At 38.4% G+C, this 286569-nt stretch overlaps 22 protein-coding genes and 1 pseudogene across 39 annotated transcripts in view; 14 read left to right on the top strand and 9 right to left on the bottom strand.

Annotated features, from left to right (window-relative positions):
- The window catches only part of lsr (lipolysis stimulated lipoprotein receptor), an 11813-nt gene extending 2984 nt beyond the window's left edge, over window positions 1–8829 (top strand). The window contains exons 2-11 of one of the 4 annotated variants that reach the window (XM_072690988.1): window positions 845–1171; window positions 2237–2356; window positions 2671–2727; window positions 3569–3715; window positions 4259–4456; window positions 5112–5168; window positions 5349–5462; window positions 5789–6101; window positions 7528–7984; window positions 8182–8829. In XM_072690988.1, the coding sequence (XP_072547089.1) occupies window positions 845–1171; window positions 2237–2356; window positions 2671–2727; window positions 3569–3715; window positions 4259–4456; window positions 5112–5168; window positions 5349–5462; window positions 5789–6101; window positions 7528–7984; window positions 8182–8217 (1826 nt within the window). In that variant the 3' untranslated portion in view covers window positions 8218–8829. Of the gene's footprint in view, window positions 1–844; window positions 1172–2236; window positions 2357–2670; window positions 2728–3568; window positions 3716–4258; window positions 4457–5111; window positions 5169–5348; window positions 5478–5788; window positions 6102–7527; window positions 7985–8181 lie in introns of all 4 variants that reach the window. The other 3 variants (XM_072690987.1, XM_072690990.1, XM_072690989.1) reach the window with 3 other exon arrangements.
- Window positions 8830–12386: 3557 nt separating this feature from the next.
- On the top strand, window positions 12387–38968 carry mag (myelin associated glycoprotein). Of its 8 annotated transcripts, none has more exons than XM_072691633.1 (13): window positions 12388–12590; window positions 27355–27441; window positions 29443–29561; window positions 31362–31435; window positions 31545–31913; window positions 32399–32695; window positions 33679–33936; window positions 34133–34393; window positions 34753–35061; window positions 35996–36095; window positions 36647–36749; window positions 37411–37464; window positions 37797–38968. In XM_072691633.1, exons 4-13 carry the CDS (start codon window positions 31390–31392, stop codon window positions 37953–37955), a joined length of 1956 nt encoding a protein of 651 aa, XP_072547734.1. In that variant the 5' UTR covers window positions 12388–12590; window positions 27355–27441; window positions 29443–29561; window positions 31362–31389; the 3' UTR covers window positions 37956–38968. The 8 variants fall into 8 exon arrangements, with proteins under 8 accessions (XP_072547737.1, XP_072547734.1, XP_072547736.1 ...); XM_072691632.1 differs by lacking the exon at window positions 12388–12590 and adding an exon at window positions 22027–22418; XM_072691635.1 differs by lacking the exon at window positions 27355–27441.
- A 4777-nt stretch (window positions 38969–43745) lies between these two features.
- Window positions 43746–55583, top strand: LOC140565192 (sialic acid-binding Ig-like lectin 5). The gene is made up of 9 exons (XM_072691015.1): window positions 43746–43793; window positions 45839–45934; window positions 46117–46446; window positions 48097–48393; window positions 49469–49723; window positions 49861–50139; window positions 51071–51188; window positions 52461–52542; window positions 53742–55583. The coding sequence occupies exons 2-9, from the start codon at window positions 45871–45873 to the stop codon at window positions 54105–54107; spliced, it is 1791 nt and encodes a 596-aa protein (XP_072547116.1). The 5' UTR covers window positions 43746–43793; window positions 45839–45870; the 3' UTR covers window positions 54108–55583.
- A 2580-nt stretch (window positions 55584–58163) lies between these two features.
- On the top strand, window positions 58164–59300 carry irgq2 (immunity-related GTPase family, q2). The gene has a single exon (XM_072691893.1). The coding sequence runs from the start codon at window positions 58164–58166 to the stop codon at window positions 59298–59300; it is 1137 nt and encodes a 378-aa protein (XP_072547994.1).
- A 2254-nt stretch (window positions 59301–61554) lies between these two features.
- LOC140565613 (B-cell receptor CD22) lies at window positions 61555–75712 on the top strand. The gene is made up of 16 exons (XM_072691629.1): window positions 61555–61702; window positions 63224–63625; window positions 63741–64025; window positions 65264–65524; window positions 65662–65919; window positions 66301–66576; window positions 67408–67680; window positions 67917–68198; window positions 69280–69549; window positions 69647–69734; window positions 70192–70285; window positions 70451–70581; window positions 70693–70750; window positions 71360–71424; window positions 72637–72700; window positions 73605–75712. Exons 1-16 carry the CDS (start codon window positions 61669–61671, stop codon window positions 73839–73841), a joined length of 3078 nt encoding a protein of 1025 aa, XP_072547730.1. The 5' UTR covers window positions 61555–61668; the 3' UTR covers window positions 73842–75712.
- On the bottom strand, window positions 74842–92594 carry LOC140565612 (uncharacterized). 3 transcript variants are annotated; one of them, XM_072691627.1, is made up of 27 exons: window positions 92569–92594; window positions 86961–87089; window positions 86468–86535; window positions 85754–86137; window positions 85362–85661; window positions 84969–85262; window positions 84120–84491; window positions 83153–83440; window positions 82213–82515; window positions 81644–82018; window positions 81260–81547; window positions 79997–80290; window positions 79843–79881; window positions 78857–79198; window positions 78398–78694; window positions 78186–78306; window positions 78036–78068; window positions 77803–77829; window positions 77553–77597; window positions 77196–77225; window positions 76985–77011; window positions 76852–76875; window positions 76507–76539; window positions 76343–76369; window positions 76191–76232; window positions 75576–75629; window positions 74842–75320 (listed from the first exon to the last, which is right to left on the bottom strand). In XM_072691627.1, exons 3-27 carry the CDS (start codon window positions 86502–86504, stop codon window positions 75308–75310), a joined length of 4089 nt encoding a protein of 1362 aa, XP_072547728.1. In that variant the 5' UTR covers window positions 86505–86535; window positions 86961–87089; window positions 92569–92594; the 3' UTR covers window positions 74842–75307. The 3 variants fall into 3 exon arrangements, with proteins under 3 accessions (XP_072547728.1, XP_072547729.1, XP_072547727.1); XM_072691628.1 differs by lacking the exon at window positions 92569–92594 and having other exon boundaries at window positions 78186–78219; window positions 86961–87728; XM_072691626.1 differs by lacking the exon at window positions 92569–92594 and having other exon boundaries at window positions 86961–87725.
- Window positions 92595–99400: 6806 nt separating this feature from the next.
- On the bottom strand, window positions 99401–104870 carry LOC140565614 (uncharacterized). The gene is made up of 10 exons (XM_072691631.1): window positions 104719–104870; window positions 104225–104292; window positions 103477–103860; window positions 103094–103393; window positions 102460–102843; window positions 102079–102369; window positions 101657–101951; window positions 100821–101204; window positions 100434–100733; window positions 99401–100067 (listed from the first exon to the last, which is right to left on the bottom strand). The coding sequence occupies exons 2-7, from the start codon at window positions 104259–104261 to the stop codon at window positions 101839–101841; spliced, it is 1509 nt and encodes a 502-aa protein (XP_072547732.1). The 5' UTR covers window positions 104262–104292; window positions 104719–104870; the 3' UTR covers window positions 99401–100067; window positions 100434–100733; window positions 100821–101204; window positions 101657–101838.
- A 5933-nt stretch (window positions 104871–110803) lies between these two features.
- LOC140565703 (myeloid cell surface antigen CD33-like) lies at window positions 110804–113708 on the bottom strand. The gene is made up of 7 exons (XM_072691744.1): window positions 113624–113708; window positions 113065–113439; window positions 112608–112901; window positions 112431–112530; window positions 112204–112236; window positions 111105–111137; window positions 110804–110822 (listed from the first exon to the last, which is right to left on the bottom strand). Exons 1-7 carry the CDS (start codon window positions 113667–113669, stop codon window positions 110804–110806), a joined length of 900 nt encoding a protein of 299 aa, XP_072547845.1. The 5' UTR covers window positions 113670–113708.
- A 3477-nt stretch (window positions 113709–117185) lies between these two features.
- On the bottom strand, window positions 117186–124444 carry LOC140565200 (sialic acid-binding Ig-like lectin 14). Of its 4 annotated transcripts, XR_011980579.1 has the most exons (10): window positions 124125–124444; window positions 122577–122629; window positions 121575–121949; window positions 121177–121470; window positions 120973–121072; window positions 120826–120858; window positions 120161–120193; window positions 119300–119338; window positions 117713–118005; window positions 117186–117494 (listed from the first exon to the last, which is right to left on the bottom strand). XR_011980579.1 is itself a non-coding variant. In XM_072691024.1 (9 exons), exons 2-9 carry the CDS (start codon window positions 122620–122622, stop codon window positions 117989–117991), a joined length of 951 nt encoding a protein of 316 aa, XP_072547125.1. In that variant the 5' UTR covers window positions 122623–122629; window positions 124125–124444; the 3' UTR covers window positions 117186–117988. The 4 variants fall into 4 exon arrangements, 3 of the variants coding, with proteins under 3 accessions (XP_072547125.1, XP_072547123.1, XP_072547124.1); XM_072691024.1 differs by having other exon boundaries at window positions 117186–118019; XM_072691022.1 differs by having other exon boundaries at window positions 117186–118005.
- Window positions 124445–130468: 6024 nt separating this feature from the next.
- Window positions 130469–137226, bottom strand: LOC140565240 (sialic acid-binding Ig-like lectin 14). Of its 3 annotated transcripts, XR_011980580.1 has the most exons (10): window positions 137172–137226; window positions 135666–135734; window positions 135176–135550; window positions 134778–135071; window positions 134533–134632; window positions 134386–134418; window positions 133854–133886; window positions 133005–133043; window positions 130932–131224; window positions 130469–130719 (listed from the first exon to the last, which is right to left on the bottom strand). XR_011980580.1 is itself a non-coding variant. In XM_072691079.1 (9 exons), exons 2-9 carry the CDS (start codon window positions 135709–135711, stop codon window positions 131185–131187), a joined length of 960 nt encoding a protein of 319 aa, XP_072547180.1. In that variant the 5' UTR covers window positions 135712–135734; window positions 137172–137226; the 3' UTR covers window positions 130469–131184. The 3 variants fall into 3 exon arrangements, 2 of the variants coding, with proteins under 2 accessions (XP_072547180.1, XP_072547179.1); XM_072691079.1 differs by having other exon boundaries at window positions 130469–131224; XM_072691078.1 differs by lacking the exons at window positions 130469–130719; window positions 130932–131224 and adding an exon at window positions 131715–132704.
- Window positions 137227–145170: 7944 nt separating this feature from the next.
- LOC140565610 (myelin-associated glycoprotein-like) lies at window positions 145171–160793 on the bottom strand. Its single transcript, XM_072691625.1, has 11 exons — window positions 160727–160793; window positions 155193–155275; window positions 154725–155096; window positions 152262–152555; window positions 151008–151107; window positions 150771–150809; window positions 149132–149164; window positions 148050–148804; window positions 147483–147554; window positions 147341–147383; window positions 145171–147052 (listed from the first exon to the last, which is right to left on the bottom strand). Exons 2-8 carry the CDS (start codon window positions 155236–155238, stop codon window positions 148774–148776), a joined length of 915 nt encoding a protein of 304 aa, XP_072547726.1. The 5' UTR covers window positions 155239–155275; window positions 160727–160793; the 3' UTR covers window positions 145171–147052; window positions 147341–147383; window positions 147483–147554; window positions 148050–148773.
- A 9322-nt stretch (window positions 160794–170115) lies between these two features.
- Window positions 170116–180077, top strand: LOC140565608 (myelin-associated glycoprotein). The gene is made up of 10 exons (XM_072691623.1): window positions 170116–170181; window positions 170360–170426; window positions 171540–171893; window positions 172818–173108; window positions 174329–174580; window positions 177062–177325; window positions 177440–177524; window positions 178146–178220; window positions 178372–178429; window positions 179050–180077. The coding sequence occupies exons 2-10, from the start codon at window positions 170378–170380 to the stop codon at window positions 179116–179118; spliced, it is 1497 nt and encodes a 498-aa protein (XP_072547724.1). The 5' UTR covers window positions 170116–170181; window positions 170360–170377; the 3' UTR covers window positions 179119–180077.
- An 867-nt stretch (window positions 180078–180944) lies between these two features.
- LOC140565609 (uncharacterized) lies at window positions 180945–189832 on the bottom strand. The gene is made up of 9 exons (XM_072691624.1): window positions 189780–189832; window positions 189095–189167; window positions 188583–188951; window positions 187085–187132; window positions 186932–186952; window positions 186562–186670; window positions 185644–185718; window positions 184024–184108; window positions 180945–182830 (listed from the first exon to the last, which is right to left on the bottom strand). The coding sequence occupies exons 1-9, from the start codon at window positions 189780–189782 to the stop codon at window positions 182750–182752; spliced, it is 864 nt and encodes a 287-aa protein (XP_072547725.1). The 5' UTR covers window positions 189783–189832; the 3' UTR covers window positions 180945–182749.
- Window positions 189833–191847: 2015 nt separating this feature from the next.
- LOC140565316 (uncharacterized) lies at window positions 191848–195868 on the top strand. The gene is made up of 4 exons (XM_072691182.1): window positions 191848–191895; window positions 193308–193354; window positions 194621–195010; window positions 195697–195868. Exons 1-4 carry the CDS (start codon window positions 191858–191860, stop codon window positions 195864–195866), a joined length of 645 nt encoding a protein of 214 aa, XP_072547283.1. The 5' UTR covers window positions 191848–191857; the 3' UTR covers window positions 195867–195868.
- A 2898-nt stretch (window positions 195869–198766) lies between these two features.
- Window positions 198767–213348, top strand: LOC140565606 (TBC1 domain family member 15). Its single transcript, XM_072691621.1, has 10 exons — window positions 198767–199152; window positions 202851–203036; window positions 203721–203839; window positions 204834–204937; window positions 209886–209953; window positions 210465–210611; window positions 210943–211033; window positions 211185–211333; window positions 212111–212252; window positions 213199–213348. Exons 1-10 carry the CDS (start codon window positions 198894–198896, stop codon window positions 213344–213346), a joined length of 1413 nt encoding a protein of 470 aa, XP_072547722.1. The 5' UTR covers window positions 198767–198893; the 3' UTR covers window positions 213347–213348.
- A 2374-nt stretch (window positions 213349–215722) lies between these two features.
- Window positions 215723–224371, top strand: hsc70 (heat shock cognate 70). Its single transcript, XM_072691620.1, has 9 exons — window positions 215723–215813; window positions 218461–218670; window positions 219924–220129; window positions 221711–221863; window positions 221957–222512; window positions 222624–222826; window positions 222988–223186; window positions 223267–223499; window positions 223780–224371. Exons 2-9 carry the CDS (start codon window positions 218466–218468, stop codon window positions 223969–223971), a joined length of 1947 nt encoding a protein of 648 aa, XP_072547721.1. The 5' UTR covers window positions 215723–215813; window positions 218461–218465; the 3' UTR covers window positions 223972–224371.
- A 1448-nt stretch (window positions 224372–225819) lies between these two features.
- Window positions 225820–229618, top strand: LOC140565607 (chymotrypsin-like protease CTRL-1). Its single transcript, XM_072691622.1, has 7 exons — window positions 225820–225909; window positions 226042–226145; window positions 226277–226356; window positions 226461–226542; window positions 226996–227176; window positions 228621–228751; window positions 229267–229618. Exons 1-7 carry the CDS (start codon window positions 225864–225866, stop codon window positions 229429–229431), a joined length of 789 nt encoding a protein of 262 aa, XP_072547723.1. The 5' UTR covers window positions 225820–225863; the 3' UTR covers window positions 229432–229618.
- Window positions 229619–231824: 2206 nt separating this feature from the next.
- On the top strand, window positions 231825–235336 carry LOC140565206 (C3a anaphylatoxin chemotactic receptor-like). The gene is made up of 2 exons (XM_072691034.1): window positions 231825–231911; window positions 233651–235336. The coding sequence occupies exon 2, from the start codon at window positions 233742–233744 to the stop codon at window positions 234747–234749; it is 1008 nt and encodes a 335-aa protein (XP_072547135.1). The 5' UTR covers window positions 231825–231911; window positions 233651–233741; the 3' UTR covers window positions 234750–235336.
- Window positions 235337–239703: 4367 nt separating this feature from the next.
- On the top strand, window positions 239704–249321 carry LOC140565702 (uncharacterized; annotated as a pseudogene).
- Window positions 249322–252512: 3191 nt separating this feature from the next.
- On the top strand, window positions 252513–255534 carry LOC140565602 (chemerin-like receptor 1). The gene is made up of 3 exons (XM_072691616.1): window positions 252513–252634; window positions 253317–253362; window positions 253590–255534. The coding sequence occupies exons 2-3, from the start codon at window positions 253359–253361 to the stop codon at window positions 254636–254638; spliced, it is 1053 nt and encodes a 350-aa protein (XP_072547717.1). The 5' UTR covers window positions 252513–252634; window positions 253317–253358; the 3' UTR covers window positions 254639–255534.
- A 793-nt stretch (window positions 255535–256327) lies between these two features.
- On the bottom strand, window positions 256328–269043 carry lin37 (lin-37 DREAM MuvB core complex component). The gene is made up of 10 exons (XM_072691617.1): window positions 268982–269043; window positions 264488–264582; window positions 263417–263492; window positions 261785–261835; window positions 261320–261349; window positions 260053–260138; window positions 259617–259774; window positions 258172–258303; window positions 257915–257988; window positions 256328–256715 (listed from the first exon to the last, which is right to left on the bottom strand). The coding sequence occupies exons 2-10, from the start codon at window positions 264519–264521 to the stop codon at window positions 256637–256639; spliced, it is 720 nt and encodes a 239-aa protein (XP_072547718.1). The 5' UTR covers window positions 264522–264582; window positions 268982–269043; the 3' UTR covers window positions 256328–256636.
- Window positions 269044–269198: 155 nt separating this feature from the next.
- Window positions 269199–283099, top strand: proser3 (proline and serine rich 3). The gene is made up of 13 exons (XM_072691614.1): window positions 269199–269610; window positions 269693–269801; window positions 269940–270220; window positions 270759–270919; window positions 272165–272277; window positions 274507–274592; window positions 276152–276291; window positions 277304–277509; window positions 278449–278879; window positions 281269–281464; window positions 282074–282248; window positions 282625–282706; window positions 282914–283099. The coding sequence occupies exons 1-13, from the start codon at window positions 269600–269602 to the stop codon at window positions 282963–282965; spliced, it is 2043 nt and encodes a 680-aa protein (XP_072547715.1). The 5' UTR covers window positions 269199–269599; the 3' UTR covers window positions 282966–283099.
- On the bottom strand, window positions 283066–284592 carry hspb6 (heat shock protein, alpha-crystallin-related, b6). The gene is made up of 3 exons (XM_072691615.1): window positions 284353–284592; window positions 283972–284094; window positions 283066–283740 (listed from the first exon to the last, which is right to left on the bottom strand). Exons 1-3 carry the CDS (start codon window positions 284509–284511, stop codon window positions 283573–283575), a joined length of 450 nt encoding a protein of 149 aa, XP_072547716.1. The 5' UTR covers window positions 284512–284592; the 3' UTR covers window positions 283066–283572.
- Between the last annotated feature and the right edge of the window lie 1977 nt (window positions 284593–286569).

Raw genomic sequence — 286569 nt, 5'->3', positions numbered from 1 at the left:
GGATGAGTAAACGCTGTGACCTGAAAGGAAATTGTGCCACTTCTGTGGTTAATTTTTAACCAGTGTGGTATAGACTGTTTCTACAGTGTATACGCCCTCAGAATGGGGCGTGGGAAAATGATCTGAAACTGATGCCCATCTCTTACTTGAAATGACCACAGATGATGTCTTGTACATATAAGAATTAGTTAGTTAATGGTTAAACTGTGTGTGTGTGTGTGTGTGTGTGTGTGTGTGTGTGTGTGTGTGTGTGTGTGTGTGTGTGTGTAGAAACTTGGCAGATCATTGTTGCTTCTTCTGACAAACTGTTATATTTTAGCAATGTTTTAAATCATTTTTGATGACCTGTTTATTGGACTCGGTCTGGGTCCAGACGCTATCCTATCCGGCACTGGACCTATTAAGCGTTAAAATATGAATAACTCCTTCAACCTCCTAGCAGTTTTTCTGTCTGGAAATCTTTTGTTTGTTTTTTTATTTGTGTTTTTTTTGGTTAACATTTACAGTAATGTTTTAAGCTTCCCATTTGTTGTCATTTTAAGAGAAAATCAAGTGCAGTCTTGTTTTAGCGAAGCACAGCAGTACTCAATAAACATGGTCTAGCTTTATATTACATTTTATTGCCCAAGCTGCAATTTACTAATTTTACAAACGTCTACAAAAGTTGTGTTTCTTGAAAATAGCACCAGTTTCTGGTTTCTTTTATAAATGTGTATATTTTTTGCATTACAACTTGCATGAAAATGCTTAAATCACCCCAGTTTTCATCAATTGCACCCTACTTGGATTTTATTTATTTATTTATTTATTGTTGACTATTAAAACCTCTTTCCTTTTCCTACAGGCTTCACTGCGGCAGTGAATGTCAACTGTCCGGTGAAACGTTATGTGGTGATCCTATTTCAGCCGGTGACTCTTCAGTGTGATTACAGTACCTCAGCCACAGTGCCTCCTCTGATCACTTGGAGGTACAAGTCCTTCTGCAGAGACCCAATCCAAGCTGCCTTGAACCCCAGCAGTACAGACAATGCCTTGGCCCAAGTCAACTCCAACTATAACCCCAACATCGAGTGCTCAGACAGTGCCAGGACTGTACGCATCGTGGCGTCTAAGCAGACTTCAGTCACTCTTGGAACTGAATACCAGGGCCGCAAGATCAGCATCATCAACAGTAAGAATCAAAGAATGCAGACATTTCTTACTCAGGCTTAATGTTAATGTCTTCTGGTTTGAAACATACACTCTTAAAGGTGCTACAAATGATTCTTTGAGCGATGCCATAGAAGACCCACTTTTGGTTCTTCACCGACTACAGCATTGACACCAGTTTCCAGGTCATGCTGCTTCCCATTAGCATTCAGAGCTTGAGAGTGCACAGTTGGCTGTGCTCTCTCAGGGTGGGTAGATGGCGCTCCTGCTCCACGTTGCGATTAGTGCGATGTTTGCCAGCACAGGTGTCTGTTTGCTGGTGTATCAGAGCTGGAGCTTTCAGCTAAGCTCGTTGGCTGCCTAGTGGTGCTCCAGTGGTTCTCCAGTGGTGCATCAGTTTGAAAAGAGGTGGTGGCTGACTGCCCATGTATCAGAGGAAGCATGTGCCAGTCTCCTAGTGAGCATCACAAGTGATTGGAGGAGTTGTCCGAACAAGTGGGATTTGCACTTGGCTTTCTAAATTGAGGAGGAAAATTGGACCAAAAATAAAAAAGGTTCTAGGAAGGCCTGTGACTTTACAAAAATAACATTCCAGGATTTTCAGTGTTTGATGTATTAATGGTTTTAATCACAACATTAATAGAATATTTCTCACAGTGTTCCCAGTTAGAGCAAATCTTTTTTTGAAGAAAAAAAAACTTTTAAAAAAGTTTAAATGATTAACTCAAATATGCCTACCGAATGCACAAAGCCCATATTCAATTTTTAGAACAAACAAATAAACGTTACCAGGAACACTTAAAGCACTAAATAAAGACACATTGATCTACCACTTTGAGCCAAAAGTCGTAATGTTCTACTAACCAAAAATGTCAGGCTAAGACCAAAAGTGGTTCTTCTATGGTCTTGCTTAAAGAACCATTTAAAGCTCTATTTAAGAGTGCATTAAATGCATCATTAAGATGCATTGTACAGCAAGAGACTGTAAAATTTGTGGTACTGGACTTTCCAAAAACACTTAAATGCAAGCAATTTACCTGTGGTTTTAGCTTGTATTCACACTATTTCTCTCTTGCATTTCTCTCAGATGCTGACCTCAACATAGCACAAACTGCATGGGGTGACAGCGGTGTGTATGTCTGCAGTGTAGCTTCATCTCAGGACCTCTCTGGAAATGGCGAGGACTACACTGAGCTCATTGTACTGGGTAAGATCTATGTATTATGTTTTTCTTGAGCCCTAACTCCAGTCCATCATTCTTTTGATACCGCATCATCCTCACTGTGCTAGTGTACACTTCTGGTTGTTTCCTGTCATGTGTGGTGCTGTTTTGTATGGGTATTGTAGAGGAAGTGAAATTGTTTTGTGATGCCTGGCTGGTTTTGGCCTGACTCAAGTAGTCACCCCTTTTGTCAGTTAATGAATTTGCAGACTAGAGATATTAAGAGGAAGGAAGTTTTCTGCTTGGGCAAATGCAGCAGAGCCTTGTTCAATAATTATGGCTTTGTCCTTCTTTCACAGAGAGAAAGTCAAATACTACAGACCTGCTGCCTGGCATTGACTTACTGATCATGGAAGGTACACTAAGTGCACCTCTGTAGTCCTAGAAGGCTGCTTGAGCTAAGGATCAAACGGACCGAAGGTTGTGGGGTGTTTTGGTTATGTCATAGTTTCTGAACATGCAAGCACCAGCACTGGCAAGGGCCTTTCTTAAATTGGACTTACGAAATCACTGATCTAACAGAGACCCGTGGTCAGACATGACCGCTTGCTCGGAATTGTATAAATTCACAGGTTGCTGTGGAAGGTGCTTCATATCAGGGATGTTGACTGTAGATGTGAATGGGTAGACTTCAATGTTCTGTGTGTGTGTGTGGAATGATTTTGATTTTGGGGATAGCTCAGGTGTTTGTGTTTTGACACCAACCGGTCTGGCTGGTTACCCTGTCTCTGTTTCTCTGTTGTGTTTATTTATTGGTCTGCAGCGCTGCATTGTGCTGTTATGTTCATTGCATTACTTATACAGATATGCAAGCGCTCACAGCCATTTTAGCAGTATGCATAGAACATACACTCACATCAACCAATTTCTTATCTGAAGTATATTGTCGCTGTTGGGCAAAAACCTTGGCATTAGTATTGATCTATTTATTTGTTTTTAAAACAATCTAAACAATCTCCAGATTTAGAATATGTCAGAGTGAAAAGAAATGGAGATGCAAGGTTTTTGTGAGACAGTGACAATATCTGTTTAGTGAGAGAACAAGCTATATCTTCTACTGTTTATATCAAGTTCATCATAAATGTGTATTAAATTCTGAAAAATGGTTAAAGCTTCCCAATAACTAATGCCTGTTTTTCTTACTACATTCAGTTTAACCTTTTACCTTATCTTCTCTCTTGTTCCCATCGCTCTCAGACTGGCTGTTGGTAGTGTTGGTGGTGCTTGGCTTCCTGTTGCTGCTGCTCTTCATTAGCATCTGCTGGTGTCAATGCTGTCCACACACGTGTTGCTGTTATGTGAGCTGCCCCTGCTGCCCAGACCGCTGCTGCTGCCCACGAGCATGTAAGTATACTCAACTGCACATCAAACTATCAAAAATATTGTATAATAATATTGTATATATTGTATTGAGTATTGTCCTGTCCTTAGTAAGTGTAAAGGTACAAAAGAGATCGATCATCTCCAAAAATAAATTTTATATGCTAATTAATGTAGTCATAAATTAATTTATAACAGTCCACGTAAAACAATGAGGCCGGAGCTGCGCAGTAGTCTACAAGCCGGGAGTGATGCGATGCGTCTGTCATTTTAAATAGATGGACGTTGGTGACATTAATTAAACGAAGCCTTAAGGTAAAGAATTTGCCTCAAACATCCGAATAATCGTTGCAGCCCTACCTTCAACTTTTACAAAGGTAGTTTCTTTTGGTTAACCAAACCAAATTTGCTTTTTATAACTGTCAAAGTGAAATGGCTTAATTTAGATAAGATTTATGTTGGATTGCTGGACCAGCGTCTAGAGCATTTTAAGTGCTGCATTTAGATATTTAGAAAAATACGTCCAGTAAAACAGTAATGCTGATCTCCGTTTTCTTTCATTTAAAGTATATGAAGCTGGGAAAGCGGTAAAAGCAGGCATCCCTGGTCAGTATGCAGCAAGCATGTATGCCGCCAGCATGTATGGGCAGCCAATGTATGCTGTGGGGTCACAAGCCCCTCCCATCCCAATGCTGCCTGTTCCACAAGGTGTCTCTGTCCCACCCTCTAATGGATACGGAAGGGAGTTTGATGCCACAAGCTCAGGTAGGCACCTTTTCTATGCACAGTTTAAGAAGTTTATCTTCTTAAATGAAACCCGCATGTTTTATGTCAAATCTTTTCAGACCAATCTCAGCTCTCTCTGTGATAATGATGCCACATGTGACCTAAGGAACTGTGTGAAGAGATACTCTGACCCTACACCTGAAACATTCTTCACATTTCTTGTGAAAATCCCTTTACTCATGTGGACAAAATGTTTTTGTGCTTGAAATGACTTTACCAGTCATGAGTCTTGGGTTTACAAAAGTAGTGGAATGTGTGAATACATTAGTATATAAATGGCAAGAGGCAATGGACAAGTTTCTGAGTGTCTATTAGTCAGTTTGACACAAAACACACATGTACACATGAATCCAGCAATTGCAGTTGTCTGACGCACAAATCCACCAGTTAAGACGCTGCGGAAGGCAGAGATGAGGATCTTGACTCCTCTTCATAGTCTTGTAGCTCCAGTGGAATATTATTGAACCATATTTTTACACTGGGTTATTGCAAAGATATTAATAAAAACCTTGAATTAACTAACTACTATTAATGAAAACGTTGAATTTGTCGCGGTTGTAGACTCCAGAGGGTTAATAATTTTCTGTAAAGTACTTTTTTGATTGTGTTTGATTGTTCATTCTTCCTGCTGTAGTTGGCCAAGGATCTCAGGTACCATTGCTACATGACCATGATGCAGGAGCAGGCCAAAGTAAGTTGGGCGAATGCCTTTCTTAGCAGTAAATGCTTGCTGTTGTGCTGTTCAGTAAGTTCCTACACAACCTCTGATCTGTTAACAGGAAGCTTGATTGTATTTGTCATGTTTTGAATGTCTTGTGTACTTACTTTGACATATATACTTGTACATGGGACAAAAGAGCTTGTTCTTTAGCCCGCAGTGGATATCGTATCCAGGCTAATCAAGATGGGAACCCCACTCGAGTGCTGTACTACATGGAAAGAGAATTAGCCAACCTGGATCCATCTCGCCCAGGAGGACCACCAGGCAAATACAGTCGTCGTGAGTTCTTTTGGGATGCGGTCTGTCCTGCACTTTGTTGGGGATAACCATTTTATCTAGATTCAGAAATCCAATCTAGGAGAGACTGCTTTGTTTCCTCTAGATTCACTCTTCGATTTCAGAAATAAATGGGATGATTGCTTTGGGGACGTAACTGTACAATGAGCCAATCAAACATTTTTGTGGCTTCCATGGACTCGTTCTTTCTTTATCACTCACTCACTCACCCTTCCTGTCTTACTCCTCCCATTTGCCATTGTTTTTCATGTCTCTTCTTTCTTTTTCTTACATTCTCTCTCGCTCTCTGACAGTGGACAGTCTAAGTGAGATCAGCTCTCTGCATGACGGTGGTGACCCTCGCAACCGTGGTCGCTCCAGACCTCCACAGCTAAACACAGTGTATGACGATGAAAACATGAGCACCATCAGCAGCGTATCTCAGCAACCTCGCCGTGATGATCCCAGAAGACCTGGACCTGGGGGACCTGGGGGACCTGGGGGACCTGGGGGACCTGGGGGCCCTGGGGGCAATCGTGGCCGTGCTCGTTCCATGGATAATCTTGATGATATTGGTCGTCGTTACAGAGACCAAGATGATTATCCCCCCAGAGGAGGCAGGAGAGGGTGAGTTAAGAATTTCAGAGTGCACAGATCGTAATTTTAATGAACCTGCAGAGGGTTTGAATTAATGTATGAATTGATGTCCTGCTGGAACACGCCTGGAATGCCTTTAATCGAACTGAGTGGCAAAACTTTTTGCAACGTGGTTGTGTTTATTAGGGAAAGTGGTCAAACTGGGAATGAGGCAGGCAATTCTCTGTTCAAGTAAAAGGCAATTGGACGAGACAGAGATTCATCCAAATTACTAAAGAACCAACAGTCCATGGACCGTGATGTGTAGCCAGGAACATTCAGCTGACTGAGGCAAAGTCGAATAGTCTAAGGAGTGTTTTTGGCTGTTTTCGGCACATTTAGTAAACTGGTTCATCTGCCTTTTCATTAAAGCACACTTGGCGAATATTTTTTAAAATTCTCTCATAATGAGAAGCATTTAACCTTACCTGTGATGATCCTGCCTGTAGTAACTTGACCTGCCTGTTTTGTTTATTGTTAAAGTTCAGTAAGAAAAACTGAATTAATTTACTAAATTAAACATTTATGGCTTATACAATATAATATATGTAGAATATAGTCATCTGATAAGAAGGTCTGTCTCGATTACGTTATCGACTTATTGTACAGTAAATGTACAACCTTTTTGCTGACCTTGATATTGCCCATTGCACTTACTTGATGAGGAGAGTTAAGGTGAATGAGCCAGTATGTTGACTTTGATTTTATTTTATGTGCTTTATTAATTTAGGATATTTAAACACTTATTTTCCAATTTCAGTGTTTATATATTCTAATTTAAGGTTCACTGCTGTTTAAAAGACTGTAATTGCATTATTATGCTATTATGTTAGCGTTTTATCAGTGGATTAAAATCGTCTTACAATAATATTGTTTATTGTAGTTAGTTTATTTATATTTGTACACGCAATTAAATCAGTACTGAAGGCACTCTTACACCCATCTTGTTTAAAGTGGAGTCCGTTTAAAGAGGTGTGCACTCCACCTGTACTGACACCATGGTCTGTCAAATTGTGGATCTCTTCCACCGTGGTTCAGGATTATATGTATATGAGCATAAGAACATATGAACCAAATAATTTATTACTAGTTAAGTTATTTATTTATTTATTTATTTATTTAGATTAAAATTCTGTTTTTTTAAATTTTGTACTTTTACAAATCACCCGAATGTGATTTGGCAGTTTATACAAATGTATAAGCATCTATTCAGCCAGCAGCAGCTCCAGCTTATCACACTACAGTTATATAGTGTTTTGTTCAGAACTGCTTTTTAAACGAGCTGCAATACGTCACCTCCAACCATCTTTACAAGAACAGTCTGTGTCTGGGGAATGTATAATGTGGGCCCTTTTAGAACAGTTGGGAATTGGTTTTATATTCATTAATATTATGATTATTTTACATCTATTTGCAGCTCAGATGATGAATGGAGCAGCAGTGCTCGTGGATATGATCGAGACTTCGAAGATCGTCGCCGCCGCGACTATTCCCCAGATCGCCGCAATGGTGACTCTCGGGGTGTGGGCTTACAGGGCCGCCGCAGCCGTAGCCGTGACGACCTGATGGACCTGGAGCGTGAGCGAGGCCGTGGAGGTCGGGATGCTTACGATGACAGCTTCCTCCGAGAAGCCATGGAAAGAAAGAAGTTGGGTGAGCAGCAGCGAGCACGGAGTCGTGAGCGTCTGGGCAGTGACAGTGACCGCTCTGACCGCTACAGGGGAGCACACGGAGGGCCGCCCCCGCTCCCTCTTGTCCGGCCTGCGGGCAACCCTGATCGCCGTGGCAACAACAGTAGCAACTTTCCGCCTCCACCTCCTTACCTGGAGGACTCTGATAGCGTGGCCTCGTCCAAGAAGAGCAATCTGCGTAAGGTTAGCGAGCATTACATTTTACTTTGCTTTTACTTGAGTACAAATGTTACAATTTCATTTTATTAAATTATAATAAATGGTGTTTGGTGTTTCAATCTAAAAGGTTTTCTTTTACTTAATTACACTTGAAAAGTGGAATGTCATTTGACCAGGGGTGTCTAAAAATGACTGCTCTAAAAATTGTCTTTCTTCCACAGAATGGAGCTGTGAGTCGTGAGAGTTTGGTGGTGTGAAGCCTCAGATCAGGGACTTCTCCAGTCATTTGATTGCTGTGATTGAGGCATTTTGTAAGTTTGTATTTTCAGCTGCAGTTACATGTTCAGGGTTTATCACAGTATGTGTGGGTGTGTGTGTATATGTGTATGTGGACATGACCAAGACAAAAGAGAGTCGCAGTGTCCTGATTTAACTGTTGTTACTGTTTTAATCCCTTTATGTGCTGGTATTATGGTCCCTCTGTACATATTTTATATAATTATCAGCCTTGCTTATTTTTAAAAGACTGTACTATGCTTTACCGGAGCTTTACAAAGGTTTTAGTTTCCAGATGATTCAATAGTAATTTAACATATTTTTAAAACAATTGTAATCTTAAACATCTTTCATATTTTTATACCTCTAAATAAACAAATAACCACTCATGCCTGTCTAAACAAAAAGCTGTTGACTGTCTGTTGTATGTTAATGTTAAAACTGTGGCATTAAATGTGCATTCCTTATGGTGTTCACTGGTGTCACAGTCAGCCAGAGTTTATGTAAATTTCAGTTCCTGTGCATAATTTTTCACTAATAATGTAATGACTAATTGTTTACGGATTGCTTTACAATAAATCTTTTGTATATTATATTGGTTTTCATTTTGAGATGTGTATTTCTTTATTCATTTATTTAACATGGCCCATTTATAGCCACTAGATGGCATTAACCCCCAAGGCGTCTGTTTAAAAATAAGTTACTAATTGTGAATAAACTTCTCCTGCTACCCTTTTAATTTATTCAAGAAAGATAATATTAGATGGGAGCTTCATACGTCATGTTCATTGTCGTAATTATTTATTTATTTTTGTTCCCTTGGTAAAGCTATGTCACTACTGGTGGTCTAGTGGTTAGGATTCGGCGCTCTCACCGCCGCGGCCCGGGTTCGATTCCCGGTCAGGGAACGAGGCTTCGGGGCAGTGGTGGCTCAGCGGTTAGAGCGCCGGGATATCGATAACAGGGTTGTGGGTTCGATTCCCGGGCTCGGCAAGCTGCCACTGTTGGGCCCTTGAGCAAGGCCCTTTACCCTCTCTGCTCCCCGGGCGCTGGAGTTGGCTGCCCACCGCTCTGGGTGTGTGTGTGTACTCACTGCCCCTAACACGTGTGTGTGTGTGTGTGTGTGTGTTCACTACCAGATGGGTTAAATGCGGAGGACACATTTCGCTGTACACTGTACAGTGACAAATACGTGCACCTTTACCTTTTTACCTTTACTACTGGTATCTTCATATACATCAACAATTAAGTGCTTTAGCCAGGGCGCAGGCAGGGATTTTGGGCCCAATGAAAAGATATTACAGATATTACATGCTGCCACCACAAGTAATATACCCAATAATGTGTTTATATATAATACCATTTTGTAAAAGCATAACAAGTTTCAGTTACTACCCTTTTTTATTTTATTAAATAAACTGCAGTGAAAGTAAATTATTCTAATGGTCATCGAACCATATTAAAATAGTGACCACTATAGAAACAGCATAACCCTAAACTGGTAACCAATTGGCTAATTTAAGCAATAGTCAGTAGCTTTAAAATTAGCTACATTTGGTGTGCTTGTCTCTTAGTCATGTAAATAGTAAAATGTAGATGTAAAATTGTAAATGTAATGCCGTTCATCTTTCTTCAGTCATATTGTTTTTTTGGTTTTTTTTTGGTTTTTTTTACTGTAAACAATTTTGAACGAAAGATGAATAATAAAATAAAGTCAGACTCCTGCAGGTATGCCTACTGACAAGGCATTCAACAAGTGCTGCTCACCTACATCTTCATAGATGGGGATGTGATTGTGGATGGGGAAGCAGGCCCACTGAGCCTGAAGCTGTTTCTGCCTGTCCTTGCACAGGGGCAGAGAGGCAGGGACGACTTATTTAGTATGAATAGATGCTAAAAACTTTGCACTGATTAAATGTTTGTTTTCACTATGGACCGAGCTAACGGGTTCATTTCCACCACAGACTATAACTTTCTTTGTTTTATGTCTTTTATGGTTTTGGTCAACATTTATTTCTAGTACAATGGTCATTTTTAGGGACCCTTAGAATTCTCCTTATCTCCCCTATGCAGCACTCCTGGCTGGAGCTCCACCAAACATGTATTTTGCTTTAATAAGCCGATAACCAGAATCGGAGATCTGCCACCGTCCATTATGACCAAGGTGGGAGTTGGTCTGTGGGGGTTTTCTGGTTTCTTTTTTTAGTTTTAGTTTTAGTTTTGGAGAACAATTTGCTTCAAAAAAGTGGAGCTTTCAGGGTAATTGAAGATCCCAGAATGTGCAGACATGCGCTTGCAACTTTCTTCCATCTGGTGCCTTAAAGCAGACGTTACTCTGAGTGAAACAGAACAGGAGGGTTGGCAGTGACCACATCAGACCTGCTATCCACTGAGTCATCTGCAGTAGACAAACAAGATGGACGTCATGCTAGAGGCGGATAATGCTCTAGCTCTGCCATTGGCCCCTCAGGAGTGATATAGTCTAATATAGTGATTCTTAATCAAATGACAGTCGATTTGGGCTAGTGATGTTAATATTTGAATAGGAAGTTTAGAAATATATTAAGTTTAGAAATAATTCATTTGCAGTTTGGTTGTTCACCTTGTGGTTTGTGACATTACTGTACATGTTGTAGTTGTTCAAGGGCAACTTCTGAACTTGGTGCAGCAGACAGAATGTAATTGTACAATTTGTGGCTTATTGCGTCCTTAATTATTAAGAATACGAAGGGCCTAGCAGGTGTTTAAGTGCAGAGTGGTCTGGTGTTTTACGATGGCTGGTGAGAAACTCATCTACTATATGCATTTATAACAAATCATCACGTCTTTACTCTTGACAAACAGGGACCTCAGCAGTTACCTTCGTTCACATGCTTTTCAGATATAGACGCTGGTTCTGTATCTCTCAGCTTGTCGACTAATGCATGTTTATAGCTGTGAGGGTGAGCTCAGCTTTACTTTTTTACTCTTTAGATTATGGCTGTGGTGTAGAAGTAATTTACACTCCACACCTGTAGGGGGAGCCCAGGAGCAGAAAATACTGTATATGCCTGATGCTACAGCAAAAATTCAGACTGCCAATTTGGGGGCCCTTTCTTTTTTTTAAATCCTGAAGGAGCTTGGCCCTAGACTAGTGAAAGCCTAGTCTCCCTATTCACAAATTCTTAGGCTCCTGAGCTTAGACCTGTTTTTGCCAGATTAAATATGGTGTGCATTTATTAAAAAAAAACAACAACTAATATTTAATACTAAATTCCCTCAAAAAGCTCATAAACTAGAAAAATCTTTCTTCGGAAAATCATAGGCATAGTATTCCCTAATATACACACTATTATGTCTTTGGGGAAATAAATAAAGGCCCCATATTCTGTATTTGTCATGATTTTTATATTTTTTTAAACAGATATAAGGTAAATGAGCTCTGTTCTGGTTGGCTGTTCTGTATTGAGGCACATTCAAAAAGCACTCTGAGAGCTGCAACACTCCACAGAAGTGCCGTAGGCTGCATAGGTGGAAATATGTAAATGAGTTGGTTCTGCCCACCAGATAAATGTTTAAAAAGTGAGTGCCTAAGCCAACTGTAATAAGAATTAGATAATTAGATTCAGATAATCTATTTAGATAATAAATTCATTAGCACAGTCCACAAAAGGAATCTGGGTCGATCTCACCAAAGCAGATCCTCAATGGTCTATTTCGATCTTTTACCCAATGAGAACGCTCTTCTGTCTTCTGCTGTGGCCAATTCAAGACCATGTATGATAAGTGGTGCCTTCTGAGATAGCACTCTGCATTCCCATCAGCCTTGAAATTGGATGTGATTTGCTTGATTGAAGCCCATTGGTTTGCTTGCCTGGTTCACAATCATCTCTTTTGTCCATTCTGCTCCACAAGCTGTTTTCACCCATTGACCATCGCTGGCTGTTCTTTGCTTTCCACACTATTCTCAGTTATCCTGTGAAACTACACCTCATCTGCTGCCAGATCCATGTAAACACCAGTACAACCAATGCATCATTGTTATGCTGTGAAAAAAAGAAAAAAAGAGACTATTCAGTCCAATGACATGAAAATCACTTTATTCTATACAATTAATCTCCCTCAGATCATCTCAGCATCCCGATCCGTCCACATACCTCACATACACACACACCAACCGAATACACATAGAGCTGGTTAAGTGAACTGAAAGTGTGTGCATGTGTGAGAGCGAGTGTGGTGGGGGGTCTGGAAAACAGAGGGATGGAGAGGGAGGGCTTGGGAGCACAGATGCCATAGGGAAAGAGATTGGCATGATACAGGCATTGCTGGCATTTTGGTCTGGCTGTTTACGGAGTGAAGATCATCCTCTCAGGTAAGCCTTCTCTTTCTAAGACAGCCGTCCCACACACCATTTCATACTGGAAACGTGATGTCAATGTTATGTTCTGATTTGTAGTTCTACACTTTTTAAATTTTCTTTCCTTGAGAATGATTAGCAGGATATGATGGATGACATTGTACATTTTTTCCATTTGGTGGCATGTAAAGTCCTTTTTTACATGAAGGGCACTGAAAATAACTATATTATGGCATAATTCAAATGTGATTACCACTTAATGAATGTAATAGAATGATCATAATCAGATATTAACAAATGATATTTGATATTAAATCATTCATATTTTAATAGAAGACCTTCAGTTTTTTTTATTGACATTAAAATCATAATGGTGTTTTACCTTATATTTGTAGTACAGCCCACTGCAGCCCAGTATGTGCGTACATAAATTGGGAGTCAAAAGTGCATGTATTTAATATTTTATTATGATTTTGACATGATTCCAATATTTGTAAGATGTTTATGTTTGAAAATTTATAAAAGTAAAGGAAGCTTTTATTAAAAAATAATACAAATAAATAACTATATTAGTCCCTAAACCTTTATTCTTCAGCTGTTTAGGTTCACAGCTGCACAAATGCTTGAATTGCTCGAATATATTAAGACGCAGCGCTTGATGTGACGTGTGCACACATTCATCTCATGTGGATTTGTGAAGTGAGGCTCTCAGGCTTCAAGTGTGTAATGATATGCTGTAGTACACAAGTGGGTGGTGCTATGCACACAGAGAGTGGTTGCTTTGGCCAGATCAGAAACAGGCTGCTGAGTGAGAGAATCGACCATTAAACTGGACATGACAGTAAATAGTGTAATGGATTCAGGGTTGATCCTAAAAGAGCTGCTGTTTCTTGTTAGATTTGACCCAGAGATCAGATCAGCAGTGTCAAGAATTTTGTTGTAGGCCTGTATCATAGAGACTGCTTCTCATTTGGGAGGTAGAAAATAGTGTCTATATTCAGAGAGGATTATGAGGATATTTTCACAGTTGAAGGAACTAAATATCTAGATTATTAGTGACTGTGATTTGGTGTGTAGAAAAGAATATTTTAAATTGTTAATATGATTTATCCAAATCTAAAGTCATTCCAGTTTTTAAGTTTGTATTTGATGTATACATGTTCTCACAAAAGAACAGCAGCATAAATGGTTGGTTTAAAACACACTTATAATGGAAGCCAATAGGAAGTTTTGAAGCTGTTATAAGAGTGTCTAAGTGGATAGTTCTTCTTCTTCTTCTTCTTCTTCTTCTTCTTCTTCTTCTTCTTCTTCTTGTCCTTCTTAATCTCTTTAGCATGTGTCTAAAACTGTGGCCTATTCACTATTCACTAACTTACCTGTAGTCTTTCTGATCCATACTGTACTGTACTGTATTGTACTTTAACTTTCTATACTTGGTACTTAGCATTACTTAAGTGTAATTAGTATATATATATATATATATATATATATATATATATATATATATACAGTGAGTCCAAGAAGTATTTGATCCCTTGCTGATTTTCTTCGTTGGCCCACTAATAAAGACATGATCATTCTATACTTTTAATGGTAGATGTATTCTTACATGGAGAGACAGAATATTAAAAAGAAAATCCAGAAAATAAATCTAAGGAATATATATTAATTGATTTGTATTTCATGGAGTGAAATAAGTATTTGATCCCTTAGTATTCATTAGCAGTTCTGGCTTTTACAGACCAGTTAGACACTCCCAATCAACTTGTTACCTGACCTGAAGCCACCTGTTCTCACTAATCACTTGTGTGAAAAACACCTGTCCACAGAATCAGACAGATCACACAGATTTCAAGTCTCCAACATGGGTAAAACCAAAGAGCTGTCACAGGACCTCAGAGTCAGAATTGTTGACCTTCACAAAGCTGGAATGGGCTACAAAAAGATTAGTAAGGTGTTGGATGTGAAAGTAACAACTATTGGTGCAATTATCAGAAAGTTTAAAGAGTATAACATGACAATCAACAGACCTCGGCCCGGTGCTCCAAAGAAGATTTCGCCTCGTGGGGTGGCAATGATGCTGAGAACAGTCAGAAATCGTCCTGCAACCACTCGGCAGGAGTTAGCAAATGACCTGAAGGCAGCTGGGACCACAGTTTGCAAGGAAACAATTGGCAACACTTTGCGCAACAATGGATTCACATCCTGCAGTGCCCGAAAGGTACCCCTGCTGAAGAGAGCACATGTGGAGGCGCGCCTCAAGTATGCCAATGATCATTTGAAAGATGAACCAAGTTATTGGGAGAAGGTTTTGTGGTCAGACGAGACCAAAATTTAACTTTTTGGCCTCAACTCCACCCGCCATGTGTGGAGGAAGAAAAATGCTGCCTATGACCCCAAGAACACTGTGCCCACCGTCAAGCATGGAGGTGGAAGCATAATGTTTTGGGGGTGTTTCTCTGCCAAGGGTACAGGGCTACTTCACCGCATCACTGGGAAGATGGATGGAGCCATGTACCGCACAATCCTGAGGGACAACCTCCTCCCCTCTGCCAGGGATCTGAAAATGGGCCGTGGTTGGGTCTTCCAACATGATAACGACCCTAAACATACAGCAAAGGCAACAAAGGATTGGCTCAAGAAAAATCACATTAAGGTCATGGAGTGGCCCAGCCAGTCGCCAGACCTCAATCCGATCGAAAATCTATGGAGGGAGCTGAAGGTCAGAGTTGCCAAGCGACAGCCCACCAACCTTCATGATTTAGAGAGGATCTGCAAAGAAGAGTGGGCCAAAATTCCCCCTGGTGTGTGTGCTAAACTTGTGGTTAACTACAACAAACGTCTCACCGCTGTGCTTGCAAACAAAGGCTTTGCCACTAAGTATTGAGTGTGTTTGGCAAGAGGGATCAAATACTTATTTTCCTCATTGAAATACAAATTAATTAAAATATATTCTTTAAAATTATATTCTGGATTTTTGTCTTGATATTCTGTCTCTCCATGTTAGAATATATCTACCATTAAAAGTGCAGAAGGATAGTGTCTTTATTAGTGGGCAAACAAAGAAAATCAGCAAGGGATCAAATACTTCTTGGACTCACTGTATATATATAATACTTATTCTGTTTCTCTCTTTTTACATTAATACTTATAAGATTATGTCAGTAAATGGAGGAACTACAATATAAAAATTGTATAGTACAGTGTAACTGCTTGTTTCTGCTGTGTATATGACAATAAACTCTTGAATCTTGAATCTAGGGGCATCTAAAAACAAAGTGCTGAATTTTTAGTGCACTGTAACAATCCCACAATGCACTGCAATATAGAGTATAAATTAATATCTTTCCTGAGGAAGACACTGGCACAGCAGTGAGGTGACACACATACTGACTGTCTGAAATCGTTCACTACCATGTAGAATTCTGTTGCCTATAGCAGTGCTCTATATAGTGAGTTGGACTTGTAGGGATGTAGGGGACAGTGAATAGGACACAGTTTTGGACGCAGATCTTTGTTTTTGTCTTCTACTTCTTTTCCTTCTTCTTAGCTCCACCTATGCTTTCAGTGCACATTTGTCACATCTGGAATGCTGGAAAACTCATGAAAATTGGCACATTCATTAGGATCTCATGAAGAAATGTTTAGATGTTTCCCTGGTGTGTGGCTAGTGGACTCTATAGCCCCACATCGATTCGTTTTCTCTGTGGTTGCCACAGACTTTCTCCTATGTTCATGAATTTGGAGGGAAACACTGATCTCACATTCCACATTCCACACATATCACCCATTGGCTTGTATTAGCTCTGCCAACAAGTCGGTCATGTTAAAATTAGTGATATTTTAACATATTTCTCATAAACTCTCACTCATTCAAACTCCTTCTTGAATCTTCATCAGATCTCCCCTGCATTTGTTTGGGATAAACTCCAGATGCACTTGATGATAAATTCTGAAGCAATAGTCGATTACTCAAGCAATGATGTAAGAGTAGGCAAATGATTTACTTCATACGCAACACTAAACCAAATAGTAATATTAATATAGTCAAAACATAGTTGCTTAGAAAGTCATGAAATTTGGTATGAACATAATTGACCCTTTTTCAGTATTGGCCTGAGTGACTCCGTCCAATAGGAGGTCAGATATTTTGTCAGTATTTATTTCGGAACTAATCGAAATCCTAAACATTTCTTCGGATTTCCTTAAAATTTGGTGGGAATAAACTTTACAAATATGTGATGATAAATAGCGATGGGATGGTGGATCCTTCAAACAAGGACGTAATGGCAGGCAGTTGACTGGCTTGAGCTGCCACATCAAAACAGGACAAGGATACATATTGGGGATGCTCTATGTTTTGAGGGGCTTGAATGGATGACAACATGGAAAGATGTTGGTTGGTTGGTGTGGCGCAACAGATAACACCACTGAACTAAAACACCATGTAGGAGACTGGGGTTCGATTCCCAGCCTGGGTGACTGTGCTGCGCTACACCAATAAGAGTCCTTGGGCAAGACTCCTAACACTACACTGTCCCACCTCTGTAAGTAGCTCTGGATAAGGGCGTCTGCTAAATGCCATAAATGTAAATGTAATGTAATGTAAACATTAGCATGGCCAGAATACAGTTTCTCAGAAATTCGTACACATTTGTTTAAACATAACTGACTTATTACACACATTATTAACATTGGTAAATGTTGGAGTGACTCTGCCCAACAGGAAGTCTGACCTTTCATATTTATCCTACACAGTTCATTGGATTAAAATAATTGTAGGAATAAACGTCAGCCATATGTGAAGATAAACTATGAAGTAATAGGATACTTCAATCAAGGACACTGGGGTGGACAACTGGTTTACCAAAACAGGAAGTGGATATATCTTGCTGATGCCTGGTTTGATCAGCCTCAAATGAGATATAGTGCTACCTATATGAAGGCATGTTTACTGCAGATTGAGACAGGCTTTAAATGAGGATTTGGGTTTGCCAGAGGGTAAATGTGATAAATTGAGGGTAAATTGTCAAGTGTAGTCACCGATCACACCCGGTCCCTCTTTTACCAGCTTTGTGGTTTGACTCGGGTATACCTTGCATAGTTAGACCAGGGCCCTTTATCCTCTTGAGGGGGGACAACTTGTTCTTCTAATTCTTTCTCTTCTTTTTTCCTCATCTTCTTCCAATTCTTCTGATTCCAATTCTATCATCTGCTTCTTCTTCTTCTTCCTCCTCTTCTTTTTTCCTACATATTTTCTTGGATCAAGTAGAACTTCACAAACCAACAATATGTCCAGCATTAATTATAGCTCAGCCATTTTTGCATTAGTGTCCATAATGTTATTGCATAATAAACCCTAAGATGTGGAGATTTGTTTAAATATCTGTACTAAACCAGTGACATGCACTTCTCATATACATGTCTGATTCGTGGTTACCTCAGGCCTTGAAAGGTGGTGTATCTGAAGGTTGCGATCCTTCACACATTGTCATCAGAGTCAGTTTGTTCCATGACTCCCCTCTCCCCAGTCCCCTCCATCTTTCCTTTTCACTACAAAACTGTCTGTTAGTCCAGGCACAATCCATCTAGCCTGTCTCCCCAAACACAATAGAGGGACAATCACCCCTTTCTCCAGCACTGAGAGCCCTGGAGCATGCTCTGCAGGGCACGAGCTTTGGCCTGAGACACGCTGACATCATGGCCTGCACAAATGAACTGGAGTGCGTCCTGGGGGGCGTGGGTGTGTTGGTATAGTGTGATGTTGCCGTGGTTGTAATGGTGAAGGTAAGTACGTATGCGATGTATCATACGACTGATGGGTCCAGGGAGAATAAAGCATTACAAAAACAAGGCAGAGGGAAATATTACAGCTAGTTTGGATAAAAAGAAAGAAGGAATTGTTGTGATTTGAGGGACAATCAGCAGTGTACATCGACTTCCTTGTGTTGCGTGGTGTCAGGCTCAAGCTGGCCTGCTCTGTTCTCTGCTCGGACTCCTAAGACAATAGCCCCTGTGTGTGGAGGCACAAGGGGCAGGGGTGTGCGTGTGTGTGTGTGTGGTCGTGGTGTGCGTCTGCATGCTGCATGGTAGGTGTTTGAGGGTGTTGAGAGTAGCATTTCATTGCTGAGAAGTGGGCTACTATTGTCGGATGACAAAACCATGAATAAGTGCTGTAGTGTGTTATCGTACGCCACACCCACTTCTCTGACATCACATCTGCGCTATAGCGGCATGTAGAATATACATCAAAAAACACCATAGCATATCTGTCTGGTTGGCTTCAAGCTTCAGTACTGCTAAATGGCTAAGCTCCCAGTTTGCACCACTGTCCTTGTAATTATTGGTTTAGACGTCTGACTGATACTGATCTTGGGAGTTTGAAGAAGTGTCTGATTTTTAAAAAATATTATTTTGACAACATTTAGATCCACAAGAAAATCCACAAGGTTCAGGCTCTTGCTCAAAAGCCCAACAGTGGTAGCTTAGCATTTGCAGGTATTGAACCCACAACCCCCTGACCAATAACCCAGTACTCTAACCACTGAGCGACCACTACATTCATTACAAACCAGATTTGAGTGATGCCACGCAACCTGCAACTTTTGCTTTAGATGCATTGTGTTGCACAAGTGACCTCCACCAGAAATTAATTAATAAATTAATTAATAAAAATCATCTTCCCCCTGGCTATCCACCTTATTCCGCCACTCACACGTTCAGCCTTTGTCTTAGAATCTCCAGTCATTTCGTATGAGAAGGTTTATGGTTGTACTGTGTAAAGCGAATGCAGTCTGAAGTAGGCTACTGCTACGGACGCTGATTATAAAGTGGCTAGCTATGCTAACCTTACATTCCAACAGGCTATTTAATTCATGTTATTTAGAGATATTTAGAGAATAGCTATCCATCTTATCCACATAACACAAAAAGATTGGAGTGCTGTGGGCCACCATATAACCATTATATCCACTGTCTTCCAAAGAAGAGGACCTGCGTCTATGTTTGAAGGCGCCAAATTTAAAACCTCCTCTCCAACGTCCATACGTCTGCTCTTTTGTGGAGGGAAAACGTGTTAGCCTATGAGCTAATATAGCTACACAGGGGCCTCACAAGCACCCAACACTTCGCTGGAGCTTCATAACCGAGCCATTTCTCTGAGTAAGGATGTTCTGGTGTTGGCTTCCCCTACACAAGACGGAGCAGACAAATGGACGTTTGGGTGGATGCTTTAAATTCAGAGCCTTCAGCCATGGGTTGTGTTCATGACACTGGTGCTCAAGCCTAAATTCTCCTCTTCTTCTCTTCAAATATCGGGACACCCTCTAACTGAGCATATTCTACTCCTGATTTTGTATGTTAATAATCGCTGGAGTTGCAATCTATATCTGTAGGTCTGCCCAAGGTTCTAACGTGGCCACTCTCTTTTTTAATAGAAAATAAGGTGGATACATCACAGACCTCTAGGACTCCATGGAACCCACTTTGAGAACCATGGTGCAAAATATTTATTTATAATGTAGTTTATATTAATATATGCGGTGGACTTGGTACATTTTATATGTACATGTATATTCATACCCTTTTACATTACATACACCATCAGTCAAAAGTTTAAAATATCCCTCATTTTTTCAGTAGTCTACTGGTAGCGTTGCATGCATCTTCTTTTGCAATTCTTACTGCCACTCAACCTGTGTTTCTCTTCATAGCTGTGCCACAGGGCGTTACAATATGAGCCACCCAACACACAGAAAGACAGTCTGTTCACTCACAGAAACTAGTCCTCTGATAAGAGTTCCTGTACCAAACCTCTTCAGTGTTCTCCAGTTACCAAGAGCCTTTTGATGGTGTAGGAACTTGTACTCACAACACTCTGCTTTATCAGCAATCTCTCTAAAGGAAAGATCTCAACTTTTAAGAGTTATAATGGTCTGTCTTCCTGTAAGTGACTTTTTCTAGACATTATGAAAGAAACCGGATGTGTGATGTTGTGTAAATAACGCAGTAGAGTGCAGTAACTGTTTTAGCACTTTTATTCAGACAAAAAGTTTGTAAATTGTTCCAGTGCTACAGACCAGCCATACATAGTTACTCAAAGACTTTTTTTACTATTTACATTTTATTATCACTATCAGTTTAGCTTATTTTCCTCTCAAAAGCCCTGACAGTTTATTGCTTGCCTTTGTAATATTTGAGGTCACTGGACTTTGTACAATTTCAGGTTATTCACTGGACTTAAATGCAAATGATGAATAATGAAAATAATGGTAATCTAAAACTTCGACCAGTAGTGTATGAGCCTGTTTACACCTGACATTAACATGCATTTTGTATCCAGACAGTAACTGGATCTACTTTGGCCTGGATCTGTTTATACTTGTATTAAATGTGTCTGAATGCTGTTTGAGTGATCCAATCGTAATCGTGATCACAATGCCTATTGGGGGTGTTTACACCTGGCTTTTCATTTAGACAAGTGAAATCACTGAAAATGCATGTTAATGTCAGGGGTAATCAGGCTCTGTTATCTCAAACTGTTGAACTTACAACTCTGTAATCTATTCCCCAGTGCTTTTACCACTGAGCCACCAGTGCCCACCAGTGTCATTCTGTACCTGATTCTGACTCTTAATAAAAAGGTAACACAGTAAGTGAAAAGCAAACAAAGCAGTGAGATTTGTACAGATGTTCATGGTAGTTGGATTTTGATCTGTGACCTTGAGCCATTGTTACTTCATGAAAAAGCAGTGTGCAAATGTAGGCTATTGATTGGGTTTTCTCCCCTGCTGTGCTGGTTTATATTTTATTGGACTGATTAGTGAAACAGCATTGGAACTAATATCTGAATCTAATATCTGATAATAAAAACACATTAAAATGTTATATTTAAACTACATTGAACTACTTTGAACTGTATTATCATTACAGACAAAGAGCATGCATTTGCAGAGGGTTACAAATGTAGTAAAATTAAGAATAAAATTGCACAGCCACACAGCATCTTTTGGAAAACAGCAAGTATTCCATTAAATATTGGTTTGAAATATCAGTGAAATCTATACTGCATCTGTCCAATATAACTTATTTTTCGAAGCACTGTTATCTGATAGAATTCTGCATAGTTTACCGCTTGTCCATGAAACCAGCCCTGTGTGGTTGTGGTGATGTTTTTTTATGACACATTTTATAGCTATTTTTAAATGGTCTGGAACATTGTGTTGATTCTCTTTCTGAGTCACAACTTTCATACCAGAGAAGTCAGAAAAGAGCCAAACAGCCTGATCCAAGACATTGTATCATCTTTTCCCATCTCCTCTCTCTCTCTCTCTCTCTCTCTCTCTCTCTCTGTCTCTCTCTCTCCCCACTCCATCCATTCTCCAAACAGCTTCTTGCATTCTTCTCATTCCATCCAGTCTAAACGATGCATATCATTTATTTCGTTTTTTCCCTTCATCCTCTCAGTTTTTTCTTCTACTTTTTTTTCTTTTCTTCTCTTGGTCGGGTAGGCCCAGGCTACCTCTGCCTCACCCATATTTTGTTGTGCCAGGGGAACAGTGGGCCTCTTTGTGCCAGTGGACAGTGCAGTCAGTTTATGAATGGCCTGAGGGCCAGAACAATGCTCTATACACTTAGGTCGTGACATTTCCATATAGAATAGGGGGAGTGGAGAGAGAGGTGGGGTGTGGTACAGAGCAAGGCGAGAGAGAGAAAGAGAGATGTTCGTCCAGGGCTGGGTGGTGTAAGGAGGTGTGTGCGAGTGTGTATCAGGGTACGGCTGCCTGCGCTGCTGATTAATGCTCGTTATTGGATGAGGAGAGGAGGCCAGGGGCAATTCGCTGGGTGAGTCTTCATGATTGTTTAATACTTCATTCTAGCCTTAATAATAATTTTCTATAGTTAAAAACCTTCAACCCTGCATTTCTCAGGTTGTGCTACTAGGGGTTCCAAGCCCTGGCCCTGGAGGCTACTCCACTATTCAGATGTTACTGGAGGCCTTCAATAATTGGGCCAGGCTTGTAAGATAAGGTTGGAGCCCAGTCTCTAGGGAGGTAGATCTCCAGGACCAGGCTTGGGTAGCACTGGGTTGATACTGTAAAAAACATACATTGCCACTTGTCTATACGGTTTGTATATTAGGCATTTTAAGGCTTTGTTTTGTTAAAGATCGGACTCCATTTGGGGCTTCTGGTGTCCAGGTCACCTGTTCCTTTGGCTGCGTTCCCATGACAGTGCCGTGCTGTTTTGGACAGTATCTTGAGAGTGGGTGTCTTGGCGAAGATTAGATTCACTGGCATAAGCACACAGGATGTTGCTAAGACAGAGCCAGCACATGGATGGTGTGTTTGATTGTGCGTGATTATGTGTGTATGTGTAAGAAAGAGAAAGAGAGAGATGCTCAGGTGAAGGAGGGGGTGGAAGGGGTATAAGCTCACTTCATGCTCCTCAGTCATGTAGAAATCAGCAGGCAGATTGACCTGTCATGCAGTGACAGGACACTCCAGCTACTGTTCAGATGTTTCAGGTTGTTCTGTTGCGGATCACTCTGTACTGTTCGGCTGTTCTTTGTGGTTTTCTTCACATAAAGAATTATGTTTATGTTGTAAATGGATCTAATACACCAGAGGTCAGATTTTTTAAAACCATTAAAAAATGGCACTGTTGCAAAGGGGCCAGTAAAAACGGTCCAGAATTACTCAAAATAAATCTCTTCATATGAACTGGTATTAAAGATTAAGAACATTCTTTATACCATCACCATCAGAACCAAATGTTTTTTACTTTGTTGCATAATATGACATTGCTGGCTGCTGCTCTTTACACCAAATATTTTTTATGATGAATGGACCTATAAGATTTTAAGCTTTTAAACTACTCAAATGAATGTTTTTCTGCCTATACTTATAGCATTACAGCAGCTGTATGTGTCTTAGAAGTGCAATAGATGCTGTAATACAACTTAGAAATGCTGATAGGGGTGTTGAGTTGTAATAAGCAATGCTTTACCATGCTTTAATGCGTTACGTTGATGTACACACATGAAGAACATTAGATTTACTCAGCCAGACTTGGGTTTTAAACTGAATGTTTGTCTTGGTGGTTTGAGTTCAGAAGAGTCAGAGATAAATAATAGTGTTTTCTTTTGTCCCAAGAAATGGAAACAATGCTCTTTGTCCATACGGGCTCTGGTCCTGCAGAGCGGGGTCCCACACAGTTGGTGATTTTCCTAGTCAAACATGCCTACTAAACTTTGACAGAGTTCAATCAGGTGTGTTTGAACAGGGAGATCAGTGCCCTCCTAGACCAGAATCCAAGAACCCTGGTCTAGTCCACGAGGACGAGGAGTATTGTTACTAAGCTTGGGAGACAAGAAATTACCATTACTACTTTGATCTTCTCCTGAACCCAAACCAACTTGAAAATATACCATGACCAATGTTCAGTTTAAACTCCAGAGTGAAACTGAAGAACTGGACTAGATATGATCAATATTGCTTGATAATATAACCATAACTCTAAAATTCTGGGATCTCTCTGTGAATTGCTGCAGTTCTGCTCAGCGTTGGTTGCTTTTCTATTGTCAAGCAATATTGAAGAAAACAGCTCTGCTTCAGTCAGAAACTGGTTTGATTGACAGCCCTCATTTAGAATAACAACCGCCCACTCTGCATCATGGATTTTCCAAAGTGCACATAAGAAGAGGAGAGTCACGATAGGTCTCTCTGAATTGGAACTGGGCCGCTGACTAACCACCCTGAGGTGTGGGCAGGAAGCTACTGCACAGCACAGAGAGACTACTGAGTCTACCATCTGCCCATATCTCACTACGTGACAGTGTACAGCCCAGAAATAACAATGCTAACATGCTAACACATGCAGTAAAGCTCACTTAAGTACAATGAATATCTGATGAAATGTGGGATGCTTTTCTGGTGGTTACTTAATTGCTCCTAATCTGTAAGACCATGAGGATGCTGTAGATATGTGTTGTGGCCTAGACAGTTTGTAGTTAATGGAAATGGATCCTCTTTTAGCTGTGCCTCCTAAACTGGACCTTCATGGTAGGCACCGAGCTGAGGAGTGCTTTTTACACCGCAGGACACTAACAGGACATCAACAGGCCTCAGAGTACTTCATTTGCACAGTGAGTCAGACCATCAGTCCTAGACTTGTCCTGGGATTAGTTTTGGTGCTCTGGAATTGGCTTAGGTGTGCTCTGGTACTCTGGAATTTTGATTAGATTCTGATTCCTACTTACTCAATATCAGGGCTGTGTACTGGCAAGGATCCGGCAATATGATACTTGTCACAATGCAGGGGTTAGGATTCAATATATTATGATACTGTAAGCAAGGACATATATATTGCAGTTTTTTCAAATCAAATTTTAGGAAAACTGTATAAAAATATGAAAAACACACCATGATGAAATCTCCAGAAGGAGGGCTTGTGACCACTTGATTCTTTATGAGGTAAAAGTTTTATTGTGGTACCTCAAATCCATTAACTTTGTTCTTAGGCGTGTATGAACTTCTAGATCTAGGTGGTCTGAAATTATTCAAAGGGTTTGATTGTTTATCTTATATGTAAAATATATCCTCTTCACTTTAAATTACATTTTAGGGAAACTGTATAAAAAGTGAAAAACACACCATAATAAAACCTCAGCAAAATAAAAGTCTTTTTATACAGTCAGAACTGGAGGGTCTGAAAACCGATTACAACACTGCTCTCTAGTGGTTGGGGTTTAAATGCAACACAAAATGGATCACTGTCCGTCACTAATCATGCAACAAGGCCTGCATGATATTAAAAAAAAGTTTGTTTTTCTCTGCGATATATATATATATATATACATATATATATATATATATATATATATATATATATATATATATATATATATATATATATATATATATTGCAATATTTAAATATCTTAAGTATTTTCACCAGATTTGGCCAAAAGTCAGGGAGCCAACATGTGATGATGTTAATAATGTATTCTGTGTATCCAATATTGTAAAAAAAAATGTATGATATATGTCTAATATATATATATATATATATATATATATATATATATATATATATATATATATATATATATATATATATATATATAAAATAATGATATATGACGGTCCTACCGTGAACTATTCATTAAAAATTGATACTGTGTTTTTGAGAATTGATACAGAACTGCAAAACATAGTATTGCGATACTTCTAACAGTAATTCTAACAGTAATAGTACACTTTTATTGATCAGGCACATTTCATTATTATGGAAATCTCAAGGTGCTAAAGCTTTACTGATTACACACACACATACACAAAGGAGCAGTCATCTTTAAAGACCATCTGGTGCTCTGGTAATTTTAGTGGGCACCTGTGCTGGCTTATGGGGTGCACGTCACACACTAACAGCAAAGCAAGCTGTGCGTGGACCTGTTCTGGAAGGAATCCTCCAGTTCTTGTCAGCACTAAACATAAACATTCATCATAACACACATATCAATCTGAGCCCTGATTATGCTGAAATTAGGGCCTAACACCTCTGGGCAGACAGTGTTTTGTTTTTTTTCAGAACCCCACAATGTTGTATGCCTTCACTCGGCTCATTCAGAGTAGCACCCTGCTGTACAAGGATGCTGTTTTTTATTGAGGATGCAATAATTTCTGATTGGATGGTTAGAGATCACATGCCTAATAGTCAAGGTAAAGCTTGTAGGCTCTCGAACACTGTCTCGTTCTCAATGACAGATACATATGTAGCAGTGAAAAAGGTCACCCCACTACTTTGTTGCATTAACAGCCACATAGCAGAGTGCTCTGCAATGTGTGTGTGGGCGTGATGTTTCCCTGTATGTGGGGTGCTGTGGCATGTTGTGTGTCATGAACTTACACAGCCTCCCTGTTGTGCTTTCATTCGGACTGATCTCCTTCCATCTTTGCAACATAACTATAGGTGCTACAAAGGGTTCTTTCAGCAGTGCCACAGATGAACTACTTCTATAAAGAAGCACTTCTGTAAAAGAGATTTCTGTGTAAAGAACCTTCTCAAGTTTTAAGGTTATTTACCAATCTACAGCTTCACACTCACAGCTCCTTTACAGAAATAGCTCAAGGCGGTGGCCTCGAACCCTTTGCAGCACCTTTATCTTGAAGAGTTTATGGCAGTTGGTTACATCTACTCAGGTTGACCAGTGGTTCCAGTCATCTTCTGCTATTTGCATAGATAGGAAGTCTACTGTAGACCTCTCTAGACCTTTTTGTAGACATCATGACTGGTTGTTTACACCTCAGTTTCTTTTAAACTTTCCTAAAGTCATCAATTACCAGTACATATATACATATATTATGGAATATACTGACAAAATATGCTAATATGTAATGTTTTCTATGGGTGGGAATATTGTAATGCAGTAATTTCAGCAGTAGATGCCCTCTAAAATAGCTGAATTTACCCAACTCCTCAACTTCACTAACCCAGCTTAAGTGTTAAGCTATGCATGCTTGTCTAGACCAAAGTGGCACAGGCCAATGCCTTACCCGGGAAAGCCGATTTGAGGAGGGACTAATAGGGAACGTGGCAGATAGCACAGAGAGGAATGTCTGGTGTGGGCTCGGAGCATGGAGAGAAATGTCTGCATATTCACGACTACCCACGAAACGCATTCACACAAGTCCGTAGCTAATGCACCCTTTATCCTCACCCTATCCTTCCCTGTCTGTCTCTTTGTCTCCCTTCTCTCTTTTTGTCTGTCCCTCCGCAGTGGGGCTTTCGGAGAAGCGGAGCTGGAAGAGCCGTGCTTTAGCCTTCAGAAGGCCAGGGTAGAGCAGGGAGCTGGAGCTGGTATGAGGCAAGTGCTTTGGTGATGTGAGAGACTTGTTTGTCTCCTATGAATGCTCTGTTTGTTTTACTGGGGCATTGTCTCACTGCCTGAGCTGCACTAATGTGTTCTCTCAGCAGCAGTAGAGCATTGCTTTGGTCTTTGTAGGTATGATGCAAGGATTTTTGGACTGTCTTGATGATCTGGTTTATAGACAGTAATAATAAAAATCATAGTAAACATCACATCAAAAATTGGATCTTTGGAGCGATGTTAGAGAGGCACCACTTTTGGTTCCACCTTCAATAGATGGTTCTTTCAAAAACCTGTGAGATCTGTGAGCTTAAAGATCCTTTTACCTTTTAAACACATTATTATTCAGTAATTATGTAGAAATTCTCATAGCTGTGAAGAATTCCTGGAATCTGGAATCACCAGCAGCAGTGTTTAAGAAGTTAACGTCTAAAGAACCTCTAGTGTAAAGCAGCCGTCATCAGCCCAGCTAATATCTGCAGACATTACCTACAACCCTCATCAATCACATCTGATCTAACCATTGCCTGCCATGATCAGCTAAACAAGGATTTGGTTTGGAGGGAAATCTGCAAGAAATAAGATTAGTGATGTAAATGTTTTATGGGAGGTCATTTTGATTATGAAAATCACAAGAAAAGTGTAACCACACAAGAAGTACCTAAAGTATAACCACTTAGGACCCTTTGTTCTTAGGAGTCTGAAATTATCCAAAGGGTTCAAATGGTATTTATTTATCTTAGCATGGAAAATCTTTCAAAGTATTTTTATCTGGTCTTTAACATGAACATGATGAGCAAGCATGAGAAGCTCGCTCATCCAACATTTCTTCTGAAATAAAGGGCATTAATAGGATGCTACCCCCTTTACTGCAAGTACAACATCTACCTTCTGAGAAGATTTTACATTAGATGTTGGAACACTACTGTGACGACTTAATGGCTTACAGCCTGAAGAGCATCACTGGGGTCAGTTACTGAATTTCATAGTAAGTTCCAGATTGCAAACACCCCACTTCAGCTCATCCGAAAGCTATTGGATTGAGCGCCATCACTCCATAGAACACGGTTCCAATGCTACACAGCCCTTCCAAATCTGGATGGCTTCATACCATTGTAGCCAACCCTTTTGGCCACTTTGGGCATGGTGACCGTAGGCTCATGTGGGGCTTCTCCAGAACATCCCATTCAATTGGCAATCCTTTTCTATGATTGTACAAGCTGTGAATGCACAGTTAGGTGCGAACTTAAAGTAGAATTCTCTGTGTCAAGGCCTATTTATTGCTTTCAGCTTAGTATGTGGAGAAGGACAACAGATCATCAATTTAACTTCTCTCCTCCAAAAATGCACAAAGTTTTCTATTTATTCTCAGCGCATAGGGCTTATTATCTCGAGGGAGACGATCTTCTCAAACATGGTAATCAGAGAGATTTCTCCAACAATCCATTCCAAGGCTTACCATCTGTGGTCCCCGTCTGCTCTTAAGGGTGCTTTAAACACTGTGTGTATGTTTCTGTGATACAGAGAAAGGGAGAAAAAAGAAAGAGAGCTAGAAAGAAGGATTAGCGATAGAAAGAGAGCAAGAGAGTGAGGAAAATAAAGACAGAGAAAATGTGTGTGTGCCTTTGCATGACCTAAACCGGGGACACACTCTGACAACATGCCACCTCAGCCCACAAATAAGCTAAGCACAAGCAGTTGGTGATGCCACGCCGCTCTGGCTAATGACCTCTGAATGATGTGTCATTTCACCAAACAGTGCCACCAGTATGTGTGTCAGAGACGCAGAGGCTGACGTTGTGCCATTATAATGAGCAATTCTCTTCTCCCACACACTGCGGCTCTGTAGGAAGCAGGTGCTGACTATCTGATGTATATGCCTGTGTGTGTGTGTGTGTGTGTGTGTGTGTGTGTGCTTGTGTGTGAGTGAGTAAGTGTGTTTTCTTTTGGACTAATGTCATTGGCTGATCCTCCTCTTACTTTTTTTATTGTTTTTAGAGAAGTCACTAGGGCAGCTCAGCTGATGTGAGAGCGCACCGCAGTGATTGTGTGAGGAAGACCACAGAAAGAGAGAGAATAGAGTCGGTGCCGGTCTGACTCTCAACCAGCAGCTTAAGGTTTTTCTCTTTTTTACTTGAACATTATCAACAAACAAGCAAAAAATGCAAAAGGAACCATGTAGAGGAACCATGTTTGATTCCGTAAAGGACCCGAATAGGCAAGATGTGTGAGCCAAAAGTCATTGAGTTTTGATGGAAGATTAGGGTAAAGGGCATGGTATGATCTATTCATGCTTAACAAGACCAGATATACACTATATGGACAAAAGTATTGGGACACCCCCTTATTCATTGTATTAAAAACGATTGCTGTGAGGATTTGACTGCATTCAGCGACAAGAGCGTTACTGAGGTCAGGATGTTGGATCTTGTCTCAACACCCCACCTCATCTCTAACTCCCCAACTCATCCCAGAGTTGTTAGATGGACCACCATCTATCATTCCAGAGAACACAGTTCCACTACTCCACAGCTTGAACCCCTCTAGCCCACACCTGGCATTAGGCATGGTGCCAACAGGTTCATATTTATTTGCTTCAGAGAGTCCTATTCTATTGGCAGTACATCTGTGTCAACAATGGGTGATATTTAAAGTAATTGGAGCTGAATGCATTCATTAGAAGGGGTGTCCACAAATATTTGGACATATAGTGTAGAAACCAAAAAGGTAAAAAATGAGATTTTAGAACCAAATGATGAGTCAACAAAGTGCAAAAACCTTGTAACTGAGTAATTTTTTTTACAATGAGACCCTTTGTAAAATATTCCTCCAGTACATTTTGCCTTCTATTTGTCCTCTATGGTACTTGTTACCTGGGCTCAGCAAGCTGCCACTTTTTGGCCTTTCACCCTCTCTGCTCCCCCGGCGCCCCAGCAATGACTGTGTAATGACTGTCACTGTGTGTGTTTGATCACAGGGCCAAATGCCATCTGTGTCCAACACTAATGGTGAATATGGTCTTGTCTATATACTGAAATAAGAAAAGCTAAAGTACTGAGTCACTGAGTTATTTGGCTTATTGGCTTGGTTCACATCACCACAATGGCCCATAGTGAATACATACCACATCATAACTCAGCCTAGCCTTGCCTAGCATTGTTTTTGGAATTATTTATATGAGTCTTACCAGATAGTGCTGTTGTCCTCTGTGGGTCTTCATGGTGTCCTGTCAGCATGGTGTGAGGTAATGTAGCGAGGAGAAGAGATTGTAGTAGGGTTGGGTAGGGTTAGCTTTTAGCCTAGCACCCAGCTAGCACCAGCACACCTCATTAGCTCTACCCTAATTACCTTCTCTGGTCAGCCCTTCTTCTGGTGCCCTACTTGTTTGGCTAGCATTAACTTCCAGCCTTTTTAGCCTCACTTCTTTATTCTCTTGAAGTAGCCGTTGTGTTTTACCTCAAAAGGATCACTAGTGGGCTGGGTGTATGTGCATTTTGGGAGCGTAAATAAAACGCTCCCAAAATGAACCCTTTTCTAAAACAAGCTGTTCAAGTGTCCAAGCTGATATCCATTCAGAAAACTTTATTTTTGACAGTATATCAGTGTAAAATCTGGCAAAATACAATCTCTGACAATTGATGTAAATGTTTATGACAATGTCATTATATACATTTCTGTAGAACAAATTAAGTACATTGCTTCTAGAAACCATTTATTCCTATCATTTATCAGTAGTATATATACCTTTATAGCAGAGGTCACACTGGCCAAGTCCAGGACTGGAAACTGGATTCAAGGTCCAGATATGAAGATCTGGTTTTTATAGTGTTCAACAGCTTGATAAACAAACCTTCATTTTTGCTTTGTTCATTCTTTCGATGACTAACACATTTACCATGATTTTGGTTTGTTTTAAGGTTAATGGTCCTACATTAAACTGAGACCATGAAGTGCTTAGAACTGCTGCTGCCCTTACTGCTGCTTGTAAGAGGTAATACACCTATTAGTATCTTTCTTTGCTGTGCTTTGTAGCATATGGCATTATTGGAGAACCAAGAAGAACATCCATGTTTAAAGCTTATTTTCTCTTTTATATACAGATATAAGAGCTCAGTGGAATGTATGGATGCCCAGGGACATCTCAGCCATGACTAACTCCTGTGTGGTAATCCCATGCACATTCATGTACCCCTCTGGTGTCAGGCCTCATCGAGGCACCCATGGTATCTGGTACTTTGGCCAGCCATACCCACAACTCTTCCCTCCAGTGGTTTATAAGTCCCGCACAGAAATTGTGCATGAAAGCTACAAAGGCCGGACCAAGCTCCTGGGTGACCTATCTCAGAAGAACTGCACGTTGCAGATCAGCAATGTTGGAACTGAGCATTCAGGGAGGTACTACTTCAGAGCAGACCTAGGAGGAGCAAACATCTACACCTACCCAGATTTCACTGAGCTCAAGGTGTTGGGTAAGTGCTCTAACTGGACCATACCAGGCTTTTCTGTTAGCAGTTAATATGTGAATGTGGGCTGGGTTTCCCAAAAGCCCATTAGCAGAAAGATCATTGTTTAATGGTAGAGAGAGCATCAGTTGAAACTCTCTCCCTCTACCATTTAAGATGGTATTAATACTGCAAATCCTTTGGGAAACTGGGCCCTGATTGTTTAATCATGGTTCTACCTGTGTGATTTTTACCATACCTATATCACTGATTCTGATATTCTTAGCATAGCATTGGTTGCAATAGACCATATATTGTCATGATTTGCATCCTGGCTCTAATGATCTACAACCATGATGTTATATGAGATAACTCAGTGGCTTTGTGTGCTGTACATTAATGCTGATTTCAGAACAGGCTTAGATGTCTGATAAAGGAATGTCTCCAAAAATGTTGCCTGAACTACTGTTAGCAAATCATGTTAGCATCTGAGACCTCTGCTTCTTTCTTAGATCAGCCCAACATTGACGTCCCAGCAGAGATAGTCAGTGACGAGAGCTTGGATCTGACTTGCTATGCGCCAGACAACTGTCCAGAAATGAGTCCAGAGATCCACTGGATGTACACCGACTACTTGCCTGAACCTCTCTTCACCTCAGACTATGTGGAGGAAAGCAACACAGCAGTGCTGGCCAGCACGCTCACATTCACACCAAGACCTATACACAACGGCCAGCTGCTGGGCTGCAGGGTTCATTACCCCAACACCACTTTTGTCTACGAGCGTCTCATCTCTCTGGACATCAAGTGTGAGCCATCTAAAACATCAAAATATCATATCCCATATATCTAAATAATAACATGTTCTGAAATAAGGCAAAAGAGAAGCATCTCTTGGACTTGCCCTGGAGCTGGTAAATGAGAGTAGAAGGAATAAATCTTCAGATTTTTGTAGTAAATATGTAAACAGGGGTCAGCCAATGCTTCTTTCAATTGGCTCATCTGTGGAGCACAATATGTAAGCCAATTCCTTGTCATAGGCACTGGAATGAGGACATCTGGTCAGTCTGGTGTTTTTTTAAACATCTGATGCGAAATACAGTATCAGAAGGTAAGGTGAAGGTAGAGAAAGCACATCTAACAACATTACAAGATTCACCAAAACAAGAGACATCTGATAGATCTCTAAAGTAGAAAAGATACAACAACCTAGCTTAAGGAATTTACTTCTTTTCTTCAATAACTGTCAGTTTCACTTGTTTAGGATTTAGGATTCTGTGGCTAGACATTTCAGTCCTGACTGGATCTTGTTCAAATGAAAACTGACCATCAGATCAGCCTCACAAAATGTTTGTTGGGGTCCAGAAGATTCAAATAGACCCCTCATTGCTAAACCACTGAGCAGATAAAGCACAACGTCTTTGCCATTGCAGTGGGCCCTGTGGCTGGGACAAAAAAAACCCATCTGTGCTGCGTGTTGTGCTTGAGGCCGGCAGTTACAATCCAGTTGGCCCAGTTCCCAAGGGGATGGACTGGATGGCATAGATCTCTACCGTGTGCATGCTAATTCAGTCGGCGCATCTATGTAATTACATGGTTAACTCATTAGTATTCGCTTTCAAACATGTTTAGGAAACCCTATTAAAATAGAATAGGAGGCTTAGCTTGCACATGCAGACTTTCTTCTGCATGACTTCTGGTGCCATAAGAGAAAACTGTTCTCAATGATTTTGCCTTGTTTTTTGCCTTGTAAAAACTCTTTATTCGGTCTGTTCTTTCTCTATGTCTGTAGATGCTCCTCGCACAGTGTGGGTAAATGTATCTCAGGAGGTAATGGAGGGAACTTCAGTGATCTTGCACTGCGATGTGGATAGCAACCCTGCACCGCGGATTTCTTGGCACTTCGGGGATGAGGAGTTGATGTCAGACACGGCCTCAAATGCTTCGCTTTACCTGGAGTCCCTGACTCCTGAACAGGAGGGTGTATACACCTGTGTAGGGGACAATGGCTATGGGGTCATGAACACTTCCATGTATTTGGCTGTGAAATGTGAGTTTGTAGAATCACCTTGTTATTTTTCTGGTCATTCTTCATTAGACACCCATGACCATCCATTCATCTCTCCATCCATGCATGCAATTCACCAACCCGTTCTTAGATAGCTGAATGCTCTAACTGCTCTTACAGATAACTTCTGAAATCCTCTGACCTTTATCTCTTCTGTTTGGTTATTGGGCACATACAGATCCCCCCAGGGAACCATGGGTGAACGGTTCACTGACAGTGCAGGAGGGCTCCTCGATATCTCTCCACTGTGGCACTCAGGGCAATCCTGCTCCCACACTAACCTGGCTAAAGGATGGGGAGTTGGTGGGAACCATAACAGCTGAGGAGGTGTCTATTCTGGAACTGTTGGAGATCACGCCGCAGGCGGACGGCACATACCGTTGCCTCGCTGAGAATGAGCATGGGCGTGCCAGCAGCTCTCTGAACATCACTGTGGAGTGTGAGATAACTGACAGTTTGACTTATTGAGCTATTCTCATTGTGCTGAATGTGGGACAATGAATGAATTCTGATCAGTGATAGCCTTTGGCAGAAGGATAGAGGGTAAAGAGGGGACATACAGAGCTTAGATCTATATAAGAATCTTAGATTGTAAGTTCACTTTGAGGATGTAGGGTCAACCTACCCTACCATTGAGATGCCTGTAGTAACCATACCATTACCACACACTATAGTAAAACATATATTATTTAAAAGGTTTGAAGTAGAACAGTGACACTGAAAAGATCGGATAGAAGATCAGACCGAAGAAAGAATTATTAATAAATGAATTACTGACAACATTTCTTGTCTCTGCAGTTGCCCCCATTCTCCTGGAAGATTCCAAGTGCACCATAGTGCGAGAGGGTGTACAGTGTGTCTGCATAGCCTCAGGGAACCCTGAGCCTTCCATTGAGTTTTACCTGCCTGACCTCAATATCACTATTAATGAGACAAATGGCCGTTTCAACTACTACACACATTCAGATGGTTACACGTCAACTGGCATGATCAAACTGAGGGAAAAGGGAGAAAGGGGGAACAATGGAGGCACAGCTGTCCACGTGCATTGCAGCATCAGCAACATATACGGCACAGAGACCATCCGGCTAGAGCTGCAGCAAGAGAGTGAGTCCACTGGCCAGCTCAAAGTCTCATGATAAATCCTTGCTTAAGGTGTATTGATAGTTCCCATCATGGGATGCATATCTTACCATTGGTTCAAAAGATAACTGTGGGCTTTCAAGTGGTGTTATCATCTAATAATTGGCCCTGTAATCTGTGATCATCCAATGGTGTTGTATTAGCAGCAGAAGATGTGGTTGATTGACTCTGTGAAGTAAAGATTTAATCTTTAGGAAGAGCAACAATCCTATATCGTCATTACACATAAAATACAGGAGGAGAAAAAATCATCCTGGCTTTCAATGGAAATCAATGTAGAAAGATTTTATTCCAAGCCATTTTGGAGCATTCCTGTTGCTCTATTTGACACAATGTTAGGAACAACTGCCAAATTCAAATTGGGCCAAAAAGTGAAAAACAAAAATGGAGATATGAAGCTTTTGCCTGGCAGTGGCAATAAAGGACCATGACAACTCAAAGTCCAGCACAGTTTGCTGATTCCCCTGCTTAAAGAGACCTACTAAACCTGACAATTAACGGGTGAGATGATTTAGGTGTGCTTGAGCAAGAAAAGCACAAACTGTGCAGGAATCTGACCCTCCTGGACTGGAACTGCCCACCCCTGTCTTAAATGGTAGCATGCATACTTGTTATTCTCCATGATGGAGAAACAACTGCACAGATTTGTTTTTAAAGACCAAAAAATCTGTCTTAATAGCACCAAAAGGGTTCTACTGTTCTCACAAGTCATATAACCTTATTTAGCACTTATTAAAACCTATGTCCTAAGAGTGTAGAAGAATACTGTATACAATGAAACTTTAACTGTCAGATCTTTGAGCTTTGTTCACAGTAGCAGTGCTATGGAAGGCAGCAGCAAGTAAAATCTATGGTACTGACATTCCTCTAATTCAGAGAAGTTCATTTCGTGTTTCAGAAAAGTACATGATGGCTGTGATAGTGGGGACCATCGGAGGAGTGGCAGTCATCGCTTTTATTATTGCTGCTGTGCGATATGTGGGCCAAAACAACAAAAAGTGAGTAACCCACAAAACCCATGGGACAGAGCTGGGGAGAGGGGGAAAACAAGGAAACACCCAAGCCTAGTCATCCATTCTCAAATGTGTTTCTTTTGGCATTTGCTATTTAAGCCATAACCCATTCACAGATGAAACAATTGGATCAAATGGTAAGACGGTAACATGTGCAACGATATAGGCGAACCAAATGACATTGTTGGCCATGATGTGGATTCAAGGTGACCAGACTAACAAGACAGGCTCTATTGCCCCTCCATTGCTTTCTAGCCTCAAACCGCTAAGCTATGCAAAGCAAAAGCACTTAACCTCAAGTGTTTCAGCAAACCTCCAACCACTATTTTATTTTTGGGTTTTTTTAATCTCAATGGAAAAAAATACAGTTCCAAAAAAGAAATGAAACCATGGGTCGCAAGAGCCTCTTCGCCAGGGAGGCGAAAGCGATCCTCTTTTTATTAAAATGGATGCCCAGGCTTACAGTGTTGCCCTGAGCTAGTCAATAGCGTCATTCCGTGTGAGACAGAGTCTGATCCTCTGACTCCACCCTCCAGAGAGAATGGCAACCCTGGGCAGGACGTGGGATCTAGAGTGGAGAATCCCTCCATGTTCTACAGCGCAGTCAAGAAGGACAAACAAAGTCTCAGGAAAAAAGTGGTGAGATATGATGATGACGACGATGATGAATGACATATATATGATCTATATATCTATCTATATATATTTAAATACTATTATAATACTATTTTTTTCCATGTACAGTTGTTTAGAGTGGTTTTTGCTGATGTCTTGGGGTTGTTAGATGCTATGCAATCACTGCGAGAAGATAATCACAATCCACCAATCACCACCATTTAGTCTCCTCTACACACCTGTTTAGTGCATGGTGAAAGCCTCTTCTCACTTAATGTGAAAGGACACTCATTGTAATACTATACACCCTGTTATTGTACTGATAGAAATCTACAGGTCCAAACTAATACTAGGAGCAGCGAGAATATCACCCAGGGAATGACATGTGTGGTGTTCTAAGATCTAATTCAGAAATGGCTGGATTAAGATCTGCTGTTTGAACAGTATTTGCATGTAAATACATTTTTTCCCCAGTTTATATGGTGGAGCATTCAGACGTTCTTAGCTTCTACATGAGCTCATCACAGTATTTACTTAGTTCTTATTTGCATGCCAAGTGTGGATGGTGGTTTATGATGGAGGGCTGTAGTGTGGCCTTTGCTTCAAAGCATTTCCTGACTGTTCTCTCCTCCTTCATCGCTTTTCTGCATTCTCTGTCTCTTTTTTCTTCCTCCTAACTTAACAGCTTAAGACTGAGCTGCTGGGCTCTAAGTTTAATTCCATCCTAGAGGAGAGCACGGTAAGGCTGCGACTTAAGACGGGCTCACAAATCAGTAATTGGAGAAGGAGTACTATACAATTAAACAAACCAGAGAGCAAATTTAGAGCACTTTGAGAATCCAGTTAGTTCCTTAAAACAGCAGATTCTTTGTGCCTCATTTCAGTTGTAACTTAGCTTTAATGAGATAATGCCTATTGCCTATGCTAACATGCTATCATGCTTGCTTTCTTTGACTTTGCTAAGAGTTAACTAACAGCCTGCTTTTTGGATTGCCATCTCTGCACTCTGAAACAACTGACCGGGTCATCTATTTCACCCTGACGTTGTGTTCTCCCGTTCTATTTCTGCAGGGAGACGACAGTGATTACCAGTCTGTTGGCTCAATGGCAAGCTTGGAGAGGCAAGAGCTGAACTACGCTGCCCTGGAGTTTGTACGGGGGCGCCCTCGCGAGGGAGGTTTCGGGAGGGGGGATGACGGCAGTGACTACACAGAGATCAAAGCCAAATGAATCGCGATCCTTCCCTGAAGCCTCGACCAAACGGGATACAGTGGCCACTAGGGCCACCACAATTCCTCTGCCCATGTCCTTCATGAATCAGTGTTTCCCTTTTCCTTTTACCTCCATCAAATTTACCCTAGCAGCGACTGACTGGTGTTGCCTTTAGCAATGCCTTGTCCACCTAAAGTTTTTTTGACATTTTTTTTTGACATTTTTCTTCTTCAGTTTATGGCTGCAACCATATCAGTTCTTTCTCAGTTTAAGTGACGGGTAATTATATATTATATTATATCATATTTGTCAGAGAATATTTAAATGTCATGAGAAAAGATGCTGATTGGTTGCAGCCCAGATCTACACACTTAAAAATGAAGGTGCCGACCTTATTACACCCCCACATAATCTAAATGTTCCACCAGTTACAGGGTTTTTTTCTTAGTACTCTACGTCCAAGCCAAGAGCCATTCCGGGACCTTCATTTTTAATAGTGTATTTCACTAGTGGCTCTTCAACACTGTGTCCTCAGCAAGCCGAAGCGTCAGGGAACGAGACATGCAGTGTATCTCGATGTTCTAGCACTATCTCCAACTGTGGATTTGCAGACAGAATGTGTTTTTAATCCTGAAGGGTTTCTCATCCACTTCCTACAGTACCAGAATATGCACTCAGTGCATACTGCGGTCAGTGATTCTCGTAGATCGTACCCTAAAGTGATTGTTTAAGTGTCTCTGGGTTTGTGCGATTCCACTGCAGGCATTAATCGATAACGGTATGGCTTCTCCAGTTCATCGCAACTGAGCAGGAACCAGATTTCTTGGATGTTGGTTTAAAGAATAGCTACCTGATTATTTATTTATTTATGGGTGATTTTGTTCTGTATCCTTCTACAGATGTTTCCTTAGGATACTTATAAGTTAATGACACACTTTGAATATATACACACTCTTTGAATATATATATATATATATGTGTATATATATATATATATATATATATATATATATATATATATATATATATATATATATAAGAGAGTTGTCTGAGGAATATCTGATGCTATTTTTGAGTATTCTGACGAATAGCAGAAAAAGTAACACTATAAGTGAAGTGTACTGTTACGCCCCTTGTTTTGCAGACATATCATTATGTGTTGTTCTATGCCGATCAAACTCTGTTTTCCACAGTTTGGAGCAAAAACAATTTCACAAACAGTTTTTCCTATTTAGGACTGATGTTTTCTGTTTTACGACTGGAAACGGTCCAGAATATCAGTTTAAGCAACCAAGTCAGCAGAATGCAATCCAACAAGCAGATATCGTAAGCAAACAGAACGTCATATGAGAACACATGTACACAAATACACATTGTCAGACAAATACGAAAAACAAAGCATCATAGAGGACAGTATGACTTTACCCGAGAGTGCTTTGAGTAAATATATTATTTATTATGCATAAACATCCTCTATTGAGGTTGTGTCAAATTAATTAGTATAAGTCATCTAAATGTACAATGTGTGTACATATCTTAAATTTGAACTCATACAACTCAATACTACTAACAGCTTAACCCATACGATTACTTATCTTCGTCTATGAAGTATTCAGTAAAGTCACCTTGGATGGTAAAGGGATACTGTAATATGTAAATATGTATCTGTTCTCTGTTGTGAATCCTTGAAAACACAATAAGACCATACACTTGCTCAACAATAATTTTCAGGATTTTCAACACAAGTGACATTAAATATGCAATTAGTAACACTGGTTGTCCTTGTTTGAGAACACAAACATTTATTTGTAAACATCAAATTCAGGAGAATTTCTGTTTTGTTCGTGCAGTCTAATTTTTCACTTTGTGTATTGTAAAAATCTTTGTAAGCATCTGACTGTGTGATGACGATAACGATGAAAATCAATATTGTTTCTTTATTTACATAATAATTCAAACAGAAACTCTGCAATCTTTCTACAAAAAGCATTGTTCAGAGCTAATCATGTATTTGATGTTTTGCTTGTTATTTTATTTTTTAAAAACAAAGCCTCAATGCCATCCCCCTTAAAGCAAAAAAATAAAGTAAATGAGATGGAAAAATTGTCTTTTGGTTATTTCTTTTTTGTTGCTTTTGAATTCAAATGTATGATAATACTGTATATTAGTATAAAACAAATATTGTATGTGAAGTCCCAAGTACTAAATAACTAATGGTATTATATTAAAGATTAGTATATTTAATGCATGATTAGTCACACATATTTTTAGTTGAAATTGTGATATTCACATTTACGTTTAGGCCCATTGTTGGAAAGTGAATGCACACCACACCACTGACATATCTTGTAAAGGTGCAAGCAGAAATTAGAAATTTCATATGGTGAGTGGTGAGTGCATAAAAGTTTCTACCTGAAATGCATGCTGGGACATGGTCTTGATTGTGAACTTGCTGTAACATCTTTAATTTATGGTGTTGCAGGTTATCCTAAGTCATGGAGGTCATCATCATTCATTGTGTTTGTGTGTCTTAGTGACTGTGTGTTGCAACTGACTGTCTCTATAGTACAGAGTTCACAAGTTAAAAATACCACAATAGTAACGCAGTTCGTAATCAGCAGTAAGAACCTCATTCTACAAAACAGGCACAGTTTGCAGATGCAACATGTGGTGAGATGCGCTAACCACAACAAATGTGCCAAAGTGTGTTTCCAAAGCCTAAGCTTTTAAAGCAAATGTTCTTGTTAACATGATATATGAGAAAAACTATTTTTTAAAGAGTAAATACTCATTTTTATTACTTGTATTACCTCCCAGCCATTGGTACACGTCCATATACAATTTGTTGTGTTCATCACTCAGTTTGACTTACCACCCCATCACGTCAACTTGTTCTGTCTTGAAATAATGTACTATAGCTTTAAACAATAACATTTCATAAAGAGGAAGTGAAATCTGATCTTTTTGCATATTTCTGTATTTTATATATGGATTTTTTTGGTTTCTTTTTAAATGCTCTTGGTGAAACTTTACAATGCTTTTACAGCACTTTACAGCATTTACAGAACATAAAATGAAGGCTGCTGTCAGTTGCATACTGGGCCAATGTAGCTGTCAAAATACAAAATGCACCCTTTTATTTGGGGTTGACTGAATGTAAGTTCATTGACTGGGGTCTCTCAACTTGTAAATAAGGTTCAGGTCAAAATCAAATAACAGATGCTCTCAGATGCTCTCTACAGAAGTGAATTACCATGATGAAATATTTCCATGACACACTGTGTGTTTCCTGCATATAGCAATGGCCTAACAACTGAGCACGCCACAAGCAAACCAGCATGTAATATACTCAGTTAGGACACTTCCTCATTCTGCGGCCAGTAGATCTAGTGTTTGTGAGCTTCTGTTTGTGGCTCCTCTTCCCCCACCAACACACAATATATCTTGAGGCCCCAAAGCACTCAAGCATAAAGACTGTTAAGAAAGTGTGTGCATCTTCCGTTCCAACCCTCTCCGAAAATATTTAGTTAATAAGTGCTTTTGCAATATGCTGCAATAAATGGAGGTGAACTATTAGTAGGAATTATTATAAAGTTTAATAGCCATGAATAATATCTTTTCTTTTTAATCTCTGATTAGGGATGAGTTGGATCTACACAACTACTACAACTACATAAATCACACTCAAAGAGAACATGCATGAATGACATACTGACTGAAAATGTTTCAATAATTTGACTGATGAGTGATCTTGCGATTCCGATAAGTTGGAAGAATGTACACACGACAAAACTACTTGGAACTGAAACGTTTTTCTTTACCACAGGGCAAGACAGTGCTCCCTACTGTTGATTGCTAAAAACAAACACAGTAACTGCATTAAGAATGCCAGCTTTATCCCTCATTGGTAAAAAATAAAGATGCTACAAAGGCTTGTATGAGTGATTCTATAAAAGAATATCTTGGTATGAAGATCCTTTTAAAGGTCTAAAGAAAATTTAAAACATGATGAAGTAAAAGTTATTTACCAAATGAAAAGGTTCTTCATACATTTCTCTGGTTCTTCATACATTTCTCTCGAAGAACCCTGGCATCACTTAAACAACCATTTGTAGCATTGAAGTGTGTTTAATGGAGCCTAGTGGATCAGCTGTGTAATTTATTTCTAATACCTGTGAAAACTGTGATACATGTGAAAACTTTGATTGGACAGTTGACTACTTTAAGCCTTGAGCGTGAACAAATGTTAAGCCAATTGGCAGTTTGTTCAATAATGAACCAAAACCAAACAACCAATCACTGCAAAAAAAAAAAAAAAAAAGAAGCTTTTGAAGAAGTCTGTGGAGAATAGTGATAAATTAGTCTGAATTATTCTGCTAAGCAAACTGAAAAGTCATTGCTGAGGTGAACACCCGCTAATCCTGCCATCTGGAGGGTGCGTTTTTTTTTAAATTTCAGTAAGGAAATCAATTTAAAGATATTTGCTAGCATTTATTCGATATTGTGGCATCTGCCACTGAAGATGTAAGGTCACCTTGGGCGGACTTATGCAGGTTGCAGTTGTGGGGGTCGCTTCGAAACTGAAAAGTTTCATGGTTATTTTGTGACATCTCTCTGCACTGTGGTTCTATGGATGTCTTTATTATACACCTCTATTTGGTTAGTTGCAGTTTCTATGGAGGCTGTTTTACTTAGTGGCTTCACCCTAGTGTGTGTGAGAAAGTCCTGTGAGGTATCACTGTTGAGCTAGTTCAAGTGACCACTAGTTCCAACCTAGTTCAGAACCTAGCTAATTCTATCCAGAATGATTGACTGCAAAGAAGGAATACCTCCTGAACAGGGCACTGTTCACTCTCACCTTAGCATAGCCAATTCCCCTAACATGTGTTTTTGGGAGATATGAGTTTGTAAATTTGTGTTTTCCTCTTGGTTTGGTTTGTTTTCATACAGCGAGAAATCCAAGTGCACAGCAAACCATGTGGGAACATTCTCTCTGTTGATTGGTCAGAACCTGTAGCCGGAAAGCCGGAAAGTAAATACAGGAAGAAGGTCCTGTGTTCTGGACTAGTGTAGATTTCTGTGCAGTTTAGCACAGAGCAATGGCAGAGATGGCATTTCTTCATAGCTGTAAAAGTTATTTGGCCAATTTACCAGGTTAAACTACCACCAAACTTGGAGGTGTACAACTGATGGTTGGGTGGAATCAACGTCAGATCATGTTCTCACCACAAACAAACCGCTCCAGAGTTTATTTGGGACCGGATTGTACTGATTCACATCTGAGTGTGATTACTTCATTCACACCTGCCCAAACAAACTGCACCAATGGTGAAAAGGAACAAAGAGAGTCCAATTTAACCATCCTAAACAGTGCAAGTGTGGAAACACCCTTAGACACTTAATGATCAAAAACACATGAAATTGTGACATGACAGATGATTTTGCTATAGGAATATCCCAAAGTGTCCAAAAACCCCCTCCCCTCTTTTTCTTCTTTATGTCTAGGGTGCAAGAAGATGAAAGAGACTTTTGGGGAAGTTTGAGCATTTCTGTGTCCAGCAAGGTTTGTAGGATAAACAAATGCAAGGTTTGCCCACATTCTAAAAGAAGAACATATGAGCCGTTTTTCATGTGAAACCTCTGCGGTGTGTATGAAAAACTGGTGTAGAGACAGTACTTACACTGATGTGTCACACAATAGTGAGTGTACTGTGCAGGATGTTGTAGAACACTTGTGCAAGGAAATGATGAGAACTGTATTAAAAGTGGAAGTGGGAAGAAGGTTGTGAAAACAGAACGACCTGTGACTAGACAAGACACGTTCTGAGCAGAGGAAGACGCAAAAGGAATAAAACGGTGAGTTTACTCTTGTTTTTCAAATTAGTCGCTATCATTGGGCCTCATTCACCGATATTTTTCTAAGAATTTTCTTACGTTTGTTCTTGAGAAAAGTTTACATCAGATTGTTCACGATAACAGTGTTTTAAAGTGTACAATTGTACTAATGAACCCAATTGTCCTTCTAAACTAAACACATTTAAATAATAATAATAATAAAATAAAATAAAAACACTAGTGAATGTCAGAATCTGAAAAACTGCTCAATAAGAATTTTGTTCTTAAGAACGGTTGGTGAATGAGACACATTGTTTTTCATAGTGTGCATGGAAGTGAAAAGAGCATGACGCAGGCTTTTAGGTCATTAGGTTTGAATATTTTGCCGCACTATGTTATATAAGCAAGTTATTAGGGTTTTACTGTCATACTGGAAGGTACAGAAGTATTTGGACAATGACACATTTGGACAATGAACAGATCTGCCTTCGTATAATTTTAAGAAAAAATTAAGCAATCAAGAAGTGATTGAGGTGTAGATGTTAAGCTTACGGGGTCATAACTGATCGACATTTTTACATAGTTCCTCCATTTTCACAGGCCAAGAGGCAACTGGACAATCTAGCTGACTGGACATAACTATAAAAAGAAGGTTTCAATACTTTAGATCATTTATATCCATAATTTGTGATGAAACAATGCGAGAAAACTCTACAACTGGCCATGAAAATGCTTATCAGTCAAGGTGTGATTAATTTGTAAATGTTAAGCTTTAATTCAGGTTTACAAACAGGTTTAATATAAATATTGCATTGTACCTTTAGGAATTACAACCTTCATTTCTGCAGCTTCAAACGCCAAATTCAAATTAACACAACTATAAAAAGAAAGATTGTTTTTAATACTTGGATGCAAATCTTTTGCAGTCGGAGACTGAATTTTGTAAACTATGAACATCAAAAAATGCTGAGTTTCCTACATTGAGATACTGTTTGTGTTTTGTGTTTGTATCCATGTGTAACAGTGATATTTTGCAACATTTGATTGATTGCATGCAGAAAACATAGCTGTGTAGATTTCAGAATCCATCCTGTTACCTCTATTAGCAGTTTATCAACATCGTCAATAAACACTGGTGATCAGGTTCCACTGGCAGCCGTACATGCCCATGCCATGCCTTCACCATGTTTAATAGATGATGTGGATTAGTGCCTTTCCTTTCCTTCTTCTTGCTTGGTAATTTTAGGTTCATCGTTTCAACAAAACTTGTTTTAGAGCTGGGCAGCTTTTCAAATGTTTTATCAGTGTAATCTGACCTTTCTGTTCATAAGTTTTCTCTGTGGGTAGCATGTTGAAATAAACCCTCTTTATTTAATCTCATGAAGGCATCTTTTGATTGTAGACTCTCACAATGATGCGCTATCTTCATGACAGTGTTCTTTGCTTGACTAGATGTTGTAAAGGTTTTTTTAATACTCTGTGTTCATCTAAACTAAGGTCATTTAAGGTCTTTGAAGCCTTTACGTCTTTTAAAAATGTTCCAAATTGTTGATTGGGTCCCTTTTTCCAAAGTTTTACTATCTCTCTGTTAGGTTTCTTTTCTTTTCTTTTTCAATTTGATGACGGCCTCCTTCATTTGTGTCATCACCTTACTGGACTATAATAACTCATGGAAAGCTGCCAAATGCAAAACCAAAGCTTGTAATCAATTTCTAACCTTTTATTCACTAATCAGTCATGCAATAATGAAGGAACAGGCCAGAACTGGCCATAAAACTGCTCATCTGTCAATTGTCAGTTGCTTTTGAGCCTATAAAAATGGAAGACTATGCCAAAAAATGGCTGTAATTCCGAAAAGTACTTTACCACTATCTAAATACTTATACAACCTCCTGTATATTAATTTGCAATCTTTATATGATGTATGTAAATTGCATTGAGTTTACGGAGTTAACCACATTTTGTGGCCAGTTTGTGCAAACATAGTTGCGGCTGTTGTAAGAAATGCTGAACCCTGTAAATGAGAGTGTGTAAATGAAAGTGTGTATGCTTTGGTTTATGTGCAGACCAGAAGTTGGGCTGGGTTGAATTTTGCAAGATGAGGGTGCCGAACGCAACCAGTGTGTTGCTCCTCATGCTAGCACTAAAAGTCACATGCCAAGGTATGCTGTAATCTATCCTGTTATGTTTCACTGAATAGTGCAGTTTTCTATGTGTTCTTGCTCTTTACATGTGCTTGTTTGAGGAAATGCAATATATGTTGCGTGAACTCACAGGCTCCTCTGTTCCTGCTACAGTGATCTAACAGTGATCAGCACTAACACTTGTTCTTTTTTTTTTTAAGAGGAAAAACAAAACACAAGTGTTTCCTCAAGTCCACCAGAATGGGTAACCGCGGTTCCTGGCGTGTGTGCTGTCATCTTGTGTACTTATGCTGATTCTGAAAACCAGTCCTTCACTAAAGAAAAGTGGGATAACTGCTCTGACTGTCAGATTTCAAGCGGGTCTAAGGATTTTGGAAAACGATTGTCATTGCTGGAATTGGATTCCTCAAAAAAGAACTGCCGTATGATTATTAATCAAATAGATGGTCACGATGAAGGCTACTACCAATTTAAGCTACAAACCAGATCAAAGAATATCTCATGTGCTTCAGTTAACATCACAATTCAAGGTATTGTTTTTCTGTTTATTTAACAAGAGAATGTTGATGAAAATGTCCTTGCTCCCGTATGTGGAGCATACGCTGATCAGCCATGACGTTAAAACCAATAGTATAAAGTAAATAACATTGATTATCTGGTTCCCGCAACACCTGTCAAGGGGTCTGAGCATCTCCAAAAACATCAGATATGTCTTGTGGATCAGAGCTGATTTGGCAGCATGGGAGGGGGGCTACACAATATTTTAACTGATTTTAATGTTATGGCTGATTGGTGTATACTAATTATGGAAATAGCCCTGTCACAATAACATTATTGAAGGTATTGTCCCAGAATTGTGTTAAATTGTAATTTTTGTCATTTTTAAGACCACTGATAGAGTAATACGATTTTGTATTACAAGCAAGTGATGCTTTTTGTAAGCGTGCGCCAGCTTGTGCTATCACGTCTATATTTACAATGTTTACAATGCAAAACTACCCATAACAGCCAACTGTCAAAAAGACTCCCTCCAACTGCAGTTTTTGTTCCCAGCTTGGAAAACTTGTAGGATAGCTATGTTTTAAACTTGTCAATGGGCTTCCCTCACTCACCGGGACTGTGGAATGCTCCCTTGAAGGCCGATTCTCAATCTGCATTCTTGTCTGTACTTGTGTTGCTGTGTTCCTGTGAAAAGTCATTAATTGCAGCCCAAATACTGTTCCTTTCAGAAATTCACATCTAGCCAAGTACAGTCCAAATACCTGGATGCATCAAGGACTTGGAACAGCCAAATATCCCAATATGCACTATGCACAACTCTGATGTTCCAATTGTAAAATTACAGAACTCTCGTTTGTACTCGCGAGTCGAACTTGCCAAGTCACTTGGCGTATGTTCTATTGAGAATCCCCCAAGTCCAAATTCTTCTCTGTTCCTACACAATAAATGTTGCTGTTGTTCACAGACTCAAACAGAATAACACAACTGGCCAGGATAGGCCAGTGGCCAGGACTAATACAACTTTGAACACTTCAGTTAAAGCCCCGCCTTTTCACTGCCAGCACTGGTTTACATGAACCATTGATCAAACTTCTTCCCACCACAGCTGACTGACCACAGCCTAAAATACATGAACACAAATATAAATAAACACAAATCAGTTAGACATTTTTTAACTTTTTTATTGGCATGAAAATAAAAAATGATACAAAAATATAAAAAAATAAAAAATCTCAAAGGTGGTAAAAGTGAGAAAGGAGAAAGGAGATGATTTGGTCATCAAGGCCATTAAGGCTATTTATTAGTTTTGATAAATTAGTAAATGTTTATGGATTATTGTTGATTAACAGAGTTGCATGATTTTAGATATTTAACCACCTTCTGCCCTCACTTGTCCTTAAATCTTAAAAAACAAAGCAAATCAACCCAATGGGCAATCTTGAAGTTAGCAAAAATGATCGAGACCATCTATTGTTGAAATTGTAGTCAAAAAAGGAAGTTATCATGACAGGCATATAAAAATTGTTTTATTAAATTATATAACATACTTTTTAGAGTTTTATCTGGGTTCCATTAATTTTCCTAAACAAGTACTTAGGTCTTATTATCTATTCTTTGTTTTTGACAGTTCTTCCAAAGTGATATCAGAACATGTGTTGTCCAATGCTTTATCTCTCCAGAGAAGCCTCTCATGTCTGTTCCACCTCTAACTATTGGAAAGCAGACCATACTGAGTTGCTCAGCTCCAGATCCATGCCCCAGTGCTCGTCCAAACATGACATGGTGGATAAAGAAGCAAGGACAAAACATCACCAAACTAAGTGCTGGCAATTATTCACAGAATCTGAGCCAATCCACTATTACCTCTGAGTTGACCTTTGTACCTTCGTTGGATCAGCAAGATGCTGAAGTTGTGTGCGTGGTGAGCTATGGGAGTAATACCACCATTAATATGACCAGTACCCTGATGGTAAATTGTGAGTATTACATTTACTTCTCAAGGTAATTAATGTTAGTGAATAGTATGTTCTTAAACATTAAGGTCCTTCAGTGGTTCTTGGCTCCATTGTAAGGTTGGTATAGAACAGTGGTCTCCAAGTCTCCTTTTTGGAGATCTACCTTCCTGCAGGTTTCAACTAACTACTGTCTTCTGAAGTCCTTGATTGGCTAAATGGGATGACATTTGGGTTGAAGTGGATTAGGCTTGAATTTGCAGAAAGCTTTAGTGCAGGAAGGTAGCTCTGAAGGAGCAGGTTTGGAGACCACTGGTATGCAACCTTTTTTCACACATATGTTTATAAAAAAAAAATACAGTTCTATAAAGTTGAAATCACACTGGCATCCTTTTCACCAGCTCATTCATGTCCCTGGACTACTAAGCATTGTTATTCTGTAATCCTTCATCAAAATGTAAAGATTCTTGCCTGAAATGCCTTCTTAGTTGCCCCCCCAGCAGTAGGCTGGGAAAATAATACTAATCAATAATTACACATTTAACCTTCCGACTCCCACCACTTTCGCCTATCAATTTCGAAACACTCAGCTAGCCTGGATATACATCATGATATGGAAGGAAAATGTTATGATCTCTGAAGTCATGTCATGTTGACTTTAACAAACTATCTAGACAAAGATTCTTAATAGACTCAACTGTGGTTCTTGTTTGCCATCACTCCAAAGAACCCGTTTCCAAAGGATCCTTGTTCATTTTTTATTATTAGAACAAGACATTTCTTTATTATAATGTGTCTGGTGAAAAAAGACCTTTTACTATCTAGGACATATGAAGTGTTGGTCTAACAGTGACAACTGGACAAATGTGGATAAACATCTAGTTGATGTGCCTGATGTACCTGTATTTGACTGGTAGAAGAACCTATAATGTTCTCCATCTACTATGGTGTTTAGGTTCTTTTTCTGGACATACTAAGGACAGCTGCAGATATTGATCATTTGTGTTTGTTTTCATTTGACTGGTCAGTGTAGTTTAACCTTTACCTGAGTCTAAAGCCTTGTTGTTGTTGCTGTTTTTTTTACATTGGGTTTTTGAAGCTTTGATGGATGTAAGAATCAGCGGTGCCAATACAGTGAAGGAAGGAGACACGTTAAGGCTGAACTGCAGTGCTAAGATTAATTCACCATTATTAAACATCACCTGGAGCTTCAGAGGAGCTTCAATTCAGAACAACACTACCCAGGGCATGCTCACCATAACCAATTTTAGCAGTGAACATGCAGGGGAATATGTGTGCACAGTGCGGAATCTTAAAAAGACTCTGACAACCTCGGTGAACATCTCTGTGAGCTGTGAGTACATTACTAGATTGATGCTATTGACATCTAATGTCATAGAACTCAGAATAGCTCAAACTATTTCTTAGGAAAATATCTGAACTCTGTTTGTGTGACAGAATTTCAGCTCTTTTTTTATCTTCACACCATAGATCCACCCAGGATTCTCAATGCATCTGGATGTGTTCGCCTGAATAAATATCTGAGGTGCAAGTGCAATTGTAAGGGTGTGCCCTTACCACACGTCATCTGGCAAAAGCATGTCCTAAACTCAAACCATCATCACATTGAAGGATACCCCAATGGGTCTGTGATACACAACACCCTCATTTTACACAGACTTGATCTTAAGGCGCTAAAGTGTATGTGTGAAAACAGTGCTGGCAATGACAAGAAGTGTTTGGACATCCAGGAAAAATCCGAAGCTGAAGGTACAGTTGATCGAGAACCACAGCTGTATGTATATCAGCTTTCCTTGGTACTGAGAAAATATACAGCACAGTTGGTCAATTTTATTTCTAAAGTACATTAACTAAACCTGCCAGTTAACAGGTGTTCATTAAAGCAGACATGTTAAAGAAGGGAAATCATCAAACTGTGCTGGACACCAGCCCTTCAGAACTGGAGATGAAATATATATATATATATATATATATATATATATATATATATATATATATATATATATACTGTATATTTTGTATTGTTATTTTAACATTAGTGTATCAAAAGTTTCAAAGTATTTTTTTCTAAATTGCATTTTGAGTAAAGCTTTATCCTTATTATAACTTTTATACACTTTTGTTTTATGTATCTTTTATGTGTTATCTTATGTAAGTCAGTACTTTTCAAATGCAAATACATTACTTTTAACTTATATTTACTTATATTTAATACAAATATTTAGGGCATTCAAATTCCACCATACCTTATTGTCCATCTAAGTAATGCTACAGGCAACCAGGTCAAAGCTTATTCAAACAGAGAGTAACTTTAAATCCCCATGGTGACCTTAGCAGCAGTGCTTTCTGACTCATACACTCTGTGCTTGAGTCAAACCTAAAAAAAAGAAGCAAAACCAGGAGAATAGAAGGTGAGGGTCCACAGCAGCTGTCTCCATGTAATAGTCATGTTTAAAAACAGAAGTTAAGAATGGTACAAATGAACTTTAGATTCAACCTCAATCTAAGAGTCCAGAAGAAGCTGAAGCAAACCCATACTGCCTTTAGGCCTAAATTCTTCCCTTTCTGAAGTAATGCAGGATTGTAATGAATGTGTGGGTTTTTTTTTTTTGCCAAAATGCTTCTTCACGTCTAGATGTATGTATAGAAAATCTAACAAATACATCTTCTTCACTTTAAGCTGAAGACAATAACCACATAAAACTGGACATAAGAACAATCCTGACATTTTTCGTGGGAGCAGCAAGCACAGTAATCATCGTCTGCATTGCACTGTGCTTTGTAGGCATGTGCATGAGGTACTGTGCAATCTTCTTTTTTAATCCCTTTATATAATGGAAAACTGCTTTGATAGAATTTTACAGATTCTGATATTTTTAGGATTTTACAGTACTTAATATTGACACTGGGGGCTAACTTTGTAACTGGGCTTAAATTGTATCTTACTTTTCTTTAGAATTTAATTGAATCCATTGATTGGTATTTACCAGCTATGTGATCTATGACATATTTATCTTTGAACAGCCCTACAGCACATATTAACTGTCTTCGTAAAGTGTCTGTTGATCAATTTGACCAAATAACAAAAGTTAAGATAAGAAAAACGAAGATTAACAAACATACAATTACATTAATAAACAATGAATTAGTAAAAATACAGAGGCAGCCATTGGACTGCTAGCTTATCAACAACAAATGTGAGGCACTGTTTTATCCAGATGTTTGCATTTTGAGAAAGAATTCTATACATGTAATTATCCAATTTTTCTAAAATCTAAATAACAGACCCTTTAAATGTTATACCTACCTAATTTGGTAGCTGTACCTTTCTATCTTTATAAGCTTTGATTCAAATATCTTTTTCAGGAGCACTTAAAATCCTCTTGTGTTGCAAAGTGTCCACTTGATACATATTGTCACATTCAATTAAGACACCATATTAATTCATTGTTTGCCATTGAGTAGAAAACAAACTAACAACCTTTTAATAAATAGTCAAAATCGCAAGCTTAAATAAAGATCTGCTTATTCATTATTTTGTGCTAACAGAACGTAAGTTAGCGATACGTAATTTATATGTATAGGTAATTATTTGCTGTTGCCTTCACCAATACTAATGTACACACATGTCTGAAAGCGTTTGTAATAAAATACGTGCTAAAAGACATAGGTGTCATATGGGGGGCAAAGGACAATTCCAAGAGCCTGTGACTCTTAGAATTCTATGGTCGCCTTATTGTATTGTGTTTAGTAATGTCTAAGCTTGGAGGTATCTTTTGTATTATTAGTCTATTCTAACTAGCTAAGGCTTTTCTTGGGTAAATAGCAAAGCACTTTGTAAGTCGCTCTGGATAAGAGCGTCTGCTAAATGCCGTAAATGTAAATGTAAATGTAAATGACTGACAGGCACCCTAAAAAATTTATTGAGTATTTTCGCAGAATTGTTGGATTAATATCTTTTCATGTGGCCCACAATCCCTGACAATCCCTAAGGAAAACAGCTGGGATGAATGTTAATATATTCAAGAAAATGCATTAAAGTGTTTCACTGTTTCTTTATAATACTGCAGATGCAGAAGAGTCAAAGCAATGGATGAAAACACAGACAGAGCAGGAATTAAATTGGAGACTGTCAAAGTTCAACATGACTCAGTAAGACAGCATCTTTTATGAGTTCATAGAATTTTTTTAAATGACCCAGACAGTAACCACTCCTTACAAAGCAATGTAATGTAATCCTGAGTAGCTGAAAAATGAAATGAACATGATTCATCACTAACTGCAGATGATCTGCTAAGATATGTTTAAAATTTGACATGCTTGAGATGCTAGGCTTACATTGCTAACAAACACTGAACTTAGACAGTCACCAATACTTGCCCAACTTAATTGTTTTTTATTTATTTTATTCAATGTCCAAATGTTTGAGGACACTCCTGCTAATGAATTATTTCGACTACTTCAAGTTGTACCCATTGCACAGATGTGCAAACACACATACACACACACACAGCTTGTCTAGTCCCTGTGGAAAAGTATTGCCAGTAGAATAGGGCACTCTGGAGAAGGTAAACATCAACCTATTGGTACCATGCCAAACATGGGCCAGGGAGGTATAATGTCCTCCAGCACTGAGCTGTGGAGTAGTGGAACTCTGTTCTCTGGAATGATGGATGGTGCTTAATACAATACTTTTGGGATGAGTTGAGGAATTGGGGATGAGATGGGTTGGTAATCGTCCAAAAACTAAATGCAATCAAATGCTCACAGCAGTGCTCCAAATGTAGTAGAAAGTCCTCCCTGGACAGTAGAGACAGTTACTCCAACAAAAACATGATAAATCCTTAATAACACCCTTAATTTCGGAAGAAACAATCAGTGAGCAGGTGTCCCAATACTTTTGTATTATGTAAATACTATGGAAAGGTTTTTTGTTTTTAAAAAGATTAATAAAATGGTATGAATGACGTTTAAGCTAAAGGTAGAACATTCAGCTCTATGGAGAGACTACAGTTAGTTGACTAATACTATATTCTAAACCACATTCCTAAACCAAATTCTAGACGCATTTAAAGTGGGTTGAGAGACATGTTGAATTCACTGGGATAATATATACATTTTTTGGTGACCCAGTGTTTGTTAGCAGTGTTAGCCTAGTATCTCCCCTTCTAAACTAAAGAAGCAAATTCAGCCGATTGACTGCATATTAAACTGATAAATCATGCTAATTTGACTTTCCACCAAACTATTCCTTAAAATCAGAAACTCAGAGTGTCTCGAAATGCCTTAACAATGTGGGAATCTTTTTGAATACAGAACACCTAATTCTTTTGCCATACGATGTGATCTAGGCTGGTGCGGACCAGACAGAAGAAGATGAGCACACCCCACTGCGGAGAAGCCCTGCAGTAGGGTTCACAGCTGCAGTGAGCTGTAAAAATGAGGAGGAGGAAACATCAGGAGAAGATAGGCCTTCAGGAGAGGAGGAGATGGAAGATAAGAAAGAGCAAAAAGAGGTGGACTATGCCTGCATTGACTACTCGCTTCTACAGGGCAGAGGTGCCAAGGCCCAAAAGGCACAGAGCGAGGAGACGGAATATGCAGAGATCCAGATTAAGAAGCAGGCTGAAGATGAGGGCCCTGAGCCCCTGCAGGTTGAAGAGGTCCTGGAGTTAGAAAATCAAGAGCAGGTGGAAGTAGAGGAGGCAGAGGTTTAATGCATTGAAATGAAGCAATGGGTGTGTTTGTCAAATTAATGTTATGTTAAGAGTAATGAAATGTAACTATTCATGGGATTAGGCCATTTTACAGTTGAAGCTATTTCTTGTTTATCAATCCATCTGTGATCCAAATGTGAAGCCATGATTTTACTGAGCTACTTTTACTTTTTTATTGAATACAGCTCCATTTCTGCATAGTTGCTTTAATAAAATGAATGAATGCATGCCACAAAGTATAAAGAAGTCATCCATAAGAATTGAAAGCACATTTATTTATTTATTTATTTATGTTTTCTATATAGTTGTTGTTTAGGTTGGTGACAACAAAATCTCACAGATTTCACAAAGTTTTATATTTTACATAGATTATCATAGACTGTAGAAATACTTTGATGACTGTATGTCCATGTGAAACAATAGATAACAACAAAGAAAATAATGTATGAAAAACAATATATACTATATGTCATATAGAAATATATATTAGTCAGATAAAATAGAAAAATATACAGTTTGTAAGATTGCATTTCCTTAATGGAAACTGAAGAAACTTTAGAATAGTATGTAATAGTATGAATGTATAATACCGTGGTACCGTGTATATATATATCTCTTATGTCCATCTTAATGGCACAGCCTGTTTAGTTCTGTGAAAATAAATAGGAAGTGTACAATGTAAACCTGAGATGGTAAGAATTCAGTGTGCAGTGTGCAAAATGCACAATGAGTGAAGGTAAATCTATATAATGATCTAAATTATGTGTTGAATGTTCAGTGAAACATCCTGCATGTAAAGTATGTATGTTGGGTGGTTCTAGATGCTGCCATGTAGGGACACTGTAGAATTAAACTTATTGTTGCAGGTGATTTCTGAGTGTTGCCAGTGGCACAACATTTAAATAGCCAGTGATCGACAAGTAACCAACTGTAAATAAACTGAATGTAGTCAAAATGTACTTTTTATTGCAAATGCAAATGGTTGTATTTTGTTCATGTAACACATTTAGCAAAAATCATGTAAAAATGCATTTCACAAAACTGTACTTTTAGCGACATTTGTAATATGTAAATATGTAAGAGCCCCCCTTAATGAAAAACTCACTTCCCACACGTTATAACATTATGTAATAGTATGTGTGTACAGTAGTATGTATTACATCACATTTACTGTTTCTCTGATGTCACAAGAACCAACTCAATATCTCTGCTTATTGCTTAGTCTTCAACAGTTCGTTCATTCATACTACACCATGACAGAAGGAGTTTTTCAGCTTTGAGTTCTCTTTGAATTTGGCACCATATTAATCATCCGTTTAGTAATACAAAAAAATGTGATATGAGCCTTTTAAATTATTATTAATGCTTTGATTGTCTTGTTTACTGATGTGCAAAGCTGAATGTAAAGCAATGTGTAAAAGCATGTACAGAGAAAAGCTAAACTCGAGTGTTCATTAATAAACTGTTCTTCTGCTGCCCCCTTCTGTTCATTTTGGTGGATTATCTTGTTGCATTTTTTCATCAATTCATTAATAAACATAATGACATATAGAAATCAAAATACCATTAATACCATTGTCTATATTCATGTTTCTCTTTACTATTAAAATATGTCTTAATCAACACATTAAAACAGTTCATTACAGACACAGTCCTCTATTCAACATGTGATAGAGCTACATAACTGTAAGGTTATATGCTAAGCAGAGTATCCACCTGTCACTTTTTATAATATGTTATATATGTTTTTATATTTTTTTTACAATCATGTACTGCTCCTTTATATTATTGAGTGTGTGATGAGAGCTGCTGTGTTTGTACGTATGTCTAAGAAGATTAGGCCCTGGATTACTGGATTAGAATGTTCCACAGACACCAGTGTTTCACTGTCAGAACCCTCTTGCTCCTGAGAAGAGTAGCTTCAAGTTTGGACTCATTATCAGCCCATCACAACTCTGTGACTTCAGGTGAGTAAGGTGTTTTTAATAAGATCTAAATCAGTATATTCTACAATATTGCATTTATATGAAGTAGTTCTCAGAATGTACGGGATTAAGACACTGATGTATAGAACAGTGCAGATTACACCAATCTCACAGGTTTATTATGGTATTTTTTCATTCATTGATTAGACATATTCTGTTATTTGAGCAAAATATAAGATGGTACAATTACATTAGCAATTACATTATTACATTACATCTATCTACAGAGCTACATGATCAACCACCAGTCCTGTCATTTATAGCCCTGAGAATGTGAAAATCTTAACATTGTTCTTTTATGCACTACTCTACAAACACTGCAGATGTTAATATATGCTTTTTCTGTGAGTTTTTATACACAAATAATATGGACATGTCAAAATAGATGCACATGCTATATATCATATTGTTGCTGACACACAAAAATCTCTTAGGATTCTTAATTTAAGAATAATAACTTTCTTAACTTTCAATGGAAGTCAACGCACATAATTTCTTCCAACTCATTTTGGAGCATTTATTTAGGTCTGTCAGATTCATATTATGTCAAAAATTGAACAATGACAAAGATGGCGATACAGGTTTTTCATCAAATAGCAATGATATATTCCACAATAAGTGTGTGTGAAGGTGCCCAATTGTTTATTTGTTACAGTTCTCCCCAGATGAGGGACAGCAGTGACACTTATTTGCTATAGCTACTGTCAGTTAGACTATAGAAGTTTAACAGAGGACTATCTATTGACTTATTAAATAGTAATTTCTGTTAGTGGCCATACATACCTTTTAAATCTTTACAAACAAAACTAACACTATAAAACTTGAAACAGGTTTTGCTTTAAACACTCAGGCAATAGTTTGGACTTTTGTTTTATTTGTATTTTATCTGTTTTATTTGACATTTTAATAAGATGAGGGACAACAACAATAAAAACACATATCAATAGTATACAATACTTGATTGTACAACAATACATTACTAATTACAAATACAAGCAATGCATATTCATAAATATAGCTAACACATAAAAAGAATGTGAGAGTTAAGTTCATTCATTCCAGGTTTAGGGGAGTCTGATGTTATCAGTTACTGATAGCATTGTGCCTGATTTAACAACATCTTTCTAATAATTTGTTCTTGAGAAAAGTCCTAACAAAAACTCATATGTCACATTTATGTTTTTAAACTGCACAATAGTTCACAGCTCTGCTCATGCCCAAATAAGAAAACATTGGTAAATGTCAGAATCTTTGTGCAAACTGTAACCGTGGGTTTTCTGAAAGAATATGTTCTTAAGAACGTACAATAACGTAATTTTTTTTGTTGACACGTGAATGATTACAGTAATATACAGTTTATATTTTTACATTATTACATTGTTACATTATTGTGCACTGAGTGTACTAATAGAACAGTCCCACTGTTTCTCTATCGGACAATATTCCGTTCATCACTATGTACTGCCACACAGCTCTGTCATCTGCACTGCCACTTTAAAACTCTATTGTTTATCACTTATACTGTACTGATACCCCAGGATGCCTTACATCACTACATTATATCAATGTAGTTACTGCACTGTTACATTATACATAATTCATTCTGTATATTACATTATATTAATGTAATTACTGCACTGCAATCACTTTTTCTAGTACTTCTTATTTATATAATTGGGTTATATCATGTATATTATAGCTGTATTTATTGTTATAGCTGTATTTATAGTCAGGTTTACTGTTTCCTATTTGCCACTTCTTACTACTATTTTAAGTGCCTTTATTATGCTGCTCTCTTGTTTGATTTCGCTGCTGTGAAAACTGACTTTCCCCATGGGATAAATAAAGTGATCTATTAGTTTACCTCTTAAGTAGATTTATGTTGTTTCATACCTTTGTAATGGAAATGTGTACACAGTTGATGTGTATGCTTAAAGAAGATGATGTCACATGCATGCAGATGGTATAGTTGAGTCTTGTGCTCTGTCTACCCTAAACATTTAACTGACCTAATACAGTAGCAAATAAAATGAACTGTAAACCTCTTTCTTTTGCTCTTTAGGTCACAGACATGGCTGAAGTGATTAAAAGTCTTAATCTCCTGGAGAGCCTAAAAGAGTCTATTGAGAAGAACAACATTTCAGACATTAAGGATGCGGTTGAAGACATGTTGATAAGTCGTATAAACATTGCCCTGGTAGGGGAGAGGGGAGGTGAGAAAGCAGCCTTTATTAACTCTCTCAGAGGGCTTGGTGTTGGGAATGAAGGAGCTGCTCTCTGTCCTTCTTCTGCAGCTCCGGATGAACTGGCTGTTTTCCCGAATCCAAAGCATCCAGATTTCCGCCTGTGGGATTTGCCTGCAATTCCCAGCAACACTCCTTTTGACCCTGAGAATTACTTGGAGCGATATAAAATCATACGGTACAATTCTATTATCATGACCTTCACACAAAACTCAAGTTCAAACATGGTCGCTGTCTGGAGAGAGGCACGGTCATTGCAGAAAGATGTGTATTTTGCCTTGCTGGCGTCAGATAAGGACACAGAAAAAACCTTGGAGGCCAAAAAGAAGGCCAGCTTGGAGGTATTGAAAGCAGAAGGAGTGTCTCAGCCCAAAGTTTTGCTTGTGTGTCCTACAGCTTTGGAAAAGCTGGAGTTCCTAATGCTATTAGAGGTGATGCTAGGTGACCTTCCAGAAATCAGAGCGCATGCTCTTCTGCTGGCTTTACCTACGTTTTCCAGCACCTTGGTGGCCAAGAAGAAGGAAGCCTTCAAAGCCCTAGGCTGGGCAGCAGCTTCACTCTCTGCTGGAGTTTCTGCTATTCCTGTGCCCCTGGTGGCTTCCATGGTGGATGCCAGCATTGCTGTACGGATTCTAACAAAGGCCCAAATCTCTCTTTGCCTGGATGATGAGTCTGTGGAGAGGTTGGCGCGGCAGAGAGGCATGGATCCAACCAAGCTAAAGGGACTGCGAACCTGCCTCCTGTCTGTGGAGATTAGCAAAAGCGAAGTGAAGAGGAGGCTTTCTGTGGCTGAGAAAGACACCAGCACAGCCACCACAAAGCTAGTGGAGCTGGCTATGCCACGCCACGCCAGATCAGTCAGCCGCTCCTTCACAGTGATGCTGCAGGCCATAAACTCTGCGATTGATGACATGAGTGCTGATGCTGATAAGATCATAGCAGTGGCAACAGGGGTTTCACAGTGAGTTGTGATTGTGACAAAAAGGGCAAGACCCTGCTTTTGCTGACCGAATCGTGCAGGGCAATGAAGTTCTGTTGGTGCAGCAATGCTGTATATAGAAGTATGTAAATGAGGCACACCCTAATTGTTGTGGTTCTCTTGTGAAACTGCACAAATATTACAGGAAATTGTAGCCTTGTCGTTTTACAAGGAGAGCGGACTTTGCATGCATATTCTCATGGGCTGACCAAATGTTATATATTCATAATATGGTAACTTTACAGAAGAACAAAACGCTTCTTAAATTTGAATGGTGAAAGCAACACTTTGTGGCAACCCAACCTTAAAATAACAGCTTGAGAATCATTTTGATGCTTCACTGGCTTGTAATAAGGAGAATGTTCTCTTTGCTTTTGGCCACGCCAGGCTTAGAACACTATGTAACTTTGATAAAGCAAGAACCGCGGAAGGCTGTGTAACATAAGTCATATTTGTGTAAAATCCGATCCTAATAATTGTGTAAAATCCTAATCCTAAAATTAATCTACCAACTCAGTCCATGTGCTTCTTTCACTGCAGATGCCAGTTCCATTTCTCTCAGCTTGTAAGCAAATGCATGTGTAAAGCCATCCATGAGTGGGAGCTCATATCGAAATGTATTTACAAAAGTGGTGAGGTGGTCCAGCTTTGTTTTGTTAAAGAATTTATTAAAAAATACTGAAGTCATTTTGGACTGATTTGTTGTCCTGTTCAAACATTCAGACAATTTCAAAGACAAAATGTAAAAACAACAAGGTTTTATTCTTGACTGAAATGAAAGACCTTCACTCTTAATTATTGTGGCTTTTGATAGAAGCTGATACTTAAAATTTAGTGTAAATAAAATGTAAATGCTTAAAACTTTTTTATTCATTTAAGTGCTTGATTGAGGAAAGGCTTCACTTGGATATTTTTATTTACTGATTTACTACAGCTTTGAGTGAAGACAGAGGCAACAATGATTTTATGTAGTTATCAATTGAGACTGTAATAGCTAAAATAAATCTTGCTATTAAGAGATTAAAATTGTGTGTGGTTTAAGAAAGTACTACATCATTACCTAATTATGTTGGTGAGATATTTCTGTAAGGGGAACGCTACAGATTAATCCATTGAAATGTTTAATAATTTAGTGTTTGAGATGTAAACAACTTCAGAGTGAGTTTGGTGTGAAATGGCTCATTGTAGAGAAATGTATCGACACAGATGTCTTTAGAGTGATAGAAACCAGGGATACGACATCTACAGCACAAATATAGCCATTGCATTTACTTTATAACTTTATAACCATTGAAAAACCATGAACCAACTGATATTCTGGGTTAAATGTGTAATGTTGATTATGATAAAATAATGGTAAACATAAAACAAACATTTTCCCTGGTGGTTAATTTGCCTTTCAAAGCCCTGCATGTACCTATTTGTCGTGAATGGAGTTGAAAAGTGTTTTTAGGCCAAATCCTTATATTATACTATACACAATACAGGAAATAGTAGAACTACAGAAAGTGGGCTTCTGTGCACACTAGTAGGTGGAAAATATTAGCATATCCTCTTATCTTTAACAGAAATAAGACTTCATTTCCTTCCTTTTGTTTTTCTGTGTAGGTGATCATGCAAATAGCTATAGTACATTGGGGAGTTCTTCTTTTGTTTTGCAGAAAGTTCTCCTTTTCAAGGTGTTTTCATGTTTCACACTTACAACAGATGGACCTGATTTTTGATATATAATATTTATGCAGTTGTATACAATATTTTAAGTGTATATCAGGATAAAAATTAGATGAAATATGTTAAATATTTCATCTGAATAAATCTGAAATGTCTGAACAATTTGATAAGAATACTTTAAAAAACATAATAAGAGCTAATGCACAAATTACTAAACACAATAATAGTATATATACATAGCCATAACATTAAAACTACCAGACTGATATTGTGTAGATCCCCCTTGTTTCCAAAAAAGCTCTGACCCAGAAAAAGTTAGCATCAACTTATTATATGTACACAAATAATATTATTATATATATTATTTACCCTGATTGCATTGCAAATATAAGCTGCAGAAGGTGTTACACATAATTTTTGGTTTCTAAAAGATTAAGTGTCTCAGTTCCACAACAACGCTTCCATGCGAACCACAAAGTTTACATCTAAAGAATGAGTCATTTGCAGCTGTGAGGTGCTAAAACTGAATGTGTCAAGCGTGCACACCCGCCCACAGCTGAGCAGAACTGATGTGCTTGTGCTGGGTTTAGTTACAGTTGCTCAGAATCTAAACAAAATCAATAAATAACAGTTAAGTATCTCATTTTCCATGACCTGCAGATCACTCTGTAAGCCATAGAAGGATGAATCCTGTTTGGAGGCTGCTCTTTCTACTGGGTGCGTATAGCTTTTTATTTTAATTCTATAAAAACAACCCTCCTGGGTAATTTAGTGTAATTAGGTTAAATCAAATAATACTATAGTAACATTTGGACATGTAATCAATTAAGCTTAACAAAATAAGATGCTGTGTTCAAAGAACTTAAATCATTTAACTACATTGTTATATGAACTAGAGTTACTCACCTGCAAACCAATGCAGTCACTGACGTAATAATCCATATTTTTTCACAATATATCAGCAACTGTTTAGAGCTAATTAAAAAAATCTGATTAATGACATTTGTCCTGCTCTCGCATTAACGGCGCTAAGTTTATGCTGGCTATAAGCTTATGTAACACTTTTGAATCATTCACCAATCTATTCTTAAGACAGCTCTTAGATTTGTTGTTGAGAAGAATCCAAAAGAAATCTATGTCAGAATGATGAAGTGTTTCAAAACCACCGTTTACAGACATGCTTTTAAAATAATCAATTCCATTGTCCCCATAAATTGAACAAATATAGAAAATACAGAGACTTGGATGTCATGATCCTTGTCAAAACTGTGTAATGTAAGTGGGATTTAGGTGAAATGTCTTATTAAGAATGGTTGGTGATGGTAAAAATAGTAGGCCCCATGTTTTTTAAGTATATGCAATACTTGAAATGTCAATGACATGTCTACCTCAAAAGTGGTTGACAGTCCTCAGATTCCAGAGTGGTTAAGTGTTAGATGTTTTTAAGCAGTTTTGTTGGTTACATCTCTCAAAATATGTTTAAATTCAGGTTTTTGTAGTTCCTCATGGTAATGTTAAAGTTCGCATCTAATTTACATGGATTTGTAGTAGTAACCATGATGTTTTCTGTTATAGTTATAGCCAGTTTACAGTCTGTATTGCTGTACTTAAACTTAGGGTCAAATCAGATCATTTTATTTTGCTGAAATAATATATCTTTGATTACTGTAATGTATGCAAAAATGGTAAACACTTCAAACATTACATATTTCACCTCTGCTGGTGAGACTTTTGTTTTAAAATTTGTGAACATCAGCCAAGCAGTGTAAGAGTAAGGTGCAACCAAGGAATGTCCATTTTTACTGTGGCCCCTTTTAGACTACATTAACCCCTACTAAAAGTAAAGGTGCTTCAAATGGTTCTTTGAACGATGCCTTTGAAAAACCACTTTTGGCACAATAAAGCAACATGTGAGTGTGGAGAACATAGTTCTTTATAGAACCAGAAGTGGTCCTTTTATGGCATCTCTCAAAGAATCATTTCAAGCGTCTTTATCATTAGAAGTGTACACTGTACAGTAATAATTATATTTAACAATGTGTGATTTTGCATTATTGACTGTAGTTGATGTAGCATAATGGGTAACAACACCCCATAGTGGAGTAGGATTCAATTCACTGACCAGGCAAACCCACCATGCTACACCAATGGGGCAAGACTCTGAATGTACATTCTCCTGTGTAACATGATTTAATTATAAGTGTCATTAATGTTAATGCTTCTGCTTTTCTCCTTTAGTCACCTTGTGTTTATGCAGTTTACTGCTAGCACACGAAAAGCCTAATGTGGACTTGAAAACTACTTCAGTAATGGAGGGATCATGTGTCACCATCAAATGCACATATGACACAGATTCTTCGAATGAAATGTATCTGCTCTGGTTTAAAGATCCTGTGTATGATAGCAATGAAAAACAATTTAATGGGACCATTGTATATAGTAACAAACCAGATCGTCCACAGGCTTCTGAGTACTCCAACAGAGTGCAATACCAGGGCAATGCAAATAGTAAACCAGGATTGTGCACACTAAGAATTAATGATCTGCAAATACATGACGGAGGAAATTACAGCTTCAGAACTATACAGACATCAGGAACGTTAAAATTTATAAGTGATTATGTGAACCTCACAATAAAAGGTAAGTCATGTATTTCCTTTCAACTTAGTCTGAATACTTGTGATGGAGAAGGCCTTAATGTGAGTCTGGGGTCTTGGTAGATACTTTCTGTGCTGTTTTTGGGTTGTTTCTGTAGACAACCCTTGCAAGATCCATATTGAGCCACTGGAAAAGAGGACAGTCAAAGAGGGTGACACAGTGTCTATTCAGTGCTCAACATCAGAGCTCTGTTCAGATTATCCTGAATGGCTTGATGTCATTCCTGAAATGGTTTCCAACGTGACAAACACTGGATCAGGGAAAAAAATCACTCAGCTGAACTTAAATTTGATCTGGGAGGATCATGGGAGAAAGTTCTTGTGTCGTCCAGCTAGAAGCACAGATGACTGCCAGACCAGGAATATCACTCTGACAGTGGAACGTAGGTATAGATGTACAGTAACAACATAAAGGTGCTTGAAGTGGTTCCTTGAGTGATGCATTAGAAAATATGACAAAAAGGGTCTTGATCAATTTAAAGGGTTTTTACACTCACACATCACTATTTCAAACATGTTTAATAAAATAAAATAAAATAAAGGGTGCACGTATTTGTCACTGTACAGCGAAATGTGTCCTCCGCATTTAACCCATCTGTGGTAGTGAACACACACACACTAGTGAACTAGGGGCAGTGATTACACACACACCGAGAGCGGTGGGCAGCCAACTCCAGTGCCTGGGGAGCAGAGAGGGTAAAGGGCCTTGCTCAAGGGCCCAACAGTGGCAGCTTGCCAAGCCCAGGAATCGAACCCACAACCCTGCTATCGATAGTTTCTTTATGAAACCAAAAATTCTTCCTTGGCATCACTCAAAGCACCATTATTTTTAGGACTGGACTGTACATAGCTGATGCATTTGTGGATTCAGATGATTCAAAATAAGAATATATTTTGTCTTTGTCTTAAATAACTTGCTTAAGTGTCCTACTTTATGTAAGTCTGAGTTACCACTACAATAAAGGGTATCTGTCATGTCCGCCCGTCCTGTCATGCCTACCTCTGTTTTGCGTAACCATGTGCTTTCAAGTTTGTTTGTTAGCCCCGCCTGTTCACTAATGAACAGTGTTCCCACCTGTGCCTTCTATGTAACCACGCCCCCTTGTTATTCCCAGGTGTCCCTTGTTAGTCTCTGTATAAGCATTCCCTTGTCTAGACTTGAATGTGATCATGTGGTTTCATGTTCATGTCAGTTTGCAGTGTGTTAGCTTGGGCTGTTTTTTTTTTCTTTTGTTAGTTTTTGGTTTGTTTCCTTGTGTTCTGTTTGTTTGGTTTTGCTTACTTTCTTTTTAATAAAGACCTGCGTTTACGTCTGCCTCCGCCTCCAAGCTCAACACACTGTGACCGTATCACTGTGTGAGTAAAAAAAGGCCTCATTCACCAATATTGTTCCTGGTATTATTCACCAAGTTTGTTCCTGAGAAAAGTCATAGCAAAATGTTTGTCGGATTCAGGATGTATTTTTAGACCCCAGAATTGTTCATTAAACAAAAGATCTTTCTATGTGGGTTTTAAGAAGAAATTTCTGCTTAAGACCAATTGGTGAATAAGGCCCAATATTATTACCCTTCTTAAAATTGTATATTTTTTAAATGAAAGTTTTCTTCATGTGTTTATCAAGATGCACCCAGACAAACTGAATTATTGGCAAACTCTCACAACGTAAAAGAAGGAGATCATATCACTCTCACCTGCTCCACCAAGGCTTATCCTAATGCTTCCTTCACATGGTTTAAAAACAACAATCTAATTGAGACTTCCTCATCCAACAAATACTATACACTGAATGACATAAAACCAGAACATAGCGGAGAATACCGCTGTGAAGCCAGAAACCTTCTGGGGAAGAACTCTTCATCTATTGTCAAAATCAGTGTTAAATGTAAGTTTAAGAATATCTGCAAATCAGTGAGTGAATGACAGTTTTCTGTTTCTTGAATTATTTTTAGCAAATTCCAACAAGTGATCTTGTATTCATGAGTTGAACAGAAATGACATCAAATTGTCTGTGTTTAACAGACGCTCCAAAAGATGTTCGTGTCAAAGCAGAACCAAGCAAGGTCAAAGTAGGAGACACACTCGAACTGACATGTTTGGTGCAGGACAGCAATCCAGCAGCTCTCTATTCCTGGTACAGAAATAATATACATTTGAATGAACAGAAGAGAACTTTACTTATTACAGGACTAAAACAAAGCCATTCCGGATGGTATCACTGTCAGGCCACAAATGAAATAGGGTCTACAAACGCTACCTCAACTGAGATATCTGTGAGGTGTAAGTACTCAGTTCATCTTGGGCAAGCTATGTCATATAAACTGTTTTACAAAGTGAGATTTAGTGAGTTTTAATATTTTAATATAATAGATGTGTTTGTTTTTGTAAAGACATCATCTTGTGAACTGGAATGTTCAAAAAATGTGATCTTTTATACCAAGAAAACCTCCCAAATATTGCAATATTACACTCATGTAAAGTAATACAATTGTTCTGTACATTAAATGAGTTACAAATGTTACAAATATCTCAAAACAACCCATACAAATTTGAATGATGACATTTCTTTGAAAACAGCCACACCCTGTGAACTCCAATCTAAAACATAAAAAGCTCAACATTTGATTTTAGAAAACATTAACATTTGTTTTCTCTTTACAGATGCTCCAGAAAACACTTCTATTCAAGGTGAACATAAAATAAAGCTGAGATCAACCCTTAACCTCCACTGTTCAACCAATGCCAATCCTTGTCCTAATAATTATTCCTGGTCCTATAAATCGGAAGACACCCAGAGATATATTGTTCATTCACAAATGGCTCAGACGTATCAGATTAAGAATGTGACCATTAAAAATGCAGGATGGTATATCTGCAGTGCTAAGAATGTTATTGGTACAGGATCAAAATCCCCTGAATTTAAAGTTGATGTACTCTGTAAGTACTTCTTTCTTTATGTTCAATAGGATATATTTGTTCTTTGCTAATTTAAGTCATATTAGATGTAATACTCATATATTTATGCCATGCTGAATCTACTACTGTATATTGGCATGATGACTACAAAAATGAGCAGAAACCATTGGCGTAAACTATAATTCCAGTATGATTAATGATGCTAAGTAGCTGTGTAAATGTTGTAATAGTAATGATGTCCACTGAAAATCGCTTTGGCTGTGATGTGCTTTGTGGAAGAAATGCAAGAACTGGGCACCTTTGGGTTCATTGTGTATTCACTGAGTGCATGAAGAAAATATTTTGTAAAATTTTTATTGCCATATAAAAGGTAAAAAAAAGGTGTACGTATTTGTCACTGTACTATGCACAGCGAAATGTGTCCTTCGCATTGAACCCATCTGTGGTAGTGAACACACACACACTATAGTGAACTAGGGGCATTCATTCCCATTCCTCGAAACCTGTACATACCCCCCCCCCCCCCCAAAAAAAAAAAAAAAAAAAAACATGGCCACATGCTTCTTTCACTTCTTTAATAATGATTCTGTATCTGTCGGCTTGTCCAGGAATGTAATTATAAAATGTAAGTGAATAGCTCAAAGTGTGAATTACACTTCCTGACTGTAGAGGGAGCCAAGAAAGGCAAATTCTCACATAATCCTGCTTAATATTTGCACTGCTTCTTTTTTAGTACTCAGGTCAGTACATTACAAAGTTGCAGTGTTTTTAAATATGCTACATAAAAAACTGTGCAGTGATATTCCTTTGGTAGAAAACATTTAATCTCTTGTCCAATTATTTATTTTATAGATCCACCAAGTAAACCTGATCTGATCATGATACAGACTATAAGGGAGAATGAAATGCTTTCCATCAAGTGCACTGTAAAAAGCTATCCTATGGCAAGCATGACACTGAGCAGAACCTCTCGCACAAACACAGAAGATGTGGTGTTTACAAAAAAAGAGAGCAACACTCTAAGTTTCTCTCATAATGTGTCCGAATCACATGCCGGTGAGTACACCTGCACAGCAGAAAACACTGAAGGAAAATCCTACACAAAACAACGGCTGAAGGTTTTATGTGAGTAAACTCTTCTTAAATCTTCCTAAAGTTGTTTTGTCAAAAAGCATTTCATATAAATATAACAATAGTTATAAGTGATGTGTTAAGTCTGAAAGCTCTAGGAATATGACATAAGACTAGGTAATGAACACACAACAAAGGAACCCCTTGTACATGAATATGATTAGCTGTAAACAAGCAGAAAAGAAATTCTGAAAGAAACCCATCTTAATTGCTTTGCCATGTCTTTACAGACGTCCCTAAAGATGTTCAAGTACTGCTACATTCAGGACAAGACCTAAAGGAGAAAACCAACCTTACACTCACATGTAAAGCTCATTCTGAGCCTGCTGTGTCCAAGTACACATGGATGAAATCATCTGGGAAGGAGAATCAGAGAAAATCCGAAGAATTGGGATCGGCACAGAATCTAAACCTGTATTTCCTTACCTCATCAAACTCAGGGCATTACTTCTGCACTGCAAGGAATGACCTCGGCACTAACACATCCGCATCAGTAGAGATCAGAGTGAAATGTATGTATCATCCCACAACATAGCAACAATAATAGTGGTGGATGCTTTGACTTAAACATAGAGCAGATAAGATAAGATAAGATAAGATAAGATATTACACCACAGACTGCTAGAATTTAAACATCACCAGCATTAAGTTTCCTAGCTTTTCTAGGTATATATCTACATACTGTATTAATATTTGTGATATATCTTATAACTTTTTGCCAGTAAAACTGAATGCTTTTGCAGGATGTCAATGTGAGTAAAGCTGTAAATTTCCTCAGCACAGCTGTCACATGACAGAACAGCCTGGTCTTATAAGTACACACTAAGATATATTATTCAGTTTATAATAGCGCTTTTGTCCCTCCTACACCTAAACCCTAATTCTAATTTGAACATAAGCTAAATATAACCTATCCCTTAACTAAGCATAACCCTGACCTTAACCAAAGCCTAAACTTAACCAAAGCCTTACCCTTACCCTAACCTTAACCATACTAGAATGTGAAAATTGTTTTGGCAGAAGTTTCCGTTTATTAAACCCATGTTTAGAAGCTCCATAACAGAGAAACGCAGAATGCTGTGCCGTCACTGTTTTCTCAATTGTTCTTCAAGTACATGACATGCTGGGTTGTGTGTATTTGACAAAACAGTGCCACCAGTGGATGGGAGCTCATTGTACATCATAAAATATGTCTGAAATATCTTTGGTGCCAATGTTATCAATTTCTTGGGGTGCCCTTTGGTGGTACATGTACAAATTTTCTGAGATCTTGTTGGACAGAAAACAGCAGATGCAAGTGAACTGATTGTTAGTTAACATGTTTCTTTGACTAATCATAATAAACTATGATATTTTATAATGATGCACACTGAAAGATCAAACTACTATTATTTGACCTCTCCATGTCTGTGTTCTGTAAAGCTTGTCCAACCTCATGATAATTGATATGAAAGAAAGCATACCTGTGAGAACATAAATAGGTCAGTTTTCTTTGTGAACTACTGATGATACTTTGTCCTACATCATTGCTGGAATAAGATAACTCACAATGTAAACATTCATCTTCTAAATCTTTTTGCATTGCTTTCTCAGACCGCCCAAAGATAACGATTATCTATAATTTGACCTCCTTAAATAAGTGGGATGGAAAGGCTCCAGTCAATCTGACTTGCAATGCAGACTGTTATCCTGCAGCTACAGGCTATCAATGGTTCAGGAAGGACCAAGAGGACCAGACCAGTGATCCAGTGTCCAGTGATCGAACCTACATTGTTCAACCACAAAATGCAGCGACTTACTACTGCACTGCAAGAAATGAAATTGGGGACTCTATATCTGATGCAGTAAAACTATTTGTTAATGGTGCATAACGTTCTACATTTACAACAATTAATCATAATCAGCTGCTTTAAAGCACAGAGCTTATAATAATAACAACAGTAATACTTTTTTTTTCCAGGACTTCAAATCATGCAAATCATCCTTTCAGTCGTGATCTCTATTTTTCTCTTTTGCATTCTGATTGGTGTCATATTAATTGTGCACAGGTATAAACTTTTTTTATGTTTAAAATGTTTTGCATTAAGGTACTTTAAAAAAGAAAAGAATGTAAGAAAGCTATAAGACAGTGCATGTTGCTGCCACACCAAAAAACTTAAATCCTCCAAAATGGCAACATTACAAGAAGTCAAAAAACAAACTTTTAATAGAAGTCAGTGTAAACATATACTATTTTAAGTAATTTTGGAGCATTTCTATTTGTCCATTTTAATGACTACATTATACAATTCCAGCACAAAGCTTAAAACAAAAAAAATAATAATTCTGAAAAAAAAACAGCTAACATGGAGATGTAAAGTTTTTGTGTGACAGCAAGGATATGTATAGTATGTTGTATTTGGCATAAATAACAGTTGTGCGGTACTGGTGGTAATGATAATTGTATGCTTAAATGATATTTATATGCTTATGTACTTATGTACTTGTTCTTCTTTGCATTCACAGAATCATCTTGAAAAAAAGATCATCAGACAGCCAATCATTTTTCTTCCCATTTATTACAGATCGGTTTTCTACAGTATCAAGCTTACTCTTATTGGTTAATGTCCTTCAGTCCTTATGTTAATATAATGCAGCTTAATTACTTCAGTAACTCATTCAGACTGATTTTTACTATATTTGTCATATTGTTACCCAGAAATTAAGATATTTAATCCAAAGCTATTTTATTAAGAAGAAAAAAATAATACCATCTTATGTGCAGGGCCCACAGAACAACACTAGCGAACACTTGGTGATGGAGGGAGAAATGGAGCCTTACAGCCACAGACACAACCAGACAGCTTCTACTACACAGCCTAATACCTTGGCCAACAGAGACAACCTAGCAGACAGGTTAATAGCCTCTGGTTATTTCTAAGATTTGATGAAGCCATTTACATACATGTAAATATCTACATGGGTAGATCTGTATAATCCTATTTTCTCTTTTTCTTGTACATTTAGGCCAGTTCCAAACATTCTGGGAGATTATGACGTTGTAAAGTCACCACAAGCCATTCAGGTATGAGATGAGATTGGACATTAAATAAATAGCAACCGATTTCACGACTGGCTAAAGAAACACAATTTGAAGCACCTTCCTAGCTACAGCAGTGTAAGCAAGCTGATGTAGCACTTAAATTCAAAAATATTGTGTTCCATTAATGGCTAACAGACTTCAAAATACCCGCAAACACACTAGCAGTTTGTCGATGTTGTGGTTACGTTGCTAGGTCTTGAATAACAATAAAGTTGCTACAAAGGGCTCTCGTAGTGATATCAGAAAATAACCACTATGGTTCCTTGTATGGCTAGCTTTAAGGAGTTTTATGTGTGCCCCGCCGTGAAAAATTAAGTCCAAGTAATATGAGATATAGCCTCAAGGTTGTTTTGAGAGACAAGAACAGCCTGAGCGCTGTACCCTAGCTGTGTTTCAATTACTTATTTGGTGTGGTTTAATAAAGGACTTAAAAACTAGCAAAACTTCAGATGCATTCTCTCTTCTACCCCGGCAAAAGGCCCACTACACCCACTACAAATAACTATACCTATTTACATTTAATACAAGACTAAGCTTTGTAATCTGACTTTGCAGGAAAACATTTTAAAGGAAATGCTTTCTCACACACAGGAGACTTCAGCTATGTCCACTATGAATTATGCTAATCTGCAGAACAAGGACAACAATAATCCAGGGTAAGATCAAGGGGGAATAATCAAAGGGTAATAATCAAAGGGTAAGATAATCACTTATGAGTAAGTAGTTATTCAAAAGAAGAATAGCTATACTAGCTCAAAAAATGAGAATAACATAAATATTTATTACATGTGAAGTGACACTTTTCCATGCCTTTTTTGTAGTATATAACATTTTTATAAATTACTGATCAAACAGTGTCAACATAAAAAAACAGACTTGACATATGTATTTAAATGTAATACATATAAATATGAGTTTATCTTTTTGAATAAAATGAATGAATACACATAAAGTTTTTCACTGTATTTTGCTTTTTTTGAGATGCACTCTTATATCAAATGAGTGTGTGCCTGCATGTCAATACCTGCACCATGTTGCCACCATCCTGCGATTGAATGCGGGTACATTAATGTAAAAAATGATACATTGACCAGTTGTCATTGATCAATGATGCATTGATCACACTGATAAATTCTGTGATGTTGATGAAGTTCTAATTCCATCTTCTATATTTTACTATATTTTACTATAGTAAGGGTAAGGGTTCCACAGTGCATAGGAGTCGTAAATCACCATCACCGAGTCTCTGAAATCCACCCTCAAGCACCATTTATACTTAGGTATTTGGTGTGACTTACCTTTGAATTACATGTCACACAGGCAGGAGAATGTTGAGTTATGAGTCTCGCCTAATGACTAAATGGTGTAGCATGGTGTTTTGTTTTGTCTAGCCGAGAAATCAAAAGCTGCCACAGGAGAGGCAGTGTTAGCCACTATGCTACACCATCAACAACCACAATTCCAACCACAAGCCCCAAACCCTCAGTGGCCAGAGAAAGTTGAGGGTGTAGCCATGCCAGAACCCACCCTGTACATGTTATTTTTATGTTCTACGAAGTTTAAACAAAGTTTGTAAGCCTCTCTGTGGAGCCCTTACTGCCACCTTTAGAAAAACTAATTCTGCAATGTATATTGCAATATTTTAAAATAGAAAAACTAACCAAATTTCACCAGAATTTAATTATCCAACATGTAATGTTATTATTAATGCAGTCCCTATATCCATGATTGGAGTAAAATAAATGATCTTTGGCTAAAATATGGGAAATTAGAACAATGCAGATTTTGCTACATATACATATATACATGCATATTCATGTTATCATAATTTTTCCTTGTATTCATGGACTGTTTTGTTTTTGTTCTAGTGTAAACAGCAGTGATGACTGTACAGTGTACGCTGTAGTTTCAAAAAATAACCAAAACACAAAGGTATGTTCAATTAATTCTCTCACACATTATCTTAATAAAATGTGGATTTGTAATGTTTCAGTTAGTTAAATGAAGCTTCCACAAAATCATCTACAAAAATATTAAACTTAATTAAAACCTTTTAAGTATGACGACTGCCTCCAGTTTAACTGGACATTACAGTGTGTCTAGATTAACTGTGTTAATTTGGTATGAGTAATTTTAAGAGAATTAGTTAACTTGTAAGTGCAATTTTTAAATGTTAATTAGTTAGTATTCTGGCTGTGGTAGCTTCAGTCAGCTGTGTTTCCTCTCCAAATAATCATGACATTCAAGCAAAAGAAGGAGCAGTACTACACAGCCAGGCAAGTTCTTTATTTCTACCCTTTATGAGTATTAAGCATCTTGGAGTTTCTCAAACCAATATTGTTGCCACATTTATTGCTGCATAGAACAGCATAAACGTCTAAAAACATTCAATCAACAGGCATTGTAACTGCACAGTGAACCTTTTATTGCAATCAAATCGCAGTCTTAAACATTTTGCAAATCCCACCCTTGCGCCCTTGTGCAAAACTGTGCAAAAACTGAGAAAATCTGTAGATGTATGGACATGATGTGGGTCTTTAGATATTCACATCAAACAATGTCATGTTCTACATACTCTATTAATTATATTTTTGTTGAATTGCTGCAATACTTGTTAGTTCATGCCTGGAATGACCCTGGGACCGTGGCATCCAGCAGGTTGACTTAAATGTAAAAAAAAAAAAAAAAAAACAACAGCAAAAAGTTGCTACATGAGGATCCACAAACACACATTTATTTCTTAGTGAAACTGTTGAAAGGTTAAAATGGGGGCTTGGTGTGATCTTTGGAAATATCCAGACTGCCTGAAATCTGAGATTAGACACTTTTCTTACAGGTGGTGCAAAAAGATAATGACGATTATGAGAATGTATCCAGTGTTTGTGCACGAAAGCCAGATTTTTCAAACATAAACTGGGACTCAGACAGTAGTGAGGAGGAAGAGGAAGTGAATTACAGCAAGGTCACCTTCACTGTGACACAACAGCATAAACCACGTTTCACTGATGATGGAGATGATTCCAGTTCTGATGAGAAAGAGAGGACTGAATATTCTCAAATCATAATAAGATAATAAGATTAAATGACCGTTTGTGTCTTCTTCTAAAAGCTTTGGTATAGTATGTAGTATGATTCCAGTTCAAAGCACTGTGGGTGATCTGCTCATGAACTAAATTAGGGGAAGTCAGGGTCTATGAGTATATATGTATATTTGAATTTGCATTTTAAACTTTTGTCTTGCAGATGTGTGTATAATATTACAAATGTTCATTATGACAAAATGTATGATGAGTGCTCATTGGTCACTGGATATAAAATGCTGGTTTGTTGATCTCAGGTGGGATTTCATATGTCAATCTATATTAAACGTTTTATAATTTATAATAATTATGCAATAGACAGTGTTGCTATCCTCTTGGCAAGTTGTAAGATTAGCCCAGTCTTAAATGAAGTGCTGCTTTTATTCACTCGCTTCCAACGCTTTCAACATCCCTTCCTTAGCTAAAGCCTTTTGGCAAAATCATAATTGTTGGGCCTGTTTCGCATTGCAACCTGATGTTGCACATTCTCTGGTATCTGTCAAGTCTGGTGGTGATATGAAGCTCAACAGTGTTAAACCATGGTGATGTAAATTTTGGGTCTGTATATGTTAATCAAACAGTTTAGGGTCTCAGAATGTTACATTTTAAAGATCATTTTACAGCCATGTTTTACTTATGCAGGATTTTGCTGCTGTCTGATAAAAACATATCTCCATTTTTGCCATTTTTGCCTGATCTCCATCATTTTAACCCTATAATGCCCTGCTCTGTACATTTTGTAAATACTCCAGGACCAATAGAAATGCTCTAAATTACTTGGAAGATCATTTTATTTATATTAACTTCTATTCAAAGACTATTTTGCTTTCTCCTGTGACGATTTGCATATGAATGTTGTGTTGGAGGTTAATAGTATGTCAGTGTCATGTGCCAAACTCTGCTTACTCAACTATGCTAAGGCAAATACAGCTTTACCTTCTAGGACACTTGGCTAAATAAAAAAAAAGGTTAATAAATAGAAATGAGACTATATCACTGACAGGAAACAACATTTATTTATGAAAAAGAAAAGGAAAGATATGAATCTAGATATAAAAGAAATTGTTTTTTAAATGTGTCAAAACAGTCAATTTAATAATAAAGTACTAGGTTAACAAATAAAGCAATTATTATATTTTTCGGTGAGGCTGGAATGTTACCATTATTTGGTTAAGCAAACATTGTACAGTAGACATCAAGAAAAAGTACATAATCCATCACAAATTCTGGAACAGCTGAAATAGTACATTGTACATTAGTACAGCTACATTTACTAATATACAGGTTGTGCAATTTTATTACATGAATAAAATGAATGAATTAAGCACAAAATCTCAAACTACATTCATATGATATCAGACATCCAGAAAATCTCCAGTCCAGAACAGCAAAATGGATGATATTTATCTTTGGAAATATAACAAGTTCTTGGTTTTTGTTCGTAGCATCACCACATCCATCAATATGCATTTCTGTAAAAATTAAAATCAGAAGTGTTGATGTGATCATCATCATAATTACTACATATCCTGCAGTGAAACAGTAATAAAACACTTATCACTCACAAGCAAAAGAGTAGAACTAGAGATGCCACATTTTGCATTCTGCATTACATTTCTTGTATTACTATTCTTAAAACATTGTTTTTAAGATAAATGAATTAAACTGTAAACTGTTTTATATATGCATAATGTTTCCTCTGCCCTTCATTCGGCAATGTACTCTACCTTTTCGGTGGTGGGTAGGAAGAGTTTGAGTATTCTGCAGTTCCAGACAAGGCACTATAAAGACAATAAGTTATGACAATGTGTGATCAGTGTATGTATCAATGTATGTGTCACCCACATTAAAAGCATTTCAGTGAGTGTTTGCCCAGTGATTTCAAACACCTAATCATTAATTGTTTCTTTTGAAATAAAGGGTATTAAAAATAGTTTATCTTGGTAATTGGCTCTACTGTCCAGGAAAGGAATGCTTTCTATTAGAATTTGGAGCATGGCTGGGAGGATCTGAATGCATTTAGCAACAAAACCTCATTCCCAACTCAGGACAAACATATTGGACAGAGAACCATTTTTCAAAGCTAAGGGCTTTATACCCCTAGCCAGCACCTGGCTTTAGGCATGTGCCACTAGGTTCACGTTTATCTGCTCAATTCTATCGGACTAGACAGGCTGTGTGTGTGTGCATTTGCACATCTGTGTCAGCAATAGGTGCAACTTAAAGTATCTGAACTCATTCATTAAGAGGGTGTTCACAAACTCAAACAAACAAAATGTGCACATCCATTTTTACCACATATGGCACCATATCAAAAAGTCCCACACTGGCAGATTACTTACTTGTATTCCACCATCATATCTGCACTGGGGGCTGGACCTCTTCTGTGATTACCAAATAATATTAAAATGATTAGTATATTAGCAGTTTTAAGTCCAAATAAAGATTTGAAAAAAGTGCATTATAAACAGACAAGAACATGAAAGAAAGTCACCTGGAAAAGCGACTCCAGATGCTGGGCCTACTCCCCAAGAGAAAACATTTAATGAACAATATTGTGTTGTAGTCTACAGTCTTAAAAATATCATTATGTGATAGTGCACACATATAACACTGTGGTACTGATTCGGTAATCACTTAATTTAATAGAAAGCTTACCTTTTCCCAGGTTTTGGTGGCCTTGACGGTGCACTGGGAAAGACATAAAAGATTCTGTTAAAAAAAGTCTATTTTGTAAGTTTCTATTTTCACTATAAAAGTAATTAATTTATATCCACTATATTGTGCTGTTTTAATGATAAGTAATCATATTAAGGAAAGTTAAAAATATTCATATTCATATTCATAAAAAAACATTACAGTACTTATTCTTGCAGATTCTGAAATTCAGATAAAACGCATATTTTTGTCTGCATTTCTATCAGCCCAACAAAGGAAATCCACTGTGATATAAACATTAATTTGTAATTTGTAAACTGCTTTGTATAGTTATTCATTACTTACTTGTATGCCATATCTGGACCTCTTCTGTGATGACAAAGTAATAAGATAATCATTATTATCATAAAATACAGTGGAAATGATTCCAGATAAATATAAGAAAGAGCTCCCCAAAAAGTACATTAAACTTAATCACCTGGAAAAGCGGCTCCAGATGCTGCGCCTACTCCAAAAAAAAACATAAAAACAAACAAACAAACAAACAAAAACAAACACAGAAATGATAGTGCTGTTGGCTAACTGCTATCTTTACAGTTAATCACAGTATAATTACAAATGAAATATACCATTTGATACAAATTGAGTTTCCTTAATTATTTAAGCAAGTAATTTCATTTAGAACTTGCCTCTCAGGTTTCGGTGGTCTTGGTGGTGCACTGCGGATGATATTTATAGTGTTATGTTTTTGGCTTTCAATGAAGTTTTAGGGTTGAATGCAAATTATGGAAAAACACTAAAGGTGCTCTGGGTGATGCCACAGAAGAACCCATTTTGCATAAAAAGATGCGTGAGGAACATTTTATCAACTGAAGGTTTTTTAAAAACAGGAACGTGGTGCTTTATGGAATTTAAATTCTTCTCTGGCATTGCTCAAAGAACCCTGTGTAACATCCCTAGTTTTAAGAGTGTAGCTGTAGTAGTAGTTCACAATGCGATCACCTGTGGTCGACTTCTATTCCCAGTGCATTTTACTTGTTACTTACTTGTTTTTAGATGATGCTAGCCAGCTTGCAGTTCCATCAGTTCTCCTTTTATTCACATAAAGCATCAGTTAGAATTGCCATTGAATACAAAATTCAGCAATATTCTTTATTCATACTAAGAGAAGATGTATACAGTGATGGAAGACACAAGAATATTAATGTTTCTATGTCTCTATCAAGTGTGTATCATGTGTTTGTTTGTGTAATAAAAAAATACATTGCTGCATTTTAAAAGACAAATTAAACTAACCTGGAAAATTGAGCCCATACTGATCTCCTATTTAAAACCAAGGAACAAATGAACATAATATCACTGTGCAGCACAATTTAATATAGTTCTCAAACAGCCAAATGTAAAAACTTCCAGGCAGTATGCTTAAACCATCCCAATCTCATTTCACAATAAAAACATCAATTCAAAATAACTTGCTATGCATAAAATATAAACAACCTGAAATAAAAAAAAGGAATAGAAATACTTACCTTTTCTCAAATGTATCTCCATCTGAAGGTACCCTATATTTTGGCAAATAATATCATTAGTCAATAACTGACAAATAAGTCGTTAATATTGTCAAACCCACAACATGAGCGTAACAACATTTACACAGTCATGTGTACACACAGACTTACCTGCTAGCTCTTCTCTTATAAATGACCACTCCAGCTGTAAATATGGCACATAGAAGCAAAAGACAAAACAAAGGTGCCAGGATGTAAGGTCCTATAGTCTCCATTCTCATCCCCTGGTATCCTAAAAAGAGTGTGCTCATTAGTTTTCAGTCATGCAAGAGACCCATTAGAGCATCTTCTTCAAATAACCTGAAGTATACCTCAATACTCACTTATAATTGGCAGGTAAATTGCACTTTCTTGTTTTTTTCCTCCCCTGAATGAGGCTGAGCAGATGAGGTCTTCTTCGCCTTCATAGCCAGTCGGCATGAAAGTAACTGTTGAGGTTGTTTTCCACTGACCTGCACGTCCCTCCATGTGGCTCACCACTTCCTTGGCAGTTTTAATACTCCATGTAATAGTTGGGGGGTGCGAGGAGCATGTATGGGTGACAGAACAGCTTATTGTGAATTTCTTGCCTGGCTCCAGCTCCTCAGGAAGACTCGAAATCACTGGTTTATTAGGAGTTGCTGAATTCAGAAAGAGGCATTTCCATTCATTAATGCAAGGTTAAGGTCTGAAACACCCTACTGGAACCTGTGGTTGAAGTATTTCAATTACAGATGAACAGGGAGTTCTGGAAGCACGTGTACAAGCTACAAGCCCTTCCAGTGTTCTAGGTTGGTTCTTACCTTTCATGACGATAAACACACAGCTGTGGTTAAACCTGTACTTGTCCATGCCTTTTTCTGCATGGAAGCAAAACGGCCCATTGTCATGGGCTTGAACGTCGTCAATCTCTAAAGTGCAGTTCTTCTCATCTAGTTCCCCAAGAAGCTCTGTGCGACCTTTAAAGTTGTCCATAACGTTGGACAGTCCGGGGTGGTAAACATATTCGCCTTTGCTGTTGTACCAAAGACCACGAAGGCGAGTGACATCCTCTTTACCGGTCTCAAAAGTGCAGGGTATCACTACGCACGAGCGGGTCAAGGCAGTGATCCTGGGCACCACATCCGCCTCGAAAACGTGTAAGGCTGAAACGGGGTAATAGGAGGTCACTTCAGAAGTATATTTATTGCCAAATATGGCATATTAACTAAATCATATGTCAAAAGTGTATGTCATATAATATGTAGGTTATGCCATAGCTGACAACAAAGCACCTAAGTCAATGCTTTTATGTGTGAACTGTTATTTTTATACACTATACTATCATATTACTGAGATGTGACATTATGAGATGCTACCAGATGCAGATTATGTGGAGCTAAAGATACACTCCCTCGAATTGTTTACTGTTTATTAACATCTGCAGGTTAGAACACCCTCTATCACATGCAGGGAGGGTATTAAACTACTGACAAGCAGGCAGTTAGACAGTTGTACCAATGTAGAGCCATGAACTCATGTGTACTTTCACAGCTTCATAGTGACCCTACAGTCTCACTGCCAGCTCATCAAATAAGGAGTTCAAAAGGATAAATCCCAGCAAGGCCTGAGCACTCCATTGTCAAAAACCTTTCAGTCTGTGGACACTGTGTGAAAGAGGTCTAACCTACAGATCGGAATAAACAGACAAAATAAAGGAGGGGGGGCTAGACATCTTATACAATATTTAAGTAAACACTTTCTCAATCATAAATGAAATAAATGCAGATAAAAAGAGAAAAAGACATACTGTCATTCTCAAATGGATCCACTATTTTGGGCACATACTCTGGAAGAGAATAAGAAAGATAGATACATATAATAAGGAATGCAGACAACCTATAGACACACTACACAAACAAAATAGACACACTATAGGTTTTAATCATGTTGATTATACTCACTTTGAACCTGAAACACAACAGAAGCTGTAATCTCTTCATCAGGAAACTTGGCAGTACAGATGAGCTTCTTTCCCTGGTCCTCCATTGAAGCTAAAAATAATACATTCGAAGAGGTGATCCAGCCTGAAATTCTGTTTTCTTTAATCTTCACAGTCTCTGGCATGTCTTCATAGTTCCAGGTGATAGTTGGAGGCTGCCTCCTGCAAGAATGGAAAACCTTGCAGGTGAAGTTTGTTGCAACTCCCTCTGTGACATCGGCCAAGTCTGGATCAATAACTATACCTTCATGGATACCTGAAAAGTCAGAGTATAAGAAAAAAAATTAATGTGCATCAGACAGTTTGTGCCACAAGTTGTGCCCTTATGAAATGTTGCCCCCCCCCCTTTAAGAGTAGCACAGATGCCATTATAAAGTATGACTGTCAGAAATAGAGGAATCAGTCATTATTTCCTAATAGAAAGTTATCAATAAAGTAACATTTAAAACTACAACTGTCATATGTATTATTTTTCATCCAATTCCTGGCACTTCAAAAATCACAATATTAATATTTTACTCATCATTAAAAAAATAAATGTAATGTCAAAGTTATGAGATTTAATTGCAAAATTATGAGGTTTCTTAAAATACTGTGAAAGCATCTGGAAATAATCAGAAAACTTCTCAAAATAGTGAGCTAGTATCTCAAATTAATAAGATATTATCAAGACAATGATTTAGAGTAACAGTGACTTAGATTATAGACTTAGTTCAAGTGGTTGGAACTGGTCGTCGTACTCTCAGGGCATGACAAGCGAGAAAGAAAACTTATTACTCAATATCCCTCTAACAGAGTGGTTGAGACCGGCTGCATGTGCAATTGTTCTTTATTAGGACTAAGGCAAAACTCAACATCAGAACAGGCTGGGGTTAAATCATGGGGAGGCTGGTATATCAATGATAAATCCATATTCCAGTAGCAAAAAACAGGCAGGGTGTCAAAAACCAAGAAAACCAAACTAGCAACACAAGCACAGGATGGAGACTCCACACCAGCACACCAAACAAAGGTGCAATCCAGAAATGAACTTCACCTGTGTGCCTGGAGCCAAGCCTCGGGTGAGAGGGAGGCCAGCAGAGGGAGACATTACAATCCCAAACCTCCAACCCTTCATCAAAGTGCCAAAGATATGTCTCATTGCCAGAGCTGAATCTACACTCAGTATTAACACTGGCAAAGTCTGCATCTCATGCTATTATATTTAATGTTTTGTATTACTTACATTGAGCATTGAGGTTGATTTGAGCATCTGATGTCTGCCAGCCTTGGAATGTGGCTTTACATGTAATGGTTTGGTCGTCTTCCTTAATCTTAAACGTGTGATGTCTGGTGGTCTCCCAGAAGCCATCCTGCTTTGGAGTGTGTTCTGTTCTGTCAGTGTCTTGAGCTTTACCCATTGTCAGCGTTGGAGGACTTGAAGGACAGGTATGGTATACACTACAGGACACTGTGATTTGCTCTCCCACTCTGGGCACACCGGTAATGCTGAGTTTCGGTTTTTCAGCTTGTTCTGTTAGAAGGAAGCAGTTGGAAATTTGGCATATTAGTCATCTACTGTATTGTTAATGTAATGAGGTACATAAAGTGGCATCTATCTTATAATTACCTGTTACTTCGAGTACAACACAATTGTCATAATGGTTTACTTTGTGGAATTTTTCAACTGGCTGTTGATCCATCCAGGGATACAGTCTTTCTCCATTGTGCTCCATTAACAGTGGATTGATCTTCAAACTGCAATTTCCTTCGCTGGATGATCCATACAATTCGGTTTTCTGCCAGAACTTGCCAATGACATTAGCACCATTTTGAGCATACACTAAAGGGTGTTGTGAAGTGGAATACTCATACCACTTGACCATGGTGTTACTGGGAGGAGTGCTTTTGAACTCAAAGCTACAGGGAATGACTAGACAAGAGCCTCTGAGACCTTTGACCTTGCTTGGCATGGAGTACGTCCAATCCAGTGAAGACATTCCTCCTTTTTAAAGGGCAATGGATAAAATGAGGAAAGAAGACAAGAACAGTTATATGATATTATTTGATTAATGTAGGGCTAGAAGATTTTTTCAGACCTTACTATTCAACAAAACAAAGAAATTACTACTCAGTTAGGATCAGTTAGTCAGCCCTGCCTTGTTGCATTTTCAGTCTGAAAGGTGAAAATAAACTCACTCTTCACTTTTAAAACAACAGAATCTGAAGACTCTTCCTCTGTAGACTTAGCTGTGCAGGTCAATGTCTTGTCATGGTCATCCCTGGCTGCTTTGAGTTTTAATGTGGAAACCGTCTCCCAGGTAGCAGTCGAAATCATTCGTGTTAAAGGAGGCTCTTGCATTCTTTCCAGGTTTCCCAATTTCCAGGTGAGCAATGGCTTCTGTCTTTGACATTTGTGTTGCACAGTGCAAGTAAAGATATTCTCAATTCCTTCCATGACTTCATCTTGTGTTGTGTTTATTTTAGGCTTCTGAAAAGTACCTATTAAAAAACAGAGAAAAAGGCAATCAAGACAATTATGCAAAATTCAAACAACAGATAAAGAGTCCCAAACTCGATTTCCTCATCAAACCAGGTTCTGCCTGTTCACACAATGTTTTTAATATGACTGCTATTCAACATTCGTCTGAACAATTCACACTCCTAAACTGCTGAATGTGCAAAAAAGAAAAGCTTCGGCCATTTCTTCGGAACATGCATTTCCCAAATATTTATGAGGACTGTTACCTCGATATCCCGACACTGAAAAGCTCCCTCACTGCAGTTGCCCATTTTCCCTTCATCTTAGCGCACATTTATGACGAATGTCACAATGGACATAAAAGTTGCGTAAATCCTAATCTGTCTGTTCAGACTGAGTCGCATTGCTGTGTATTGGATATGTATCTGATTCACTGTGTTTTTCTGTCTACACTGCCACACAGACTACACACCTCTGTCACATGTGATGAAAAGCTTGGATCTGAGCCACTTTTACCTGCTGGGTGAACCTGCTGGGGTTCATCTGAAGCAGTACATTTATGTGAAACAATGTTCTCTCTGGCTGTGTAAAAACTGTGGCATACAAGCTGAACTTTCCTGAATCAAGAACTAACAATGCAGACTATTTTAGACTTACATGAGGGGCTGAGTCTGACTTCAGTCATGGAGGTCTGTCCACCTGAGTAACTAACGGTGCAGAAAGCAGAAGTATCATCCTCCTTGACACTCCATGTAATCTGCTTGACTGTCTTCCATTTTCCTTCATGTTGGGGGGCGTGTGTAATACGCTCAGTTCCATGGGAGATACTTAGTCTCAGCGTCGGGGGTGTTGGAGGACAAGTGTGAATCACACTGCAGGATAAGGTGAGCTGCTCTCCAACCTTTGGTATGCCAATAATATCCAGTTGTGGTTTCTCAATAAGATCTAGTTCAAAAATGAAAAACACTCATAAGCAGAAGTACTAGAAGTAAAGTACTGCATTTTTACATTAGATTAGCTCTTAGCTAAAGACTTCTGAAATCACACCCCAATTTTTAACTGGGGAGGGAGGTTATGAGGATCTCAGAATTATCAGGATAGGCAGGAATCTTTGGGAAGTCATCAGGACATCACCCTTAATCAAAAACTTTACCTCACCTCACATCTTCAACTGGAAATCTGGATACTTTTTGTTGTTAGAAAATGCTGGTGATATTTAATGTGATCATGTGCAACTCAAACTATAGCCAGTTGGTGTCAGTGTAAGACATGCCATAGCGAACCTCTTGTTGTGTCACTTTATAAACTTAACAATCTTGCATGATTATATTCTTACATGCAAACTTTAAAGTCCTGCTTTAAACCCTTGTTTTAATGTGTAACAGCTACATCACCTCCTGCCTCAAATATATGGTAATTAGAACCACAGCATTGTGCACTGGTCCAGTACCATTGGGAGGAGCCTGAGTGGCACCTGTGATCAAGTGCTGATTATTCTAAATCAGTACCTGATTTCACTAATGTTCTGGTGGTAGAATGCAATGAGTACATATAAATGTAAATGTAAATCCTCATGGTTTAGGACAATATGTTATAAGAAAAGGAATGAAAGAATCAGCCTTACCTGTTACCTCAAGGGCGATGGTAATATCAAAGTAATTTTCTCTGTGGTATGTTTCAATAGGCTTAGGGTCCATCCAGGGATACAGTCTCTGTTGGTTGTATTGCTTTTCAAGTGGCTGGATCTTCAAGCTACAGTTTCCCTCGTTAGTTCCATACAAGCTCGTCTTCCCTCTGAACTCTCCAATGACATTCGATGTTGATTGATCAAACACTAAAGGATACTGTGTACTAGAGAATTTGTACCATTTTACCCTGACATTTTTGGGCTGGGATGTTTTAAAGTCGAAACTGCAGGGAATGACTACACATGAGCCACGGACCCCTCTGATTGTATTAGGCATGAAGAAGGTCCAGTCACGGGAGAACATTGACCCTTCAAAGAAAATCATACAAAAAGTGTTCAGAACACAGAACGCACACGTTTGGGTATCCATGTTGTGTCTGGTCAAGATGAGGAAACAAGTAACCTCTACCCAGGTTACTCAAGAAACTTTACTTTTAATTTATGAAAGTCACTTGATGACAAATACTGTACTACTTGTCTATTTATGCAAAAACTGAGTTGGATATAGAAGACGAAACCCATAGCCACATAAAAGTGTTGCTAATTTGGTGCAATATCGGCTAGTATCCTGGCAAAACACATATTGAGCGCAGACGTATAAAGTAGTAGCTTTAAAACCATTTAAATACTAAGTATAAACTCATTTCATATAAATGTTCTTATAAATAAATGGTAGATGTGTCCCTTGTGCAATCTAACCAACAATCTAATATTGTCTAACATCAGCCGAACCTCTTATCTTCTTACTACAATCAGTAAATAGAAGTGTAAGGAGTTCTTACTCACGTTTTACTTTTAAAGTAATTGTGACTGATTGGTCTTTTCCTTTCATTTCTGTCCGGCAGGTAATGACTTTTCCATTGTCGCTGGCCTTTGCAGTGAACTTTAACGTTGATTTAGCTTCCATTTTTTCTCTGACTTTGTTTAAAGCTGTGGTACCAGATAACTGTCCGCCATTCCAAGTGATGTAAGGTCTGTCCTGAGGGCACGTGTATGTTATAGAGCAAACAATTTCTCTTTCCACTCCCTCCAGAAACTCTGTGTTGGAATCAGGAGTGATCCGGGGTGGATCAATGGGACCTTTGGATAAAATGATATTTGTTAAGAAGCAAATGAGAAAACACACCTTAATATTCATTGTTTTTAAAAAATAAATGCAATTTATTTTTCAGCACTTACACTTTGCAGTATGTGTTCCGGTAGCTGTGGCTGAACGGCCACCAGGATGTTTGACAGAACACTGAACTCTCTGACTGACAGCCCGAACAACTCCATCCCGTTTCAGTGTGATTTGATATTTGCCATCACCGATATGTGTATTTTCCACACGGTCATTTATTCCCTCTTTTCTTTCTATCCCACTCAGAGTCAGAGTAGGTGTTCTGTATGGACAGGTGTGGTATGTGCTGCACTGAACAGTGATGGTGTCCCCAATATTGATACCTCCAATAATTTGAATGATGGGACGTTGTACTGAATCTGGTATAATGAACATTAGCACTGCATCAATAAAAAATACATAATCACTAAGATTCTGATAAAACATTGTGGAAGAAAAGTAAAACACTTACGTTCTACATGAATTACAGTGGTAACATCATAGAATTCATAAGTGCGCCATCCAACATTTTCTGGGTCTACCCACGGATAAACTTTCTCTCCATGGTGGGACATGTCAAGGGCATCAATCAGCAGACTGCAGTCTCTATAGGATGGGCTCCCATATAAACTGGTTTTTCCTCTGAACTTTGGAATCACTGATCTAGGGTCCCAGTTATCATACACTAGAGGATATCCACGACTGACATATTGATACCACACCACTCGATGAGGGTTCACAGGTGGATATGATGAGTAGTCAAATGAACATGGTATAACCAAGCAGGAACCTTGAAGTCCTTGAATGCTCCTTGGCATTTTTACTAACCATGTCCAGGTACCACTAAACAGGATGCCTGCGTAGCATAAAGGTAATCATTTGCACCATTTTTGCACCATAAATTCCCCCAAAATGAAAAGTCTATAAGACTTATATATAAGACTCTGTAAGAATATGAGTCAGCCATGAAAAACAAAAGGGAAGGTAGAGAGCCACATTGCTGAAATGTTAAAGGCCTCAGCTAGACAGAGTAATGGATGGATGAATGGATAGATAATCAGCAATTATACAAATTATACAAATATAATAGTCACCTTTAATTAGACAAATTCTGAGATTAACATATCTGATTTTATACAGAGCATAAATATTATACAATAAAGAAAATAAAGGAATCTCACTGCACCTTGAAAAATCACATGCAGCAGCAGAAGTCTTGCCATGTTCTCCAGTGCAGAACAACTGATCTTCCGACTACAAGGGAGATGTTACATTTATTTTTATGTTATATTTTTTTTATTCATATGAATAAATGTACTATATTGAATTTTCCATTATATTACAATTGCACTGTAATAAAAGCACTGGTGACTACATATTTCACATGTGCATTTTTTCATTTATTTAGTTAAAATTTCAATAACATTCAACCACTTAACTCTCTAAGGCTTATTACACACTAAGGCATATTACTCAGTAACTACAGGAAATATTTGGTAATAGAAGTTTGTAATAACACTTTAGACCAACCGGCAGAACACAGGCTTTTTATAGGTGTTAAAAAAGCTGCAGATCTAATATACAACACCATTACCACTGGAATCTACACTCTTCATATATCAGGATTGTACAGGGTTGCTCATTTTGATCAAACAATAGCTTCATTTAAAATATCTTACCTTCCTCCCAAGAGAATTAGTCAATCTCAAACAGCAACTTGCATCACGGTAAGCCTTTTTACTGCTTACACAGGATTCTCTTCAAATTGTGGTATTTAGTTAAGAAGTAAAAGAAAGATGAACCCCACCCTGCACAGGGACAGAAAACAAACCCCCCCCAACAGTGATAACATGTGCTGGTAGATCAAGCCCCTGCCCCTTCCTAATTTAACTACTTTCAGTATGACACAGCTGTGATGAGCTTGAAAAAACAAGCAGTGAAACGGAACCTCCACTACAAGAGAGCCTCTCACAGAAGCACATTGTGAGAATAATTAGGTTAGACAATACAAGGCTGAACTGATTACTATTGTCCTGCATTTGCAATAATAGTAGTAATAGCTCTGGTCTCAAAGATGCCCTGTAATGTGCTGCTGAAAATGTCAAATAATTACATTCAGACAGAAAATATTCATGAATAAGAAAGTTGGAAGTATACACATTATGGGCAAAAGTATTGGGACACCTGTTCATTCAGTGTGGCGGTCATGGTGCCAGTAGGTATAAATTTATCTGCTCCAGAGAGTCCTATTCTATTAGCAGTACTTCTCTACAGGAACTAGACAAGCTGTGTGTGTGCATTTGCACATCTTTGTTAGCAATAGGTGCAACTTAAAGTGGTAGAATGCATTTATTAGCAGGGTGTTCACAAACATTTGGACATGTAGTGAAGATTTGTGTTTTTGTACACTGTAACATGCAATGGCCCAGACCCTGAAAAACAGCCTCAGACCGGTGCAAAAACTCTCTAGTGCTCTAGATGTTCCGGTACTGCGTACTGGCGCGTACTGGGCATCCAGAAGAGGACATTCTCCTGGTATTTACCAAACCCAGATACGCCCATTATACTGCCAGACAGTAAAGCATGCTTCAGCATTCCAGGTGCAGCTCCCTTACACTGGGCTAAAATTAATGAACTGGCCAAGTACTGTAAGCTATACGAGTGCTCTGGGTTCGGTAGATTACTTTAGTTAATTATGAGTAATTTTACTGTGTATTTGCTGACAAGTCTGAACATAAAGGTAATAAAATATACAATGGTGGTGCCTCCAAACAAATTAGTGAAAAGTACATACTGATCCCTTTTTATAAATAATATAGCAAACTTTAAACATACAAATTTAGTATATAAAGAGATTAGGGTTAATATATCCAAAATTAGAAGTATAGGAGCTGGAATTAAAATAAAATAAATAGGGTGTTACAAAATGTACTTCAGCAAGATTTTAATTTACAACCCCTCACAGAAGGGAATTAAGCCTAGAATTGGAGCTGAGCTTTTCAATAAGTTGGTAAAAAAGGCAATACTCAAGTTATTATGAACTTAAACAGCACCAATGGTTTGCACTATTAAACTGAGTGGTGGGCCCACACGCACAAACACACTTAACCCTTTTAAAACCCTCGTTGCAGGCCTAGTTCTGTGCTAGTGTGCGTTGTGGCTCAGAAACTATAAAACACGACCCCTTCAAGAGCATGCGAGCCTGAACTCTCTCTCTATCTCTCTCTATGTCTCTCTCTCCCCCTTTGGGGAAGTTTAGCTAAAGGCCTTTCTCCCACCAAGCCAGTGGAGGTTTAAGCTTGCCGGTCACCCAAACCGTTAACGGGTTGCTGTCGAGCGAAGTTTTGAGCTGGGTCAGACAGGATATGGCTTGGTTGAGCTAACAAAAATGTCCGATACTTGCTATCAAGATTCAAGAGTTTTATTGTCATATGCACAGCAGAAACAGACAGTTACGCTGTACAATGAAACTCTTACTTTGCTGTCCCTCCATTCACCAATAGATAAAGATAATAAAAAATATTATTTACAAAGTAAATAAAGTATAATAATATAAGTTGAAGTAAATAAAATTAAAGTAAACTTTTCCCTTTTTACAATTAAAAAAATTAAAATAAAAGTTACATGTGCTTTTATGTGCAAGTATGAGCAAGTATGAAGAGCAGCAGCTATAAAGTGCAGGTTGCAAGTAAGAAATGTAAACAATAGTGTGCAAGTAGCGAATGTAAACAGTGTTCTGACTGCAGCAGTACAGTGAGTGTAAGGTGCAGTTAAAATCAGATTAGAGTTTAAAACCAGTTCAGATAGGAAGGGTTGGAGAGGCAGTGCGTGAGGTGTTCACAAGCCTGATGGCCTGTGAGTAGAAACTGTTTGTGAGTCTTGTGGTCCTGGACTTCACGCTCCTGTAGCGTCTGCCTGAAGGTAAAAGTGTGAAGAGTGTGTGCTGGGGGTGTGTACTGTCCCTGATTATGTTGTGGGCTCTCCTGGTGACTCTGTTATGGTAGATGTTCTGCAGTGAGGGGAAGGCTGCTCCTGAGATGGACTGTGCGGTTTTGATCACACGCTGGAGAGCCTTTCTGTCCTGGGCAGTAGAGTTTCCATACCAGACGATGATGGAGCTGGTAAGAACACTCTCAATCATACTCCTGTAGAAGGTGCTGAGAATTTTGGCTGGCATGCCAAATTTTCTCAGCCTTCTCAGAAAGTACAGTCTCTGCTGGGACTTCCTGATGATGATCTGAGTGTTGTGGGACCAGCTGAGATCCTCACTGATGTGAATGCCAAGGAATTTGAAGGTTTTCACCCTCTCCACCTCAGTCTCCCCTATGTACAGGGGTGTGTGCAGCTCTCGCTTCCTCCTTGGATCGACAATCATTTCCTTGGTCTTGTCTGCATTCAAGGAAAGATTGTTGTAATGACACCAGGCCACCAGCTCAGCCACCTCCTTCCTGTACGCTGTTTCTTCCCCACCAGTGATCAGTCCAATGACTGTAGTATCATCAGCAAATTTGATGATGCTAGTGTTGTTCTGGGAGGCCACACAGTCGTATGTGAAGAGCGTGTACAGAAGGGGGCTCAGCACACAGCCTTGAGGGACCCCTGTGCTTACTGTTCTTGTGCTGGATGTGCGGCTGCCCACTCTGACTGACTGGGGTCTGTCTGTTAGAAAATTCAGCACCCAGTTGCAGAGGGCTGGTGTCAGTCCGAGGATGAGGAGCTTTTCTGAAAGTCTGTGTGGGATGACCGTGTTGAATGCTGAACTGTAATCAATAAAGAGCATTCTGACATATGTGTCCTTGCCCTCCAGGTGTGTGAGGGCTTTGTGAAGAGCAGCGTTGACTGCATCGTCTGTGGACCGGTTCCGGCGGTACGCGAACTGTTGAGGGTCTATAGTGTTGGGAATGGTCTTCTGGATGTGAGTCATGACTATCCTCTCAAAGCACTTCATCACGATTGAAGTGAGTGCAACAGGGCGATAGTCATTTAGGCAGCTCACATTACTTTTCTTTGGGAGAGGCACGATGGTGGTGATCTTGAAACAGGATGGCACAAAAGCTTGTGTGAGTGACAGATTGAATATGTCTACAAACACATCAGCCAATTCTGATGAACAAACCTTGAGCGCACGCCCGGGGATGTTGTCTGGGCCTGCTGCTCTGCGTGGGTTTATTCTCATCAGGTTCCTGCGCACATCCACTGGTGTTACAATGAGTAATGAGTTCTGTGTGCTCTCCTTGGCCGCAATGTCCTTCAGTTGGCCAAGGTTGAGGACATCAAAACGAGCATAGAACTCATTCAGCTCATCAGGTAGTGCAGAGTGGCTGGTTGTGAGCGCCCCGCTTGTTTGTTGATGATTAGTGATGTGCTGCAGTCCCCGCCACATGCTCCGGGAGTCTGCTGTGGTGTAGTAGCCCTCCAGCTTCAGCCTGTACTGTCTCTTAGCTTCTCTGATAGATCTACGCAGGTCGTATCTAGACCTTTTGTAGTCATCAGCGTTGCCAGAGAGAAATGCAGTCTGGCGAGCACGTAGCATGGACCGAACTTCACCATTTATCCATGGTTTTTGGTTGGGGTACTTTATGCAGCGCTTTGAAGGGACAATGTTTTCAATGCAGCTGCTGATGTAGCTAGTTACCCCAGAAGCATAGTCCTCTAGATCAACAGAACCATCCTCTCTCACAGCAGCGGTTCTAAACACATCCCAGTTTGTACTGTCAAAGCAGTCCTGAAGCACTGAATCAGTTTCTTCATTCCATACTTTAACAGTTTTACTCACTGGAAGTGACCGCTTGAGGAGCTGTCTGTATGCTGGGTAGAGGAACACGGAGATGTGGTCGGACTGTCCGAAGTGTGGCCAAGGCACCGCTCTGTAGCCCCCCCCCCTCACGTTGCTGTAGACTTGGTCGAGTAAGTTGTTCTCCCTCGTCGGAAAGCTCACGTGCCATCAGCAGTTCCAAGTCCGCTAGACAATGTTTTTCAACTGTCTTTACGTCTGAACACCACGCGTTGTTTACGTAAACACAGACACCACAAGCCATTTCTTTCCTCAAGCCATCCGTGCCTTGAATGGGGACAGGGGACAGGGACTAGGACACTAAATCAAAGTATCTACATACACAAACTGGACCCTCACTCACTACAATACACAACCATGGCTCACGGAAAACACACTACGGACAATAATGGAAATATTTCTTTTTAACCCACACATACACTTACATACAGATAAATATGTACATATGTATACACACACATATATATATATATATATATATATATATATATCTGTATATATATTTGTATATTTGTATTTTGTTTTTTGTTTTTTTGCTTATATTTCTACATTTTCATATTTTTATATTTTATTCTTTAACTTAAATGTAACTTATTCTATTTTTTATTTTTATTTTCTTTTTGCACTTTTGCACTTTACTTCATTAAGTTAAGGTTTCGTTAAGTTTAAATGTAGATTTTTATTGTATAGCTTGATGTGGGCAGACTGTCAAAAAAGCATTTCACTGCAAGTTATACTGTGTATGACTATGTATGTGACAAATAAAATTTGATTTGATTTTGATTTGATTTTGATTTGATTTTTATTTGATTTGACACCACCGCCTTTGTCCTTCCCCGACGCTGCCGTGCGGTCGCCGCGGTGAACGGAGTGCGTGTCTAGCTGGATCGCTGATTCTAGCGTGTTGCCAGAAAGCCAGGTTTCTGTGAAGATCAGAGCACAACACTCTCTGATCTCACGCTGAGTTGTTACTCTGGTTCTCAGCTCATCCAGCTTGTTTTCGAGGGAGCGAACATTAGCTAGCAACAGGCTAGGTAGCGGTGGCCGCGTAGCTCTCGCCTTTAGCCTAGCATGTAGCACACCTCTCTTGCCCCGCTTCCGCTTTGGCCGCTCTGTTCGTCGGCTGCGCCACTCACTCGAGGCCGGTGCTGCGGGGCCTTGCGCGGTGCTGGTGGAGTGCGAGCGTAACAGAAAGCTGAAGTCAGAAAGGCTAAAGTTAAGTTCATGTCGAACTTTACCAATCTCCAGGAGTGCCTCTCTACTGTAACTAAATGTTCCGGATGTGTACTTGACATTTAAAATAAATAATAAATAACGTTGGCTACTGGAGGAACACACAAAGACGTCTGCCACGGTGGGCGCCATCTAGGATCATAGTGAGGCCTTTTGCTAGCCTGAACTGAGCTAGTAAGCAGCTTAACGAGGAGATACAGTACCGTCACTTCACTCAGTTAACAGCACAGTCATTATGTGGCATCGAGCTGATAACACACCTGCATTCACAGCACCCACTCCAGCTGCTGTCTCCCTCAGAAAAAAATCCCCCTCCCCTGTCCCGCCCCTACATCTTGGGGAAAGGGAAATTAAAAAAAAGCTGACTGAACTATACACACATGAACCTTTTTTAAACGAACAAGCTCAATTATCTAGCAGCGTGGCAGACAGGATCTAGGTCTGAACAGTTTCTATGCTGTTGGATCCTGAAGTTCCTGATTCACTAGGTGGCAAGAATGGGCAACATCTCGTCCTCCTTACTGACAATTAACACCCAAGCCACCCAGGGCTGTGTCCTCATCCCTCTCTTCTTCCTCTCATCTGATTTGAATTCTCAAACCTGTGCTGTGCTTTGCTATATCACCAACTGGTACAGGAACTACAGCAATCCCGAGCAGAAACCTTTGCAGAGGGTACATCACTATCAGCCCCCAATCCTCCGCTGCCTTAGGAAGGTCAACAGGATAATGAAGAACCTTATAGCTGCTAAGTGGCAGGAGGTACAGAAGCTGGTGTAGTTTCTTTCTCCAGGCCGTCAAGTGATCCATCCTCACTATGGATCTCTATAGACAATCCACCCCACCTTTATCACATACAATCTCAATCAGCATAAAAAAATAAATAAAACTCAGTAAAGGTCAGCTATTCCACTGGACAATTTGTAGTCCTCCTGGTCTCAGTGACAGGATATTTTTTTTACCATTGGAACTGTTCGTAGTACTGTGGTAGTATTTCAGGATGAATGGACCAATAGAAATCCTCCAACATTTGTTTTTACATTGACTTACATTGAATGTTAAGATTTTTTGCATATTTGGAGGGTTTTTATTTTTATTGGTAATTTTTTAATGCAATGGTTATTTAGATGTGAGTACATATAGACCAGTTGTTGTACAGAAAAGGTGGAATTTAATGTGAAGTTAAAGATAAAATGTTAAAGCTATTAAAAAAAATGAGGAGATCAAAGTGAATTCCCAGATGTTTATGCAATTTAAAATTCCTGGCCGAACGCATTGCTTAGATCCTGAAAAGAGGGCAGGTGTCACGCCCGCGCCGCCGCGCCCGCCGCAAAGGCGGTCCCGGGCCGCGGCTCACAGGAGAAGATGAACTATTTGTTACTGAACCATGTCGGGTTTATTCGAAGGAAGGACTTTTATGTTGAAATGGACTTTTGGGTTGACCCTCGTCGCCATTTTGGTTTCTGGTTTTGTTTGTCATGTGACTGTTCATTGTCTGGTTAATGTGTTACACCTGTGGGCTGGTGTATTTAAGTAGGGCTAGGGGCAGCTGCTGGTTGCTGAGGATTACCCTTAGTGCACCACATGCACCCAGGTTATTCAGTTAATGGTAGAGCCTCAGTATTCACTGGTCTGGTCTGTAGAGTGCATCCTTGTACAAGAGGACTCTCTCTCTACCTAGCTAGCTTAGCAGCTAGTTTGTCACAGTTTTGTTTAGTTCTTCCTTATCCCTGGTAATTGGTGCTGCATGTCTGTTTTGTTTATGGTTTATTGTTATCAATAAGCTCCTCGCTTAGGTCCATCCCCTGCGAGTGTTCTCCTGTCATTGTCAGACTGAGTGGATCATGACAGCAGGTTGGGAAAAAGAGGATGTCTGGTCACTCTTTGTCTCTCAGTTTAGTTTACATCATGACAGTGAGCACTCATAACTCTCCAAAAACATCTAGCCAACCACTTCAATGTCTCTTAGCTCACAAAATGTCACAACATAAGAATGATTAACTACTATTTGGTATTTTCTGACTGATGTTATGAGTATAATGTCATCCTTGTAATAATGTTTGAGAGCCTACCTTGCTATATTACTTGCTATGTTAATACAAATAGCATAGGAGGGATAGAGTGCTGAAGGGGGGTTCTCCCAGGGTACCCTACAAGCTAGAAGCACCACTGGGGACAACATAGGAGGAGAAGGTGGTGGGAGGGACATCAAAATTCTACTTGGTAATGGCTTACAGCTTACAGTTTCTGGGAGCTACTCTTGCTTGTGAAATATGGTTACTACGTTCATCAACTGTGTGGGTGCACCACCCACAGCTTAGTGTACCATGTATTCTTAGTGTGACAGTGGGCTCCAAACCTTGAAGTCTGTGCAAATAGGGTTATTCCTCTGAATTTACATACACCAATGAGTCATTAACACCACCTACCAATACTGAGTGGGTCCCCCTTGTGCTCTGATCTGAATACTAGAGGCATGGACTTCACAAGACCTCTGAAGGTGTCCTGTTGTATCTGGCATATCCTTTAGCTACAGGGATTATATCTCTGCCACTCTGAACTGAAATAATTGAACATGAAAACTATGACAATGATAAGGAGGTTTTGAAAATTAAATATTGAGGAATTGAATGAAATAATACAGAAGTAAAAGCCCATATGACCTAGAAATGTTCATAAAATAAATGGGATTGTTTTGATATAACGTGCATACGTGTTATATGCATTATGCCATATGTTTGTTCCTCAAACATTAAAGAGAAATTTTGTAAAAATTAACCAGATATGCAAGAAAATAGGTTGCACAAGGGACTTCACATTATGCTATTTTCACACTTCACCACAGAAGGAATGCTCTTGAGATGAATAGACAAATGAGAAGTTTAGAGGTTATGTTCAAAGGTCAAAGTTTTATATATCGCATTTAAAGGTTAAAGTTTTATATGTTGATATTTATACACATTAATGCTTTAATAGCAGAATTGCAATTTTGAATTTAATTACATATCAGACATATAAAAATACATCACTTTCTAAGAATGATTTTCTAATTGTAAAAACATGCAGATAACAAAATACATTTATAATACAATAAACAATCATTTCTATATAAATAAAGCAGTACACTTGACAGGATCGGCCAACGATCACTTTCAAACTATGATTATAGACTGCCTTGACATTATAGACAGTCTTACCATCTGTGGAGTTAAACACAGTTCTGTGTTTTAACAATGTATATCTGTCAAGGACATTTTTTATTTTTTTGATTGATATGAATGAAACATACAGATCATCCAACTGTCCACTAAATGCTTATGTAAAGCATATACTTTAACTATGTAGGACCAATTGGGCCCACTACAGAGAAGAATCATGTATCAATCACATGATATTAGAATACATAAATATATGTGGTAAATAGTGAAACATTACTGGTATCATGGTCATTATGGTTATAAATATGCTTTTTGCAAATGCAAAATAAAAATAAATAAATAAATAAAAATAAAAGGTTCACAAAGACTGGTGCACATAAATCAACTGAGGGTCCTATTGCAAATGTAGAATATAGTAATGAAAGGTGATTGTAAAATTGTCGTGCCAGCCCTGTTCTGTCATGTCTGCCTCTGTTTTGTGTTGCCATGTGCTCCCAAACACAACTCTGTTTGTGTCTTGTCAGTTCTAGCCCCTCCCGGTAATTAGTGTCTCCACCTGTGCCTCCTCTGTAGCCATGCCCCCTTGTTAGTCCCAGATGTTCCTCATGACTCCCTTGTTAGTCTCTGTATAAGTACCCCTTTATTTCAGTCATCCCTTGTCTGGTCCTGTGCATGTTTATGTTTGTTTTATGGTTTGTTGACTTGGCCCATTTCTGCATGATTCTCTTATTGTTTTATTTGGTAATTCTAGTGTTTGTTTTGTTTTATTTTCATTTATTAATACATATCCTGTGTGTACGCCTGCCTCTGTCTTTGACCTATACAAACCATGGAAGAAGACCAGATCCAAAAATGGAAGTAGGAGGTGATACCTGGGCCAGATATGCAATAAGGCGACCCCCCTCCCTGGTCTGCCTGTCGGGTATGTGTGGGAGGTTTAGGAGACCTCCACTACCCACAGTAATGTAAGAGTCAGTGCAGGAGATGTACTGGAGTCTTTTCCTCACCAGATAATTCTCCTTTTGAGAGCAGTAAGATAAGTGGGGGGTGTTGCAGAATGGTACTCTTGGCCTCAAGTCTCAGGACTGGAGAGGTGAGGCTAACTGGGTGCATGTCTTGAGGAAGGATTGGTTCCTTCATGGGACATTATGGACTTCCTCATGACTGTGCTCCTTGAACCAGAAGAGTTTATCCCGGCTCCAGTGTCTGCGCCCAAGGTCCAGACTCCAGTGTCTACGCCCAGGCCTCCGGCCTCTGTTCCTGTCTCTGCGGCCCCACCCACCTCTGTTCCTGTCCAGGCAGTTGCATCTGCGCCAACTACCAGGCCAGCTGCCCCTGGTTCTGTCCTGGCTGTGGTATCCGCACCTGCTACAGGGCAAGCAGTGCCAGCTGCCCCTGTTTCTAGCTCTGTTCAGGCAGTGGCATCTGTGACTGCCCCAAAGCAAGCAGTGCCCACCGCTTCTGTTCCTGTGAAAGCGGGGCTCCTGCAGAATAAATCTTAATGGGTGTGGTATGAGAAGAGGAACTGTACTTCTTGATCTTGAATTCTTCATTTCAAAGAACTCTGAGAACTAAACACAGGATTGTATTCTCAGCATTAATTGTGGAACTGAAAAACATTTGCATGTTTTCCATCTGTTTGAACAAGACCACATGTTGACCATCCAAAAATTAAAAGTTGAGAGTTTATGAAATTGAAACTCGAGAAAGTGTATATTCTAGAGTGGTGGATGCACATTTTGAGAGAGAATGGGTATCACTAGCCTACTAGTGGAAAGAAATAATGCAGAATACTTTGGACCTTATCTTATCTTTGACATTATCTGAGTGTTCAAAAGGTACTCCAGTGAAAACACAAGGATGAGTTTCACAAATGTTTCATAATGCTAAGTACTTTGTTAACGAATTCATTAATTAACAAGCATTTCTCAGAAAACCTCTGTAGCTTAAGCACTACCTTATGTCAGCATCGCTGACAAATCAAAACAAGTTTTGAAAAATCATTCTTCTGTTTTATAGTTCATATTTCCTGGAAGTAACTCCAAAATAGTATTTTTCTTCCTCTTTATTAAAAAAGAAACTCTATGCATGCCCATCTTTATTTTTAAACAGATATTAAACATGAACTTATACTTCTCTTTTCATTTCATTCAAACTCTCAAACTCAAATTATGTCAGGTTTTCTTTAAAAATTATTGTATTGTTCCTAAAAAAGTATGGACCAGTTGTTCTGCATTTATGGAAAACTTGAAACACTGATAATTGCTTAATTCTATAACTATATTTCTTGACAGTTCAAACAAGACTGGTCTTTATGTACACTGTTAAACATATACGATCATTGAGAAACATTTGGAGGTTCTTCAGTTTGAAACTGTGGAGCAACTTCTTGAGGTGCATTGAGGAACCTTCAAGAAAAAGTTTTTTTTTTTAGAAGAAAATGGTTCCTTGAAGGTTCCTCAAGGTTCCTCCACAGTTTTAAACTGAAGAACTTCAAGTTTCTCAAGGATCTTATACATTTAATAGTGAATACAGTGCCTATAAAATCATTCACTCCTTTTGATTTATCCCTATTTTATTGCTTTTATAAATAAAAAGGTTACTTCAACAAATCATTCAAATGTAAAATAAGTGATTGCATAAATATTCTTAAGTGAATGACCTAATTCAACAGAGCTCCAGGCAGTTGGAGCTAGTGTTCTTTCAATTAGTACTAGAATGGATGTATAATCATATCATAAAAAATCAGAATCAATATTTCTTATTCTAAAATGGAGATCAGTGAACGTGTCTCAAGAGATCATAGTATAAAGACATCTGTCTGGAAGGCCCAGTCACTGGTTAATCAGTATTCCTGAATAGAAATGCACCATGAAGACCATAGGACACCCCATGCAACTCTGAGAAAAGCTGTGAATGATGTAGAATTCAATCAAGAGTCTATGACATGCAGAGTCTTTGTTACCTCCTTCACTATTCTCCTTGATGCTCAGTCACTCAGTTTGTGAGGACGGCATGCTCTTGTGTACCATTTCTTTAAGTAAGCTTCAGGGGATGTTCAGTGAGTTTTTTCTATTTGTCTCCTGACTTGTACTCTTTAATACATTATTGCGTGGCGTGGAGTATCCTTTCATTTTCTAGTTGAGTTTTTATCCAAAAATACTGATTAACCAGTGACTGTTTAACTGCACTCTATTAATAAAAAAAAACGCTAGACACTGTACGTCTTCGCTCTCTAGCTGCCCATTTTAGAATTCTCTTTCTCAATTCATTTTTAATTTGTTAGGCTAAGTCTTTCTAAGTCTATAATCTTTCTGTTTGACCAGAAGCTTGGTAAACTTGGCAAGCATATTTTGGAACCCATGCCACTTAGCACTGGATCACTGCTAGGCCGTTTTTACCTTTGTTTTACCCTTTGATTTGAATATCTATAACATACAATTACTGACCATAAAACCACAAAACCAAAAAAAAAACACACACTACATTCCATCTATTGCCATGCAGTCTGTCATACAGTAGAGTTCGCTGAAATAAAGTGACTTGCCCTTGATTTATATTATATATATATAATCATATATATATATATATATATATATATATATATATATATATATATATATATTGTTTCACAGTTACAATAACTCAGCAGTCGTAAGTGTTTTTTATTTTTAGGCAGCAACATTTTATGTATTTGTCAATGCGTCCACAGAACACAAAAGCCATCAAAGATAAGGCCAAATAATGCCACTGGACACACCCAATTAGTAATCTGTTCCTTGTACTGTATTTATTGATCACATTCCTTCAAATCATAGAGGAAATTCATATGAGAACAGTAATGCATATTTTAAGAATGTAAGAAAAGTAGTTTATTAGAAAAATCTTAAAAAAAAAAAAGTTAACTAGACTTTAGTCTATAGTTTTTAGTGTCAGTTATATTATACATTATATAAAATGACTTCAGATTTTGAATAAAAGTAAAATACTGAATAAAAAATAAAAATAACAACAATGAATATTAGAATAATGAAAAAAAGGTTATGAAAAATTGGATTGTAAATCTTGACATTATTTCAACAACAGTGGTTTGTTGTGAGAGAAAATCATTGATTATAGAATTAAAAGAAAATCTCATCAATAAATCTCACATCATGCATGACATGGTTAGGATTATGTATATGTATTACAGTTTAACAGAATATATTTTACACTTCTTGTTTACTACTCACATACTTACACTCAGGTTGATTATTCATCTTTAGAATTTACCTTTAAAATCACCCTGTGTTTTCTCTACCTCTAGTGCCAGGCTGTAAGTTTGGATGATGACATTAGAAACATGATATCACTTTCTAATTTAACAAACACAGACCAGGCTGTTCCTAGATTTCTCAGAAAGAAACACCTCTCTACATAAATGCCTCTGACAGGCTATGGATTACACACACTGGATTAAAATATGAAAAGAAAGTTTTGTACAGACTATTAAAGAATGGATCAGGACCCTTACACTATAACAGCAAAGTCTCATGAGAGATCTCATGATGTCGACTCCCATCTTCATTCATTCCAATATGCATTGGGATTGCCTTTGCAGTCCTACAGAGATATGAAAAGAAAGTATTCATAATTTGTAGACTATTAAAATCATGCCCTTCAATTGTGTAAACAAGGTTAATTAATAACAGTCTAATATGTTCAACTATATATTAAACATTAAGAATAAGAATAAATATAATAAAAAGTTTAATCTAAAGATAAAATTAGACAATCCAGTATATGTGCCCACCAACATGCTTAAAAATGCAACTGAATGCAGGCCACTTTCCTGAGTTATGTGCTTAATCAGTAATTAAGCATAATAATCAATAATTATTTGGAAAGTAGGAAACATACCTTAACATTTTGTGAGGTAAATACAGTTCATTTATTCTCGATTATGTAATATATAGAAATGTCACTTACACTTTGAAGTATGTGTTGTGGTAGCTGAGACTGAGAAACCACCCGGATGTCTGACAGAACACTGAACACTGTGATTGACAGCCTGAACAACTCCTTCCCGTTTCAGTGTGATTTGATATTTGCCATCATCAATATATGTGTTTTCCACACGGTCATATATTCCCTCTTTTCCTTCTATCCCACTTAGAGTCAGAGTAGGTGTTCTGTATGGACAGGTGTGGTATGTGATGCACTGAACAGTGATGGTGTCCCCAATATTGATACCTCCAATAATTTGAATGCTGGGACGTTGTGCTGATTCTGGAATAATGAACATTAGCACGGCATCAATAAAAAATACATAATCACTAAGATTCTGATAATAATATGGTTCTATTGTTGACTTACTTTCTACATGAATTTCAGTGGTAACATCAAAGAATCTGTAAGTGCTCTTTTCAACATTTTCTGGGTCTACCCACGGATATACTTTCTCTCCATGGTGGGACATGTCAAGGGCATCAATCAGCAGACTGCAGTCTCTATAGGATGGGCTCCGGTATAAACTGGTTTTTCCTCTGAATTTTTCAATCACTGATCTAGGGTCCCAGTTATCATACACTAGAGGATATCCATGACTGACAAATTGATACCACACCACTCGATTAGGGTTCACAGGTGGTTGCGATGAGTAGTCAAATGAACATGGGATTACCAAGCAGGAACTTTGAAGTCCTCGAATGCTCTTTGGCAGTCTTACTAACCATCCTGAGGAATCACAAGACTGGTTGCCTGTGCACCAAAAATAGAAAACATTTGTACCCAGGTAATCCATAAGAGTCAACCAAAAGTACTCAATAAACTGCTGTTATGATTTTTACCAGAACTTCAGTAGAAGAATAAAATCAGTGGTGAGTAAATAATGCATTTCCATTTCCACATGAAGTGAGCAGTCAGGAAGCAGTACAGGTGCTCACCAACATAATAAAATAAAAAAAATAAATATGAAAGGAAACTATTAATGACTAAAATATAACTGAACACAAACATATTTCCTTAGAAATTAGCTTAAACAGAAGTAAAAGTATTATCATTTGATAAAATAGGAATGTTTATATTAAATAGAACTAATAACCAAGCACCTCGATGCAAAATATAATACACAACAAGTGTGCAGCATAAATAAATGACAATAGCCACTGAGGAATAGGTAAGTATATCCTTTAAGAAGGGTTCTTACTCACATTTTACATTTAAAGTAATTTTTACGATTTGAACATTTCCTTTTATTTCTGTTTGGCAGATCCTTTCTTTCCCGTGGTCGCTGGCCTTTGCAGTGAACTTTAATGTTGATCTAGCTTCCAGTTTTTTTTCGATTACATTTACAGATGTGGTGGCAGGAAAATGTTCACCATTCCAAGTGATATTAGGTCGATCCTGAGGGCATGTGTATCTTTACAGAGCAAATAATTTCTCTTTCCACTCCCTCCAGAAACTCTGTGTTGGAATCAGGGGTGATCCGGGCTGAATAAATGAGACCTATGGATAAAGTTATATGTGTTAGGAAGCAAATGAGAAAACACACCTTAACGGATCTTGCTGTTCAAAGATAAATGCAGTTAATTTTTCATCTATTAGTAATGCCAAATATAGAAATGTCACTTACACTTTGCAGTATGTGTTCTGGTAGCTGTGGCTGAACAGCCACCATAATGTATGACAGAACACTGAACTCTCTGACTGACAGCCCGAACAACTCCATCCCGTTTCAGTGTGATTTGATATTTGCCATCACCGATATGTGTATTTTCCACACGGTCATTTATTCCTTCTATCCCACTCAGAGTCAGAGTAGGTTTATTGTATGGACAGGTGTGGTATGTGCTGCACTGAACAGAGATGGTGTCCCCAATATTGATACCTCCAATAATTTGTAAGCTGGGATCTTGTACTGAATCTGGAATAATGAACATTAGCACTGTATCAATAAAAAATACATAATCACTAAGATTCTGATAAAACATTGTGGAGGAAAAAAAACACTTACGTTCTACATGAATTTCAGTGGTAACATCAAAGAATCTGTAAGTGCTTCTTCCAACATTTTCTGGGTCTACCCACGGATAAATTTGCTCTCCATGGTGGGACATGTCAAGGTCCTTAATCAGCAGACTGCAGTCTTTATAGGATGGGTTCCCATATAAACTGGTTTTTCCTCTGAACTTTGGAATCACTGATCTAGGGTCCCAGTTATCATACACTAGAGGATATCCACGACTGACATATTGATACCACACCACTCGATGAGGGTTCACAGGTGGATCTGATGAGTAGTCAAATGAACATGGTATAACCAAGCAGGAACCTTGAAGTCCTCGAATGCTCCTTGGCATTTTTACTAACCATCCTGAGGAATCACAAGACTGGTTGCCTGTACACCAAAAATAGAAAACATTTGTACCCAGGTAATCCATAAGAGTCAACCAAAAGTCCTCAATAAACTGCTGTTATGATTTCTACCAGGACTTCAGTAGAAGAATAAAATCAGTAGTGAGTAAACTTAAAAAAGAATTTGTTAGGAAGCATTTGAGAAAAGACACCTTAACGGATCTTGCTGTTCAAATATAAATGCAGTTCATTTTTCATCTATTAGAAATGTCAAAAATAGAAATGTCACTTACACTTTGCAGTATGTGTTCTGGTAGCTGTGGCTGAACGGCCACCAGGATGTTTGACAGAACACTGAACTCTCTGACTGACAGCCCGAACAACTCCATCCCGTTTCAGTGTGATTTGATATTTGCCATCACCGATATGTGTATTTTCCACACGGTCATTTATTCCCTCTTTTCTTTCTATCCCACTCAGAGTCAGAGTAGGTGTTCTGTATGGACAGGTGTGGTATGTGCTGCACTGAACAGAGATGGTGTCCCCAATATTGATACCTCCAATAATTTGTAAGCTGGGATCTTGTACTGAATCTGGAATAATGAACATTAGCACTGCATCAATAAAAATACTACGATTCTGATAAAACATTGTGGAAGAAAAGTAAAACACTTACGTTCTACATGAATTACAGTGGTAACATCAAAGAATTCATAAGTGCGCCATCCAACATTTTCTGGGTCTACCCACGGATAAACTTTCTCTCCATGGTGGGACATGTCAAGGTCCTTAATCAGCAGACTGCAGTCTCTATGGGATGGGTTTCCATATAAACTGGTTTTTCCTCTGAACTTTGGAATCACTGATCTAGGGTCCCAGTTATCATACACTAGAGGATATCCACGACTGACATATTGATACCACACCACTCGATGAGGGTTCACAGGTGGATCTGATGTGTAGTCGAATGAACATGGTATAACCAAGCAGGAACCTTGAAGTCCTCGAATGCTCCTTGGCATTTTTACTAACCATGTCCAGGTACCACTAAACAGGATGCCTGCGTGGCAAAAAGGTAATCATTTGCACCATTTTTGCACCGTAAATTCCCAGAAAATGAAAAGTCTATAAGATTTACATATAAGACTCTGTAAGAAAATGAGTCAGCCATGAAAAACAAAAGGGAAGGTAGAGAGCCACATTGCTGAAATGTTAAAGGCCTATGTAAACCGGATGGGATTTAAAAGCTAGACAGAGTAATGGATGGTTAAATGGATAGATGAATAGCAATTATAAAAATATTTTACAAATTATACAAATATAATAGTCACCTTTAATTAGGCAAATCCTAAGATTATCATATCTGATTTTATACAGAGCATAAATATTATACAATAAATAAAAATAAAGGAATCTCACTGCACCTTGAAAAATCACATGCAGCAGCAGAAGTCTTGCCATGTTCTCCAATGCAGAACAACCGATCTTCCGACTACAAGGGAGATGTTTCATTTATTTTTATGTTATATATATTTTTATTCATATGAACAAATGTACTATATTGAATTTTACATTATATTACAATTGCACTGTAATAAAAGCACTGGTGACTACATATTTCACATGTGCATTTTTTCATTTATTTAGTTAAAATTTCAATAACATTCAACCACTTAACTCTCTAAGGCTTATTACACACAAAGGCATATTACTCAGTAACTACAGGAAATATTTGGTAATAGAAGTTTGTAATAACACTTTAGACCAACCGGCAGAACACAGGCTTTTTATAGGTGTTAAAAAAGCTGCAGATCTAATATACAACACCATTACCACTGGAATCTACACTCTCCATATTGAAGGATTGTAAAGGGTTGCTCATTTTGATCAAACAATAGCTTCATTTAAAATATCTTACCTTCCTCCCAAGAGAATTAGTCAATCTCAAACAGCAACTTGCATCACAACGGTGAGCCTTTTTACTGCTTACACAGGATTCTCTTCAAATTGTGGTATTTAATTAAGAAGTAAAAGAAAGATGAACCCCACCCTGCACAGAGACAGAAAACAACCCCCCCCCCCCAACAGTGATAACATGTGCTGGTAGATCAAGCCCCTGCCCCTTCCTAATTTAACTACTTTCAGTATGACACAGCTAAAATGAGCTTGAAAAAAACAAGCAGTGAAACGGAACCTCCACTACAAGAGAGCCTCTCACAGAAGCACATTGTGAGAATAATTAGGTTAGAAAATGTAAAGGACTATTAATTTTGCCTTGCATCTGCAGTCTCAGAAACTTTGTAAGTAATAGCTCTGGTCCCAAAGATGCTATGTAATGTAGTGTTGAAAATGTCATATAATCATATTCAGACAGAAAATATTTAATGAATGAGAAAGTTGGAAGCATACACAGTATGGACAAAAGTATTGGGACGCCTGTTCATTCTGTGTTTTTTCTTAAATCAAGGGTATGAGTATCTGTCTGAGTAAGGAGCATTGCTCCTTCACTAAACTAATCCACAACTTTTTTTAACAGCCTTGATATCAGGAGAAACAATGAACAATAGCCTTGGTTCAGGTAGTTTATCAATCACATTAGTATAATATTTCTGCCATGAAATTTAATTTTCCACTTTCAGAAATTAACTATGGTACTTTTAAGGTAGAGCATCATCTGAATGCTGCATAGTAATCACATGCAAGTTTTTGTGTATATTTTATTAAACACTTTATATCACTTGGTTCCAGTGAATTGAATAATCAAAGTCATAAAGAGTGATTTCTTTTAAAATGGTTTTATTCAGGGCTGGACTGGGGACTAATTTCAGCCCAAGACTTTAGTTTAAACCTGCTGACCAGAATCCCAGGGTAGGTCAAGACACTTCCGTTACTCCTACTGTCCTCCAACTACATTCCTACTTACGTCCCTTCTTTCATGCATAACCTGAAGGAGATGAGGGGAGGTTATGGAGACCTGCTGTATTTATGTCTATTTTGGCTGCTACACTTGCTCCTTTAGATATTTTACATCAAACCTTGTGATGATTTAGCGTCCCCTGCTGCGCTGGCAAGCTCATCTGAACATTTTGGGGATAGTTTTGTATTCTAGTGTGAATTTAAATATAACTTTTAGAAACTAGTGTATCCTAACTATCCTAACTAGTGAAACTAGTGCAGCTGTTCAAAGTGTCAAATCACCTTTTAAAGTATCTAAACAAAGACATCACAAAGATTCCCATGCATTTTGGAACATGTTGTATCATGACTCAAAAGGTGAATTAGAATATGGTTTTTGATTCACATACAAAGTGTCTTTTTGTCCTGTGAAAAAATGTTAAAGAAGGGATCGACATGGACAAAATGGAATTACCATTGATCAACTTTTTAGGCATTTCTCCTAGGGTTGTCTGAAGAAGATCAGTAGAAAAAAGCTTTTAGGGTTTCTGTCCACAGTCACGACTATATCACGACTATATACTATATATATCTCGACTATATCACAACTATATACTATATATATACAAACCGGATTCCAAAAAAGTTGGGACACTAAACAAATTGTGAATAAAAACTGAATGCAATGATGTGGAGATGGCAAATGTCAATATTTTATTCGTAATAGAACATAGATGACAGATCAAAAGTTTAATCTGAGTAAATGTAACATTTTAAAGGAGAAATATGTTGATTCAAAATTTCACAGTGTCAACAAATCCCAAAAAGTTGGGACAAGTACCAATAAGTGGCTGGAAAAAGGAAATTGAGCATATAACGAACAGCTGGAAGACCAATTAACACTAATTAGGTAAATTGACAACATGATTGGGTATAAAAATAGCTTCTCAGAGTGTCAGTGTCTCTCTGAAGCCAAGATGGTAAGAGGATCACCAATTCCACCATTGTTGCGCAGAAAGTGCAGCAATACCAGAATGGTGTTACCCAGCCCTTAAACGTCACTGCACCTCAAACAGGAATGCCACTGTCAAGGAAATAACAGAATGGGCTCAGGAATACTTCCAGAAATCATTGTCAGTGAACACAATCCACCGTGCCATCCGCCGTTGCCAGCTAAAACTCTACAGTGCAAAGAGGAAGCCATTTCTAAGCAAGCTCCACAAGCTCAGACGTTTGCACTGGGCCAGGGGTCTTTTAAAATGGAGTGTGGCAAAATGGAAGACTGTTCTGTGGTCAGATGAGTCATGATTTGAAGTTCTTTATGGAACACTGGGACGCCATTTCTAATGACAACCATGTATCTACAAAATGGTGACTTTACAGGAGAAGATAAAAATGCTTAACTTTGATTGGAAGTAAATGTAGAATAATGGTTTATTCCAAGTTATTTAGAGCATTTCTATTGGTCTATCCATTCAGAATTACAGAAATGAAAAAAAAAATGAAGATACATGTTTTTTTTTATTGGACAGCAGTGTTATGAACCTATCCTGGCAGGATGGAGAGAATGGATTTGAGCAAGACAGTAGCATTTAGGGAAAGTGTGAGCAAGTACGAAAGTTGTATACAGTGTATTAATCCCATTGAGTGATTTTGAAGGATTACTGTATTTGCTGTGCATTAATGGAACAAAAGATAATGTAAATTAATATAAATATGGTGAATTCAGAATTTGATAGTTTATTCCTGACTCATAAATTGTTGACAAAATATAAAGCATTCGTTCATTTTGCTCAAAGGGTTCAGAGCCCACCAAAATCATTAGGTGCAAAGCAAGATTACCTCCTGGATCATGGTGCCAGTTCATTGCAAACATTTCTGTCAATAGCTATGCCAGCTCATGAAGCTCTTTATTGAACCACATTAGGAACACAACATGTCCATATATATATATATATATATATGTTTAAAAACACATCAAAATGTGTTTGATGTTTCTCCGTTACAGTGATTCTGCAGTCATAAATGTAATTTCTTTTTAGGCAGTGACATTTTATTTGGTTGGTTATTTGGTTGTCAACAGTAATTTCTCCTCATTGAGAGGAGTACTGTGGGAAGTGCACTGGCATGACCAAGACCCAGGACCCACTGGAGGGATATAGGTTTTAGGGGTCCTTATAAAGGTGCACGTATTTGTCACTGTACACTCTACAGCGAAACGTGTCCTCCGCATTTAACCCATCTGGTAGTGAACACACACTCACACGTGTGTTAGGGGCAGTGAGTACACACACACACCCAGAGTGGTGGGCAGCCAACTCCAGCGCCCGAGGAGCAGAGAGGGTAAAGGGCCTTGCTCAAGGGCCCAACAGTGCTAACCGCTGAGCCACCACTGCCCCTTAATACATGTGGAATGATGGCACTGAGCTGACACAGTTAGTGATGTGTCTTTTATTTTTCATTTATTTTGAAAGCCAGTAAATTGCCTTAGTCCATGTTGATATTACAAGACTGAGAAAATTAGTATATTAGTCTCATCTTAAACTTAAACTCTATCATTCTATTACATTATTAACAAGAAGTTACTTGTATGCTGTTTATTATGTAAGTAATATTATACAAATGCTATGACAGTAATTAATATTTGCATTGATTAACATTGATTGATTTATAGAATAATGTAAACTGCAGTCATCAAATGGTCATCTCAAATAGTTCACTTCCATTTCTGCTCATTCCTATATCTGTTGGAATCATCTTTATTGCCCTACAGAGACATAAAAAGAAAAGACATTTAATCATTATTAATAGACTACTGAAAATATGTCCTTCAGTGGTGGAATCCAAGTTAAACAACAATCTGAACTGGTTTAGACAGTATGACAGAGGTAGCTTAAAGGAGTATTAGTTTATGTAATATATATCATTCAACAACAACAACTTCACAGAATACACAAAAATAGAATATGATACAAACATAGAAACATTTAATAAAATAAGCAAATAACTGTATGTAAAACATAAAAATGAATTGCCAAATATTAGGTTTTAAGCAACTTACACCCGATCTGACTTCTGCTGTATGCCTGTTTTGTTCACTGGATTTTTTGAAGAAGAAACAAAGGAAAAAAAATATTGAATTAGATTTCAATTATACAGTAAAATATATGATTATTTAGATATATCTGTTTATAACTTTTTTTAGTCTGTTGCTTGTACTACTGAACAAAATGTATGATGTACTTAATTTCAACAGGGGGTTAACTGAATCCATACCTTAGGAATCAGTTTTAGTTCTAAAATATACTTAGTTCTTAGTTGGAATGTGGAGTTTGGAGCATCCTGTGGTTCCAGACATGGTACTTACACCGCTGTTGGACCTAAGTGGACAAAGCATAATTATGTATTTTGACTGTGTGTTTAAACATTTAGCCAACACAGATTTTTAACAGACAGTTTAACTGACTGAGTCGTGTTAAAAACATTACGTTCCACTTATACATCATCACCTAAATGAAGATACTTACTTGCCCATATTCAGATCAGGCTCATTCATACGTTTACTCCTGTAACACAGTAAAATTAGGCTAGTCAGATACTGGTAATTTAAATGAAATTAATAAATATTAATGAACACAATCTAACAATCTAATCTATAAAAAGGAACGTGACCAAGAAAAGTTTTAGAAACAAATCATAACATTAATTTCCAAGAATTCTTCACAGCCAATCACAAGATAAAATTCTCAGCATCAAATTGTGGAAATGAAAGAAACATCTGCATGCTTTCTATCCTTTTGGACAAAACAGTTTCTAGACAAACTTTTACTTTTGGTTTGTATGAAAGGTACGCAGGCATAAAAATTATGCTGAGCAACAATCCAGAGAACAATATTTATAGAAGTTGAATAGAGGTGTATACTTTAGGTGTATACTCTATAGAGGTGTATACTCTAGGGTGACGGATGCATATTTTGGAAGCAAATGGGTATTTATAGCTAGAGGTACTGCAGAATTCATTGGGCCTATGATATTTTGCAATAGTCTTTGTGTTTTGCCAAGGATGGGTGTCTGAAGCTTGTGAATACCTTGCCACTTGTTTCCTGTGCTAGCCTTTGGAAAATAAGCATTATGTAATAATTCAGGCTGTGTCCCAGTTGAATACTGCACACTAATACTAAGAAGGTTAATACTATATACTGATCTTAATATTGCAGGGTTGGCAGATTGGTGCACAACATATTAACCTAAGAACTTGTTCTGTACTAACAGACAGCAATAAAGTGTTGTTAAGCCAACATACGTACTGTATTGTTACATATTGTAATGTAGCTTTACACTGTTCTAAAAACAACAAAAAGCATTCCTTTGGTTTGAAGGGAGCGCTGATGGGATCGCACCCGGTGCTCGAGGTGGCTGCACAGGAAGGGCTAATGATGTGGCAGCATGTGTAACTCACCCTCATAGCCCACACCTATACAGTCTCCAGAACCCATTTCCAGTGGCAAGACTGAGCCTAAAAGATGTGTCTATGCCAGGAAACCAGCAAATTTAATTGAGCTCAGAGGAGTGATCAAATATCCAACCAGATTTGTGCAAGAAGATTGGTGATGGTTACCAAAACTGTCTGGTCAACGGACATTAACTATTAACCATTAACTAACACAATTATTGTGTGTTTCATATGTTTGATGTATGTATAATTTTGACCCTGTGTTTGACATGTGGTCTTTTTACTGCTGATTGTCAATAGAAACGGATAGAACTTTAGAGTGATATTTAGTTATTGAAAGTACAAGTAGCTATCAAATAGGTTTAGCATGGCTAAACCTAAAAAAGTGAAAACCGACAGTTTTTTGAAGGTTAATGAAGTAAAGAAATGAAATGTATTTTTAAAATGTGTGTTTGAATAAGTAGTGAATATGGTTAACAAGGTAAATTTGCTTCTTATGTACTTAACATTTGTGTGAAAACCAACTCCTATGTATATTTGTACTCCTAAATCTCATACCACAGCGATTCTTACAATTCAAATGTTAAAAGAGTAGTCTACTTAAACCACATATGAACACTCAAACCCCTGTTTTTTTCTGATTCCTTTGAAAGTGTCAGTCCACTGACCTGAACCTGTTGATCACAGAAAGAAAGAAAACAATCAGAAATTTTAATAGAAAGAAAAACATCCAGCCAGCCACATTAATATGGCAATAAACACAGTCTCTGTAATATACACCAAATACCAAGCAGTGTAAAGCCACACATTATTATGCTTGCTATTCTGTGAATAAATAATATGTTGTTCTATAATTTACTATTTAAAGTCCAAATAACTAAACACTTTGAATGGAGCAAGTTAACTAATTTATGTTAAACCAACTTTTTTTTAGAATAGAAAGAGAACCTACTTACCTTTGGGACATTCTGTACATTTGATTCCAGATTCTGTGTAAATATAAAATAAACTGTTATTTTATGTGCAGTAAGGTCTGTTTATTTATGTACAGAGGATTGTTTTAACTAAAGCTGTAATTTGACCAATAATCTTGGAAATATATGCTTCACCCCCTTAAAATGGGTTCTTCAAGAGTTCTTCAGTTCTTCAGTAATATTGGGCCTGTTCCAACTTATAACTATTTTAAAGCTAAAATAATTCTATGCTTGGTGAAATCAAACCAGTTTACTGAAAATATATATAAACAGTTTACTGCAAATAAGGGGTGGGCTCTGCATATGAACACAGCAAACATTCTCTTTCTTAACAGTATTTCTGTTATCTGAGTTAAACTTTGAGAGAGGGACTAAAATAAGGTATGTAAATAATGGCTAATTTAGAACATGACCACAAGCTGATAGTTATGCATTCAATGATTTGGAACTGGAACAATGTTTTTTTACATCATTATCATATTTTTAAAATAGAATATTTTTCATTTCACTATAATCATGTCCATGGGTTGTACCATATCTACATTAGCAACACTAGAAGGTAAGTAATTAATTTGTCCATTAACCTTTTATACTTAAATATGATTAACATTTGTCCCAAATATCGAAACACAGTTAATGGTGATTTTGTTGTGTGTTCAGGACAGTCCTTCCATATTCACAAAATATATGAAGTACATGTTTATTCATTGTACAAGATGCCCAGTTCTTAAGTACAAAAAAGGGACTTACATGTTTTTTGTGTATTTGTTGTTGTTTTTTTTGGGGGGGGTGAACATCATTAAGTCACCCTAGGCTTGTCTGTTACTTTTTGTCCAGCCTGGCAAACATTTTCTTGGTGTTTTCTTCTGTTTGAGTTTATCCTTTTGGGTTTTTTGGGGATTTTTGCCTGTTTTTGAAGGTTGTGGTTTGTCTATTTATGCTCAACAGTTCTGAATTTTGGCATTGGCTTCCATGTTTTTGTTCAGAATTGTTTAAGTGTTAAAGATATACAGCCATAGATGCTACCTTCTGGACCACAGAATTAGAAGAAAGAAAGAGTGGCTGAATGGCATTTACTTACCCATTTCCAGACTGGAGCTCGTGGATCTGTTGCCTGAGTTGTGTTTTTTAGTAATGAGAAAAGAAAGAAAACACAAAGCATTTCTAACAAGACCTGGATTGTAAAAAGGATTGTATGGATTGCATTTGAGAAAAAAAAAAATCAAGGCCTATACTTCATAACATAAATAATGTCCAATATTTAACATATATGTACACGTAGTGTACATATACAGTCCTCAGACTTACTTATAATTCTTGCTCATGAAGAAACACATCACTCCAAATAAAAGAGCAGTTCCAAGTGCAGCGGCAACTGGAATTATTATATGGGACATATTTTCTTTGCCTGGAAAAAAACAATAACAAAAAACACTCACTTATAGCCAAACACTGATATACAGATGACTGTAATATCTAACTTACGCTTCACATAGAGGGGGGTTTGGATGGTAGAGTGCTTGCCACCATGGAAATTGATGGTGCAGGTGAGTTCTGTGTTAGTGTCCTTCTCTTCTGGGATAAAAGTCAACAAGGACTCCACTTCCCAAATTCCATGACCAATATCCTTGTTGTTCACTATGGCATCACTATTTGGGTAGCTCCATGTAATGGTGGGGGGGTGAGAGGGACAGGTGTGTCTGGTAGAACACTTGAAAGAGGTAGCCACTCCTTCCTCCAAGAATCCCTTTTTGTCCAGGTTTGGTTTGTCTGCAACATCTACACAGCAATTTTGAAGTCATTGTTATTATTATTGAAATTTAAAGGTTCAATCCCCCTTTTTTTCAGTACCAACACTATGAGCTTTAGCAAGGACCAATAACTGGGAAATGCTGCAGCTCATAACATTGTTGAAACCATTTAGAACAACAGACATACTTACCAGTTGGGACGATGGTAACACAGCTCTCCTTAAAAGAATACTGGTTAAATGTTGGGATTTCAGCCCTGAAACAGAACGGGCCGTTGTCATGGTCTCTGACTCCATCGATCTCCAAGGTGCAGTTTTGTTCACTCAAACGGCCAAGGAGGGTTGTTCGGCCTTTAAAGCTGTCTAACACTTTGGTTCTATCTTCATGATAGATAATATCGCCCATCTTTTCCTTTGTGTGCCAGATTGCCCTTATACGTGAGTCTGGGAGTTGTTCACCAGGGTACTTGAACGTGCAGGGTACCACAACACAAGATGAGACCAGCCCTTTGATTTTGGGCTCAACTTCTGCCTCCCAGTCTTTAGAAAACACAGTGGCAAAGATCACTGGAAAAAAAAATTGTATTTACATTTAACATGCTCCAAAATGACTTGGAATAAAAGCTTTTCATTGTATAGCTTTTCATAATATAATAATAATACACAATAATATATTATAAACAGGTGTGTATAAACTTGGTACATATATATATATATAAATATACACAATAATAAATATGTTCGATTGTACCTTGCAGGCAAAGCCAACGGAGCAGCAATCTCTTCTGTACACTCATACTGAAACTGCAAATTTGTCACACTGTTAAAAATAGACACTTTTTGGCAAACTATTATGAGTGATCAGTAGGAGGCTGTATATACAGTCATGAGAAAAACAAAGTTCTGAAGTTCAACAAAAAATATACATAAAACATAAAATGAGGAAAAAACTATTCAGATTCACATCAGAACACATCAGATGAACACCTTATATATATATATATATATATATATATATATATATATATATAATATTCCAACAAAAATGAAAGTACACCCAATGAGTCAACGACTTGTAGAACGACATTAAACAGCAATAACTTGACATTTTCTCTATGACTCTATACTAATAATGATTGACTCTCTGATTTGTTTTAGCCCTCTCTTCTTTACAACATTGCTTCAGTTCTTTGAGGTTTATGGGCATTTATTTAAGGTCCTGCTCCAGCATTTCAATTGGGTTGAGGTCTGGACTTTTACTCGGCCATCACATCACCTTGATTCTTTTCTTTTTCAGCCTTTCTGTTGTAGATTTGCTGGTGCGCGAACCCACGAACATGTAGTAAGCGTAGATCTCATTTAATGTGACCCAAAAATACTTTTCTCTACTATTTTTTCTGCAATAATTGACATTTTTATATTTCAGTAAAGTTTTCACTTTACCAGTCAATCTACATCCTCATTATGGCATCATCTTCTGTATGCTCCACACACATTTCTTTCAGTCAGTCTCAAATAATCAATTACTTCCCCTGTAAATACTCATCTCAGTATTGTACTGCTTACACTTTTTATATTCAACATTCTTTTAAAATAATGATGATGATGATATCCAGAAGCCTGGAGCTAGCACAAAGTGTCTTTCTTTCACATTGGATAAAATTAGATATTGAAAACTGAGCATCTACAAATATTAAATATTACCTTTCAATGATAAATGTGCATGTATTTGTTACTGTACAGCAAAATGTGTCCTCCACATTGCACCCATCTGGTAGTGAACAGTGTTAGGGGCAGTGAGTACACACACACACAGAGCGGTGGGCAGCCAACTCCAGTGCCCAGGGAGCAGAGAGTAAGAGAGCAGAGATCCTTGCTCAAGGGCCCAACAGTGGCAGCTTGCCAAGCCCGGGATCGAACCCACAACCCTGTTATTGATATCCCGGCACTCTAACCGCTGAGCCACCACTGCCCCAGAAACTATTTAATTTCCAGTTAAAGTCTTATTTGGCACTAGGTTGAAAATATTAAATACATTTTACAACAATTGCTATTTGCATGTAAATACATTTGTAAATAAAATCATACTGAAATTACAACCACAAGCTGGTTTATCAGAGAATCTGTTCTCTGTAAAAATGATCAAATGTGATTTTACAGTCACTATCCATGTAAAATAAAATAATTCAGTCTGCATCTCTGTACCATCTCTGTACCACAAATTATATTTACATTCTCACAGTAAATGGGACAGTAAAATTAAATACAATCTGGTGTAACTAAAAAATCTTTTGTGCATATTTATATTTATACTTTTTTACTTGGCATATTTCAGTACACGGCTGAGCAACTAATAAAAAATGCAACTTACATGCTGTTTGGGTGTAGGAAATTGATGTCTTGTGTTGCTTAGGAGGATGGATGCAGGTGGACACTATGTTCAAGTGACCTCTTCAAGTGAAAGGAGGTGCAAGTTAAAGCCCTGCCTTCCTGTTTTCTTAAAATCACTGGAATAGTAAAGAGAAGCTAAATCCCCAGAGAGGTCTACATGAAAATTATAGAATAGATAAATAGAACAGCTGTTTTGCATGTGCCAAATCTGAACATGTGTTGAGTTAACTTTATTTAACATTTTGTATGTTGTGTTGATTTTGTACACTGCTCAAAAAAATAAAGGGAACACTCAAATAACACATCCTAGATCTAAATGAATTAAATATTCTCATTGAATACTTGGTTCTGTACAAAGTTGATTGTGCTGACAACAAAATCACACAACAATCATCAATAGAATGCACAAAGGCGGAAGGTAGCGGTCCTGCTCCTGGGTTCTTGCCCTCCCATGGCCTCCTCCACGTCTCCTGGTGTACTGGCCTGTCTCCTGGTAGTGCCTCCAGCCTATGGACACTACGCTGACAGACACAGCAAACCTTCTTGCCACAGCTCGCATTGATGTGCCATCCTGGATGAGCTGCGCTACCTGAGCCACTTGTGAGGGTTGTAGAGTCTGTCTCATGCTACCACGAGTGTGAAAGCACCACCAACATTCAAAAGTGATCAAAACATCAGCCAGAAAGCATAGGTACTGAGAAGTGGTCTGTGATCCCCACCTGCAGAACCACTCCTTTATTGAGTGTGTCTTGCTAATTGCCAATAATTTCCACCTATTTTTCCACCTATTTATTGTTTATTCCATTTGCACAACAGCATGTGAAATTGATTGTCAATCAGTGTTGCTTCCTAAGTGGACAATTTGATTTCAAATCTTTTGATTTCAGTTCTTGGTTAGGAATTGCCCTGCTGCATGTACCTTCTTCTTCTTTTTTTCCCTTCCATCTATGTCCAGGGGGGTTAGCTACAGTGCCATAAGCTATTTAATTCCCCTTTTGTGTTCATTACATGTTAACTAGTTTTGTGTTTGTAGTCAAAGTTGACCGGACTATTAGAACTGATTCTAAATTCATAATAGTACATATTGGTTGTCCTGATGTTGTGATAGATCTTAACTGATAGGTTATAGATTCTTGTGAACATTATGACATTTCAACTTCGTATTGCTATTTATGGCCTGTAGGCCTCTTTAACCTAAGCTTTTTTTTAAGTGGTACAAAATAACATCTTGTGTTCTTTGTCAAAATTGACCAGTAAGATTGTTTTGCAAATAAGGGACATGAATCCAAAATTACACTTGAAAACCACATTACAGAATTCATGTTAAAACACATTAAATAATAACAGCACAAAGATTTTACTGTTTTTAAAAGTAAAAACAATAAAAAGTGCATTTCCTGAAGCAAAAGATTAGAGAATAATAGTAGAATCACTGTGCCGCTTGAGGATTTCCTTCCAGGCAGTGGTGGCTGCTATGAATTTGCTTATAAGTTGCTTGACAGTTACTTTGGTGTCCCAGGTGACTGCTAGAGTGTGCCAGGGGGGCACTTAGGTGTTGCTAAGTAGTAGCTAGAAGTGTTACTTGTGTATTTATATAATTTATATTACCGTTTGCAGCCCATTCCCGCCTATGAATAAGAATCTGTAATAATATAAAATCTCACAAACAGTTATTATCAACTAGACAATCTGGAGTTGGAACAGTGTCAATATTTCAATAACCTGGCAGATGACACCGTTATTCTCTTCACCTTATATTTCAATACACACACTCTGAACTGGAATGAGTGGATAAGAAGATGATAATGCTAATTATATTTTAGGGGTTCTCTGAATACAAAATCCAAATGATGCCGCTAAGCTGAGCAAGTTAAAGATCCATTCAAAACAATATTCAAATTACCCAACTTCACACATGTGGACATAGTTGCTTGTATTTGTATTCAAATTGTCTAAATACAGATAAAAAGTATATAAACACAGATGTATTCTCAAACAATTAATTTCTTTACCTCATCTTGATGATAGTGATAGTTAACTATATGTTAGTCTTATGGTTTTTGTTATGCAAGTTACATTATAAAGATGCCATGGCATTCATTCATATTTGAGATGAAATAAGAATAAAAATAAAGAAAAGAATGAGAATAAGTAAACAGCATGTGGTGATAGTGCCACCTTCACTGCCATCTTCATTTATTCCAATATATGTTGTGATCGCCCTCATAGTCCTACAGAGATATGAAAAAAATTACATCAGGACCTCAGTGTTCACAATTAACAGACCACAAAAAAACATGTCTTAAAAATGTGTACACCAGGTCAATTATAATCCAAACTGTTAAAGACAGTATGATAGAGGTAGAAACTCAGAGACATATTAGTTTATGTCAGATAACATACAATAGCCTTCTTAATAAAATCAATGCAAAAATACTAGGTTACTTACGTCGGATCTAACATGCTGTATGCTCGTTTTGTTCACTGAGATGCATGTTATGGAAGAACAGAAACTACTTTTAATTCTAACTACACAGTACAATGTAAGATGTCAACTGATTTTGTAAATTAACTGTAGAAACTGAAGAAAATGTAATTAAACTGTAATTGAATTGAATTAAAAGGTAACTGAATTCATGCAATAATGATCAATATTAATACAAATATACTTAGTACTTAGTTGGAAAATGAGGTTCTGAGCATCATGAGAATCCAGCCATGGTACTTACACAGTGGTTGGACCTGTGAGGACAGAGCTTAATTATGTATTTTGATTGTGGGATTCATTTAGCCAATACAGCATTCTCTTAATGTTATGACAAGAACCAAAGGCAAAACATTCAACTAAAATTAAAAAGATGTTGTAGCACATGCGCTTTCTAATTGCAAGAACAAGTAAATGAATCCTTTGGAATTGGATTTCTAAATTGATTACTAATCAAAATGTCATCTGATCGCAGTCTAAGTCACACATAGAAACAAACACAGTTTTACTAAACTAAGAGCACCCACACATTCACAGAGCAGGCTAGAAAAAGTAAGTGAACCTCTGTGTTAAGGACTTTTCAACTGGCAAAATGTGTTTCAATTGAACTGAAGTCTGGTTACTGACAAATTTGTTGTTCCCAAAAACAAATTGGTTACAGTGAAACATACAACAATGCAAACAACTTTCAGAAGACATCAGAAGGCATTTATAGAGGTACTTGAACCTGGACATACTACTAAAAAATCATTTAACGTCTAGGTGTACATCAATCCACGTTAATCCAAGTTAAACAAACTGTCTACAAATAGAGAAAATTCAGGACTGTTATTATTCTCCCTAAGAGTAGAAGATCTGTTAAGATCACTGCAAGAGCAAACCTTAAAAGAATACGAAAGTAACAGCAAAGAAACTACAGAACACTCTACAAGCTGCAGAAACCTTTGTTTATGTGTCCACTACTAGAAAAATACTGGAGGAAGTATCATGGGTTGGGGCTGCTTTGCTGTGTCAGGGTCTGGATGCATTGTACTCATTAAGGAAACAGTAGTGTCAAAAGTGTATCAAAACATTTTGCAGGAGAATGCAAGGGCAGCAGTCCAGGACCACAAGCTGAAGGTTTGTTGGGTAATGCAGCAAGACAATGACCAAAAGAACACAATTAAATTAATAGTTGACAAGTCAGTCATGTGGAGATAACTTCAAGTGTTCACATATTGTTCTAGCCTGCACTGTGGATGTTTATTCAATATAGTAAAATAAATTAACAGTGCACATGGCTGTGTGTTATTCATCATTAGATTGTATTTGTCTATAAGTGTGACTTATAATCAGACCACATTTAATTAGTAATCAGTGCAGAAATCCAGGCAATTCAAAATGATTCGCTAACCCTTTCTTCCTAATATTTGTGTGTGTAAACTATGTTGGTGTTTATTTTATCTTATCTCTTAAAACTGTGGCATTTGCAAAAATGTGTAATTAACTGACACATGATCAACCCAGTACTGTCAACTTATACATCTTATACACCCAAATGGAAATACTTACTTGGCCATATTCGGGTCGGGCTGATTCCTCTGTCTATTCCTGCAGCAGAGTTAAAGGAAGGTACAATATTTTCATAGATCATATTGTGCTTAGTCACCAACTCTCTTCTCAGAGATCTACTTTCCTGTAGTGTTGATGTCTGATCTGCTGATCTATCACACTATCTCTTCTTACCTACCACTAATATGTCTGACCCAGTCAATCCAGGACTTATAAAGAAGTGCATTAACTGCTGCAGGTGTGGTGGACTATGGTTGGAACTAACTCTGAACTCTGAAGGAAGGTAGATTTTTAGGACAGGACTGATCACTGTAAAGTCTATGCCCTGCTGTTTCACCTATTCATCACTGTTATCATGTATGGAATACAGTTGTAAAGTAACTTTTGATTCCTCGTCAGTGTCACTCTTGGACCCATCTTGTACATATATTGTTTTTTTTTTACTAAGAGTGAATCAGATATTCCATCAGAGGGACAATTTTAAGAGTTTTTTTTCAGTTCATTTTTTTGCAAAGGGCACTTTCAAACTAATCCTACACCTACTATACTGCAAAAAGTGGTTAATCTGTTCAAAACTCAACAAAATCATTCATGGGGTAACAAGCCACTGAACTGGGAACTTACTCAAATATATAATTATGAATTAAATGATGAGTTGAATAAACCCAGTTCAATTACTTGTTGGCACATGAAGCAATTCGTTTTAGGTTGGACGGATGGGATGAACCACAGTCTACATTATAAAGGAGATATTTACAAAAACAGTTGTGTTTTTAAGATTACAATTTTAAATGCAAATAATTATAAAAATGTAATGTAGTGAATGTATTTTTTTAGAGTGAAGAACAAGCACCTACTGACCTTCGGGTCATTCTGGACATTCGACTCCAAATTCTGTGTACATGACAAAATACAGACTGTTATTTAGGTGCATTGATGCCATTGTATTTCTTTATAGAAGATAATCTCAGCTAAATAAATAATATTTGAATGATAATTTAGGAAACATATTCTACACCCTCTTAAATTGGTTTATTGAGGGTTCTTTATTAAAGACTACTGTTAAATAAAGCATTGTGACAACTATGACTAATAATGTGACAATTGTGACTAATAATATAATAATCATTATATACCATAGCTAAAGAGGAGTAATAGGAAACATTGTGCTTTTCACTGTTATGAGAAGTAGGCTCTGCCTTTGAACACAGCCATTCTCTGGCTCTTTTTTTGTTTTAATTAGAGGTTTCCCACTCACTTTCTAAATGGCCTACTCTGTTGTTCTGTGCTTAAAATGGTATTTTTATTCAGTATTCTGCATTGCCCTCTTTACTTAAAAAACGAATGAATGAATGAATGAATGAATGAATGAATGAATAGTAGCCATGTAGATGCCAAAGTGATTTTACCTTACGCTATGTAATTGAGATAAGATATGGTACCTAACAAAACAAATCCTCATGTCTTTTGTGTAGAAGAATAGACAGAATTAAGAAAGACAGAATGGCTGAATAACATTTACTTACCCATTTCCAGACTGGAGCTCTTGGATCTGTTGTCTAATAATGTGTTTTTCAGTACATAGAGAAGAAAGAAAACACTAAGTACTGCTGACAACTGACACTGACTGAGGGATGTATACTTATATGTACATATACAGTCCTCAGACTTACTTATACTTCCTGCTCATGAAGAAACACATCACTCCAAATAAAAGAGCAGTTCCAAGCACAACGGCAACTGGAATTATTATATGGAAGATATTTTCTTTGCCTGAAAATAAAACCACAATTATTTACTATGCCAAACACTGATATATATATATATATATATATATATATATTACTTTAATTTTTTTTTGTTTGTTTTTTACTTACGCTTCACATAGAGGGGGGTTTGGATGGTAGAGTGCTTGCCACCATAGAAATTGATGGTGCAGGTAAGTTCTGTGTGAGTGTCCTTCTCGCTTGGGGTAAAAGTCAAAAAGGACTCCACTTCCCAAATTCCATGACCAATATGCCTGTTGTTCACTATGGCTTCATTATTTGAAAAGCTCCATGTGATGGTGGGGGGGTGAGAAGGACAGGTGTGTCTGGTGGAACACTTGAAAGAGGTAGACACTCCTTCCTCCAAGAATTCCTTTTTTTCCAGGTTGGGTTTGTCTGGATCTTCTACACAACATGTTTGAAGGCACTGCTTTATGATTTATCGCTTACATGAAAAGACTCAGTCGAACACTGTGAGCTCATACTTTAGTCACTACAGACATACTTACCAGTTGGGACGATGGTTACACAGCTCTCCGTAAAAGAATACTTGTCTAATGTTGGGATTTCAGCCCTGAAACAGAACGGGCCGTTGTCATGGTCTCTGACTTCATCGATCTCCAAGGTGCAGTTTTTTTGGCCCAAACGGCCAAGGAGGGTTGTTCGGCCTTTAAAGCTGTCTAACACTTTGGTTCTATCTTCATGATAGATAATATCGCCCATCTTTTCCTTTGTGTGCCAGATTGCCCTTATACGTGAGTCTGGGAGTTGTGTACCAGGGTAATTGAAAGAGCAGGGTACCACAACACAAGATTTGACCAGCGCTTTAATTTTGGGCTCAACTTCTGCCTCCCAGTCTTTAGAAAACACAGTGGAAAAGATCACTGGAATAAAAAAATATATATATTTACATTTAACATGCTCCAAAATTACACTGAAAGCAAAGTGACTTATTCTTTAAAGTTGCTATTTTGAAGATACATGTTTTTTGCATACAGTATCAGTTTGGACACACCTGGTTGAATGTGTGCTTATCATCATCATCTTAACAAGATCCAAATGCTAGGGTGACCATATTTTTGTAAAAAAAAAAAAAAAAAAAAGAGAGAGAGGATGCACAGGTATCTTCAATGGTTAGGATGGTTGGGGGGTTTGAAGTAGTGCTTAGTAATAAGTAAATAAGTTTCTAAGACTGCTAAGACTGTGGCAATGCGTGTGTGAGGGTGGAATTACCCCTCAAAATATGCAGCTATAGTATGTTAACGTACATTAATAATTACACATGTACTCACTTTGCCAGTAAACGGCCTTAATACACTACATGACCAAATATAATACCCTATATAATATAAAAGTAAAATAATTTAATATAATAATAATACACAATAATATATTATAAACAGGTGTGTATAAACTTGGTACTGTGTGTGTGTGTGTGTATATATATATATATATATATATATATATATATATATATATATATATATATATACATATATGTTTGATTGTACCTTGCAGGCAAAGCCAACGAAGCAGCAATCTCTTCTGTGCACTCATACTGAAACTGCAAATTTGTCACACTGTTAAAAATAGATATTTTTTGGCAAACTAATATGAGTCTAATATGAGGCAAACTAATATTTCAACAAAAATGAAAATCAATGTGTTGAAAAACTAAGTACACCCAATGAGTCAACGACTTGTAGACAACATTTAACAGCAATAACTTGAAGTTTTCTCTATGACTCTATACTAATAATGATTGACTCTCTTATTTGTTTTAGCCCTCTCTTCTTTACAACATTGCTTCAGTTCTTTGAGATTTATGGGCATTTATTTAAGGTCCTGCTCCAGCATTTCAGTTGGGTTGAGGTCTGGACTTTTACAAGGCCATTACATCACCTTGATTCTTTTCTTTTTCAGCCTTTCTGTTGTAGATTTGCTGGTGCGCTTGGGATCATTGTCCTGTTTTGTGATCCAGTTTCAAATGGCAGAAGGCAGATGGCCTCCCATTTGACTCTAGAATTCTTTGGTATACAGAGAAGCTCACGATCGACTTAATAGCTACTTTTACATGCAGCCTGAAAATCTGTTATGATCTAACTAATACAATCTTTTGCATGTAAACAAAGATTTTATCAGATTGTTGAGTGGAGCGTATATAGAAACACCTCAGTCACCTCAGTAATCGAAATGAATTTAATCGGATTGGACAAAATCTTTGCATGTAAACATAGCCAGGCCCATGACCATGTAGTGAGTGTAGATCTAATTTTAAATAAATGTGACCCAAAAGTACTTTTCTATACTATTTTTTCTGCAATAATTGAAATGTTTATATTTCAGTTAAGTTTTCACTTTACCAGTCAATCTACATCCTCATTATGGCATCATCTTCTGTATGCTCCACACACATTTCTTTCAGTCAGTCTCAAATAATCAATTACTTCCCCAGTAAACACTCATCTCAGTATTGTACTGCTTACACTTTTTATATTCAACATTCTTTTAAAATGATGATGATGATATCTGGAAGCCTGGAGCTAGCACAAAGTGTCTTTAGAACTTCACATTGGATAAAATTAGATATTGAAAACTGAGCATCTACAAATATGTAATAAGAAATATAAAATATTCCCTTTCAATGATTCATTAGCTAACCCAGAGACTTGGAAACTATTTAAGTTCTATTTAAAGTCTTATTTGGCACTGGGTTAAAAATATTAAATACATTTTACAAAAATAGCTATTTGCATGTAAATACATTTGTAAATAAAATCATGCTGAAATTACAACCACAAGCTGGTTGATTAGAGAATCTGTTCTCTGTAAAAATGATCAAATGTGATTTTACAGTCACTATCCATGTAAAATAAAATAATTCAGCCTGCATCTCCGTACCATCTTAAGTTCTATTAACATTCTCACAGTAAATGGGACAGTAAAATTAAATACAATCTGGTGTAACTAAAAAATCTTTTGTGCATATTTATATTTATACTTTTTTACTTGGCATATTTCAGTACACGGCTGAGCAACTAATAAAAAATACAACTTACATGCTGTTTGGGTGTAGGAAATTGATGTCTTGTGTTGCTTAGGAGGATGGATGCAGGTGGATACTTTGTCTATGTTCAAGTGACCTCTTCAAGTGAAAGGAGGTGCAAGTTAAAGCCCTGCCTTCCTGTTTTCTTAAAATCACTGGAATAGTAAAGAGAAGCTTAGTCCCCAGAGAGGTCTACAGGAAATTATAGAATAGATAAATAGAACAGCTGTTTTGCATGTACCCAATCTGAAAATGCATTGAGTTAACTTTATTTAACATTTTATATTTTGTATTGATTTTGTATTTCTTACATATTGGAAGTAGATCACAGTGACTTAAATGCATTGCTACACTTGATAGGGTAGCACAATATGAGGTGTAATGATCCTCATATTGGTGTATCTTCATCCAATATGAGGATGAAGATAGTAGAACGTGTGTTGTTAGAGTGCAATCTGGAACTGGAATGTACTGGAACACCATTATCAGATGCATCTCAGCCAACTGTAATCCAGCATTTAAAGAACTGACCACAGTTACACAAGGAAGCACCTTGCCGAGACAAGGAATCAGTTTATGCACAATCTGCATCATTTGTGTCATCTGGAAGCTTTCTTCTGGCCATGTAATTATCAGATGGACACAGCCTTGGTTAGGAATTGTCCTGCTTCATGTACCTTCTTCTTTTTTTCCCTTCCATACATGTCTAGGGTGGTTAGCTACAGTGCCATGGGCTATTTAATTCCCCTATTGTGTTCATTACATGTTAACTAGTTTTGTCTTTCTAGTCAAAGTTGACCGGCCTATTAGAACTGATTATAAATTCATAATAGTACATATTGTACAAATTACACTTGAAAACCTAACCATATTACAGAATTCATGTTAAAACACATTAAATAACAACAGCACGAAGATTTTACTGTTTTTAAAAGTAAAAACAATAAAAAGTGCATTTCCTGAAGCAAAAGATTAGAGAATAATAATAGTAGAATCGTTGTGCAGCTTGAGGATTTCCTTCAAGGCAGTGGTGGCTGCTATGAATTTGCTTATAAGTTGCTTGACAGTTACTTTGGTGTCCCAGGTGACTGCTAGAGTGTGCCAGGGGGCACTTAGGTGTTGCTAAGTAGTAGCTAGAAGTGTTACTTGTGTATTTATGTAATTTATATTACCGTTTGCAGCCCATTCCCGCCTATGAATAAGAATCTGTAATAATATAAAATCTCACAAACAGACTTGACAATCTGGAGTTGGAACAGTGTCAATATTTCAATAACCTGGCAGATGACAATGTTATTCTCTTCACTTTATATTTCAATACACACACTCTGAACTGGAATGAGTGGATAAGAAGATGATAATGCTAATTATGTTTTAGGGGTTCTCTGAATGCAAAATCCAAATGATGCCGCTAAGCTGAGCAAGTTAGTGATCCAGTTAAGCACATTCATTCAAAACAATATTCAAATTGCCCAACTTCACACATGTGGACATACAGTGTATCACAAAAGTGAGTAAACCCCTCACATTTCTGCAGATATTTAAGTATATCTTTTTATGTATATCTTATCAGACCATCTGAACCAAACAAATTAATCTTGGTCTCGTCAGACCATAGGACATGGTTCCAGTAATCCATGTACTTTGTTGACATGTCTTCAGCCAACTGTTTGCGGGCTTTCTTGTGTACAGACTTCAGAAGAATACTGTTTACAGAGACCTGGCTAACCACGCTGACTCCAGACACACACGTATCTGTGGATGGCTTTCACCTCAGTCGGGTGGACAGGACGGAGGAGAGCGGCAAGAGGAAGGGAGGCGGACTGGCAGTATTTCTAAATGATAGATGGTGTAACCCTGGGCACATCACTATTAAATCTGCTGTAAGAACATTGAACTGTTAACCGTTAGCATGAGGCCGTACTATCTCCCGAGGGAACTCTCGCACGTTATCATGATAGCTGCGTACGTCCCCCCCCTCGGCTTGTGATGTCCTGCACTCAGCTGTGTGCAGACTGCAGACACAGCACCCGCAGGCCCTCCTTCTTATCTGTGGAGACTTCAACCATGCTTCTCCATCCTCCACTCTGTCCACCTTCTCCCAGTATGTAACCTGCCACACCAGAGACATGAAAACACTGGACCTGTTTCTTGCCAACACAAAGCAGGCATACAACTCGTCACCTCTCCCTCCCCTTGGAAGATCTGATCACAGTCTGTTTCATCTTCTGCCTGTGTACAAACCCATTGTACATAGGGAACCAGCTGTCACCCGTACAGTGAAGAAATGGTCTAAGGAGTCTGAGGAGGCTCTGAAGGACTGCTTTGAAAAAACAGTGTGGGAAGAACTGTGTGATCCTAATGGGAGGACATTGACAACCTCACTCACTGCATTACGGACTATGTCAACTTCTGTGTGGATAACACCGTGCCCAGCAAGACTGTTCTGTGTTTTTCCAACAACAAGCCATGGATTAATACAGATATAAAGGCTTTCCTAAAAGCAAAAAGAGGGCCTTGAGATCTGGTGACAAGGATGAGCTGAAAGCTGTGCAGAGGGAACTGAGAAGGAAGATCAGGGAGGGGAAAGCCAGCTACAGGAAGAAGCTAGAGGAACAGCTGCAACAGAACAACGTCAGGAGAGTTTGGAAGGGCCTTAAAACCATATTAGGCCACACAAAGTCCAACTCCCAGGTGGTGGGGGACCAGAAGTGGGTGAATGGTCTCAATCTATTTTTCAACAAATTTGATCAATCACCTAGCCCTCCCCCTACACAGACACCCCTGCTGTATCCCCACTCAGCAGCACTACCATCATGCTGCCCTCCCCCTTCTTCTTCTCTCAGAACTTTTGGCTAACAATAATCATCATCATCATCATCCCCTAATGGCTCATCATCTGGCAGCATCAACCACCCATTCACACATTCCAGCACCCAGCCCCCCCTGCTCCAACCTGTCCTTCACAACAACCCAGGTGAGAAATGAGCTGAGGAAGATCAAGCCTAAGAAAGCTACAGGTCCTGATGGAATCAGTGCCAGGCTCCTCAAGTCCTGCACAGATCAGCTGTGCAGGGTAGTTGAGCATATGTTCAACATGAGCCTGAAACTGGGAAGAGTACTACAGCTGTGGAAAACATCTTGTGTGGTACCTGTGCCCAAAACACAGCACCCGAAGGATCTAAACAGCTACAGGCCAGTGGCACTGACTTCCCATCTGATGAAGTCACTGGAGAAGCTGGTCCTCAACCACATCCGCCCTCTGGTGAGCCCATCCATGGACCCTCTTCTGTTTGCCCTCCAGCCTGGTGTCAGGGTGGATGATGCTGTCATCTATCTTCTACACAGAGCTTTTTCTCACCTGCAGAAGCCTGGCAGCACTGTGAGGATCACCTTCTTCGATTTCTCCAGTGCTTTTAACACTATACAGCCATGACTCCTAAAGGACAAGTTGGGACATTGTGGAGTAGACAGTCACCTTTTAAACTGGATACTGTACTACCTCACCAACCGACCACAGTATGTGAAGGCACAGTCTCTGACTTGGTGGTCAGCAGCACAGGAGCCCCTCAAGGAATGGCCTTGGCTGACTCCTTGGCACCGTTCCTCTTCACCCTGTACACTGCTGACTTCATGTACAGCTCACCGACCTGTCACCTAAAAAAGTTCTCTGATGACTCAGCGATCGTCTGCCTCATATCCAATGAGGAGGACAGTGAGTACAACTTATTCAGGACTTTGTGAACTGGTGTCTGCAGAACCACCTTCAGATAAACGCTGGAAAGACCAAAGAACTGGTGGTGGATTTCCGCAGGTGCAGACACCCCCCTCCATCAGTGAACATCCAGGGTATGAACATCGAAAGTGTGGACTCTTATAAATACGTGGGTGTTCATCTGAACAACAAACTGGACTGGTAGCACAGTCAACACTGCTGCACTCTTCAAGAAAGGCCAGAGCAGACTCTACCTGCTGAGGAGATTGAGGTCCTTTGGAGTGCAGGGAGCACTCCTGAGGACGTTCTTCGACACAGTGGTGGCATCTGCCATCTTTTATGGAGTGGTCTGCTGGGGCAGTAGCATCTCGACGGCAGATAAGAAGAGACTGGACAAACTCATAAAGAGGGCCGGCTCTGTCCTGGGGTGCTTCTTAGACCCAGTGCAGGTGGTGGGAGACAGGAGGATGACAGCCAAGCTGGCATCCATGCTGAAGAACAGCTCCCACCCCATGCATGAGACTCTGGCAATACTGGGCAGCTCCTTCAGCGACAGGCTGCTTCACCCCAAGTGTGTGAAGGAGCGGTATCGCAGGTCCTTCCTTCCTGCTGCCGTCAGACTGCACAACCAGCACTGCTCCCAGCGGACCACATACACACACACACACTTAACTACACACACATGTTCATGTTCAGAGAACAGAGATCCCTCAATGCAAAAAAACTATGTGCAATATCCTCCTTCCCCCCATGTGCAATTAAGAGTCATTTGCTGTAAATAATGTTGTTATTGCTTTTTTAAAATTCTTATTTATATTGTGTATATAGTGTAAATTATTTATCTACATTTTTGTAACTGAGTGTCATGCTATCCCTTTCTGCTGTGACACTGAGAATTTCCCCACTGTGGGACTAATAAAGGACTATCTTATCTTATCTTAGCTTCTATGGATGACCAACATGATGTCTGTTCTGAGTGGACCCTGCTCTTTTAAAACGCTGGATGATCTTGGCCACTGTGCTGCAGCTCAGTTTCAGGGTGTCGGCAATCTTCTTGTAGCCTTGGCCATACTCATGTAGTGCAACAATTCGTCTTTTAAGTTCTTTGCCATGAAGTACCATGTTAGAACTTTCAGTGGCCAGTATGAGAGAGTGTGAGAGCTGTACTACAAAATTGAGTCACATGACATTTTGGAGGGCAAATGACAAGCAGTGCTCAATTTGGACAATTAAGGGTTTAGTCTCTTAGGGTACTCACTTTTGTTGCTGGTGGTTTAGACATTAATGACTGTATATTGGGTTATTTTGAGGGAAGAATAAATTTACACTGTTATAAAGTGGTGAAAAAAGGTATTTAGTCAGTCACCAATTGTGCAAGTTCTCCCACTTAAAAAAATGAGAGAGGCCTGTAATTGACATCATAGGTAGATCTCAACTATGAGAGACAAAATGAATTCTGAAAATCACATTGTCTTTTAAAGAATTTATTTGCAAATAATGGTGGAAAATAAGTATTTGGTCACCTACAAACAAGCAAGATTTCTGGCTGTCACAGACCTGTAACTTCTTCTTTAAGAGGCTTCTCTGTCCTCCACTCATTACCTGTATTAATGGCACCTGTTTGAACTGGTTAACAGTATAACAGACACCTGCCCACAACCTCAAACAGTCACACTCCAAACTCCACTATGGTGAAGACCAAAGAGCTGTCGAAGGACACCAGAAACAAAACTGTAGACCTGCACCAGGCTGGGAAGACTGAATCTGCAATAGGCAAGCAGCTTGGTGTGAAGAAATCTACTGTGGGAGCAATAATCAGAAAATGGAGACCTACAAGACCACTGCTAATCTCCCTCGATCAGGGGCTCCACGCAAGATCTCAAAATGATCATAAGAACAGTGAGCAAAAATCCCAGGACCACACAGGGGGACCTAGTGAATGACCTGCAGAAAGCTGGGACCAACGTTACAAAGGCTACCGTCAGTAACAAACTACGCCGCCAGGGACTCAGATCTTGCAGTGCCAGATGTGTTCCCCTGCTTAAGCCAGCCTCCAGATCTCAACCCCATAGAAAACCTTTGGAGGGAGTTGAAAGTCTGTGTTGCCCGCCAACAGCCCCAAAACATCACTGCTCTAGAGGAGATCTGCATGGAGGAATGGGCCAACATACCAGCAACATTGTGTGCCAACCTTGTGAAAACATTTGATCTCAGTCATTGCCAACAAAGGATATATAACAAAGTATTGAGATGAACTTTTGTTATTGACCAAATACTTATTTTCCACCATTATTTTCAAATAAATTCTTTAAAAATCAGACTTTCTGATTTTTTTTTTTTTTTCATTTTGTCTCTCATAGTTGAGGTCTACCCATGATGTCAATTACAGCCTCTCTCATCTTTTTAAGTGGGAGAACTTACACAATTGGTGACTGACTAAATACTTTTTTCCCCACTGCATAAGCTGCACACAGACTAATTGCGTCAAAGTATTATTTTGTTAGTGTTGTCCCGTGAAAAGAAATGCTTAAATATCTGCAGAAATGTGAGTGGTGTACTCGCTTTTGTGATACACTGTAGTTACATGTACTTGTATTCAAATTGTCTAAATACAGATAAAAAAGTATATAATCACAGATGTATTTCAAGAGTGTAAAACAATTAGTTTATTAGTCTTATCTTGATGATAGTGATAGTTAACTATATGTTAGTCTTATGGTTTTTGTTATGCAAGTTACATTATAAAGATGCCATGGCATTCATTCATATTTGAGATGAAATAAGAATAAAAATAAAGAAAAGAATGAGAATAAGTAAACAGCATGTGGTGATAGTGCCACCTTCACTGCCATCTTCATTAATTCCAATATATGTTGTGATCGCCCTCATAGTCCTACAGAGATATGAAAAAAGGACCACAGTGTTCACAAGTAATAGACCACAAAAAAAAAACATGTCTTAAAAATGTGTACACCAGGTCAATAATAATCCAAACTGTTAAAGACAGTATGATAGAGGTAGTAACTCAGAGACGTATTAGTTTATGTCAGATAACATACAATAGCCTTATTAATAAAATCAATACAAAAATACTAGGTTACTTACATCAGATCTAACATGCTGTATGCTCGTTTTGTTCACTGAGATGCATGTTATGGAAGAACAGAAACTACTTTTAATTCTAACTACACAGTACAATGTAAGATGTCAACTGATTTTGTAAATTAACTGTAGAATCTGAAGAAAATGTAATATAACTGTAATTGAATTGAATTAAAAGGTAACTGAATTCATGCAATAATGATCAATATTAATACAAATATACTTAGTACTTAGTTGGAAAATGAGGTTCTGAGCATCATGAGATTCCAGCCATGGTACTTACACAGTGGTTGGACCTGTGAGGACAGAGCTTAATTATGTATTTTGATTGTGGGTTTCATTTAGCCAATACAGATTTTCTAGCATTCTTTTAATGTTATGACAAGAACCAAAGGCAAAACATTCAACTAAAATTAAAACGATGTTGTAGCACATGCACTTTCTGATTGCAAGAACAAGTATATGAATCCTTTGGAACTGCCTTGATTTCTGGATTTCTTACTAATCTGTTCGCAGTCTAAGTCACAAATAGAAACAAACACAATCTTACAAAACTAAAATCACCCACACATTCACAGAGCAGGCTAGAAAAAGTAAGTGAACCTCTGTGTTAAGGACTTTTTCAACTGGCAAAATGTGTTTCAATTAATAAGAACTGAAGTCTGGTTACTGACAAATTTGTTGTTCCCAAAAACAAATTGGTTACAGTGTGTCAGGTCTGCGTCGCCACGCCCGCCCGAGCCGCAGTCCACAGGCTTCAAGTTCAAGGACTCTTTCAGGCTTCAAGGTCAAGGATTCTTAGGTTTCAGTAATCATGTGTGTTTTGTTTCAGTGATTGGATTTACCTGAGGCTGGGGTACTTAGGGAGCCCACACTGACATTCTCGTTGCCGAGAATTATCCTTGCTACGCCAAGCTGTTTGGTTGGCTTCATTGTTCCAGAGATTCTAGGTCTGTCTATGGTGTGTCTCTAGAGTTCGCTCTTTGAGAGCCGGTTCACGTTCAGGAGTATATCGCTTCATGGTTTGCAGGTTGGTTGCCTTAAGGATTCAGCGGCCAATCCCGTTGTTCTAAGTCATGTAAGTTTATTTGCGCCTGACGAGCGCAGTGTTACGTTTGTTTGGTTCTTCCCTATCTCGCCTGGCTCCCTGGCTACCAACCAGCCTCCGGTGGCTTTCAGGTTTAGCCCATGTTAGTTTGTCATGTTTGTCTTGTTTATTCATTATCCCTTGCTGCATTCTCGTGTTTTCCCTGTTTTGTTTTAATAAATCTTGTATCGCACCATCCCTGCGAGTGTTTGCCCATCATTGCCTAGCCTAGCCAGCATGACACAGTGAAACATACAACAATGCAAACAACTTTCAGAAGACATCAGAAGGCATTTATAGAGGTACTTGAACCTGGACATACTACTAAAAAATAATTTGATGTCTAGGTGTACATCAATCCACAGTTAAACAAACTGTCTACAAATAGAGAAAATTCAGGACTGTTATAATTCTCCCTAAGAGTAAAGGATCTGTTAAGATCACTGCAAGAGCAAACCTTAAAAGAATACAAAAGAAACAGCAAAGAAACTACAGAACACTCTACAAGCTGCAGAAACCTTTGTTTATGTGTCCACTACTAGAAAAATACTGGAGGAAGTATCATGGGTTGGGGCTGCTTTGCTGTGTCAGGGTCTGGATGCATTGTACTCATTAAGGAAACAGTAGTGTCAAAAGTGAATCAAAACATTTTGCAGGAGAATGCAAGGGCAGCAGTCCAGGACCACAAGCTGAAGGTTTGTTGGGTAATGCAGCAAGACAATGACCAAAAGAACACAATTAAATTAATAGTTGACAAGTCAGTCATGTGGAGATAACTTCAAGTGTTCACATATCGTTCTAGCCTGCACTGTGGATGTTTATTCAATATAGTAAAATAAATTAACAGTGCACATGTCTGTCTGTTATTCATCTAGTTAGATTGTATTTGTCTATAAGTGTGACTTATAATCAGACCACATTTAATTAGTAATCAGTGCAGAAATCCAGGCAATTCAAAATGATTCACTAACCCAAATGGAAATACTTACTTGGCCATATTCAGGTCGGGCTGATTCCTCTGTCTATTCCTGCAGCAGAGTTAAAGGAAGGTACAATATTTTCATAGATCATATTGTGCTTAGTCACCAACTCTCTTCTCAGAGATCTACTTTCCTGTAGTGTTGATGTCTGATCTGCTGATCTATCACACTGCCTCTCCTTACCTACCACTAATATGTCTGACCCAGTCAATCCAGGACTTATAAAGAAGTGCATTAACTACTGCAGGTGTGGTGGACTATGGTTGGAACTAACTCTGAACTCTGAAGGAAGGTAGATCTTTAGGACAGGACTGATCACTGTAAAGTCTATGCCCTGCTGTTTCACCTATTCATCACTGTTATCATGTATGGAATACAGTTGTAAAGTAACGTTTGATTCCTCGTCAGTGTCACTCTTGGACCCATCTTGTACATATATTGGTTTTTTTTTTACTAAGAATGAATCAGATATTCCATCAGAGGGACAATTTTTTTTTTCAGTTCATTTTTTTGCAAAGGGCACTTTCAAACTAATCCTACACCTACTATACTGCAAAAAGTGGTTAATCTGTTCAAAACTCAACAAAATCATTCATGGGGTAACAAGCCACTGAACTGGGAACTGAACTCAAATATATAATTTGAATTAAATGATAAGTTGAATAAACCCAGTTTAATTACTTGTTGGCACATGAAGCAATTTGTTTTAGGTTGAACGGATGGGATGAACCACAGTCTACATTATAAAGAAGCATTTTTATTGTAACTGTAATTTACTATTTTAAGTCCAAATAAAATAAGTCAAAATTTTAATGTAGTGAATGTATTTTTTAGAGTGAAGAACAAGCACTTACTGACCTTTGGGACATTCTGGACATTCGACTCCAAATTCTGTGTACATGACAAAATACAAACTGTTATTTAGGTGCATTGATGCCATTTAATTTCTTTATAGAAGATAATCTCAGCTAAATAAATAATATTTGAATGATAATTTAGGAAACATATTCTACACCCTCTTAAATTGGTTCATTGAGGGTCCTTTAGTAAAGACGACTGTGAAATAAAGCATTGTGACAACTCAAATTTCCCACTCACTTTCTAAATTGCCTACTGCCTAATTGTTCTGTGTTTAAAACTGTATTGTGCCCTCTTTAGTTAAAAAAAATAATGAATGAATGAATGAATAGTAGCCATGTAGATACCAAAGTCATTTGACCTTACGCTATGTAATTGAGATAAGATAGGGTACCTAACACAACAAATGCATCTAAACCCTCATGTTTTTTGTGCAGAAGAATAGTTGTGAAAGTGTGAAAAGATTGGATACTAGATACTAACTGGGCCGCAGAATTAAGAAAGACAGAATGGCTGAATAACATTTACTTACCCATTTCCAGACTGGAGCTCTTGGATCTGTTGTCTAATAATGTGTTTTTCAGTACATAGAGAAGAAAGAAAACACTAAGTACTGCTGACAACTGACATTGACTGAGGGATGTATACTTATATGTACATATACAGTCCTCAGACTTACTTATACTTCCTGCTCATGAAGAAACACATCACTCCAAATAAAAGAGCAGTTCCAAGCACAACGGCAACAGGAATTATTATATGGAAGATATTTTCTTTGCCTGAAAATGAAACCACAATTATTTACTATGCCAAACACTGATATATATATATATATATATATATATATATATATATATATATATATATATATATATATATATACATATATTACTTTAATTCTTTTTTTGTTCGTTTTTTACTTACGCTTCACATAGAGGGGGGTTTGGATGGTAGAGTGCTTGCCACCATAGAAATTGATGGTGCAGGTGAGTTCTGTGTGAGTGTCCTTCTCGCTTGGGGTAAAAGTCAAAAAGGACTCCACTTCCCAAATTCCATGACCAATATCCCTGTTGTTCACTATGGCTTCATTATTTGAAAAGCTCCATGTGATGGTGGGGGGGTGAGAAGGACAGGTGTGTCTGGTGGAACACTTGAAAGAGGTAGACACTCCTTCCTCCAAGAATTCCTTTTTTTCCAGGTTGGGTTTGTCTGGATCTTCTACACAACATGTTTGAAGGCACTGCTTTATGATTAATCGCTTACATGAAAAGACTCAGTCGAACACTGTGAGCTCATACTTTAGTCACTACAGACATACTTACCAGTTGGGAAGATGGTTACACAGCTCTCCGTAAAAGAATACTTGTCTAATGTTGGGATTTCAGCCCTGAAACAGAACGGGCCGTTGTCATGGTCTCTGACTCCATCGATCTCCAAGGTGCAGTTTTTTTGGCCCAAACGGCCAAGGAGGGTTGTTCGGCCTTTAAAGCTGTCTAACACTTTGGTTCTATCTTCATGATAGATAATATCATCCCCCTTTTTTTGTGTGTGCCAGATTGCCCTTATACGTGAGTCTGGGAGTTGTGTACCAGGGTAATTGAAAGTGCAGGGTACCACAACACAAGATTTGACCAGCGCTTTAATTTTGGGCTCAACTTCTGCCTCCCAGTCTTTAGAAAACACAGTGGAAAAGATCACTGGAAGAAATGGATGAAAGATGCATACTGTATATCAGTTTAGGACATTAAACTGGACATTTAAGACATTAAACAATCAGTATCTTTAACAGTAGTGGAAATCTTTGATGTGCACCTTGCAGACAAAGCCAGCGGAACAACAGTCTCTTCCGTGCACTCATACTGGAACTGCAAACTTGTCACACTGTTGAGAAATAGATGTGTTTTAGCAAATTTTATGGGGTAATCAATAGGAGGCTGTATATAATGTGCAGTGATGTATTCAAAGTATCCAAACTGTGTTTGTGACCAGCGTTTTTGTGTCAATTTTGTAAAAATAAAAAGTGTTAGAATATGGCAATTTTATACATAGACTGTCCTGCTAAATTTGTTAATTCAGGTATTTATAAGGCTTATATGATTATCAGGTTAAAGCCAAGGCATTTATTGAGATATTAAAGTAATAAATTGAGTAATAAACCCTAACCTCTAGATTTTTATCATTTTTTATTTAAAAGATATATTTGATTTAATTTTGATTATGGAAGTTGCCAAAAAGAAATAAAAAAGTGTTAATATTAAGAATTTCTCTATGGATCAAACCTTTTTAATTTTATGAATATTTTATATGTTTTACCAGTCAATCTTTAGCCCTATTCATTGTGGCAGCATTTGTTTTATATGCTCCACACACATTTCTTTTTTTTTTTTTTATTGGGAAAGGAAATTTCCCCAGTAAGTAATCATCTCAGTATTGTGTAGTCTGCAATTTTGCAACATGTCCTTGTCAGATACTATTCTTGTGGCCCTAGATTTCTTAGATGAAAGGGTTGCTGTTCATTGTTGGTCCTCTTTTTTCTGGACTTTTTTGGGATGTGCAAAATGCATCCAGCACCTAGACATTATATATATTATACATATTATGTTTGCTTCTACAGTCGCCACACATTTTGATATATGAAGTAAAATTAATAGCCTTTTGTTTTTAACAGCTGTTTTCTTAGCTTTTTTTACTTTTTATTTTAAGACACAAGTTGAAATGAAAAGAGATGGTTTGATCATATTGGCTATTAAGGTTATTTTTTAGTTTTAGGTAACGTATGTTGATTGACATAATTGTATGATTTTAGAAATATTAACACACACACACCCACACACACACACACACACACACACACACACACACTGCTACCTGAAGCCTCCCAGCCACAACATCCTAACCACAATGAATGAGTGTCCCAGTGTCCTCTTTTTTGAAAACCAAAATATGGTCACTGTACTGTAGGGGTCATGGAGTCACCAAAAGTTAAAACAACATTTTTGCTCCATTTGAAGTCTTATTTGGAACTGTATACTATTTAAATTAGGATTCTTTTTTAATAATAATGACATCATTATTATCATCAAAATCATGGTTGCTTACAGTCATGAATGCATCTCTGTACCACCTTAAACTGTATTTATATTCTTACAGTAAATAGGACAGTATGATTGTATAATCTGGTATAATCAGTCAAAACAATAACAATAACAATAACAATAAAAAAATAAAAAACAATAAACTATGCATTATTTTTAATCACATTTTAATTTAACATATTTAATTACTTGGACAAAACAAGTAATAAAAAATACAACTTACATCTTCTAGGTGTAGGAAAGTGATCTCTCTTGTTGCTTAGGAGGATTACCTGTGTTCTTAGGATGCATTGAGGCAAATATTTCATCGCCTAATATATCCTTTCAAGTGAAAGGCGGAGGAAGTTAAAGCCCTGCCTTCTTGTTTTCCTAAAAACACTGGAATAGTAAAGTGAAGCTAAATTATGTGGTGTTAGAGAAGAGATTCTTATTTTTGGATTAAGGGTTAATACTAATACCAGCTACATTATAGTAGCATAGTGGAATAGCTGTTGTCATGTGCCCGAACTCAGCTTGCATTATTGCTTTTAAAAACTTTTAAACATTTTTTTTATCATAAGAATAAGCTTGATTTTGCATTTTGTCTTTTGTGTTGATTTTTAGTTTCTTGCAGCTCATGAGTGGATCACACTTGATAGGATAGCGTTGAGATAGTAAAACTTGTGTTGTTACAATGCAACCCACCACTGTCAGTGTTTAACATTAAGAATTTCTGCAATTAAATAAAACTTGTGTTATTGTTTTCATTCTTCAATTCTTGCTCATGCATTTTGGACAGAGAGAGAGCAGAGCCCAAAAGACAAAGCTCTCGCTTTACTAGTCAATCTACATCCCCTTTTTTAATCATAAAGGAACTTCTCCTAGTAAGTAACCATATTAGAATTGTGTAGTTGACATTTTGCAACAGCTCCTTGTCAGATAATAACCTCATGGCAATAGATTCCTCATGAAAGGGTTGCTGAGGTCACTGTTGGTCCTCTTTTTGGGATGTGAATGCTGGAAATGCATCCAGTCGGGATCTGGAAGTTCTATGAAATGTTTTTGATTTGTTTTTGTGTAATTTGAGTAATTTTCTTTTTGTTGGTGGATCACTTGATCGGGTAGCACAATATGAGGTGTTATGGGTATCAGAGAATGGAAGAGTGTGAAAATGCACAGGAACACCATGAAATAAGTGCAATTATAGAACAGCTCAGACTCTAAAATTCTTTAGATTGTTTTATACACTACATACTTCAAATTAAGCTACAACCTGTTTTAACATCATACATTGTTGCAAATATATATAGACACATTTGCATCCAGCCCACTAGTCACATGGATTGAGAGCACTGTTACCAGATATATAGAAAGATAACGTTCTACTAGATTTTGGACCATTGCTGTGGGGGTTTGATTGCATTCAGTGACAACAGCATTTGCAAGGTCGCAATGTTAGACCATCACCACACCATCTCATCCTCAACTCCCCACCTCATCCCAAAACTGGATAGAGCACTACCCATCATTCCAGAGAACACAGTTCCATCTGGTTTCATCTGGTTTCACTGGTTGGACTGGTTGACCTACCATTAGCTTTTAGCATTTTCATCCTTGCTTACATTTTCTCCTAAAGTAGCTGTTGCACTTAGCCTCAAAAAAATTGCTAGTCAGCGGGATATATGTAAATTATGGGGGTGCAAATAAAATAAGCCAAAATTGTTATGTAAAATAACATGGTTGTAACCCTTTGGCATTTCTTTTAAAGTAGGAACAACAGTGTTTGAGGTTCATGGCAGACTTCCAAACTCATTATTCAACTATGCCAACACAATAACAGTTTTCATTCTCTGACACTTTTAAATTTAATCTCAGTTTTAGAGAAAAAATCCATCCAACAAGCATATCCTTTACTTTATCTTAAGCATAGTATAATTAAAGATTTGCTGTGGTTTGCTGGTATGAATCAGAAGTGTGAGCAACAAAATCACTACACTGTACAGGGGTTCCACATTCCTACATTAAGGCTTTTTTAAGTTTCTCCCCATTCTGTATATGTGTACTATATTCCCAAATGTAGGTGGACACCTCTTCTAATAAATCTCTTCAGCTGTTTTAAGTTGCACTCACTGCTGACACAGATGTGCAAGTGCACATAAACAGCTTGTCTAGTCCCTGCAGAGAAATACTGTAAATAGAATAGGACTCTCTGGAGCAGATAAACATGAACCTATTTTGCACCATGCTTAATGCCAGGTGTGGGCTAGAGGGGTATAAAGCCTCCCTCCACCATCATTGAGCTGTGGAGCAGTGAAACTGTGTTCTGTGGAATGATGGTGCTCCATTCATTACTTATGGGTTTGGTGGTGATCATCCAATATCCTGATCTTACTAACACTCTTGTCTCTGAATGCAATCAAATCATTACAACAATGCTCCAGAATTTACCCTTTACAGTAGAGACAGTTACCAGCAGAGTAACTGAAGATGCCGGCACACCCCATGTGGCCTCGCATAGAGACAGTTTTTGTACTTATTTTAAGTGGCCCTGTCCTTTACTAAGCAGTGCCACATTTCTAACCTTTTTACTTACGTTAAGAGGTTTATGTGCCTGAGATATAACTGCAGTCTGACTTGATGCGATTTACAGAGCTGTTTAAGAGCTGATGAAGAGCTTTCAACACAATTTACGTTTTTGATGGCTATTACATCAGGCAGATGAGATTGCACTTTTATGGTGGTTAATGGTAACAGAATCATGTTTTGAGAAATCATGTAAAACAAAAGAGCTGCTTTGGTCGTGCTTTTTTCTCATCCTAGGTCTTTAGAGAAGTGTGTTCTGATAATGATCTCATCTTGGCTTAAACCCTAAATCAATCCTAAAAAAAATCTTTAGTAAATCCCCTTCTATACTTCTGCGCTATAGTTTACACCTCCTGGAAGTGACTCACTTCAAAAAAGCATTGTTCTTCCTCTTTATTAAAAAGAGGAACAGAAAATCCTGAAGAAACACATGTCCATCTTCTTCATCTCTAACAATCCTTTAAACACACATTAAACATGGGTTTTATATTTGAAGATATGGATATTTGATCTTCATTTAAACAATGTTGATAGATTAAGACTAAACAAATTAGGTCAAATTAGTATTTCATAAAAAGGAATTATGGAGCAGTTGTTTTATATTCATTAGAAAAAAACTTTTAAATGCTGATCATGGCAATCCATAACTGGTATCATTAATTTCTCATCTGATTTCAGTCAACACTGGTCTTCATTTAATACTTTATTTAATGCACTCCATAGTTGCACATTCCAGGATTCTCTTTCTCAATTAGTCATCAATGCCTTCCTCCTCAAGCTTCAGGCAAAATGTCTTTCTGGTTGACCAGAAGCAGTTTGGAAACCCATGCCACTCAACACTGGAGCACTGCTCTGTTTTTTTTTTTGTTTTTTTTTTAGTCTCTTATACATTCAATGTTAAGCAGCCACAACATATATACTCTTCCTGATGACATTTTGAGGTCCAATAGAGTATACAGGTCCATTAAACATTAAACAGACATGCCTCATGTCATGGGATAGAAAGTAGTTGTGGGTCTCATGACTTTTGATATAGATAGAAGATAAAGAATGCTGCACTGATTTACAGCATATTCATGTGGGGCCTCATGCATTGACTGTGGATGTGATCTTTGCCTAACAAGGTTCCTGGGGCCTTTAAAAGAGAAACAGGCCCACAGCATCACCGATCCTCCCCCATACTTCACGGTGGACATGAGGTTCTTCTCCCCCTACTCATCTTTGGTGTTACGCCAGACCCACTTAGTGTTTAGTGTAGAGTGTTTGATGCCAAAAATCTTGGTCTCATCTGAGAGTCTTGCAGCATGTTGCAGAGTTTTGTCGTGTTGGGCCAGATGCTGCTGTACCTTCTTTTTGGTGGCAGGGGGGAGAACAGTTGTGTGATGGGTGGGTGGGTGACAATGCTGGTTGCTTTGCGGATGCAGCGGGCAGTGTAAATCTCCATAAAGGATGGGAGAGAAACTTTCAGCTGTCCTCACTATTCGCTGGAGGGTCTTGTGGTCAGAGACGATGCAGTTCCCAAACCAGGCAGTGATGTCAACAACCATTTCCATGGTCTTGGATACATTCAGGTGAAGACTGTTGACACCAGTCTCTCAGCCGCTGCACATTCTCTCTGTATGCTGACTCATTGCCTTTGCTGATCAGACCCAGCACTGTTGTATCATTGGGTGAACTTTATGATGGGTTTTGAGCTGTGTTTTGCCACACAATCATGAGTCAGCAGGGCGAACAGCAGAGGACTCAGAGTCTACCTTGGGGGGCCCAGTATTCAGTGTATTAGTGCTGGAGAGGCTGTTCCCAATCCGGACTGACTGGGGACTCCTAGTCAGGAAGTCCAGGACCTAGTTGCAGAGAGAGGTGTTGAGGCTTAGCTTTCGGATGAGGTTCTCTGGGACGATAGTGTTGAATGCTGAGCTGAAGTCTATGAGCAGCATTCTGTGAACAGTTGTCTGGTCCTGCAGCTTTCTGTGGGTTGACTCTGCACAGAGTTTTTCTCACATCCACCGCAGTCAGACACAACACCTTCTGGTCTGGCTTGTCTTCCTTGCCAACGTGTCATTTTGTGTCTCAAACTGTGCATAAAAGTCATTCAGGGCATCAGGGAGGGAGGCATCACTGTCACCTGTGTCCTTGAAGTGGCAGTGGATTCTCTGAGTATGTGTGTGCTTTACCTCTCTGATTGCACGTGACAATTTGGCTCTTGCTTTCCTCAGGGCCACCTTGTCACCCGCTCTGAAGGCTAAGTCGCGGGTCTCCAGTGGCGCATGCACCTCAGCAATAGCTTTTGGTTTGGGTGTGAGATGATGGTCCTGCAGATAGTAACATCATCAAAGCACTGGCTGATGTAGACAGTCACTGATGCTGTATACTCCTCCAGGTTAACAGTGTCGTCGACAGTTGCAGCCTCCAACTGTACCAAGTCCTGATGGGCAGAGATGGCTCCTTTTTTTTATCTGCTTCTGAACCGTCTAGATTTACTTCTTCATAGGGTAAATTGAGGTCACATCACATTAACTCGTATAAATGTGAGTACAAGATGCATGGTGTTACATAATGTTAGTGTAAAAATGAATAAATAATAAATTAGTCACATTAAATTGATTATTTCCTTATATGCATTAGACAAGAAATGCATTTCAAATTTCTTTAGAGGATGCAATGTGACTTGGCTGTTAGTTACAGTGTCCAAGTGGGTTTTTAAGGTATCTGTAATCAATCACCATTTTCCATGAACACGAATAGTATCTTGTATTTGATCATGGTATTTTAGCATGTTAATTGAGTTTGCCACATCATTTCTCCAAATGAAAACAGACAATCTTTAAAACTAGAAATATAACTTTCTATAAAGGGGAGATAAGAAGTAGAATGCTGTGTGGGCTTATCAAAAGAGCCTGACTGAAAATGAGAAGTGGTTTCTATGTTTTAACACTTCCCTATTTTATACAAATTGCACTTAAATTTGCATAAGATATTTTCCATGCCTTAAAAGATTTCTGTTTTTCTGAGAAATGTGCCACTGACTTCTTTGACTTTCTCCAAAAGTGTTCTAAATAAAAGCATCTCAAAGTTTCTCTTTGGGGGGTTGGGGATGAGGTGGGTTGGGGATCATCCAACATGTTGACCTCGCTAACACTCTTGTTGCTGAAAACAATCAAACCCTGAACAATAGAGACAGTTACTCCAACAAAAGCAGGAGAAATTATTTTTATCATTTTGATTCCAGAAGAAAAAATAAATAAGCAGATGTAATAGTTTTGTCCATAGAGTGCTTGCAGTAACTATGGTGGAACACTGTAGTAGTGTTGGTCATAAAAATCTCTTCAATGAAGAGCCTTTCTGAATTCATCTTCTGTAGCCCTATAATGGTCACCTGAATATTTCATGTTTTCTAATGATTTTCTACCACTGCGTAGAAGGTGATAATCTTAGTTGTACTCCAGTCAGTTTTACAATGAAAATGTTACAGTATTAGTAGACTACTAGACATTGATCAGGAATCACCCCAGGGCATATATCTAGAGGCTTCTCTACTAGGTGCTGGTCCTGTGAGTGACATAGACTTAAACATGGTAATTAAGCTGAAGGGGTCGGGCCTGGCTATTGAGCAGCAGGAACAAGAGATGTAGTTGTTGCATGTCTGGGCACTGGAGTTGGAGGCCAGTAGGAGTGCCTCCTCTTGGCAACCTCTTTCACGCTTATCAGAGTTTGCAAGCAAGCACATCTCTCTGGTGGCTCTTTTTGTACTCCCATCAGACTATAAACTGTGTGGACATGCATGTTTGCTCTCCACAAGGTCATACAGGAGTCCACTGGTTTTAGCCTAGCTCCATTGGTATTTGCACACATGGTAAGTGGTCATTTGAAGTTGCTAAAAAACCTGCTGTTGGGTGATCAGAGTCCTGAAAGGGGAACTTGTTCGATTTTGTGAACAGGTTTTATATAAGGCTTCACAAAGCATTTAGTTTTGCTAAAGAATCTTTCTTAGGATGGCGACTTTTGATGTAAGCTATGTGATTATTCCTGCTGATGCTTGTGCCGACTTGAAGATGTTGTGTAGGGAGTATGCAAGTCTCTTTACAGATGTGCACCTACAAACCAACTTGCAAAAAACAACATTGATCTTGATAATAGTGGTCCCTTTACACAGAACTACCATCTTGTGAATCCTGTTAAATGTGCTTGTACACATAGAAAAGTTGATCTGGTAAAACATGGGTTGGCATTTTCTAGTTCTAGTACATGGAGTTCCCCATGTCTCCTAGTCTCAAAAACAAAAGGTCCAGTTTCGCATTGACTACAGGAAAGTGACACAATTCACAATTGTCACAATTCCTGATTCTTTTTCTCTGCCCAGATTTGAGGGTCATGTGGACAGTGTGGAATCTGCTAAGTATGTGACAAAGTTGGATTTACTTAAAGGTCACTGGCAAGGTTCTACTGGCAGATATATCTGCTTTTGTGACACCAGACTGTTTAATACAATCTTCAGTCATGGCTTTGGGGATGTGAAATTGCCCAACGACATTCCAGAGATTAATGAGCTGTGTTCTTCAAACCATGCCAAACTGTGCTGCATACTTGGACGGTGTGGTGGTCTTTACATCCACATGGACTGAACATATGCGCATGTTAAGAGATGTCTTTGGTTAGCCAAAGTCTCACTGACCATTAACTTTGCCAAGTGTAACTTTGGTAAAGCTACTATACTTTACCTAGGCCAGTGGTAGGCCAGGGTAGTCTGCGAACCCCACCTGAAAAAAAACAAAGCTGTGCTTAATTACCCTGTACTAGATACCAGACATGAGTTGGATAGATTTATAGATATGGCAGGTTACTACCGTACCTTATGAAATACCTTTTCTGTGGTTGAAGAAATTCAATAGCTTTAAGCAACATCACAGCAACATTGAAAAATACACTCTGCTATTGCTTTTAGCTCTGCAGCATTTTGAGGTGTACCATAATTCTCAGTCCTTGGCCACTATGGGTACACCCCATATATAGACCACAGCCCTCTAGTTTTCTTATGCCAGATATGTAAAAAATAATAATTGTGGGTTACTAGTTCACTAGGTACCATATTGCCATTAAGCATAAGAAAGGCTCAGACAACATTGTTGCTGATGTCTCGTCTCTCACCCTTTAATTAGGTTAGTTCCTAAACTTTTTTGATGGGGGGCTGTTTTGATTGGTGCACTGCTTTTCTGTGCTCTCTCTTGTGTCTGTCTCAGTCTTTACCTCTATGTGCAGGTGGCACTGTCCAGACATCCTGAAATGCCTTCCTGGAAGTGAATAAAGGGTTGGAAAAAACCCAAACGAGGAGAGGGAGACAGGGGGAGATAAGTAAGTATAAGTAAGTGTAGATATTGTTCTTGCTTACCCCTGGGGAGATGGCTGTCTTTTATCTAAATGTAAATAATTGTAAATATATATTTGAACCTGAACCCTTGTGTGGTTTTCCATCCACCCCTCTCTAACGACCTCTCTACTTTTCTGGCCTAATACCCTCAGTCTAGAAAGTAACACTATATTAGACAATACAATCTAATAAATTCAATGAAATTTTTAGAAAAATTAATAGAATTTTCAGTTTACAAAAAGATAAACACACTGCAAACGGAAAAGTAGAGTCAGGAAAAGAAGGGGAAAAAGTATACCAACTGTTTATTGTTTATTGTTAATGTTTTTAAAAGCATTTACTTATTGATTTGCACATTATACTTTATAATGCATATAATGAAAAAAACATTTATTAAGTATTGAATGAAAATAAAAGCTTATTGTATTACATATATTGTCTTTTTTTGCCAAAACACAGTTAGTTAGTAGTAATACAATGTTTATGCCTCACATCATGTTTTTCAATTTAAGTGCCTTTGATTCGAAAAGTTACCATCTACACCAAACAATGGTTCTTGTTCTCAAACAATAGCACCTTTTTACACACATTAACACTTTTGCTGCTTTAATGGAAATGGGCTTTTTTTAGAGAGAGAAGACGAAAGAGAAAACTGACCAATCAGCATCCAACAGAAGGAAGTGAAACCCCCCCACACTAAAATAAAAATAAAAAATAATGAGAAGCTGGTGTTCAAGAGCTGTACAATATGCAAATCATGACCTTATCAACAATCCCTCTCTGACCCATCTTTAACAAAAATAAGCCAAAACATACAGCCCAATGAATCAAAAGCTTGTAGGACCACCTTTAGCAGCAAAAACTCGAAGCAATTTGTTTGCTCTTTGACTTTATCAGTCTTTCACATCATTCACATACAACATTGCTTTAGTTGATTGTGGTTTATGGACATTTGTTTATGCTACACTCTTTTAAGGTCAAGCATTTAAATTGGGTTGAGGTGTGGTCTTTGACTGGACCATTGCAACACAATTATTTTCTTTTTCAGCCAGTCTGTTGTAGATTTGCTGATGTGCTTGGGAACATTGTCATGTTGCATGACCCAATTTCAGCCAATCGTTAGCTGTTGGATAGATGGCCTCACATTTCCTTTTAGAATACTGTGGTATGCAGAAGAGTGCCCTTTGTTCTGTGGCAGCAAAACAAGCCAAAATCATCACCCCTCCCCCTCCACCCACCTCCCTCTTGTGGTTTGTTCAGATACAAGTTTGCAAACTTTGATGTCATGTTCTTTTAGAAAGAAGAGGCCTTTTTCTAATTGAACTGTCATAATCTGCTCTGTAGAGTCATTGCACATCTGACTTTGGGATGAATTGGGGTGTACTTTGTTTTTTGCACATTACTGTATGATCATTTTCTTTGCATCGGCATTAGGTATTATGAAAGAAAAAAGGGGAGTTTAAAATACAAATGTACACAATATATAATATATATTATAATACAAAATAAAGAACATCAATGCAATGCATAATTTTTTCAAAATTAGTTTTTTTCTAAAGCCAGCTTCTGATTCTTCTGAAAAAAATAGATCCAAAATTCACTCTGTAAAAAAAGCCCTTTTGATTGTTATAAGCCGATGAAATGAAACAAGAATTTTAAACTTGATTTTATGCACTGTTTGAATCTTTGTTCTTGAAATTGGATAATACCTCATTTGTCTATTTAAACATCCAATTTCAGAACATATGTATTTTTACCTTATTCAACTGCAGTATCTTGCCTGAAGATATTCAGCTCTCACAAATAGGAGTAGAGGATGTGAGTGATGTCTCTCCTTCAAACTGAGATACTGCTGAGTTTAATATTTAACTTTGTTTAACTAATGAAGGATGTGGGAGGAAAAGGGAATATTGGAGAGTAAATCAAGCATATCTACAAGAAATTCAATCTCATGAAGCATGATGACAGCTTTTGTGATGGTTATCATTTACTGATTTGCAGTGTTTTTACTTTTTATGTTGCTGAAATTTAAGAAGGTATGGTTGAAAATTGTAACTGTACATCTGAGATTGAAACATTGCAAAAAAAAGGTGATCTGATGTTTTCTCCATCCATCATCAGACATTTCCATATATGCTCAGCTCAGCTAGGTTGGTGTAATCGTCATCATCGTAGTTCTATAGATAAAAAGATAAAGATAAAAAGAAAAGACATTAAAACTACAGTGTTCACAGTGTTGTGTTGCCACCGAGGAACCACTTTTGGCTCCTGTCATTGCATGGCACTTTAAGGAGCATTTAGCTAAAGAAGACTCACCACATGTTGCAATTGCTCTAAATCAATTAAAAGTTTTACCTAAAACCATTTTATTAAGACAGAATCACTACTTTTATTTTAATGTTTAAAAGAAGAAGTACATTTTACTGCACATAACAGTTACAAAATAAGATTAAGTGATTACTTACTGCTGAACATGTGTCCTGAGATTTGCTGTATGTTTTGTGTTCACTATAATGTTTAGAAAAATAGATAATTTAAAAAAAACATTCAGAGAAACATATTTCTAGGTATGCCGGTTTTTAAATGTTATTATTTTTCACACTGTACCTCTTTGGAGATGGAAAGCGAGGTTTGGAAAATCCTGCAGTTCCTGACACAGAGCTTACATTGTTGTTTGGCCTATAAGTAGAAAGGTTTGATTATTTAAATGTGAGAAACATTGTTTAACTAACAAATCTGATCAAGTCTGGATAATGACTGTGTCCTCATCAGAGCAACATCTGTATTATGTAAAAAACTGGAGCTTTTCTCAGTAAGTAACTTAAGTATTGTATTGTATTCATTTTGAGGGACAGTATTTTAAATATAAATAAAATATGACCACAAAATAACAGTGTGATTTGTATTGCTAGTCATTATAATATGCAACATAACCACAGTATTTATGGAACTTAATAAGTAGTCATTTTAAATTCAGATATTGCTGTTTTTTATCATCTAGAACCACATTTATTTCTATTTCAAACCATCCTTTCCATCCTGCCCTTGCCAAAATGTGAAGGAACAACAGTATGTGTAAGCTGCTGTTACTATTTAACTAAGGGTTACAGTGCTGAGCCCAGTTTAACATAATAATCACCATTAATTCATAAGTACCCAAATAAAAATACTTACTTTGTGGTCATATGCACTCTAGGCTCATTCCTCCGATAACTCCTGTAACACAGTGAAGTATGAGTGGCCAAAAGAACCATGCTTTGTAGTAATAATTCTAGGCTCCAGAGCTCTTGTTTGCTACACTAGACCAAACACACACAATATTCTTTTTCTGAAACCAAGCCTTGGTGGACTTTGAGGTCCATGCTTGATGGACCTTGATGGTTGGGATCATTGTTCTGTTGGAAGGTCCAACTGACACCCAAGCTTCAGCTTCCTCATGCCTTTTTAGAGGAAGCTGAAGCTTGGGCATCCCAACAAGACAATTATCCTAAGCATACCTCAAAGTCCACCAAGGCTTGGTTTTAGAAGTCCTGGAAGATTCTGGAGTGGCCGTCACAGTCACCTGACTTCAACCCAATGGGAAATCTTTGGTGGGATTTGAAGAAGGCAGTTGCAGCACACAAACCTATGAGTATTAGTGAACTGGAGGCCACTGCCCATGAGGAATGGGCTAAGATTCCTCAGTAATGCTGCCAGGAGCTGGTGTCATGTTTAGGGTGCTCTACTAAGTATTATAGATGATATTAAATTATTAATTAAACATAAACATATAAATATTTCTAATGGTTAAGCTCATTTGCAACACAAATATTACTTAAATAAATAAATAAATGGGAAATTGTAAAGAGACGTCTACTTAGGTTATTAATTGACCAAGCCCTGCTCCCCATGTTCCTCTTCAAGGAAAATTCCAATCAACTGACCTGATCCTGTTGATTACAGAGTGAAACAGTATAAGATCATCAGAGCTTGTCATAAATGGTGAAAGAAATTTCATTAATTCACTTTCAGTACTCATAAACTCATAAACATAAAAAAATGCCCACAACAATAGCTATACCAGTAAAAGTCCTTGGGTATGTCTCTAGACATTAATAAATTGTTACCCTGGATAAGAGAATCTGCTAAATGTCTTAAATGTATATGTAAACATGCTAAAAAGCATGGCTGTTTATATGGATCTGTTATGCATCTAGCTGAATACAAGGACATCCAAATGCTTTTGCAAAAGACAAACATGGATAAAAAATGCTTACCTGTGGGACATTCTGGAGAGCCGACTCAACATTCTGTGTAGATAAAAGGACCACAGTCGTCAGTTTTAAGTAAGATTTTTAATCCATTGCATAAAATTATTTTTTTCTATTTTCTAAGAGCCCATAGTGTCTGTGAAATTGAGATAGATAAAACCTTTGCTCACTATTGCTCACAATAGTGTAGCTTACTTATGTCAGAAAGAAAAACATAAAACACTTTAGAGGTTTAGAACAAACCACTAACCAAACTGTAAGGTCAGCAGTGGTCCTGTGGTCAGAAACCGACCACTTGTGAAGAGTAAGTAGATGACTGACACAATATGCTGATGGAAAAAGATGTAGCTCTACACCTACACATGTGTCTAACAAAGAGGCCAGTACATTATTTAGAAACCCCAACAATGCCGCCATGCTTGACACACATTTACCAGAGCAATAAACACAAACATGCCACTACCATGTCACTGTCACTACCCAAATAACATCTGCTCAGTGATGTTACTCAGCACATGTAGTAGACAGATTCATGCAGGTTTGCTTGCTCTCCCTTTTAATCAAACTTAGCATGCCACTAAATTTCTTAAATTATCTTCCGCTTGTTTTCTGAGCATGACTTCACCACTCAGTGAGCTCCCACATATTTTGGTGCCTGGATTCTAGTTGTTACTGCGAATTGCAGCACGTCTATTAGTTTCTTTTTTCTTGAGCTTCCGGCAGTATCCTATAAAAGTATAGGATTCGTATTCTTGCTGAATCTATTTGTATAGTCAATTACACTGAATGCTAATGCTGCCACTCAGTCAGTCTTTTTGCCACTAGGCATGGCTGCATTGACTTTCACCACCTTTGGCATTAAAATAAGTGAAGTGAAAATAAGTGAAGGTTGAATAATAATTGAATGCATGTTATATATAAGAGCAGCCCATTGCTTTTAGAAGAACTCTTGAAACCAGAAGTCACATCACATAGCTATAAAAGAGGGGTGAGAAAATAGAATGACTTAGGGTCTTGAGAACAGTGTCTGAAAATGAGAAATACATTCTACTGTCTAAAGAAGTCAACTTCCCCTTTGCAATCTAAATTAGACTCTCATTTGCATGCCCTGTAAGCTTGTTTATCTTGTCTTCTTCTGTCTGGTTATCTGACCCTGGTGTTGTCTTAAGAGTCAAAAATTAACCACCACTAAGTTTAACAGCAGAATAAAACTAATAGACATTTTTCGTTTACTATTTAATGGCTTTTCTTAGAGTGACCCCAACATTAGAGATTGCAAAATATAGTCTTTGTTCATACTTCCATGACCACTAGGGCAAAGAGATTGCCTTTGGGTTAAATTTTAGCCTTCAAACAAGGGGAATATGCAGAATGTTAAGACTGGGTTTAGGTCAATTGTATTTTTTTTGGAAAAATAGTTCATTCATTTTGATGTTCCAAATTTCAACAATATAATCAATGATTATGAGGGGAAAGTAGTGTCTATAGACATTAACTGGGGTAAAGTGGCAACAAAATCCCTAAAATGAAATACTGTATTACACTTTTTCTGCTTTCTGTTAAAAATCCAGTGTAGTGTGTCCAGGCCTGACCTTCAGGCAATATATATAACACTTAACAGTTTAATTTTGAAATTCTTACTTACCCATTTGAATCTCTGCTCTGAAGCTCCTGAATCTGCTGCCTAAGGGCAGTTTTAGTGTATGTAAATAAAAGCAAATAAAACCACAAAGAATGATAAAGTGTTGATACTGACACAAACAGACATTGAATGCAACAGAAAATCTGCACATCAGTACATTAAATAAGTGCTATTTCTTACAGCAACAAACAATGTCAGGTCTGTTTGTTTATTCATGTTTTCTGGTTTATTCTTACTCACTTATATTTCTTGGTCATGAAGAAACACACTCCTCCGAATAAAATGGCAGTTCCAAGCACAGCCACCACTGGAATGATGACGTGTAAGATATTGGCTTTGCCTGAAAATAAACAAAGTTATACTGAATTCTATGGCCTGCCGGGCCAATCTTCTATTACCAGAGAAGAGCCCCACCAGTTTCTACAGAAGTCCCTGTAGTTATTGTAATACACCTCAGTGTGTAAGAAGCCTTGGAGTGTTAAGGGGTAAGGTGGTACTTATTAAGTGCTATCTGGTGGATTCACTGTTGTTGTTGATAGTAAAAGTAAGTTTTGACATGACATTTATATTCAAAGCATTTGACTGAGGCTCTTACCCAGACCAACATTTCGTTGCTGTCACACAAAAACCTTGTATCTCCACTTTACAGCAGAGAGAAAATCTTCTCAATCTTTTTTATTTTCAGTGGAAGTCAGTGCTCTACTTTAACCCAATATAATAAACAATGTCCCGATTTGGCAAAAATGGGGATACAAAGTCTTTGCATGATGGCAATCATGTTATACAGGTAGGTGAATTTAGCTTTTCACAAGGAATGTAGCTTTTCACAAGGCTTTCACAAGGATTCTTATGTGATGTGCTTGCCTAGACAAGGAATTGAGCTTAAGACTTTTGTCATAGTAGAAGCTACTCATAAGGAAATCTGGTAATATGGTAATATCTGCAAGGTTTGGGCATATATTACATAATTATATGTTTGTATAAGCCTGGCATTAGGCATTGGTGCACTCATTAGAAGAAGTGTCCACAAGCATTTGGACGTATAGTGGATATAGCAGAAATGTGTGTCCCATATTTAAAAATGGCTAAATGGCATAAGTTGGCATATATACTACATATAGTTCAATATGTGGCAACAATGTGTTATATATACAGGATGTAATATACTCTAATATATATCATACAGTTAAACCATAAAAATCACACTAAGTGCATCTTATTTGACTTCTTTTTGAGACTAAATTGATTTTGAGGGACATTCATGTCCTGCCTTAATAGCCTAAAATATCTGATTTCCACTGATTCCTTACTTTGTGGTAGGAAAAGGTCAGTATTTTTAGTATTTACAATCATCTCATACGTGATAAACAAGCCTGTTTTACCTAATTTAAGAACATTCAGAGCAATGTCCTTTTATGTGTGTGTGGCTTATTGTGATCCTTAGCAAGTAACATAAAGGTGACTGTGGTAGACTAGGAGCCTAGCTTCACTTACGTTTCACATATAGCCGTATATGACCTGTAGAGCTTTCGCTACCGTGGAAACTGGCAGTGCAGTTGAGGTAAGTGTGATCATCGTCTTCTGTTGGGGTAAATGTCAGCAAGGACTCCATTTCCCATGTTGCATGGCCAATGTCCCTGTTTTTCATAATAGCATCTTTGTGACCACGGCTCCAGGTGATGGTAGGGGGGTGGGACGGACAGGTGTGTCGGATAAAACACTTGAACGTGGTAGGAACTCCATCTTCCAAGACTTCCCTTTGTTCCAGTGTTGGAGTCGCTGGCTTCACTATACAGCAACAACAAAAGGACGGCCATTATTAGCAGTGAAAGAGCTATATCTGTGTTATCTAGGGCTCCAATGACACGTGTATTCGATGTATTCATCATACAGATGTCACAGTTTGGGGCACTGAGAATACATGGTATGCAGTAAACTATGGACAAAGGTATATTCGCCTTTCATGTGGAACCAAATGTTTGGAATGGATTTGCATAGTAACGTGGGAACTGTAGTGGATTTACAAGTATTGCTGTGATAACTGTAGTCCTGTTGTCTCTCCCAACCATTCCTCCCTGTCACTCTCTCATTCTCTCTCACTCTCCTCACCTCACAGATTGAATGGATCATATGCTTTGTTACTTACTTTTCTGTTTTCAGTGAAATGATTTCAAAAAAAGTCTTTCACTGAAATTCTGAAATTCTTTTACATCTCATTTAAACTCAATTTAATGAAATCATGCTGGATTAGATGGAGTTGGTGTGTCAGCATTGTTGGACATTTGAAAGCTATCTGTGCGGACACATGCTAATGTTTATACACTACAGACTGTGCCAACGACAGCACTGGGGATGATACGTCACTAAGTGGAACAAACTGTGACTATTGTTCAAAATACATGAAAAGAAATCTTGGTTAGTCCAAATTTTTTACTGATCCGTGAGATCCAAACTGTGCTGTGATTTGAACTATTATGCCTTAAACATGTACTGAAAAGAGGAATATGGAAAATTCTAGTCATCATTGAGAATCTTCTGTGGTGGATGTGTCCATGCTCACTAAAGGCAGAAAAAATGTCAAAGGCATCAAATTTTGAAAACGAACACATGTGTATTAATGATGTTCTTTACACCAAGTCCCTAACTGACCAATTAGAGCTCTATTGTCGTAGTAGCAGACCAAACAAATGATCATCAAGATGACAGCAGAACAGCGCATCTTGTTCATACAAAAAACAAAAGCTGACCATACAAATGTGGAGGTTAAAGAAAATCTGTGGCGGAGCATAAGTGAGAGGTGGAAAATGACGGTGAGACACTTTATGTAGTCATTTTCTGGTTTCAAGTTTCTAGTCTGTCAATGTCCACAAAAAAACAGTGGGCAGGTTCCACCATGTTAAAAATCGCATCTGTGAAAAATTTAAACTTGGTGTGATAAAGGCCTTGCCCTGAGTTAAACTTAGAGGGACAAAAAAAACAAAAATTGTTTTAGGCCTCATGTCCTAATCCAATGATGTTTGATTTCGGGGAGGCATTAGCCTAGGAGCAGGAATTGTGTGTGAAAATATTTAACAATTCACTAGGTTTTCCTTAATCAATTTGTAGTTTTGTTGTGTTTATGAAATTGTAAACATAATGTTATAAGTCATTGTAATTATACTTTATACTGTACTGTTTTCTATGCATTTTTCAGCTTAAAGAGCTGGGGGGTAGATTACACATCACAGATCACATTCTATAACACCCCTGGAGCAGAGCGATTAAGTGACAAATGCATGTTATTTAAAAAGGACATATCTGTAAAAATACAATTCTTCAAATGAATAAATGCTATATTTTTTTCTGTGGTACCACATGCATTACACGCATGGCTGCCTTCAAGTATAGTGTCAGGATGTGGTCTTAAGATTGCAGTCAGTCTGATGCCTTTGTACAGTATGTGTCATACTTCTGCTCTGTCTCTGACTGGAGGTGCCAGTATGCCTTTAGGTTGCCAGCAATTACCAAGGGCAATTTTCACTCATGCTCATTTTCTTTCTGCAGTTAAAGTGCCAAAGCTTTTTTGTAGCTATAGTACATTTAATAAACCCAAATATAGCCCACCCCACTGCGATTTTCAAACTGCATTCATGTTCAGCAAAAATCCTTACCATTTTCCAGCTGTTAAATTGAGTTTATAGCTATAGCCACTAGTTTCAGACTCTTCTGTGCCATTTAAAGATTTTAGCCTATTTCCAGTGCCTGTGGCTACTATGCTGTCAGTTTATTCTCACGCTTTCCCATTTGTCCTACTTTTAACACCTCACCATAAAATATATATATATATTTCATGGTGAGGTGTTAAAAGTAGGTCAAATGGGAAAGCGTGAGAATATGACCCAGGAGCAACTGGGTTAGAGCATCTCATCTGGGTTAAAACATCAGGCAGGTCTTGTATACATACACAGCTGTACTTACGTTTCATGGAAAGGCTCACACAATTTTTCACAAAGGAAAACTTGTTATAGTTTGGAATTTCAGCCCTGAAGCAGAATGGGCCATTGTCGTGGTCTTTCACTTTGTCAATCTCTAAAGTGCAGTTTTTCTGACCCAAATCGCCAAGTAGTTTTGTGCGACCTTTGAAGCTGTCCACAATTAGTGTTTTATCTTCATGATAGATGATGTCATGCATTTCCTTTTTGTGCCAGATTCCCCTCAAACGTGAGTATGGGAGTTGTTCACCAGGGTACTTGAACGTGCAGGGTAGCACAACACAAGATGAGACCAGCGCGTCGATTTTGGGCACAACTTCTACCTCCCAATCTTCAGAAAACACAGTGGCAAAGATCACTGAAATAAAACAGATTAGTAGTGTAGTGTTAAAAACAGCAGTGTAACACTGTTTAAATTAATACACTATCAGTGAATAAAATGTTAGATGTGTACCCTGAAGGCAAAGCCAGCAGAACAGGAATCTTGCCTGTGTCCCCATGCTGGAATAGCACACTTGTTAGACTGCTGAAAATAATCTGCAGATATGTGACAAATATAGAAATGTCAACCATAGTTAAAAATACAGTAAGATAATCAGAAAATATATGAACATAGAAATATACTATGTCAGTGCTTCAGAACTATAAAAGTATAAGTTTTTATGCAGTAAAATCACAGGTGAGTGTCAAAACTTACTTAACATGCCAGTGTTGTGTTTTAACCCTATGGGGTTTATGGCAGATAGCTCGCATCTTTAAGGAATAGTAAATCCCAGCAAAAGCAAAAAAATACTGCCACTGATATTTAGAAATTTCACACAGTGCTTTTTATTAATCCTTTTGTTTTATAATCAGCAACACTACTGAGTATTTAAAATAATGCCCTATAATAAAATAATAAAAAACGTCCCCAATCCATCATGGATTTTACTGAGAGCTGGCTGATTTGGCTTCCCATGTGAAGGGTTTTGTGATTCCTGACAGTATTTGGGAAGTTTTTGGGTTGTATGCAATATCTCTAAAACTTTAGCCTCTCATGTTTACCTTCATATTCTTTTTAATGACTTAAATAACTGCTGTGTTTTGGCCACTGCAATAAATAAGCTCTTTCATAGTTTATTGGAATATATATATACTTATTACTTAAATAATAGAACTTGAGTCATATAACAACAACAATCACATTTAAATACATTTTAAAAATAATTACGTTTTACTTATTTTCCTTTTTACTGATTTACTTTGCACATTTACACACACAGCACACACACATGCCAAATGTTTGTGGACACCCCAAATAAAAGCATTAAACTACTTTCAGTTGCACCCTTTGCCAATACAAATGTGCAAATGGGCACACACAGCTTGTCTACTCCTAGTACTGCCAACAGAATAGGACTCTCTGGAGTACATAAACATGACCCTATTGGTACCATGCCTAATGCCATATGTAGGCTAGAGGGGTATAAAGCTCCCTCACCGTTGAGCTGTGTATCAGTGGAACTGTGTTCAAAGCAATGCAATACAAACCACTATACAAGCGAACTAACTGCCAACCCAGGTCAGGCCTCCTTCGGGTCCAGGTTCAGTCCAAATTTTGTTATATTAGTTGTATTACCTCCATCTCATAATGAAGATCAAATATCCACAAATGTAAATATATTTTTAAAAAACTTCACTGAGAAGGTCAGGAACCAAACATATGTTCTTCTACCCAGCATTTCAATAGTTTTACTAAAAACAATAACCCCTGTTACTTTATACTGTACTTTTTAACTTTAATTGTGTCCTTACAGGTAAAAACAATTTTTTACATTGTTTAAAACTATTTTCAAGACTGCATTTACATGTCAGTCCATCTCACAGCAGAACTGGTACTGTAAAAACACACATCATTGTGAAGTGAGCAAAGGGGGTTAAGGGCCTTGCTAAAGTCCTGACTTCCACTCTATCAAAAATATTTGGAATGTCCTTTAGAATCAGGTCTGTGCCAGGAAACCAACATTTAACTGACCTCTACCAATTCTACAATGATGATGTTCAAATATCCAACCAGATTTCTGCTAGAAGCTTGTTGACGGCTATGAAGTAACTTGTAAGATAAACTTAACCAAATGTTGCATGTGCTATATGTATGTTTTTGACCTTGGGTTGATTCTCTTTTCTATTATTATTATTAAAGCTGTATCATAACTCTGCCATAAATAAAAACAGTTCAAAGAACTCACCGATAGCCTAATACTGCCATGGAATTCATGGCCATAATGAGCGTATGTAAACCTCTGATCATGACTTTTATTTATGACTTTATACTTTACACATTTGTTTATGTTAGCTATAGACCTAATTATAAACTTGATTCTTGAGTGGGGGAGCTGGAGTGTGGTATAGACAGAAATGCACACAGGGCGAAACCAGGGGAAGTCTTAAAAGAACCCATCCTTCCTGGAAGCATCTTTTTTTAAACTTCCTTTGGTTTGTCTCCACACCACTATGGCAATGAGACATTTAAGATGAAGATTTGTTTCAGCTGTCCAACAAATAAAGGTTTCTAGGCCTTAGTTGGTACACAAAATATTTACATTTATCAGACGCTCTTATCCAGAGCGACTTACAAGGTTACCCGTATTACAGAGGTGGGCCAATGTAGCGTTAGGAGTCTTGCCTAAGGACTCTTATTGGTGTAGCGCAGCATAGTCACCCAGACCGGGAATCGAATCCTGGTCTCCCACATGGTGTTGTAACCCAGTGGCAGGTAGTGGTGTTATCTGTTGCGCCACACCAACCACTAAAATATGGAGCTTTTAAAGAACCCCTGAACCACCAAAAGATTTTTTAGGGAGCCAAACATGATATTTCTATAACAGGGTGTCCGATCTTGACCCTGGTGGTCTACAACCCTGCAGAGACTAGCTGAAGGTCAGTGAAGGCCTTCAGGGGCATATAAATTTTACAGCCAGGTTCATCACACACAGAATCTGACCACATTAACCATGTAAAAAGTCTGATGATTTTCATGACATTTTGTGTCTTATTTAACTTTTGTACTTTCAGTGTTTTCGCTAAAACATAACCGGCCATTCCAGGGTGAATGGGAAAGACTAAAATAAGTCTGGGTAAAACTGGGTGCTGTTCCTCTCTCACTCCCCCACATGCATGGGCATACAGCGCATTTGTTGTATGGATGGAAGTGAATCCAGGTTGGAAACAGGAGGAGGTCTTCAAGACAAGGCTATTTTAAGAAGAACAACTCTTTCTGCAGTTTTATTGACACTTCCATCTTCAGATTGTCTAATCAGATTGTGAGATTCTGGATTCCAGATGTTTTCACCATAGAAATAAATAGGGTGCAATTTTGTAAACTGCACCCTTCTTGTGGGCAGATAATACAAATACACTGTATTGGGTGACACCCAACCAACCATATAGGGGACCACTGCAACTACTTAACTACAACACATAAGCAATCACCTGAGACTCCATAGCAACTATCTAGGACACTATAGCAACACACTGATAGCAACACCACAGAAGAAATGCTAACACAGGCTTCCAGTATCCGTAGTTTCAGGTGCTGCACATCTCGTATCTTCACAGCATAGACAATTGCCTTCAGATAGTGGGACCATTCTTCATCAATGGAAACCTCAAGGCTACTGGATATTTGAAATTGTTACATGATGATGTGTTTCCCTCTTTATGCACTGAAGCTGGCACATTCCCTGAGTTTTTCCAGCAAGATCCGAGCATTCCTAGATGAACAGTTTCCTGGTCGTCGTTGGCCAGTTGAATGGCCCCCAAGGTCTCCCGATCTGACGCCCTTAGACTTTTATCTTTGGGGTCATCTAAAGGCAATTGTCTATGCTGTGAAGATACGAGATGTGCAGCACCTGAAACTACGGATACTGGAAGCCTGTGCTAGCATTTCTTCTGCTGTGTTGCTATCAGTGTGGGAAGAGTGGGAGAAGAGAATTGCATTGACAATCCAACACAATGGGCAGCACTTTAAACACATTTTAGTGGTCAGAAACTTGTAAATAACTCATGAAAAAATAAAGTTAAAACCAAGCACACCATTGTTTTTCTTGTGAAATTCTCAATAAGTTTGATGTGTCATATGACCCTCTTCCCATTAAAAAAAACTAAAGTTGGATCCAAAATGGCCAACTTTAAAATGGCCGCCATGGTCAGCACCCATCTTGAAAAGTTTTCCCCCTCCCATATACTAATGTGCCACAAACAGGAAGTTAATATCACCAACCATTCCCATTTTATTTAGGTATATATATATAAATGGCCCACCCTGTATATTAGATAGATTAGATATAAATATAGATTTTGTGCTTTATACACCTCTTGCCCACACCTGGCATTAGACATGGTGCGAAAATGTTTGTCTTTATCTGCTCTAGAGAGTCATATTCTACTGGTAATACTTCTTTACAGGGACTAGACAAGCTGTGTCTGTGTGCATTTGCACATCTGTCCACAAACATTTGGACATCTAGTACATCTATAGTACAGTTCTTGGCTCAGAATTGTATACTGCCCAGACCTTTACAATGTATTTGCTTGGTTACTTGGCACTGTTTAAAAGGAGAGTGAAAGGAAAAGCACATTTATCCCCAATAACTTTCAGTCTGCGAGTGTCTCTAAATGGTGTTAGACATGCTTTGTATCCTGATCCTAAAAATACAATTAAATTGGTCTTTAAATGGCTAAACCAGATGATGTCTGCTAAAAGCTGGTGATGAAATATAGCAAAGCTTTAAGAAACCTGTATTTAAAGCTCAGAGTTGCCAAAAAACATTCACGAAGAACTAAACCAGGTTCTGGTTAATAACCCCAAGATGGTAAAATTTATAAAAGTAACTTAGTAAGTGAATGTGTGAACAGAGTTATGTGAATATAATGTGAATAGAATAGAATAGAATAGAATAGAATAGAATAGAATAGAAAAAAAATTCTAACTTTAAACTTTAGCATCCACTTCCCTAGCCAAACAGAATCAAATAAAATAAAAAATTAAAAATGAGAAAAAATGCTCATATATTTATGATCCACAGTACAAACAAAAAAACAGTCAAATTTGACCAAGGAGGGAGGAGGAGGATAACACACATCATTAGAACTGGTATATTAATTTAGTTTTAAACAGTCCCAAATCATAGAGTGTAAGCTATTGTTTTTTTTTTTCTTATGCTTCATGTCTTCATCCAGAACAATGCAAATCTACAAGAAATACAGGAACTTTAAATATAGAACAGGCTAAATGCTGGGGAATGGCTTGGTTTACATGAATAAACACGTTCAGCGGCAGCGAAAGCACCTGCTCTTAGCTAAAATTATTATACTTCATGTGCATTGTACTGTATGTTTGTGTTAACAGTAGATCTGTAAGCAGCATGAAGTTGAAACACAGTAATTTACAAAATTTTCACATGGTATGTTAAAGGTATATTCTCAGTACATTCCAGACTTTTCTTTAGGATGGCACTACACTTTTCATTGTCATAATTTAATTTAAAGACTATATATATATATATATATATATATATATATATATATATAGAGAGAGAGAGAGAGAGAGAGAGAGGGATATACAACTAGAATATTTTATAGACCTTCATGTTATCTGTGTAATTCTAATTATTATTATTTGAAAGATTATAATAGAGATTATTATAAAGATTATAACATATACATTTACATTTAAGGCATTTAGAAAACACTGTTATCCAGAGCGACTTACAAAAGTGCTTCACTGTTCACTCAGAAAATACCCTTAGCTAGTTTGTAGAGACTAGGATCCAAAAAACAAAAGTCTAAAAACAAAAGTCAGTATGGAGACCACAATACTCGACACTTCACTTTGCACAATAGTACATATACTATTGCAAATAAAGTACATAGGTACACATATGGCACATATTTATAATTTAGTGGAGAAAAAATAATGATAAATGAATAAAAATATGATAGACTTACGTGGTGCCGTCACCGTGCAGAAAAACTGAACCTGTTTTCTGTTCCACACTCAATCATGACCTCTTCAGGTCAAGGGAGGTGCAAATAAAAGTCCGTCCCTTAACTTTTTCTGTATGCATGTGTGCGTATTTCAGTGTGTGTGTGTGTGTGTGTGTGTGTGTGTGTGTGTGTGTGTGTGTGTGTGTGTGTGCATTCATGGGTCAGAAATTGTGGTTAGAAATGTTCTTTGAAAACACTAGAATAATTCTCATTCTAAAAATATCAGATTTTCAAAGCTTATTTTATGTCATGGAAAATCATGAAGAGAGCTCCACCTGTTTTTCTACGTTACTGCATACACTTTACAGTATGTTCACTAAATGTCACATTTTGAAAAAATAGGATGGCAAATTAATTAGTGAATAGGTAAATAGACCCCTCACATGGTTGACTACATGTCTTTTAATCCTAAGAAGGCCAAATTAAAGAGATAAAGGGTGGAAAGATTTTGTACTTCAAACAATTCTTTCATTAATTGATTGTCTGTGTGCACATAGTCACAAATTAACGTTTCCATTTGGAAAATATATATATATATTTTTTATTTATAGGCAACTAACATACATGAATTATGTGAAATCAATCATATTTGTGGTTGAAATAAATGTATTAAAAAGATATATTTCCCCTGAAGGTCATAACTCAGATAGCAATGTCAGTGTGGCCCAAAAGTGGGCCATATTTCACATATTTAAGTCAGATTTAGTTGTTAAACACGTACGTGTTCAAGACAGTATAACCACAGGCAGAAATGCCCACCTTTTCTTTTGTTGCTTAGGTCATGTTTTACATACTGCTCTTTTTGTGTTAATGCCAAAAAATGAGAGACCACATCCAATCTGTATACACACATTTGTTTTCCATCTATATATGTAGCCTACATATTTATGATATATAGATATTGAAATAGCATATATATATATATATATATATATATATATATATATATATATATATATATATATATATATATATATATATATTATTTCAGAAACTACTATGTACATTTCCATTTTTGGACTTTCAAGAGTACTTACATCACTACAATCAACTGTGGAAGGTGCAGCTAGGTACAAGTAAGGACACACGCCTTATGGATTATGCATGCAATGTGTACTTTATTTAAAATTTCTCATTTCAGCTGAATTTTATACTACACATATAAACAGACAGTGTTATGTGCAGCGATGTAGCAGCTATGTTCTATACACGGCTGACCACGGCTGTTTATGACACATCTAGTGATCAATAGTAATGCTCAACCTTTAGATTTTGGGTGTAATGCTCAACCTATATTTTTACGATTTGAATTTCAAATGCATTTCAGTCACATTATACACAACACTAAAACCGACTGTGTTTAGTACAACTAGGTGTCAGCAAACATGCACAACCTTTAGATTTTGGATGTAATACAAAATCTTTTTTACATTTTTTGTAAAACATTTTTAATTTTAATAGCAATGTAGCCACATTACATACAAAGACAAATTTCCAAAGCCGGAATAAAATCATATTAATACTGAAAACTGAGACCACATTTCCAGCCAGAAAACAATGCATGCATTTGTAGACCATGCCTACATCTGTGCACGCATATTTGTTGTCCTTCAAGTCCTTTCATTGCATTTAAATACATAGTATTGCTCATGTTAACAATAGATATATAGCTTTAGGAAAACTATATAAACTATATAAAATATATACAAATTTCCAAAGCCGGAATAAAATCATATAATTCTCGCTAGGGTTGCAGCGTCTTCCTGCCATCTTGATCCTTTGGTGTGAGGTGGCCAAGACAGCTGCAGTATATTTTTCATTTTGACATTATGATCAAATCCACTGTGTTTAATGTTGTCAAGTTGTTAGTGTTGGCTCATGCAAATTTTATGACGTGCGAATAACAGTTGGTGAGCTCCCTCCAGCACCAAACAGGAAGCAGCAAAGTTCATTCTGTGGCTTTTTTTTTTTTTTAAACCCTGCACTCACACCCCGCCCGTTAATATTATTTGCAGTATCGTGTGCAAGTAATGACAAATTGTCTTTAGTATTTTTTTACGCCTTCAATTTCAAATGCATTTCAGTCACATTATATACAACACTAAAACCGACTGTGTACGGCGCAGCTAGGTGTCAGCAAAGACAAAAGATTTTTTGATTGCATGTAATAATTTTGTTTACTAATATTTGTGTTTTAAAATTCAATAGCAGTGCAGTTGCATTATATATAAAATGATGTGTAGTACAACTAGGTGTCAGCAAACATACACAACATTTAGATTTTCTTTCTGTTTGAATTATAATAGCAATGTAGCCACATTACATAAAACAGTAAAATCAGCAGTGTGTGGTTTAGCTAAGCCTTAATAATGCACTTCTCTTGGGTTTTGAATATAATATAATTACTTTTTTTACATTTTAAATGTAATGCCATTTGTAGCTGCACTGCATATAACAAAAATGAGTTGCAGGTAAAATCAAGAATGCCGACACCTAGCTGCACTAGTCACAATTATTTCTGTAATTCTTGTATCTAAAGTGTCTGAATTGGTATTGAAATTCAAAATACCTAAACATGAAGAAATGATTGCAGAACATTCTGTCATGCTTGTGTCCTGTTTGTGCTTTTCTCTCACTTTGTTTTGGTGCTTTAGCACATGGCTCTGTTTGGGTTTGTTCCTTGCCCTGTCGTCTCTGCACAAGCTGCAATTGTTCATAATGTCCAAAGCGTCTAAGTCTTCAGCTCCAGTACCTGTTCTTCCCTTCACAGCAGTGCATCTGCACCAGTTCCAGTGCCAGCGATGCCGGCAGCTTTTATTCCTGCCTCAGCAGTGGCATCTGCCCTACCTCTACTCCTGTGCCAGTGTCTGCTAAATGCCTTAAATGTAAATGTAAACCTGTTATGCTTTTGTCCTGTTTGTGCCTTTCTGTCTCTTTGTTTTGGTTTCCCCATGTGCTCCTTAACTTTTGTCTTAGCATGTTTGCTGCCACCTAGCTGCACATTACACAGATTATAGTGTTGTATACAATTCAGCTGAAATGCTGATGAAATTCAAAGCATCACAACATAATTCATAGGCTGTGTGTCTTTAATGGCATCTAGCTGCAATTTTCACAGTTAGTTGTAGTGATGTATATGATCTGCTGTATATGAGTGTTTTTGAAATTCAGAAATATAAAGAAAATATTGACATAATTGTTTCTGTGATCCAAACCTAGCTGCACAAAAAAACATCTGTTTGTTAATGTATATCATGTGGTGGATTTTTTTAGTCAAATTAAAGTGGTGTGTAATTCTCCCCCACTGCTCAAAAAATAATCTGATGTTTATACACAGTGGTTACTGAGCTAATGATATATCTTTTATATAGTTTATAGTTTACATAGTTTTCCTAAAGCCATCTATTGTTAACATGAGCAATACTATGTAATTAAATGCAATGAAAGGACTTGAAGGACAACACATGTGTGTGCACAGATGTAGGCATGGTCTATGAATGCATGCATTGTCTTCTGGCTAGAAATGTGGTCTCAGTTTTTCAGTATTAATACTAGAGGTATTAAACAAAATGTGACCCAAACCACACTGTGCGTGATTATCTTGACTGGCTACTATAATCCTTGCAAAAGTCATTAGCACTGAAATGACAATATCAAAAACTAATATTAATGCCAGCCAACTTTTCACCAAACAACTTTTCAGGTGATTTTACTGCCGAAGACAAATTTCCAAAGCCGGAATAAAATCATATAATTCTCGCTAGGGTTGCAGCGTCTTCCCGCCACCTTGATCCTTTGGTGTGAGGTGGCCAAGACAGCTGCAGTATTTTTCTCATCTTGACATTATGATCAAATCCACTGTGTTTAATGTTGTCAAGTTTTTAGTGTTGGCTCATGCAAATTATGACGTGCAACTAACAGTTGGTGAGCTCCCTCCAGCACCAAACAGGAAGCAGCAAAGTTCATTCTGTGGCTTTTTTTTTTAAACCCTGCACTCACACCCTGCCCGTTAATATTATTTGCAGTATCGTGTGCAAGTAATGACAAATTGTCTTTAGATATGAAAGAGTGGCAGATTTTGAGTCTTCTAGTGTATGATTAGCATAACTTTACTGCGGTTCTGAAGACAATAATTAGCTGGATCAGGTGCGATGGATTGGGGTCGCATCTAAAGTCTTTCTCTCTCTCTCTCTCTTTCTCTCTCTCTCTCTCTCTCTCTCTCTGTCTTTGGTGGATGAAGTTCTATAAACAAAGGAACTGAGGATCAATGCTTCACTTAAAGTCTTTTACTTTTGAGCTGTGACCTCTTCAGCGCTTTTCTCTCACAGCTCTGTTACTTTTCTCCTTTCTTCTTTTAAACCTTTCTTTTCATTTCTCTTTTATTCTTTCATTATAAGACTTTCTCTCCCTTTCACTTCTGTGTACCGTACCGAACACCCTTCTACAAAGGTGTGACAGAGAATTGCACTTTGTCACAGCCTTAAATGCTGTGAACACTAGGTGTATCTGGTTGGCACTGATTACCCCTAGGATTTTTGGGGATTGGCTTTCCTTTGGGTAACAGTGCCTCACTGCAGTCGCCCGCTGGTAGGCAGCTGCAGACACTGACCTCTTACAGGTAGTTTATCCGTTACTACCTGCGTGAGGTTATTAGCATCATTAGCTGCAGATGACCAGTGTTGCATATATTTCTCTGAATCAGGTTCACCCAAAGCTTTACTCCACTCAGGTCTCTAACTGATGGAGATTTGTCTACTGTGTTCATTATGTGAAGTCTGTCTCTTAAACAGTTCTGTACATTTTACAGATCTGCAGCGTTTACATACCTGTATTGTCACTAATTTTGCATCCAACTTCATCCCCTTTGCATATAATAATTCTCATAAATCTCCTGCCATCTCTCTCTCTGTCTTAAGCACATTGACCAATGGTTATGCGGAAGCTTAAAGCTGATTAAATATGTATACAAAAAATTCAGTTGAATGTAGAAGCAAACCCTGACGTAAAATCAATCCCCAGACATATTACACAATCCAGAGTTCCAGCCTGACATGTTTTTAGATCCCGAAACAATCACGTTCCGGAAAAAGAGAACATCACTTGTAGTTTCAGTAAATATGAGAATAAAAGTTATGAAGTGTCACCACTGTCTTAAAACATGCAAACAGTGGTTATAATAATAAAAAAAATAACACAGGATTCTTGATCTGATCTGGTCTGGTCTGATCAGTTCCTGTCTGTTGACTCTCCACACAGAGTTATTGCATAAGTCATATTCCAGAACTGTGCCAATGGTTCTGGCTGCAGAACCCGAGGTCCAGAGAGTGGAGATGGATCTGGAACCAGCTTATCCCCCATTGTGTTTTTTATTGAATTGAACAGGCAGGTTGCAGTACAGGCTGTAATATTGTCAGAATATGCTTATGGAAATGATTGAAAAAGTTTTTTGGAAGGGTAACCTAACTAGATGAAGCTGCGCAGCAGAGTGCAACTACTGCTCTGTTTAAGGTAGAACTGAAATAAATAATGAAAAATGAGGGTGAGAAAGTGAGTCAGCTATTACACATAGGTGACATCATTTGAACATAGGAGGCCTTCAGAAACCAAATGGCTGTTACAGAGAGCTTGTTACAGTGTTTTATTATAGACCTCTTTACCCAGCTGTATTTGGTGTAACCACAGCAGCAGCAGTGACACGCCATAGGGTGGCACTGCAGCAATCTGATTCACCCTGTTTAACAACCCACAGTGGATCCCTCTCGCTGTTGTCACATCCATCTTTATTTTTAAAGACTGTATTATAATATGAATCTAATGTATATTAAGTAATGCTATTACTATAATTATTATTATTTATCTATTGTTATTTATATGTTTTAATTATTATTAAATAGGTTCACTGTGCATTCATCTACAAGTTGCAGCTATTGTTGACACAGATGTGCAAATGCACACACAGCTTGTCTAGTACCTGTAGATAAGTATTGCAAATAGAATAGGACTCTCTGGAGCTAATAAACACAAACCCATTGGCACTATGCCCAATGCCAGGCGTGGGCTAGAGGGGTATAAAGACCTGACCTTACTAATGCTCTTGTCACTGAATGCAACCAAGTCCTCACAGCAATGCGTCAAAATCTAAAAGACAGTTACTCCAACAAAAGAAGGAGACACTTTTTAATACTCTTGATTTTGTATGTATAAATTAAAATTCCAGCATCAAAGAGATAATAAAATTATTTGGATTTTGGCAACTGCATTCGGCTGTAACGTGTCAAACAGAAATGAAAAAGAGGCTTTCTAAAAATAGGCAAGGATCACTTCTGGAAGGCAAAAGAGAATGAACAGAGAAAAGGAATACATCCAAATGGTCAAGGCACACTCATAGTCACATTAACAGGCAGTGGGTCGAAATCCAAGGCAAAACATACAGGAAACAAGTCCAAAGGGCAAGGCCAAAACAAGCTTGAAAATACAAAGGCAAGAATCATTAACGGGCTAAACAGTCAGAAAATAACGTTTAGTAGTTCACCAAAACAGGGATACAATACTTCACAACTAGCCTAGAGGTCCTCGGCAGAGTCGTGACACCGGTCATTCTGCATTCTGGGCCATCGGGGGGCAGTGGTGGCTCAGCGGATAGAGCACCAGCATATTGATAACAGGGTTGTGGGTTCGATTCCCGGGCTTGGCAAGCTGCCAATATATATATATATATATGGGCCCTTGAGCAAGACCCTTTACCCTCTAAAAGCAGTAATGTGCAGGATGTGGTCCATGTTTGAGCTACATCAGTGCTACAGTAGGTCTTGCTGTTTAAGTATTAAGTTCTTCAAAGGCAGAGTAAAAACCAAAGTCGCTGCACAGCAAGTCACTTCCTCTGTGATCTCACCTCTTCAGTCAACAGTGTTCGCACATTCTTTAACATTTAATTTGAAGTTGTCACATCAGAATTAAACACAACAGGCCACATATTTTATTCTCCACAATGTTTCTAAATCCTCAGTTATAGATTCTTGCAGCATCTCAATCTTTGAATTACCACACAAACATTGAATATTCCACTGAATGTTTTCACATTTATTTTAATATAAGGGAACAAAGGGAAATGCTCTCAGATGGATTTGACAGTTCGGACACAAAGCACACACACAGGCTGCGTCCAAAAACCCCAAAAGTTACTGCTTTTTCCTACCGACCCTCCTCCTCTCCTCTGTGACCTGGAAACTGATTTTGCGGCGTCATCTTGCCGCCTGTCTAAATACTGGAGGAGGCAAAAGAAGCCCCTTAATATATATATATATATATATATATATATATATATATATATATATATATATATATATATATATATATTTATATATATATATATATATATATATATATATATATATATATATATATATATATATATATATATCAATATAGACATTGGATAAGGTTTGTTGAATTCAAATGTAGTGTGAGTTAGCAGAGGTCACAGTTTCAGTAAGTAAGGAAGTGCAGAGTCCAGTGGGGGTGTGGCCATGGGGCGATAGTGAGACCAGTGAGATCTGTTCAGCTGCTTAATTGTTTGAGGGTAGAAGCAGTCTTTTAACTGGCTGGTTCTGCTCTTCATGCTTCTGTACCTCCTGTCGCTGGGCAGCTGTGAGAACAGGCAGTGGCTTGGGTGGATGGAGTCCTTAATAATCCTCCTAGGCTTTCTCAGACTGCGGCCGGTGTATAAACCCAGAAGGGTTGAAAGCTGAATGGTGCAGTTCCCTTACCAGGTGATAATACAGCCCCTCAGTGCAGGTGTAGAACGTCCGGAGTAACGGGGTTCCTTCCCAGCCATCTGAGGTAGAAGAGGCCTTCTTCGCCGTTCGTGTGGTGTGCTCTGTCCATGTAAGTTCCTCTGAGATGTGAACATCCAGGAACTTGAAGCTGCTGACCCAGCGTGACCCAACAGTGTGATTTGCCTAAAACATGCAGTTTAGCTCATCTGGAAGCCACAGAGCATTCATTTAAAGCACAAGAGCAAAAACATGAATGCAGGACTTAGAAAAGTTTCCAAAAGGTAATGCAGTCAGACTACTGTGTCACACACATTCACATACACCATCAAACATACACAAACAATTGTGTCTGGATAAGACACTGTATGTAACATATATTGTGAAATACTAGGGTGACCATATTTTGATCTGCTGTCCTAATTACCTAATTGATGTCAGTCAGCCCTCCAAGGTTCTGTGAAACATTCATCGAAAGCATCCTCATGAAAAACATCATAGCCTGGATTGGGAATAGCATCAAGAAGGATAGGTGAGCTTTCCAGAGGGGGGGGGGGGCAATCAGTTGAGCACATCACCAAGCTCCCTGACCTGCCGACCATCTATAGCTTGCCATGCTGGACCAAGACCAGGAATATAAGCAAGGGTTTCCTCGTTGCACATCTCTTATGAAAATCAACTGTGTGTCTCTTTCTGATGGTAGATGCTGTACTTTGACAGCTGTGCAAGAGCTACCTGTAGATCCCATGATGTGACCTCTTTATGCATTTTGTGGTCCACTGTTGGACTGAATTTGCTAGGACGGCCTGACCTGGCCATGTTGGCCAGTTTCTTCACCTGTAAATTATTATGCGGACAGTGAACCGACTGATTTCGAATTGTTCTGAAATTTTTTTAATACCCTTCCTGAACTTGTCTGTATCTACAGACATCTTTTTGAAGGCCTCAGAGAGTTCTTTGGATCTCATCATGGTAATAACACTTTCTTTACCAATCAGTTTAAACAAGACAGGCTATCCTAACATGGGATGTCATAATATTTTTACATGGCTTTATATGACCAAATCATATACATTTCAACTAGTGTGCCTTAATAAGAAACAAAAAGTATTTTATATATATTATTCTATAAAAATATATTGAAAAATAAATAAATACAAAATGTGTCTGAGGAGGTAAAAAAGCAAGGAAAGAGTCTCTCTTATCATCCTTTCCATAACAATATTGTTCCATAAAATCTTCCTTTGTTATGGTTTTCTCTCTGTTTAAACCTTCGTTATGTGGCTGTTTAGGGGACAGTTCATGAAAGGATGTCTGTGACAGGACAGTTGTCTGTCAGAAACAGCAGTCTGATCTGACCAAGAAAAGAAAATGAAAGTTAACTGTCCAAACTCCACAACTACTCTGGACACAATGTATTAATGAAACTTTTTGGGCATGTTACTTTAATTCAGTTCTACATTCATTTGCCCAATGAAAGATAAAATGGAAAAGTCTATTGTGTGGAAACTGAATAAAAAGAAAGAGGAAGTGGTGATGACTGAAATAAAGACATCACGTTGACTCTGAAAAGGGAACAGAGCACTGTAGGACAGCGGTTAACTCCTGAAGATCAAGGTCACTATCATTTACTGTGAAACAAAAGTAAGTAACTTATTATCATCATACTGGTGTTTTTTTCTCTTTCTGAATAGAAAAGTAAATTAAAATGCTTTTATGTCTCTGCATGTTTACGACCTATTTTTAAATTTCATTAAAAATAATATTATATAGACACAATCTGTCTGCTGTTCCACTGAAATGCTATTATTTATCTTTCCAGGTCCATAACTAAGACAAGATGTCATTTTTCTGGTGGTGTTTGTGCATCTGCTGCCTTTGGCTCAAAGGTAGGTAAAGGAAAATGTGTATGCTAAATGTTTATGGGGATCTAGTCATACTATTATTATTATTATTATTATTATTATTATTATTGCAACTTCTCAATTAACATTAACCTTAAAAATGAGAAAATTATAGCAAATCATTTGAATCATAACTCTGGTTGCCTTTCACAGGCCCTACTGTAATTTACTAATATTCTAAGACTTTGCTTCTGTCATGTGTGCCTGTCAGACAACAATAGTACAGTCCATTAAATTACATTTAATCATTTATACATATAATCACTTCCATAAACACCTTTGTGAGACTGGCTGTAACTTCAGTTCAGTTTAAGTTCTGTGTGTTATAATGTTCAAAACAAAGTCTTTTTTCACTTCTTGTAATAATATGCTTTATGAGGAAAGAGGTGTAGCAGTTGACTTCTTCATCACCATACCTGATTCTTTGGTATTGCGGCACAGAAGTGGGAGCAGTGGAAAGGATTTCCCATTACTCCCACAAATACCTGCCACTTATTTCTTTGCAACAGAACAGCAAAGAAATAAGTCATACATTTTCATTAACAGGACATTAACCGTCATTAATGGCAGGTTTCAACAGATCAGTAGGTTACAAAGAAATAAATAAAATAATAGATCAAAACAGATTCAGTAAAAAGATGTTTTTGGAAATGTTGCCATGGTATCATAAAGACCCATGTTTTTAATACAGATTGCTCTCACTTACACAAGTCTATTACAGATGTGTTTTTTACTGAACCGAAAGTGGTTCGTTTTACTAATTACTGATTACTGTGACAACACCGGTTGTAAAAAGCGCTGTATAAATAAATTTGATTGGATTTGATTTGATTCCTCTGTGGCATCCCCCAAAGAACCATTTAAAGCACCTTTATGTTTATGTAAATCTGCAGATAAGACAATTACAGTCGTTATTTTTTCTGGATCTAGCATGCATATCTGGATCTATTACAGCTAATTAAAGCTATATTTCATACATGAGACTAAAGGCACCTGGTGATTACTGGCTTGCCTTGTCACAGTCACACATTCACACAAACACACATGGAAACAATGAACAACTTACCTCTTTTTTTTTGCATTTTTTTGTCATTTCAGCATGTGCCAGTGACTCATGGAATATAGGGCTGTCTCCCTCAGTAGTTGGCCTGGAAGGCTCGTGTTTGGACATTTCTTGCCAGTACAGCTACCCTGGTTCAACTAAGATGTCCTCTGTCCACAAAGGGATCTGGTTCACAGATTCTAATGAGAAAGTCTACCACTCAGAGGTGTCCCAGATCAGCACTGCATTCCAGCACCGTACTAGCGTGGGTGACTTAAAACAGAGAAACTGCTCACTCAAAATCAATCCTTTAAGGCATGGTGATAAAGGGCCCTTCATCTTCCGAATTGAGATAGATGGCTTCGACAAATACTCCTTCCTAAATCATAAAGTCTCTGTAACAGTGAAAGGTGGGTGCATTTATTTTTGATCCTGAGTGTTAACATATCGTCACTGTCATGCAAAAATCTCCTGTATAAAACCTTCTTAACTTTCAATGGAAGTCAGTGTAAAGTCCTTTTGGAGCATTTTTTGTTGGCCCATTCATTATAAAATGTATGACACAATGTAAAGATTACTGCCAGATTCTACAATCTGTCTATCAAAATGTATAAATATCAAAAGGTGAGACACAAGATTTACAAATTTAAAACCAAAGATGTGTAAAGTAGCAGCAATAAAAAGTTTCAGATAAAGAAAAAATGGAGACAAATGTGAGACAGTAGTTGTAGCTTTCAGTTTATAAGTATTTTGTGTTACTGATTTGTTTGTATTAGTGACTTTATTTTTACATGCTCTGGTGTCAAAAAATCCTTGACCTGACTCTACTCATACCCAGCAGGCTAATTACGAGTGGCTCTTTATGTTGAAGGGTGGGACTTTATTCATAATTAGACACCACATTAAGCCTTTTGAGAATTCCCACTCATACGTCTGGTCTCCTCATTTATAACTTCTCTTCTTAGTTTACACTGAGCCCGTGTCCATATGGGACAGAGTGCAAATGTGTGGCTGTAACAGTTTTATCCACCCACTCCGTCCATGTGACAGACAGCTGCTCAGTCTGTATGTTTTCACTGCAGCTCTGTATCCAGATTGGGGGGATTATTACTGTACAAAGTAACAGCAGCAGTAAAACTGTACAGTTCATGTGTGTCCTGAACGGTTCCTAGTTAGTTTTTTAAAAAAAACATGCATGATAAGGCCACCAATTAATCTACTATAAAAGTAGTTGCCAACAAATTCAGTCATTGATTTTAGTCGACTATTAGTTGTTGTTATAGTGCATGATTTTGCCAGGTGTTATCAACAACATTTCTTTCATGCAATTTTAGATTCTCCAGATCCACCTATAATTTCTGTGGACGAAGAAATGAAGTCAGGAAAAAAAGTGACCGTTACCTGTTTTATTTTCCACTCCTGTCCTTCCGATCCTCCCCGTCTCACCTGGAATCACCAAGGGACAATTAGCACCCAATCAGAGAAGGAACACAATGATCAGTGGAAGTTAATATCATTTCTTAGCTTTACCCCCACCAAACTGGACCACAACAAGATCCTCAAATGCACAGCGGAGTTTACAGGAGGGAAGAAAGTGAGCAGCATCAAAACTCTCAATGTCAGATGTAAGTCAAAAGTGCATCCTTTAAACTATAGCTGTCTTTACACTGTAAAAAGCAATGTTGCTGTGACTCTGGTTGCTGGAGTTTGGTCTGCATATGTATCATAGTCTGTCAAATCCACCACACACTGGGCATCTCAGCAACAGAGCATTATAAAATATTTTACCAACAAAACCATAAACATATGTTGGGCACATCTGCCCAATATGGCAGTTGGCATGAAACAGTTGCAGTGTTGAGGGGAGGCCTATTGAGGGTTCTGTCCAATAAATACTCACCACCTCTAAGTTAGGCTCGCAGATGTTTGGCAGTTTTCAGTTCTTTAGATAAAACCACCATGTGAAAATAGTAACGCTTTATTTCCAGGAACACAAAGGGTGTTCTCTGTTGCTTTATAAAGCCTTAATTAGACATTTGTAAATCCCTCATTCACTATGCACTAAGCTTTATTCAGTATGATCTTTATTAGTACATTATTAGAGATCTGCACAATATATGCACAACAAACACTTTGCTACCACCCTGTTATGCATATTTTTTAATTCTGTTTAGTCTCTAATTACTGATGACTACAACCTATAGCACCTTAAATGTCCATTACACAACAAACAAGCCAGACAGATGCTAGTCTCAACCCTTTATTAGCAACCAATGCTGATAAATTGAGATATTATGTTTTAAGAATGATGATTATAGTTTTCAAGCATACTATCATGAATAGACACTGAATTTGCGATGCAAACTAACTGATTAAACACTTAGTACTTAATATTTAGTTAATTTAGTGATGGGCTTAAGCTCACATTTAAATATGGAAACGTTGTGATGGAAATCTGCTGTCAGTCACACCATAATAACATGTGCATTTAAGACATAATTAATGCTCAATCATTTGCATAACAGGGTGGTAACCAAGAACTTATTGTGGATTATTACAACTAATAATGCAATTATTATTGATGTTTATGGGACAGATCTCTAATAATGTGCGAATAGAGGCCACAGTGAATAACAAAATGCATAGTTAATAAATCTAGAATTTTAAACCTCTCATTTGCATTCCTGAAATGTTGCTGGATATTTTTCTATTTAGGTATCATAGTAAAGCAGGCATCCTGTATCAACTTGTAGGTTGATTTAGTGTCTTTGAAAGTGCATGTCTAATGCCAACTGATGACGTACATTATTATAGTGACTAATGATGTGCCCTGTGTTCCCTATAGATCCCCCAGTCAATGTTGAGGTGATCTCCAGATCTACAGTAGAAGAGGGGAGCTCTGTGGAACTGACCTGCTCCAGTAACAGCAACCCTGTTGCCCAAGCCTACCAGTGGCTGACAAAGAATGGGTCGGTACTATCAGAAGGACGCAACTACACAATAAAGAGTGTGAGCAGACACTTTGAGTCTCTTTACTGCACAGCTGCTAACACAGAGGGACGAGCCAGCTCCAGTCTAATACAGCTCAATGTAGTATGTGAGTAAACCGTCACTGATTTAAAATATATTCCTGTTATTACCTGCTCACCAAATATTACATTTATTAACCTCTTAAAAAATCCTATTTTGTAGTGGACTGAAGTTACTGAATAATACACCTTGTAACCTTGTGTAATAAGCATTGGAGTATTAGGGGTTAAAGACATTTAATCCTGTACACAGTGAGCTGTCAGCTTATACATCACACTTATCTTATAGCTACACTCATTCACCATTTTATCAGAAACACCTACCATGGGGCTCCGAGTGGCTCAGTGGGTCTAATGCAAAGGGTGAGCTACTAACAGGTGAGATAATTGGCAGCACCAAATGTGGAAGAAAAAGGGAAAAATCCCAAACCCAAACAAAAAAAAACCAAAAACATGTAGATTAATTTTGTATGTTTCTAAATACTGACTGTAGCCCTTCATCTCACTACTTCATAAATCAAAGGACAAACATCATTTGGGTAGTGAACACTTTTTTTTAATACTTTTAATTTGTGGTTTTAAAATACTTTATACACTCTGTCAGGACCCTAGGTTCTAGTCATAACAGACTAACAGAAACAGACTGCAGTATATGATAAAGCATGATCCAGTATAAATTTATTGTTCATTATGGGAGGAAATGTAACTTTATAGGTGAGCAAACGAACAAAATAACAAACAAAACATCTAACAGCAAACAAAAATCCACTAAATGTGGACTTCCAACTTCCTTTTAAACAACAGGAGAAGAGCGTGCTTACCACCTATTTTTCCCCAAAAGTTTGGGGCGTGTGATAGATTTATATGTTTCAAGCGTAACAAAGCTATCAAGCTAACACATTGCCGGGTTGGACTGAACAGGAGGAGGAGCCCCAAATGTTGTACCATGTTGGCCAGTAACAGGACTGCACACTGCCAACAAGAAAAACACACAAAATACAGCAGCAGCAGCAGCAGCAGCAGCAGACACAAATAATGAATATTACCAGCATAAAAGCAACTTCCTTACAGGAGAAAAAAACATGTAAATAAAAAAAACATTTCACATGGTGGAAAAAAATTCACAATAAAAATGTGTGATTACACAAAAACATTCATAGGCATGATTTACATGGGTTACGTACAATTAACTTATTGATGTAACCATTTTTTTATTTGATACAAACGCTGACATGTGGTACAGAACCATGCAACTCTATATCTTGCAGCATGGGAACACTTTTCTGCTTAGGGGAGGTCAGGTCAATGTTCTCATGTGGGCCTTTCTTTTACACAAGGGGGTGCCAAAAATTCTACTGCAGGTTTAAAATTGGAACACCGCAGCTCAAGCGGCAGACATCATCTACACAGCTCCCCTGCCACGTCTCTCAGTGTACAGAGGGCAACATCCTAATTTTCTCACAATGAATGACGTATTGCAATAACGTATGTTCATTTTCATATGTAACGGAAGTATAAATGAGCCTTTACTGAGTCTATCTTCCATTATTACTTCATCAGTGGTCATTTTCTGACCACAAGATCTTCATTGGCTGATTATTTTGAATGGTGGACGTTCCTCAAAAGTCACACTGAGATGTTTAAAACCCCTAACAACTCTGCTGTGTCTAATGCATTTGTACCAGCACACCTACTGCCTGTAGGTGTCACTGCTGTTCTAAACATGTTACAAATGCTTTAGAAGAACCATTTTTGGCTCCTGGACCCCTTAACACTCCAAGGCTTATTACACATTAAGGTGTATTGTTGTTCAGTAACTACAGGGACCTCTTTACCAACTGGCTATTCTTTGGTAAGAGAAGCGGGTAATAACACTTTTGGCCCACCGGCGGGCTAATGACCTTTTTTAGATGTTAAAGAGGTTTAGAGGTTTGAGGGATGTGAAGAACTTCTAAATTGGTGAAGAACCTTTACATCAAGCAAAGGTTCTTTAAGTGTTTTTTATATGGCATCGCTCACAGAACACTTTGTAGCACATTTATTCCTTAAGTCTAGAACTGTACTAATATGGTGGCCATTGGGTGAAGATGCAATTTTAGGAGGTCCCAAGTCCATTTAGTAATTATTTTGTTTAATTAGTCCAATGAGTTAATAGGCTAAAATGACTAAATTATCAAAAATAAATGATCAATCATCCTTAATGTTTATTTGAAAAATAATAATGTTGACCTCAGATAAATAGTTAACTCAACAGAAGCATTTCTTTACACACTTCCAGAGTTAGAGTAGGTAAAATACTGAAGGGCATTACTTTGACAATGGCATCTCAAAACACCAGTAAAACTTAAAGTGTGTGCAGCAACACATTGGCTACAGTCATCCACTGTACAAATACACAATGCAGATATAGGCTATGTGGTGTGACAGATAACTTGGTCCATGGATGGTAGGTGTTGGATGATAAACTGCCAACTTGACATTACAGGCTGAATAATAACATTTTATTACATCTTTATTATTTTACATTTTTATTCTTTAATTCTGCCCAGATCCTCCTGATATCAAAGCTGGCTCCTCCTGTACATCTGAGTTCTCCACAGTGACGTGTTTGTGCATGGTAGATTCCAACCCCAGCAGCGACATCAAGTGGTGGGGTTCAGACCAGACCAAAGTGCTCCACAGCTCCAACACAGAGAAGCACGGCTCTCTTTCCGTTGTAACTCTACAGGGAGCGCTACACTCAGACACTGTGCACTGCTTTGCCAATAACAGCCAGGGGCATTCTACCATGACTTTACGAGTGCCTCACAGTGGTGAGACTGCAAATCGCACACTATAGTCTGAAATGCCCTAAAACGTCTTAAAGTAGAATGTCAAGTCCCAAGCACCCAGTTTGATAATGTTCAGCAGTTGTTATCCTTTTGCAGACAAGCTTATTTACACTGCAGTCGCTGTCTCAGTATTTCTTGGGATCGTCATTGGCCTCACAGTATGGATGGTGAAAAGAAGCTGGTAAGAATGTTTTCCTTAAGGAACTATAGTACTGTGCAGACAATTCAGGGATGTAGACACGCAATTCATCTCAGGAATTAGAGTGTTTTTGCAAGCAAGTAGTAAAGAGTAACAAACATCAACTAAGAAATAAGAACTTCTCCTTTGGAAGAACGTAGTAGAGATCCTGTCAGCTAGTGTGAAGAACTATGCCTGGTTCCAGATTTCTCCTGGACGCTCCCCGCCAGTGCATGGATTTCAATTCCATAACCAGCTCACCTGATTTAACACCATCAAGCACTGATTGACTAAACCAGGTGTTTGAATAATTGGATAACTATAAACAATACTAAACTCCCATGAGGAGAACTTTGAAGATGTTGTAATGAACACAGTGATGTCAAACCACAGCTTTTTGTGGTAATGTTATTTCTAAGATTAATATTAGTGTTTAAACAAAAACACCTGTTAATACTTAAATAATATTATAAATAATAATGATATTAGTTATGGTAAATAATCACTTACTGCCCATTTTATACGATTTTCAAGTCCAAGTTTTACATACTATGTACCATACTCTTCATTCATAAACGCTGTAAAAGGTGTAAAAGAGGCTGAAAACTGTTCTTCTTGTGTAAGTGTAAGCAGCAGAGCAGAGCAGCCTGTAACACACACGAAGACTGAAATGGACGTGACCAGGCCTGGCTCAGAAAGGTATTTGTGGAGTTACTGTTTATATTTTCTAATATTGTTATGCTTATGTTTTTTGATGCTCATAATAGCAAAGAAAAAAAAATAATAGCAAAGATGTTATACCACCAGTATTAAATGGGAATGCTACCAATTTCTTTTTTTTCATTTGCAGGAAATGTGATGCCTATTCAACCTACGATGAAGGTCAGCATGTGTACGGCAACATGGGGGTAAGAGCACCACATTGCTTTTTGCTTTTATGAAAATTATCAGTAATATTTTATAAAAATGTGCAAAGAATAACCTGACATTTGCAATAGTCAAGAGAAAATGTAACATGTGTTTGTCCCAAACTACTCTATGTTTCTAAAGTACATTTTAAAATAACCATTGATGTATAGAACTATGTATTTTATTACAAGCCAACCTTACTGTGTTTACAAACAAATGCATGTACCTTTCATGAGCATTCCACTCATAATAACACCTATTAAAGCTACCTGAGAAGGACTCATCAGAAAGAATACTATACTATACAAACTGCCATTATTTAGATTTGAGACGCAACCATTGAACCCCGTAACTTTCTGAATGTCTGTAAATGAACTGAGTCTGTTTGGATGCTTAATCAATCTCAACCATGGCAGAAACACTGGGCTTAAATGATTTGAGCTTTTATTGGGACTACACTACCTGGACCCCGTGTAGTGCAACAGGTATTCATAATTATTAGAATAGTATTAGAAATAGATGTATATATTAAAAGGTTCTGGTCTGGTCAGGAAGTTTGGTGTATCACATCATTAACTGTAATGTAATAAATCTATAATAACTTTTTCTACCCTTGCAGCTTGAAGATGACAACTATCCATACACATTTGAAGAACCTGATGATGACGCTACATATGCCAATGTATGAAATGCCACCATGTCATTTCCAATGAGATATGTCCAGCTATAGACCACTGAAGTTGTGCATGATTCTGTAGTGTGTGTTATGCCCATATTTGCACTGGATGTTTAATGGCAGAAATGAATGGGGTTTCAAACAATCGTCTCTGCCACCTTCAATAGTAAATACATATATTTTTAGACCACTGTACATATGTGATCTCTATACACCAGTTGCTGAATGGATTACACTGGTGGTTTATATTGTATACATTATCTAATCTTCAAAATAGCCTTTAAAGCTGTAATTTTAAAGTACCTGTAAAATAGGTGAATCAGTTGTGTACAGCAGCAAAACACCAAGCCTCAGAAAATTGTAGTTTCTTTTGGTGTAATGCCAAACATCTGAAGAGGATGGGTGAGAAATTTAAGAATATTAGGCCTCAAATGCATGTAATGCCATTGCAGCACATATATGCTATATTGTTCATGTATTTGATTTGGTTAACACATCATTTCTATTTTTATTAACATGATTCAATATAAAAATGGCATGGCAATATGGTGTGATGAGTTCGGTTGAAAAAGATCATTTATTTATTAGACAGTTTATCCTGTTTTTGTTGGAGTGTCTAGATTTTGGATAATTGCTGTGAGGATTTGATTGTATTTAGCAACAAGAGTGTTAGTAAAGTCAATATTTTGGATATTATCCACACTGTACAACTTAACTGCACTTGCACTTAACTGCAATGAAATAATTGAAATAATAAGTTAACATAACTTAAATACTAAAGAAATGTGGGATCACCCAAGCTGATTAGACCAAAAAACTCCAAAATGAATATTTGAGATATACACTCAGTCCAGTGTAAAATCAAAGTCTTTGGCATGTTTTGAGTTAACGTAAATTTATTCAACTGTGTTACATTGACTGAATGAACTTATCTGAGTTTTTGTACTTCCATTAAAAGATACAATTTTTTATTCCTTCCTCTGTTGCTTTTTTAAAGAATCAAGACTTATGTGTGACCATCAGGATTATGTATAAGACATCAGAATGCTAAAACCATGTTGTAATAGTTGTTATAACTTAAATATTGCTGTTATAGCACAATCCATACTCCCTCCACTCATTGTTGACTCAAGTACAAGTATAACTGTCCCACATTAGGCCATTATACTTTTTCAAACATATTTCCTAAGGTGATATTCCCGAAGAGAGTATTTGACTGAAATAACATTTTTTTGTTTTGTATATTTAGACCAAATTATAATATTTTTGCTAAACAATTTAATCCTCTGACAAAAACTAGTAGGATTGTTTCATTTGTACCATTAACAATAATTTTGTCTAAACTCACTGACATTTTGATCATATTCACATGGTTTCCTTCCTGTTTAAAGTTTGACCCACCCTAATCTAAGATTAGACATTTGAGAAATCATGTGATTTTGAACACACATTGATATGAGGAAGATCTACGTTAAATAAAGCTTAGGGAATTGGGGCAATTCATCCTATTTAAAAAAGCTGGATTTCTGTTACCTTGTCCAACAAATGGAAATACTGTGGATGTTTCTGCTGGATAATCTAGCCTGCTCACTAAAGAATCCTACTAACTAAAAAATTCTTTAGGCCCTGAATGCCCCTGACAGATCACAGGTGGATGGTTGTGTAATATCACACTACAGAAAACAACAAAATGGTTGTTTTTAACGCCTATGGGAGGTAAGTGCAAAGTCAGGAATCAAAAAGCAGAAGTGGCCACATAATACAGCCCTTAAGTGAAACTTGTGTCAAACAGTTCATCTTCAACAGTTTCATCTCCAGAAACTACCAATGTGTCGAGCTTTAGCTCTCATAATAATAAGAACACATTTATTTATTTACCCCTTGCATACATTAAAATGTAAATACACTTAACGTGCATCACAGAGAAAGAAACAACTAATAAAGAAAGAACATAAGAACAACAGAAAACAAGGAACTAAACACCCTAATAATAAAAATTATAATTTAACACATGGCGGCACTTTAGTATAGAGAGACATTACACAGCTTGTGTTAAGCCTTAACAAGCCATTTGTCAGACTGCTGCTCATTACTACATTATTAAGCAATAACTTCAGTGAATTTAGCCTTTTCTAGTGTGTTTTTATTTGTGTAATATACAGATTGTCTTTTTTCTTGAGGTCAATCTTATTTTTTTATGAGAGCACAGCTGTGTAAACTGAAGCATATTGTAAAGCACACACTGTTTAAATGAATATTGCATAAAACATATAAAGTATATTTTATAGAAAGTGCCACAGTCCTTAAATTCACACTATTACTGTGTATGAATGCATTTAGCAGCCACTTTGACATGATAATGCAATTAATACAATTGGCTTAATAAAAGCATCACATGGAAAGTGCTTTATCCACCTCATTACCATTTAAGTAATTTATTTATTAGAAGCCAGTTTTGTTTTTGTTTTGTTTTTTTTTTCATTTTGGCTGCTCTATTGAAAGTATTGCTTAGTAATCAGCAGCCAGTTTATTACCAACTACTGCCTTGTTAAGGCTTTACACTGGCATTACAATGTCCTCCCTAATAATATACAGTACCACAAATATACAGTACTTGAAATAATTCAAGTAAACTTAAAAAGCACACTATATGTTTTATGGAGGGGGGGCAGTCATATGCCACATGTAAATTAGACACTTTTAAAATAGATTTATTTTGTCCCTTACTTTTAATAGTTGCATTTTTTACCTGTTTGCTGAAGTAAAATGTGCACCCAGGATCTCCAATTCATGTGTAAAAATGAGATGGAACGATGAAATAGGAAATAATAATATAAATGTGAGATTCTTTTTTTCAAGAATAAGAGGATGATTGTGAATAAAGCCTGTTTTATTTAAACTGCTGATATCTCACACTCTTTTTTTGGAGCTTGTGTTAACCTGCCATAGAAGTTTTGTGTGGCATGACCAATGCAGCAGTGTGACTGCTACAGCTCACACATGCTGGTCATTCACACATACAGTATCTGTGCTTTAAAACTGCTCAGTGGGCTTTAACAAAGTTCTACATTCATCCATTTCTCAAATGATTTTACTTTGCTTCAAATAAAGTGAATTCCTAAAACAGCATAGTGCATCTGTTGAGATCTGCAGTTTTCATGATATTGTTGTTGTTGTTGTATTGTTTCTAATCAGGTTGTAATAATCTTGTGTCTGATGTCTTTTACAGTACCTGGACATTGCTGTAATGGGTTGTGGTAATTGTTACTCTGTCTTGCTGTGTGGTGCATGCAGCTATTCTATAGATGCAGCACCACTGTAGGATGTATGCACTACATGCAAACCTACGACCCCATGTTTATCATGCAGTGGTATGTGTTTGCTTAAATGATAGGACAATTAAATTGCTTATAGAAAATAAATAAGTAGTTCAACAGCTGCTCAAAATAACTTAAAAGTCGATATTAATGTCAAAGCTATTTTCATTGCAAAAATATTGGTTTAAATGGCTCACTGCAACTAATTGGATTTTTTATGTAACCTTTTTTATGAAAGTGGTTGCCTAATTTATCATTGAACAAAACCATTGGTTAAACTTTAACGTTTAAGCCCCTCAGTTTCCAAAACACTCCTAGGCCATTGTCTACCACTGTACACCACAGCCAACATTAGAGTAGATATTTTCCATTTGATCAGAATCAGCAGGCTTCTCAAGAGACTCACCCTGTGAATAAAAAAAAACAAAACAGGACAGATACCGTGAATCCATATTTGCACCTACTCATTTGCTTGACATGTATGTGCATCTTTAGCTGTTCATTCACACAACAGTGCCCCAAAACTGCTGTTGTCTTTTCTGAAATCAAGGGTATTAAAAAATAGTTTATCCGGGGTAAGAGTCTCTACTGTTCAGGGAATGCTTTCTACTAGCTTTTGCAATAGCAAGTGTGCTTGTACTTGTTCTCTTGAGTGGAGAATAGCATTATTACACATTTAACGCAAAATGGAGATATCTGGAACATGGGCAGAACTACATGTGAGCCTGTGCCTTTATCACGAGTCTGGTTGGATGTTCCACTGAAGAGTATCTTGGCATCGTAATTTTGGTAGGATAAAAACTATAGTGTTCTTATTAATGGGGACATCTTGTTTATAATATTTGAATGATACCTGTATTAGCAGGTAATTATTTATTTTTAAAAATCTATAGCATTATATATAGATATAATATATATATATATATATATATATATATATATATATATATATATATATATATATATATATATATATATATATATATATAGCATTGCTGTGAGGATTTGATTGTTTTTACCAACAAGAATGTTAGTAAGGTCAGTATGTTGGACCTTACCACCCTACATTATTCTCAACTCCCAAACTCATCCCTAAAAGTATTGGATGGAGCACCATCCATCATTCCAGAGAACACAGTTCCACTACTTCACAGCTCAATACTGGGGGGCTTCATACCCTTTTAGTCCACACCTGGCTTTAGGCATGGTGCCAATAGGTTCACATTCATCTGCTATAGAGAGTCCAATTGTATTTGGAATATTTCTGTACAGGGTCTAGACGAGCTGTGTGTGTGCATGTGCATGTCTGTGGCAGCAATGGGTAACATGACGTAGCTGAATTCATTTATAAGAAAGGGTGTCCACAAACATTTGGACAACATTTGGAGTGTATCATTTCATCACTGTCTGGACCATTGATTGTATACTATATAGTTTTTGGCCAGAATAGACTGTGTATCTTCAAAATACTCCCTTTACAACATGTGTTCCAACAGTGATGATGTGTGTTTTATGGGCTAATTTCTTAAATCACAATATCTAAATTATATATCACAATATGTAAATTACATATAAATAAACTAATTTTCTTTCACAGTACCTGGACATTGCCATAAATGGGTTCATCTTTAGGTGTGAAGGGTGGGGGTTCCTGTTCTTTTTCAAACTTCTCTGGCAACTCCGGCCTGTGTAAAGTTAACATGTATTTATTTACACAGATAACTTTTTTTTTTTTTTGCTACAAGAGAAATTTACATCTTCACTGTGCGAGTCATCACAGCTGCTTTTATCTTTTCATATGAAAGTTGCAAAAACAGGCATCACGTTGCAACACCACTGCAGTGAACTTATTGCTGCTAGTATGATAATGATGCCTTTGCAGTTTTCTTTTTTTTCATAAATTTGACCTGAAAAGTAATATTTAAGTCCTAAAACCCAATTACACACATGATGCAGAATATTTGTGTATATGTGTTCAATGTTTCCATTTTCTTAATGAACAAAATAATTCATCATTAAATGTCTTTGCTTTCATTAACTTGAGTGAATGCCTAACTTCAGTGATGTTGGCTATTTCACAATGTTACACTTCTCCTGCTTTAAGCATTTGTTTGCTTAGGGTCATCTTTTTCTTAAGCTTCAGTTCACATACAGATTTGTTGGCACAGTGTAGAATTTATATGTCTATAAATAGTGACAAGCTCTTTTGGGCCCAAAGCAGTAAAGCAGCCCAAATCATAATACTCCCACCCTCTGCTTAACAGTGCAATGAAGTTCGTGAGTTGGAATGCATTGTTTGGTCTACACCAAGTATAATTCTTTTCATTCATGAAGAAGCCAGACACATCCTCTTTAGTTTGAAACTGTGGAAGAACCTCTTAGGGTGCATTGAGGAATCTTTTAAAAAAACCTTTCCTTGAAGGTTCCTTAAAGCACCCTAAGAGGTTCCTCCACAGTTTCAAATGGAAGAACTTCCAAAAGGTCCTGAAGGATCTTACTTTAAACAATACAGATATTCATGTTCATGTCATATTTTTCTGACAAAGCTATTTAATGTTGGATAGGTTTGTTAATGAACTTTGTTGGTGTATCAATGGTTTGGATGAGTTTTCTTTATCTTCACTGTTAAAAGTATAAGTTACTTAAGGAACATTCAGAACCTCTTAAGGTGCTGTAGGGAATCTTCATTAAAAGAACGAAAAAGAAGAAAAAGACCACCTTAAGAGCTTCACAGTTTCAAACTGAAGTTCATTATGGATTTTATACTTTTAACAGTGTAGCTTATAAAGGTGTACACTGTACACTGTCCTCCACATTTAACCCATCTGTGGTAGTGAAAAACACACACTAGCGAACTAGGGGCAGTGAGAACACTCACAACCAGAGAAGTGGGCAGCCAACTCCAGCGCTCAGGGAGCAAAGAGGTTAAAGGGCCTTGCTTAAGGGCCCAACAGTGGCATCTTGCTGAGCTCGGGAATCGAACCCACAACTCTGTTATCGATAGCCCGGCACTCTAACCTCTGAGCCACCACTGTCCAGAGGAACCAATATCTAATCACATTTCAGGTCAAGGTCTTTTTAGAAGTACACTATCATAGCTTGTGCCAAGCTTTCAGGGGAACTTCTATATTCTGTACAATAGGAAAGCAAGTAAAATCAGCAACAGCTAGCTTTTAGCTTCTAGGTGTGAATATATGTATTTATAAAAATAACATCTCACCCATCATGTGACATCTCACAAGGCCTGTGGAAATTTGCATAGTAATTTGAGTTTTGTCTCGCAGGGTATCTTCTTCTGCAAAAGAATCAGTATGTCCATAAATGCATATCTGCTTATGCTTTCTATGCGACAAACATTTATATTATATGTGACGAATTAACAACACATATAGTATTTTCAATATGTTGTGCACAGATAAACTGAATATGTTATAATAGTCAACTCCAGAACTGTTAGCATCCCTGAATAAGCTGGGTGAAGTGAAATACTACAGGAAAACATGAACACATCCTGCACCTAATACATGGAGTTACTCATAGGACCCAGCCCATTTCCTTTACCCATATTCTGATCATCCACTAAACTAAATCTCATTCACAGGGATCATTTACATTTACATTTTATGGCATTTAGCAGGCGCTCTCATCCAGAGCGACTTACAAGGTTACTCGTATTACAGAGGTGGGCCAATGTAGTGTTAGGAGTCTTGCCCAGGGACTCTTATTGGTGTAGCACAGCATAGTCACCCAGACCGGGAATCGAACCCTGGTCTCCCACATGGTGTGGCTGTAATGCAATGGTAGGTGGTGGTGGTATCTGTTGCGCCACACCAACCACACATTAGCTAGTCACTTTCGTCAGTGCTTCGTCGGCATGCTTTGCTGGAAATGTACAAAACAGCACAGTTGATACATAATGCATTCCACTAAATATCAGAAGATTTTAGCCCCAAATCTCTGAAACCTGCCCATCGGTGGTCCTTTCAGCAGGACAATGACCCCAAACATGCATCAAAGGGTTCTAATAATTCTAAAGTTGACTGTAGATAGTTAACACATTAGTGTGCTGGATACAGAACTGTTTTATCAGTGAAAATAATCAGTCAATAAGTCATCAAATAAAATTAGTGATGCCCACCTTTTTCTTTGTCTGAGAAGAAACACAACTACCATTGTAATCACAACTGCGAGCAGGATAAGAGGCACAGAAATATAGACAATCTTGACGCTTTCAGTTGAGGAAGTCCCTGCTCAACAAATATAAAATAAAAGCACAGTTTTTGAATTAAATACATTTTTCGAAGAACCTTAATTCATGTGTAGGCAAAAAGCAAAAGGCATTTTAAAGAATTTCTATTTCTATAAATTTTGATACGATATAAAGAACTACTTGATTCAAATTACGTCAAAAAGTGAGAAATGGCAAAAATGGAGATACAGGGTTTTGATGTGATAACAGTGATGTATATGTAAGAATTTGTTTAATAAAAATTGTATTTAATACTTACCTTGAACAGTTGATGTGAAATCTGTAATATATTTTAGACATTTCAGACATTAATATAAGTGATGCCCAAACACAATTTATTATACGATTAGAACAATGTTGCCTAACACATTCATAAATGTGTACATTTAGATGCATAACTGATCACACTAACCTTGGGAAGTCAATCTCGACTGTGTAACATTAGAGACATAACCTTTAACTGAACACAAAACATGATTACTTCATCAACAATAAAACCTGACCTTTTGATTTGATATCTGGTATGTTTACAACGGTTTAGTTTCATATGTTAAATATTTGGATGTTAAATTTTTCATTTTATATATTAAGAATTTTAAATCATCTCATCTTATCAGTTTTTATGCAGTGCTATTAAGAAAGTACATGCTTATGGAACCATTAAAAATATACAGATACAAGCCCAAAACACAAAATGTAGGTTCTTCTAAAGTTCTTCAAAAATTATTTGCAGAGCCATGACAACTCAATGGTTTTTTGACTGATTGAAGATGAAGATTATTTGAAAAAGGTTCTGTGAAGCACCACAATGGTTCCTCTATTATGGTCAAAGGACCCTTTTTAATACTATGTGGAACTATGAAGGCTTGTTCTCTACATGGTTCTCCATGAACATTGATTGACAACTTCTCAAAGGCTTTCTCAAAGGCTGTTCCACATGTGCACAAGCAAAGATCAAGAGCTCAGAAGGAAAAATATATTTTTAGTCTTGGCATGGTTAATGTCCACTTGTTGGCTTAAAAATAGTAGTTCCCAAACTCTGTGGTAATTGATTTGATTTTAACTTGAATTTAATTAGCTGACCGTTCAATGACTTGGATTGCCAATACAGATCAGTAATTAACAAGTCTCCTATTTCTGACATCTAACATGGCAAACCAGTTGCTTTCCTCTTTATTGTTTAATATTTCACAGCTGTGTTACAGTAGAGAGTTTCACTCCAGTCTGTTCTGGAGAGCACAGTGTGAAAATCATTCATTCATCATCTGCTGTTGTGCTCATCACTGTCATTAAAGCATGTGTGATTCTTGTTAAACAGAAGTAGTTTGCTTAGCACTTAGCCGTTAGCACTGTGGCAAATGGTCATAGAGCTGTTAAATGATAAACATGGCACTATGGATGAGTAAAGTCTTCATCAAAACATCCACATGGTAACATCATTCGGAAGAATAAGGTGTTCTTTCACAGCAGTGATTGTAGAATCTATACCAGGACACTACTGAGCTTTTCTGATGGCTCTTGGTGGCCCAACATCTAACTAAGACCATTTCTGTTGGTTTGTCATTTTGTCCTATGACACGTTGTGATTATATACCTGTCATGAGTGCAACTGTTTAGATCAAAAGGTTTATAGTTGACACTACTTTAATCCCCTCTGTATGTTATACTATGTTACATTAAATGTAATACATTTGCAAAAAAAAAAAGAGAATACTTCCAAGAATTGATTGTTAAATACTACAGAACATTTAGAAAACTATCGTTAGATACGTCCAGAGGCAAGGTTTTTTTTTACTTTTCTATCTAAAGTTAAATCCTTACTAATACTATTTGTGTATCCCATATTTGTTTATATTGCTTTGCTGTAGTCTTGCATAAATACATGAACATATGAGAAATATATAGTTTACCATTAATGGTGATCATTTTTTGGCAAAAGCTGTATTGTTCAGATCCAGTCTCCACTCTTAGGTAGTACTGCCCAATATTGGTATTTTGTATTTTGCTGATTAATAGAGAACAGTCGTTTTGCATGATATTCCCAGTGAGATTTGTTTTTCCCTGAAAGTTATTCATCACCAATGTGCTGTTGGGATGAAAGATGAAGGTTCCTGACTCTCGTTTGCATTTGTTTCTTCCTTCATTTTTCGCCTTCCAAAATGCCTGAATGTTCTCTTTGTCCTTTGCAGGACGAGGATACTCGACTGTGCAATTAATGAAGATGCTTCCTAACGTTTCAACAGTGAAGACTTGTCGCTCCAGCTTGATTTTCCATTCTTCTAAACAAAAAAAAAAACTAAAACAAATAAAGGTTGTAAAACAGACCTTTACAGGAATCTGCAATGTGTTACAACATAAATGCATTTGCAGGAAAACATGCCAAATTAAAGTTCACTTCAAGTTCAATATTCTAAGTTCTTACCATTGGAGCTGGTGACTGGATCACTGAACATACAAAATATGTAGATTACTTGAATCCACTGTAAATGCATGACCTAGATACAGTCAAAAACAAAAATACTGTTAGAAAGGTTTTCACATCATTTAAAAAACTTCCAAATCCTTTTTTGTTCATTAACAGGTAAACACATGCAAATGAACTCTGTAGTATTGATTAGTTCTCCCATTCTTTAATACTGTTTTAACCATTTTTTTCTGTGTACCTCTACTAAATACAATGTGAAATAATAAAACAATACAAATAAACAGAACATTATGATTTGACATGTGTGTGTTAGAAAGAGTGTGTTAGCTTAACCATTGCAACAGCTGTCCATTTAGGAAGTTGATATTGACACATCGCCACTGTCAAGCAAAAACACTTATATCTACATTTCATGACATATCTTGAATCTGACAGTTATCCTTTACAATATGTCATTTAATGGATGAATGGACCAATAACAATGCCCCAAAATTACTTGGAATTAAATATTTTAACACTGACATCCATTGACATCGAAAGTTGTCAATGTTCAAGAATTTTTGCTTCTCCTATAAAATTGGAAAATACAAGGAGTGTAGAAAAAAGATTTAGTCAGACAGTGATGATATGTATGGTGTGTGTGTGTGTGTGTGTGTGTATGTGTGTAAGACAACTCACATACCATAGTCCTTAAAGCTGCAGTACTGAACTGCCTCAGACACCATATATTGAATGACTTGCTTGACGAGCTTGGTGAGGTTTTTCTTGTTACTTTCTTTCTTTCTTTTTTTTTGCTCTGCACTTCCTGTTGCTTCATAATCAGGAGTGAAGAAATACTGATGAAGGGTTTTTTATAAGTGTGAAAAGTGAGATGTGGAGTTTTTGTCCTATTGCATAAGACTGCCCAGTTACACAGACTCTGCTTATAAGAAAAACCTACATTTCTCTCTCTGAATATACAGGACAGAAGTGGGAAGTAAAAAATTGCAATACTTCTGTCAAAGTGTTTTTTTTTTTAACAGTCTGTAATTTACTTGAACTTCTCTTTCACTGAAGGCCTGATAAAGAAACTGATAACAGGGTGTTTTTAAAATGAACTCAACTTAATTTAGTCTCTTAATTCATCAGTTTGGTCAACAATACAATTTACGTTGGGCCACAAAAGTCTTAGTAAATAATCTGAAGCTGAAATTTCTGTGTCCAAGAAAGAGCAGAAAGGTACATTTACTCAGAACTGTTTTTGTATGTAGAGTAATTTCACAGCTCTAGAGTGGCCCTACAGTCTAACTGCTGCTCATCAAGAGTGAGAAAATCAAAGTTTGAATCCCAGCAAGGGTTCAGCGCTCCATTGTTAAGATCTTCACGTTGCGCCATTGAAATAGCAATCCGCCAAAGTCAGACCGCACCTGGCTCTTAAAGGGAATGGCAAGTGACACGCGGATTGGTTTATTGCACGTTACGCCCAAAACACACCAATGATTAATTAAGATGCTAAGTACACGCCTTTTTTTATGGTTTGAACATTTTCCCTATCGCTTTGATAGCAAAGACACACTCACCCAAAGATCGCCCAAGGTGATTTCTACATCAGGCATGTTTCAGTAGTGGATTAAGCTCCTACTATTAACCTTTTTGACCCTGTGTCCTCCTGTGGAGACATTACATTTCTGCTTCTCTGCACCATGATACTTTTTTTTCAAACTTTGATCTCATATGAGGACATTGTTTTTTGCAAAAATGACTTCCTGTACTGTGATGAGGCAAACACATTGCCCATCACCTGAGGACTTGGTATGTGCTTGTAATACCTACCTGTGATACCAGTTCTCTGTGTTCATGTACATTTAGTAAAAGGGAGGCAGAGCTGACGGAGCTCACTCATGAGCATGCCGAAGGGTCCACGGCTAGCTCATGACAGGGGTGATGTCCTTTTTACACTCTGTTACAGAAACAGAATGAGGCAGGTGAACAAATGTCCGCACTGTATTCAATTTCAGTTATGGTAATATTACAGACTATGGCCTGATGGTTATGATTGATTTTTATGATTGTTATGATTTATGATTGATGCTTGTTTTAATCCACCCTTATAGGAAAACAACACCCCTGCAAAGGGTAATGGTTTGGCTCAGGTGATGCATGGTTGGGATGCAGGGTTAGCCCTGTAAGAGGTAAGGAAATGGTTTTGGAGGTGGCTTACGCATACTCACTTCAGATTGCTAATAAACTAAAATGAGTAGCATTCAGAGTACAGTCCTATGGACTTGCGACCTAAGGCTTTTCTTACTTACCTGTGCTGCCAATGAGTCAGGTCAACTTTTTAAATTCGGTTTTGTGTTTGTATAATAAGTATAGTAAGTACATTGGCAAATTTCTGAAGGTTGGCTATTTGTGCACTCCAAAGGCAGCAATAGGAAAGATAATTTAACTGACTGCACACCCACTGACATGAGATTAATTGTGTTACAAGCCCACCTGTGGTGTAAGCTTGTCTCATTTTTTTGCCATTTACTGAACTAAAGTCTATCTGTCTTTGAACTTTAACTTGTGTGAGGTGTTGACTGTTGAGGCCGATTTCTGGAAAAAACACCCAAAACACAAAAGCAGGAAATGTGCAAAGCCTGCTGCTGAAGAGGTGTGAAACCCCCCTCACATACACACCTCACATACCCTCCTCTTTGTTACATAAAGAGAACACATTTCTAAGCGGAAGTAAGAACTGTAAGTAAGTACTTACTTGTACTTGTAAGCACTACCAACATGAAGAGCAGGACTGTTTGGCCTTTTTTTGTAGATCGGTAAGTTATAATAGATAAACTGCAATACATATTCACACAAGTGGACCATAGATAACGGACTGACTGGGCTTTTAAATGTATGGTGGGTTTGGCCAGAAAGTACTGTATATTTGCAGTGGGTATTGCAACCAAATAGAGCCTTGAGCATATTGTTGCTGTCCAGCAAAAATCTTGTATCTCCATTTTTGCTGTATTTTACTTTTTAATATAATTAGAATCTGACATTTCTTTATATTGTGCCAGATGTTTACAAGAAATGGACCAATAGAAATGCTCCAGAATATCTTGGAGTAAAATCTTTTTACATTGACTTCCTTTGAAAGTTGAAAAGTTTATGTATATATATATATATATCAAGTCAAGTCAGATTTATTTGTATAGCACTTTTTACAACTGTTGTCGTCACAAAGCAGCTTTACATAAATAGTGATTAATAAAAGACAGAGACAAAGAAGAAAGAAGAAATAACGTAAGACATGATGAATCAAAGACCCCCGTGAGCAAGCCACAGAACTGGAGGAAGAAACCTTGGGAGGAACCAAGACTCACAAGGCGGACCCATCCTCCTCTGGTCAGAACTATTTAAACATTAATGATAAAAATTACCAAACCAGATACAACAGATAGTTAATAGTGGTGATATTAATAGTGGAAGATAGTTACGAGTTTTTAGGTTTTAACATGGTCATTAAACAGGTAGCAGTGGTTGGCGGGTGAGCCGCTGGTCTGCTATGGGTGGTGGTGGGTGGGGGGCTTTTGGTTGTTTTTTTTTTGCATGACAGCAACAATATTTAAGGTGCAGGTGGAGCTAAAACTACATCAATTATTGTACCTGCAAAATACTACACAATTTTGCACCACTTTGTACCATATATGTCACATATGCATAGTTCTGCCATTTTTGCACTTCTGGTAGATGCTAACTGCATTTCGTTGGCTTGTAAAATTGAATCCATCTATCTATCAATCTAAACTTTCACTGTTCACTGTATCAAACATGAGAACAATCAACAATCAAATCCTCACAGCAATGCTCCAAAGACTAGTAGAAGGCCTTCTCTGGACAGTAGAGATAGTTACTTCTACTAAAGCAGTATACCTTTGATTTCTGAAGAAAAACTAATGAGCAGGTGCCCCAATATTTTTGTCCATATAGTGTATCATCTCAAAAAGTGAAAGTAAAAACACTCTATAAAAGTCTCTTAAGAGATTAACAACAAGACAACTCAAGGCAATCAAATTATTTTCAAGGCACACTACAGTAGCCTTCACTTATTGCCTCCAACTGCAGCTATTGCTTATTCTATGAGCTTTACAGTAACCATGTGTCACAACACAGTGGATAAGGCAAGAGTAAGCTTGTCGAGAAATGCTTTTAAAAGTGCGAGTGTTGACTTTTATGTCACTCACAGAGACATGGCACCTCATGGGTTCCTCTTGGCTGTAATCCATCTATCAGGTAACACAACTTTATTTTATTGGTTAATAATTCAATACTGTAACGCTGTATCTGTTCAATGTCTCCAAACTACAAAACCGTGATGATATCATCTTTTATGCAGTCCTGCTGCAAGGACTGTAAAAATGAGTCTATGGTGGTGTTATGTAGCACCAAAAAGGATTCAATTATTGTGTCTCAAATAATCATTTAGTGCTATATAGAACAATTTTCCTGGGGGTGTGTTTTTTAAGTGGTTACCAATGATGGAGAAAATGTAAATATGACTCTTTAAAGAAAAAAAGGGTTCTTCCCCATGATTGAGAACATGATGCATATGGGTCTATTAAGAATCATTAAAAGGTCATTCTATTTAGCACCAAAATGAGTCACTGATTAAACAGGTTTTATGTAGCACCAAAAATGAGTTATAGCCCTTGTTAGTATTATATAGAACCCTTTTTTGTGAAGAGACTGATTCTCTACATGGTTTCTTACAATATAGTATGTTAAATATGGCTCTTTTAAATATTCTAAAAATGTTGTTCTTTTTCGTCCATGATTAAGAACATTTGCAGTTGCATATGGCTCCAGCAAATGCTCTTTAAAGAGTCATTAAAATAGTTCCATATTACACCAAGAGTCATTAAACCTTTCTTGGTACTGTCTAGAAGCCTACAGTCATTTACAGTTAGCTGGAACAGTGGCATCCAGCTCTTTTAAGAAGATCTAACAGGACACCCAAAATGCTGAAATCAAGATTTAGAATAAGAACCTACTGAATGTATTATTTGGGAACATGTGGTAAGAAATTACAATTGGAGATGCCAGAGAAGAGCAACGGAGGATATTAAAAAAGTACACTTTTTTACACGTTTGGTAAAATATCCATATACAAGGTTCTTGGGAGTGGTGCCATAAAATAATCACTTTTGGTTCCTTAAATAACTGGTTCCTTAAAGGAACCCCCTCTTGTGTGAAAAAATACTTGGTCCCCCCACAGATAAACCACCTGGGATACCACTAACAACCCTATAGCAACAAACTGGGATGTCATAGTAATTGTGTATCGCAAGGTAGCACTTCAAACAACTACTTGTTTGTAGTTTATCCTGATTCAGAAGAGACCCCTTGGCTGTGCATCATGGACCCCGGGGGGTGCCCAAACCCCAATTTAAGAACCATGGTTTTGCTCCCTGTGGAAACTTTTCTGCTTCAACAACTCTTATCACACATGATTGGTTTGAGCCATATCTCATGCTCTGCCTCTCCTATGCCCCACTGCAGTGTACGTCTACGGTTATGTCAGTGTGGAACAGTGGCCGCCTACAGTGCAGCACACCACAGGAGAAAACACCACCCTGTTCTGCAAGATCCATGCAGATGGAAAAGAGACCATTTCCAAATGCCACATGGACTGGTACAGGCAAGAGGGCGGACAGCTGCCAGAGGTCAAACTGCTCTCACAGTTCAAAGGAAGGTTTCAGGAGCACATGAACTACAGCCAGTGGAGTGGTAGCCTTTCACTGACCGCACTTGAGCTGAATGACACCGGCAAGTTCTACTGCAATTATTTCTGCCTGATTGACGGGAGCTTATTTCAGCATAATGGAAGTGGAACACATCTCAGTGTCCATGAAGAGGATGCTGTTATATCTACTACTACTATTCATTCTGGTAAGCCACATTGAGTTAGAATTTGAATCTGGCAGATGCTCTTTACATTGTGTCTATATGGAGCAATATGGACCAATAGAAATGCTCCAAAATTACCTGGAATTAAAACATTTTACACTGACTTTCATTGAAAGTAAAGAAGGCCTTACTTCCTACTTTAAAACTGCCATTTGTGATACCCCATATAGACAAGGAGTTTATCCTGCCTTTGCAGAAGTTACTGACTCCACAGTCCAGGAAAGGCTCTCTACTAGATTTTGGAGGAGCATTGCTGTGAGGATTTAATTTAATAACAGCAACTTGAGGCATTATTGAGGTCAGGAACTCATCCCCAACTCCCCAAGTACTGGATGGAGCATCAACCATCATTCCAGAGACCACAGTTCTTCCACTGCTTTATACCCCTCTAGCTCACACCTGCCTAATGGTAGCATGGTGCCAATAGGTTGATGTTTATCTGCTCCAGAGAGTCCTGTTCTATTGGCAGTACTTCTCTACAGGGCCTAGACAAGCTGTGTGTGTGTATTTGCACATCTATGTCAGCAATGGGCACAATTTAAAGCTGCTTAATGCATTTATTAGATAGGATGTTCACGAACATTTAGACATATAGTATTAAAAGATGGTGATTACATCACAATCTGTCATTATTTGTGTTGTTTATTTACTTTTACATTTTGTTTCAGATGAACTTGCAGAGGAAATGACGACAGACAACGTCCTTTTCACAGTCCTTCTTTTTTTGCCATTATACTTAAAGTTGGTGGTAACTGTGTTTTTATGCATTTATACATTGATTTCATTTTATGTCCGCTGCTACTGCTTGTTTTCGTTTACTCATTTAAGGAGATTCTAAGGTGAAAATTACAATCAGTGGTTGTTTCTGACTACAGGTATGTTATTTTCCATTAGCATCAGGTTACTGGTTTCCTCTGTCTGTGAGCTTTTGCCCACCCACAGACTCATGAGCACCCACAGACTGTATTGGCAGACTGTATTGTTCCATCTATGCAGAGAGAAATGGAAAGTCTTTTGTCTGTTTGTAATAACGTGTGGTGACTTTATCTCCCCTTTTCAGTATGAGTGAAGTATGTGGGCTACCGTGGCTCAGCGTGAGGCAGGCTTGATTATATTAACCCCTAAGGCTAGACTCAAGGTACAGTGATGTTACTTCAGGATATATACTGTATATTTAATTACCTCAATACTGAGGTTAACTGGACAACTAAAGTGAAACCTAGTACCTGCATAGAACATTTGTACTAGCATGAGAATCTGCTCATCTTTTTGGGACTTCTTCGTGGTCTCTTTTTGTCTTTTAACATGATCTAACTTCTAACCCAAAGATGTAGTTTGTTGCATGTTTTACATCTGACGTGTGTTTCTTTAGTTAAAAACTACAGATGCTAGGCTAATTTTGCTATCAAACAGTTGACTTAGATTGTCACCAATCACATCTCTGTAAATACACCTAAAACACATCCAGATTGCTCCACTACTGGCTGCAATTTAGTGGCTACCTGCTTTTTCCTTATTTGATTCTAAATCCATGAATAGACTTTCGCCTGTTTATAAGAATGTCTAACTGAAGAAGCTCCAGATCACAACAGACCACAGAAGTCATGTCATCATTTTGCAGTTGGTGCAATGTTGTTATCCGGGTCTAAGCCGGGTCTAAGCTGGATTTTCAATGGCTGAAATGAACGGGGTTCAACAGGGTCCTCTATCACGTTCTGTGTTCCAAACAAGCTGATGTAGGCTAATGTTACTGTGCATCAGTTAAAGTCAGCAAGATACACCAAAGTAAAGCAGGCTGTGGCCGTCGTATGACCTTGTGGTTTGTCATCCTTCTTCAAGGATGACAATAAACGTATGAAAAGAGAAGAAAGCCACTTTGGCAAATCTGGCCAAGCTGAGCAATGTAGGCTGAGTGCAGGTTGACTTGAAGGGCTCGTCAAAGCAAGCTACACTGCTAAAAGTAGAAGATCTTTCAGGAACGTTTGGAGGTTCTTTTGTTTGAAACTGTGGAGGAACCTTTAAGCAAAGGCTTTTAGAAGAAAAACCCTCCTTGAAGGTTCCTCAAAGCACCCTTAAGAGGTTCCTCCACAGTTTCAACCTGAAGAACCTCTAAGAGTTCCTCAAGGATCTCAAGGAACAGATAACCATAACAGATAATCATAACCTGCATTACGGCCCTGCTGAAAAAATCCAGTTCAGCACTGCTTTCAGATTATCTGAACAGGTTCTTGATGGTTAAGGTGGTTGAAAGATGCTCATCCAGGAGAAATACCCTATGTTGGTAAGCAAGCTGGTTGAGATGATTAGGCAGCTTAGCTCTTGACCAGTACAGCTTGTGATTTGAGTTTGATGGTTTAGCCTCTAATGGTAAACAGCTGCTTCTCAGGCTGATCAACTACACTGACAAAGCGTGCTGGTTTGTGTGGTTGTTGAAGAGGCTGCCAGTCTAATGAGGTCAATTTAGTGATCTGTAGCATTAGTTCGTATGCAGCAAAATTCATATTTGGACTCTTTGAGAACCTTGTAATTCAGAGGATCTGGTGATGTACAGGGGAAATGTATGCAGAACAAAACCCTAGATGTACCATATAGAAGAGGCAATTAAAAATATATATAAAAAAAAACTGTTTATTTTTTCCATTGAAAATCAAGCTTGGAACCTGTGTGCCAAATATGGACATAATTGGGACTACAGAATGACACACAACTTCCTCCACGACTTTGGCACTCCCACCCACAAGACCCACAGCGGATACTGTCAGTTAGCAATATTATATTTATATTTATTATTTTCACTGGCACTGATTATGCTTTTATCCTTTTTCTTTTTATTATTATTATTCTTGTTATTATTGATCAATCCAAAATCCCACATGAAAGCAACTAAGGTACTAAGAAAAGACTGGCCGAGGCAATCCACTGCTGTAAACAGGTGAACAAACAGGCCGTATGTATAAATACATGTCTAAATTCATTAAATAATACCCAATACATTTTATGTTATTCTTGGCTTCCAGACTCATCATTATTGTTGTTGCTATACCAAATATGATGTTTTAGGCAATGTGTGATAGCAGTGTTAGTGTTTACCATTTCACTACTCAATTTGGCTTCAAAGAAACCAAAGAAACCATTTCCAGTAAAAAGTGTCCTGACATTGTTTATAATAAGCACTAAAATCCACCATGAAACACTGTGCTATAAACTCTAATGGTGTCCTAAGCAAATCTTAAGAAAATAATTAAGGCATTTTAAGAGAATATTTGAGAACATCTTAAGAATTGCAATCAAGAGCGTAGTGTTGGTCTTTTCCTAAGAAAGGTTTTGATAATCTGGTCTTTGGTGCCTAATATGTATATCCCACCTCTTATAACCAGATGATCAGTTATGACACTGATCTTCACTGATCTTCACCGGTCAGTGGTTTTAATGTTATGGCTATGGTTATCTGATGATGTAGGTGAAAGGACCACAAGGGGGCGTCGAGCACATGTCCCCGGACTGAACCCAGATGAAAGTGAGCACTGTGTGGTCATATGACAGGAGGAGGGGAGGGGAGGGGATGATAGGGGAAGGGAGGGGAGGGGATGATAGGGGAAGGGAGGGGAGGGGATGATAGGATAGGGGAGGGGAGGGGATGATAGGGGAGGGAAGGGGAGGGGATGATAGGGGAGGGGAGGGAAGGGGATGATAGGGGAGGGAAGGGGAGGGGTGTGTGAAGTTTACCGACTTGTTGAGTTTGAGCACGAGCTGAGTGAACGGCTCCCGGTTTCTCACGAACACACAATCACTGAAAACAGCCGCTCATGCCGAGAGTCTAGCTGACTGTAATGGGCCTTCGGGTAACGGGGTGTCCTGACGGAATATGGCGTGTACCGGTCAAACAGCGGTCCCCTCCCCTCGCAGTGTGTGTAGGCTGGACGGGAGAGGTAAACTGTGCTCGGGAAGTAACGGCCGGGACGGGAGGAGACCCAACGGCACGCTCGAGCAGCTGGTAAGGGAGTCGCGTGTGGCACCGGTGAGCTGCGGCGCGTCGCCCTGCGCCAGCATCCAGCTGCCCGGAGTGATGGACTCTGAGGGCAGAGTGGACGAGTCCAGACTGAGGATGCACATCTTTAAAAACGGTAACCGAGTGTGTGTGTGTGTGTGTGTGTGTGTGTGTGTGTGTGTGTGTGTGTGTCTTATGTTTTATTTATTTAGGATATTTAAACCTTTTTTATTTTTCAATTCTAATATCTGAATATATGAAATAATAAAATTGATATCTGACTATCATCTTGATTGATGTGATTGGCGATATCTTTAATAGTTTATGTGTTTAATCATAGCTGATTAACCAGCTCTTGACCAGCTTAGTGTGTATTGCACTTAATTTTGGCTGGTCATCCAGCTTTGTGATGCCGGTTCTGCTGGTTGATCCGCTTGGTCTTGCTGACCAGCTTGGACATGCTGATCATGCCGGTTGACCAGCTTGGTGATGCTCATCATTCTGGTCAATCATCTTAGTCCAGTCCATGCCAGTCGACCAACTTAGACATGCTGGTCATATTGGTCCACCAGCTTTGTCGTGCTGGTCATGCTAGTCATGCCGGTCAACCAGCTTAGACATTCTAGTCATGCTGGTCAGCCAGCTTAGACATGCTGGTCATGATGGTCAGCCAGCTTAGACATGCTGGTCATGATGGTCCACCAGCTTTGTCGTGCTGGTCATGATGGTCAGCCAGCTTAGACATTCTAGTCATGCTGGTCAGCCAGCTTAGACATGCTGGTCATGTTGGTCCACCAGCTTTGTCGTGCTGGTCATGATGGTCAGCCAGCTTAGACATGCTGGTGAACAAACTAGGTCATACTGGTCGATAAGCTTGGTGGTGCTGATCAGTTGTGCTTGGTCTGTACAGTTGTCCATCAAAAAACCCCTGAAAGGGTCCATCATTCTAGGTTTTACAGTGCAGGCTTTGGTCACATTTGCACACACGACTACATCAGCAGCGGCTAAGGCAGACTGATAGACTGATAGACTGATAGACTGCTATACTAGCATCTTGGGTTATCTCTGTTCTGCTGTAAATAACCTCAGCGTAAGCAGAATTACTCGTGATTTGTTTTCTACCACAGTCTTGCTTTAAGCTGCTCAGTAGATTTCTAAAGTAAGCTTTGTTGTGTGTGTGTGTGTGTGTATGTGTGTGTGTGTGTGTGTGTGTGCGGTGCTTTTTGGCCACAGTCTGGAATCTGTGCCAGTGGCGATCACCGTGCTGCGTTGGCCGTTTCCCATTTGGCCTTTAGCACATCTTAGCTTCAAGCAAACTTCAGTTGAGCTGTTGCAGTGCTAAAGAACACACACTTATTGTAACGGTGTGCAGGCATGAAGAACGTCACGTGATGTAAACAGGCCGTCACTGTGTGGGCTGTGCCTCACGCGTATCCGAAACACACTTGATTAGGTTGCGGGACAAGCCGTCTAAAGCTAACTGCTTGCATAATGAGATTCTCTTAAGAGCTTTAAGAGAGGGGATAAAGTTCAGGGAGTGGGGGATTAGGCCTTGCTTTGGTCTTTGGTGTCTTTCTTTGGCTGGAGACTAGTTACTAGGTTACACACACTAGTGAGTAATTGGATCAACAACTTTAGGTAAAGTGATCCGATTGTAATCATGCAGTAAAGCAACACCACCCAACACCAGTGACTTTGTACACAAACAGAAGAGCTTGAGTAAAAGGTCTCTCTGATGCAATCACATGGTTAGTGCTGATACAGCAGTTCTTTAGTTGAAGGGGGTTTTAGAGATTGTGTTGATGAACTCAGTGCTTATAGCCAGGCTGTACTCTGTCCTAATGGAGTGTGTTCAGACTGAACCGTATGTTAAAGTTAGGGTTCTTTTATTTTTAATGCTTATTTTAAAGTGGAATAAATAAATATATATATTCGGTCCAAGCTTATCCCGAAACTGTAGGCTGTTGGTCACACAAATGGAACCAATTTTGTGGTGTTGGTCCTTCCTTTTATGTACGCTGAGAAGTGTGGGTAACTGAGGATACATCAGCTGCATCCTCCAAATCGCTCCAAATGGGGGCTACATTTCTGGGCTGTATATGAAAGGTCCTATACTTTGGCCTTCTATGATGCAGCAAGCGAGAAATGCAGCCTAGGCTTTGGAACACGACTACAAGGTGTTGTAGTAATGAAATCTTATTTAACAAATAAACAAAAAAACTAATACATAAATGTGCACTTAGTAATAGATGTTCTTGTACTTAAAAATAATGAATACATTATTACAAATCAGAGACAAATATTAAAAATGAGAGACAAAGGTATTTAATTATATAATTCAGGTGTTTCATTCAGTCCCTTTGCCACAGGTGTATAAAATCAAGCACCTAGCCATGCAGTCTGCCTTCCCCCACATTCGTGAAAGAATGGGTGGTTTTAAAGAGCTCACTGAATTCTGGAACAAGAGGTACAGTGTAGTTGTGTATCGCGATAACAGAACTGATCACAATACGATAAAATATTGTCATATTGCACAACTAGAGTTGCACAATATGACAGTGTTTTATCTTATCATGATCAGTTTTGTTATCTCGATACACATTATGTATTTCTAAGCATATCAAGGATATTGTTAGAGCTTAATAAACCCTGATCAGCTGCAGGTTTTAGTGTAATCAGACTGGTTTAATTAGAAGCAGTGCAGCATATGTTGAGTAGTTTTTAGGAATCTGTCGCTACTGAGGTATTTAGTCTGTGGTTACATGTATTGTGATAAATATCATACATCATGAGATGTCTTTCAATATCGTGATAGAGTATTTTTATCATAGCGACCAACTCCATATTAAAGCCTATGGATTTAGAATGGGATGATTTTAAAGCTCCTGTAGGTGAAATGTGTCCCAATACCTACATATGGTTTTTTACAATCATTCAAATTTGCATGATGATGGACCAATAGAAATGCTTCAGAATGACTAAATAAAATATTTTTTACTTTGATGTTCATTGAAAGTTAAAAAAGTGTTTTCCTTCTCCTGTAATGTTGCCATTTTGGAGATAGATAGTTCTTGTCTAACAGTGACTGTATACTTCTGCTTTCATTTGCACTCATCCCATGTGTGTTTGAACTAGGGAATCACTAAAATGTCCAGAATAAATAAATAACCCACAGGGATTTTCTATCCCCAGTCCATAACTAAGCTGAAAACCCCCCTTTTTGAAATAATCATAGTTGTGATGTCACAACCATGAGCATATTGACATGTGATGTGACATCTGCCTGTTCACTTTAAAGATATGTAGATTGTTTAAAACTGTTTTAATGAGGCACCGTGCATCAGAAAGAGGTTGTTTACATACTGTAGGTCAGTTCTAAAGGTACAGTAACTAGAACAGCCTGTTTAAAGCAGCATTATGCGAGAATTGGTATTTCTGCATTTCTTTCATTGGAACTCACAATTACAAATTGAGCTGCTGCTGAAGGACACACTTTTCACATGCATTTTATAAGCTGAGGGATACATGAACTGAAAACGAAAGAAGCATGTGGACTGAGACCATAGAGTAATATTATAGAATTTTGCACAAATATTATTTGCAGAGTTTCACAGACATGAATATTATTATGAACCCCTTATTATGAATATTATAAATGCAAACAAATAAAGCAGAATTTCTTTTTCTATTTCTAACAGAATTCTCCATTTCTATTGGTGCATTCATCATGGAATTGTGACCCAACCTTAAGAACCACTGTCAGATTCACATAATGTCAAAAAAATAAACACTAAAAATCCACCTTTTTAAAATGACTCACTTTGGATGTTTTAGGGGGTGTGTCGCCTGCAGAACGGGGGCCAGTGTGGCGCTTCCTGTTTGGGATGTACCCCTGCAGCTCAACGGCCCTGGAGCGCCCCCTGTTGCTGGAGCAAATGACTGTCCGATACGAGGTCATGAAGAGAAAGTGGCAGCAGCTGCTTCCTGGAGCCATTCGTCTTCGTCTCAATGGCACTGATGGTAAAGCCCAATTCCGAGATGTTCCTATTTGTATGTAAACTAGACTGGTAATCCCTTCGGGCAGAGGTACAAAATTCCTAAGACCAGGTTTAACATGTATAAGCATTCTTTTCCAGTACTCTCGAATTGAAGGTGCTACAAAGGGTTCTTTAAACAATGCTATAGAAGAACCACTTTTGGTTTAATGAAGAACCATGTTAGTAACTGAGATGTGTGAGTATGAACACTCAAATTGGTAAGGAAACCTCACACCAAGAGAAGCCTTCTAAAGGATCCTCTCAAACAATTGCTTTTGTTCTTTATGGAACTAAATGTGGTTCTTCTAAGGCTTCACTCAAGGTGCGTTATTTTTACAGAGAATTTTTCATTTTAAATTAATTTTTGTTTTTTAAGTATACGCACAAAAATTTAATTTTCATGCTTTCATGAATGTCTCTATTTTATTGTTATTTTATTTGTAACACTATTTTAATGTTTCTGTCCTGTTATTTGTTTTTATTTATGACTGATGTGTCTTTTTGTTAAGCCATTCTGCAAACCAAATTTCCCATGTGGGCAATAAAAAAAGAGCTGAGAACTGACCTCAAAGTAGCTAATTAAAAAATCATGTTGAAGGAAATCAAGTTCTAGATTTACAACCTTACTATTTTCTCCTCTGTTATTTTTTCTCTTACTTGTTTTTAGCTGAACTGGTAGCAGCAGTGCAGTATTTTGAACAGAGGCAGGAGAGGGAACGAGAGCAACAGCAATACCAGTCGGAAGAGGTCAGGGAAACCATGTCCTTTCTGGAGCTTCAGGCTCAGGTAAAAAGAAAACACATCCTCTGAGAAAATTAAGCTCTGCATGTGTTATGGCTACAAAGAGTGGATTATATGGTTAATTCTAGCATTATTTTTTGCTATGTATGACGATACGTATGACGATATGTGAATTACTGTATTTGGAACTCAGTTCCCCCATTAGACCTTATTGATTAAGACCTCAGCTCTAATGCCCATAATCTCGAGTTCGCTGATAGCTGGGTTTATTTAAATCAGGCAGATGTAGAAACGGAGTATGTATGTGCTAGAGCTGGGCAATATAATAATGATTTATCGTATTGTGATAAATTTTGTTATTGTGTTACACTGTGCTTTTCTAATATATTGTTAGTGCTTAACAACATTGATCGACTGCAGGTTTAATTAGGTTAACAGTGTAATTAGACTGGCTTAATGAGATTAAGTGCAACAGATGTTGAATGAAAATCCTTTTTAATATTTTAAGAATCTGTCGCTACTGATGTATTTAGTCTGTGGTTATGATTTATTGTGATAAATATTGTGTATCGTGAAAATGTCTTTAAATATCACAATATAGTATTTTTACCATTTCGCCCAGCCCTAGTGTGTTCTGGCCTGTTGTGAATAGCACCACATTAGTGCTAAGCCTTTGGCAGTGCATCTAAATTACATTACACACAGGCACCTTTATGTTGAATAACAGTATTAATATGAATAAACTATGAACCCCCGACCCAATGATCCAACATACTACCTAGTACAAGGACACACAGTGGTATTGATTTGATATAAAGCAAAAGTGCTTAAGTGCTAATAGTGCTACACTATGTGAAGTACTGCACATCTAAACATTTTAATGACAGACTGTTTGTAGTGTGGGCCCTTAAAAAGGCTTTTATGATTGCTATGATCAATTGGGCATTCCTGAAGAAAAAGGTTGTTACTGACTCCTCTGTGTGATTAAACATGATAATTTTCTTATTCGAATGGTCATGTTTGACTTCTTTACATGCAGGTGCTATTTGAACGGGTGACTTTTGATCTGGAAGAGCTTCAAGAGGCCATACGTATCATTGACAAAGATGTCCCTAGAACTGACAGAGACCTGGCTTACTACATGTAAGTGTATTTAGCATCATGCCTTTTTTAAGGGTTCTTGAAGATTTTCTTGTGAGCAGTTGTCAGGGTTTCCACACATCCTAAAAAACCTGGGAATGTGTAGCTTCGTAGTACAGACATAAAAAATATGCTGAAAAAAGATGTATGTAGTAGTGTGTAGCTGTGGCACCGTAGTGTGTAGCTGTGGCACCGTAGTGTGTAGCTGTGACATCGTAGTGTGTAGCTGTGACATCGTAGTGTGTAGCTATGACATCGTAGTGTGTAGCTGTGACATCGCAGAGTGTTGCTGTGGCATCGTAGTGTGTAGCTGTGACATCGTAGTGTGTAGCTATGACATCGTAGTGTGTAGCTGTGACGTCGTAGAGTGTTGTTGTGGCATCGTAGTGTGTAGCTGTGCCACCGTAGCGTGTAGCTGTGGCATTGTAGTGCGTAGCTGTGGCACCGTAGCGTGTAGCTGTGGCACCGTAGTGTGTAGCTGTGGCATTGTAGTGTGTAGCTGTGGCACCGTAGTGTGTAGCTGTGGCACCGTAGTGTGTAGCTATGACATCGTAGTGTGTAGCTGTGACATCGTAGAGTGTTGTTGTGGCATCGTAGTGTGTAGCTGTGCCACCGTAGCGTGTAGCTGTGGCATTGTAGTGTGTAGCTGTGGCACCGTAGCATGAATCTGTGGCACATTAGCGTGTAGCTGTGGCATTGTAGTGTGTAGCTGTGGCACAGTAGCATGTAGCTGTAGCACAGTAGCGTGTAGCTGTGGAACCGTAGTGTGTAGCTGTGGCACCGTAGTGTGTAGCTGTAGCACAGTAGCGTGTAGCTGTGGAACCGTAGTGTGTAGCTGTGGCACCGTAGTGTGTAGCTGTGACATCGTAGAGTGTTGCTGTGACATCGTAGAGTGTTGCTGTGGCATTGTAGTGTGTAGCTGTGCCACCGTAGTGTGTAGCTGTGGTACCGTAGTGTGTTCCTGTGGCACTGTAGTGTGTTCCTGTGGCATTGTAGTGTGTAGCCCTGGCACCGTAGTGTGTAGCTGTGGCCCCGTAGTGTGTTCCTGTGGCACCGTAGTGTGTTGCCGTGGCACCGTAGTGTGTTGCTGTGGCACCGTAGTGTGTAGCTGTGTACTTCGTAGTGTGTAGCTGTGGCACCATAGCATGAATCTGTGGCACATTAGCGTGTAGCTGTGGCACAGTAGTGTGTAGCTGTGGCACAGTAGCGTGTAGCTGTGGCACAGTAGTGTGTAGCTGTGGCACTAGTGTGCATCTATAGCAGTATAGCATGTAGATATGGCAGTAAGATAAAACAGTGGCACTACATTAAGTAACTAGGGCATTATGTGTGAGTTGAGGACTGTGTGTGTGTGTGTGTGTGTGTGTGCTTTGTAAATGGAGTTCTACAAGTGGGGGAGGGCGGATTCATTTAAAAAGTTTTCCTCACTGTAGTCGGGTGATGTTTGGATATCTGTAAGTAGACATTTAACTTGTATTATGGCACTATAATGTGTTTTATTCTCCTGGACTTTTATGATCGAGAATATGAACAAAGTCATGATGAGGAACACTGTTATGTGTCAGACACTTCAGAGATATAACCCCACTCTGAACCTGCATATTGTCGCTGTCATACAGGGGAATGAACAAAACCTTTTAACATTCAATGGATGACAAGAGAAAATGATCTTGTTTTAAATTAAAAGAAAAATCCAGTTTGAAATCATAAAAAAGGAGAAAAAAAAGGAAAAAAAAAACCGTGATGAAATATTGCAGAAATCCACAATCTCTACCTTATGACCAAGCTGATTTCAAAATGTTTAGCCAAAATGTAGGTAAGAGATGCTCAATGCTCACTGTAACTCAGAGAGGGCTTGTTGATGAGCTGATTAGTTGAATCAGGTGTGCTGGGAGCAGGGAAAGCACTAAAATGTGCAGGGCAGGATGCCCCCAGGACCAGGGTTGAGAGACACTTGTCTAGTTAGTTGGAACGTAAATGGTGATCAGCTGTAGTCAGGGAGCGGTGAGGTGTTCCTTTCTGAGAAAAACAGAGGAGCAGATTTCTGACCTAGTCTAAAAGACATAGGCGTACAGTAGTGGAATTACAGTAGAGCAGAGATCCTGACTTCCTGAAACGTTGAAGTTGGACTATTGAATTTGAATGAACTGTGGTGTACTTTTTGGTGGGGGTGCTCTTATAGCCAAGACCTTCACTGGTTTTAATGTAGCCAATTGCATCAGACTGTTGTTGACTGTCTTAAGGTGGAGGGAATGCAGGACCTGACCACAACCAGAGTTGAACACCCCTGCCCTGAACTAACCACTGTGCTTTAACCCCTTAAAACCTGAAATCATCCAGAATCACTTAAGTTCCAAATGAAAAAGTCATTCTTAGCCAAGTTCATACTATTCGCCTGCACTTTCGTTAACACTAGGTGGGTTTAACTGAACAATGCAGATGCCGTTTAGTGCTAAAAACTAAACAAACAACTATTATTGACATAAAAGACACATCCTCGTTGCCACACCGCTTTATCAAACAACCTTGGAGCTCAGAATAACTATAATGTGTCTCATATCAGAGTCAACAAGCTCTCGCGTTTCAGCTTGACTGAAGTTAGACATTAACCAACGAGTGATCGGAAAGATTCTCTCGTTTAAGAAGGTCAGCTCGACAATCATTTATTTCAGCCTTCACACTTGGATGGGGGCATTTTCCGTTCGGAAGGACAAAGACTTCTATACGGATGGGAGATTTGCTTCTAACTCCCATTCACTTACTAATCATCTCTGGGAGGCCTGGGAGCATAAGGTTAATAGCCCTTTAACAGAGAAGGTTTGGGAGGAGAGCCTGTCCAGGATATCACACTGCTCCATAAATTCTAGATATAGGCTGATTCAGTTTAAGGTGCTCCACAGACGAGATTAAGTCAAATCTACAGCTCTGTCTTATCAGTCTGTGCCAAATGTAAGGCAAATGTAAATTGCTCTGGTTCTGCCAGCTGTTGTTCTGGTTGAGTGTTTGTCAGTGCACTCATGTGTCCTGACCCTGTTATTGCAATTTGTGGATTTAAAGATTCAATGTCCATATTTCCATACATCCAAAAACAAGTCTTAAAACATTGTCTATCAGAGATGCAGGGATGCATACATACATTGTCTTTAAAATCACTTGTAAAATGTCTTTTTTTTTTCATTCATTCATTACTGCCTAAAATGCCTAAAATTAGAATCACGTGCAGCACATTGGCTGCACATGATCAGAACCTGGTTAGAGAGGATTTTGGAGTAGCCTGTCTTATTTAAACCTCAGATATCAAGTGTGGGTTGGTACTTGAATATTGAAGTGAGTGGTGAAGATCACCATGGCAGAAAGGCGATCGCAGATTCTGGGAAGGGGTTTAGAAAGATCTCAGACCAATCAGGAATCGGATGTTCCACTGTCCTCCAAATAATTTACAAGTAAAACAACTGCCAACATGATCAGCCCATCCTAGCAAGTTCAAGAGCCCAAGAGCAGACCACACAATGCGTAAAGAAGCCTCCAACAATCCTAAAATGTCACTATAGGATGTACAGGTAGCGCTTGCCACAGTCAATGTCAAAATACAGTCTACCATCAGTAAGAAACTGCAAGTTGAAATTTCAGGGGAGGAAACCCTTGCTGTTCAAGATTCACCTGTCCAAAGCTTGTTGTTCCAGAAATCCTGGTCGAGGTGTTCTCTGACAGCTTTTAGTCTTGCCCTGATGCCCGTATGTTTAAATACTTTAAAAAAAAGCAAGGTTTTCACTGGGTGTCATAATTTTTTCACATGACACAGATAAAGCTGGAAGGCTGTAATAGTTACAGTTTTATTGCCACCACAGTGACGTATTGCAGCAGTGTGTGTAGGCCCTCTCAGATGTTTAAAAGCTACTCAGGTTATTGACTGCATACACGTCCCATATGTCAGGTACAACTGCGGCACCTAGTGGTGAAATACTGCAACTGTTGGATTTCTTTAGCAGACTGACAGTGTAACAGATGTAGGTCATTATTCTAAGCACATATAGACTGCAGATTCCACATGCAGAGACACAATGGACCCAGATACAGCAAAGGTATCTGCATCCTCTCACTAAACCTCAAATGTTGATAACATCTGATTATTTTTTGTCTACAGTACATTGAGTCACTTTTGTCAGAGAAGGACTAGATATCTCAACTGGAACTGTTTTGTGTAATTTATCAGTGTTTCAGGATGCTTCTCGGAACCTTGAGTAAACCTTATATAAACCTTATATAAGGGATTTTTTATACACTACATACACTGTACACATTTATTCTGTATATAAAAATTAGAACATATAATAATACACTGGATTCTAAATATTGTCATACTTATTAATATCTATAAACTTCACAAAAAAACTTCTCCAAAAAGGCAACTTTAAAATCTGTAGTTGTGAATGTAAAAATATTTTATTCCACTTCATTTGTGGATTATTTATATTAATCTGTTCATCATAAAATATAAAATATAAAAGAATATAACAAATAACTGACAGATTCACATGAATCATGAAGAAGTATGAACAAATTTGCCTGCTGTAAGTAATTTATGCAGTTGTGTAGAGCATTTTAGCCACTAGGGGGCCCAGAGTGTTTAGTTTTTTTAAATGCATTTAACATTAATAGTCAATAAGGACAGTGAGTGCCTGTATTTTCATACATTTTTAAGAATAAGAATCCAGTTTGGTTGGATGAGGTTCTCAATCGCTCAGACCCAGCCTTAATGGATTAGGTTTAATGCTGCAGGTTTATTTATTTATTGGAGTTTGATCAGTTCTTTTTGTATTCATTCACTTTCTCTGATGCTGCTCATCAGAGATAAATAGTTCAGTTCATAGCGTCTGATTTGGCCAGACGAGTTTATTATACTGAGAGTGTTTGATGTTTGATGTCTGTTTTCCTGTGTTTTTGTCCGCAGGAACGAAGGTCTGGGTAACCTGCTGGTGCTAAGAGACATCCTCATCACCTATGCTGCTTTTCACCCAGGCAAGGCCCTGTCTGTGTTTTTTGTTCAGCTGCATTGTTGCACTAATTATTAGACATCAGCACAGGTTTATATGCATGCACTGTCTGCCCAGATGTAGGCTCTTTTTGTCTTGTAAAGTAACTTTTGAAAAACCTCTTGCTTTCTTGTTCCTTCCTTTTTCTTACATTCATCCATCTGTCTATTCATCCTCCTACCTATCCATTCACTCACCCATCCATCCATTCATCGATTCACCCATCCACCCACCTATTCATTCATCTATCTATTCATCCTCCCACCTATTCATTCATCCATCCACCTACCCATTCATTTATTATCCATCCATCTATCTATCCATCCATTTATCTACTCACCCATCTTGCCATCCATCCATCCATACACCCACCCACCCATCTATCTACCTATCCAATCACCCATCCTTCTACCCACCCATCCTCACTTATCTATCCATCCATCCATCCATCCATCCATCCATCCCTTCTCCTTTTGTTCCTTTCTTCTTTCTCTCAGAGGTCAGTTATGCCCAAGGTATGAATGATCTGTGCAGTCGATTCTTGGAGGTTTTGGATTCGGAAGTGGACACGTACTGGAGCTTTTCCTGTTACATGGAAAAGTTTTCCAAAGACTTTCAGGCTGACGGCCTGCACCGCAAGATCGGTTTGTTTTTTGTCTGTATAATGAAGTGATAACAGTGCAGATGAATACAATTAACTGTAGCCATGTTCTGTAGTGGCCATATCTCCCAGTGAAATATATGTGGATATTTTATATTATAAAACTAGTGAAGAATGGAATGTCTATTGGGTCCATTCTGGTCCTGGGGTACCACTGCCCTGCATCTTGTGTTTTCCCAGCTCTGCCACTCCTCAGGAAGGGCTGTGATGCTTTAGGACCCAGATTGAAAACCACAATTATAGTCCTCTAGTATTGTTCATGATCATTTTCTCACAACATTTTTGCTAGTTTAATCTGTGTGTCTGTTTTCCAGAACTAGAGGCGGCTCTGCTGAAAGAGTTGGACCCTCAGCTTCATGCTCATCTAGTCACAGACAACATGGACCGACTTACATTTTGTCACAGGTATACGGCCTGCACTTAAGTCCTCTGTCTGTTTTGAGTGTTGTATATATGAACAAATATACAGAAATCATTTTATTCTGTATCTTTGTAGATGACATTTAGTCCTCACCTTCTAAAAGACCATCTCTCTGTATATCTGTGTGCTGTGCAGGTGGTTGCTGCTGGGCTTTCAGCGAGAGTTTGAGCACAGTGATGCTTTGCGACTCTTTGAGATTCTTAGCTGCGATCATTTGGAGCTGATCTCTCAGCAAGTGGATCGGGCGCGCTATCAGGAGAGACTGGCCTGCAAGCATAGTCTTGGTAAAGGGCATTATAAACCTAATATATTAGATAATGACTCAATCCCATTAAAGGGAGTACAGAACTTTTCTGATGTTCTTCTCATTGGAATGTGTGTAGATTTCATTGTTTTCGAGCCAAATCTGCTGTAAGTAGTACATATAAAAATATATAGTACAATCTGTGGTCTAGAATCTTTAGTCATTGTGTATTTCTCTGAACTCTGCTTGACTGATAAGTGGATAGGAATGTTTTGGGAAGTTATTATATAAGATGTGATAAAATATTACTAAATATTATATTATAACTGGTTCCGAAAAAGCTTTCACTGTCAGATTTCTACAGGTATTTCAAAATATGTGAATATCAGGTTACACATAAGCTAGGGAGGTCCCAATGTCGTTTTTTTGCCCCCCAGTGGAAGCCAAGCTTCTTACAGCTGAATATCAGACGCTTTTTGTGTTTGTATAAATAATACAGACACATAGTTTTGATAAAAGTAAAGTCACTGTTGACCAATTAGCTCCCAGTTCCTTAAACATACTGCAGTTAAATCACTGTGTAGGTGTGTGTAGTGGTACACCCTCTAGACTAATATCTGTTGTTGTTTGTCGACTACTGATGTGAAATAACTGGTGGGTGGGTGAATTTGATCTGTGATTTTGGTCTCTATAGCATGTCTATGTGTATTAGCATTAGCATCCACTCAGTTCTAAATGGGCTCTTCAGTGCTTGTAAAAGATCTTCTGCTTAACATTTTCATCAGACTGTTGTAACCTTGTCATGATTATTTTGCAGAGGACAAGCCAGTAACAGAGCCTCAGGCTATTAACACAGAGTTCACATTTGAGCTCTTCATCTGTGCCACCATTTTGCTGGAGAACAGAGACGCACTGCTCAGCTGCAGAAATGAGGTCCAGCTCATCCAGTTCACAAATAGGTCTGCAGTTCCCTTAACTTCCCTTAATCTCAAACGTGATGGCTTTAGAATGTGATTAATGTGGCCAAGTGATTGGTACCCCTTTAAATTTAGTGTCTTTAGAAACTATATAGTAACATATTAAATGTCTATGCAACAAGAAGCCAACTACTGGTCGTCTATTCACTGTTACACATCAATTACAGTAGTACAGCTTATGTACACCGATCAGCCATAACATTAAAACCACCTACTTGATATTGAGTAGGTCCCCGGATCTGTCCTTTTGAGGCATAGACTCCACAAGCACTCTGAAGGTGTTCTGTAGTATCTGGCACCAAGATGTTAGCAGCAGATCCTTTAAGTCCTGTAGGCTGTCAGTTGGGGCCTCCATGAATCACATCGGTGAGCCTTAGGTTCCCCTGACCCTGTCTTCGGTTCACTGGTTGTCCTTTCTTGAACTACTTTTGGTACCATTTTTGGAACACCCCACAAGACCTGCTTGACGTTTTAGAGATGTTCTGACCCAGTCGTCCAGCATCACAATCTTGCATTACAATGGCTCTTGTAAGGTGGCTCAGATCCTTACTCCTGCTCATATTTTCTGCTTTTTAACACATTTATCACCTTCAAGAACTGACTGTTCACTTGCTGCCTGAAATATCCACCTCTTGACAGATTTGACACACTTTAGATAAAGTTGTGACCATTTAAACATTTTAGATAAAATCAATTTAGATAAAATCAATGTTTTTCACCTGTTAGTGGTGCCAATGTTATGACTAATCAGTGTAAATACACATGCATTGGCTTTAGATTTCAACTTCTGTAATCTACAAGTATAGACAATGAATATTAAGTGGGACCAAATTATTTATTTTGCTTTTAATGCCTTTATACTTAATATAAAGTATTGTGAATTTATACACAATAGAAAATCCATGATAGAACATGTCTGTGTATGCAGTTTGCAGGGAACACTGGACTTAAACAGAAGCTTGGAGAAAGCTGAGGTGCATTTCTACAACTACTGCAAGCGCACAGCCTGGGACTGTCAAAAGCGCAAGAGCAAAGAGGAGCACTTCCTTTACCAGCTCCGCAACCTCTTCTCCTGAGCTAGACGTTTCTCAACGTCTCTGTAAGAGGCCAGTGCAATCTGTCATGCTTGGAATTCGGGACCTTACTGACAACAGCAGGCATGTACAGTACCATTGTGAAGGAAATGGCTTTAAACCGAATAATGCTGCTTAACCAATCTCAAGAAGATGGGCTAAAGGGGATGGCGGTCAGCTCTCAATCTCCTTTGACATAAAGGAGAATCTACATGAGCATCTCCTTCTCTCCATCCTCTTCATGTCTTGTTGAAAATTTGCGTCTGTAAAGTGCCTTTCACATCTTCTGTTTGCCTTACTCTCATTCAGTGGGGTTAAAAAGCCTGAGACCACACTGATGAAACCAACCACTCATTTAAATCTTTATTCTCTATCATTTCAAAGATTCTACTTTTTATTCAAGTTGTTATAATGAGAAACATCTTCACTACTGGTCTCAGACTACTCTACCCCCACTGTATCTAATGAATAGCTTGCTGTTTGAATCAGGTATGTTGGATTAAAGGAAAAAACAAAGAACTTACAAACATGGAAAGGAACTCCACTCCTGAAACACTAAGGGCTTGATTTGCACAGTGTGCACCAGCTTGTAGCAGCTTCAAGAATGTCTTGCTGTTACTTAATGAAGAGACAAACAGGTGACAGGTAATGGTGTAATTTCCAATCATTGCATATGTTTGAAGTTCCAAATCATCTCTGTCGCACAAACACCCTGTATTTTTTGACATAGTGTAAATCTGGATTTATTTTTTTTTTACATTTTGTCAAATTTCTTGATGAATGGACCAAAAGAAATGCTCCGAAATGACTCAAATTGTTTTACATTGACTTCTATTGAAAGTTATGAGTTTTTTTTTCTCCTGCTGTACAGTTGCTGTTCTGGAGATACAAGGTTTTTGCGTGACAGCACTAAAATGCAAACAGGTATTTTAAACCACAATTAGTTTCATAAAAGTGTAATAATTCAGTCAGGTAATCAGTAAAAATGTGACTTGTGATAAATATCTGAATTGTGTTTCATAATTTAGAATTTTATCATTTATGACATGGTTGTTGTTATTATTGTTGTTGTTGTTTTAGATGCTATTTATTATCTGGTCAAATTTGACCAAGAGGTACAGTGTAGCAGGCATTCAAATCTTAAATAAATAGGTCGTAACTTTAAAGACTGTCTGTATTTTTGATTGTGGCTATGCTAGACATGTTTGAGCTTCAGTAATGTTAGCAAGGCGCCTCTGTGGTTCAATTAAGATTAAGTGAGTGAAAAGGCAGAGCTGCTTGCCCTCTGAGTGCGATTAGGACACTGTGGTGAGAGAATCCCACACACACTCAATTTTCTGAAAGCTTGTGTGTAAGGCGACCAGAGAGAGAGAGAGAGAGTTCTGCTCCTTCTAGAAGGCCCTATGTGGTGGATCCCAGTTGATAGCTGGCAGTGCTCAAGTATCAGTGGGTCATAAATAGCCCTGGGTGCGGACATCCCTCTCGAAACTCCCAGCTTTTTTTTTTTTTTTTTAATATACAGTTTTTTGGCATTCAGGAGAAGTGTTGTGTGGAAATGTCAATACTTCACTTTGTTGGAACTGTCTGTTGGGACCTTGGGAAGGCTTAGCCCAGTTTGTTGCTTTTTTTGCCCAGAAAATCTGACTATGAAGCAAAAACAAAGTGTCCTTTGTGTATGTGACTGTGAGTGTGTGTGTGTGTGTGTGTGTGTGTGTGTGTGTGTGTGTGTGTGTATGCATGGGGGTTATTGGTGTTGAGCAGGAAAGGGAATGGGTTTTATTTTAAGATTACTGTGTGACATTTCAGTAACCTTAAGTAAGCTGTGTGACTCACTGAATAGGGAAGAGAGTTAAGGCCAAAATAGAGATGATGTTGATGTTGAAGAAAAGCAAGAAGAGAACTTCATGTCTCTTCCTTCTTGTCCTTTAACTGTAGAGCTTCAGTGTCGGTGCCTAGTTCTGAGCTTATCACCTCGGAACACATGCTTATCTGACCTACTGCAGCCAAATGCCTCAACCTAGTCAAACAATACGGCCGTATGATCCACAGGCGTAAAGACCACTGTAATGCCGGATCAGTACATTGTATCATTGGGAACTATAGACATACATTCTAGATCCCCAAACTCTGCAGTGTTCCTGCATTAGTGCTATAACAGGGGATTGCTAGCTGCTCTGCTGTTCCAGGCAGGCAGGCAGTTGGCCGGGCCAGAACTCATGAGCAACGCAGTCTGGAACTTTCTGTGTGTGGCAGGGTCAGGTGACTGCCTGCTGGAATCTCTCTCCGGCTGCTGTGTGTATAAACGTAGAAGAGTCTAGAGCCTCTGCCTCTGATTCCAGCGAGGCAGGAGAGCGAGAGGAGCCAGCAGTGCTCTGTAGCTGAGGCTTAAGCTGGGGCCACACTAGTGCCGTTTGTGTGCTGAGGAAGACGTAGACACGTTCCACACACTTACCTCTCAAAAAGAAAGCAGGTAAACGGTTTTCTCTGAGGTGTTGCGAGCGGCCTGCAAAAAAGCAGCTTGGGGTTTGTGTTTGTCCTGTTTTTTTATTTTTATTTTTATTTTGTCCTCTATGTCCTTTTTTTTGGCTTCTTCATTTGTTTTGGATTATTGCTGTTCTCTGTTTATTTTGATTATCTTTGTTTGGCTTCTGCTTCTCCAGCTGGCAAAGTCACAATGTCCTGTGATGTTCTGTGCTGTTCTGTGACCAAACTGTACAATCTCTGCTTGTATGCATCCCGTCAATAATAAACACAGTTGTGAGAAAATGATGAGGCCTAATTTTGGAAATCTGCAGTGTTTGAGTATTCATGTAACCATTCATGTACTAGATAGATTAGCAAGGGCTAACTGTAGGAAATGGGGGCTTTTTTTTTGCGCTCTAAAAGAAAAGTGTGATAAAGAAGAGGGGGTTGTTTTTGTGACTCAGGCAGAAGTTTCATCCACAAGAAACCACAAGGTGTTCAGGGAAACGTGTTCTATCTAGCGCTAAGAATGAGTTCTTTGACTTTGACAGCAGTAGGAACCTTTTCGGTGCTATTTTTAAAAGGGTTTTTTTTAAGAGAACCATATTTCTGTTTTGTTCTTTTAAAAGAGACGAGCCGTCAAGCTTGGCCAAGTAAAGAACTATATGAACATTCAAATGGTTCTATGTATGGGTGTAGGGGTTTTTAAGGGTTCTTAAGTAAAGGCATTGGTTTTGTGTCAGAACATGGCAACTCAAAGAACCCGTTGAATGTTTAAATGGTCTTTTGCTTTGGTAACAAGAGGAAGACCAGTCCTTAAGGTGTATTGCTCAGGAACTACAGGGACTTCTGTACAAACTGGTGGGGCAATTCTCTGTTAATAGAAGTGTGTAATGACACTTTCGTCCCACTGGCAGGTCATAGGCTTTTTAAGGAACTTAAAACCTTTAAAATGGTTCTACTCTTATGAGTCAACGAACCCCTGATGATAAATACTGGGACTGAAGAATGGTTTTTTATGGCAAATTCCCCAGCTATGCTTTTGCTAGTCCTAATGTGATTAGATCTCCCTCTCTTGCAAACACACACACACACACACACACACACACACACACACAGTCCACACCCTCTCTGTCATATATTTACTGGGGAAACAAGATCCTGTAGATTATCTAAGCCTCATTGCACCTCACAAGGACATGCTTCAGCTCAGATCTGCACAGGGTTAAGTACACAGTCCCATTTCTTGCTGATTTTATTTAACACACTGCCAGTACTTGTGCAGAATCGCGAGGCCACATGATTGCTTTGGCTCCACGCTGGGGAGAGAACATTGTGTTTATCTCCAGCAATATGTCTCATTAGCTAGATCTGAAAAAACGGCACACAGCAGAACTAAACGCCGCTAATTTTCCCGCAGGAAAACGTGCCAGTCTGGCTGGTTTAGCATGGGTGAGTCTTAGAATGACTACATTCTACCCTCATAGTCTAAGCAGCACTGCAGAGTTACACTTTCATGCAGTGCTGCGAAACGCTCTTCCATTTTATATTAAATATTAAATTGGTATGTTTGCTCATGGGCTCCCCCTACAGTTGTGGAGCGTAATTTACTTTTACTCCACTGTCATAAATGCAAATCATGCTTTGAGCTCCCCCTGATGGACAGCTGTACACATGCATGTGTCACTGAAAGTGAAAGAAGCATGTGGACGGAGGCGGTAGAGTGATTTTATAGGACTTATAGGACAAATGTGTCTCAGGTGACATGGCGTTACACAGTTCAGGTGAGAGGTCTCATGTAGCTCCACCAAAGTCACATAGTGCAGCATAGAAGCAGCATTTCGGCCTGGAGCGGCACTGAGACGCCATTCTCCCTGTTACAGTCAGTGGAGCATCAATATGATGTTGAAGCTGTGATTTTAACACACATAATGGTTTTACATAATGGTAAATTTTCCACGCTCCTTTAACAGTCATAATTCATTTTTACCTTTTAACTGTTTCTCAACCTCTTATTATGCCTTACAATTAAACAGGCTGTTACTGTAAGTGAAGGAAAATATGTAAATAGGTTCTGATCTGATTGGCTACCTTAGATTCCAGCCAGACTGAAGCACTCCTGATATGGCCAGTGTAAATGGGCAGGGCTAAAGCACTGTAGGCTAAATAGAAGTATATATGCAAATGCACAGTTTGTTGTGACATCACAAAAAATATTTATTCAAAACAAGATCTTCATATTAAAATTGGTTATAACTGGCTGAAAACTTAGAATAGATATATATAGAAATATATTTTTATGATGTTGGTTGTTTATAATACAGAATGGCAGCTTGAGAAATAAGAACATAAATTTTGCTTAATAAGTAAATCTATAGGCATAGTAGTCTTTTGATTATAAATGGTAGTCGGGGAGGGTCTGGGGAAGGGGGGTTGCCAATTATTTAGTGGAGTATGTGATTGCTGTTTCAAGCATGACTGACACACGCACATTTTATTCCTTGCCTGCAGCCAAACAGGAACTCACTGCAGTACTTTCTGGAACGGCCTAGGGCAGCATGCCCACTGTGTGCCATTTATGCCTGCAGCTGAGCCATAGCTCTCTCTGTCTTTCTCTCTCCCTCTCTGAAGTTTGCTCTGTACCCCTCTTTCAGACAAAATGTCTAAAGGTCCAGCAGTAGGCATCGACCTGGGCACCACCTACTCATGCGTTGGCATATTCCAGCATGGCAAGGTAGAGATCATTGCCAACGACCAGGGCAACAGGACCACACCCAGCTATGTTGCCTTCACAGACACAGAGAGGCTAATTGGAGACGCCGCCAAGAATCAGGTGGCCATGAATCCCAACAACACTGTGTTTGGTAAGATACTGATTCAATTAACCTGGAACTCATGAGGAACAGCTTTGTGATGCAGATTATGAAACAAATGTGTGCTTGGTCCACTGGATGGCAGTGTAAACATTACTCACTAGTGTGAGTGTGTGTTCACTACCACAGATGGGTTAAATGCGGAGGACCCATTTCACTGTACAGAGCACACTGTACAGTGACAAATACGTGCACCTTTACCTTTACCTGCAGGCAGTGATGGTCAAAACTTTGGTCAAATGACACATTTTGTAGGTTTTCTAAGGGAAAATGAGTGACACATCCCCTACAGAAAACAAAAGTGAAATAAGACATTGTCTGCACATTTAAAGCTAATGATTCTGCATATCACTGCTATCCAATGAAAAACATGTATCTCCATTTTTGCCTATTTGTAGTTTCTCCATGGTCTGAACCATGTAGTTGCTCTGTACACTGTGTAAGTAATTCTGAATGAATAGACCAATAGAAATGCTCTAAATGGCTTGGAAGAAACTCTTATTTTACCTTTAAACTTCCATTTAAAGCTACAAACATGTTTACCTTTTCCTGTAAAGGATCTATCTGTCTATCTGTCTGTCTGTCTGTTTATCTATCTATCTGTCTGTCTGTCTGTCTGTCTGTCTTTCTATCTATCTATTTATCTATTTATCTATCTATCTATCTATCTATCTATCTATCTATCTATCTATCTATCTGTCTGTCTGTCTGTCTGTCTATCTGTCTATCTATCTGTCTGTCTGTCTGTCTGTCTGTCTGTCTGTCTGTCTATCTGTCTATCTATCTGTCTGTCTGTCTGTCTAGCTAGCTAGCTCTTATGATGAGCTCCCTCACTTACAGAAACAACTCATTGGACCACATATTGAGAGGTCCCTAAAACAGCAACCAAATGTAGCACTTGGAATCAACTCCAGACCGTTTATCTCCTTAATTTGCCTTTATATAAAATGAGTGCCTAAACTTTCTATCTGTCTAACTAGGCTAAAACAAAATCAGAGAGAGCAGAAACTTTAGGAGTGGCCAATTCAACAAAGAACAAAGAATGCACCAAAAAACCTCAGAAGAACTAAAGTAGATGAATGCAGAATTCCTTGCATGGTGAAAACTTTTGTTTGGTCAAGAACAAGCTAGAGGGGGTCGATATGTCGCAGTCAAAATGCACAATTAGATGCAGAGGGTATAAATAAAGCACTTGTGTTAAATGTACTGTATATATTATCACTCACAAATCTATTTTTACCAAGATGCCAAGCGCTTGATCGGTCGGAGGTTCGATGACCCTGTGGTACAGTCAGACATGAAGCATTGGCCTTTCAAGGTGATTAGCGATGGGGGCAAGCCCAAGATGGAAGTGGAATACAAGGGAGAAATAAAGACCTTTTATCCCGAGGAGGTGTCCTCTATGGTACTCACTAAGATGAAGGAGATCTCTGAGGCTTATTTGGGCAAGGTAAGAGCAATCAGAGATGACAAGCTGAATTCTGTCCTGTTGCTTCAAAGATCACAAACAACCTGTCGTACAACCTGTAATCATACAGCACATCTTCTACACAATCCGGTACTGATCCGGTTTAGCATCAGTTCCACTGTGCACAAGGTCTTCATACATTCTGTACTCCTCTATAACCATTCTCCTCCCTTCTAGCCTCATTCAGTTTCATTCTGTGATGTGCTATTCAGTGATACAACACTTAAAGTTAAATGCTGGGGTTTCTGCTTTAGAATAGTGAAAGGTGCAGAAAGTGGTTCTCAGAAAAATATCTTGCTTATCAGATGATAAAACCTTGACACCTTTAGAAGAGAGCAGCCACAGATCCCACGTGTTAAAACTGTCAGTTTAAACAGAGCCTCTTACACCTCAAGATGAAATGTGCTTACTCTGCTAAGTTGTTCCTGTTTTCAAAGTGTTGCTTAGTCAAACATGATCAATGGCACAAACCAGAGTAGTAGAAAAAAGTACTTACTGCATAACTAACTGGTAAAACTATATTAGTTAAATTCACAAATTTTAATCAATTCATTGGTGCATTTTAAATCATAAATAAAGGAATATTAATGTCTTAAACTCCACAGAACCACTGGTGGTTCCTGAGTTTTTATTCACACTGTTATTTGCATTTACATTTATGGCATTTAGCAGATGCTCTCATTCAGAGCGACTTACAAAGTGCTTTGCTATTTACCCAAGAAAAAAACATAGCTAGTTAGAATAGACTAATAATTCAAAAGATACCTCTAAGCTTAGACATTACTAAATACAAGACAATAAGGTGACCATAGTACTCTATTCGTCCAAGTATTCTCTGAAGAGGTGGGTCTTCAGTCTGTGTTTGAAGACAGCGAGCGACACCCAGAGGAAGCTCGTTCCACCACTTTGGTGCCAGGACAGAAAAAAGCCTGGACGCCTGTTATAACTTAGGAACAGTTGTTATAACAGCTGAGTCAGTTTGCATTGCTTTTTATGTATTTACCAATGATCAATATTTAGGGTCTAATAAAAGTCACCATATAAGAAGATAATCTGCATGTCCTTATATGTACACCTATCATTAAGTCTCATAACTACATTACTACATTTGCATTTCCTAGTATCATCATAGTTTTTCCTAGTAGTTACTGTACAGTAATTTACAGTAGTTTCTAAATGAGACTTACGATGAACGACTGAACAATAAGCCTGTGGAGGGATTGAAGTCTAAGACAGAAAGTTAAATCATGTGTACTGTGTGCACACAGGACATAGGGACTGAAACAGATGCTACAGCGGAACTCACCTCGTCCTAAAGTACAGTCATCATGCAAATACAGTTTTTCACAGTATAAAATGAGTCAGGCCAAAGTTTAGAGAACTGGGAGTAGTTCCAAGCATTAGCTGAGGGTTTCAACATTTGTTGTCTGCAGCCACCTCAGCAAATCATGTAAACTGCAATCATAAGGATGTAAAACTTTGTTTGATCAAAAATACACTAAAATAATATATATAAAATGTTCCCCTACTGATTTTCCCAACCCCCTTTTTTTGCATCTCCAGCCTGTAACAAATGCAGTCATTACAGTACCTGCATACTTCAATGACTCCCAGAGGCAAGCCACCAAAGATGCTGGCACGATTGCTGGCTTGAATGTCCTCCGCATTATCAACGAGCCAACAGCAGCTGCCATTGCCTATGGGTTGGACAAAAAGGTACGCTGATATATTGAGCAGTTTGGAATTAACTTGCATTAACTTACATTGAAAGTTAAGCTTGGAGCTCAAAGGGTGGTCCTCTTGGCATAGGTTGGTTGTGAGCGAAACGTCCTCATCTTTGACCTGGGTGGTGGCACCTTTGATGTGTCCATTCTGACCATTGAGGATGGTATCTTTGAGGTCAAGTCCACTGCCGGTGACACTCATCTTGGGGGTGAGGACTTTGACAACCGCATGGTCAACCACTTCATCGCTGAGTTCAAGCGTAAATTCAAGAAGGACATCACAGGCAACAAGCGTGCAGTGCGTCGTCTGAGGACAGCCTGCGAACGCGCCAAGCGCACGCTGTCCTCCAGCACACAGGCCAGCATCGAAATAGACTCCCTCTTTGAGGGTGCTGACTTCTACACCTCCATTACCAGGGCACGCTTCGAGGAGCTCAACGCTGATCTCTTCCGTGGTACTCTAGAGCCTGTGGAGAAGGCCTTGCGTGATGCCAAGTTGGACAAAGCCCAGATCCATGACATTGTGCTTGTTGGTGGCTCCACTCGCATTCCCAAGATCCAGAAACTACTGCAAGACTTTTTCAACGGCCGTGATCTAAATAAGAGCATTAACCCTGATGAAGCAGTTGCTTATGGGGCAGGTGGGTGACACGACCAGAACCTGTTTCTTCATATATTCATTTTCAGATTAACACAAAATACTTTGACATTAAAACATCATGACACTCTGATCTTCTCATATTGTCCTTCAGCTGTCCAGGCAGCCATTCTGTCAGGAGACAAGTCAGAAAATGTTCAAGATCTCCTGCTGCTGGACGTCACTCCTCTGTCTCTGGGCATTGAGACAGCTGGGGGTGTCATGACCGTGCTCATTAAGAGGAACACTACCATCCCCACCAAGCAGACCCAGACCTTCACCACCTACTCAGACAACCAGCCAGGAGTGCTGATCCAGGTGCTCTTCACTGAATGCAGATTGTGCACCATTTACTAAGACTATTAGAAGAGTAGATGCCATCTCCTGATGGTTTCCATGATTTCTGGTTTTACACTGACAACTTAAGGCTCAGCCCTTTGCTCTGCAGTCTGCTAAAACCTCCTTTATTTGTCGGACAGGTGTTTGAAGGAGAGAGAGCTATGACGAAAGATAACAACATTCTGGGCAAGTTTGAGCTGACCGGCATCCCTCCTGCCCCCCGAGGTGTACCACAGATTGAAGTGACCTTTGATATTGACGCCAATGGCATTCTCAACGTGTCTGCTGTGGACAAGAGCACCGGCAAGGAGAACAAGATCACCATCACTAATGACAAAGGTACTTGCAGAAATGATCCCAGAAGACAGATTTTGCTCTTCCATCTCCACCTTCTAATCTCCCTCTTCTTTTTTTCTTAGGCCGCTTGTCCAAGGAGGACATTGAGCGCATGGTTCAGGAGGCTGACAGGTACCGAGTAGAAGATGAAGCCCAGAGGGAGAAGGTCACAGCTAAGAACACTCTTGAATCCCTAGCTTTCAACATGAAGAGCACAGTGGAGGATGACAAGCTCAAGGACAAGATCAGCGCAGATGACAAGAAAACCATTGTGGACAAGTGCAATGAGGTTATTGGCTGGCTCGACAGGAACCAGGTAAAGACACTGAAGACATACATTTTTTGTATTCTGAGCTACCTTCAGGTCATGGACAGAGTAGGAGATCATTTCCCTTTGTTAATGATGGCTGTGATGTGTAATGTTGGCAAATTGGGAAGACATAAAGCTCTAATGGCTTGTAATGGTGTCAAAACCATCAGGAACAGGAACAGCCCTACTAGATCAAAAATCTAACAGGTGGAATCTTAACTCTGTATTAAATATTACAGTGCATAACTTACTAATTCTCCCACTCTTCTTTCACATCATTCCACAGACTGCAGAAAAGGATGAATACGAGCACCAGCAGAAAGAACTGGAGAGAGTTTGCAACCCCATTATCACCAAGCTTTACCAAGGTGCTGGGGGCATGCCAGGTGGAATGCCTGGTGGCCCAGGAGGTTTCCCTGGAGGTGCAGGTGCAGGTGCTGGTGCGTCCTCTGGTCCCACCATTGAAGAAGTTGACTAGAGCCAAAACCATGAGAGAAGAAGAATGAGAGAAATATGTGCACCAGCAACCAGAAAAGAGTCTTTTTCAATACATTTGACATCAAACCATTTTTGTTTTTCAGTGAATCTCATAAGATATGGTAACAGGATCCAGTGCCAACAGAGACCAACACACAGCTTGTGACCAAAGTATTGGGCCACTTGTGTAAAAACACTTTTTTGTTGTTGTTTAATTAGGTAGAACTCTAGTCCATCTTCTGGTGATTGGTCACACTATTGTCTTAGCTTTGCAGCTTGTGCCATTACTTCTTCTTTTATAGCTACACTTCCTGACAGACTTACCCTTATGTAGACTCTGCTTTGAGCTAAGTGAAATAACAGTCCTGTGGTTTTATCACTCCATCACATGAATAAAATAACATGGTTTCTCTTCATGCATATGTCTTGTTTTATATTTATTTATAGAGAAATAACAGATGACTTTGCATTTAATGCCAGAAATACTGTCTAGTCAGCAACACAAAAATATCTGTGTAGCTGCTCTGAACACTGTGTAAATACCTCTGGATTAACAGACCAATAGAAATGCTCTAAATTACTTCTAAACTTCTATTCTACATTAACTTCCATTCAAGGTAAGAACATTTTTGCCCTCTTCTGTAAAGTCAGCATTTTAGAGATTAATTTGGGCATATACTGATGCTCTGGGTGTATTTGAAGGGATCTACCTTTTAGTTAGTAGCAATCTTTTGATATCTAGAAGAGACGTGTGGTGAAGTTCTGCTTTCCAGTGTTTGATTGTCATAAAAGACTACAAAGTACTACTAAGTAACAAAAACACCATATTTTCCTGAAGTGTACGCTGTGTTTTACCCCGTCTCCAGCTGTGATTAGGGCTTTCAGGGCTTTCGTTAGTGGACTGGGTATATGTCAATTTTGGTGGCCTAACTATAATAAGTCAAGAGTGTTACAACACAGTTTGGAAATGGCCCATTCACCAGTCCTATTTTGTTTATGGCAGATATTCTTTTCTAAGAGGTCACAACAGCAATTGAGGTTCAGGGTATGTCAGTTCTGTGTACTGAACTCTCGTTATTCAACTATGCCAAGGTAAATGCAGTTTGACATGTTGGGACTCCTAAAAGGCCACCTTTATAATACTGGTACACACTTTTGGTGGTCTATTTTTAATTGTTTATTTGTTTGTTTGTTTGTTTTCTGCCCTGCCAAAGATATTAGTATTGACACTGAATGTAACATTTATACATGATTTGAGATCCAGTTCTGCTCATGCTCTCTAATAAAACAGTGTAATAAAACAGTAAAACAGTTTTAATGAACAGTACTGTGCTATATATATATATATAGAGAGAGAATATGTAATAATAATATTATTAGAGTGTGCAGTATATTATGCTGGAGCACAAAGAGAAACCCTAAAAAACATAATGAGGTAATAAGCAATTTACCTAGCTTTATTTAGCTCAAATTAATAAACAGCATGCACTTGTTCATTCAAATTATTTATTTGCTGTGAATAAACATAAATAATGTGCTTGTCACCATTAAAGTCATTTTTTGTTTAAGCAAACAAACCTTTTTTTTTCAGCATATGAAATATTGGTCATGTCCTGTCATATCAAAGTAACTAAAATTCACAATTGTTGGTAAACAGTCTTCCAAGGCCATGTCTTCGGACATGTATGAGGGATCTGTCACTGTTTAGTTACATGTTTTATAGTTTCCACATAGTATGCATAACAGATATGAATTTTCCAGAGTTGTGGGATTCTTCCAGGTGCTCTTTCAGGAGCACCTTCATTTTTTCCCAGCTATATCAGCTTCTACAGGGACTATAAAACAGTGCCTGGTGCACCAGAATACTGGAGTACTGAGGGACTTGTCGGCACAATGCTCTGGATCATTAGTTGTCTGGCTCTGGTGGCGTCCACACTGGGTAAGTGCTCCACAAGCTGAGGCCAACTGAGCAACTGACCAACTGAGATCAATCCAAAAATACACTTTAATATTGTATTTGTTGTGTTTTCTTGACTGCATTTGCATTTCGCTGTCTATTCTTTGCTCATAGGCTGTGGAGTACCAGCCATTAAGCCTCAAATCAGTGGCTACAACAGGATTGTTAATGGAGAGAATGCAGTGTCTGGGTCCTGGCCCTGGCAGGTGTCTCTCCAGGTAACGTATGCTATTTCAAGAAGCTTTCAGTTTTGCAATATTTTAATTATAGTCATTAAATAATGTTTGATGTTGTTTGGTATTAAATGCATTCTTTAATTAAAAAAATATAAAATTCCTGATGAAAACAGGACACAACTGGCTTCCATTTCTGTGGTGGATCTCTCCTCAACCAGTACTGGGTCCTCACTGCTGCCCACTGCCGTGTCACGTGAGCTATTTTGATCCCAACCCTCTACTGTAGTCCTGAGTGGAATATTTATGCGACATACAATGTGTTTTATTTTACTTCTTTATTTCTCCTCATTACTGCAGAGCTGGACGTCACCGTGTGATCCTCGGAGAGCATGATCGCGGGTCCAGTGCTGAGCCCCTTCAGATTATAAACATCGCCAAGGTATCTGATCTGTTTGAGTTGATATTTGTAAAAACATCTGATTTCTGTGGGTCGTAACCCAGCTATCATGTTCATATGGGGCCTGTATGGGTAGTTTTGTTCTCAGGCTCCATGTTGGCCCCACGTATGGATGCCCACCAGGTTCAGTGATGGGATCAGGAGGGGTTAAACATGGATCTCATCTGGGTTTACGCTGCACATGGGGCCTAGATGGGAAGGTGGGCTGTAACAAGCCCAAGTGGGTCCCAGTAACAAAGTATGTAGAAACTCACTCAGAGCCCTTGCCCACTTGGAAACCCACCTAGCCCAAGTTCTGCCCATGTGAACCCCACATGAGCATGTTGGCTTGAAAATTACTACTAGTTATTCATTTCACATGTACTTTCCTCCTAAATGTGCAATGTGTTCTACGGTATCCAATCAGTGCACATCTTCTCATCTTCTCATTTCCAGGCCATCACCAATCCTTACTACAACAGCCAGACCTTTAACAACGACATCACCCTGCTGAAGCTGTCCACTCCTGCTCAGATGACCAACCGTGTGTCCCCTGTGTGCTTAGCCTCTTCAAGCGCCAACGTGCCTGCAGGCACTCGCTGTGTCACCACTGGCTGGGGCAAGACTGGAACCACCTGTGAGTGGACTCATTGTGTCAGCTACGTTAAGGGCCATAAATATTGTGCGATTTTAGGACCTGTTCCCCTGAAGTCAATTTATAACTCTAGTGTGGTTTATGGGGTATTTGTGCCTAAAATATTCAGCATTTACTTTTATTTGACCATTTTGACTGCACTATTTTGTGCCTTACTGAAAAAGCAGTCCTGACTGAAAGGCTCCTTACACTATTCAACGTCAGTGTAAGAGTGCTTTATATCAGGGGAGAGATAGTGTACAGCTTTGTGCTTTTCCTGCTTAAGCACACCTGATTGAAAACACCTGTTAGTAGGTAACCTAGAGCATGGAAATCGGGAAATCTGGAAATTGGAAAATTGTCATTACAAAAATCATGACATTACAAAATCAGTTAATTGTAAATGAGATGTTTTTGCAGTGTGATTTCCAAATGTGAGCCAAGTAGATTTGGAAATAAATAATATAATGTGAATCATTTCAACCCCTTAAACAGCCTATGACCCACCGGTGGGCCGATAGTGTTATCACAAACTTGTATTACCAAAGAATAGCCCCACCAGTTTGTCCCTGAAGTCCCTAGAAGTCCCTGTAGTTACTGAGTAATACACCTTAGTGTATAATAAGCCTTGCTGTGTAAAGAGATTTATGTTAATGATAACATACTTTATTAAATTCTTTAATTTACAAAAGTGATGAATTATTCATAATGCAAGCTGACACTTTTTGTTCTACTGATCCTCTGGTGCAACATACAGTGCTAACACAACAGTAAAAGACCATGCTTCACACTTTAGGCATTACAGTCTCTTGTTCAGGTGTTAGTTGCTCTTTCAGTCCAAAATATAAATAGTATCTACAACCTTTAACAGTTCAGTAGTATGCGCTGATGACAGTCAATAACAGCCCATGCATTACTATTAGTAATTTCCTTGCTGTTAAATAAGCATGATTGATTTTGCACAATGTTGCATACTGGGTCTTTAATTCTGTTAGCAGTAATTGCACAGTCCTGACTGTACTGTAATATTGTAATGGTGTAATTTCTGCACAAAAAGTGCTGCAGTGGACTAGATGGAGTAGGAACCAGTAGCTTGACAGGCCTTTGTAAAAACTGCCCCAGTAAAGTGACTGTAAAGTATTTAAATAGTAACAGCTTCTTGCATGTTCTTGTACTTTTATTGATGCGCAAATTAAATTTAACTGGGATTTTACATTGTTCTTAATGATATATAGTAAATTTGTGAGCCAGTATTCAGCAAACTGCCCTAAGTCTTGTACCTTTAGTCTGCCAAACTGTTTAACAGTGTTTACCCTCTTATGTAGGGGCCTTTTCAGCTGTGGTTCATTATTAATTTCCTTAGGCCAAAATAAAGGTCAGCCTTCTCTGTACATGCCTTGGCCCCTAATAACCTATTTCTCTTATCTTCTGTGTGGTGTATTGTTAGCAACCCCTCGTATTCTGCAGCAAACTGCCCTGCCCATTCTGAGCCAGGCTCAGTGCAGGCAGTACTGGGGCCAGAACAGGATCACTGATGCTATGATCTGTGCTGGAGCCTCTGGAGTCTCCTCTTGCCAGGTGAGTCAAGTGTGCCAAGTGTGACCAGACCTACACACCAACATTTACATTTACAATTACATTTACATTTATGGCATTTAGCAGATGTTCTTATCCAGAGTGACTTACAAGGTTACTCGTATTACAGAGATGGGCCAGTGTAGTGAGTCTTGCCCAAGGACTCTTATTGGTGTAGCACAGCATTGTCACCTAGACCGGGAATCAAACCCCAGTCTCCCACATGGTGTGGTAGCTCAGTGGCAGGTAGTGGTGTTATCTGTTGAGCCACCCCAACCACCTCACCAACCAACACACACACACACACACACACACACACACACACACACACACACACACACACACACACACACACACACACACACACACACACACACACACACACACAGGTTGACTCGGTTTATGTACACAGGTAAATTAATAAAATCGTTTTATGTGCTTGTGGCGAGATCACGTCTCTTAAGATACATCTTAATAAGTATCAGTGATAAGTGTGTTGTGTTGTGTTCTTTCTACAGGGTGACTCAGGTGGTCCACTGGTCTGTCAGAACAACAGTGGTGTCTGGACTCAGGTGGGCATTGTGTCTTGGGGAACCAGCAACTGCAATGTTCGCACCCCTGCTGTCTACGCCCGGGTCTCTTACCTCCGTAGCTGGATTGATCAGACTATTGCCTACAACTAGACCTTGAGCAGCAGTATGAGTGACTAGTAAGAACCTAGCCACCACTGAGTAAAATCTCCAGACAGACTGGCTGCTTAACCTGTTCTTCAACATACAGGCAGGTGCTGAGTTATACTACTTCCATTTTCCAGCTGTTCAGACGTTGGAAACTTGCAAAAGCAAATTGCCAATAAAATGTGAAGAGAAAGCCCGCTTGGAGTGTTTCTTTAAACAACTAAACAGAGCACTTAACACCTAACATCTAACATAGAGAGCATTCTGGCCAACAGTGTCTGTCAGGAAGGCCCTGTAATTAGCGATGAGAGCTGATACAGGAATATGCCAGAACTGTGCCAAAACCAGCAGGCTCAGAGCCAGTTTCTTCCCAGCAATCACCTCTGCTCTCCACAATGATCTCAATGTTATTTTCAAACACATTTATATATGTGTACACACAGGGGCGCTGTTTTGGGAATGATTAGGACGATTCCAGGGACCTACGACTGACAGGGGCCCTAAAAAAATTACTAGTTGAGTATTTTGGCGGATTTGTGGATGATTTGTGAGACCGGTGTATGGTTCCCAAAATCCCTGGCAGTAGGGTTGGACGGTATCTACTTTTTTTCATACCGTCATATTGTCTCAAAGTATTACCATGGAATGCACATACAAACATACCATATCCAAACCATATATAGCGAAACAAAAGCAAGGATGACAGCTCAAGGCTAGAAAACTTTGCAGAGACTTTGCAACCTTTAAGCCAAAACAGAAGCATCCATATGTAGCAGTCTGTTGTATATTTATAGTTGTAGTCGGAAGGTTACACACTACCATGGAAAAGAACGTCATGGTATTAATTCAGTGGTGCTGGACGTTACAAAATGTATTTCAGCTTTCCTTGGTGAAGGCCTCTTAACTTACTGTTAGTGATCACGACTGACTAGATCTAGTAGCTTCTGTGCCCACATACATAAGTTTTGTTCAACAACACACAGTACAATGAGAAAGTCCATCCAGCACTGCTGTCAAGTGGTCTAGTGGACAAAGGCACTGCCACTATGTTTGATATAGATTATCGCTGGATAAGAGAGCACATTTGACCTTGTGTTGTGTTGTATTGTGAGATAAGGAGCCGTGCTGTCCTCCGAGCATGCTGGCTACCTAGCTAGTGTTGGAATATGAAGTGATTCAAGACATTCCCACTCTAAAGTTTAAACCATACTGTTTATCACATTTTCATCATTATTGATTTTAACGTTCGTAGCGCATTGACAAATGATGATGGGCCCTCTCTCACACCCGGCGCAGTCTATTTTCACGCCTTCCGTCTGCATTGTTTAAATAGAAACAGTGCTTGTGAATATATCTATGCCAATGGGGGGCAGTGGTCTCAAAATGAGGTGTGTTCAGGTCAATTTTTTTGGCGTATTGCTAGCTTGGCAACGGAAACCACAGGAGCTCCACTGACTAAAAACAACCTAGGCAGACGTCAACAGACAGACAATCGTTGCTATCTTGGCACCTGGCTCTAAAAGGTAATGGCGAGTGACATGCAGATTGGCTTATTTTTTACCGCCTGTACGATAGCATAGACACACTGACACGCCCTAAAGCAAGCTGTGCAGTGCATGGTTGGCGGCTTGCCTATTGATCGCTAAGAAGGGCCATTGTGTTTTTTACTTTTTCACAACAAGGCTACCTTTCTGTTGTTTAGAAGTGTTGACTCATTAAAAGCATTTGAGATGCCAACAAGCACAAAACTAAACAGTCTGACTAACAGGAGGACTTTAGGTTAAATAGCAGTAACCTACTGACACAGTGCTGCTGAAGCTGAGATGTTTAACATTGTCTGGTAGAGAAGACAAGGTAAGCAAAGTTGAGATGAATATATCAAGAGACAGAATACTGTTGCCCTGCTTATTAATGATTTGTAAGGTGTGTATGGCCTAATTAATAACCATTCATGAAGAAACATTACTGCATATTACTACACTTTCTTATTAATAGATTGAAATCTAATGTCCAGATACTAGTCTAACTGCCAAAAACATAGAATGCAGTGCTACAGTGCCATCACCAGGCTGATGTGGATAATTTAAGTTTCCTAAAAAGTGAGAACAAAGAAACAGTTTGCATTTCTTGCACATACATTTTTTTAAATCATATTTCACAAGTCAGCAAAAAAAATATCACTTACAGGAAGACAAAAAAACAAAGGAAAAAACTGTGTTCCAGCACACTGTGATTGGACCCCTGACAATTAAATAATTCACACATGCTTGGAGTTATCTGTCCATCCTACAATCATTAAATCATAAATCATTTCTGAAAATAGTAACCACAGATAAATGCACTAACACAGAAGCCCTCGTCCTGTTATATTCACTCCACCCACTTTCCTCTGTCTTGTTCATGCTTTGGTCTCTCTGTCATGCTGCCAGAACACCGCTCCCCTTTTGTGGACTAATACGCGACTGACTGAAGAATTACCCAAAAGGGTAAGTTTTGTGTGATTCCATTTATGTTTTTTTTTTTTATATATATTGTTTTAATAACTGAAAAATGTTATACTGCAGCTGTAGCTGAGATTACCTTAAGGTAAAACTAATAAACAAATGAACTAACAGGAAATGATTTCCACACACTACACTCTGCAGCATATAGACCAGAACCAATACTTTACCGCATTACCAATTGCTTGTCAAGGAAGAACTAAAATTCCTCAGTTCACACTGCAGAACCAACATGGTGTATTGACATTTTCTCATGAAACAGTAGAGACATCAATGCACAAGTGAAGGCACAATGTGATTCTTTGATTGATTGCTGTACTTTGCAGTAGAGTTTCAGTCGTGAAACTAAAAGATTTGGTTTAGTGTATAGTCTACTGTCATTTCAGTCTACTGAATTTACTGTATAAATTCTAAAAGTAAATGTATTATATTATTTCATACAGTTTTGCATTTTTATAACAAAGGTACACCATGCATATATAGCTTAACTAATTAGGTCACCAGAATTTCAGCATCGATCATTAATAAAATGTGCTCTGATCGTTAGATTGTGGTCTGATCATGCTTAGATCAACTGGATTTCAGCTGATTACTAATAAAATGTGCTCTGAATATTAGATTGCGGTCTGATCATGCTTAGATCAACTGGATTTCAGCTGATTACTAAAAAAATGTGCTCTGAATATTAGATTGTGGTCTGATCATGCTTAGATCAACTGGATTTCAGCTGATTACTAATAAAATGTGCTCTGAATATTAGATTGCGGTCTGATCATGCTTAGATCAACTGGATTTCAGCTGATTACTAATAAAATGTGCTCTGAATATTAGATTGCGGTCTGATCATGCCTAGATCAACTGGATTTCAGCTGATTACTAATAAAATGTGCTCTGAATATTAGATTGTGGTCTGATCATGCTTAGATCAACTGGATTCCAGCATTGATTATTAATTAAATGTGGTCTGATTATTATCTAAGTAAAAGTACAAAGGACAGTTGTACTGTTCATGTCTTTTATTGAAGACATGGAGTGAACATTCACAGTGTTAGGGAAAGTATGTGTTCCTTTGAATTTCTTAACCTGTAGATCCCACAGCAATTAAACCAGATGCTGTGATTTGCCCCTAAGAGAGGTTTGCACCCAAGACATCCCAGAAAGACCTGCGGGTATGATTTAATTGCTGCTGTTGTACTACCCAACATCTCTTCAGATTGAGGTCATGTTTTATTAAAGATTGCAAGGCATCCAGGCGCTGGGGCAGCAAAGCAGCCCAAAACAATGACGCTCCCTCCACCAGTCTTCACAGCTGGGATGCCGTTTTGGTGTTTTTGAGCACTGTTCTTTTTATTCCAAACATACCATTGTGTATTTGTTCTAAAAAGTTTCACTTTGTTTTTCTATTTGATTGTTTCACCTTTTTTTTTTTTTTTTTTTTTACTTTTGCTTTATCCATAGAACCTTTTTTTCACAAGATTTTGGCAGTTTATAGCTTGGGGAAGTCAGTAACACAGACTTACTTTTTCTAGCCTGTTCTGTGGATGTTTACTTAAATGCTCAGTAAAATACATGAACTGTTTGTGTGTTATTACTTTAATTAGATTGTGCTTTTCAGTCCATATTATGTCAGTAATCGGAGCAGGATTCTGGGTAATTCCAAAGGGTTTGCTTACTTTTTCTTGCAACTGTTATTAATATGAATATTTTTCTCCCTCTTCTTGCAGCTTTTGCCTTAAGCAATGTAACAGCTGTACGATATCAAATCAAATACCATCAAATACCAGCATCATCAGCAGAGGACAGCAAAAACACAGCATGGATTACAGCAGCATCTTGACTTTAATCACATACTCAGCTGTGTTCGTGCTTGGCACAATCGGCAATGGACTGGTCATTTATGTGACAGGCTACAAGATGAAGACAACAGTCAACTCCGTCTGGTTTCTCAACCTGGCCCTGGCAGACTTCCTCTTCACGTTTTTTCTCATACTAAGCATTGTGTCGGTCTCGTATAATTATGTCTGGCCATTTGGTCTCTTCATGTGTAAGTTTCATACCTTGGTCTCTGTGCTCAACATGTTTGCAAGCATCTTCCTGCTGACAGCCATCAGTCTGGACCGCTGCCTGTCCACATGGGTGATCGTGTGGGCCCAGAACAAACGTACCCCACTCAAAGCCAGACTGGCATGCTTGGTCATATGGGTGGGAGCCATCGCCTGCAGCATCCCTTTCGCCACTTATCGAACCCTGAGGCCATATAAAAATGTTACATACTGTGGCTCTAATGCTAGTCCCCAGGTCATGATGAACATGGCAGTGTTCCGATTTGTGATAGGCTTTCTTGTTCCCTTCGTCATCATCATCTGTTCGTACATAGCGATTGCAGTAAGAGCTCAACGCCTCCAGCGCCACAAAAAACTTCGGCCCTTCCGACTCATCATGACCGTGATCCTTGCTTTCTTTATATGCTGGCTGCCCTTTCACATCCACAATTTCTTCTATCTAAGCAGCCATTCAGGCACCTGGAGTGCAGAAGCTAAAAGTGCCATTCAAACTGCTGGACCCTTCTTTGTGAGTCTGGCATATCTGAACAGCTGCCTGAACCCCATCCTGTATGTGTTCATGTGTGAAGAGTTCAAGACCAAGCTCAAGCAGTCTCTGTTGCTGGTGCTGGAGAGTGCTTTTACGGAGGAGCACCTGGGCTTCCTCACCCCTCGCCACTCCATCAGCTCTCGCCACTCTGAGTCCCAAATTCAAATAAAAAGAAAAGACACCACTTCCTCCCTCGTCAGCCGCTTAGACAGGACATCTTCAGAGGACTAAAGTCACTGTTACATTCATTTACTAGAAATACATTAGACAGTTTCCTTCACAGTGTGTGCATGCTAAAAGCAATCCCTTGAGGACACCCAATAAAAGTATAGCTTGGAAGAACAGTGGTGGAACCAACACATATACCTTATTTGACAGATTTTTTCATTTTATTTTATAAATACAAAATACATTAATAGCAACTACTTTTTTATATTTTAAACATTGTTTTTCTCCTTGTATCGTTGTATGATTGTATTATTAAATGTATCTCTGGCCAGACTATTGTGAGCTGTTTTGTATACATGTGATTTTAACTCTGAAATAAACTGTGGGCTTTTCTTTTAGTCATGTAGTTATGTATTTCAGACTTAAGGTTCAGTAGCCAGCAGGAGTTTTTCAGGAACTACAATAAAACCAATATGTAAATTATGAGTGAAGAGGGTGAGAAATCAAAGTGTTGGACATTTCCAGTGTAAGGGGTGAGTCATTTTCCATAAAACATAAATGGTAGATTGAGCATCTACTATGTATTATTCAAAGTGCTTTAAACCACTTCTTATGAGAACAGCTTAATAAATATCACTTTCTCATCTTCCTATTGCTTGTCTTTTATTTTCACTAACCATTAACCATGACATAAGACACATTAGCAGTGCATTAGCAGGAGATCTGAGGTTTTCTTCATTTCCTGTTCATTTAAGTGGGTGTTATCCAGTAACACATCTTGTAGCAAGCTGAATGCATTGGGGGAAAAAAGAAGAAGATGCACAGCAATTGTAAAGCTGGGAGATAAACCATATTCTCACACGAAGCAGATTTAATAATAAAATCACAGAGAATCCAAAAGATCAGTAAAAAAAAACCTGGCTAGGTCAAACCTACACTGTTAAAAGGACAAGATCCTTGGTAAACCTTGGTGAGGAACCTCTTAAGGGGCTTTAATGAACCTTGAAGAAAAGGTTTTTAGAAGAAGAAGGTTTCTTTAAGGTTCCTTAACGCACCTTAAGAGTTTCAAACTGAAGAATTTTTAAAATTCCTCAAGGATTTTGTAATTTTAACAGTATGAAAGCAGCAACCAACACATGGGACTAAGTCAAAATAAATTAACGACCTCAGGAAATGAAAAACGGCAATAAGAGCAAAAGAAGACAAACCAAAGGGTGATGAAAAAAGACAAAAGGGTTATGCACAAAAAAGGCAAAACAGGATATAGTACTCAGTAAGCATGGGGAAGCCAATGGTAATACTTTGCAATGAGAGAAGTGCTGTCCAATGAAAAACATCTCCATTTTTGTCAGTTTTGAGTTTTCTACTTGGAATACATTTTTTTCCATTCAAAGTTCATGTATGTTATTGGACAGTGGCGATTTACTCACAGGTTGCTCACACACCGATGAATTCAGGTGACAATTTGTGATTGGTTTGTTATACAGTTATAAAGGAAACGTATGTGTTTTTAAGGGAGATGCATATGCATAGACTGTACATGTTTCTATTCATCTAAAAGAATTGAAAGCTGCAGTGAAGGTAAAGAGTGTGCACACATTGTTTTTACCAAACCCATACATCTTGTCATACATCTTCTCCCCCTATCACATGCAATGCTCCTGACACTGGGAGCGTGAAGACAGTCAGCCACCACTGTCGCAGATGCAAGGCCACCGGGCAACCTACGCACTCAGAGGACAATGTTCCAGGGTTGCTCCAGGTCAGCAGTGCTCAGTACAAACAGTGGTCCAAGGGAAGACAAAATATCAACAAATCTCATCTGGGCCAAACATAAAAGAGACAGACGTTGCGGAATGTTTAACGATGGTTAACAGAGGAATGTGTCACAGCACACAGTGCAACACATGCAGCTGAGCATGAGACTGTGCAGCCTCAGACCAGTCAAAGTACCAAAGTACCGTGGATAGCAGACGCCAGTGCCGGCTAGCATTGCACTGGAGTGATGTGAGGAGAAAGCATCATCTACCCACACTGGAGAGAGCAAGGCAAACTGCACACTCACTGGGCCCTGGCTGCTGATGGCTAGCGGCATAACTAGGATTCAGCAGGCATAGTGACAGCACCTTATTATACTTATACAGTGATCACTAATGTAATCTGGGTTTTTTACAAGCGAATACTCTCTTATTGCTAAGATGAATGATTTTAAATAATGTGTCTGGGTGCCTAAACCTCCTGCACAGTACAGTATATTTTCAGCTTTTTACTGTTTTTGTCGAATAAGCTATATTTTCTAGATGTTTTGACTGTAAATAAATAAATGCACTGTAAATAAATTAAGGGTTTTGCACAGTACTGCAGGCAGCAAGAGAATAAAGAAATACGCACATCAATAACCACTGTGACAGGTTATTTATAATGTTATAAATACCTTCATTTCTATGTACACGATGAGCCAAAAAAGAATGCCCAATATGGTGTTGCTGCTCCACATGCCACCAAAACAGCCCACTTTTTAAGACGTACCAGCAGATTGTGCAAAGTCCTGCAAGTTGTTGTAACTTCTTGTTCCAGCAATCCCATTTACCCATGACATTATTCCATTACCCTGAGGTCCAGTTCTGATGCCTGTCTGCCCATTTTCTATGCTATGTACGTTGGACAGGGGTGGTCAGTATTGGGACTCTGGTCTGAGGCTGAACAGTCTCACGCTCAGCTGGGTGTGCTGTGACACATTCCACTGTTGACCATTGTTATACATTTGAGCACTGTTGGTACTCACCACTGCTGAACTGGAGCAACCCTGGAAGTATTTACTGTGGCAAATCACGTGGCAGAAATGTGACATCACCTCTGCAGTTTCACATACATTATATGTCCAAATGTTTGTGGACATCCCTTCTAATGAATGCATTCAGCTACTTTAAGTCACACCCATTGCTGATACCGATGTGCAAATGCACATACACACACACACACAGCTTGTAAAGATGCATTTCCAATAGAATGGGACTCTCTGGAACAGACAGCAGTAGTCTCAGGACACAGTCTTACACAGAGAGATGGTTCACTTCTATGCACCCTGCTTCACAACACACTACCGTACCACTATAAAGTGGCAACTCTGTAAGCAATGAGTAACTGTTTCCACAACCAAGAAAGAAATTGTTTGCTCAAATCTCAAGGGGAACCCACAGGGAAAACAATGCTTCTGTAAGAAACTGATGTGAATTTGTGCTTTTGTGTCATTGCCAGACCTATAAATCAGGGTCGGCCATTCACTCTCAACATTCTTTACTATTAATAACAATGGCTGACACTGTTGACTTAAGTTGTGCAGAACTAATCGTATCTGGATCTTGCTGAGCACTATGGGAGTTAACAGGCATGTGGGTGTGGGTGCACACAAAAGTGGAAGGAGGTACATATGCTGACTCTGGATTTTTGATGTATGCAATGTACGCTGTACATTTTGTCTTTTAATGTTGGCTACAGGCCTGCATTCTGCATTAGCATGATCCCAAGAGGTCTTCACATTCAGACTGGCTGCCGGGTCTGTACAAAAAAAAACATCCACAGCTTATAACGACATCAACAAAATAGTAGGCCTAATTATTTTAAATTGACCTTAATTCAGAGCACTAAACCATTACATTGGGATTAAGGACACCCTCACAAGCACTGGTATAAAGTGAGACGTTTAAAGAACCATGCCCTGAGATGGAACAGGAGGGTGGAGTCCGGGACTGCTTTCCTGTGGTTGGTGTGATGAGTGATGGAAGAAAGGGAGAACACGGGGTGGAGGTGGGTGCGACATTTGTTCGACAACAGAGTAGAACTGAAAAGCGGGGTATATAAGGGCCTTGGGGGCCAGGAGGAGGAGTTCAGGGCGTGGTTAAGTCATAACTCCCCATTGTATTGCATCCACACACCATCATTGGTGACTTCTCTAATGTAATCTGCTGTTATGTCTTACATTACAGAGTGAACTGTTTTGGTGGCATGTGGAGGCATGGCAGCATGTCTGCCAAGCTTTGGTTTGGCTTATTGGTGTATAAGCCATTGTGCAACACTAACATTTAACTTGCCCCAGTGGTTATTAGAGTAATAATTGCTCTATATCATTGCTATCAACAATACTGTGCAAAACTACCCTTAATTTATTTTTGAAACATCTAGAAAGTACAGATTATTAAGCAACATCAGAAAAAAGTTTAAACATTTATTTAACCGAAAATTAAACAGAAGCCTTAACAACTAAATATAATATTACTATAATTATTGTTTTATTTTACATCATAAAATTCCTGTTTGCAGATGTGTTTAAGGACACAACAACCTTGAAACATCCTGGTATAACATTATAATTTTTAGAACTGACCAAAAGTCAGCCAGAAAATTCACCATATCCATTTTTTTTGTTTTCATCTGTATATTATTCCTTCTAGCTATGAAGCCAATGGTAGTTAAAAAAACTATAAGTAAGTAAAACTATAGGTAAGTAAAATATATAGTACAAGCATAATTGTTTGCTGTTGTCTTTCTATTGCTACCTCTCACAGACAACCATATAAGATAAAGGTGCAGGTATTTGTCACTGGACACTGTACAGCGAAATGTGTCCTCCGCATTTAACCCATCTGTGGTAGTGAACACACACACACTAGTGAACTAGGGGCAGTGAACACACACACACACATCAGTGAAACACACACAGTGGACAGTGAGCACAAGTGCCCAGAGTGGTGGGCAGCCATTGCTGCAGAGAAGGTGAAGGGCCTTGCTTAGGGGCCCAACAGGGGCAGCTTGCTAATGCATATGCCAATAAGTGCTAGTATAGTTACTAGTTAGGCATGGCAAGTTAAGTTTAAGGCCATTGCCTGAACGATTATTTTGATCTAAATGAGGAGAGGCATCAGGGACCAGATGTGAATGAAACAGGATGATTGAAAAGCTAAGTTAATAAGCAGAAGGAGCAGGAGTTTTAACAGGGCCTGACTGTCAAACATGTAATATGTCAAGGTAGAGACTTTGTTGGTAATGGAGATGTGTTCTAAACACAGCAACAGCTGCCATAATTTTAGTTTTGTAGTGTTATATATATATATATATATATATATATATATATTTAATAATATTTTTATTTTTTATTTTTCCTGTCTCATCGTACAGGGCTAGCTTTTCATAAAATTTCAGCATCACCATCAGAGGACAGCAAAAACACAGCATGGATTACAGCAGCATCTTGACTTTAATCACATACTCAGCTGTGTTTGTGCTTGGCACAATCGGCAATGGACTGGTCATTTATATGACAGGCTACAAGATTACAACAGTCAACTCCATCTGGTTTCTCAACTTGGCCCTGGCAGACTTCCTCTTCACGTTTTTTCTCATACTGAGCATTGTGTCGGTCTCGTATAATTATGTCTGGCCATTTGGTCTCTTCATGTGTAAGTTTCATACCTTGGTCTCTGTGCTCAACATGTTTGCAAGCATCTTCCTGCTGACAGCCATCAGTCTGGACCGCTGCCTGTCCACATGGGTGATCGTGTGGGCCCAGAACAAACGTACCCCACTCAAAGCCAGACTGGCATGCTTGGTCATATGGGTGGGAGCCATCGCCTGCAGCATCCCTTTCGCCACTTTTCGAACCCTGAGGCCATATAACAATGTTACATACTGTGGCTCTAATGCTAGTCCCCAGGTCATGATGAACATGGCAGTGTTTCGACGACCTTTCCAACTCATCCTGACCGTAATCCTCGCTTTCTTTATATGCTGGCTTCCCTCCACATCCACTATTTTTTTCTCTCTAAGCAGCCATTCAGGCACCTGGAGTGCAGAAGCTAAAAATGCTATTTAAACTGCTGGACCCTTCTTTGTGAGTCTGGCGTATCTGAACAGCTGCCTGAACCCCATCCTGTATGTGTTCATGTGTGAAGAGTTCAAGACCTGCTCAAGCAGTCCCTGTTGCTGGAGAGTGCTTTTAGTGAAGAGCACTTCACCCCTCACCCCTCACCACTCGCACCACAGCTCTCGCCACAGTCCCGTATTCAAAAAAAAAAAAAAAAAAAACAGTACCGCTTCCTCCCTCGCCTCTCTCATTAGACAGGACATCTGTTTCATCATGTGTGTGCATGCTGAAAGCAATCTTTTGAAAACACCCAACATATATATATCTTAGGAGAACAGTGGTGCAACCCACGCATATACCTTGTATCAAAGATTTTTGTGAATACAGAATACATGAATGGCAACAATTTCAATGAACATTAATACATACACATTTACTCTTACCAAGACTAATATATTAGCCTTAATAGTCTTAATGTCCTAGAAGTTATTTTTTAAGCATTACTTATTTTACATATTTTTTCATCTATTTTCATGTCTATATAAAACATAAAACATAGCAAACATAAAAAAAACACTTGCCATAAAAAATCTACTAACACTATTCCCCTGGAAACTGTTCAGTCCTCCTGTTGTGTGTTTTATTTGATTATTAATTTGAAACTTTTGGATTTTTGGTCCACCCGGTTCCACTGAGACCAAAGCACAGGACTGTTATCTAGAACTGATTAGTTGTTTTTTACATTTGTGTTTAGGCAGAAGTAAGCTCTAGGCCTACATCACGCATCTACTATGCATTATTCACAGTGCTGTAAACCACATTTTGTATATCGCTGATGTCCAAAGAAAAACATGCATCTCCATTTTTGTCTGTTTGTAGTTTTCTCCATCCCTTAAAACCCATCCCTTGTAGCCGCTCTAAACACTGTGTAAATAACACTGGATGTATAGACCAATAGAAATGCTCCAGAATGACTTGGAATAAACTCTTTCTATATTGACTTCCACTGAAGGTTAAAAAGGTTTTTCCTCCTTCTGTAAAGTTGTTCTTTTGGAGAAACGATTTTGATGAATTTGCGCTGGTACAAATTTAATAACTTTCATAAAGGAGTTATTTTTTGCATTTTTGAAGGCTGTGTTTCTGTCCTGTGGGTGTATCTGTTATTGTGGTAGTGAACACACACACACACGTAAACTAGGAGCTCTGAGCACACACACAACCAGAGCGATGGGCAGCCAACTCCAGCGCATGGGGAGCAGAGAGGGTGAAGGGTTTTGCTCAAGGGCCCAACAGTGACATCTTGCAGAGCCCAGGTATCAAACCCACAACCCTGTCACCAATAGCCTGGAGCTCTAACCGCTGTTAGGCACGTTTGTGTTTAGGCAGATGTAAACTCTAGGTCTACCTTACTGTGTGTTATCTACAGTGCTGTAAACCACATCTTGTAAAAACAGCCTCATAAATATCATTTTATTTCCATCTTCCTTTGATATTTCATCTTCTTGTGCTTGTCTTTTATTTTCACACACGAGGTGCAAAGCACACTAGCATGAGATTTTATCTAAGGCTACATTTCAGTCCTGTGGGTGTTAGTTTCACCCGCAGACACAGACACATCTAGTAGCAAACAGAAAGTAATGCACATTCTTTTCCTCATTCTTTTCCTCATGCAGCCCTAAAATGGATCTTTTTCATGTGAATTCTGGCTCGATATATGTGGTTAATGACTCTGCAATAGATATTCAATGTATGGGACTATTGGAAACCAATATGGCCAACAGCAGATAGCATTTATGGGCAACTGGTCAAATTAGTTTCTGCTAATTAAGACTGTTATTTCCCACGCACTGGCACTGGCTCAAAAGCTGTTTTACCTCCCTGACAAACTGAAGCAAAATAAAAGTGACAAGTGAACTTAAAACTGAAGTAAAGTGTTTAAATGTGGCTGGGGTAGGCTGGTTAGTTTTCTATGATAGTTGTTTTTTCACTGACTGTGATTACATGCCTTTGGTCCATATGGCCAAAATATACACTGCAATATATTGTCATATTATTTACCAACCATCACAATCACACAAAAACATTTACATGCATTTTTGCTGTTTATCACTTCTTGACATAATTTAAAGCTGGCAGTTGTGCTTTACATTGTTACAAAATGATCAATAGACCTATATAATTGCTTCAAAATGAGTCCCAAGAATTTGCTTCCCATTGATTTCTCGGTATTGGTCATGATCCAGTCAATAAAGCCCTGATAATTACTGTTTTGTTTAATATAGTAATAAATTGTCATGTCTGATGTGGAAAACAAACATGCTGATGATTTAGTAGCTTCATACGCATACCACTGCTGACATGCAATAACCTTGTATCTCCATCTCAAATTAAATGATGAATGAACCAATAGAAAAGTGCCAAAAAGGACATAAAATAAAATGTTTTTACATTGACTTCCATTGACAGCTGTGAAGATTTCCCCCAAGTTGAAGTTGTTGTGCATTCTGAGCTGCTTCTCTCCTCACTGCAGTTGTACAGAGTGGTTATCTGAGTTACTGCAGCCTTTCTGTCAGCTCCAACCAGTCCACACCAGTTTACAAGAGAAGTAAAAAAAACTTTTCATGGTTTTGAAGCATTTCTATTATTCCAAATTTGACAAAATGTATTTATTTAATTACATTTGATGATGAAAGGTGAGAGACACTGTTTTTTCATGACAGCATAACTAAAGCTTTTTGTAAATTAGCAGTAGCTTACTGCCTCCCGCTTTTAATATTTTAATATTTAACAAATAAAGTTTTAAAGTCAGTTAAAAATATTATTTTTAAATTTTAATTTAAATTTCATTAAAAAAAATCATTAAAATTAAAATTTCATTTATTTATATATAAATATATATAATTAATTTTATACATGATCAATAAGAACAGAACAAACGATATGCAGATAAACCGAAACAGAAGAGCACCTAGTGAACTGGTGTCCATAGACTACTGGCCACTCATGCATGTGTTTTTTATGGACACATACCTGACTCTATTCAGCTAAACGGGCCACTAGGCCAATATTCAGCTTAACTGGTTGACTTTAGCCTGCTTGGTGCTGTCTGTGCATCAGGTTATCTGCACTTGTTTTTGGCATATCAGTATAAAGGTTATGACAAATCTCGTTTCAAGAAATCCACATACCCACAGACATCCACTGCTACAAATGACACAACATTACGTTAGCTTTCAAACACCTAGATATTATCGCCTCATATCTGTGGTTGTGGGTGCAGTTTCAAAGGCAGCATTAAACAAGTCGATTGGGTTGACATTTAAACATAAGGGCCATTCAAAGAGCATCTTACTTTATTTCATTTGTTGTTCTAAGATATGAAACATTCCTTCATTTAGCACCAGACGTCAGTCTGAAAGTAAAAAGGAGCGTCTGAGGCAGTACTTATTCAGAGTCAGCATCATTGCTAACCTGTGAAATTCAACTTTTACACTTTTACACACATGGCTACATCTCAGACATCACATGTCTGCAAGCACACACAGCTTCTGATACTTCACTTTAGCACTTGCCGCAGCAGTATACATACCTGCTTGGAGAACTGAGCAGTATACCTGCGGTACTTGTTAGCTGCACAGCTTATCAGCACGATATCTGACGATAATTTACACCCGTGCATATCTATTTCCATGTGATCGGGGTGGTGTGAATCTCAGTTGGCCACTTCAAGGCCACATACCAATACTAGTGAGAAGTAGGAAGCATACAGAACAACAGGGCCGGCCCAAGCCTTCATGGGGCCCTAAGCAGATTTTCATTAGGGGCCCCCACACCACCCCTCAGCACCAGATGCTTCATCATTTCATAGGGAGATAGATATTGTGCAATACGCTGAAGTGCCCAGGCCTTAATCGACTACCCAACAGCGCATATCTGCATTTGTGCAACAGTGGCAGCAGCCAACAGCAGGAACTGATTAACCTAGTACTGGTGTGCTAACACAGTAAATTAATATAAAATCACTTTTCTCTGTGTAATACAATTTCGTTTTATTGTTCAATGTTATTTCTGAAATGTATTTTTTATCATGATATCTAGGTGCTCTTGGGGGCCCCCTGGTGGCGTTGGGGCCCTAAGCGGCCGCATAATTCGAGTATGCTGTGCATTTCATCTACAAACGTTTGCCTACACACTTAACCCTCCTGTTGTTTTTAATTTCATGTTGACTACACAAATGAATCCCCACATGTTGAATCCCCATTCATGGGAACTCCACCTATCACTAGCAATGCCCCAGCACTAAGAGGGTGAAGACTAGCACATGTGCTGCCAACTGCTGCTGATGCAGCATCGCTTTCCTCTGAGCATGCTGGGTACCAGCTCTGATACAACAGCTAACAGATGCCTGTGCTAACCAACATCACACTAGGAGTGATGTGAGGAGGAAGTGCCATCAACCCACCCCTGAGAGGGCAAGGCCAAATGTGCTCTCTCTGACTCCGGCTGCTGATAGCAAGCAGCATAACCTGGGATTTGACAAGGATAGGTTCTGTCCAAATAGAACCAGGAACACTAAAGAAAGAAACCAATTGCTTATGCTTATAGGTTCAACAATTCCTCACATTGGTGGAAACTGCACATAGGTTTCACTCTCATTAGGAGTCAAAGAACCTATTTTGCTAGGAGGCACAGTGTATACGTAACTGTGCCTCCTAGACCTTTTCACCTTCAAGTTTCTCCCTTTTAAACCATTTAGGGAGTTTCCCTTTGCTACTGCAGCTTTTGTTCATATAGTTAATATCATTTGTATTACTTATACAAGCCCAGACCTTTTGCAAAACAGTCCTTATTATGTAAAGTTGTGGCTTCATCAGTACTTCTGTAATTTATGTTCATTTAAATCAGTTCAAACTTTGGAGAGCTTAGTTTTCATACATGATCTTCTTGAACAGTCTTGAATAGCCTTAGGTCACAGCTGTCCCTCAAACAATGATGAGCAATGATAGGTAGGCATTGTGTGCACTAAGCCGGGCACTGAGCCTTGGTGTAGCAAGACAATGCAGTGGTGTTGGGAGCTGATGTTGAGAACCTTTCAACAATCCATAGCATCAGTTTTGCTGACCAGGTGTCACACAGTACACTCCCATCACCATAACAGATCAGTGCTAAGAAAAAAACATGTGTTTCATAGTTCCTAGAAATGATTGGGCACCTCCTATGTTGTATGATTTAGAGAAATGAGTCACATAGACAGAAAACGTGTCAGTTGTACAAGAAACCAAGCTATAAACTCTCAAAGGCACAGCGGAAAAAGGAGTTCTCACAGCTGAGATTTGGTTTCCTGTCCCAGCTGTCAGGTGTTATGCAAAATAAATAGCAAGTGGCAAGTTTTACATTTTACTTTACAATTTAATGTGTAAAATAAAGGCAACTTCCTCCGACCTTAGCGTTTAGTTCATTAACACAAACCCAAAGAAGTAAGTAATTTTTTTTTATAATGTAGACATATGATGGTAAATATTCACAGTGTAAAAAAAAAAAATTCCCCATTTTTTCAATGGGGACATTTAGACTATTAAAATTCTGGTCGGATATTTGACCGTTCTTCTTGGCGTTCTTGGCTCTGGAGAAGCCGTACATGACCCTACAAGTCACCACACCCAGTGCCAAGCATTAAACCGCTCTCTCTCATTGACAATTGCTTGGACAAAATGCAAAACACATAGGCTTAAACTTTATTCTTGCAAATATTTTAACATTGTGCAACATTGTAATTGTGCGCATCTGGGGCAGAAATGTGTAATATGCAGAAGTGCCTGATATTGGGGACGGCCATTGTTAGGGACTTACCTGACAGTGTTGATGTCCCCCCTGTGTCCTTTTAGTGTTCTCTCGATCTTCTCTCAGGAGGTGTGCAGTAGCTAGCTGAGATTCTAACACGGATACTCGCTAGCTTGCTTCCCCTGCTTTAGCTTCCTCACCCACTGAGTTTGAGTGACCCCTCCGCGGACAAAGCCAGGTTTGGGTAGTAACTCATTTTCATTTCAGTAGCAGAATCTGGGGTGATGTGCTGTTTACTGTGGGATACTAAGTATCAACATTCTGCTGAAGTGACATTTTACTGCATCGTTACTAAGCCTAGCAGGTGACAATTTAAGACAATTTAAGTTAAAAATAGTGGAATTGGCCTGTTTTACAGCTCTGTTCTGGTTCGGCCGGATTTTATTATACCTTTTGTTCAAGGTACATTAGTTCCATGTACCAAACTCTCATTATTCAACCCTTAGAAACCTTTAATTCTAAATGGGGAAAAAAAAACCCAAAACATCAGCTGAGCAGTGTTAGATATTCAGTTTATTCATCCACTTATATCTAATACTATTCTCTGCTCGGTTCTGGCTACAATATCAAAAAAAAAAACAAAAAAACAGAATGATCCTGTTTCCTGTAAATACTTCTAAATAAGTGTGAGCTCAACCCCACCCTGGCTTTAGCAAGCACAGTACATGTGATTACTGACAGCAAGTGACACAAGAAAAGCTGAATTATCTGAGACAAAGTCTCCTCCTCCTTTCATTTGAGTGGTGAAAAGAAAATAATGAGAGAGAGTATGAAGATATGGATGGAAAGAGGGACTGATGCTGCAGTAACTACAGAGCCAAGTTTAATATTCAGCGGCTGACACATTGCAAGCAACAGAAACCTGGTAAGGATCCATATTTATCCTTTTTCTTTCTTTTCTTTTCTGTCTTACTACATAAAAGCATGTACTCTTCACAAAACACGACTTTCAGACACTAGCGATGTGATGTGTCACTGCGTACTGTACCTTATAAACGTTTTATCATACGCTTTCTATTATTATTATTATTATTAATAATTATTATAGTAATGATAATAATATTACAAATATTGCAGTAGTATTCCCAATTTCGCAGAGGAGATGAGGTGAAGGTTTATTTTTTATATTTTTGTTCAGCTGCACATGTAAATCTCTAAATATGGATAGAATAACAATGCTAATTATAGGCCTCTGAAGCAATGGCACGTGTTACAAATCCATAAGGGATGTATTGGTTGTTGATTACTGATGATTATTATTTTTTCCATTTTTTTGACTGGATATCCACTTGCACCCCCCTCCCCCTCCTTCAAATCCAGCCCTGTGTATTACCTATAGAAAATACCTATTATTACCTATAAAAAATCATGGTAATATCCAAGCTAATGAATCATCATGTGCTGTAGTGGTTGTACCAATTCTCAAAATATGGAAATGGAAATGAATGAAAATGAAACTGTTCAGCATCAGTGAATAATAATTATAACAGGTAATAATAAAAGTATTATTTTCTGACTATTAATATTTATTATTGTAGATAAAAGTGTTGGAATTGGGTGAGCGACAGGACTGCTACAACATGAGTGAGTATGGGTGTAACTCATCATAATGACACTGTAGTTTCACTGAACAGACATTTAGCAACAAACATACTTGTGCAAGTGACCTCATGAGTCTGATCTATAAAAACATTATTCTGGGCAGGATTGGTCTTCCATTATTCATTCATTTATCCAAACTAGTGAGAATAACTCTAACTATATATATGTAAAAATATAATTACTGGCACTAATTATCTAATCCTTTACAGATGAAACAGCTGATCCATCCAATGTGACAACCAGCACCAAGAGTGAAAGTCATTACCTACAGAACATCACTATATTCCTCTACATTGTGATATGCATACTCGGTGTCATTGGGAATGGACTGGTCATTTATGTGACAGGCTTCAGAGTGAAGAAAACTGTCGACACTGTTATGTTTCTCAACTTGGCAATGGCTGACTTTCTTTTCACGTTTTTTCTGATCTTCAGCATCGTCTACTTGTCCCGAAATTACGACTGGCCCTTTGGAGACTTCATGTGCAAGTTTTCCAGCTTCGTGACTGCAATCAACATGTTTGCAAGCATTTTCTTGCTGACAGCCATCAGCCTAGACCGCTGCCTGTCCACATGGGTGGTGGAGTGGGTCCAAAACAAGCGAACCCTTACTAAAGCCAGGGTGACCTGCTTCATCATATGGTTTGCATCAATATGCTGCAGCCTTCCTTACTGCATCTACCGGAGAACACAGTTGTATGGACAATCAACTGTCTGCTACCATGATTTTCCAGAGTCATCCAAGTTATCAACTTTTAAATTTCTTACAGTTTTCCGTTTCATGGTGGGTTTCCTCGTCCCTTTCATTATCATCACAGGTTCATATGTGGCTATAGGTGTACGCATAAGACGTCTCAAACATAAGACAATGAAGCCCCTTAAAACAATCCTGGCTGTGATCTTGGCCTTCTTCTTCTGTTGGCTTCCGTTTCATATTTACTTATTTGTTGATTTATGGGCGTATGAAACAAGAGCCACATGGGAAGACATCAACCTTGATAGTTTCAAGGAAAATTTAGACATTAGGGGTACCTTCCTCGCCACCCTGGCCTTCTTGAACAGCTGCCTAAATCCCTTCCTGTATGTGTTCATGTGTAAAGAGTACAAGACAAAGCTCAAGCAGTCCTTGCTGTTGGTGCTTGAAAGTGCCTTTGCTGAGGAACACTTGTCCTTGCTAGTGTCTTAATATTCCCTCAGCCATCGCAAATCCCATTCCCAGAGTGTTCATGACACAGAAGACACAGTCCTCAGCGCTTAAACTTTAGAACATGACATATCTTGTACCCTTTTGCACCAATATAAACATTTTCCTCTCTTCTGCAGCTTATTACAGTCATGCAAAAGTAAAATTTGTATAATTTTGTAATGTCATTTTCTGGATTTCTCAATTTTCTAAATGTTACGATATCCAGAGCATTTAGACATTTCATAAACAACATGTTTTAGTTTTGGAATGAGTAGCTGTGGTCAAAACTAGCGGCTGTGGTCAAAACTAATTTAATCAGTTTAATTTTGTGTTCAATTAATCAGTCACATATTTCTGATATGATTAACTTGTGCTTGTTTTTTTTCTATTAAAGATGCATGTACACATTAGCAGGAAAGCTCTGCGCATCAACACTGGAGTTATGAGGGGTGTTTTAGCCTGGACTGTGTTTTGAAGGAGACACTATGCAGGGCAGCCAATGAGAATGAAGATCATTTACATACAGTTGTGGACAGAAATTAACATGCACTCATGATGGACACAAATATTATGACAATATTTGGCTTTCAATCATTTCTTAAAACTGTCCTTCTTGTGGGGCAGAAAAAGGGTTTTAAACTGGGTCAGAAATACATGAACAGCACAACTAATATTTGGGTAAATGTGACACAGAAAGTTGCGCCCTGACCAGACACTTTTGGTAGCCAGCAACAGCTAGCAACAGCCAGCTTCTATTAAAATTCTGGTCGGATATTTGACCGTTCTACTTGGCAGAATTCAGCTAAATCAACTGAATCAGTTCAATTATATGTGTTGAATTAATCAGTCACACATTTCAGTATAAATATGTGCTTTTGGTTTTTCTCTAGTAAAGATGTATGTTGTACACTAATTCTGCACCAGAAAAAGAACCATTTGAAGCCCAGTATGGTCATGATGAGTGTATTGGAGCTAATGAGGGTTTAATTCTAAAGGATAAGTAGAGTTTGGCCATGCAAAATTATAACTAAATTCAATTAGGACTAGTTTTAGTGCATAACACAAAAATGAAAAACGAAACTGGACCTTGGGTACAACACAATACATCAGTATAATATGGGCTTTTTAAACATTTCACTCTCTGCTATTTGTAAATTAGGAACAGGACTACAGAATGAAATGACTAATTCATGCAGTTATTTAAACCACATGGACGTCATGTTGATGTCAATGAACATTTTCGTGGAAGTTCTTCATGAAGCACAACATTGCTTATCATTAGATAAGCAGATAGATGAGTCACTGGAAGGTACAGTGAAGTGAGAAAAATATTTACCCTCTACCGATTTCCTCTCCTCCTGATGCATATTTATCACACAAACTGATTTCACATCCTCATTCATGATTTACCATAAGACAACGAGCACAGGAAGAAACACTAAACACATTTGAAACGATCCCTTCAGAATTATTTTGGGCCCACTCTTCTTTCCAGCTTTGCTTTAATTCATCACCACTGGAGAGCTTTTCGAGGATAAACTGCCTGGTTAGGTTCCTACAACAGCATCTTAACTGGGTTCAAGTCTGGATTTTAACTCAATTTTGTTTTGTTTGAGCTCTTCAGAGATTAACTTGGTCTTGTGTTCAAGATCATCGTCTTGCTGTATAACCCAATTATGCTTAAGCGTCAACTCACAGACTACAGCAGCTAAACAAGGTAGTAAAACCCAGTCTGCTCTGTGGAGGGCCATGATGTTAACCCCCATGCTCTACTAACTCAGCTTGGTTCTCATGTCAGTTCTCAACTTTTTTTTTTGTCTTTGGTGTTTTACAAACATTAGGCCTCTGCTGTCACCCTCACCACCTCCTTTACAACTGTGTCATTTTACCTCAGAATGAAACATGTAAGTGATTCGTTTATGGGTGGCTCTTAAAAAATTATACGCTTTTATGGCTTTTGATGGCTAATTTACAGCACTGCAACAGGAGCCATATAGCATAGCATGGCTTGTAGTGCAGTGTAGTAGTTTGTCCCCTAAACAACGACCATTCCCAAAATCCGCCACTTCCGTGTATTGTGCATTTCCACTCTCTCTCTCATTGCTAACAGCTTATACGTAAAGCAAAAAATGTAAGCTTATGGATGTTCAATTGCAACTTGTAAATATGTACCAGTTAGGCCTCGCTGTCACCCTCACCAGCTCCTTTACAATATCAATATTACATGTCCAAAAGTCTAAAAGTCAAAATACAAGCACCTCTTGTATTTAGTAAATTCAGCTCCTTTAAGTCGCACTTATTGCTTAAACAGATGTACAGTTGTGCAAAACAGCTTGCGTAATCTTCACAGAAAAGCATTAGCAAAAGGAAGACATGCTCTGGAGCAGCCGTACATGACCCTACAAGTCACCACACCCAGTGCCAAGCATTAAACCGCTCTCTCTCATTGACAATTGCTTGGACAAAATGCAAAACACATAGGCTTAAACTTTATTCTTGCAAATAAAATCACAATATTTTAACATTGTGCAACATTGTAATTGTGCGCATCTGGGGCGGAAATGTGTAATATGCAGAAGTGCCTGATATTGGGGACAGCCATTGTTAGGGACTTACCTGACAGTGTTGATGTCCCCCCTGTGTCCTTTTAGTGTTCTCTCGATCTTCTCTCAGGAGGTGTGCAGTAGCTAGCTGAGATTCTAACACGGATACTCGCTAGCTTGCTTCCCCTGCTTTAGCTTCCTCACCCACTGAGTTTGAGTGACCCCTCCGCGGACAAAGCCAGGTTTGGGTAGTAACTCATTTTCATTTCAGTAGCAGAATCTGGGGTGATGTGCTATTTACTGTGGGATACTAAGTATCAACATTCTGCTGAAGTGACATTTTACTGCATCGTTACTAAGCCTAGCAGGTGACAATTTAAGACAATTTAAGTTAAAAATAGTGGAATTGGCCTGTTTTACAGCTCTGTTCTGGTTCGGCCGGATTTTATTATACCTTTTGTTCAAGGTACATTAGTTCCATGTACCAAACTCTCATTATTCAACCTTTAGAAACCTTTAATTCTAAAAAGGAAAAAAAAAAAAAACATCAGCTGAGCAGTGTTAGATATTCAGTTTATTCATCCACTTATATCTAATACTATTCTCTGCTCGGTTCTGGCTACAATATAAAAAAAAAACAGAATGATCCTGTTTCCTGTAAATACTTCTAAAGAAGTGTGAGCTCAACCCCACCCTGGCTTTAGCAAGCACAGTACATGTGATTACTGACAGCAAGTGACACAAGAAAAGCTGAATTATCTGAGACAAAGTCTCCTCCTCCTTTCATTTGAGTGGTGAAAAGAAAATAATGAGAGAGAGTATGAAGATATGGATGGAAAGAGGGACTGATGCTGCAGTAACTACAGAGCCAAGTTCAATATTCAGCGGCTGACACATTGCAAGCAACAGAAACCTGGTAAGGATCCATATTTATCCTTTTTCTTTCTTTTCTTTTCTGTCTTACTACATAAAAGCATGTACTCTTCACAAAACACGACTTTCAGACACTAGCGATGTGATGTGTCACTGCGTACTGTACCTTATAAACGTTTTATCATACGCTTTCTATTATTATTATTATTATTAATAATTATTATAGTAATGATAATAATATTACAAATATTGCAGTAGTATTCCCAATTTCGCAGAGGAAATAAGGTGAAGGTTTATTTTTCATATTTTTGTTCAGCTGCACATGTAAATCTCTAAATATGGATAGAATAACAATGCTAATTATAGGCCTCTGAAGCAATGGCATGTGTTACAAATCCATAAGGGATGTATTGGTTGTTGATTACTGATGATTATTATTTTTTCCATTTTTTTGACTGGATATCCACTTGCACCCCCCTCCCCCTCCTTCAAATCCAGCCCTGTGTATTACCTATAGAAAATACCTATTATTACCTATAAAAAATCATGGTAATATCCAAGCTAATGAATCATCATGTGCTGTAGTGGTTAAAGAAAATGTACCAATTCTCAAAATATGGAAATGGAAATGAATGAAAATGAAACTGTTCAGCATCAGTGAATAATAATTATAACAGGTAATAATAAAAGTATTATTTTCTGACTATTAATATTTATTATTGTAGATAAAAGTGTTGGAATTGGGTGAGCGACAGGACTGCTACAACATGAGTGAGTATGGGTGTAACTCATCATAATGACACTGTAGTTTCACTGAACAGACATTTAGCAACAAACATACTTGTGCAAGTGACCTCATGAGTCTGATCTATAAAAACATTATTCTGGGCAGGATTGGTCTTCCATTATTCATTCATTTATCCAAACTAGTGAGAATAACTCTAACTATATATATGTAAAAATATAATTACTGGCACTAATTATCTAATCCTTTACAGATGAAACAGCTGATCCATCCAATGTGACAACCAGCACCAAGAGTGAAAGTCATTACCTACAGAACATCACTATATTCCTCTACATTGTGATATGCATACTCGGTGTCATTGGGAATGGACTGGTCATTTATGTGACAGGCTTCAGAGTGAAGAAAACTGTCGACACTGTTATGTTTCTCAACTTGGCAATGGCTGACTTTCTTTTCACGTTTTTTCTGATCTTCAGCATCGTCTACTTGTCCCGAAATTACGACTGGCCCTTTGGAGACTTCATGTGCAAGTTTTCCAGCTTCGTGACTGCAATCAACATGTTTGCAAGCATTTTCTTGCTGACAGCCATCAGCCTAGACCGCTGCCTGTCCACATGGGTGGTGGAGTGGGTCCAAAACAAGCGAACCCTTACTAAAGCCAGGGTGACCTGCTTCATCATATGGTTTGCATCAATATGCTGCAGCCTTCCTTACTGCATCTACCGGAGAACACAGTTGTATGGACAATCAACTGTCTGCTACCATGATTTTCCAGAGTCATCCAAGTTATCAACTTTTAAATTTCTTACAGTTTTCCGTTTCATGGTGGGTTTCCTCGTCCCTTTCATTATCATCACAGGTTCATATGTGGCTATAGGTGTACGCATAAGACGTCTCAAACATAAGACAATGAAGCCCCTTAAAACAATCCTGGCTGTGATCTTGGCCTTCTTCTTCTGTTGGCTTCCGTTTCATATTTACTTATTTGTTGATTTATGGGCGCAGGAAACAAGAGCCACACGGAAAGACATCAACCTTGATAGTTTCAAGGTAATTTTAGACATTACCGGTTCCTTCCTCGCCACCCTGGCCTTCTTGAACAGCTGCCTGAATCCCTTCCTGTATGTGTTCATGTGTAAAGAGTACAAGACAAAGCTCAAGCAGTCCTTGCTGTTGGTGCTTGAAAGTGCCTTTGCTGAGGAACACTTGTCCTTGCTAGTGTCTCAATATTCCCTCAGCCATCGCAAATCCCATTCCCAGAGTGTTCATGACACAGAAGACACAGTCCTCAGCGCTTAAACTTTAGAACATGACATATCTTGTACCCTTTTGCACCAATATAAACATTTTCCTCTCTTCTGCAGCTTATTACAGTCATGCAAAAGCAAAATTTGTATCATTTTGTAATGTCATTTTCTGGATTTCTCAATTTTCTAAATGTTACGATATCCAGAGCATTTTCTGTGTGTCTGGGACTTGAGGAATCATCTAATGTATTTACACTAGCGTCAACCACAGTTGTTTCCTTTGTACATGACTATTTTACAAAGGGAGTGCTTGGAAACAATTTATCAAATTGAGTTAAATATTTACAATTTATTAAATTGAGTTATTAAATCGATGGAGCATTTTCAATCTCTTATATTATTCTGTACATTGATAGGCTTGACCTTAGGCACTCAGTAGCCCTTAAGACCAGACTTTGCCTTGGTCTGTTTGAGCCTTGCTCAAGTTTGAGCCTCCATTTGCTAAGTACTTTAAGTGCTACTCTGCCATTATCGTTGCATCTCCTTCTTTCACAAACACACACACACACTCACATTGTGTGTAATCGGTACACTGATCTGTGTTGGATAGATCTGGGTGTGTGAACAGAAGCCTTGTATTAGAATGGTTTTGAGAGTCAGTACTGAGTATAAGGCAGTGTTACCAGGAAGGCAGTCAGAAACTTTATAGACCAGCAGCTATATGGATTTGATAGATCATTTATTATTTTTATCCTGATCACGCTCTCTTTTATCCATGAACTTCTACAAGGGAGGCATGGATACTGTTCTAAAGAAATGCAGTGACTTTATGACTATATGAAATGATAAGATGTGTATTTCCATTGTTATTCATTAATATAAAAGTTTGTTCATTTTCTACTGTAAAATACGAGATTATTAAAAAGGTTGCTTAATAATAAACAAATCAGTTAAAAAATCTGGTGAGTTTGATTTCTTTGGATGTTGAAATGAAGCCAGCACCATCTTTAAATTCCTTCAGAATTAAAAAGTGCCTAAAACGCAAGCACCCCGTTTTTGCGAATGGGCAGGAAGTTCAGCGCCACCTCACAACTAGAACTAAACTAAAGCCCTGTTCACATGTTTCGAGATGTTTGTCAAAATGTAGCCTTTTGTCAAAACTTTGGCCTCTTGTCCACACAAACACAGCATTTTAGATCCCTGAAAATTAAGATGATTATGCAGCTGTTACCGACTGAGTTTACTGTTTCATTACACTGACAGAATAGGCTGCACTCCCATATAATAGAAAAGTTACAAAAGCCTGACCACAAGTCATTCTTTCCTGATTTGAAGCGTTTTTAATAGTTTTTTTTCAAACTGTACTTAGATCTGTTGTGGCAGTTACACCTGCACTTTAAAAAAAAAATTACATTAAACTGTGAGGTGTTTGTGCCTCTGCTGGGCTGCCATGCATTCTTGGCATGGCTTTCTATATTTGAGCAGCTGCATGCAATCCTTACTTCATCAAGCATAATGCAAAGCATCGGATGACCTCGCTTTCAGTATAATTGGCATATGTTTAATATAGGAGTAGGTCTCCAATTGCTCTGAATTTGTTCCTCAAAAAAAATCTCACCATGATCTTCTTTTATCCTAGTTTCTTAGCATCACTCTGGTTTTTCATTATGGTTAAGCATTTGTTTTTGTATCCTTCAACACCAAGCTCAAACAAACATGACAGATGTTTGAAACGCATACATGAAAAAAAATGGACATTCATTTATTTTTTTCCTCATTAAAAGTCTTCACCAATGTTTTTACCAAGTGTTCATCTGCCCTGTCTCTGCTGGCTTGTGTAAAATAAAAGATAAAAAGGTGAAGAAGCTGCCTTCAGTCTAGCTGAATGCATGTCTTGTACTTTTAGGACTAAAGTGTGAATAACTGCATTTTTCCAGTCAATTCCTCCTCCGATGTAACTGCAGTAACACATTTTAAGTCCCATTTCTGGTTGGTTGGGAGTGAAAGCCTTCAGTCCATTCCTTCTCTCGATACAGAGGACAAGGGTCAGCTAGCGCTCGTACATCTCTTTTAGGATCTTAATGCTCTCACTGTAACGTAGCTGGTTCTTATTAGAAGCCTCTTTCCACCTAAATGAAAACAAACAGCAAATTAAATCAAATGATCACGCGAAAATTCAGCAGAAAACAAATCAATCTTAACAGCGTGAAACATACCAGTAATACATTTCTGAAGCTATCGTTTATCAAGCTGCTTCATAATCTAATAGCATACACTCCTCACAAAAAGAGTTAGGGATATTTGGTTTAATTGCATTGAAAATGTTAAAAACAAAAAATGTCAATGTCTCAATAACTTGTCATGTGCCCTTGAGAATCAATTGCAGCTTGACAACGACGTCTCATGCTGTTCACAAGTCAACTTATTGTTTGCTGAGGCACAGAGTTACGAGCCTCTACATGGCAAGTTTTCAATGGGATTTAGGTCTGGAGGAAGTGCAGACCACTTCATATGAGGTACCCCAGTCTCCAGCAGATGGAATTAGGCCTGTATTGTTCATTCAGAGGCACAATGCCTGGATTAATGATGTTATTTAAGTAGTATGAGCTTGTCACTGTACCATTCACAAAGCATAGGGCAGTTCTGTATTGACTAGACACACCTGCCCACACTGTAACACCAGTGGTTGAACAGTGGCCGATGCACAGCGCTCTCCTTGACATTTCCATTGGCGGTCATCATTTCTGCTCAGCGTGCTCAGCATGCGTTCTGAATAGTCTGACATGACACCTCCCTTAAATGTGCCTGGACTTGTGCGGCATTCATTATCCAGTTCCACAGGAACCACAAAGTGGTCAGCAGTGTGGGATGTGGCCAAAGGAAGTCCGATTCTATGTCTTTCTGTGACTCTTCCGGTCTCTCTATCTCTCTGTTGCAATTGATGAGGACACTGACAATCTAAGATCAGTGGCCACTGAGGTACTGTTGATCAGTTGCTAGGTGTCATCTTGGTCTCATGAGGTCAAAATGTGAACAGCATGATGATGAGGAGGATTGTTTAAAATACCAATTCTAACTGAACCAGGAAACGTATTGGTAAATTCAAGATTGGATGGACCTGTTGTGAATTTTGCCGCTAAGCTCCTTGTTACACAACAGCAAAAAGTACTGAAACACTGAACAGACATGTGCATTCAAAAGTTTAGAGGCACATTAAGTTCACCTGTAATGGTTAGAGTGCATCCAGAAATTTCACCCAAAAGCCAAATATCCCTAACATTTTGTAAGTAGTGTATATCAAGACATGGAAAACAGTTAGAAATCCTACTTCTGTCTAATTTTCTTCCAGCGCTTCATGTGGTGGAACATGAGCGAAGCAGATCCTGATGCACTGTCTGTGGACTAAAGACAGAAAAAGGTCATAATTAATTAAATGCTCATAACATACAGCTTATTTATGACATGACATACTTCACAGATCTAACACAAAGGGGAAAACAACATTAATAAGCAAATAATTTCATGCATCAAAGGATCTGTTAAAGACAAATACCCATTATATGTCAAGCTGCATTAATAGGTTACCTGGCCTGCTGAGGGTTTCTCTACAGGCGGGATTCTCAAGTTTAAAGGATCTCCAGATTCGTTAAGCGGAGAAGAAACAGGAAGTGGAAGGCGGTAAATGTTTTGACCTTTTCCATTCAGCATATCTGCTACCTGAAGAAGAAACGGGATTAAAGACATTAAAAGCTGGAAACTGGGCAAGCATTAGGATCTGAGACACTTTGACATGGGATCACATTGTGATGGGTACCTCACAACGTACAGGCCTTCTGCTCACATCTTGGTACCAGGTACCATAGGACACTTTCAGGGGTCTTGTGGAGTCTATGTCTTTAATGCTCAGATCTGTTTTGGTAGCACAATGGGGACCTACTCAATATTAGGCAGTTGGTGCTAATGTTATGGAAGATTGGTGTGTAAAAAAATATATATATTTATGGACATTCAGAAGATGACTGCAAACATGTGCTCTGGTCTTAAAGCAGTCAAAAGTATGATGATCCTTGGATAATGGAAAAAATTCTACACCCTTTTAAAGTGGCATGTGTATACCACAAGATACACAAAGAGAAGCAGATAACCAGGACCACACAGGTTGGAGCAGTAGTGACTCCGTATTTACAGCCCTGGGATATTGATGGCAGGGTTGCGGGTTTAAAATGCCGGTTCACGGGTGCTCACTGTCTCACTGTGTGCGCTCACTACTGTGCATTTGTGTTTTTGTGCTGCACAGATGGGTTTAAGGTCAAATTCCATCCGTGTCCAACATAAATGGGTGCAGTGGTTGTCTTTGTCTTCTTTGTCTTCACAGAACGGAAACACCTCACATCAGAATTTGGCAATTCATCCAATGTGCACAACAGACCTGCTCCAAAAGCAACATCATAAAAACAAGATCAAGAGTTTGTTTCAAAACAAGCTCAGCCGTTTCAAATTCTTTCCATCCTGAAAAAGGAAAAGAGACGCAAGAGTTTATCCTGCGTTTGTTAGAGTAACTGTCTCAACTGTTCTGGATGATTGCTGTGAGGATTTGACTGCATACAGCGAGTGAGGGTCAGGATGTTGGATGATCACCACCCCACCCCATTCACAACTCATCCCTAAAGTATTGGACGAAGCACCATCACCACAGAGAACACAGCTCCACAGCTTTATACCCTTCTAGCCCACGCCTGGCAATAGTCATGGTGCCAAAACCCAGTGAAGGGTCTGCCTTCTTAAATGGTCACCATGTAAATGATTTAAGAATTTTGCTTTCTTTTTAATTAAATAATCAACAGCATTTGTTCTTAAATCATCCACAAACAAATTCACGGGATCATGGACATCCCAAATGATACATATAAATCTACCAATTGCACATCCACTGACTATTTATTCTCACACATTTTTGGCACAGTGACCAATATTATTATTAGAGAAACAGCAGGAAACTGTGGGGAAGCATGGAGCACACTGGTCCTGACCTCTTCCTCTCCCATACTGTGAGGTGGACTGGTCGCGGTTCGCTCTCGTACAGACGGATTGTTCTTCATCCAAGCTCTGCAGATGGGGTAGAGTGAGGTCCCACTACTAAACTGGGCCAAGTCAACACTGCGGTCAAAGAGCTTGATGATGTATGCATCTGACAGAAACAGAGACAGATGAGAAGTTGAGGAGCCTTGAGTCAAGCTGAAACTATTTTATGTGGGATTTTATTAAGATACTCATCAGATCTGTCTTTTGCACACACAGAAAACATGCTCAATAGGACAGGAAGTGGAACATCACACATTGCAAAATCTGAGGGGAAGTTGTTCATTATATGCTGCTGTTGAATACAGGCTGAAACGCACATCACCTTTCTTTTAATAAACTCAGGTGAACTAAACAGACTAAACACCTTTATCGTCAAATTCTTACTCTGTTTGTGTTGGTTTGTCTCAGACAAGCTATCATCCATCTCTTTGCGCTTTTTTCTTCGGTGTTGAGGAAAACGAGATGATGGTCTGTGGAGAACAACGGTTATTATTCTTTTTTTTATTACATATATATATATTTTTACATAAATAATGCTCCCAGTGCTCCCATGTGGTCTTGTCACTATTGTCCATTCATTATTATTTATAGTTTAGGTTATTTAATTATTGTTTTTCTGGGTGTTAAAGGCATTTTCTCAAATTTGACAACCAGACTTGAGTTTGATCATCAGATGAAACTGATTAATAACAAGATACTGCATGACATGACCGTTCCTTAACATGACAAAACCGTAACATATGGTTCAGGGATAGAACATCTATGTTCCACAAGACATACATTACCGGTCAAAACACGTCTTATTTTTCACTGTTTTTATTGACATTTTCATTGAATAACTTGCAATGATACTGTGACCTTAAATAGTACAAAGGTTAAGCAGTAAACTGCCAGGGCTTTTAAGTAAAAAAACAAGAACAAAAAACAAAAACTGAAAATTCATGTTGATTGTAAGTCGGGGGGGAAACCATATTGTAATTGGTTAACAACTTACAGATAGTCTGTTGCAATGTAAGTAATTTAGGCTTTGTAGAGCTAATGTAAATCATTTATCATTTACAACCCAGTTACCTACATAAACTCTGTGTAGGAACTGTGTTACGGCACTCTGCACTTCGCGTTCAGATTCTTATAATAATGTCTCGAAGAAGACACTTAATAAAGGAAAGCATACTGACCTCCTAAATTAAGTGGGAATGTTGTGAGGACAGTTTCCTACACCAAAAAGCTCTTTAAAACTAGAAAAAACTGAAGAGGTCTGACAGATTTACATCCACATCATCAGAAGACAAGTAAGACAGTAAGAAAGTCAACGCTAAGATGGCAAAACAAGCAAAGCAGGCTTGCGTGGGCCATGCAACATTGACCATGTACTGGAAAAAAAATGGAGGGTGTTCTAAAACTAGAGTACATTCCTGCCTTTTAACTAAATGCATTGATGTATGGTACTCCCTCTGAAAGGACTCCCACAGTTAACTGTAAATGCTGACATGATGTTTTAATATAATGCTGCCTTCACTTTTATCCAAGGCTGGAAAAACACCAAAGAAGTCAAAGAACAAGCCTTTTAGGGGTCTTTTAGTGTATGTTGTTTCCTAAACCAAGTAGTAATGTTTAAATAATTATATTGCACGAGTGCAGATTAGCATACCTTTTCCCAGCAGAGGATGGGGATAAGTCCCTATAAGGAAAAGAGAGTTAGTAAAACTGATAAAGGTCTACGACTTTCTTAAAACCTTCCTTGTATGTGTTGCCATGTATAAAGGTACTAAGCTTCAATGAGTGGCTTTTAACTTTTGTTGTTTAAACCACTTACATTCAAACAAAAAAGGTACTGTTCCAGTCATACTGCTGCGGTTAAAACTTTCAGTAACCCGAAAACTGCTGATCTTACAGATTTTACAACAGGCATTTTTGCTACGGCATGTAAAATACCAAAATACCACAGATTCCACAACACAGTACGTTGGTGTTTCCTATTGCTGATACTGCATTTAAGTGCCAGTATTTGCACCAATACAGACTTAATAGTGCAATACTATTAAGATTCAGAAGTTTCTGTCAAATATACCTGATGACATTGCTTAAGTAAAAGAAGCAAAACAATGAAACATACTTGCCCATAGAGTCTGCAACCATTTTTCCAGCATCGTCTTCATTCTGGTCCCTTTGCAAGAAAGGGAAGAGGGTGTAGAGGTTACTAATAAGATAACGTTACAACACTCTGCTGAGTCTGTTTTCATAGCAATTCCCATTTCCTGAGGAACGTCTTTTGTCATCTTTAGCAAGTAATTTTATTAAACAAGAACCACTAGAACCATTTAGCCAAATTTTATGGTCAAGTCTAAGCTAATGCATGTAATGCGTGTCTTTGTTCAAGGTTGCTGAGTGGGTTTTGATAAAAGCTTGGCACAGGCACAAGCTGCTCTGAGGCAACATCAGTTTATTTACAAAATGTAAATAAATAAAAAAAAGAACTCTGATTTAGCGAAGCATTAGGGGGTCATTTTCCAAACAAACAAATGTCTTTCTCTTTTTTTGTGTTATGCACTTTTATGGCAGAGGTTTAACAATCCATCAAAAAAAACACTGTGATATTGAATTGTGACGCTGCATTCTATTAATTATGATCTATAATGCAGCTGAATTGATCTGACACTAATTAACAGGCCACTCCAGCATATGCAAGTCATGCGCCAAAGTGTAGATCATCATATTTCTTAATTTAACTCAACAGAGTTGAATTCAAATCGACTCTACCAGTAAGCAGCCTAGATCATCACATCTCTGCTGTATGGCTACTGTGGGGCTGCACAACATTGGAAAAAACAGACACTGCAATATTTTTCCCTGTGATTTATACTGCAATATTAACAAATAGAAGAATATACCATATTTTACCAGAAGACAATGCAATCCAACATGTCATGATATTAATAATGCACTCTTTGTATTAAATAAGTAAAATATAATATATAATATTGCATAATTACACACACACACACACACACACACATATATATATAAACTTACTTCAGTCTAGTAATTATAATCATATAATATTGGGAAGATATTTGCCTCTGGTACATAAGTCATGGTATGAGTATGGTCATGAGTATGGTTTTTCCTTTTGTATCAAGCAGCAAAAAAGTATTTTTTGAACTTTTTTTTTTAACATTGAATGTCCTGCGATGTGACTATTGTGCATGTGCACATAGTGATAACGATGCTAAAATTATATGCTGCCCTAGCAATAATGGTCTAGAAAATCTAGACACCCTCTGAAATACGAAGCTATAGAAAAATGCATTAATCCCCAATTAGTAAATTTCCTTAATTAACTGTATGACTAATCGCATCAGAGAAAACAAGACGAGGATCAATAGTGAGTGCAGCTCAATTACAAGCTTGGCTAATGCAGAGGACCATGCAGACAACTAACAGTAATAAATTAACAAAAAGGTACCCAGTCTGTTGTGTATGCACTTAGAGGAGTTGCTACTGCATGTGTAGAAGGTGTTCTTTGTGCTTCTGTATTGCAGTGTTCTTGTCTTCATTATTCTTCAGCATCTTTCAGTATTTAAATCATATGTTCTGAAACTGTAACCTAACATTACACCAGTTACTGGACCTCCTGTAGTACCACAGATAATTCACAACTCACTGAAAATGAATTGCGCTCAGCTTGATTACAGTGGACTATGCAAACAGCATCTATCTGAACTGAATATACACACGGGACACTGACCTCTCATTGTCACTTTTGTCCACTAGACCTTGCAGCACTGCATCGAGTCGATTTCGGGCACCAGCACCTTCAATATCTACAAAAGAAAATTATACACAGCTTGCTAAAGTGTCTGTTTGGACATTACAGCCCTGTCTAAACAGTTGTTGGATGATAACAGCCAAGGTTTATGAAAATCCTACCTAAAAATTCACAGGTCAGGCCTAATTGTTAGTTCTTGAGTTTTCGATTATAACAAAAGGTGCATAAACAACACTGACCTATACACAAGAGGGGGTTTCCCAAAACAAGAACAATATCCCTATAATAAGAGTCTACATTCACCTGCTTGAAAGACTCAGACTGTATGTCTCTGTAAAAGTAAGAGCAACTGCATAACTGCTCTTGAAACCGGAGATTTCCATAGATATTACTGTGATTTGCAGCTCATTTTAATTGGTAACAAAGAATTCATGTGTGTCATCTTTTTGCCTTGGTGTACTTAACAGGAAGACAACACACTGGTCTAACCTTAGGCTACGTTCACATTACAAGCTATTCAGATTTATTGCTCAAACCTGAATTGGCAGTGCATGTTCATAAACGGAAGTGACCTGCATCTGTCTGTAACATGAACAAATCCCCGTCCATGAAACTGCACACGAATCTATTTATGTAGATCACCTCCGTCAACAACAGCAGAATATTGTCTTGAACTGATAAATTTCCCCCAATATCAGGCAAATTGCCAACTTTTTCCATCCTTCTGCTGATTCTCGTCATAGCCGATACTCTCCTCCATTGTTGCTTTACTGTGGTGCTGGTGCTAGCTGATGATGACATGAAATCTGATCTGACCGTTCACATAGATGTTGCATGCCCACATATCGGATGCGTATCCGATCTACAGGTGAAAATCACTCAAATGTGACACGACCACACAGCCCTAACAAAATCAGACTTGGGTCACATTAAGGCAAAAAACAATCAGATGCGAGTCACTTCAGTCTGGTAATGTGAACATAGTCTTAGGCTCGAAATACAAAATAACAAGATACAAAAAACAGAAATATCAATGTGTTCAATCCTTACCTGGTTTCTCAGTCTTAATTTTCATGTGAAGCATTCTGACTGCAGATTTGTCCTCACTTTAGCAAAGCTCTTCTCAGCAAACCCATTAATCAACACTGTGAAAAGTTACATTGGTCAGAAATTAAGATACGTTGCCTCAACATCACCACAACTGTACACAGAAAGATTTGCAGATTTATACTATTTAGCCACGTGCTGTTTGGTGCTTTAATCATTTATCAACAAAGAAACACCATGCACTATATGGACAAAGGTATTAGGACACCTCCTCATTCATTGCTCCTTCCAAAATCAAGGGCATTAATAACAATGCTTATACTGCTTGTGTTCAAGCAAATGTCTACTGTCCAGAGAAGAAGGCTTACTAAGGTCTTGGAGCACTGCTGTGAAAATGTAATCATTCACAGAGGAGAGCGTTAGTGAGGTCCGCATGTTGGATGATCACCACCCCACCATCCCAAACGTATAGGATGGGGCACCAACCATCCCTCCAGAGAACACAGTTCTTCTACTGCTCCACTGCTCAACGCTGGGGGACTTTACACCCCTCCAGCCCACGCCTGGCACTAGGCATGGTGCCAATAGGACCATGTTTACCCTTTTAGAGAGTCCTATTTTATTGTCAATACTTCTCTAGAGGGATTAGTTAGAGAGTCCTATTTTATTGCCAATACTTCTCTAGAGGGATTAGTTAGAGAGTCCTATTTTATTGCCAATACTTCTCTAGAGGGATTAGTTAGAGAGTCCTATTTTATTGCCAATACTTCTCTAGAGGGATTAGTTAGAGTCCTATTTTATTGCCAATACTTCTCTAGAGGGATTAGTTAGAGAGTCCTATTTTATTGCCAATACTTCTCTAGAGGGATTAGTTAGAGTCCTATTTTATTGCCAATACTTCTCTAGAGGGATTAGTTAGAGAGTCCTATTTTATTGCCAATACTTCTCTAGAGGGATTAGTTAGAGAGTCCTATTTTATTGCCAATACTTCTCTAGAGGGATTAGTTAGAGTCCTATTTTATTGCCAATACTTCTCTAGAGGGATTAGTTAGAGAGTCCTATTTTATTGCCAATACTTCTCTAGAGGGATTAGTTAGAGAGTCCTATTTTATTGTCAATACTTCTCTAGAGGGATTAGTTAGAGTCCTATTTTATTGTCAATACTTCTCTAGAGGGATTAGTTAGAGTCCTATTTTATTGCCAATACTTCTCTAGAGGGATTAGTTAGAGTCCTATTTTATTGCCAATACTTCTCTAGAGGGATTAGTTAGAGAGTCCTATTTTATTGCCAATACTTCTCTAGAGGGATTAGTTAGAGTCCTATTTTATTGTCAATACTTCTCTAGAGGGATTAGTTAGAGAGTCCTATTTTATTGCCAATACTTCTCTAGAGGGATTAGTTAGAGAGTCCTATTTTATTGCCAATACTTCTCTAGAGGGATTAGTTAGAGAGTCCTATTTTATTGCCAATACTTCTCTAGAGGGATTAGTTAGAGTCCTATTTTATTGCCAATACTTCTCTAGAGGGATTAGTTAGAGAGTCCTATTTTATTGCCAATACTTCTCTAGAGGGATTAGTTAGAGAGTCCTATTTTATTGCCAATACTTCTCTAGAGGGATTAGTTAGAGTCCTATTTTATTGCTAATACTTCTCTAGAGGGATTAGTTAGAGAGTCCTATTTTATTGTCAATACTTCTCTAGAGGGATTAGTTAGAGTCCTATTTTATTGTCAATACTTCTCTAGAGGGATTAGTTAGAGAGTCCTATTTTATTGCCAATACTTCTCTAGAGGGATTAGTTAGAGAGTCCTATTTTATTGCCAATACTTCTCTAGAGGGATTAGTTAGAGAGTCCTATTTTATTGCCAATACTTCTCTAGAGGGATTAGTTAGAGTCCTATTTTATTGCCAATACTTCTCTAGAGGGATTAGTTAGAGAGTCCTATTTTATTGCCAATACTTCTCTAGAGGGATTAGTTAGAGAGTCCTATTTTATTGCCAATACTTCTCTAGAGGGATTAGTTAGAGAGTCCTATTTTATTGCCAATACTTCTCTAGAGGGATTAGTTAGAGAGTCCTATTTTATTGCCAATACTTCTCTAGAGGGATTAGTTAGAGTCCTATTTTATTGCCAATACTTCTCTAGAGGGATTAGTTAGAGTCCTATTTTATTGCCAATACTTCTCTAGAGGGATTAGTTAGAGAGTCCTATTTTATTGCCAATACTTCTCTAGAGGGATTAGTTAGAGTCCTATTTTATTGCCAATACTTCTCTAGAGGGATTAGTTAGAGTCCTATTTTATTGCCAATACTTCTCTAGAGGGATTAGTTAGAGTCCTATTTTATTGCCAATACTTCTCTAGAGGGATTAGTTAGAGTCCTATTTTATTGCCAATACTTCTCTAGAGGGATTAGTTAGAGTCCTATTTTATTGTCAATACTTCTCTAGAGGGATTAGTTAGAGTCCTATTTTATTGTCAATACTTCTCTAGAGGGATTAGTTAGAGAATCCTATTTTATTGTCAATACTTCTCTAGAGGGATTAGTTAGAGTCCTATTTTATTGTCAATACTTCTCTAGAGGGATTAGTTAGAGTCCTATTTTATTGCCAATACTTCTCTAGAGGGATTAGTTAGAGAGTCCTATTTTATTGCCAATACTTCTCTAGAGGGATTAGTTAGAGTCCTATTTTATTGTCAATACTTCTCTAGAGGGATTAGTTAGAGTCCTATTTTATTGTCAATACTTCTCTAGAGGGATTAGTTAGAGTCCTATTTTATTGCCAATACTTCTCTAGAGGGATTAGTTAGAGTCCTATTTTATTGTCAATACTTCTCTAGAGGGATTAGTTAGAGTCCTATTTTATTGTCAATACTTCTCTAGAGGGATTAGTTAGAGTCCTATTTTATTGTCAATACTTCTCTAGAGGGATTAGTTAGAGTCCTATTTTATTGTCAATACTTCTCTAGAGGGATTAGTTAGAGTCCTATTTTATTGTCAATACTTCTCTAGAGGGATTAGTTAGAGTCCTATTTTATTGTCAATACTTCTCTAGAGGGATTAGTTAGAGTCCTATTTTATTGCCAATACTTCTCTAGAGGGATTAGTTAGAGAGTCCTATTTTATTGCCAATACTTCTCTAGAGGGATTAGTTAGAGTCCTATTTTATTGCCAATACTTCTCTAGAGGGATTAGTTAGAGAGTCCTATTTTATTGCCAATACTTCTCTAGAGGGATTAGTTAGAGTCCTATTTTATTGTCAATACTTCTCTAGAGGGATTAGTTAGAGTCCTATTTTATTGCCAATACTTCTCTAGAGGGATTAGTTAGAGTCCTATTTTATTGTCAATACTTCTCTAGAGGGATTAGTTAGAGTCCTATTTTATTGTCAATACTTCTCTAGAGGGATTAGTTAGAGTCCTATTTTATTGTCAATACTTCTCTAGAGGGATTAGTTAGAGTCCTATTTTATTGTCAATACTTCTCTAGAGGGATTAGTTAGAGTCCTATTTTATTGTCAATACTTCTCTAGAGGGATTAGTTAGAGTCCTATTTTATTGTCAATACTTCTCTAGAGGGATTAGTTAGAGTCCTATTTTATTGTCAATACTTCTCTAGAGGGATTAGTTAGAGTCCTATTTTATTGCCAATACTTCTCTAGAGGGATTAGTTAGAGTCCTATTTTATTGTCAATACTTCTCTAGAGGGATTAGTTAGAGTCCTATTTTATTGTCAATACTTCTCTAGAGGGATTAGTTAGAGAGTCCTATTTTATTGCCAATACTTCTCTAGAGGGATTAGTTAGAGAGTCCTATTTTATTGCCAATACTTCTCTAGAGGGATTAGTTAGAGAGTCCTATTTTATTGCCAATACTTCTCTAGAGGGATTAGTTAGAGTCCTATTTTATTGCCAATACTTCTCTAGAGGGATTAGTTAGAGAGTCCTATTTTATTGCCAATACTTCTCTAGAGGGATTAGTTAGAGAGTCCTATTTTATTGCCAATACTTCTCTAGAGGGATTAGTTAGAGACCTATTTTATTGCCAATACTTCTCTAGAGGGATTAGTTAGAGAGTCCTATTTTATTGTCAATACTTCTCTAGGTGCTCCTTTATTAGAAGGGTGTCCACAATCATTTCCACATAGGCTAGTGTACCAATACTTGACCTTGCTTACGAGCTCGCTATCCCGAGGTGTCTGATTTACTTAATATCTGTCTCGTTAAGGGTAACTAACTAAATATCTGACAACACAACCAGATGATTACCAGAAGAAAGAGACTCAAAAACAAAGAGAGATCAGACAGAGCTGGGGTTAGCTATAGCTCATTAGCTAGCTAGCTAGCTAGCAGTCCAGCGAACAGCTGGATATTTTAAAATAACACAGCCCCCAACAAACCAGCAAAGTGTTGTGCGGTGTCAGATCATTCTCCAATATCTAACTTAATTAATCCAACCATTAATAAACACTGTGGTGTCCACACTGCCCCTTAGTTACCGTTTAGCTGTGAGGCGGCTACTCTCTCTGTCTTCTGTCTGCTCGCTTGACTTTCCTCTTCCGCGCGCAAGTGGAGTTCACGCTTCTCATTGGTCAACGCAAATGGGCGTTTCTCGATTTCATTGGGCGAAACGTGTGTCAGTCGGCAGCTGCGGCACCGGATTGGCTGTTTGCGGTCCATTTGGACGGTGTAAACAGTTTTTGAGTAGCTAGGAGATTGGAGTTTGTGTTTGGGGACTCCTCGGGTTATCTTTCATCTATAGCAAGATATAGCTCACAGTTTTATCTGATTTTAATACATAGCACTCATTAAAAAGTGTATTTGACCGCTTAGAAACATCTAGGTTAACGTTAGTTGTCCTCAACTGGCTGGCTAAGGTAGGTAAGCTAGTGCTAGCACTGGCCAGTTAACGTTAAAGAAGGAGTTTGCACTTGGTGTCATCTAGCTAACTTCTTCTGGCAGAGGATTTATGAGCTGAAATCACTGTCAGCAAGCTGCCCAGGTGGTTGACTTATAAATAATAACTGCTTACAATTCCAGCTGATTCAGTTGTCTACAATATGCCAAGGTTTGATGGGCTCAGATGATGATCTGGATCTGGAGAAGATCTGGGAATCATGAAATCCAGGTGAGATACTGATGGGTTGTGATAGCTAGATGCATGTTTGTGTGTGTGATGCAGTTGTTAACACCTAAATCTCTTCTCACAGTGATCCTGTTTTCTCAAGACACAACCCCTTTCCCCCAGAACCCCACTTGGCTAGAGCCCATTACAATCCCTCCCGATCAAAGAAGCTCACTAAGCAGCAGAAGAAACTGGTGAGACCTTCCTATGTGCTGATGTGCCTATTGCTAGGAATAAAAGAAGCAGAAAAGTTGAAAGATTGAATGGTTGAGTCAGAAATGATTTCATGGTCAGCGTACATTTCATATGCATGTGCTTCATGTTCTCTCCAGGCCCTGAGCCCTGTCCGCTTTGAGCAGTTGGCCAGTTCTTCAGAGCCCCCTCCTAAAACATCTGCATCTCTCAGCCAGGAGGATCAGCGCTTCCTTAAAGGATCTCACCGTGTTGTTCTCTGTCCTCCTCCATCTGTTAAGGAGCCACAGATTTTTTCAGAGTCCTGGCCATACGCTGATCCGACGTCCTCTCCTGCCAGTGTTGCTGCCTCTTCATGGGCAGAGCCTCAAACTTCACGACCAGAACATACAGAACCCGGTAGAACTTCGGTCCTGGAGAAGTATGTGACTTGGGGTGTATTTATTATATGCTAGAAGAGCAGAATGATTAGACAAAGCCAAGATATCTGCATTTTATTCATTTTATAATAATTTATTATTTGCATTTTTTCAATGATGCTGATTCAGGTAGATTTTATAAACCAATATATGAAAAAATTGGAGAACACAATTCATGTATTCCTGCATTTCTGTTGTTAATGCTACTATATAAAACCATGACCACTCAAAGAACCCATTGGGTGCTTAACTAGTTCTTAGCCTGGTTAAAATGTTCTGTGGTGGAAAAAATGTTTCTAGATTTTATTTTTTATTTTATTTTTTTTAATGAACCCATATAGCATCCTTGACTATATACTATTGAGTCAGAGAACCCCTTGTCTGACCAAATACAAGTACAAGTACATACCAAATGCTTTGCTTGGTGTACTTTATTCAGATCAATGGATAAACATATTCTTTGGGGGGGAAAAAACAATTAAATTTTGGAAATCAGTTGTTTTCTTCTCACAATATAAATATATAATACATTTCTCCCAGGTACATTGAGCGTTTCCGTTATGGAAGACCACAAAGCCGTGAGGAAAGACAGAGTATGGTGACAACTGGAGTAGACGAACCTCCATTATGGGTGATGTCCTCATCCTCACCGAAGCCATCCAGCTCCACTCCCACCCAGTCATCCAAGGGAAGCTTAAGAGGTGCGTGACATGTAACTCGCACTGCTCAGCACAGTCAGCCCTTTTTGTTTTAAAAATGTCTTAATTCAGATTATTTTCATTTGGCTTTTCTTCTAGTATTTACTTCAGACAGCATTTCCAAGCATCATTGTACCATTTGACTTCCTGTGCTGCATATCGTCTTATGTCTGAGGACATTCTGTATTCACACATGTAAAGGAAACACGAGCAACATGAGTAGGGCCCACTCAACAACTGAACAGTCTAAAGCTTTATTTAATCCACAGGGATTTAATAAAATAGGAAGCAGACTTCAGTAAGAGGAATAAGGACAAGCCTGGGCTCAAATGTCAAATGAAATTAGGAAGGAACTGAAGACTTGTTTTTTTTCTAGATACATCTCACTGGATGCTTCACCAACTGCTGCTTTCACTTTTAACTGAGGTTTAAAAAAGGCTGTTAGAACTGAGAGACACCTCATATCCCATGTCCTCCTGAAAGGAAACATATGTGTGCGTTGTGCCATCCGCTGAAATGTCTGCTTGATATGGTAATTCAGAATGGTTTGATGTGAAACAGTCGAAGGGAAACATACTGATTCCAATTTCTGTGCCGTTGAGGTGCTAGAAACTGAAGGATATATTATTGCAGTATGAATATTAAATCATGTTTTTGAAATTAATGTTTTTTATGATCACCTTGATCATGCGTGTGCCTCGCTTTTTAACAAAAGTGATACAAAAGAACGTCTTATGCATAGGGGCAGTGGTGGCTCAGCGGTTAGAGTGCCGGGCTATCGATAACAGGGTTGTGGGTTCGATAACCGGGCTTAGCAAGCTGCCACTGTTGGGCCCATGAGCAAGGCCCTTTACCCTCTCTGCTCCCCGGGCGCTGGAGTTGGCCGCTCTGTGTGTGTGTGTGTGTACTCACTGCCCCTAGTTCACTAGTGTGTGTGTGTGTCACTACCACAGATGGGTTAAATGCGGAGGACACATTTCGCTGTGCAGTGTACAGTGACAAATACGTGCACCTTTACCTTTACCTTATAAGAAGTGTATCAATAACCATGTCATATAATAACTTGTGAGAAGAGTGGTCGTTTGACACTTTTACATCTGAACGTTTCCCATTATCAGTTATTTGCACGCATCCAGACATAAATGTATTAAATAGGTTTGTTTTTAATTACACTATATGTTATGTTTTCTATTTCTTACATAGTAAATTTCTGTTAAAGCCTGCTGAGTTTCTTCAGTGTTTTCACAGGGCAGTTTGACCGAAGGAACAACGGCACAGGCGGCATGCGCAGTCCAGCTGAACAGTCTCTGCCTATCACGTCACTCTCTCCCACCAGAGGCCTGCTTGATCTGAGTGCCCTCGTAAGATGTTTACACTGCCTGCCTCTCGATTACGCAGTCTTATCATGAATGAACTGTTGTCTTATGAAATGCTATGTAGCAATGAGATGCAGGTCTGTTTCTCTGAAGGTGGAACTGTGTGAAGTGATGTTTTGGACAGATAACTATGGCTTTTGATTAGTCACACACTATATCCTGCACAGCCTGTCATGGAAAGTTTGTAACCAACTTCTCTTTCTCATGTTATTTGAAGGCTGAAGTGACAACTAAATTATTGTTTGTGTGCACACTCCCCTCACAAGCCTGCTTCTCACACGACTGTGGCTGAATGTTGCCTTCTAGTGGTGGCAGACCAGAAACCCTCTCCCTTAAAAGTCCTTTGTTTGGAGCCTGCTTTAAACAGATTGGCAAGTACAGTGTTTGACTGAGTGTTCTGTTGGCAGACTTTCCAGGCCTAAATGCTTCTGCATTTAAAGGAAGGATTGCTTCTCCACTCTCCTCGCTTCACTCACACTTGGTCTTGTTGAGGTTCACATTTGTGTTGTTTATGAATACTGTTTGGACACCTCCTGTTATGCAGCACAGTTCAGGCGTGCTGGTTATTGTGTCTGTGATTGTCTAGATAGAGAAGCTGAGGTTTGTGGAGGCTGATTTGTGTGCTTGCTGATCTGGTGAACCATTATACAAGAGGATGTCCCTCTGTTTACAAAACCTGTTCTATTCCTCATGTTAAATCACTCTGTGTCATTAAAAGACCAACTCAGGGCTGCAAGGTTTCTTTGCCATGCAATTTGTAATATTCTGAAGTCACCTAAACAGTCAGTGATTAGTACAGATATGGCCAAGTCAGTACATTTAAGCTATGGCTGGGGACGATATGGGAAAAATATTCTATCCTGATATTTAAAGACATTTTCATGATGCACAATATTTATCACGGTACATGTAGACAAAATGCACCAGTAGTGACTGATTAAAATGTTCTCTGGTGGAAAAAAATGTTCCATCAAAAAGGGGTGTACCATCCTTGACTATATACTATTGAGTCAAAGAACCCTTTGTATGTACTAAATATAGTTTTACTTGGTGTACTTTATTCAGATCAATGGATAAACATGTTTTTTTGGGGAAAAAACACAATTAAGATTTGGAAATTCAGTTGTTTTCTTCTCACTATATAAATAAATACATTTCTCCCAGGTATATTTACTGTTTCCATTATGGAAGACCACAAAGCTGTGAGGAAAGACAGAGTTTCCTAAAAACTATTAAAATACTCTCTCATACTTAATACTGTGATATTATTTATTTATTTTTATTCAAATCTGTTGCACTTAAACAGCACTAATTACACTGTCTGTAATGAAATGGGCATTTGAGCAGTGTTCTTTAAGCACTGATGATATCCTCAATATGCTTATCAGGGCATATCAAATATCACAAAAAAAAATCACAATATGATAAAACATTGTCATAAAGCAACATTATGTAGCTATTTTACATTAAAAGAACAGTTTCAAACTTACATGTTTGGTGTTTTATATTGATGCTCCACTGGAATAGGAAGAGTTGTGTATTTGTCGTTCCCACTCTAGGCTGGAACACTACGAATGTAACTTTGGTGGAGCCGCACGCTGCGTAACCCGAGTCACATTAGTGTCAAATGTAACACATTTATTGACATGGGTGCATAGTTGTTCACGGCAGTAAAAACAGATATTTCCAAAATAGAAATACAGAATATATACACATTAATTAAATACTCTGTATGTACTCGCTATAATGTACAGGCTTGATAATATAATCTGAAATGTTTACATACACCATTAAGACACTGGATAAGATGTAAAGTGTAGTGGATAGAGTGGGGAGGAGTCTTTGGTGGCTATAGTGTGACTGAGTATAGGTCACAGTTCCAGTAAGTAAGTGCAGGGTGCAGAGTGTGATGAGATCAGTGAGATAATGTACTACTTACTGTCCCACATCAGTCCCCATGCTTCTTTACTTCAGATGGTGGTTTTGTATCTGTCAGCTTGTCAACAAATGCATGTGCATGGCTGTACATGAGAGGGGAGCTCATAGTGCAATTTGTATTTACAGCAGTGGTGTCAAATTGAATGATGCCAATACTTGCATATTAAAATATACAGTATGCATGACTGTATTCTGACAGAATTCAGTATTCTACACAGACAAATTGCCTCATCTGTGGTGGTGTTTCTTTGTAAACCCGGTTCTTGCACTTTCCAGGACTTGTCTGATTCCTCCCACTGTGAGCCAGGAGAGCCAGAGATACTGCAGCTCCAGGAGAGAGCTTGCAGGCTCCTGCAGAAGAGGTATGACAAGTATACACAAGGCCTTTTACTGACTAAACACACTACTCCTTGGTATGCATGGTAGCACTGAAGGAGCAAAGTCAAACAAACAGTTTCAGAGCCGAATTATTAGAGCACAGTTTTTAATTTGTGTAACTGCTGCAAACAATGTAAGAAGGACGAAAATAATATGATTGTTGAGCGATACAGGGTTTGAGAAATTTAATTGTATTGGGGTTAATAGAGTCTAATATCATAGTGTGGAATAACCGTCACTGACAGAAATGCCATGCTTGTACATGCTGTGGTAAAGCATGTGTTAAATTGTGTTGATCTTGCTAAAACTATTAAATGGAAAGCTGCCAGCAGTGGATGGCTTGTGACTGGGGGGGGGGGGGAAGCACAGTCTCTGCTCTGTGCCCAGAATAGGATCAGAACAATACAAACCTGTCAATATGGCCGGTGTGCATGAGGATTATTTATGTGATGGAGGGTAGCTCCACTAAACCTTGGTGTTTCAATGTGATGGTGTGTGTGTTTTAGAGTTGACACTGTATGCTGGTGGTATGGACAAAATGTGACCGATTTAAAGTACTAGTGTAGTGGCCTTGTGGTCTGTTGGAGCATCCTAATACACTGTGATAGTTTTGAAGACATTTCTGTGCTGTGTAATATGATAATTGTTTTAATGCTTGATAGATAAATAAATCATGCAGAAGGTCAGAAAAATACTAAAATGGCGTAATGCTTATTTACCCAACCTTTAATTAGGATTATAATCATCACTACCACACAAACACAATTTCTCTCAGCTTTTGACAGTCCTATTAAGTCATGTCTTTTTTTAAAAAACATATTTAAACATATCGGCATGTGATCTTCATTTGAACAAAATTGAGGAAGGGGGGGGTAATATCTTTTTTTTAATAAAACATTTTTAAATCATTCATAAAATGTAATTAATAAAATGCCAATTTTGTTACTAATTAATTGTCTTACTTACAATCGACTGCAGCTGCAGATGATTATAACATGTTTGGAGAGGATTTTGTTTTGTTTATTGTTTTGAGCTCTAAAATCCATCCCCAGTCTAATGTATGTTTATGCTTTATGGGTCTGGCCATGACTAAATCCTAAATTAATAATAAATTCAAATGATTAATTCTTAAATTATTTTATAATTATCTAAATGTCTGGCTTCTCCAAAATCCTCTCTAACCATGTTCTAATAATCTGAAGCGGATGTGTTGCACCTGATTATGAAATTACCTATTTTTAAGAAATAATAAATGTGGGGTGTCTTCGTTTTTTTTCCTCACCCAGAAAAATCTGTGTTTCTATCAGATAATAGTGTTAAATTATTTAAATTTTCTTAAGTCATTTCTTTAGTTGAATGTGTTTAGTTATATGCTCTCCATCTCCCATTAATGTCCAAATGAAGTTTAAATGCCCTTATGTTCAAAAAGACAAAGGTCTTCATGGAGTGTTGTAACCTTTTAACATGACCGTAGATAAATGTAAACCAGTGTGAATGTGTTGTGTTGTGAAGTCAGTGTACACAACTCTTTTTTTTTTTTCAGTGAGAACTCTCTCAGCAGTGGCTCCAGTGGTATACCTATCAGTTCTGAGGGCTTGGGCTGCACTGATTTCTCCTCTCCTGTAAGTGTTGAAGAGCCAGTCCGAAGGCCCATAGTGCCCAGCTTAATGGACACAACCAACTGTAAGTTTTCTATCCTACATGCTAAAACATTAAATGCGAGTTGGTGACGGTTTTGCTCAATGCATTAACCCATGTTTAAGTACTGCGCCGTTTTCTGCTTTCTCAGTTCTCTCTTACAAAATCGTGAACGCTGCATTGTGTAACTTCCTCTGGTTATTCAAGAGGGAGCGCATGAACGTGGCGATGTTGCACCACAGCTCTGACGCATAGAATTAGGCAAATAGAATTGTGGCTGTTTTCATCTCGCATCAAGGTTACTTTACCCATTATGTATTTGTTTTGCATTAGAGGTGTACTGCTCCAGGTTTCAGTGTTTGGAAATTTAGAGACTCTTTTACCAGTCATGGGAACTCCTGGAAAATGAGAAAATTGCAAGACATGTCCTGAAATGTAAGGTTGTGTTCACATTGCAAGGCTCATTAATCAATTCCGATTTTTTACATAGATCGGATTTGGCTTGATGGTTCACATTTATAAATTTAAGTGAACTGTATCTGTTTGTAATGTGAATGGATCTGTCCCTGAAACAGCATGCATGCACCCATTGATGTATGTATTTATGTATGTTGCTTATGTTACCAACATCCTACGATGATCTAGAACCACATATGAAAGTAACTCAAATCTGATTTGAAAACATCTGATTTAACATGTCCACACAGCCCTGATGGGAATCTAATCTGTGTCACATTAAGGCAAAAATCAGACTGCCTGGTAATGTGAAATCTTCACATTACCAGGCTGTTCACTAAGGCTGTTATGTGGTTAAATATACTGCCACCATGTTTTACAGTGTTTAACATTATAAATGGAGACTACTGATTTATATACATGCTCTGAAACCAGTAAGCCTCTAATTTGACCAGTTTATATCGAGAGACTTTGTGTCCTTGAAAATGAAGCTGGGAGATATAGATAAGATTGTGGGTTTTTGAGAACTGGGCCAAAAGTCTCGGTTTGACATTTTACTGAAATTTGTTGTAGCTAATATACTTGCATGTTCCTTCTCTAGTACTGTCAACACCCAGTGTATCTGGAGGTGGCCCCTTTCCTGCTTCTTCCGCTCTGGGCACCAGGGGTTCACACACTCGCCCTGAGGATGACATCCTGTTTCAATGGCGCCTGAGGAGGAAGATGGAGCAGGCAAGACAGTGGAGTCAGACATCCTCCCATAGTTCATCTTTTCATCAGCCCTTATTGAGCAGGCTGGCACAGCAGGTAAATCGATACTACACATTCAGCAGTTTTCATGTTATTTTGTAAGTCGGTTATATCAGCACATAAAATACAAACAAGAAACCCATATTGTCTTGTATGTAGATTCTTCAGATTATCCCCTTGGCATTCTCTCAAGCAGCTTAATGAAAAACCACATGGGATGCTTTTCAGCAGTTCCCATAATAAAGAGCACTCGTTTGCTGCGGAACAGCTTGGAGTGGATTCAGAAATCTGTAAATTAGAAATGTGGTGTTTTGGAAATTAAGACATGCATTTACACTAACTGCACTATATATATCTGTCTTAAAAAGGGGGAGGTGAGGAAAGTCGACCTAAAGCGATACTCAAATAAACCCTGGCTAGTGCACCACCAAGTGGTTAAAATTCAGTTCTGCTACCCAACCTTAATTCTTGTTGAAATGATGAGGATTTTTGCTTGTTATTGGCCCAAATGTGTTAAGAGGGTTGAAGACTGATAATGAGGGTGGATCTACTCTTTACTCTGCATCTCTAGAATTCTAGTAGTGATGCCCAAGGATATCAGACTCATATTGGTATTGCCGATACTAGGGATACACAGATGCCACTTTTTTATTTCTGATACCGATACAAGATTTTCAAGTATCTGCAGATACCAAGTACCGATACTGATTCCAATTAAGACTTAAGACTTGAGACTTAAATACTTGACTTGAGCCTTAAATACTCAGTAGATGGCTATAAATTCAGATTTTTATAGTGTTCCACTTTTTATATGCTGTTCTTTTTATATCTTACCCAGATAATATCGTAGTGTCTGTAAGAATAGGAGCTGAAATGTGGGCTTCTTTTGGTTGAAAATTATGAAACTTCAAATATCAAAGAAATAAGCAATCATACAGCATCTTAACTGCTGCACTGTTCTTTATCTTTGCATTTTTTTTATTGGGTTCGTCACAGCCCAGTCCTGTCTCTGCTGACTCTCCTCAAACAGCAGTCCTCTCATTCACACCTGCACCCGTGGAGAGTATTTGTTCTGTAAGCATCCCTGCTGCCTCTCCAGCCTATCAGCCAGCACCAGATGATTCTGTTACCAGCAGCCGCTCAGCCCCCCTTCCACAACCTGCCGGAGAAAGGGCCACTCTTGACAACGAGGGCCTGTGTAATCTTCCTAACACCCATCCAAAAGTATTGAGAAACCCCTTAGATACAATGGAGCCTGGCAGTAAGCACCAGACTCTCTCCTCACCATCACAACAGCCTTCTGAAAGGACAGAGGGGGAACGGCGTGTCTGCATCCGCAGAGAGGATGTGCAGGCCAAGGGCAGGCCAGTGGTGGAAAGGGGAGTGTCAAAGGCAGCGACATCCAGCCGGAGGAAAAAATCGGACAGGTATGCTTACGGTATTTCTGTTCTACACTTCTACAGTTCTTTAAGCAATGGCATAAAAAAAACATTTTGGGTTCTGTAAAGAACAATTTTCATTTAGGGTTTAGATGTGAAGAACCTTTTAAATGTTTTCATTATTTATTTATTTATTTTTTAATGTAACTGAAAAAGATTCTTCTGCGGCATTGCTCAAAGAGCCACAGAGATTATTGTAAGCAAAAAATGACTGCTTCATTATTAATAGGAGTGTAATCAAATATTGATTCATATTGATGATTATTGTACTTTGCCATACCATGTTGATTCTCAAAAAACAGCAAAGATTGGAGGCAGACAGTGGTTCATTTAGTTTTGTGTTGACAACCCAGCCACTAGATAGCTGTGTTGTGCTCTGTTGTCAGACCCCTCTGTTCTTACAAAGTGACAAAATGTAAGCTTTTCTTTGGCTCAGATTTTATGCAGATTATGGTGTTTTTGTTTATTCTATGTCAGTTTTCCTCATTTTTTTTTTTTCACAATAAATTACAATAGATTTATTTTAACCATTGTATTTCCAGATTCTTGTAAATACACAGCCCTACTTGGTAGCACATTTTATTTTTATGAAGATTTAAGTAGTTTACCCAGAAATATGCATTAGGAACAGTCAAACCAAAAAAGGGCCTTAAATGTAATGTAAATGGTTTGGCACAAAATGTACACAGTTTGTCCCAGTTTGACCCCAAATGTAGCCAATAAGCCAAGATGTGTGGTGCTTGACGTTTGCTTCTTTGTGTTGGAGATTGTGAGGTTAACTCCTGTTTAATGCTGCTTTGTGTTTAGATTAGCAGAACGTGTGTGTGTGTGTGTGTGTGTGTGTGTGTGTGTGTGTGTGTGTGTGTGTGTGTGTGTGTGTGTAAAAGGGAAAAAAGGACGCTACAGTGGCTGTGGACTCCTGGGGACTGTCTGCCAAATCAGAATTTATTGCTAAGCCAACTAACAGCAAGCTTTCTTGGATGAAACCCTACATGCTTACCTTGCTCTAGGGCACACGCAGTTTGGGATTTTAGATCATAAACAGTTCTTGTGCCAATCGGGACTGGGTTTCTGATAGGAATGACTGGAGTTGGGCTTTCTCCTGACCTTGTTAGGTCTTTTTTTTTTTTTTTTTTTTTTTTGTGTAATTCTTTGTGTCATCAATCAAATCACCTTTCTGATAGGAGCCTACTTGGAAATACAGGGTGCGTGGCAGAAATACACATTATGGACAGGGCACTAGTTCATCTCAGGGCAGCCCTCACACAACCAAAGGCAATGGCTATGGATTAGCATAGCCAATATGCCTACAGGCATGTTTTTTGGAGGTGGGGGTGGAAGAAAACTGGAAACCCACATAGACATGGGAAGAACACCAAACTGAGGAGAAACCAGACCATGACCAAAGCAAGGATCAGACGGCTTGTACAGCATGTGGCAATGCTGTGCTACCCCTTATATGTAATTATTATAAATCCTTGGTTGTTCAATAAGCACACAAGCCACTTGTCTGCACCTCATCATGTGATTTGCTGTTCACTGTAGACATCCTGCTTTCATGTACGCACACAAGTGTATTCATAGCATCAGTATCTAAGCATATAGGTTAACAGAGGAAGTTGTTAACACCTTTTGTGAAATGAGTTAACCGCAGGTGTCGCTATTGGTGGACACCCCTTCTAATGAATGCATTCAGCCACTTTTAGTTGCTCCTATTGCTGACACAGATGTGCAAGTGTGCACACATTGCTTATATTTTACCTGTAGACAAGTAGTGCCAACAGAATAGGACTCTCTGAAGTATAAAGCTCCCAGCATTGAGCTGTGGAGCAGTGGAAGAACTGTTTTCTCTGGAATGATGGATGATTCTCCATCCAGTACCTGGGATGAGGTATGGTGGTGGTCATCTAACATCCTGACTTCATTATTGATCTTGTCATTGAATGCAGTCAGGTCAAAACGTAGTAGAAAGCCTTTCCTGGACAGTGGAGAGAGTTCCTCCAACATAAGCAGGATAAACGATCTATGTATATACATATACACTTGATTTCAGAAATGTGTGTGTGTGTGTGTGTGTATGTGTGTGTGTATATATATATATATATATATATATATATATATATATATATATATATATATATATGTAGCGTATGTATGAAGTACGAAATAACGACTATACTTGACCTCTCCCCTACAGTTCCTTCAGTGTATCCCTATCTTAAGGTGCCAGTATTAGGAAACAACAGTTTTTTCCTCTTTACAAAGGCTTTAAATGTTTTGAATGTGTCCTAAAGGCACAAAATTACAAAGCCAGTGTAGCAAGGATTGCACTAGTTTTGTACTGCACAGGCTGATCCGCAGTGTGTTGGTTTTGCAGGCATGTAGGGGCTGGAGATGGCATTAAGAGGAATCAGCACCTTGCCAGAGCCAGTGATGGCCATGGTAAAGGTCAAGAACGGGTTAGCTGCAGGACCAAAGACTCTAGAAGAGAGAATAGGGGGCATAGTGGGGATCGAGGTTCAGCAGGAGATCATGCACCACCACCCTCGTCAATACACAACACCCTAGGACAGGTGAGTGTGTTCTCCTTGTGTTAGTGGGCCGATGTTTTGCCTTGAGGGCTGGATTCCTGCACAGCTTTGTGCTGTTCCTGCTTAAGCACACCTATTGCAGGCGGATTCTCTATGGCATATTACTACTACTACTACTACTACTACTACTAATAATAATAATAATAATAATAATAATAATTATTATTATTATTATTATTGTTATTATTATAATAACATTTAATTCTTTCTTGGCTTTAGTATTAAAATTATTTATACAATTCATAAAATTACATTTTCATTTAATTTGATAATGTCCTCTCTGTCATACAAAACCCATGTAGCTCCATTTTTGTTGATTTCTACTTTTTGACATAATGTAAATCTGTCAACTGTCCTTAATATTGTCAATTTCATGATTAATGGACAAATAGAAATATTCATCCAAAAATGATGAAAAAAAAAAATATTTTACATTGACTTCCATTAAAAAGACTTTTTGGATTTGTGCTGTGAATTTGACATTTTGGAGAAAAGGGGTTTCACCTTACAGTGAAATTTTGGTTTCTCTGGGTGTTTTTGTTTTTGAGTGTAGTAGTTTCGCTCTAACATTACTCTAACATACCACTACAGGTTGTGTCTGAGGTGCTATTTCCTGATACTGATTCACCAAGCCTGCCTAGAACACCATGTTCCTCAGACTCTTCCAGATTCACCCCTGTTGCACCCCCACAGTCCCCCTCTCCACCTCCTCGAAGTGTGCCGCAGCCATCTGAGTTAATAGGTCAGCTAATGCAGGAAGCACAAGGTAAGAGAACGTGAGAGATGATGACCCTTTTACCTTTAGTTAGTGAGAAAGTGATCTGTATGTAAGGTTAGATAATCAGCAAATTTACCTGTTCATACCATTAGAGGTCAAAAACCTGCCTGTGTGGTAGTAATGCTTGTGTTACTACACTAGCACAATTTATTACATTGTGTAAATATTTGCTGAGTGAGTAAACTCTTTTTGCTATGTTCATGCAACATGTACTTAGAAGTACATAAGTTCTTTAATTGGTTGATTTCACAATTATTATATATGAATAAATAAAATAAATATAATCATTAGTGTATTTTTATAGGTTTATTTCTCTTGAACTTTGCAGCCTTCTGAGCTTTCTACCTTTTTCTCCTCAATACAGACTCTGATGGACTAGAATTTGAAGATGACCCCCTGCTTGTAGTTCTTCGACAGCAGAGAAAATGGGTGAAGGACCAGCTAAGGTGAGAAACTGTTAAAGCCGTTACCTTCTGGAACCAAAAGCACAGCAGACATGTGCTTATGGTCATTTTTCAACACATCTACAGACTTTCTAATCTATAACTCTTTAAATACTAGATTTAGTATTTAGATCTCCCCACTGTGTGAAAAGGGCCTTTTCGGAGGACCATTCATTCTAACACCTGTCTCCCTCTCTCTCTTTTCTTCAGTGAGGTTGATGCAATGTTGGATGACCTAAATGAGGATGGATATTTACTGTGAACGTCAGACAAGAAGGCACTCACACACACAATCATGTTTATTCTTAGGAAATCAACACACAATGCATTACATTTGTGTCTGAAATATTTAAGTGAATGTAGTTACAGTGTAAATAAAGCAGTTTGGAAAAAAAACGTAAAGACTTTCATGATGCATCAGACAGAAATAGTGCAAAGTATAATAATTCACACTCAACACCTATGAAACAAATAACTTAGCAATATATACAGTGTCAAACTCACCAATCACAATTCAGTATTCAGAACTCCGTCAGTAACGGCACTGCTGAGTCTGAGAAGTCCGAGATCTCTGACATGTGCAACGTCAGTAGGTAAGAATTAATTTGAATGTAGATGGATTTGGATCAGAAGGCTTGGTCAATCCCTAAAGCCTAACTGTATGAAAAGGCTAGACCAAAAAGGATTAGTACGGTATAGTTTGGCTTGCTATCAAGTATGATTGGAATTGGCAGAGGGGAGTTGGTCTGTTTTACTTCGTCCTTTTGAGTGTGGGTGAAATGCGGCTTGGAAATGAATGGCAGCGATAGTGACTGGTCCATTTGTTTGGCTTGTTCTCCCCGTTGGTGCCTTTGTATGTACATAGCTCTTCATGGTTCAGAGTGTGTGAGTGGTGCAGAGTTTTCTCCATGAAGCAGGGGTGCAGAAATCAGGAGCATTCCTTCAGGGGACATTGCTGATTCTAATGCCATGATGTCCACTCCATCTGGGATGCGGTAGCGGCGGTTGAACTGCCGGGTCACCAGCCCTGAGCCGTTCTAGAGCCAAATGACATCCATTCAAAATTCATTCCAAGAATCTGACTGGCTTTTCACATATGCTAAAAATGAAGGTGCTTTAAATGTTTTTTTTGAGGGATGCCATAGAAGAACCACTGTTGGTTCCATATAAAAAACGTGAGTGAAAAAACTGGTTCTTCTATGGCATTACTTAAAATCTTTATTTTTAAGGAAAGTTAAACCAAAACCAAATAATAGAAAGTCTCTGACCTTCCTCTTTTCATGCTTTCCCTCCACCACAACATAGTCCCCCTTGACTTTGACCATGAGCTCCTCAGGGCTGAAGTGCTTCACGTCAAGTTGCACCGTAAACCCGTTGTGGTCACAAACAACCTGGATACAAAACGTGATGAATAAATGAACTGCCTGGCCAGAATCTTATTCACACATTACCATCTGATGATCTGATAATGATCTAAAGGTTCTTTGGAGAGATCCCATAGTAGAATTGCTTTTGTTTAACCAAGAAAAACCTCAAAGGATGGTTCTTCACAAAACTGCTCAACTGAAAGGTTACTTAGAGATGATTCTAGACTGAATAGTCACATGTGAGGCCCTCATTAGTACACTGTGGAGGGAAAAAACACCCACCTGTGCTGCCCCGGCATGCTCAGTAACTGGTATCAGCAACTCCGCAGGAGTCCAAGAAGAAGGTCCCAGGGTCCCATTTAGATGAGGCAGCAAGGGAGGAAGCACACGTTCCCAAGGGATCCCGCTGAGGGGCAAGGTTGGAGGCAAATCAAAATCCATGTCTCCTTTGTGATCAAACAGCAGGAATGAGAAGAGCTGGTAATATGCTGTTGAATGCTGGCTGTCCTACAATGGCTACCACAGCCCTGAGCTCAGTGAAGAAATGGGATTGCTCTCCTGGTCTTGAGGTTTATATAGCTTCCCAGCTCCACCCCCTTGGCAAAAGAGGCTTTTGAGCAGATCTAAAGGACATTTTGGACATGCCTGGCCTTGGTCCATGACATCTGGGGGTGCTAAAGGGCTTTGAGGCCAGATTCAAGTGAAGCTTAGACCGCTTGCTTGTCTGTTTTGTCACCTTTGCCCCCTTTTACGAAACTCAAGTCTTTTACATTGTCAGTTACATCATGGGGGACTTGATGAGAAGGTCCTGGATTTGAACATGGGCTGATTATGTTCATATTCATACATGAGAAGTTCAGCTGATGTCTTACTTCCACATTCAGGAGGTTGTGCTGTGTAGGGCAGCTTAATGTCACAGAGCTGGGTTTGTTTTTTATCTGGAAAGCCACTGGTACATCTGCCTTCCTGACTTGTGTGTGTGTGGGGGCTATAAATAAGTTCAAAGCATTGGGAACAGAGTGCACCAGTGATGTATCGCTGCATCCCACATGGTTCAGCACGTGTGTGTGTGGGGGGGCCCCCACCCTTTTAACCTCTCCAGCATGACATGTGAAACCTGAGTGCGTCGTCAGCCCTTTGACCTTACCTTTACTGGTTGCTAGTTATGTCATTATGGCAGCATTGCCCAGTGTCCCCAGTTAAGGGAATCTTCTGCAGCCAGTATTTCATACAGAACAGAAGCAAAGACGGGTGATCAGCTTTCAAACTATTTGGAGTCTTATGGGCAGGAGAACGAAGGAGCGAATAATCGGTCACTGCCAAGCTGAACCTGAGGACTTTAGCTACTAATCACTGATACTTTCCAGTTAATAAGAGGGGTCTGATTTTAAAGGTCTCCATATCTAACGTCTCTCTTGTATTTTTTGCACATACATGTTTATACATGTACCAAAAACAGATCATTAATTTTACATGGCAATTGTCCAACTAATTTGATCTACTTAATTTAAAAGGCTGTTGTTTTTGGTACATTACCTTTAAGACTGATGTATGTAAATGACCTTTGTTTTGATTGGCTGCCCTGTACAAAAAACAATCTAAGCTGAAATGCTCCTTACAACTCCAGTATAAATGGGAGGAGCTAAACTGTTGTTTTTATGAATATGCATATTGTTTTTTTTTATGACCAATCATTCAAAACAACTGTTAAAGACAATATGTGAGAATTAGTGAGCATTTCTTGCTGCTCGGCTCCCCCTACAGTTGGGAAGTGTAATTCACACTGCCCCTCAAGCTGGACAAGCTTGCATGTGTTTCTTGACAAGCTGAGAGATACAGAACTGTCACTGAAAGGGAAAGAGGCATGTGGACTGAGGTGGAGGAGTGATATTACAGGATTTTAAACAAGTATGACTCGAGTTACGCAGCGTTACACAACTCTCGCAAGTGTTGTCCTGCCAGCTTCATCAAGGTTACATAGTGCAGTTAGCAGCCAATGTCAAGCCTGGAGTAGCAACTATAAAAACGCTGTTCTACCTGTTAGAGGCCAGCGGGGCATAAAATTCATAAATACATTTATACTGTTATACTTCAAGTAGAAAAGTATAAAACTATATTTGCCACTTTATTAATGTGTGAGTTTTATGGACTGGGGGTAATGATTATGTACTACTGTTTACATGCTAAGTGAGGAATATCTCGTTTTAATTAAATGGGCCCTTTAAGGTCATAAGTGTTCAGGTTTTGACCAGCGAAAGAAGCTCCTGTATCCTGAATGTAGGGGTATAAATGAACCAGAGCTGAACAGCACAAACTGATGTTCATACATAACATTTTAAACTACAATTTTGTCTTGCAATTATTTGGATTCTACCGTTATGTATTGACAGGATTGAGGGCCTGAAATGTGGGCCCACTGAAAGCCCTTTAGAGTTGAAGTGGTTAATACAGCCATGTGGCACTGGCTATTTTCACAACACCATGAATCATCTTCTTATG

The sequence above is a fragment of the Salminus brasiliensis genome, chromosome 11, assembly GCF_030463535.1.
Source record: "Salminus brasiliensis chromosome 11, fSalBra1.hap2, whole genome shotgun sequence".
Taxonomy (NCBI): domain Eukaryota; kingdom Metazoa; phylum Chordata; class Actinopteri; order Characiformes; family Bryconidae; genus Salminus; species Salminus brasiliensis.
The sequence above is the reverse complement of the archived record's forward strand: the minus strand, read 5'-3'. Positions and strand labels throughout refer to the sequence as shown.

Excerpts from the sequence above, each read along its gene's own strand:
- LOC140565607 (XM_072691622.1), top strand. The coding sequence starts at position 225,864 with ATGCTCTGGATCATTAGTTGTCTGGCTCTGGTGGCGTCCACACTGG. Across the intron at positions 226,357-226,460 it reads GCTGCCCACTGCCGTGTCAC|AGCTGGACGTCACCGTGTGA; the intron begins GTGAGCTATTTT and ends TCATTACTGCAG. Across the intron at positions 228,752-229,266 it reads CTGGAGTCTCCTCTTGCCAG|GGTGACTCAGGTGGTCCACT; the intron begins GTGAGTCAAGTG and ends TTCTTTCTACAG.
- LOC140565200 (XM_072691022.1), bottom strand. The coding sequence starts at position 122,622 with ATGAGTGCACAGAAGAGATTGCTGCTTCGTTGGCTTTGCCTGCAAG. Across the intron at positions 121,073-121,176 it reads AACCCCCCTCTATGTGAAGC|GCAAAGAAAATATCTTCCAT; the intron begins GTAAGTAAAAAA and ends TTTTATTTTCAG. Across the intron at positions 118,006-119,299 it reads CCCGACCCGAATATGGCCAA|GTCCAACCACTGTGTAAGTA; the intron begins GTAAGTATTTCC and ends CTGTCCTCACAG.
- lin37 (XM_072691617.1), bottom strand. The coding sequence starts at position 264,521 with ATGCTTCACATGAAAATTAAGACTGAGAAACCAG. Across the intron at positions 263,493-264,487 it reads AATTAAGACTGAGAAACCAG|ATATTGAAGGTGCTGGTGCC; the intron begins GTAAGGATTGAA and ends TTTCTTTTGTAG. Across the intron at positions 259,775-260,052 it reads GACAAACCAACACAAACAGA|ATGCATACATCATCAAGCTC; the intron begins GTAAGAATTTGA and ends TGTTTCTGTCAG.
- irgq2 (XM_072691893.1), top strand. The coding sequence starts at position 58,164 with ATGGCTGAAGTGATTAAAAGTCTTAATCTCCTGGAGAGCCTAAAAGAG.
- LOC140565240 (XM_072691078.1), bottom strand. The coding sequence starts at position 135,711 with ATGAGTGCACGGAAGAGACTGTTGTTCCGCTGGCTTTGTCTGCAAG. Across the intron at positions 135,072-135,175 it reads TGTAACCATCTTCCCAACTG|AAGATCCAGACAAACCCAAC; the intron begins GTAAGTATGTCT and ends CATGTTGTGTAG. Across the intron at positions 133,887-134,385 it reads GAGCTCCAGTCTGGAAATGG|AATTTGGAGTCGAATGTCCA; the intron begins GTAAGTAAATGT and ends TCATGTACACAG.
- LOC140565614 (XM_072691631.1), bottom strand. The coding sequence starts at position 104,261 with ATGGCAAGACTTCTGCTGCTGCATGTGATTTTTCAAG. Across the intron at positions 103,394-103,476 it reads CACTGTAATTCATGTAGAAC|ATTCAGTACAAGATCCCAGC; the intron begins GTAAGTGTTTTA and ends TCATTATTCCAG. Across the intron at positions 102,370-102,459 it reads CACTGAAATTCATGTAGAAC|ATTCAGTACAAGATCCCAGC; the intron begins GTAAGTGTTTTT and ends TCATTATTCCAG.
- LOC140565703 (XM_072691744.1), bottom strand. The coding sequence starts at position 113,669 with ATGAGTGTACAGAAGAGATTGCTGCTCCGTTGGCTTTGCCTGCAAG. Across the intron at positions 112,531-112,607 it reads AACCCCCCTCTATGTGAAGC|GCAAAGAAAATATGTCCCAT; the intron begins GTAAGTTAGATA and ends GTTTTTTTCCAG. Across the intron at positions 112,237-112,430 it reads TTCATGAGCAAGAATTATAA|GCAACAGATCCACGAGCTCC; the intron begins GTAAGTCTGAGG and ends AACACAACTCAG.
- LOC140565613 (XM_072691629.1), top strand. The coding sequence starts at position 61,669 with ATGAATCCTGTTTGGAGGCTGCTCTTTCTACTGG. Across the intron at positions 69,735-70,191 it reads GTCATATTAATTGTGCACAG|AATCATCTTGAAAAAAAGAT; the intron begins GTATAAACTTTT and ends TTGCATTCACAG. Across the intron at positions 70,582-70,692 it reads AGAGACAACCTAGCAGACAG|GCCAGTTCCAAACATTCTGG; the intron begins GTTAATAGCCTC and ends TTGTACATTTAG.
- mag (XM_072691636.1), top strand. The coding sequence starts at position 31,390 with ATGAAGTGCTTAGAACTGCTGCTGCCCTTACTGCTGCTTGTAAGAG. Across the intron at positions 31,914-32,398 it reads CACTGAGCTCAAGGTGTTGG|ATCAGCCCAACATTGACGTC; the intron begins GTAAGTGCTCTA and ends CTTCTTTCTTAG. Across the intron at positions 35,062-35,995 it reads GCTAGAGCTGCAGCAAGAGA|AAAAGTACATGATGGCTGTG; the intron begins GTGAGTCCACTG and ends TTCGTGTTTCAG.
- LOC140565609 (XM_072691624.1), bottom strand. Across the intron at positions 187,133-188,582 it reads AAAAATGATCACCATTAATG|TTAAAGGTTATGTCTCTAAT; the intron begins GTAAACTATATA and ends TTTTGTGTTCAG. Across the intron at positions 186,671-186,931 it reads TTTCACATCAACTGTTCAAG|GGACTTCCTCAACTGAAAGC; the intron begins GTAAGTATTAAA and ends TTTGTTGAGCAG.
- proser3 (XM_072691614.1), top strand. Across the intron at positions 270,920-272,164 it reads ATCCAAGGGAAGCTTAAGAG|GGCAGTTTGACCGAAGGAAC; the intron begins GTGCGTGACATG and ends GTGTTTTCACAG. Across the intron at positions 277,510-278,448 it reads TGAGCAGGCTGGCACAGCAG|CCCAGTCCTGTCTCTGCTGA; the intron begins GTAAATCGATAC and ends GGTTCGTCACAG.
- LOC140565608 (XM_072691623.1), top strand. The coding sequence starts at position 170,378 with ATGTCATTTTTCTGGTGGTGTTTGTGCATCTGCTGCCTTTGGCTCAAA. Across the intron at positions 170,427-171,539 it reads CTGCTGCCTTTGGCTCAAAG|CATGTGCCAGTGACTCATGG; the intron begins GTAGGTAAAGGA and ends TTGTCATTTCAG. Across the intron at positions 171,894-172,817 it reads AGTCTCTGTAACAGTGAAAG|ATTCTCCAGATCCACCTATA; the intron begins GTGGGTGCATTT and ends ATGCAATTTTAG.
- LOC140565610 (XM_072691625.1), bottom strand. The coding sequence starts at position 155,238 with ATGGGGACACAGGCAAGATTCCTGTTCTGCTGGCTTTGCCTTCAGG. Across the intron at positions 152,556-154,724 it reads TGTGAGCCTTTCCATGAAAC|TGAAGCCAGCGACTCCAACA; the intron begins GTAAGTACAGCT and ends GTTGCTGTATAG. Across the intron at positions 150,810-151,007 it reads TTCATGACCAAGAAATATAA|GCAGCAGATTCAGGAGCTTC; the intron begins GTGAGTAAGAAT and ends AACTGCCCTTAG.
- LOC140565612 (XM_072691627.1), bottom strand. The coding sequence starts at position 86,504 with ATGGCAAGACTTCTGCTGCTGCATGTGATTTTTCAAG. Across the intron at positions 84,492-84,968 it reads AATTACTTTAAAAGTAAAAC|GGTCAATGTTCTCCCGTGAC; the intron begins GTGAGTAAGAAC and ends TTTTCTTTGAAG. Across the intron at positions 77,226-77,552 it reads CTAGCATCATCTAAAAACAA|TGCACCACCAAGACCACCGA; the intron begins GTAAGTAACAAG and ends TATCATCCGCAG.
- hspb6 (XM_072691615.1), bottom strand. The coding sequence starts at position 284,511 with ATGGATTTTGATTTGCCTCCAACCTTGCCCCTCAGCGGGATCCCTTGG. Across the intron at positions 284,095-284,352 it reads AGCATGCCGGGGCAGCACAG|GTTGTTTGTGACCACAACGG; the intron begins GTGGGTGTTTTT and ends TTTTGTATCCAG. Across the intron at positions 283,741-283,971 it reads GAAAGCATGAAAAGAGGAAG|AACGGCTCAGGGCTGGTGAC; the intron begins GTCAGAGACTTT and ends ATTTGGCTCTAG.
- LOC140565206 (XM_072691034.1), top strand. The coding sequence starts at position 233,742 with ATGGATTACAGCAGCATCTTGACTTTAATCACATACTCAGCTGTGTTC.
- LOC140565606 (XM_072691621.1), top strand. The coding sequence starts at position 198,894 with ATGGCGTGTACCGGTCAAACAGCGGTCCCCTCCCCTCGCAGTGTGTGT. Across the intron at positions 204,938-209,885 it reads AGAGACCTGGCTTACTACAT|GAACGAAGGTCTGGGTAACC; the intron begins GTAAGTGTATTT and ends TTTTGTCCGCAG. Across the intron at positions 211,034-211,184 it reads CGACTTACATTTTGTCACAG|GTGGTTGCTGCTGGGCTTTC; the intron begins GTATACGGCCTG and ends TGTGCTGTGCAG.
- LOC140565192 (XM_072691015.1), top strand. The coding sequence starts at position 45,871 with ATGAGGGTGCCGAACGCAACCAGTGTGTTGCTCCTCATGCTAGCACTA. Across the intron at positions 45,935-46,116 it reads ACTAAAAGTCACATGCCAAG|AGGAAAAACAAAACACAAGT; the intron begins GTATGCTGTAAT and ends TTTTTTTTTAAG. Across the intron at positions 46,447-48,096 it reads AGTTAACATCACAATTCAAG|AGAAGCCTCTCATGTCTGTT; the intron begins GTATTGTTTTTC and ends TTATCTCTCCAG.
- hsc70 (XM_072691620.1), top strand. The coding sequence starts at position 218,466 with ATGTCTAAAGGTCCAGCAGTAGGCATCGACCTGGGCACCACCTACTCA. Across the intron at positions 222,513-222,623 it reads AGCAGTTGCTTATGGGGCAG|CTGTCCAGGCAGCCATTCTG; the intron begins GTGGGTGACACG and ends ATTGTCCTTCAG. Across the intron at positions 223,500-223,779 it reads GCTGGCTCGACAGGAACCAG|ACTGCAGAAAAGGATGAATA; the intron begins GTAAAGACACTG and ends ATCATTCCACAG.
- LOC140565316 (XM_072691182.1), top strand. The coding sequence starts at position 191,858 with ATGAAGAGCAGGACTGTTTGGCCTTTTTTTGTAGATCG. Across the intron at positions 191,896-193,307 it reads TGGCCTTTTTTTGTAGATCG|AGACATGGCACCTCATGGGT; the intron begins GTAAGTTATAAT and ends TGTCACTCACAG. Across the intron at positions 193,355-194,620 it reads GGCTGTAATCCATCTATCAG|TGTACGTCTACGGTTATGTC; the intron begins GTAACACAACTT and ends GCCCCACTGCAG.